The 280,671-nt window shown below is 46.1% G+C and overlaps 1 protein-coding gene across 2 annotated transcripts; it reads right to left on the reverse strand.

The window, feature by feature from the left end:
- Positions 1-6,029: 6,029 nt before the first annotated feature.
- Positions 6,030-236,701, reverse strand: atp2a3 (ATPase sarcoplasmic/endoplasmic reticulum Ca2+ transporting 3). Of its 2 annotated transcripts, XM_068007934.1 has the most exons (21): positions 236,410-236,700; positions 189,814-189,831; positions 185,336-185,418; positions 164,907-165,008; positions 154,990-155,128; positions 129,681-129,761; positions 121,932-122,017; positions 116,206-116,670; positions 65,978-66,066; positions 62,593-62,695; positions 60,305-60,436; positions 57,887-58,009; positions 51,997-52,215; positions 47,742-48,077; positions 45,855-46,075; positions 43,434-43,636; positions 40,270-40,355; positions 39,012-39,145; positions 34,047-34,164; positions 30,249-30,366; positions 6,030-8,384 (listed from the first exon to the last, which is right to left on the reverse strand). In XM_068007934.1, exons 1-21 carry the CDS (start codon positions 236,525-236,527, stop codon positions 8,338-8,340), a joined length of 3,021 nt encoding a protein of 1,006 aa, XP_067864035.1. In that variant the 5' UTR covers positions 236,528-236,700; the 3' UTR covers positions 6,030-8,337. The 2 variants fall into 2 exon arrangements, with proteins under 2 accessions (XP_067864035.1, XP_067864034.1); XM_068007933.1 differs by lacking the exon at positions 6,030-8,384 and having other exon boundaries at positions 25,196-30,366; positions 236,410-236,701.
- Between the last annotated feature and the right edge of the window lie 43,970 nt (positions 236,702-280,671).

The following is a 280,671-nucleotide window of genomic DNA, read 5'->3' on the forward strand; positions in this document are numbered from 1 at the left end:
ACAGGCCGATTCACAGTCTGATTCACAGGCCGATTCACAGGCCGATTCACAGTCTGATTCACAGGCCGATTCACAGTCTGATTCACAGTCTGATTCACAGGCCGATTCACAGGCCGATTCACAGTCTGATTCACAGGCCGATTCACAGGCCGATTCACAGTCTGATTCACAGGCCGATTCACAGGCCGATTCACAGTCTGATTCACAGGCCGATTCACAGTCTGATTCACAGTCCGATTCACAGTCTGATTCACAGGCCGATTCACAGGCCGATTCACAGTCTGATTCACAGGCCGATTCACAGTCTGATTCACAGGCCGATTCACAGTCTGATTCACAGGCCGATTCACAGTCTGATTCACAGGCCGACAGGCTGTGATGTGAACGGCTTCTTCCAAGGCCGTAACCATCTGTATACCCTGCGATGGAAGGGGGGGGGTTAGTCCTATACAGCAGGAGGGTTTTTTGGGCTCCCACAACCCATATGAAAAGGGAGGGGCCACCCTCACGTATCCCACTCGACGTCAACCCAGAATTCAGAGCTGGAGCTCCGGCCCCCGCTCGCCCGGGACTGTCTGGAGCTCCGGCCCCCGCTCGCCCGGGACTGTCTGGAGCTCTGGCCCCCGCTCGCCCGGGAATGTCTGGAGCTCCGGCCCCCGCTCGCCCGGGACTGTCTGGAGCTCTGGCCCCCGCTCGCCCGGGAATGTCTGGAGCTCCGGCCCCCGCTCGCCCGGGAATGTCTGGAGCTCCGGCCCCCGCTCGCCCGGGAATGTCTGGAGCTCCGGCCCCCGCTCGCCCGGGACTGTCTGGAGCTCCGGCCCCCACTCGCCCGGGACTGTCTGGAGCTCCAACCCCCGCTCGCCCGGGACTGTCTGGAGTTCCGGCCCCCGCTCGCCCGGGACTGTCTGGAGCTCCGGCCCCCGCTCGCCCGGGAATGTCTGGAGCTCCGGCCCCCGCTCGCCCGGGACTGTCTGGAGCTCCAACCCCCGCTCGCCCGGGACTGTCTGGAGTTCCGGCCCCCGCTCGCCCGGGACTGTCTGGAGCTCCGGCCCCCACTCGCCCGGGACTGTCTGGAGCTCCGGCCCCCGCTCGCCCGGGACTGTCTGGAGCTCCAACCCCCGCTCGCCCGGGAATGTCTGGAGCTCCGGCCTCCGCTCGCCCGGGACAGTGTGGAGCTCCGGCCCCCGTTCGCCCAGGAATGTCTGGAGCTCCGGCCTCCGCTCGCCCGGGACTGTCTGGAGCTCCGGCCCCCGTTCGCCCGGGACTGTCTGGAGCTCCGGCCCCCGCTCGCCCGGGAATGTCTGGAGCTCCGGCCCCCGCTCGCCCGGGACAGTGTGGAGCTCCGGCCCCCGCTCGCCCGGGACTGTCTGGAGCTCCGGCCCCCGCTCGCCCGGGACTGTCTGGAGCTCCGGCCCCCGCTCGCCCGGGACTGTCTGGAGCTCCAGGTAGGGAGTCAAAATCTACAGGAGGACATCATTCATGCAGCCCCGAGTGGCCTGTTTCCGAGAGAGGCCTGAGAGAAGGTCAGTCCACCAACCTGATCCACTTAGGATTGCTCCCTATCTGGTTTTAGCCCAAATTTGAGTAAGGTGTCTGCAAATTTCTAAAAGGTGAACCTGACAGCAAGGGCCCAGAATTTCCTGACACACCGTGTATGTACAGCGTGATGTCGATTTACGGTGCAAAAGATGGAGAAATTTGGGCGTGAGTGATGCCCGAATTTCCTCGATCTTTTACACTGCTCTGCAAAACCTCCCTGAAGTTCTCTGCCGCTCATTAACATAGCTCACACCCCCTCTTCCCGTCCAAAATTGCTACTCACCCAAATTTCCTGAATTTACGCCAGTTCTGAACAGGCTGTAAATTTACACCTATTATTTTAGGCCCAACAAGAGCCAAAGTCAGATTTCTGATGTTTTATGGTGATTTTGTTTTAAGAGATTTTTTTTATTTCTCCTCACTGGGACCTAAATTGTATTCTCTGATTCTTTGAATTCATCTTTATGGCAACAGAGTAATTTCCATTATAGATTGAAAAACTTCCATGATTTCATTTCCTCAAATAAGCTCTAATGTACATTAATGATGGCTTAGCGGCTTCAAACTTGAATTTTCACACGTAAAGTGGGACTTAAAGATGGAACGTGCTGTGAGTTCTGCGTTTCCTCGGGCCCCGATGGTTTACGCTGATTCTAACTTGTTTTAAGCAGGTTTTTACTTTCCGTCGTATGCTAATGAGATCCTCAGGAAATTTCGGCGTAACTTGCCGATGTGAAGATCGGTGTAACTTGCCGGTTTTTGCCGTTACAGGAAATTCCGGGCAAATCTGTTTCTTTTTAAAGTAGTACTCCATATTTCCCAGCGTAGGAGCATTAGTTACAAGGATCTCAGTGAATCAGTAAAGCAAAGATGTGAATTCCTGTCACGAATCCACCTTTTACCTTGTTTCTTGTCCCTACTTTGGATATTGCCCAGTGTGGCCACATTGTTAGAAAAGGAGTAGGGTGCCAAATTTCAAACACAGACACGGAGTGGTGAAGAAGTCCAGCATTGTTACTTTATTACCCTATTTATGTCTAGAAAATCTCACTTCAAAATTCAGCTAGCAAAATGGAACAATAATATAAATATAACAAATTCATTATTGTCTCCACACTCCTCAAGCTATTTACAGTAGTTTGAGCACAGAATACCCTGTAGCAGAAATGATAAAATATTCACTAGATGAATTAATGTGTTACATAGTTGTAGCCTTATGCTTCCAGGTGAGGAGGCCATACTAAATAAATTGGTCGTCAATCATCATTTGTCAATTTAAAATGAAGGTGTCACTTAGCCCCATTTTGATTTTGTCTTTCCCCTGTCACCTCCATTAATCCTTGATCCAAACCCCCGTCCTTTAACAGTACGTGTTTGGCAGGTAATTTGAAGCTTTGCCAGGATTCTGTCGAGCAATGCTAACCCAGTGAACCAGAGATGACGATTTTCAGCCATTTTTGTTTCCAAAGTACAGGCCCAGTTCAACCCTTATTCTCGGGATTCCCAAATCTTGGTCACCCATGGGAAGAATATCATCTGTGGTCACCAATTAAATATCCTGTCGAACCAACATGACTTCAGGCTGCCTCAGCAGTAAACATGGGTTTTCCAAATGCAAATTGAGGCATAAACGCCCATTGAATTTGACAAAAGTGAGTTTTGAGTGAACAGGACTGCCAATGATTAACACCAGTGTATTTTACATGGCCTTACAGTATAGTACTAGGGCACAAATCTAAAACTTTACTAGTGTATTTCCATCATGGTCATTATCAAACGGAGAGAAGATGAGTTGCTCAGAACAGGTCCAGAGAAAAGAGGCAGTGTCCCCAACTGCTGACCCAGCTCTCTGGCACCCTGACCAAACCTCAACCCTACTGCTGGAGATCTTTAGTGTGACAATGATTATCTGCTCTGATTGTGACTTAATGCTGAGCGAGGTCTAGTTTCCATCACATGTGCATCAAATGGTCTATGACTACTGCAGAAATGAACTCCTCTCCTGGATAAAACTCTGAGACGTTGGCAGTGAAATAAGGCTGCACAGTATGGCATCTATTGTCCATCCCTACTTGCCCTGAGAAGGTGGGCCTTCTTCTTGAACCGCTGCAGTCCATGTGATACTCTTTGTAGCGCTTTAATACAACTCAATAGCTCGCGAGGCCACTTCAAAGTTAAGAGTCAACCACGTTGTTGTGAGACTGGAGTCACATATAGGCCCAGACCGGGTAAGGACGGCAGGTTTCCTTCCCTAAAGGACATTAGTGAACCAGATGGGTTTTTACCACAATCCAACAGCTTCATGGTCACTTTAAAAGATTTTTTTTCAAAAATGAATTCAAATTCTCAACCTGCCAAGGTAGGAATTGAACTCATTTGCTCAGGATTACTAGCCCACTAATATAACCATTACATTACCACACCCCTGTGCATTACAGCATGTCCTGCTCTACACCCTGGTGCATGGTCAGCCTCTTTACCAAGATCAAGAAACTGGCTCTGGGCTTGTGTCCCTTACGTACATCCACAAACGGAGATTTCAGTTCAGAACGAGCATGGAGGAGGCCTGGTGGAATCAGTACCCTCTGCAGTGGGAGTTCACCACGTGGAGGAGGGCCTGTTTTGACCGAATTACCCAGGGGAAGCCCAAAGCCCAGGCTGTGGCGTTGTCCAAATTAGAGGGCCAGAAAAAAAAACATAGCGATAAAAAAGTAACAGCACAATGAAACTACTGAAGCAGTGGGCTGTGTGGATGGGTTTGGTTTAGTTTATTTTTATAGTGTATTTGGTGCTGGAGTTACTGCCTCTTTCTATCCAGCAACCCATCTCCTTTTGGAAGTGGCCCTTTGATATCCACTGACTGTTCTGTACAAAATACACGGTCTACAAATATACCCCCGTCAGAAATATCTTCACCAAAGCTTTAACTGTAGGCTCCGAGTACTCTGTACTCAGTCACATGATCTCTGATGGCTCGGCCCAACACTTAAAATGGCCCCTGAGAAGTTGGGTTTCGGTGCAGGTAAATGGCAAACTAGATCCCACAACACAGGTCTGAAGCCGAGCGAGCCCAGGACAGCGATGCATGATGAGGAATGAGTTCCTCCCGTTTGTTTTGCTGAATCCACGGGGCCCAACGTAAGAGTTCCTTCATCCGAATATTCATAATTGCAGTTTTAACAACAACAATTTGCATTTATATAGCGCCTTTAACATAGTAAAACATTCCAAGGCATTTGACAGGAGCGATTATCAAACAAAATTTGACACTGAGCCACGTAAGAAGATATCAGGACAGGTGACCAAAAGCTTGGTCAAAGAAGTAGGTTTTAAGGAGTGTCTTAAAGGAGGAGAGAGAGGCGGAGAGGTTTAGGGAGGGAATTCCAGAGCTTAGGGCCCAGGCAGCTGAAGGCACGGCCGCCAATGGTGTAGGGCTGGAGGAGGTTACAGAGATAGGGAGGGGCGAGGCCATGGAAGGATTTGAAAACAAGGATACTTTAAGTTGACGTAGTGTTTAGGATGCATTGTGACGGAATGTGATTTTAAACAAATGCAATATGAGCGGTGAACAAAATGTGTTGAATATTTACGTTCTTTCAGCAGCACGATTCCCTTAGAGCTTACGGCTTGTTTGACGTTCTCCTGCGTCTAAGACATGTGCCCATTGGATAAGCAGAGTGTCTCATCAGGGATGGGAAGTTGGAGGCCTCCTATCACTCGTGCAAGAGGCCGTGACTCGCTTAGGACTGAGGTGAATGTGAACGATTGGTCCCTTGCACTGGCTGGAGGACATTGATCGTAAACTATCAGTCACCAGGCCTGTATTGAGATCTATGTACCTAATCCACATCTAAAGACATGGGAAAGAGAAAGGACCTAACAAAAAATGAAGTAAACTTCAAAACATTTGACAGGAGTGAAAATATTAAAAATAAAAATTGCTGGAAATGTTATCAGACAGAGGCAGGGAGGGATTGAAATATTGTCCAATTGTAATTATTTTTCTAGTGACTCTCCGTTGCAGCTCGTGTGACGTCCACACAATTTACAAATACGCCACAATCAGAAATATCTTTCACCAAAGCTGCGGCCATTGGGATTCTGAAAGGATGTACTGGCCCAGAGAAGCAACAGAGGGCAAGAAAGGTCTTCACACAATCAGGAAAAACAGTGATTCTCACTTGAGGGTGGGGAAAAAAAAATGAGTGAAACATTTGCTGATATCGGGAATCTGCACAAGGACGTTCTCATGTCACCGTTCCGCAGGTTTGAGTGAAGAGGTTAAACTCAATAAAATGCACAGCCGTACATTTATGAGTGTAAGGAATCTTACAACACCAGGTTATAGTCCAACAAATTTATTTTAAAATCACAAGCTTTCGGAGATTATCCCCTTCGTCAGGCGAATGAGTGAAAAGGTTCTCAAATCGCATAATGCGATTTGAGAACCTTTTCACTCATTCGCCTGACGAAGGGGATAATCTCCGAAAGCTTGTGATTTTAAAATAAAACTGTTGGACTATAACCTGGTGTTGTAAGATTCCTTACATTTGTCCACCCCAGTCCATCACCGGCATCTCCACATCATGTACATTTATGAGGCAAGTGCGGAATTAGGCAGATGATAAAAGCATTTCCTTTGCTCATCAGACACTGGAGGTTGGGGTATTGTCTTGGGTGTGTGAGGAAACCATAAACCTGTCTAGTAAGAATGTGCCAACAATGCTGCTGTATGTAGTGAAGAGAGGAAATTTTCTCTCAGGATTGGTAACTTGTTTCCCGTTCAATTAAGGCGTACCAATGAAGCCACTTCTATCAGTTAAAAAGACGCACCCCACCTTCTCCCCTTCCGGGAACACAGCTTGATGGGCACGCCCAGTGCAAAGGGCACCAAGAATGACCAAACTGTGTTGTTAAGGATTGGATTAGTGCTCAGTTCCCACAATGCTGTTTGAAGTTTCTGGACACACACAGAGGTAATCAGAAACCTGAAAATTTAACTTTTCCCCTGCTAAGTCCAAAAAAATTATTGCAAAGCAAGCTCCAGACTGCTCCAACCACCCAAACACCTACTCTACATTCATCGAACTACGAATTACATGATAAGGAAAACAAAACCTGCATTCTCCCAGGACCATATTTGGTCAACCTATCCAAAACATCATCATTTGTAAAATTTCAGAGAAAATATTAAAAACCCTTTAAATACAGGACATGTTCATTACAGTAAAAACAATCCATGCAATTCATATCTGCGGTTACTCAGTATAGTCCTGAACTCCGCAGTGTAAGGGTCGACATTTTTACTGGTCTGGCGATGGAAGAGGCCCATCAGGCTACGATTCTGGGCATCCCTGGGGAAGGGGGACACTCTCAGACCGGCAGTTTAATAGTAAACAAACCACTGGAATGGTAAGGGAAAAATAGTGTGTGTGTGTGTGTGTGTGACAGGAATGAGGGGGAAAATATATATAATGGTCTGTATTTAGACAATTACGTATGGGCAAGCTATGATTTAAAATTTGACGACAAAATCTATATCTCACGCACAAATTAGTAGATGATAATTCTGCAGAATAAGCTGTGGAAACTGCCTCCTTGTTAGTAGTTTTTGACATGCTGAATATAAAGATCAGGCTTTTAGTGTAACCAGTGGGCACACCCGAGATATACTGTAAATCGGAAAGGGAATGTTAGGCCTTAAAGATCATCTATCCGACTACACTCTGTTTGAGCTCAAGTCAATAGCTCAAATATCTTGGCACCTTCTTTCTGGTTAGCTTGGCAGCTCTCCCTTGTGCTGAGACCCAATCCTTAATGTGTAATAAATGGGTGTTCAGCAGGCTAAGTATCACAGAGAGAAACCCTTTTTTATTCTGTAAGGTGTTGACACAAACCCAGCTAACGAATAAAGAGCGAGCGGAAAAGATTCTGGCTTCGAATTTTGATCGGCCGCCTTGGAAAATTACATCACTTTATCATTATTTTTTTTAACTTGCTACTACTGTCTGTCCTTCAGACCCACACGTGTATATACATACAAATAAGGAAGCACAGAGACTAGAGTGGATTCAAGTGGATTCTGAAACTCCTTCCTATTCCTACTCAACAGGTCAGCAATTATGTTGGAACCTTGTGTATACAGTCACATTCCAGCTCCTGGTGTACTCAGTCAGGCTTGGTTTGAGAAACGCCTTGTTTTGTTGACTTTTCTGACCTTTAAGATTTGCTGCCTATTAGCCCTTAAAAGGACAGCTCGGCCTGTTGAGAGTTTTGGACAAACTGAAACCACTATTAAGAATTTGCTTTTGCCTGGATCCAACTGAGTGCAAACATGCAACAGGAAGTGATGTACAGTGATTCCCTTGTCACCCTGCTTTCTATGGGAAACAAACAGAAACAAATTAATGGTGAGTGGCCTTTTGTGTCTTTTCTCAAATATTGACAGACGTTAAGGAGTAGATTCAGGAGCTATGACATGACAGGCACAGTAAGGAGGAGAGGCACAGAGCTAGCAGGAAATATTAAACCAATTACCACATCATTCTGCGAGTGCTCAAGGTCGCCATTATTCTGTTTTAGAGTTCATTACAGTTGACCGTTTTACTGTCACACAGACACTCACATTTCCGTCATAAACCAGGTGTCCAGTTATTGCACACTTATATACAGGGAAAGCTACACAACTGGAAAATACAAGCTGTTCACCTGTACACCCCCTACAGAGAACAAACAGGTGTCGGATCATGTGATAGTCACACGCGCGACACTCCAGGAGTGAGATTCCCGGACCTGCTCCTAGAACTTCAGCTGTCTTCGCTTCATGTACTTCTTATCTTCGTCTTCTGAGGAGGTAAAGAAAAGATCCAGTATTAGACGGGCCACACACACGGTCGTTAATCTCAGTCGGGGCATTTGTTCTTTACTGAATCTACACCAGACTTCTTGTTTTAATCATACTTTATTTAAATTTTTCTTCATTTTAAGTAAGTTTTATTTTGGTGGCACTGAAGTAACTTGTGAGGCCAATATTGTATCATTCAGTCCGCTTTCTTCAGCATTTAAATTTTACAAGACAGTTTTAAAAGGCGGTTTAAATTCCGAGGCTATCAATTTAACTTACAGACACGTTCCTAATATTCTCCATTTTATTATTTAACTGCATCATTACTCCTCAGTAACATTCCTCTCATTACTCCTCAGTAACATTCCTCTCCTGATTACTCCTCAGTAACATTCCTCTCCTGATTACTCCTCAGTAACATTCCTCTCCTGATTACTCCTCAGTAATATTCCTTTGATTGTCCCTCAGTAATATTCCTCTGAATGTCCCTCAGTAATATTCCTTTGATTGTCCCTCAGTAATATTCCTCTGAATGTCCCTCAGTAATATTCCTTTGATTGTTCCTCAGTAATATTCCTCTGAATGTCCATCAGTAATATTCCTCTGATTGTCCCTCAGTAATATTCCTCTGATTGTCCCTCAGTAATATTCCTTTGATTGTTCCTCAGTAATATTCCTCTGAATGTCCATCAGTAATATTCCTCTGAATGTCCCTCAGTAATATTCCTTTGACTGTTCCTCAGTAACATTCCTCTGAATGTCCGTCAGTAATATTCCTCTGATTGTCCCTCAGTAATATTCCTCTGATTGTCCCTCAGTAATATTCCTCTGAATGTCCCTCAGTAATATTCCTCTGAATGTCCCTCAGTAATATTCCTCTGATTGTCCCTCAGTAATATTCCTCTGAATGTCCCTCAGTAATATTCCTCTGATTGTCCCTCAGTAATATTCCTCTGATTGTCCCTCAGTAATATTCCTCTGATTGTCCCTCAGTAATATTCCTCTGATTGTCCCTCAGTAATATTCCTCTGAATGTCCCTCAGTAATATTCCTCTGAATGTCCCTCAGTAATATTCCTCTGATTGTCCCTCAGTAATATTCCTCTGAATGTCCCTCAGTAATATTCCTTTGATTGTTCCTCAGTAATATTCCTCTGAATGTCCCTCAGTAATATTCCTCTGAATGTCCCTCAGTAATATTCCTCTGAATGTCCCTCAGTAATATTCCTCTGATTGTCCCTCAGTAATATTCCTCTGATTGTCCCTCAGTAATATTCCTCTGAATGTCCCTCAGTAATATTCCTCTGAATGTCCCTCAGTAATATTCCTCTGATTGTCCCTCAGTAATATTCCTCTGATTGTCCCTCAGTAATATTCCTCTGATTGTCCCTCAGTAATATTCCTCTGATTGTCCCTCAGTAATATTCCTCTGAATGTCCCTCAGTAATATTCCTCTGAATGTCCCTCAGTAATATTCCTCTGAATGTCCCTCAGTAATATTCCTCTGATTGTCCCTCAGTAATATTCCTCTGATTGTCCCTCAGTAATATTCCTCTGAATGTCCCTCAGTAATATTCCTCTGAATGTCCCTCAGTAATATTCCTCTGAATGTCCCTCAGTAATATTCCTCTGAATGTCCCTCAGTAATATTCCTCTGATTGTCCCTCAGTAATATTCCTCTGATTGTCCCTCAGTAATATTCCTCTGAATGTCCCTCAGTAATATTCCTCTGAATGTCCCTCAGTAATATTCCTCTGAATGTCCCTCAGTAATATTCCTCTGATTGTCCCTCAGTAATATTCCTCTGAATGTCCCTCAGTAATATTCCTCTGAATGTCCCTCAGTAATATTCCTCTGAATGTCCCTCAATGTAGAAAGATTTTCTCTGAGTGTAGAAGAGCATGCCAGGAGCAGCACCAGGCACACCTAAAAATGAGGTGCCAACCTGGTGAAGCTACAGCACAGGACTACTTGCATGCTAAACAGCGGAAGCAACATGCTATAGACAGAGCAAAGCGATTCACAACCAACGGATCAGATCAAAGCTCTGCAGTCCTGCCACATACAGTCGTGAATGTTGGGGGACAATTAGACAACTAACGGGAGGAGGAGGCTCCGTGAACGTCCCCATCCTCAATGATGGCGGAGTCCAGCACGTGAGTGCAAAAGACAAGGCTGAAGCATTTGCAACCATCTTCAGCCAGAAGTGCCGAGTGGATGATCCATCTCAGCCTCCTCCCGATATCCCCACCATCACGGAAGCCAGTCTTCAGCCAATTCGATTCACTCCATGTGATATCAAGAAACGGCTGAGTGCACTGGATACAGCAAAGGCTATGGGCCCCGACAACATCCTGGCTGTAGTGCTGAAGGCTTGTGCTCCAGAACTAGCTGCGTCTCTAGCCAAACTGTTCCAGTACAGCTACAACACTGGCATCTACCCGACAATGTGGAAAATTGCCCAGGTATGTCCTGTCCACAAAAAGCAGGACAAATCCAATCCGGCCAATTACCGCCCCATCAGCCTACTCTCAATCATCAGCAAAGTGATGGAAGGTGTCGTCGACAGTGCTATCAAGCAGCACTTACTCACCAATAACCTGCTCACTGATGCTCAGTTTGGGTTCTGCCAGAACCACTCGGCTCCAGACCTCATTATAGCTTTGGTCCAAACATGGACAAAAGAGCTGAATTCCAGAAGTGAGGTGAGAGCGATTGCCGTTGACATCAAGGCAGCATTTGACCGAGTGTGGCATCAAGGAGCCCTAGTAAAATTGAAGTCAATGGGAATCAGGGGGAAAACTCTCCAGTGGTTGGAGTCATACCTAGCACAAAGGAAGATGGTAGTGGTTGTTGGAGGCCAATCATCTCAGCCCCAGGACATTGTTGCAGGAGTTCCTCAGGGCAGTGTCCTAGGCTCAACCATCTTCAGCTGCTTCATCAATGACTTCCCTCCAACATAAGGTCAGAAATGGGGATGTTCGCTGATGATTGCAGTGTTCAGTTCCATTCGCAACCCCTCAGATAATGAAGCAGTCCGTGACCGCATGCAGCAAGACCTGGACAACGTCCAGGCTTGGGCTCATAAGTGATAAGTAACATTCGCGCCAGACAAGTGCCAGGCAATGACCATCTCCAACAAGAGAGAGTCTAACCCTCACCCCTTGACATTCAACGGCATTACCATCGCCGAATCCCCCACCATCAACATCCTGGGGGTCACCATTGACCAGAAAATTAACTGGACCAGCCACATAAATACTGTGGCTACAAGAGCAGGTCAGAGGCTGGGTATTCTGTGGCGAGTGACTCACCTCCTGACTCCCCAAAGCCTTTCCACCATCTACAAAGCACAAGTCAGGAGTGTGATGGAATACTCTCCACTTGCCTGGATGAGTGCAGCTCCAACAACACTCAAGAAGCTCGACACCATCCAGGACAAAGCAGCCCGCTTGATTGGCACCCCATCCACCACCCTAAATATTCACTCCCTTCACCACCGGCGCATCGTGGCTGCAGTGTGTACCATCCACAGGATGCAATGCATCAACTCGCCAAGGCTTCTTCGACAGCACCTCCCAAACCCGCGACCTCTACCACCTAGAAGAACAAGGGCAGCAGGTACATGGGAACAACACCACCTGCACGTTCCCCTCCAAGTCACACACCATCCCAACTTGGAAATATATCGCCGTTCCTTCATCGTCACTGGGTCAAAATCCTGAAACTCCCTACCTAACAACACAGTGGGAGAACCTTCACCACACAGACTGAAGTGGTTCAAGAAGGCGGCTCACCACCACCTTCTCAAGGGCAATTAGGGATGGGCAATAAATGCCGGCCTCGCCAGTGACGCCCACATCCCATGAACAAATTTTAAAAAAATTCCTCTGAATGTCCCTCAGTAATATTCCTTTGAATGTCCCTCAGTATTATTCCTTTGAATGTCCCTCAGTATTATTCCTCTGAATGTCCCTCAGTAATATTCCTCTGAATGTCCCTCAGTAATATTCCTTTGAATGTCCCTCAGTATTATTCCTCTGAATGTTCCTCAGTATTATTCCTCTGAATGTCCCTCAGTAATATTCCTCTGATGATCCCTCAGTAATATTCCTCTGAATGTCCCTCAGTATTATTCCTCTGAATGTCCCTCAGTAATATTCCTCTGAATGTCCCTCAGTAATATTCCTTTGAATGTCCCTCAGTATTATTCCTCTGAATGTTCCTCAGTATTATTCCTCTGAATGTCCCTCAGTAATATTCCTTTGATTGTCCCTCAGTATTATTCCTCTGAATGTTCCTCAGTATTATTCCTCTGAATGTCCCTCAGTAATATTCTCTGAATGTCCCTAAGTAATATTCCTCTGAATGTCCCTCAGTATTATTCCTCTGAATGTCCCTCAGTAATATTCCTTTGATTGTCCCTCAGTATTATTCCTCTGAATGTCCCTCAGTAATATTCCTCAGTTTGTCGCTCAGTAATATTCCTCTGAATGTCCCTCAGTAATATTCCTCTGAATGTCCCTCAGTAATATTCCTCTGAATGTCCCTCAGTAATATTCCTTTGAATGTCCCTCAGTAATATTCTCTGAATGTCCCTCAGTAATATTCCTCTGAATGTCCCTCAGTAATATTCTCTGAATGTCCCTCAGTAATATTCCTCAGTTTGTCGCTCAGTAATATTCCTCTGAATGTCCCTCAGTAATATTCTCTGAATGTCCCTCAGTAATATTCCTCAGTTTGTCACTCAGTAATATTCCTCTGAATGTCCCTCAGTAATATTCCTCTGATTGTCCCTCAGTAATATACCTCTGAATGTCCCTCAGTAATATTCCTTTGAATGTCCCTCAGTAATATTCCTCTGAATGTCCCTCAGTAATATTCCTCTGATTGTCCCTCAGTAATATTCCTCTGAATGTCCCTCAGTAATATTCCTCTGAATGTCCCTCAGTAATATTGCTGTCATGAGTTGATAAATGATTGTAGATAAGTGGAGGCACAGTAATATTAAGATAATTTTATCTTAGCCATTTCTTTACCATTTTCTTTTTTCCCTGCAGACTGAAGCCTGTACCCTGGACATCCTGTCCCTCTATTTTGCTGGCCTTTTCTTAGTCTCTGTCCCTTCAGTCTTGGGAAATGCAGTTTGACATGCAATTTGAGCCTTTCCAAAGGTCTTCAGAATTTGTGTTACCCTATTGTGACACTCCCCTTTAATTAGCTCCATCCTCTTAAATTTAACGCTAATGCAATTTTTCACTCCCAACTTTACTGTGCTCCTTGAGCCAATCCATCTGAAGTAAGACTAAAGACTGAGCAAAAGATGAGCAGAGGTTGCTTTCTCATTTCCTGATCTGGGCCTTTTAACTAGAAATGCTCTGCTTTGTGGAAAGGCTGTGATCAGATAATCTGTCTGTAGTGAGGCCTAGCAGATACCTGCACTCACATCCTCCACAACTTCGAAAGTAAGAAGGGGGTTGTCTTTCCACTGCACTATGAGCTGCAACAATCTTGATTTTGGTTGGTTTAAATAGACTGGATTCTAAGGCCGAAAGAACAGTACTGCGCCAACACTGACCAAGGAGTGTACTTGTTATATACAAGGAGTAGTTGAGGTGAATAGTATAGATGCATTTAAGGGGAAGCTAGATAAACACATAAGGGAGAAAGGAATAGAAGGATACGCTGATGTTAACTTGGCCTGTTAACTTGCAGCATCAACTCCATAATCCCCCAGTTACTATAGAAACACATGGGATTGCCATTCAACCTCAGGTGGGGAAAAAGGAGGAATGTTCTGGGGATGAAACTTTATGATCATTTCTAAAAGCATTAATAGGCGGGTTCCAAAGTTTAACAAAGTATTTCAAACAAGGAAATATTTCAAAGCTTTCCTCCATAATTGGGATCTGCCGGCAGGTTTAGTGCTGAACAGATGGTGGATTTTTGATGATAATTTACCAGATGGTGCAACATCTCATTATGAAGCTCAATTTCTGCCCTATACTACTTAGAATTTAAAGCACAGAAACAGGCCATGCGGTCTATCTGGTCCAGGCCAGTGTTTATGCTCCACATGAGCCTCCTCCCACTCCTCTTCATCTCACCCTACCAGCATATCCTGCTATTCCTTTCTCCCTCATGTACTTATCTAGCTTCCCCTGAAGTGAATCTATGCTATTTGCCTCAATTACTCCTTGTGGTAGCAAGTTCCACATTCTCACCACTCTTTGGGTAAAGAAGTTGCTCCTGAATTCCGTATTGGATTTATTAGTGATTATTTTATATTTATGGCCTCTAGTTTTGGTCTCCCCCTCAAGTGGAAACATCATCTCTACGTCTACCCTATCGAACCCTTTCATAACAAGTGACACTGTTTGTGAGCAACACTCCACCTGAACTAGTGCAGCTAATTTCATAGATTTTAGGAAGATTTTTTATGAAACAATTAATTGCTTTAGCCTCAAAGTCCAGCATTTTAGGAAATGCACAGTAACCTCATTAACATTAAGCAGGTATAGGGAGTCAGAGCTCTTTCTTATATTAATTGCGCAAAAGAATCATTAAGTTAGCTTTTCAAGACTAGGGGGAAAAGCAGAGATGCCTTATAAAGCATGCACTTTAGCAGGAATTTATCTTTTAAATGTTTTATCAGATCAGAGGTGAAAGGTCATGTTCCTTGCCCTTTAAAGCAAGTAGTCTATCTCTCATTTAACAGGAAGGAGACCTGGAACTACAGTTGGATCGAGATCATCTTGAAAACATGATTTAAAGCATCTTAGTTACCAAGATAAGCTCAAAGGGCTGGGACTCTACACTTTACAGAGGCGTAGACTTTGGGGTGATTTGATCAATGTTTATAAGATGATGAAGGGAATAGATTATGTTTGTGTGGACAGTTTAGGGAGGGAGGACCTGACCTGCGATCATGCTTACAAGTCAAGTAAAGGCAGACCTTGGTTAGATGTCAGGTGGAGGTTCTTATCCGAGAGAATAGTGGACCTCTGGAACAGGGTGCCAGCTCGGACGGTGGACGCTGTTTTACTGAATTCCTTTGAGTGAGAGCTGGACCTGTTTCTGGCTGGGGCGGAGATCACCTCGTACAAGAGGTGGGTGATGTATAACATTAATCAGGGCCAGGGTGGTCTCCTGGACTAGTTCCGATCACCTAAAGGGGTCGGAGAGGAATTGTCCAGATTTTTTTCCCCTAATTGGCCTGGGTTTTGATCTGATTTTTCGCCTCTCCCAGGGGATCACATGGTTTCAGGTGGGGTGGGGTGTGTATATATTGCGATGCACAAGGTATGGAAATTATGTGGGATAGGCTGGATGGACCAGAGGGCCTTTTCCTGACCGTCATTGTGCGTATGGTCATATCACAAAATAAAATGAAACACCCCTTGCACCTCAACAACAACAGCTTGCATTTATATAGCGCCTTTAACATAATAAAATGTCCCAAGGCGCTTCACAGTAGCGATTATCAAACAAAATTTGACACCGAGCCACATAAGGAAATATTAGGACAGGCAACCAAAAGCTTGGTCAAAGAGGTAGGTTTTAAGTGCTTCTTAAAGGAGGAGAGAGAGGCGGAGAGGCAGATAGGTTTAGAGAGGGAATTCCAGAGCTTAGGGTCTAGGCTGCTGAAGGCACGGCCACCAATGGAGGAACGATGAAAATTGGAGATGCGCGAGAAGCAAGAATTGGAGGAGCGCAGAGATCTCGGAGGGTTGTAGGGCTGGAGGAGGTTACAGAGATAGGGAGGGGCGAGGCCATGGAGGGATTTGAAAACAAGGATGAGAATTTTAAAATCGAGGCGTTCCCGGACCGGGAGCCAATGTAGGTCAGCGAGCACAGGAGTGATGGGTGATCCAGACTTGGTATGAGTTAGGATATGGGCAGCAGAGTTTTGGGTGAGCTCAAGTTTATGGAGGGTGGAAGATGGGAGGCCGGCCAGGGGAGCATTGGAATAGTCGAGTTTAGAGGTAACAAAGGCACGGATGAGGGTTTCAGCAGCAGATAGGCAGAGGCAGGGCGGAGACGGGCGATGTTACGGAGGTGGAAGTAGGCGGTCTTGGTGATGGACTGAATATGTGGTCAGAAGCTCATCTCAGGGTCAAATAGGACACCAAGGTTGCGAATGGTCTGGTTCAGCCTGAGACAGTGACCAGGGAGAGGGATGGATTCGATGGCTAGGGAACAAAGTTTGTGACGGGGACCAAAGACAATGGTTTTGGTCTTGCCAATATTTAGTTGGAGGAAATTTTTGCTCATCCTGTCGGACAAGCAACATGACAAATGAGAGACAGTGGACGGGTGGAGAGAGGACGTGGGGGCTGCTTCTACCATCATCTAAAAATATTTCAAAACCAATCTCCCTAAAGGGCTGATACTTTAACAGAGCATCACCTATAACACAGGTCATCAGAGTTTAAAAGTATACTGCTAGATCATCCTTACCTGATCTCACTGTCCCAATAGACTTCAGAGAGAAATGATTGCAGGGAGAAAGCAGTCAACAGCAAAAGGCAAAGCTAAGGTTAGGTTAAATGGCATTTTAAAAATGTAGCAACATTTCTGTTGAATGAAGTAGCTTTTACACAAGTGAATTGGATCTTCAATATTCATTCATATTGTAATGATCTGGAATGCACTGCCTGAAAGGGCGGTGGAAGCAGATTCAATAGTAACTTTCAAAAGGGAATTGGATAAATACTTTAAAAGGAAAAGCTTACAGGCACTATGGGAAAGAGCAGGGGAGTGCAACTAATTTGACAGCTTTTTCAAAGAGCTGGCACAGGCACGATGGGCCAAACAGCCTCCTTCCGTGCTGTATGATTCCATGATTACAGCAGGCACAACACACCTGTGTGCAGTTTTATAGAACAAGAAGAAATCAGATTGCAAAGTGTTCGTTCATTAATGAACGCAGAAGGTAGAAATTTCTCCTTTTTTTTCTTCAGCTATAAGTCACGTGACAGAAATTTTCACTTATTTACTTAATCAAAAACAAAGCTGAGGGGAAACCCACAGGCTTTAGTTCGCAAAAATAGAACAGTGTTGCTGTGAGGCAAAATAAACGGGTTTTACAGCAAAATATGGAATTTCTTCTGGGGGAGGGCGGGAGGGGGAGGGGATTGGGCAAGAAGTTCAGAATAGGACAGGAAGTGGCAGATGACCTCAACGTGCCAGGCCTGGGGCCTATCAAGTGCTACACTCGGCCCGAAGGAGGATTGTTAATGAAATGCTGTACACAGATAAAGGACTGAGAGGGAAATCAACAGGAAGTTATGCTGCAGAAGATAAAAAGCACATATCGAAAAATACTGCGAGGCAGAAAACACATCTGCTTACTAGAAACAAAGAACCTCATTAACGAGATTTTAGAGGGAGACTATTTTGAGAGCAAATGTTGAATTTGATGAACCGTTTCTGTATTCTCTAAAAACACAGAACTGCTGTATTCAATTTTAAAAAGTCAAGTATGAAAATTGTTTTCATAACGTTCAGCACAGCCGCCAATTAAAGTGTATTCACAAGATAATGACGGATGAGAAAGGCCGTTCGACCCATCTTAATTCATCCTTGTAGAAAAACCTGATAGTCTCTCTCTCTCTCACCCATTGTAGGAATAAATTGGTCCTTACACGAGTCTAAGAGTGTTATGTGACTCCACTGTTCTATGTGGGAGTTCACCCCCTGTGTTGGTCACTTCCTGTGCGGATCACTCCCTAATATCAGTCCTAGATTTCGCTTTTATTAGTTTAAAAGAGGGAATTAAACACATAAGGTACAAAAATATGAAAGGGCATGGGAAAAAGCAGGGAAATTGGATTAGAATTGGTAGCTCCTTTGTGGACGTTACAAGCAGCATCGGAATGCTGGATTAAAATGGCCGTCTTCTATATTTCTGTAAGTTTATTTCTCCCTTATGCGGTTTGCATTTCCAGCCCCTTATCGATGTCACAATTGGTGAAGGTCAGGGCCCGTTAAGGTCAGTGATACTACTTGCAACAGTGTGGTCACAACTAATGAGTTTCACTATTCACCAGAAAATCTTTTAGTTGAGGAAATGCACAGTAACCAATGGCAACCCCAGTCACTGCTGAGCGGCTTAGAAAGCAAAAGTTCCCTCCTACGTAAACTGCACCAAACGTTCATTTTGAGTCAATCTTTGAGCAATAAATGAACGAGCAGAAAGGGAACACACTGTCTGCGAACAGATACTTTACCAGACCAATATTTTAAGGGGTTATAACTCAACAACATATTAATTTGTCAGATTACAAGGTCTGGGGGAGAAAGGGCCCGTTTCTTGAATTTTGAATAGCCTTTAACAACATTTAAAATTCCAAACTATATCTTGGGAGTCGAAATTTTGTTTCAAGTAAATCCCGAGAGCCAATCAAAGACTGAAACCAAACCTTGCTGCCACCTGTCGGGGTGTGTGGCTGCTGAATGTACTGGTTCTATTTTATACACACGTGCTGTACACTGAGGACTCTTTCATCTGATGCACTATTCCCTTCTCATTAAACAGGAACATACAAAAGCAAAAGTGCCTGGATTATTTTTGCCATCTTTAGTGAATCACAATTTTTTTTTAAATGTAGCTTCTCTCCTATTTTAGATCCCACTTTTCCATCACAGCTGGAAGGGTGAGATGATCTGGGGGTAAATACCTATAGGCCCATCATTAATACTCTTTATTTTATTGGCCTTCAGAAGTTGTATTTTGTCCCTCTTTACTTTCATTCCTTACCAAGACAGGGTTCTCCATTTGTATGAGAATTAGTGAAGAATTTTTTTTAAAGTCCCGGTAAGATAGAATATTACTGATCCAACATGAGCCAGAAATTGCAGGAACTGTTCCTGTATAAAGACAACTCATTCCACTTTAATTACTGCGACCAGATCTCATGGTCAAGGGACTTCAGATATGATTGTCACCTCCAGCTGTTCGCACAAGGATTAAAACAAAATGATGTGGAATGAATAATTTATAGTTCAATATGTAAATCAGACGTTTCTCCTGCTCTGTTCTAAATCTCTTACGTTTAATATCGTCTCTATGTGTCCTTGTTCTAAACACCCCAGTCACTGGAATAAGTCTGTTTCTATCCATCGTGTCCCATTCCTTCATCATTTTAAACACCTCAGTCAAATCACTCATCAGCTCCACGGTTCAGATGAAAACAGACCCAATTTTACAAGTCTTTTTTTGTATTTGTATTTCCTCACACCAGGCAGCATCCTAGTGAATCTGTGCTCTCCCCTCTCTTTTAGTGAGAGGGTGGAACCTAAAACTGCACATAGTCCTCCAACTGTGGGTTTTATTCAGATTCACCATTCCATCTCGACTTTTATATTCTATACCACTTGCCATAAAATCCAGTATTCCATCAGTTTTTTTATTGTCTTATCCACTTGAGGAGCTGCTTTTAATGTCTTGTAAATCTGAACCCAAATTCCTCCACTCTTCCACATCACCCAGCCTTCCCCCATTCAAAGGGACTTCAGTTACGTGGGTAGACTGGAGAAGCTGGGTTTGTTCTCCTTAGAGCAGAGAAGGTTGAGAGGAGATTTGATCGAGGTATTCAAGATCATGAAGGGTCTAGACAGAGTAGATAGAGAGAAACTGTTCCCATTGGCGGAAGGGTCAAGAACCAGAGGATACAGATTTAAGGTGATTGGCAAAAGAACCAAAGGCGACATGAGGAAAAGCTTTTTTACGCAGTTATGATCTGGAATGCACTGCCCGAAAGGGTGGTGGAGGCAGATTCAATCGTGGCTTTCAAAAGGGAATTGGATAAATACTTGAAAGAAAAAGATTTGCAGGGCTACGGGGAAAGGTCAGGGGAGTGGGACTAGCTGGATTGCTCTTGCAGAGAGCTGGCACGGACTTGACGGACTGAATGGCCTCCTTCCGTGCTGTAACCATTCTATGATTCTATAAGTATAATAATTACTTTTTTTCAACCTAAACATACCACCTCACGTTCATTGATATTGAACTCCATCTGCCATGTTTTTTTTACCCTTTCCACCATCTTATCAATCTCCCCTCAGATTTCATCCTCAGAATTATTTACTACGCCTCCTATTTTAGTATCGTCTGCAAATTTCGACCCCACTCCCTCTATCCAAACCATTGATGCACACAGTGAACAGAAGTGGTCCCAGAACAGAATCCAATGGGACCCCACCACCTACTGCCAACCAATCTGAAAAGCTGCCCTTAACTCCTCCTCTCTGTTTGCCTCTCTAACCAGTTTTTAATCCAACTTGCTACTTTCCCCCTAATTCCATATCCCTTAATCTTCTCCAGTAATCTGCTGTGTGGGACCTTGTCAAAGGCTTTCTGAAAGTCCATGTAAATCACATCCCCTGCATTTCTCCCAATCCACCATATCGTTCACCTCCTCAAAAAACTCCATCAAGTTTGTCAAGCACGATCTTCCTTTCTGAAACCCATGTTGGCTGGTTTTAATTATTTTCTCTTCATCTAGATATTTCCACAATTTCATCTTTAAAGATTCCAAAATTTTCCCTAGATGTTAAACTAACTGGCCAGTAGTTACGTGGGCTACCTAGGTCTCCCTTTTTGAACATAGGTGTGACATTGGTCAATCTCAGGTCCATGGCACACATCCATTCTCAATAGAAACCTGAAATATCATTTCTAGGGCCTCAACTATCTTGAGCATCATGCAAATCTGCTGATTATTGGTGCTTAACAGGAAGCCTACAAAACTACTATCTCGACACATTGCACCGCGATGCACTGATCTTACCCACATTAAATGGGCGTGAGAACTCAAGCAGGTCCTCGGATTTAAGAACCAAGGCAACTGCTGTACTTTGACCTGTTTGACATACTTGTATTAGGAATTGGATTCTTGGCTCAGACAAGGAGAGCCGCTACTGATTCTAATCAGCACCATTAAGAAACCTTTGAAGAAGGCAGTGCTGGCAGTGCTGTCTTCGATGAACCTAGCCACTGAAACAATGGAAATTAGGGAGCCTGATGTCTATAGTTAGTTTATCTTCAGAAAACTTCCTGAGTCTAACTTCTTAAAGTCTTCTTTATACTCTGCTGTTAATCAGAGTCTATGTGTTATATCAATTCTGGATGTTGTTTCTAACATGCTACAGGAATGCGAGAGAACATGCTTTAATACAGCGTCTTTCTTGTCCTCAGGATGTCCCAAAGTGTTTCACAGCCCAATTATTACTTTTGAAGTGTAGTCACTGTTGTACTGCAGACAGACATGAGAACGTGTTAGCACTCTCGCCTCTGAGTCAGAAGGTTGCGGGTTTAAGTCCCACTCTAGAGACTTGAGCATAAAATCTAGGCTGACACTCCAGTGCAGCACCGAGGGAGTTCCCCCGGTGTTCTGACCAATATGTATCCCTCAACCAACATCACTAAAAAAAACAGATTATCTGGTCATTATCACATTGCTGTTTGTGGGACCTTGCTCTGCACAAATTGGCTGCCGCGTTTCCTACATTACAACAGTAATTACACATCAAAAAAGTACTTCATTGGCTGCACAGTACTTTGATGGTGAAGTTGTGAAAGGCGCTGTATAAATGCAAGTTCTTTCTTTTTACTGCTCCTAAGTGATTCCCTGTCAGAAGGTGTAGAGGAGTTGGCTGGCCGCAGTGAGCACTTTGGAGGGCTGAAGAGAGGAAGGGCCGTGTAGTCTTTACTTCCTTTAAGGAAGGGCTCCTGGCCAATCATTTCCCTGCCAGTAATGCCCAAAGCTAGGTGGATTTGGGGAGTCATCAGCCAGCTTTGCCTCCCCAGTGCTACGTCAGATGTTTCAACTGTCTCTTCATCGCAGTCCAAAGCTGATTTAGAATATTTGGTGCTGCTTGCTTCTCACTGCATGGCCCAAAGTACAGGAGGCATTTCCCACGGACTGAAAACAGCAAAACTGTGGCTCAACCAACAGGAAAAAAAATCTCCAGAAACTTTCAATAACCAATAGTTAACCCCTGATCAACATACAAGATATGTCCAGGTTTATTGCTCATTTTTCATCAATGCACGCTATGTATTAAATTTGTGTTTAAAGAACGTAACTTATTTAAAGCTGTAACCATTGGTGAGTCTGGGTGTTAGGAAAAAGTTAATGATATTTGGAAGCTGTGCAACAACATCTGTGATTCACAAACATGTTATTAGCAATGTTGTGAGTAATTCTGTAGTTAGCATTGTCTAAACAATGAGTAGTCAAAGGTTGTCCTGAGTTATCAGCTGAGACAGTAGACAGAGTACCTGGTTTCTAGAGATTAAAATAAAGAAACCTGCCTTCACAACCTTGATTACTGCTGGAAAGTGACCATAGGTATCAGGTCTAACATGCACCTGAAGGTTAATTAGCTTCCAAACACTCGCCATCTAAGATCAATCAGTGGAGGGCAGTACACCCGAGAGAAAGTAAGGGAGAAAGTTGGTACAGGAAATGCCTCATGAGTAAGATAATTGGCAAAAGAACCGGAGGGGAGATGAGGAGAAATCTTTTTACTCAGCAAGTTGTTATGATCTGGAATGCACTGTCTGAAAGGGTGGTGGAAACAGATTCAATAGTGACTTTCAAAAAGGAATTGGATAAATACTTGAAAAGGGCTAGTGGGAAAGAGCAGGGGAGTGGGACTAATTGGATTGCTCTTTCAAAGAGCCAGCACAGGCACGATGGGCCGAATGACCTCCTCCTGTGTTGTATGATTTTATGATTCTGAGTGGAATAGTTGTGCCCAACATGCATGTCGGCAAGTGGCAAATCAGTAGAGGTTTAAAATCACAACAGTATCATATGTGAGATCCACAAAGAGCCAGGTTTAATGAAATCATTGATCAGTTGTTGTCAGTAATACGCTGAAATGAGGACAGTATTTCAGATACCCAAGTACCATAAGTGAAAGAAAGGAAGCAACACAGAAGTAGCCAGATTTACAAAGCTCACAGTATCTCTCTTCATTTATTCATTGTTCAATAAAAGTGATGACTAATCTGGACCCCCGCGCCCCCCCAGTGAGGACTGCAGGCTGTATTAAAATCTCTCACTTTTTTTTATTACCATGTAATGGTTTCAAAATGGGATGTTTCAGGGTTGATTTTTTAAAAGTACAGCCTATGAAATGCTGAGAATCGGGGATCATTTGTAACATTGTTGAAATGCAGCACACCCGGAGGGGGATGGGCAGTTTTGCTATTTTTTGAATGGGTTCCACCATCGCCCAAGTTCCAGTTTTTAGCAGGAGTAAATTCTGAGACTGTGACATCGTCTGGACAACCCCTTTTAAAAAGAATTGAAATCTCACTGAGTCAATAACAACCAGGAGAGCCCCAGCATCGGTTTCTGTGCCGAGCTGAGTTAGCAGATCTGAGTCGGGGAAAGTGGTGAGTGCACTCCAATACGGGGGCAAGATCAGGGTCACCTGGTAGTTTGCAGTCACTGTCTTGGCTCACACATCAAAGATGGCCATTGAGCAAGGTGCAAGCTGCCCAGAAATCTACACTCAGCAGAGGTTGGCATCAAAATCAGAGCCCGGCTATTCAGGAGTGAAATCAAGAAGCACTTTTTCACATAAAGGGTAGTGGAAATCTGGAACTCAATCCCCCAAAAAGGCTGTGGATGCTGCGGGCCAACTGAAATTTTTCAAGACTGAGATCGATAGATTTTTGTTGGGAAATGGTCTCAAGGGATATGGAGCAAAGGCCGGAAAATGGGAATTGAGGTACAGATCAGATCAGCCATGATCTAATTGAAAGGCGAAGGAGGATCGAGGGGCTGAATGGCCTCCTCCTGTTCCTATGTTCAGAGAAGGTCGGTAGGAAATCAGTCTTATTGTAGCCAGCAACACTTGGTGGCAGTCTCATAATTTTACCATCCCACAGAGGCCAAATGTGAGAGGGGTACATGGTTAAAGAGATACTGTAACCTTGCATTTGAATGATCGGAGCAGAAATTCACATTATACAGAATATTAGACCAAGCTTGAGTATATTTGGGGAGCAAAAAACTTTTATTTTAGGTAAGCAACACATGCAAAGTGATAACAAAGGTTACAGCATCGAGGCTTCAATAAATATCTTTCTTTTTAAAAAAAAACTTTTTGTTTAATTTACTTTTTGTTAGAAAAATAGCACTGCTATGAGAAGACATCATTGCCGACACTTCGTAATGTTCCACATGCAAATCAGCAGCGTAGCTCAAAAACCCACACACGATACTGAGGAGAGTCGGAGGGTAGGAAGGAGGGAAAAGTGAAAAGGGGGGGGGGGGGGGGGGGAGACAGAGAGAAAAGACGAGGAGGGGAAGGGAGAAGAGAGAAGGAAAGAGACAAGAGGGGAGGGAGGGAGGGAGGGAGAGGGAGAGAAAGATAAGGGGCAGAGACAGAGGAGGGAGAGAACCTCCATTTCCTAGCAGAGGTCAAATATAATTGGACTTAAAGACAAACAGAAGATACTGTATTTGTATCAAATGATGTGCTTCCAGGCTCAGCCTCACCTTAAATCAAGTTAGACATTCAGAGGAGGAGTTGAACAGCCTCACTGTGCTAAAACCCACAATAACGGCACAGTTTGTCTTACATCCTCCCAAAATAACTCCGAACACTTCTCCTAGTTGAGTAAGATTGGATGGTCCAGCCCACAGATGTTTCCGAGAACCCTGCCCGTGGCCTATTCAGGAGTGTGCTTCAGCAGAAACTGAGCAACTCCTCTCCCTCCTAGACGGTGGTCTCTTCCTCCCTCACAGGACCAAGCAAATTACCCCCCCTCCACTCACCACCACCCCTCCCCCCCCCCCCCCCCCAGTATTCAGTGCTGCTCCCAACAGTAGCCTCATCTTCATATCGTTACCATAGAAATCAGGGACCAACTCGGGCCGTGGATACCCAGGATTCTTCTAAAGTGGCGCCAATAGCGGCGCTGGAGAGACCACAGGCCGCCATTTCCCAGGGCGCGGGCGAGCTTCTGCTGCGAGCCCGGTCCGGTAATCGGGGAACGTCGGCGACCAGAAACTTAAAAGTCCCAATTGCCGTGTGGATGGGCCCGATTCCCGAGCCTCAGAATCCCCTCGAGCATTAGTGAGTCTGCACTATCGATCGGGCAGAAACTCAATTTGCTGAGGAAAACCCAAATACAGGTATTGGTCGAAACTGGGATTGGAACTTGGGTCTCCTACCTGGGGTGCCCAGCACTGGGCTGCCTGACTGCAGCATGTTTAAAGACAATATAAATATAACACAGAATGATCTAAAATCTTAGACTTAACCATAGCCATATTCCACAGTGTAGTCAGTTTCCCCATGTGTTGGACCCAACACATCTCCCTGCTTTACTCTGCTTCTAGTCACACTCTCCTGCGTGTTACCTTGCTGGGGTGTTAAGGAGAAACTTCAAATAAAGTAACTGTGATCTTTAGAAACCAATATCCTCATGCATAAACTTTACTGGTGCCATCTGTACATTTCTTTCTCCAAGGGACGCACTAGTCCCTGGTCTCTGCTGATGCTCCCCTCTAACCGGCCAAAAGGACCTTAGCCCTTGCGTTTCCTCTCTTCCTCCCTGTAGGGGAGCTCTTGGCCTCCCCCCCTTTGCCCCAACACTGAAGGCATCATCGGGAACATCTGGGCACAACCTCAGGTCCCACCCCTTCACTGCACAGCGCACTGCTACATTGACCTTTAACGCCACAGAGCTCTGTGTCTCTTTGATAGTCCACACAGCTGGCACACAAGAAATTTACGGCTTGCAAGGCAGAAATTCCAAATGACACAGGAGCTCCCCAATGCTGAATGGGAATATGCTGTGCCCTTTACACAGACAGATAGGTGTATAGTCTCATTCTTTGTAAGAATTAGAGGTTACGTCCTGTCAGGTCCTATCCACAGGCATAGCACAGCACTGCCCATGAACCGCTATTTGGGTATGAAAGGGCGAAGTGGGGGTTAGAATTATGTTTCCAAACATTCGAGGAGGCAACTGATAATCCAAATAAAAGTCTGGATTTTCCCCTTTAACCCTGACGGCTTCTGTTCCTAGACACCAAGCCGCCATAATTTTGCAATTGTCTGCAGGGAGGCGGGAGAGTGTTTCTGGAAACATCTGAGAGGGGTCTGGAACACCACGGAAAAGAGCAAAGTGCAGGAAGTACAGTACCTGTATTTAATACAACTTCTACTTAGAATGGCACACTGCAGGGCAGGCCAGTGGGATACTTGAGGAGAGAAACATAAGAATGACCTCTTCTCACAAGCCCAGGGAACCTGTACATTCATGAATTTGAATCTTTAAAACATCGCTCACAATTGCTTCAGCTCCTGGTTCGTCATTCCGTTAACTGGATTTTTTTTGTCCACTTCTCATTTTACAATTTTTTTATATAAGATTATGTATTAAATAACAGCTGCCCCATTAGTTAATACAGGTCCACAATTCACCATGGATTTCCTAAGGATTAGCGAATTATTTGTTAAAAACTAATCAGTAAGAAAAATAAAATGAATTCTTCTTCGGTATTGACGTCATCCTGTCACTTGCACCAAAGGAGATTCAAAACTAACCGCAACTTCCACACGAAAATAACACTGGTTTCACACCAAACACACTCATCCTGTTGTGTAAATAGGAGGGGGTTAAGGAACAATCGGATTGAATGCCACATTTCATAATTCATCCATTCATTCATCACAAAGCATTCGACACCAGGAATTATCTATTTCTCCTGCTTATTTTCACATCAGACAGATCCAATTCTAACATCTTGATTTAAAGTTAACAACATGTGTAAATTCTGACATTTCACCTTCAGATCTCCGTGGCCTGTGTTGCTGGCACTGGGCAAATGTCATTGGGGATATTTGCTATTCATTTATGGCTCAGGGGAGTACTGAGCTCTCTCGGGACAGACACAGTGACCCTCCCCAGTACTGAGCTCTCTCGGGACAGACACAGTGACCCTCCCCAGTACTGAGCTCTCTCGGGACAGACACAGTGACCCTCCCCCAGTGCTGAGCTCTCTCAGGTCAGGGACAGTGACCCTTCCCCGGTACTGAGCTCTCTCGGGACAGACACAGTGACCCTCCCCCAGTGTTGAGCTCTCTCGGGACAGACACAGTGACCCTCCCCAGTACTGAGCTCTCTCGGGACAGACACAGTGACCCTCCCCCAGTATTGAGCTCTCTCGGGACAGACACAGTGACCCTCCCCCAGTGCTGAGCTCTCTCAGGTCAGGGACAGTGACCCTCCCCCAGTACTGAGCTCTCTCGGGACAGACACAGTGACCCTCCCCCAGTGCTGAGCTCTCTCAGGTCAGGGACAGTGACCCTCCCCCAGTACTGAGCTCTCTCGGGACAGACACAGTGACCCTCCCCCAGTACTGAGCTCTCTCGGGCCAGGGACAGTGACCCTCCCCCAGTGCTGAGCTCTCTCGGGACAGACACAGTGACCCTCCCCCAGTACTGAGCTCTCTCGGGACAGACACAGTGACCCTCCCCAGTACTGGGCTCTCTCGGGACAGACACAGTGACCCTCCCCAGTACTGGGCTCTCTCGGGACAGACACAGTGACCCTCCTCAGTACTGGGCTCTCTCGGGCCAGGGACAGTGACCCTCCCCAGTACTGAGCTCTCTCGGGCCAGGGACAGTGACCCTCCCCCAGTGCTGAGCTCTCTCGGGACAGACACAGTGACCCTCCCCCAGTGCTGAGCTCTCTCGGGACAGACACAGTGACCCTCCCCCAGTACTGGGCTCTCTCGGGACAGACACAGTGACCCTCCTCAGTACTGGGCTCTGTCGGGCCAGGAACAGTGACCCTCCCTACGGTGATACTGGAACGTGCACGATCGTGGATGTCAGCTGAGAGAAAGATCATGGCCAAATGCAAAGCCCCTCGAACATCAACATCTTCCACAGAGGCAAGGGCTGTAATCCCGTGGGGGGGGGGGGAATTAAAACCTAAACAAACTATAACGAGAGTTGACAAGGTGTTTGCAGCAGATTTTTCTGGAAGGGAATATATTTTTTTTTAAAGAAGGGACCTGTGTCCATGAATCAGCTGCTCTCAAATTCACTGAGTGGAAGTTGTGTTTAATCGGATTCTGAGTGAACACAAGGGGCTGGGGCCCACAGTGTGTCCAGGCTCAGGCAGGTCAGGGACTGCTAACCCTGCACGGGCTATACCCAATTAACACCCCCTGGGAAACTACATCAATAGACTGCCTTTCACCTGCAACCTAACAGTTACCGTACAAAACTAAAAGAGAAGGTAGAGTAACCGTCAATAACACACCGATCCCTAACAGGAACTCCTCGGTCTTGCAGAGCGATGCTGGCAGGTCGGATCTACTCTGTACCTCACGCCGGGCGAGTCCTGCCAATTCACTCACGCCTATGTCTCTGCCACCTCTGGTGCTGGGTAAATTATACACGCGCTATGGCAGATGAGGCGCTGGTTGAGAACAGGACAGGCTGTGTTGGTGGCGGAGGAGCTGGTATTCATCTGCTAGAATTTCAGGACAGGTGAAGCAATGACACGAATAGGATTCTCTCCCCACCCCACCCGTTCCAACATCGCATGGGTGCCGCAGAATTTAAGATCCGTATGCAGAAGATCTGTTTACCTGTGTTGGATTTCCTGGGGCTCGTACAGTGCAATCCACAACTCGAATAAAGGATTAGCATGGCTGTCGTATACTGTGTCACACTGTGGGACTTTAACCCCATTAGAAATGGGGCTGAGCTCCACTCCGATGCAGTAACTATCTCGGATGCTACAGCTCTATCTCCAGATTGCACTGAACAGGTCAACACACTGGGGCTTTGTGCAACATGTACAGCATTGTCCTACTAGTGGCTCGAGCATAAAGAGAACTTACTTATCCCAAAAGATTAGGGCTGTAACTGTGATTAAGCCGGTCACCAGTGACATCTTACCGATCAACATTCTTAGACCATGACAGTTTAACACGTCGCTCCTCAAGGATTTATTAACCCATTAAATAGATGGGCATCACGATTATTTGAAGTCAGTTGGATTTTTATTGCTGGCTCCATTGATTTTTCTTTTGGAATGAATTTTGCCCTCCCAGCTGATCCTGATGCCATTCAACAAAACAAAAATCCTTTAATTTGAACTGATTGACTTGGAGCGACTAATTTTGCCAGTAAAGAATCAGTCAGACACATCCCCTTCCTTTGGCCGAGCTCCCTGACCTGTTCAGGAGTTATTGGGTTGTTGGATTAGATGTTTAAACTCCAGGAACCAGTGATAGGTCAAATGGTTAATCAGCTTATTACAAACCTCTTAGGTCTTCAGACATTTTGTTTTGCTTCTAGAGGCATTGAGGGGTTGTTCTCTCCAATTGGTTAATTACTGGACACTTTGAGCACAATGTGGGAAGGAGAAAGGATTGCATTGACCAATCACAATGAGCTATTCAGTATCCCTTTGAATGAATGAATGGACGAACTCAACCCACCAGCAATAAACACAACCGTGGAATAGCATTTGACTAAGTCCCGCAGCTAATCCCAGGCCTGGAACTCGCCATGAATGCCCTCTCCTCCTGGTAACACACAGTCTCACAAACATAAGCGCATTCAATAGGGCCCAAGGCATCCTTTTAGGACAGACATAGAGTATAACCCAAGTCCCACGGGAAAAAAAAGCAAGCTGGCATCAAGAAACCAGTTCCTTCTGGTCAGCGCTGCAGAAGTCCTTGGAGGTTAAAGCAGACAGTAAAGCCAGCAAATGAGAGGGGCGGAGACTAAGACAAAGAGCCAGGAAATGTCCCCAAAGCATGCTGGAAGCCCACTATTGCTCTGACAAACTACAACAGGGTCTTTACCCTCTACGTAGTTACGGGACATGTATTTGAGCGTTTCGTCCAGCAAGATGACGGGCAGGGAAATCTTCAGGACCACGACCCACTGAGGCCAGTTTAGAGCAGTCACCTGGAAAATCAGCTGTTGAGTGAGAAAGAGGAAAGAGTTACAAACTTATCATATTGTAAACAATTTTACAACACCAAGTTATAGTCCAGCAATTTTATTTTAAATTCACAAGCTTTCGGAGATTTTCTCCTTCCTCAGGCCTGAGGAAGGAGAAAATCTCCGAAAGCTTGTGAATTTAAAATAAAATTGCTGGACTATAACTTGGTGTTGTAAAATTGTTTACAATTGTCAACCCCAGTCCATCACCGGCATCTCCACATCAAACTTATCATAGAAACACAATCAACATACAGCAAACATTTGCAATGAGTTCCAGCTTAAAGCTTCGTTATCTATCTGCAACAGTGCTGTCCAATACGTTAGCCACTAGCCACTAGCCACATGTGTTGTCTCTAACTGTCCCACACCAATGTGGTCAATTCTTAAATGCCCTCTGAAATGGCCTAGTAAGCTACTCAGTTAAGAGCAACTGGAGACGGCCAATAAATGCCGGCTTCGCCAGCGACGCCCACATCCTGAGTATGAATAAATAAAAAAGGCTCATGTGGCTAATTGGGAATCCAGATGTGGCTAATTGCATCTTATTAGTAAATAAAAATGAGTAATAGACACTGTCGCTGGGCCTTTGATCTCAATACTTACTCATATGGCGCCTGCATGTGAACTTTAACCTTCCCGTGCGTTTGTTGGTAAAATGGTAAAATGAAAAGCAGTGTGTGTGAGTGTATTTTGATCGTTGTGAGAACTTTACTTCCTCGGTTACTGAACAGTGGTAGATGTTTGTTCAGTAAATGTCCACATGTGAAGTACATTTACCCGTATTGTGTGAGTGTGTGTAAGGCGTTTTCTGCTAAAATTATTGCACGTAGTGGGTTGAGAACAGATCTGGCCCGGGTAAATTGGAATCAGAGATCGGCAGGCAGAACTGTAATTGAACAGTGGGCGGCCTTTAAAGAGGAGATGGTTCGGGTACAGTCTGGGTACATTCCCATGAGGGAGAAAGGTAGGGCAACTAAAGCCAGAGCTCCCTGGATGACAAGAGAGATAGAGAGTAAGATGAAGCAGAAAAAAGGGGGCGTATGACAGATGTCAGGTTGATAATACAAGTGAGAACCAGGCTGAATGTAGAAAGTTCAGAGGGGAAGTGAAAAAGGGAATAAGAGGGGCAAAGAGAGAGTATGAGAATAGACTGGCAGCTAACATAAAAGGGAATCCAAAAGTTTTCTATAAGCATATAAACAGTAAACGGATAGTAAGAGGAGGGGTGGGGCTGATTGGGGACCAAAAAAGAGATCTACTCATGGAGGCAGAGGGCATGACTGAGGTACTAAATGAATACTTTGCATTTGTCTTTACCAAGGAAGAAGATGCTGCCAAAGCCACAGTAAAAGAGAAGGTAGTTGAGATACTGGATGGGCTAAAAATTGATAAAGTGGAGATACTTGAAACGCTGGCTATACTTAAAGTAGATAAGTCACCCGGTCCGGATGGGATGCATCCTAGGTTGCTGAGGGAAGTAAGGGTGGAAATTGCAGAGCTACTGGCCAAAATCTTCCAATCATCCTTAGATATAGAGGTGGTGCTAGAGGACTGGAGAATTGCAAATGTTAGACCCTTGTTCAAAAAAGGGTGTAAGGATAAACCCAGCAACTAGAGGCCAGTCAGTTTAACCTCGGTGGTGGGGAAACATTTAGAAACGATAATCTGGGAAAAAATTAACAGTCACTTGGACAATTGTGGATTGATTAGGGAAAGCCAGCACGGATTTGTTAAAGGCAGATCATGTTTAACTAACTTGATAGAGTTTTTTGATGAGGTAACAGAGAGGGTCGATGAGGGCAATGCGGTTGATGTGGTGTATATGGACTTTCAAAAGGCGTTTGATAAAGTGCCACATAATAGGCTTGTCATCAAGATTGAAGCCCATGGAATAAAAGAGGAAGTGGCAGCGTGGATACAAAATCGGCTAAGTAACAGGAAACAGAGAGTAGTGGTGACCGATTGTTTTTCGGACTGGAGGAAGGTGTACAGTGGTGTTCCCCAGGGGTCGGTGCTGGGACCACTGCTTTTCTTGAGTGTACAGGGCACAATTTCAAAATTTGCAGATGACACAAAAGTTGTAAAGGTAGTGAACAGTGAGGAGGATAGTGATAGACTCCAAGAGGATATAGACAGGACGGTGGAACGGGCAGACACATGGCAGATGAAATTTAATGCAGAAAAGTGTGAAGTGACATATTTTGGTAGGAAGAACGAGGAGAGGCAATATAAACCAGAGTGCACAATTCTAAAAGGGGTGCAGGAACAGAGAAATCTGGGAGCAAATGTGCACAATCATTGAAGGTGGCAGGGCAGGTTGAGAAAGCGGTTAAAAAGCACACAGGATCCTGGGCTTCATAAATAGAGGCATAGAGTACAAAATCAAGGAAGTTATGATGAACCTTTATAAAACACTGGTTCGGTCACAACTGGAGTATTGTGTCCAGTTCTGGGCACCGCACTTTAGGAAGAATGTGATGGCTTTAAGAGAGGGTGCAGAAAAGATTTACTAGAATGATTCCAGGGATGAGGGACTTCAGTTATGTGGATAGACTGGAGAAGCTGGGGTTGTTCTCCTTAGAGCAGAGAAGGTTGAGAGGAGATTTGATAGAGGTATTCAAAATCATGAGGGGTCTAGACACAGTAGATAGAGAGAAACTGTTCCCATTGGTGGAAGGGTCAAGAACCAGAGGACATAGATTTAAGGTGATTGGCAAAAGAACCAAAGGCAACATGAGGAATAACTTTTTTACACTGGGAGTGGTTGTGATCTGGAATGCACCGCCCGAGGGGGTGGTGGAGGAAGATTCAATCGTGGCCTTCAAAAGGGAACTGGATAAGTACTTGAAGGAAAAAAATGTGCAGGGCTACGGGGATAGGGCGGAGGAGTGGGACTAGCTGGATTGCTCTTGCATAGAGCCGGCATGGACTCAATGGGCTGAATGGCCTCCTTCAGTGCTGTAACCATTCTATGATTCTATGTGGCTAAAATGGTGTCACCATAGCAACACCTGTGGCCAGTCTGCAATTTCTATTGGACGACACTGATCCCTGGTCCATTAAACACCTTACGTCTGCATACACATCCTGTCAACTGTCTCCATTATAAATTCCCGTGTCCACAATTATAATGAAAACTGCCTTTGTAAACCTGTCACACTGTAGTTACACCCTCCCCCTAGTGGCAGCAAGGTGCAATTACAGCGTGACAAGTTTACATAGGTAGTTTCCATGATAAATGTGGACATAGCAATTTACAATAGAAATATAAAAGATGGAATGTAAGACTTTAAAATGGGACTGAATTATATTTGTGCACCCTGGTCCAAGAATCCCGACCTCTAACCCCAATTCTGGCTCTTCCTTCCCCGTGTGCAGCACCATGGGAGATGAACAATATAGTAAATTTGCTGCACAGTTCGTGTACTCCTTATTTGGGCATCACCATTCTGTGACGCACAGTCACACACTTCTAGCACTATATGGGGGCTTTGTGTTAAAATATGGATGCTATTTGCAAGATGGCAGAAATAGAGGAACACAACATAGTATTGGTTTTGGAGCACCGTCAAATGGAATGCTTTGACCCTACCCCCTGCCCCCTCTCCCCCCCTTTGTTAGCTCCTTACACCTGATTCTACATCCATACTCACAGGCAAAGGCTCCACATAAAGGATCAAGAAGTGCAGCGACATGGACAGGCAGATGGTCCCCAGCAGCCAGATATTCACCCATGGGGGCATTCTCAACAGGGACTGGTTTTCAGACAGGCTGCAAAAACAAAAAAAAAAGGTCAAATGCCGGAAAAGATCAAAAGGCAGAAGAAAACAAAATGAACAGGTTTTATTTTGAATCTGGCGATGGAGAGATCAACACCATAGGGTAAATTCAGCAAGGCCCTGTGCTGTCTTGATAATTTACCCTTAAATACTGCAGCACCGTATTCATCAGACAACATATGGGCCAAAAGGTTTGGCCACTTCTTTTTTTACATAGCTACTTTGGGCCATTTTTCCACATTAAAGGTGCTATTATAAATGTAAGTTGTTGTTACAGAAACAGTGGGAAACTTTTGTGTGAGCCTGTGATGTCAAATCTTCCAACGTAGCACACATTTGCTACCATACAGGCCCGGATAGGTGAGGATACAGTCTGACAATCCGAACTAATGATCGCAGCAGAAAGTGAAACACACTTGAGTGAGAGGAATGGCTTCAGCTTCATTCCATTTATTTAAAGTTCACCGCTTGTTGACAGGGCCGGATTACTGCATGGGGCCGGATTAACGCACCGGACCGGATTAACGCACCGGACCGGATTAACGCACCGGACCGGATTATAGCACCGGACCGGATTAACGCACCGGACCGGATTAACGCACCGGACCAGGTTATAGCACCGGACCGGATTAACGCACCGGACCAGGTTATAGCACCAGACCGGATTATCGCACCGGACCGGATTAACGCACCGGACCGGATTAACGCACCAGACCGGATTATAGCACCGGACCGGATTATCGCACCGGACCGGATTATAGCACCGGACCGGATTAACGCACCGGACCGGATTAACGCACCGGACCGGGTTATAGCACCGGACCGGATTATCGCACCGGACCGGATTAACGCACCGGACCGGATTAACGCACCGGACCGGATTAACGCACCGGACCGGATTATCGCACCGGACCGGATTATAGCACCGGACCGGATTATCGCACCGGACCGGGTTATAGCACTGGACCGGATTATCGCACCGGACCGGATTATCGCACCGGACCGGGTTATAGCACCGGACCGGATTAACGCACCGGACCGGATTATCGCACCGGACCGGGTTATCGCACCGGACCGGATTATCGCACCGGACCGGATTATCGCACCGGACCGGATTAACGCACCGGACCGGATTATCGCACCGGACCGGATTATCGCACCGGACCGGATTAACGCACCGGACCGGATTATCGCACTGGACCGGATTATAGCACCGGACCGGGTTATAGCACCGGACCTGATTAACGCACCGGACCGGATTATCGCACCGGACCGGATTATCGCACCGGACCGGGTTATAGCACCGGACCTGATTAACGCACCGGACCGGATTATCGCACCGGACCGGATTATCGCAGCGGACCGGATTATCGCACCGGACCGGGTTATAGCACCGGACCGGATTATCGCACCGGACCGGATTATAGCACCGGACCGGATTATAGCACCGGACCGGATTATAGCACCGGACCGGATTATAGCACGGGGCTGGATTATAGCACCGGACCGGATTATCGCACCGGACCGGATTATCGCACCGGACCGGATTATAGCACCGGACCGGATTATAGCACCGGACCGGATTATAGCACCGGACCGGATTATAGCACCGGACCGGGTTATAGCACCGGACCGGATTATAGCACCGGACCGGATTATAGCACCGGACCGGATTATAGCACCGGACCGGATTATCGCACCGGACCGGATTAACGCACCGGACCGGATTATCGCACCGGACCGGATTATAGCACCGGACCGGATTAACGCACCGGACCGGATTAACGCACCGGACCGGATTATAGCACGGGGCTGGATTAACGCACCGGACCGGATTATAGCACCGGACCGGATTATAGCACCGGACCGGATTATAGCACCGGACCGGATTATCGCTCCGGACCGGATTAACGCACGGGGCCTACGGGGCCTGTGTCCAGGGGTCCCAGCCAAATACGGGCCCCCCTGATAAAACTCACCATAATGTAGAAAAACTGCATATAACCACTGGATGAGTTTCATTTAAGGGCAGTTTACTCTAATACTCGGTGTGAATATTTGACAGACTTTTTCCTACATGCATTTTACGACATGTTTATGTTTTAACCGAACGGGAGGTATGCGTGGGGTGGGGGGAAGGGAAGGTGAGGGGGGAGGGGAAGGTGAGGGGGGAGGGGAAGGTGAGGGGGGAAGGGAAGGTGCGGGGGGGAGGGAAGGTGCGGGGGGGGAAGGGAAGGTGAGGGGGGGAGGGAAGGTGCGGGGGGGGAAGGGAAGGTGAGGGGGGAGGGGAAGGTGAGGGGGGAGGGGGAGGTGCGGGGGGGGAGGGAAGGTGCGGGGGGGGAAGGGAAGGTGCGGGGGGGAGGGAAGGTGCGGGGGGGGAAGGGAAGGTGAGGGGGGAGGGGAAGGTGAGGGGGAGGGGGAGGTGCGGGGGGGAGGGAAGGTGAGGGGGGAAGGGAAGGTGAGGGGGGGAGGGAAGGTGAGGGGGGGAAGGGAAGGTGAGGGGGGAAGGGAAGGTGAGGGGGGAGGGGAAGGTGAGGGGGGAGGGGAAGGTGAGGGGGGAAGGGAAGGTGAGGGGGGGAGGGAAGGTGCGGGAGGGAAGGGAAGGTGAGGGGGGAAGGGAAGGTGAGGGGGGAGGGGAAGGTGAGGGGGGAGGGGAAGGTGAGGGGGGAGGGGAAGGTGCGGGGGGAAGGGAAGGTGAGGGGGGAAGGGAAGGTGAGGGGGGAGGGGAAGGTGCGGGGGGGAAGGGAAGGTGAGGGGGGAGGGGAAGGTGAGGGGGGAGGGGAAGGTGAGGGGGAAGGGAAGGTGAGGGGGGAGGGGAAGGTGAGGGGGGAGGGGAAGGTGAGGGGGGAAGGGAAGGTGAGGGGGGGAGGGGAAGGTGAGGGGGGAAGGGAAGGTGAGGGGGGAGGGGAAGGTGAGGGGGGAGGGGAAGGTGCGGGGGGGAAGGGAAGGTGAGGGGGGAGGGGAAGGTGAGGGGGGAAGGGAAGGTGAGGGGGGAAGGGAAGGTGAGGGGGGAGGGGAAGGTGAGGGGGGGAGGGGAAGGTGAGGGGGGAGGGGAAGGTGAGGGGGGAAGGGAAGGTGAGGGGGGAGGGGAAGGTGAGGGGGGAAGGGAAGGTGCGGGGGGAAGGGAAGGTGAGGGGGGAGGGGAAGGTGAGGGGGGAAGGGAAGGTGAGGGGGGAGGGGAAGGTGAGGGGGAGGGGAAGGTGAGGGGGGAAGGGAAGGTGAGGGGGGAGGGGAAGGTGAGGGGGGAGGGGAAGGTGCGGGGGGGAAGGGAAGGTGAGGGGGGAGGGGAAGGTGAGGGGGGGAGGGAAGGTGCGGGGGGAAGGGAAGGTGAGGGGGGAGGGGAAGGTGAGGGGGAGGGGAAGGTGCGGGGGGGAAGGGAAGGTGAGGGGGGAAGGGAAGGTGAGGGGGGAAGGGAAGGTGAGGGGGGAGGGGAAGGTGAGGGGGGAAGGGAAGGTGAGGGGGGAAGGGAAGGTGCGGGGGGAAGGGAAGGTGCGGGGGGAAGGGAAGGTGCGGGGGGAAGGGAAGGTGCGGGGGGAAGGGAAGGTGAGGGGGGAGGGGAAGGTGCGGGGGGGGAAGGGAAGGTGAGGGGGGAGGGGAAGGTGAGGGGGGAGGGAAGGTGCGGGGGGAAGGGAAGGTGAGGGGGGAGGGGAAGGTGAGGGGGGAAGGGAAGGTGAGGGGGGAGGGGAAGGTGAGGGGGGAAGGGAAGGTGAGGGGGGAGGGGAAGGTGAGGGGGGAGGGAAGGTGAGGGGGGAAGGGAAGGTGAGGGGGGAAGGGAAGGTGAGGGGGGAGGGAAGGTGAGGGGGGGAGGGAAGGTGCGGGGGGAAGGGAAGGTGAGGGGGGAGGGGAAGGTGAGGGGGGAGGGGAAGGTGCGGGGGGAGGGGAAGGTGAGGGGGGGAGGGAAGGTGCGGGGGGAAGGGAAGGTGAGGGGGGGAGGGAAGGTGCGGGGGGAAGGGAAGGTGAGGGGGGAGGGGAAGGTGAGGGGGGAAGGGAAGGTGAGGGGGGAGGGAAGGTGAGGGGGGGAGGGAAGGTGAGGGGGGGAGGGAAGGTGCGGGGGGGAAGGGAAGGTGAGGGGGGAGGGAAGGTGCGGGGGGGAAGGGAAGGTGAGGGGGGGAGGGGAAGGTGAGGGGGGAAGGGAAGGTGAGGGGGGAAGGGAAGGTGAGGGGGGGAGGGAAGGTGCGGGGGGGAAGGGAAGGTGAGGGGGGAGGGGAAGGTGAGGGGGGGAAGGGAAGGTGCTGGGGGGGGGAGGGAAGGGCCAGGGGAGGGAACAGCAGGTCTGCTGATGTGCCCACGAGAAATGGCATCTTTCACTGTCGAACACTGAGCCCATTGTGCTGGGCCCACTGCCGACGATCAGCGGACTGTGCCCCCGAGGGGAGAGACTGCCTCTCAGCACACACCGCACAGATGTGAGTGATGTAACAGGAGTCCATGAATGGACACCGTTCACTGTGTTTACAAACCTCTGCACAGCGATTGGCTGCTACTTTTACCTGATGCAAAATATTTATAAGATGTCAAGATAGGTGGAAAAAAATATCTGTGAATAATACATTTTGTGGTTTTAAAGGAGGATTCTGTAAAAACTATTCACTTGGAAAGTAAATCAGAACCTTCAGAGCGTGATATAAATTACACACACAGATTCTGATCGGGAGAAATACAGTAAGAACGAAGGGTCCTGAATTAAAGTAAAATATTTTACAACAGCGGGCCCAATCCTTGTTTGTGTTCCAAACCAGGTTTGTACTGTGTTCCTGTTTCCCTCTCCAACTGGAGACCTCAGGGCAATCCTGGAATGTTGGCAACCCTACCTTCAGGAAGGTTACAGGTCACACTCACCTGTTTAGTGCATTGCACATTTCAATGGTGACCAGGACAGACAGGGCCATGGTTGTAGGGAAGCGAGACTCAAAGACGGCACACTCAATACCTTCATAGAGCGGGTGGTCGGGTGTACACTGCATGAAGTGCCTCTGGGAAAAGCAAGAGAGAGAGAGAGGTGAACTGATTTATAAACAGCAAATGGATTCTAATCGTACATGGCCCCCATCATCACTCAGCTGTCAATGCCTATTTATGGTGTTGTCAGCCGTGGCTCAGTGGGTCGCACTCTCGCCTCTGAGTCAGAAGGTTGTGGGTTCAAGTCCCAGTCCAGAGACTTGAGCACAAAATCTAGGCTGACACACCCAGTATCAATACTGAGGGAGTGCTGCACTGTCAGAGGTGCTGCCTTTCAGATGAGATGTTAAACTGAGGCCCTGTCTGCCCTCTTGGGGAGTAGGGAAGTTCTCCCTGGTGTTCAGGCCAACATTTATCCCTCAACCAACACCTGAAAACATATTATCACACTGTTGTTTGTGGGATCTTGCTGTGTGTAAACTGGCTGCCACGTTTCCTACATTACATCAGTGACTATACTTCTGGAGCACGTGTCTATGGCATGCATGCATGTCTGGGGCGTGCAAACGACCGTGCTTGGTGTTTGCATGTGCACGTGTGCCATGTTCTTGAGTGTGCTTGGTGTTGAGTGGACTCATCTTCATTTTGATGCAGCAGCTCTTGGTTCCCTCCTTCATGCCCCTTCCATCTTGCTGTCATTCGTTTACAGGTTTGGTCATTCTTAATTTTACTGGCTCTGGGATCAGGTTGATATTAGAGACTGTGTGAAAGCAATTAGCTCAGACTCCCATTATGAAAAGAAATACTTGTGTCCACACAGCGCTGTATCACACCATGGAAATGTCTCAAAGAGCTCCACACAATGAGGTAATTTTATAAAGCACACCGACTGTTAATGTATAAACGCCCAGAGCAGGACCTGTATTATGCAGCAGAGGAAACGTCTAACCATCTGTTTTTTTTCCTGGATTGGATTCAATTAGACTCAGCTGCTGGATCAAGACGGTGAATATAGTAAAAATCAATCAATAAGACCTTCTAAAAGAGAACCAATAATATACTAATTGAGACTTCAAACTCCATTGGAAGACCAGCTGCCATCAGTCCCAAAGGTATCCCTGTGAAAGGACTATTACTGGAGTGTTACACAATTCCACCCTCCCTCCTGATAGAAGGGGTTTTAGTGAAGCTCTGTTACCAGTTGGTTGAAGGTGACCTGTGGACCCTCTTCATCGAACATGAACCACCAGGTTGCTGCTCCGACCGTCGCCAGGCCGACGTACACTGAAAGAGACCATCGAGGGCGGTAAGCAAAACCAGAGAATGAGGAAGCGGTCCAATCAACAGAATGTCCACTCGACATTTCGCTTCTTCTGTTAATGTCAAAGTACGGGTAGAGCAGGGTGTCCAACCCATGACCCCTAGGCCACGTGCAGCCCAGGCAACTGTTGCTGATTATGTTTCCTACTTGCTGGATCGTCCTGTTGGAACTTCACCAGAGAATCTTACAGCACAGAAGGAGGCTGTTCGGCCCTTCGTGCCTGTGCTGGCTCTTTGAAAGAGCTATCCAATTAGTCCCACTCCCCTGTTCTTTCCCCACAGCCCTGCAAATTTTTCCGTTTCAAGTATTTATCCAATTCCCTTTTGAAAGTTACTATTGACTCTGTTTCCACCTCCCTTTCAAGCAGTGCATTCCAGATCGTCACAACTCTCTGCATAAAATAATTTCTCCTCATCTCCCCTCTGGTTCTTTTGCCGATTATTTTAAGTCTGTGTCCACTGCTTACCGACCCTCCCACCAGTTTCTCCTTATTTACTCATACCAAAATCCTTCATGATTATTAACACCTCTATTAAATCTCCCCTTAACCTTCTCTGCTCCAAGGAAAATAATCCCAGCTTCTCCAGTCTCTCATCCCGGTTATCATTCTAGTAAATCCCCTCTGCACCCTCTCCAAGGCCTTGACATCCTTTCTAAAGTGGGGTCCCCAGAATTAAACACAATACTCCAGCTGAGGCCTGACCAGTGATTTATAAAGGTTTAGCATAACTTCCTTGCTTTTGTACTCTGTGCCTCCATTTAACAGCCTTATCAATTTGTCCTGCCACCTTCAAAAATTGGTGCATGTGAATCCCCTTAGCTCTCTGTTCCTGCACCCTCTTTAAAATTGTACCATTTAGTTTATATTGCCTCTCCTCATTCTTCCTTCCAAAACGTATCACCATTCATGGGCCTGGAGAATTGGAGAGAGCTGTTCCTAACCTTGTTACCTCACTAGCAGATAAATCCTCAGTCAGAACACTGGGATCTGTTAGTACCAGCAGCTTGAGAAACATGCAGATTAATGGGATGTGGATTCAAACTTTGAACGTAGGCCTCCCAAGGATCCAAAGTACACACCTATGCAGCCTAATGAAGACAAAAGACTTGGCCAACCCTGAGGTAGAGGGTGACACAGGGTGAGATCCCCCTGCTAGAGGCAGTGGGCAACGACGCCAGCCAAAATGTTCCATCTGCCAATAGCCTAGCTTGGCTGCCCAGTTTCAGACCTCCTGCCTTCTGCACAATCTCAGGCAGCTGGAAGCTATCCCTGAGCTCAGTCCAAGTACAGAGGCTTTTCTCTTCACCCCGAGCACTGAGCCCTGCAATAGGCCCATCTTTTAAACGTGTGCTTTCGATGTTTTGAGTAGTCATTCTCCAATTGTTTTCTCCCCAGTGATTAAGAGGTTGAGCGTGTTTTTTTTTTAGGCTTTCTGGGCAGACACCAACTTCCTGCCAGCGGACCCACAGGTTAGATTGGTCAGCCATCTTCCTGCCCACAGGGTTACGAGGACTTGATTTTGGGCACTTGTAGCAATGGAAACATTGGTAGGGAGTCAGTCGTAGACTAGAATCATAGAGAATATACGGCACAGAAGGAGACCATTCGGCCCATTGTGTCCGCGCTGGCCGAAAATGAGCCACCCAGCCTAATCCCACTTTCCAGCACTTGGTCCTTGGCCTGTAGGTTACGGCACTTCAGGTGCACATCCAGGTACTTTTTTAATGAGTTGAGGGTTTCTGCCTCTCCCACCCTTTCAGGCAGTGAGTTCCAGGCCCCCACCACTCACTGGGTGAAAAATATTTTCCTCAGCTTCCCTCTAATCCTTCTACCAATCACTTTAAATCTATGCCCCCTGGTTACTGGCCCCTCTGCTAAGGGAAATAGGTCCTTCCTATCCACTCTATCTAGGCCCCTCATAATTTTGTACACCTCAACGAAATTACCCCTCAGCCTCCTCTGTTCCAAGGAAAACAACCCCAGCCTATCCAATCTTTCCTCATAGTTAAAATTCTCCAGTCCTGGCAACATCCTCGTAAATCTCCTCTGCACCCTCTCTAGTGCAATTACATTCTTCTTGTAATATGGTGACCAGAACTGTACACAGTACTCAAGCTGTGGCCTAACTAGTGTTTTATACAGTTCCAGCATAACCTCCCTGCTCTTATATTCTATGCCTCGGCTAATAAAGGAAAGTATCCCGTATGTCTTCTTAACCACCTTATCTACCTGTCCTGCTACCTTCAGGGATCTGTGGACATGCACTCCAAGGTCCCTCACTTTCTCTACACCTCTCAGTATCCTCCCATTTATTGTGTATTCCCTTACCTTGTTTGCTCTCCTCAAATGTATTACCTCACACTTCTCCGTATTGAATTCCATTTGCCACTTTTCTGCCCACCTGACCAGTCCATTGATATCTTCCTGCAGTCTACAGCTTTCCTCCTCACTATCAACCAAACGGTTTTTGTATCATCTGCAAACTTCTTAATCATGCCCCTTACATTTAAGTCCAAAGCATTAATTTATACCACAAAAAGCAGGGGACCTAGTACTGAGCCCTGTGGAGCCCCACTGGAAACAGCCTTCCAGTCACAAAAGCACCCATCAACCATTACCCTTCGCTTCCTGCCACTGAGCCAATTTTGGATCCAATTTGCCACTTTCCCTTGAATCCCATGGGCTTGTACTTTTTTGACCAATCTGCCATGTGGGACCTTGTCAAAAGCCTTGCTAAAATCCACGTAGACTACATCAAATGCACTACCTTCAACTACCCTCCTTGTTACCTCCTCAAAAAATTCAATCAAGTTAGTCAGACACAACGTTCCCTTAACAAATCCATGCTGCCTGTCCTTGATTACTCCGTGCCTTTCTAAGTCAATGCAGGAGGAGAAATAAAGAATGGGGAGATGATAATTATAATTGAAAAAGTTCCAAGTACTTTAGTTGAGGTTGCAGTATGAGAACTGGTGATCTCAAAGTCAGGATCAGTGAATTGCTGTACCTATGGGTCCTGGATCAGTTTTAACATGCTCACCTCCGATGGCGATGTAGCGGAAGAAGAGCCAGCCACTAATGAGGGACTCTTTGGGATTGCGAGGAGGTTTGTTCATGATGTCCAGGTCAGGAGGGTTGAAGCCCAGCGCTGTGGCAGGCAGACCATCTGTTACCAGGTTTACCCAGAGCAGCTGGACAGGAATCAGGGCCTCGGGCAAGCCCAGGATGGCTGTGAGAAAAATACTACATGGAAAACAAGAAAGAATAGAAGTGATTAAACTTTAAACTGGAGAGAACGTCACTTCAGATAAAGTATCTCAACAGTCTCTACTATTTCCCAAAGACACCCTGCTCCCAAGCCTCTACCAATGTTGGCCTTGAACCAGTCACCGGAGGCTGCACAAGAGCATCTTGTGCTGAACTGCCCTCAGATTGTCCCTCCTTGTGGATCAACACTTCGCCTCAGCTCTCCAGTGGCCTGACCGAGCATGCACATTGTGTGAAGGGTGGAGACTGAGCAGCGCTGGTAGAGGCTAACCTTGGGTAATGCCAATCGCAACTGCTTATCCGTAACCACCAAGCTTTTTTTCCTTAATGTTCACACTGACAGGATTCCTTTGTGGAGCTTTGGTTGTTGTGTATAAATATCTGTATAAATATTTTTTGAAGAGGTGACTAAAGGAGTGGACAGGGGAATGTCAATGGATGTTATTTATATGGACTTCCAGAAGGCATTTGATAAGGTCCCACATAAGAGACTGTTAGCTATGGAATCGAGGGAACAGTACGGACTTGGTTAGGAAATTGGCTGAGCGAAAGGCGACAGAGAGTAGGGATAATGGGTAGGTACTCACATTGGCAGGATGTGACTAGTGGAGTCCCGCAGGGATCTGTCTTGGGGCCTCAATTATTCACAATATTTATTAATGACTTAGATGAAGGCATAGAAAGTCTCATATCTAAGTTTGCCGATGACACAAAGATTGGTGGCATTGTAAGCAGTGTAGATGAAAACATAAAATTACAAAGGGATATTGATAGATTAGGTGAATGGGCAAAACTGTGGCAAATGGAATTCAATGTAGACAAATGTGAGGTCATCCACTTTGGATCAAAAAAGGATAGAACAGGATAGAACTTTCCAAATGGTAAAAAGTTAAAAATCAGTGGATGTCCAAAGGGACCAAGGGGTACAGATATATAGATCAATGAAGTGTCATGAACAGGTGCAGAAAATAATCAATAAGGCTAATGGAATGCTGGCCTTTATATCTAGAGGACTAGAGTATAAGGGGGCAGAAGTTATGCTGCAGCTATACAAAACCCTGGTTAGACCGCACCAGGAGTACTGTGAGCAGTTCTGGGCACCGCACCTTCGGAAGGATATATTGGCCTTGGAGGGAGTGCAGCGTAGGTTTACTAGAATGATACCCGGACTTCAAGGGTTAAGTTACGAGGAGAGATTACACAAATTGGGGTTGTATTCTCTGGAGTTTCGAAGGTTAAGGCGTGATCTGATCGAATTTTATAAGATATTAAGGGGAACGGATAGGGTGGATAGAGAGAAACTATTTCCTCTGGTTGGGGATTCTAGGAGTAGGGGGCACAGTCTAAAAATTAGAGCCAGACCTTTCAGGAGCGAGATTAGAAAACATTTCTACACACAAAGGGTTGTAGAAGTTTGGAACTCTCTTCCGCAAACGGCAATTGATACTAGCTCAATTGCTAAATTTAAATCTGAGATAGATAGCTTTTTGGCAACCAAAGGTATTAAGGGATATGGGCCAAAGGCAGGTATATGGAGTTAGATCACAGATCAGCCATGATCTTATCAAATGGTGGAGCAGGCACGAGGGGCTGAATGGCCGACTCCTGTTCCTATGTTCCTAGGTAGCGGAACAGACGTGTTGGACGGGCACAGGGTGACACAATTCCCTTGTTCGTAACCAATCAGAATCATTAAGCTGAATCTTCTCTCTTTGGAGACTGTTCATGGGGTGGAAGAGCGCCTTGGTTAATTATGGAAGTTTTTGGGCCCAGACTCGGCCCGAACAGAAAGGCCTGATGCCTGCCCTGCTCATCAGTAACTCATTTTGGAAAAGCCCCTCATTAACATATTCAAGAGGCCTAACGCCTGTTTTAGGCATCTGCCCGAGACACCGAAAGACTGGACCCCATGAATTTAGCAGTGGGACCAATGCCTGTGCAGATTGGAAGCAGGCTGTCTCTCTGCTAAATTGCTGTACTTTGCGCCCCTTTTTCAGGCATAAAATGGGTACGACACATACCAACTTCTACCCCTACATTTCTTCAGCTCTTTCAGCTGGAGTTGTCTACTTTCTCTAAGCCCCAGACCTCCCGAGAGAAGGGTGGGCATAAGCATGTTGCCAACCAGGAGGAGAAGTGCATTAGCAGCAGCCAAAGAGTCTAGGATACGTGCCCATCACAAGAGAACCCTTACCAGACAACTTCGCCCACATTGGATGAGATGAGGTAGCGAATAAACTGCTTCATGTTGTTGTAGATAGCTCGACCCTCCTCAACCGCTGACACAATGGTGGAGAAATTGTCATCAGACAACACCATTTCTGCCGCCGTCTTAGCCACAGCAGTTCCTGAGCCCATGGCAATCCCAATTTCAGCCTTCTTCAGAGCGGGAGCATCATTAACACCATCTCCAGTCTGCAGAGAGGAAAGATATTAGAACAGGGCGTTGCTTTCTCCCTCACTGCCTGGATACATTATTTGCCACCATTTATTCTCCCAGGAGGCTACTTACCGCCACGCAATCTCCTTTAGCTCAGAAGGGTGAAACCATCTAAAGCTCTCCATTTCCACGATCATCAGTTTCCCTACATTAAGGGCCAGCTTGGCTCGCTGGTAGCACTATTGCCTAGTTAGAAGGTCGTGAGTTCAAGGGCCATTCCAGGACTTGAGCACATAATCTAGGCTGGCGCATCAGTGAGTACTGGGGGAGTGCCGCACTGTCAGGGGTGTCGGCTTTCAGATGAGATGTCAAATCAAGCCAGCCTGTTTAAGCCGACATAAAAGATCTCAAAACACTATTTGAAGAAGAGCAGGGGAGTTCTCCAGGCCAATATTTATCCCATACAACATCACTAAAAGAGATAATCTGGTCATTTATCTCATTGCTGTTTGTGGGGTCTTGCTCTGTGCAAATTGGCAACTGTGGTTCCCTAAACAACAGTGAATAAACATCAAAAGTATTTCATTGGCTGAGAAGCACTTTGGGCATGAAAGGAGCTAAAAAATCACAAGTTGAAAGTGGTTTTCTATCTAGCAGACTGAGTCACATTTGCATTTACAGCTAGAAAAGTCCCTGGTGTGCTTGGCCTTTGAACTTATCTCCTTGGCCACAGCCTGCATTTCCCCCACTCCCTTTGCTCCGCCATTGGCAGCCTTGCATTTAGGACCTCAGCTCTGGAATTCCCTCCATAAACTCTCCTTAAAACCTTCAAGGCCCTCCTTAAGTCCCACATCTTTGACCAAGATTTTAGTCAACCCTCCTAATATGTTCTTCTTTGACGCAGTATCAATTTTTGTCTGATTATCCTCCTGTGAAGCTCCTTGGGATGTTTTCCTACATTAAAGGCGCTATATAAATGCAACTGTTGTCGTTGAATGTACTGAGATGAAGGACTTCTATTAAATTGGCTACGTAAATCAAGCTGATCACGATATACGGCTGAAAATCTTTTATAGCGAGAGCCACATGAACTTTGATCACACCGCATTGCCCACTCTCACAAGAACGCCTTCAATGACCAACCCATTTCAGAAAGTCAAATATTTTACTGGATTTCCATCTGAAATTACTGTGGATTTTGCCTCAGCAAAAAGTCTATTTCTAAAAAGAAACGACACACAGATAATATCCTTTAGCAAGTGTGCTATGGCAAATATTTAGGGGATGACTCAAAGATTGGGGTCAAAGGACATTATTGGGGTTGCTCAGAGATCTTTGACAATGTTGCTCTTCAGCGGGTTGCTCGAAGGTGCATGAGGACAGCACACGTCACATGTTACTGGTCTGTGGTATAACAAACATGCTGGTCCATCAAACCGTGTACCTGCATCACTAATTTAAACCTTCCGCTAAATAAAGGTCGACCCTTAGTTTAAGGAACAGAACAACAGCTTGTATTATATAGCGCCTTTAACATAGTAAAACATCCCAAGGAGCTTCATAGCAGCGTAATGAGACAAAAAATTGACACCGAGCCACAGAAGGAGACTCTAGCACAGGTGACTAAAAGCTTGGTCTATTAAGGAGCGTCAGAAAGGAGGAGAGAGAGTTAGAGAAGTGGACAAGAGTATTTGAACTCACCATAGCTGTGATCTCATCAAACGACTGAAGGTACTCTATGATCTTGGACTTGTGCGAAGGCTCAACGCGAGCAAAGCAGCGTGTGGACCGGCAGGCCTCTCGCTGCTCGTCCGGCGAGAGGTCATCGAACTCGCGGCCGGTGTAAGCCTTTCCGGTCACGTCTTCGTCTTCACCAAAGATTCCAATCCGCCGGCAAATGGCGATGGCGGTGCCCTTGTTGTCGCCGGTGATCATGATGACCCGGATACCGGCCTTCTCACACATCTGAATGGAACCAACCACTTCCTTTCTGGGTGGGTCCAACATCCCTACACAGCCAACAAATGTAAGGTCAGTCTAAAAGGAGAAAAGAAAGAAATTAGTCTTTCAACAGTGGATATCAGTAGATCGCACAATAAAAAGCGATTACATTAATTAGAATTATCAGAGCTAAGAATCATTTTATCAATTCACTCAGAGCATTACCACCGATTTATCTACATTATCAGAGACTTCAGCACAAAATCCAGGCTGACACTCCAGTGCAGCACCAAGGGGAGTGCTGCACTGTTGGAGGTGCCGTCTTTCAGATGAGACGTTAAACCGAGGCCCCGTCTGCCCTTTCAGGTGGACGTCAAAGATCCCGTGGCACTATTTTGAAGAAGAGCGAGGGGAGTTATCCCCGTTGTCCTGGCCAATATTCCTCCCTCAGTACAGCACTGGGAGTGTTGGCCTGGATTATGCGCTCAAGTCTCTGGAGTGAATTACATAGAATGCACAGCACAGAAACAGGCCATTCGGCCCAACAGGTCTATGTCGGTGTTTATGCTGCACACAAGCCTCCTCCTACACCTCTTCATCTAACTCTATCAGCATATCCTTCTATTCCATTCTCCCTCGTATTTTTGTCTAGCTTCCCCATAAATGCATCTATGCTATTCGCCTCAACTATTCCTTGTGGTAGCAAGTTCCACATTCTAACCACTCTCTGTGTAAAGAATGTTCTCCCGAATTCCCTATTAGATTTATTAGTGACTATCTTCTATTTATGGCCCCTAGTTTTGATCTCTCCCGCAAGTGGAAACATCAACTCTACGTCTACCCAATCAAATATTCTATAAGAGCAGGGAATGGGACTAACTGGATTGCTTTTACAAAGAGCCGGCACAGGCTCGATGGTCCGAAAAGCCTCCTTCTGTGCTGTAATGATTCTATGATTCTAAACTCTTTCATATCTTAAATACCACTTTTAAGTCACCCCTCAGCCTTCTCTTTTCTGCAGAAAGGAGCCCTGGCCTGTTCAATCTTTTCAGATAGTTAGATGCTCTCAGTTCTGGTATCATCCTTGTAAATATTTTTGCACCCTCTCCAATGCCTCTATTTCCTTTCTATAATATGGAGACCAGAACGGTGCACAGTACTCCAAGTGTGGTCTAACCAGGGTTCTATATAAGTTTAACGTAATTTCTCTGCTTTTCAATTCTATGCCTTTAGAAATTAGCCCCAGAGCTCTGTTTGCGGCTTTATTAACCTGTGTCGCTACTTTTAGTGATTTGTGTATCTGTACCCCCAGATCCCTCTGCTCCTCTACCTCATTTAGACTCTTACTTTCCAAGGAGCACATGGCCTCCTTATTCTTCCTACTAAATTGCACCACCTCACACTTACCTATATTGAAATTTATTTGCTAATTACACGCCCATTCTGCAAGTTTATTAACGTCTTCTTGTATTTTGTCACAGTCTCTCAGTATTAGCTATACCCCCCAAGTGGGACGATGAACCCCCAACCCTTGACTCAGAGGCGATAGTGCTACCCACTGAGCCACGGCTGACAGCTGAAGACCAAGGGACTTATTTAGTTCCTGAAAAATAAGCAAGTTTTCCACTACGGATTGTTTTGTAAATTAATATCTTTCCACAGGATAAAAATATGTCCTTTCCCGTCTGCTTCAGTTAAGTGCTGTAACCCGGTAAGTGCCTAGGTACTGGAAGCCAGAATTTCCTGCCATTCATTTGACTGGAAGTCTTCTGTTAAGTATATAATAACACAGTCAATTGCAGTTAAATACATACCCAAGCCAAGCAGAGAAATTCCAAACCATCAAACCACTTCCCATTCACCCCTACTGCATGGGATTCCCGATCCAAGCATAACATTTAAATGCAAAGTCCTCTTCCAGGCATAAAATGTTCCGTGATATATCTTAGTCTTAATCCTCGGCTCACTAAATATAGCCCATTGATTTACAGATGTAGAAAACAAAATAATGGGGCCCCTTTTATCTGGAGTTAGGCAAATCCAGATCCAAGCACAACAGGTCTTAAATAAAATAAGTGCTCTGGTTCGGAGGCTTCAGACACACGGTTCATTTCCTTCATAGAATGTCACCTTACTGCCAGGAACTGTGTGCAAGCTATGTCAGCCGTGGCTCAGTGGCTAGCACTCTTACCTCTGAATTAACAAAGGTTGTGGGTTCAAGCCCACCTCCAGAGACTTGAGCACATAATTCAGGCTGATACTCCAGTGAGGTACAAAGGGAGTGCTGCACTGTCAGAGGTACTATCCCTCAGATGAGACATTAAACCGGTCATCCATCTCACTGCTGTTTGTGGGACCTTGCTGTGTGCAAATTGGCTGACATGTTTCCTACATTACAACAGTGACTACGCTTCAAAAGTACTTTGTTGGCTGTAAAACGCTTTGGGAAATCCTGAGGTTGTGAAAGATGCTATATAAATGCAAGTTCGTTCTTTATTGTGCTCTCATCATTTTGTGCATTAAAAATTGGCCTTGGTCATTGCGAATCCACTTGAATCATGGGGTGACTCAGTCTAAAAAAAAAGACGAGTTGCACGTGCAAAGATGCAGGGGGTGACCCTGGGGCGGGGTATTGGGGTTCACCGCAGGAGGCAGAGAGCTTGATCGCAGTTAGTGAGCAGCTACGAGTCGGCAGAAAGGTGCTGGAGACTGGGCCATGTGACGGGGAGTTTTTATGGCTGGTTGCAGTAGGCGCCAAGGAGGTTGGCGTGAGGTGGAGCGAGAGACCTAACGGGATTTCATAATTAGCCCTTAATCACTGAAAAGTTGATTATAGGAGAATACGTGGGGTGACTGTCACATTCTCACACCTTCTGCCTTCAGAAATTGCCAGAGTAATTCATACAGGCTAAGCAATTTACCCAAGTTTATTTACAGGTGAAATAATATACAGAAGAAAAAGGACACAGCAAGGTACTAATGCAGCACTGTACTTTACAACATTAGAACTAGAATCAGTTTGCAAGGGGTTAATAATATCTTCTGCAGAAAAGTGTATCCTTACAGTATCTGACAAGCAACAGATCCTTTAGTAGACCTTCACAATGAGATGTTGATGACACAAGTCTGGTTCACCCATGGAATTTGTTGCTCTTAGACCACAACTGAAGATAGGAAGCCAGAGTTTCACTTTAATACCTTGGGGTTTCTTTTATGTTATAACCATTTTGTTTGAAATAAACACGGTTATTACTAGTCTCTATCCTTTCTGAGGGAGATGTTAATGGCTAGAAATTTCAGTTTCCTTTGTATATAGTTCTCCCCACAGTGGCTTCCACATCTTACAATGAATTTTCCTAATGGCTCAGTAATCAGAATGAACAGGTTCATCTGTCAGGTTGTACATGTCATCACCTGAAGACCTGCTCCCACCCATTAAAGGAATTATTTCATCAGCCATTTGTTTTCCAGCAGGCTGAATCTGCCATTTTGTAATTTAGTGAGCGTCTCCTTTTAGACCTATCTAAAAAGATCTATGAAATGAAGACAGAAATTTGCGTTTCTGTGACAAGGGACTAGATTGCACAGTGGTTGAGGGGGGACTGTCTTTTAACCCAGGAAATAAAGGTTTGACTCAGCCTGGATTGATGACTTGAAACCCTTCTCTCTCTCTCAACTATAAGGGTTCTGTGTGAACCAGACCAGGAACGTCTCAACCCTAGCATGTTGCTGGGTACACACTGAACAAAAATGGACCCAGCACTGACCACTGGGCTACACCACTTCCAACCATTCTCCAAACTGAACTAAACCTCATTTTATCCTAACCCTTTGCTTCCAGACCACAGGCAATGGAAACACTCACACTGATACTCCGCGGAGCAGGGTGCTCTTTTGAGGCTGGGGTTAAGAGACGTTGCAAAAGACAGAATAAGGGAGCTTTACTCCAATCCCTTCACAGCCTGTTGCCCTCCTCCACACCCACGTTTTACCACAGATTTAAAGTAACTCTCACCTCATACTTGACGAATTTTGTAGCATCCTCCAAGTCCATTTCCTCCTTCTTGGGTGGGTTGTCACGGGTTGCTAGTGCGAGACAGCGGAGGGTGTCTCGTCCCGTTCCCCATTCCTTGATCACACTCAGGATCTTTTCCTTCAAGCGAAGTGTCAGGGGCACCTTGGAGATACCGAAACGGATGTAACTGCAGCGTTCAATGACTCCTTCTGGAGCCCCCTAAAGAAACAAGTGGTTTGATGAGACAATTATTAATTAGCTTATCACTGTATAAACTTACTTACTCACCTTCAAGGTACAAGATAACGAAAGGCTGTAATGGTGCTGGGAGCATAACGTAATATGCACACTGCTGTACTTTTAATCTAATACAGGACATGGACAAACTCTGATTCCTGTCTTTCAGTGGGCATGTCACCAAATCAACTGGACTCGATCAGCCTGTGTTCCCCTTTCAGCTCCCAGTTTGCTAAAATCCAAACGCTCCCCTAAACACACACCATGACTGGTAGAGATGGGTAAGTAGCTCAGGGTTAACTGTACTGCTCAGCTTAGAACTAAAGTCTATTTCATCGCCCAAAATATGAACCAAAGAGGTTCATATGGGCCACAAAACTGTATTATTCACAGCTGCCTGTTGTTATTCCACGGAATGAAAGAAGTTTACAGCATTGCCTTGCTCTCTACCCATAGCCCTGAATCTTCCTCTGCTTCAAATATTTATCCAACCTTTCCTTAAAGGATGCAATGGATTTTGCCTCAACCACTCCCTGTGGCAAAGTACTCTGTGTAAAGAAATTTCTCCTAACCTCTCTGTAAGAGACAGTTTTAAATTGATGACCCCTCTTGTCACTGATTTCCCAACCAAAGGAAATGGTCTTTCCCTATTCACTCGATCAAAATCACTCAATTTAAAAGCCTCTATTAAATCTCCTCTTAGCCTTCTCTGGTCCAATGGAAATAGTCCCATTATCTCATATCTTCCCTCATATCATCCCTGGTATCATCCTGGTGAACCTACTCTGTACTCTCTCTATGGCTTTAATGTCCTTTCTATAATGGGCCACTTAAGACTCCCACCATGTTGTACAAATTTATCATTACCTCTTTGCTCTTAGAGTCTATGTCGCTATTTATGAAACCTAAGTGACCGTTGGCCTTTTTTATGGCTTTCTCTGCTTGCATGCGCACTTTTAGGGGATTATGTATATGAACCCCTAGGACTCTGTGCTCATCTGCATTCTTCAGCGCCTTTTTGTTTCCTCCTAAAATACATTACCTTGCACTTCTCCACATTAAACTGCATCTGCCACCTGTCTGCCCATTCCACTAACCAATCTATGTCCCCCAGAGGGGTCACAGGTGAGTGGCAAAGTCACAAATCAACTCTCCATGCACTCTCGCACAGATCAAGAGAACAGAAAGAAGAAGAAACGAAGAGAAAATGGGACCAAGTAAAGAGAGGGTAAAATGAAAAGGAATGTAAAGGGGTGTAGAGAGTACAACATAAAACATTCCTCCATGGCCCATTACACAAAGATATCTATTCGTCTGGAGTACTATGTTCAGATTTGGGCACTGAAGCTCAGGAAGGATATATTGGCCTTGGAGGGAATACAATGCAGGTTCACTAGAATGATACCAGGGCCTAAAGGGTTAAATTATGAGGACGGGTTGCGTAAACTTGGTTTGTATTTCCTTGAGTTTAGAGGTTGAGGGGTGATCTACTCAAGGTGTTTAAAATGATAATGGGATTTGATAGGGTAGATCCAGAGAAACTATTTCCTCTGGTGGGGAATCAACAACAACTTGCATTTACATAGCGCCTTTAACATAGTAAAATGTCCCAAGGCACATCTCGTTAAATAAAATTCACAATAAAATTTGACACCGAGCCACATAATTAGGACAGATGACCAAAGGCTTGGTCAAAGAGGTAGGTTTTATGGAGCGTCTTAAAGGGGGGAGAGAGAGGTGGTGAGGAGGAGGTTTAGGGAGAGAATTCCAGAGTTTAGGGCCTCGGTAGCTTAAGGCACGGCCATTAATGGTGGTGCGAAGAAAATCGGGGATGCGTAAAAGGCCAGAACAAGGCAGCATAACCTTAAAATTAGAGCCAGGCCATTCAGGACTTAAATCAGGAAACACTTTTTCACACAAAGGGTAGTAGAAATCTGGAACTCTCTCCCCCAGAACACTGAGATCGATAGATGTTTGTTAGGTAAGGGTATCAAGGGATATGGAGCAAAGGAAGGTAAATGGAGTTGAGGTACAGATCAGCTGTGGTCTGACTGAATAATGGAACAAGCTCGATGGGCTGAACGGCCTACTCCTGTTCCTATGAGACTTAACATTTAACAGTTTTAACAACTGTCTCAAGCACAGCTTGGATTTACTAGAACTTCAATCTAAGGAAACACCACCAGTAACATGTCGGCTGAGTTCCACCAGTTCAAAAAAAACAAAGGCATCTTCTACTTCGCACAAAATCTGAACTCTGAACCCAGTTTGATGGAACCAGCCAACTGGCCCAGTACGATGTTCGCCTGATCAGTGCTTGCCGAGACTCCATTATTCGATTCAAGTTTCCAGCATTTCACACCCAACCCGCCCCCTCCCTGTTGTTGGTCAGTATTTCACTTACACTTTTGCCAACTGCACGACAAAAAGAATCCCCACGGAAAGTACGTCCTCCTAATGTGGAGTGACGCTCTTAGCGAGTCTTGCTATACATAGTGGTGGAAGTGGTCCATCTTTACTTCATTGCATCTGATCAATCATTTTAAAATATATTAATCCTCTCTGGATGAGTTATGCCTGCAAGTCTCCACATGGTATGTCTTTGATCCTGGGCTGCGGGCCTCAGGGTGTCAGCGATCAGACGGCAGAGGAGGGAGCGAAAATAAAGGTGGGAAGAGAATCGTTCATGTGCAATCGTGTGTACCTTCCTTGCGGCTTACCAATGAGAATGGTTGGCATGGGCTCTAGGACAGGCCTACTGCTGGTTTTTTAGCTGGGGAATGGTGTGAAAGGGGGGTGAACGTACAAGAGGAGAGAAACATTTCTCAAATTGGTGCAGATGTTAGCACTCTCGTCTGAGTCAGAAGGTCGTGGGTTCAAGTCCCACTTCAGAAACTTGAGCACAAAATCGAGGCTGACACTCCCAGTGCAATATTGAAGGAGTGCTGCACTGTCGGAGGTGCCGTCTTCCCGATGAGACTTTAAACCGAGGCTCTGCCTGCCTGTTCAGGTGGATGTAAAAGATCCCATGGCACAATTTCAAAGAAGAGCAGGGGAGTTCTCCAGATGTCCTGGGCCGATATTTATCCCTCAACCAACATCACTAAAAACAGATTATTTGGTCATTTATCTCAATGCCATCTGTGGGACCTTGCTGTGCGTGAATTGGCTGCCGCATTCATAGAATCGTAGAATGGTTACAGCACAGGAGGCCATTCGGCCCATAAAGCCCGTGCCGGCTCTATGCAAGAACAATCCAGTTCGTCCGATTCCCTCGCTCTTTCCCTGTAGCCCTGCAAAATTTTTCCCCTTCAAGTGTTTACCTGATCTGCTTCCACCACCCTTTCAGGCAGCACATTCCAGATCATAACTACTCGCTGCGTACAGTACAACAGTGACTACACTTCAAAAGTACTTCATTGCAGTGAAGCATTTTGGGACACCCTGATGACGTGAAAGGTGCAAGTTTGTTCTTCTCTTCATTACAAGTTGTCAATGAGAGGTGACTCTCCCTACTGTAAACCAGAAATCAACAGGTCTGGCAGCTGCAAGTCAGCAGGTGTGACATTGTGTGTTTTTATGTATGTGCATTTAAGATAAAATTCTTCACTGGGTCAGCTCACTGCAGGATTTCCAGTTTCTTTGTTTGCTCTCTTGGCGCTGGTGCCAGAGAGCTGTGGGTTGAGGACTGGTACATCTAACATCACAACCCAAACATCACCTGATCAGAGTCACTCAGAGTATAGTGGCTTTCACTGCGCAGCTCAAACCCTTCTTCGAGGGGAATCAGGAACTAGTCTGATTCATGCAAATGGGATCCAGATACTCAGAAGAGGAAATCAAGGAGACCGACTTCCAGGGCAGGCGATTAAGGGGAAAGAGAGCAAACAACTTTCAGCTCAGAGACATTAGCTCCCATAAATGTCTCAGCGGGAGACAGATTCATTCTCTGTTAAAGTGAAGCCTTAAACATCCTCTAATGTGCAGTCACTCCCTGTAAAAATGGCAGATGGCACTCTGGGTTTCATCTCCTGCCAGTATCTGGCTGTGACGAAATCGCAGCACAGTTCCTGTCAAACATCTGACTGCTAAGCAGAGACTACACTGCAGCATACCGTATGTGGCCAACTCCCAAGGAACACCTCACGACAAGGGCTTCTTTGGCAGGAAGCATGAATAGAATACTGAGAAAATGGACCCAATTTGAATGCCTATCAGGCAAATATTTCCATGGGCACAGCCTTTTTGATACAAGCACTGCGCCATTGTGTATTTGATAAAACACAGAGTATATACATGAATCTGCCTGCCTGCCTGCTGGGTGCGAACATTGGGAATTCAGTGATCCAGGCAGGATTTTACAGCCTTTGAAACTAATGAGTGAAAGATCCTACAGGGCTCGCTGACTTCCGACCCGAATTCCCGATCCTGTGGAGCTCCTCCAATGGGAGAACAAATTCATAAAGTTGCCCCTTACATGTTTTTTAAAAAAAAACACACATCCAAAGTCTCACTCAAACAGGAAGTCACCATATCAGGTCTGTATACATTGGAGTTTAGAAGAATGAGAGGTGATCTTATTGAAATATATAAGATCCTGAGGGGACTAGAAGGGGTAGATGCTGAGAGGATGTTTCCCCTTGTAAGAGAGACTAGAACTAGGGGCCACAGTTTAAAAATAAGGGGTCTCCCATTTAAGACCGACATGAGGAGAATTTTTTTCTCTCTGAGGGTCGTGAGTCTGTGGAACTCCCTTCCCCAGAGAGTGGTGGAGGCAGGGTCATTGAATATTTTTAAGGCTGAGTTAGATAGATTCCTGATTAACAAGGGAGTCACAGGTTATAGTAGGTAGATGGGAAAGTAGGGTTGAGGTCACAACCAGATCAGCCATGATCTGATCAAATGGCAGAGCAGGCTCGAGTGGCCGAATGGCCTACTCCTGCTCTTAATTCATATGTTCGTATGTTTGTTCGTATGTCTTCTTTTCATCCTTACAAAATACCCTGAACAGAAATTCTAGGCCTCTATGTCAATCTTCTGTTACAATTGTAAGGCAAGAAAGTGTGCAACAGATTTTATATATCATTAATAACACCTCAGTACAAGCACCTGAACAGCGAATAAAATATTGCTGGAGACGAGTCATTTCACAGGAGAGGACTGGAGATCGTACAGAACGCTCCTTTCTAATTAAAGAATTATAGAATCATAGAATCTTACAGCATGGAAGGAGGCCATTCGGCCTGCCGTGCCAGTGCTGGCTCTCTGAAAGGGCTATCCAATTAGTCCCACTCCTCTGCTCTTTCTCCATAGCACGGCAGTTTTTTCCTTTTTAAGTATTTATCTAATTCCCTTTTGAAAGTTATTATTGAACCTGCTTCAACCACCCTTTCAGGCGATGCATTCCGGATCATAACAACTCTCACAGGATGGGAACAAACTCAAAGATTCAGCCCCTCTTCATTACAGTGCGGCTCTGCGTATTGCAGCCTTCAAAGCGTCCTTTAAATTTGCTCGATGTTCTTTCCCCTCCCCCGAGCTGACCCACGCCCTCCTTTTATCACACTCTCACAGGCAGCAGATGCTAGATTCTAATTAAACAGCGTTGAGCGACACTGCAGGCTCCCTCTGTGACAGCGTGGCGGCTTCTTACCTTCACAAACATTTTGCTTCCTGATCCAAGTGTGGGCTTGACAGGAGAGCAAAAGACGGACATGGACTTGCGATCACGGGAGAATTCAAGGGTCACTTCCTTCTTCATCAGCTGTTTGATGATCTACAAGAGAGCGAGAGGGATGTCAGCCACAGATGGAACTCACAAAGGAGCCTCTCATAATTACCTCACCAAAAGAGTCAACTAGGTGCGACAGCAGTCAACAAAATATTTTTTTTAAAAACACACATCACAAGCCGTTTGCTTTTGATGAAGCGAGCTAACACTGTAGAGCAGAATTTGGGGAAATCCAGGCATAAGCAAATCCTTCCAGAATGATCCAGACTTTTTGTCAATGAACGAAGCTTCAAAAAAATAAAATCACAAGAGATGCTCCTGTGAATGTGTTTGGGACTGAATATCTGACCTGCACTACACATCACGTAGAGTAACCGGGTACAGTAGCATGGTGGTTATGTTACTGGACGAGTAATCCAGCGAGAGTTCAAATCCCACCATGGCACTTCAATTCATTAAAAAGAAGTAGTAAAGGTGAGAGTGTCAGCCTAGATTCTGTGCTCAAGTGTCTGGAGCGGGACTTAAACCCACAACCTTCTGACTCAGAGGTGAGAGTGCTGCCCACTGAGCCAAGGCCAACACCTCACTATAGTGAGGGATTTCTAAATGGGGCAAAAGATTCAGAAAGATCTGATAAATGTTTTGAGGATGAAATGTACTGTTGAAGTGCACAAATCTGCATCCTCTAACCACTGCTTCTTAAACTAGATTCAGTGGTAGCACGCTCGTCTCTGAGTCAGGGGGCCATGGGTCAAGAACCACCCAAGGACTTGAGCACATAATCTAGGCCAATACTTCAGTGCAGTACTGAGGGAGAGCAGCACTGTCGGAGGCTCCACGTTTTGGATAAGATGTTAAACAAGGTGGATGTCAAAGATCCCATATCACTATTTGAAGAGGAGAAGGGAGTTCCGACAGTGGCCTGGCCAATAATCCTCCCACAATCAGCATCACCAAAAACAGATTATCTGGTCATTCATCTCATTGCAGTTTGTGGGATCTTGCTGTGTGCAAACTGCCACGTTTGCCTAGAAAAAGAACGAGTGACAACATTTGAAAAGCAATTTATGGGCTGTGAAGAGCTTTGGGACTTCCTGGGGATGTGAAAGGTGCTTTAGAAATGCAAGTTCATTCTTTCTCTCCTATTCTTTTCAGCTTCATTGATGTTCTGCAGTTTGGGACTAGGTCTTCCAACTAAGTTAAAAAGAAAAAGCATATTTATGATTGGATAAACAGGGAATTTCATCCTTCAAAGGTAATGGTGCTGAATTTCTGGGAGGGAGTAGCTCTCCCGTCTGTCCGCTGTTTAACCAGGGTTTCCGCAGCTTTTCCGCCAAAGTTACAGCAGACAAACGAAAGGATTCCCACGGAAATTCACCCCAATGATCTTTGGACTAAGGATGGCTTGACCCATCGTACTGAGTCACGGACACGTTCAAGCTATGGGCAATCCCTGCATTTCTGCAACTTGCTTAGAGACATTATGTAACCAGTGTCAGCCGTGGCTCAGTGGGCAGCACTCTCGCCTCCGAGTCAGAAGGTTGTGGGTTCAATTCCCACTTCAGAAGCTTGAGCACAAAAAACTAGTTTGACACGCTGAGGGAGTGCTGCACTGTTGGAGGTGCAGTTGCTCAGATGAGACAATAAACCGAGACTCCGTCTGCCCTCTCAGGTGTCATAGAGTCATACAGCACGGATAGAGGCCCTTCGGCCCATCGTGTCCGCGCCGGCCATCAGCCCTGTCTACTCTAATCCCATCCCCTCCCCCACTGTAAAATACAACTCATCCCCTCCCCACTGTAAAATACAACACATCCCCCTCCCCACTGTAAAACACAGCTCATCCCCCTCCCCACTATAAAATCCAACTCATCCCCCCCCCCACTGTAAAATACAACTCATCCCCCCCCTCCCCCCTGTAAAATACAACTCATCCCTCTTCCCACTGCAGTTACAGTACACCTGCTCCCAGTGACCAGCAGTCAATTTTAGGCACTGACGCAGGTGGTTGCAAAAGATCCCGTGGCACTATTTTAAAGAGCAGGGGATTTATCCCTCAACCAACATCACTAAAACAGACGATCTGCTCTAAATTGGTTGTCACGTTTCCTACATTATAACAGTGACTACACTTCAAAAGTACTTTATTGGCTGTAAAGCGCTTTGGGACATCCTGAGGTCGTGAAAGGTGCTGTCGAAATGCAAGTTCTTTTTTTCTTATTGGTTACACCTCTCAGCAACCTATGGCTGCGACTAAACATGATATGGTATCCACAGCATCGTTTGTCTATATAGTAACCATCTAGAGGAAATCGAAGAGATACAATAAAGCAGGCTCACATTGTTACAGAAAGTGGCTCTTTCTACTTTGGTGATGCCATTGAAGTCCGAGTTGAAAACGTTCATCTTTTCCACCAGACAGGTGAGAGCAGTTTCTGTAGCTTCCCCAACCTTCTCGTAAACTCCCTTCGACTGGAAAAAGAGGAAAAAGGAAAGGATGAGCACCGTACATTTCTAGCAAGTACGCCAAGAAACCTTGATGTGGTTTTTCTTTGGGTGCTGATGGGTCCAGTTTGCTATACGGGCACAGAAAGGGCAGCCAGGGCAGGGAAAGACGATTGAGGTGGGATGGAACTGACCCATTTCCCATACACGTAAAGGAGCCTTCTACCCATGTAAAGCAAGGTAAGGTTTCTCGGTCAAATCCTCATCCCGTCAGCCTCTTCCCAATGTATAGCACAACGCTGTAAAACACCCCTTCTGGACACATGATGTTGATGCTGGTCACCTGATCCATTAGGTCAACCAATAGCAGGAGAAACAGAAGAGGTGAAGTTTTGAAGGCAAAGGTAAACAACATAAACTATCTACTAGAAAACTTGTAAACCATGTTTGGGAGTTTGTTGAAAGCTGTGACACACTCTCAGAGTACTGGAGTCTCATATTGCAAGAGCCAAACTCAAGAGGTTGGTCGTCATTCAAAGCCCAAAAGTCTATCAAAACCTCATGACCCATTATACAAATATACTGTACCAGTCAATCTCCTATGGGAATTGTAAACAATTTTACAACACCAAGTTATAGTCCAGCAATTTTATTTTAAATTCACAAGCTTTCGGAGATTTTCTCCTTCCTCAGGCATCTCCTATGGGAGTCAAGACCATTTTTTTAAATTTAAAAATATACTTTATTTTATAGAATTTAAAGCTACACACTGTTCAATGTAAATATCACAATTCCAAACCAGTACATTCAAACCAAAACACTACAGATTGTACACAAAGCAATCTCGTTATTACAATTCAAAGTGTTTCTTATGACTCATGGTGTACAATACACTGTGGGAGAACCTTCACCACACGGACTGCAGCGGTTCAAGAAGGCGGCTCACCACCACCTTCTTGAGGGAAATTAGAGATGGGCAATAAATGCTGGCCTTGCCAGCGACGCCCCCATCACATGAACGAATAAAAAAAAAGGTGGGGTGGCCTATGGGAGTCAAGACCATCTGTAGTCTTCAGGTGATGCAGGGTTAGAGGGTGGGAGATAATTAGACCAGGATGCATTGAAGTAATTCAGTTCCCATTTTAAAGTCACACTTTCTGTCCTTATTTTTGCAAAATACTTGGATTTCATATTATTATTTTATACTTATTTAGCAAATATTACAGCAAATTAGGAAGCAGAGAAGAGTAGGAGGCGTCTCTGCAGCACAGGCTGAGACGCTGGGTGATACAAAACTGTGGTGTTACAGCACCATCACTGGCAGGAGGGTGTAATTACTGTGTGACAAGTTTACATAGGAAGTGCCATTATAAATGGAGACATGGGAAATTATTAATGGGAAAAAGCTCAAAAGTGTGACAAAAACATAACAACAGGAAGTGTGTACGTGTGAGACTTTTAATATATAATAGATTCTCAATAAAATGAAAATAATGCGAATGACAATTAAAAATAGGAGTGACACAATACTGAGTGAAGACTATGAGACACTTTGTGATGGACAGTAGCACGGTCACATTAAAACAGAATACTCAAGCCAGTTATGGAGCGAGAAAGACGGCAGGCTGATGTTTTGAGTGCAGCCTTCCATCAGAAGTGGCGCAAGCCTCTATAAGGGACTGACAAAAACAAAGGAGGGAGGGGGGAGGAGAGCCAGAGGCAAAAGTCAAGATACCCAAGGTGTTAACTACATTCACAAAGAGCTAATGGGTTAATAACTTGAAAACAGGCTTTTTAGTTAACACAGTTGTGTGATTCACTGGAGAATATGAGAAGAAAATTTGTCACTTTTATAATCGAGTTAAGATTCAGGCTATGTTCTGTATGGAATGATGGATGTCATTTGATGTTATAAAGCACAAGAATAAGCTAGAACCTTTCTTCTCACTCATATCACATAACACACACACACACACACACACACACACATGGTTCAATACAGTGAAAGCAACACAGACATTTAGAGGCAGTATTGGAAGTATACGGTCACTGAATAATGCTGTCATGTGATTTCCAGGACAGTATAACAATGTAGGTACAATGTGGATGAAGCCAATCAGCAGGTGTTTTTTATCGCTGAATGTGAGAACTATCGTTGAAACTAATAAACTCATTGTACTCACCTCATTGTAATCCAGGGAGGAGTCATTGCACAATGCACAGATAGTAGCCAGCTCTACCAGCCCACTGTACTGACTAGTCTGAACAGGTTTGTCTCCTATTAGTCTGTAAAGAAACAAACAATTGCATTTAGATCAGCACCATTTCAAATGCTTCACACAATGAACTGCTTTCGGACTGCGGTGTCTCTTGTTATATCGGTAAACACCCCCAATAAAAGAAGGGAGTACTAATTTACATCCTGCTGGAGAAGCTCAGCAAGTCAGGCAGCATCTGTGGAGAAAGAAACAGGGTTAACGTTTCAGGTTTGTCAGAACGCTAACTCTGTTTCTTTCTCCATGGATGCTGCCTGACTTGCTGAGCTTCTCCAGCATTTTCTGTTTTTATTTCCAGCATTTGCTTTTGATTTAATTCACATCCTCATTGACAGCTGTCCCAGAATTACGCAGGCCGTTACAGGACCGGGTTTCTCAGCCTGTGTGTGTGTACTGTGCAAGACTGAGGCAAGAGCAACACTCTCTTTCTGTATAATTCTGGGCACCCCCGTGCTCTCCCTTTTGGGACAGTACAGAGGGATCATACACACATCAAACCAGCAGAGTCGAACCAAACATCCAAATCCAGGCCACCCGCTCAGCCCTAATGCTTCCCATGGGTTGCCCAACGCTGAAGGAGCCCATTACAAAGAGACGATATTACAGATAGCAGGTTTAATACAGGTTCCTTATAGATGGCAAGGCTTAAACAGGTGGTGTTATATTAGCATTGGTGCTAAAAGGAGCTCATAATAAGGAGCTGCCACATATTACTCTAACTGCGCTGTGGTATATGGGCTATCACAACACATCATTTGGTTACAAACAATAACAGAAAAGGTTAGCAAGACTTAGCAGGTCAGTCAGTATCTGTGGAAAGGCCAGACAAGTTAATGTTTCAAGCCCAGTCCTGATGATGGGCCTACACCTCAAACATTAACTCCTCCACTCTCTCCACAGAAGCTGTCTGATCTGCTGAGTGTTGCTAACATTTTCTGTTTTTGTTTCAGATTTCCAGAATCTGCAGGTTTTTGCTTATTTTTTTCACCCTAACTGTAAAAAGATACAAGAAAAGAATTTTAAATAGCATCGTGACAGTAGGAGTAATGGTGAGTCATGAGATATCATAATAGCAACACCAAGAGAACAAGTGTGCTGGGGATTTGATCAGGAGAGTTTTTTTATATAGTCTTATGGGGATGAAGGGAGGATGAGAAAATAAGAATGAGAAACAGACGGAGAAAATGAGAAAGCAACAGAACAAGAGAGGGGAGAAGAGGAGAATAACTGAAAGAGGTGAGACGGAGAGAGCGCGCGAGCGGGAGGGGGACAGCATGCAAGCGAGGGGGGAGAGAGAGAGCGCGAGCGAGGGGGAGGAGAGAGTGGGGGAGAGCGAGCGAGCAAGAGTGAGCGAGCTGGGGGGGGAGAGAGCGAGCGAGGGGGGGAAGAGAGCGAGCGGGGAAGAGAGCGAGCGAGCAAGGGGGAGAGAGCGAGCGAGCGAGCAAGGGGGAGAAAGCAAGCGAGCAAGGGGGAGAAAGCGAGCGAGCAAGGGGGAGGGAGAGAGTGAGCGACGAGGGGAGGGAGGGAGCGAGCGAGTGGGGAGGGAGGGAGCGAGCGAGTGGGGAGGGAGCGAGCGAGCAAGTGGGGGAGGGAGAGAGCGAGCGAGGGGGTGGCAGAGAGCGAACGAGCGAGGGGGGAGGGAGAGAGCGAGCGAGCGAGGGGGAGGGAGAGAGCGAGCGAGCGACGGGGGGAGAGAGAGCGAGCGAGGAGGAGAGAGAGCGAGCGAGCGAGGAGAGAGAGCGAGCGAGGAGGAGAGAGAGCGAGCGAGCGAGCGGGGGGGAGAGAGCGGGAGCGAGGGGGAGGGAGGGAGCGGGAGGGAGAGAGCGGGAGCAAGGGGGAGGGAGAGAGCGAGAGCGAGGGGGAGGGAGGGAGCGGGAGCGAGGGAGCGCGAGCGAGGGGGAGTGAGGGAACATGAATGAGTATAAGACAAGGAATGAGTGAGAAAGAATGAGTTTGAGAATGAGAGAAAAGAGCATAAGAATGAGAAATAGGGAGAGAGAGCAGGAACGAAAGAGGGTAGGAATGAGACACAGAAAGAAAGGAGAAAAAATAAGAATGAAAAAGAACATGAGGGAGAGGAATGAGTACGGTCAGACTAATTCATCTTTTATCGTAGGTTCAATGTCTCACAAGTCAAGCAGATAATGGGTAAAAGCTTCAAATTCAAAAGAGTCCAGTTGATGACAGCTGAACTAAACAAGCCTGTCAGACGGCCTCTGAAAACCCAGTGAGGATTCATGGAATGTGCAGTGTGAGATTGGTCCATTCAATTAACAGACACTGTACAACCAACGAGACTAAAGTAACAGCCTGTTCTAAAAGGAATCTTAACCCAGAGCCCAATGCCAGGTGATTAGACTTCAGGGAAGCAGCTCCCGCTCAATGGATGAACTGATTCCATCACTGCAAAGTGGATTGAACTGAACTCTGTTACAGAGCCATCACCCAGCTAGCAACTTCAGGTCAGCTCCATAGCAAAAACCACCCTATTATGGCTTAGGATCAAACTTCAGAGTCTTTAATTCGCTTCTTTGATTGGACCAATTCATTTGAAGGGGAATGAGGAGAAAATATAAATCGGATCAAAGATCATTTTTTTAAAATTGGAATTCTCACAGCACCTGCTCGAAATCAGACACAGTTCATGTTTTTTAAATCACTTATTGGATTTTCTGTCTAACTTTAACATTTCCATGCAGTTGGCCTCAGGTTTTTTTGGGCTCATCGCTGGAAGTGTCAATGCCAGCATTCTGTAACTCCTGACAACACAGAGACGACAGGTATCTACTTACAAATTCATTAGCAGAACTCTACTTGGCATTAGTTACACTGATTCAAATCTCAGCCCACTTTAAAATACCATTTCAGGCAAATCAGCACAACGCTGGGTGGGGGCTGGTGAGCGGAGACATCTTTAAGGCTTTGCCCTGAAACAAACCTACACTACACCCCCCTCACTCACAGTCCATGTCTCACCCAGTCTCCCCCTCACTCACAACCCTTATCCCACCCAGTATCTTCTCACTCACGGCCCATGTCTCCTCCCACACAGCTCCTAATTGTGTGAAAATTGCTTTCAAGGCCAGCCAGTAACTCACACATCAGTAGACTAGCAATCTGATGATCTGATACCCACCCATTGGCATCAACATGGTACATTTAGTAATGCTGGTGCATTATTCATCAATTGTCACTGGATATCTATGGCACGCTCTAGAAATTCATTTTAGTACCGAGTTCAGAGCAGCCGATGTTAAGAGCTCTGTAGACATGGAGTATTGGGGTTACTCACACTTCTCCCTCAGGAGCGTAGGTGGATCCAGTGATGTTGAACTCATGCAGCTTACAGTTATCCCCCACCACGGTATCAACGACAAACATCTGCAGGAGAGAGAGATTAGATTAGGTTAAGACGTGCATGGTGAGTTCCTCTCCTTTACCACAGAAATACTTTCTTTGAGATTCCCCATCGATACCATTCAATATTTTGAAACATGTTCTTCCCATGCCGCACACCCTCCTCCTGTATCCTATCATCTTCCTAATTCCTTGTGAAGTACAGAAGAACACATAAAATAGGAAAAGGCCATTCAGCCCATCAGGTTTGGTCCTTCCGCAGACTCCACCCTAGTACGGACGCTACCTCACCCATTTAATCTCCTGAGGGTAACTTCCTCATAAATTCTTCCTGATTCCCAATGGTAATCGAAGCAAAAACTATTTATTAATTCTTCCATATTCAACCCTGCTGCCCCCCACAGGCAAACCCTGTCTGGGGTCTTTGTATCCGAAGGAGTATTTGGGCTTGTTTTCACTCAGCAGCAGGATAGAAATCAGGAAACTCTCTATCAGGGAAACCCCCATGCCAACAAACCTGGGAACAATAACACGACTCAGCATTCCCATCAGCCCCTTCAAGTACAGACTAGTCCTGCTGTGTACAGTCTTTCCAATCAACCAGCATGTATAACTTATGAATAATTAACTATTACACTCGATTATAAGGTGCAGGGTGACTGCAAACATTGACTTAAAGAGCGTTCCACTAAAAGCCAAGTGCAAGCAGACAGTTGTTGATGAGGAATGGGATGTAGCTACAAGGTTCTGGAGTTTCGGGCACGCATTCAGAAGGAAAATCAGGGCTCAGCAAAGTTTTTTTCCTCAGAGTTTGCTGTTGTAAACAGGCACCAGGTAAATGTCTGGTGGATTACTCCTTCTTGTTAATATCTGCACGATTAGCAACACACAGGATGCTGTAACCGAGCAACCACCAAGCATCAACTGTGAAATTAGTTCACTTGATGTGGCAATTACAGACATCCTACTTTCTCCCCTCTATTCGAAACAATACCTTGTATAAATATACATAGCAAATAGGTTTTTTTTTAAAAAGGGCAATGTTTTCTGATACGATCAAGGATAAAACGCATGCGTGAGAAAGGGCCTCATTCCTCAGCACAAAATCCACAGATAAATAAGCTGCCTGTCAGCTATGTATGGAACTGCTCAATGTGATTTACTGCTCCAGATCTGGACTTTGATTGCAGAGGTTTTGGCTTCATTGGTGTGGGAACTTACTTTCATTTCCAAATGGATTTCACTTATTAATTCTTGTAATAAATAACGCTCGCATGTGGGAAGCCCACATGGCCAAAGAGCTCCATGCCTTGAATTAAAGAAACATCTTGCATTTATCTTTCCTGCTATGTTACAACAGTGGCTACACTTCAAAGAGCTTAATTGGCTGTAAAACATTTGGGACGTCCTGAGGTCATGCAAGGCACTAAAGAAATGCAAGTCTTTCTTTTATATCGGACCTGTCGAATCCTCAGGACATCCCAAAGCACTGCCAGCCAATGAAGTACTTTTGAAGTGTAGTCACTGTTGATACATAGTCAAATACGGAAACCAATTTGCGCACAGCATGGTCCCACAAACAGCAATAAGGTAAATGACTTGATGATTTGTTTTGGTGATGCTACTTGAAGGGTAAATGCTGGCCGAGGACACCAGGAGAACTCCCATGCTCTTCCTCAAAATAGTGCCATGGGATCTTTTAAATCCAACAGCAGACGGGGCCTTGGTTTAAGGTCTCATCAAAAAGACGGCACCTCCGGCAGTGCAGCGTTCCCTCAGTACTGTCAGCCTAAATTATGAGCTCCAAGTCTTTGGAGTGGGGCTTGAACCCACAACCTTTTGAATCAAAGGTGAGAGTGCTACCAATGAGCCACGGCTGACGCATTTCTTTTTGGAGTACAGTGACTGTCGCTACGTAGGCAAACAGGTAGGTGATGGACATGTTGAAGAATTGAACATTCCAGATTCACACCACTGAAAGGCTAATTTCAGACCAAGAACCTCTTACATTAAAGGTCCTACACTCTCTCCTCCCTACCTTCCCCACACCCACACTTAAACTGCACCTTAAAACAACATTACTCCTCGTTCCCGACTTTAGAGCGATGTTGGACTCCGGCCTCCAAACCCTGTCTGCTGAGTCTCTTGGAGTGAAGGTCTAGTTAAGACCCGTCTATCACGGACATTGTTGGGATTCTGTTTGCACAGCAGTCACAGAAAGACCAAGATTGGATGGTTAGCATGTGTACGCAGTCTCTCATAGATACTTAGTTGCCTGTGAGTCAAAATACCTGAAGAAGATTTCAATCATTCAGGTGATCATAGCTTAGAAACTACTGGCATGTGATATCAGAAGACGAAGACTTAAAGAAGGAAAATACTTGAATTTATATAACCTTTTCACGACCTCAGAGATGTCCCAAAGCGTTTCTTATGACATTTGTCTTAACTGTTATTTTATCCCATTTTGGATTCATACCAGAGATAAAATAGTGAGTGAGGAACATCATATAAATGTGTTAAGTGCGTGTCCACTAACAACAACTTGCATTTATATAGCGCCTTTAACGTAGAAACAAGGCGCTTCACAGGAGCGTTATCAAACAAACTTTCACACCGAGCCTCATAAGGAGATATTAGGACAGGTGACCGAAAGCTTGGTCAAAGAGGCAGGTTTTAAGGAGTGTCTTAAAGCAGGAGAGAGAGGTAGAGAGGCGGAGAGGTTTAGGCAGGGAATTCCAGAGCTTAGGGTCCAGGCAGCTGAAGGGACAGCTGCCAATGGTGGAGCGATTAAAATCAGGATGCGCAAGAGGCCAGAATTGGAGGAGTGCAGAGATCTCGGAGGGTTGTAGGGCTGGAGGAGGTTACAGAGATAGGGAGAGGGCGAGGCCATGGAGGGGTTTGAAAACAAGACTGAGAATTTTAAAATCGAGGCATTCCCGGACCGGGAGCCAACGTAGGTCAGCGAGCACAGGGATGTTGGGAGAATGGGCTTTGGTGCGAGTTAGGACACGGGCAGCAGAGTTTTGGATGAGTTCAAGTTTACAGAGGGTGGAAGATGGGAGGCCAGCCAGGAGATCATTGGAATAGTCCAGTCTGGAGGTAACAAAGGCATGGATGAGGGTTTCAGCAGCAGATGAGCTGAGGCAGGGTCGGAGATGGGCGATGTTACGGAGGTGGAAGTAGGCGATCTTGGTGATGGACCGAATATGTGGTCGGAAGCTCAGCTCAGGGTCAAATAGGACGCCAAGGTTGCAAATGGTCTGGTTCAGCCTCAGGCAGTGGCCAGGGAGAGGGATGGAGTCAGTAGCTAGGGAACAGAGTTTGTGGTGAGGACTGAATACAATCTTCCCAATATTTAGTTGAAGGAAATTTTTGCTCATCCAGTACTGGATGTCGGACAAGCAATCTGACAAACGAGAGGCAGTGGAGGGGTCAAGTGACTAACATCACCAACAGTCATACCTAGGCTTTTAGACTTGCACCGGATATCATCAGCTGAAGGAGATCCCAAGCTTACGCCTTCTAGCACAAATTCACACGCAGAGAAGTACAGATTTCTGCTCTTAAAACCACAATTTTAAACATTCAAGATGCTGACTGTGAAACATTGTATTTTGCTTCTAATTGATGGTTAGCAGTTGGCTGAACCACACCACTTATCACATCATAAACTGGAGAGGCAGCTGTGAGGAGCACACAAAGCACAAGGCCCTTCTGGTTCACACCGCTACCTTAATACCACAACAGCAACGTTAATGCAATGAGGCCAAAGTTTGGTTATCAGCAAAAGAGCTATGACTGAAACACTCCAACTATCCTTTCTGAGACATGACTCTTTCTCCTGACCTGATGATCTAATAAGTGAATTTTGGGCCCAGTGAGAAATGTCAGTTTTCACTTTCTGCATCCAGCACCGCAGATTCTCAGGATGGGATAGTTTGTGTCCGATGTGGGGTAAATCACACTATGAGAATGTCAATCAGTGCCAATAAGTATTCAATTATGGACATTCTTCTGGCCACAACTAACATGGATGAAGCAACCCCACTCATTTCTTGGAGGGCCCTTCCAGCCAGCAGAGGGAGGGAGAGGGAGAGAGAGAACAAAAGAAAGAGAGAAAAGGAGAGCAAGAGGGGAGAAAGAAAGAGAGAAGAGAGGGGGAGAAAGAGAGAGAGAGTAAGAGGGAAGAAATTGTGAGAGAGAGACAGAGAGACGGGGAGAGAGGGGTGGTGGGGAGAGAAGGGTGGTGGGGAGAGAGGGGTGGGGGGAGAGAGGGGGGGGGGAGAGAGAGAGAGAGAGAAAATGAAAGAAAGGAGAAAGAGCTCCCATATTGTCAGTGCAGGCTGATATCAACCCAGGTGCAACAGACTATCAACAGTGCCCGTGTGTACCATCCCATCCAGTACCCTTATGTCAAACCTAATATCTCTGCATGCAAACACTGCCCCAAAGCTCTGCTGTCCAGCCACATCCAATCGTGAATGGTGGTTAACAATTAAACAACTAACGGGAGGAGGAGGCTCTGTAAACATCCCCATCCTCAATGATGGCGGAGTCCAGCACGTGAGTGCAAAAGACAAAACTGAAGCGTTTGCAACCATCTTCAGCCAGAAGTGCTGAGTGGATGATCCATCTCGGCCTCCTCCCGATATCCCCACCATCACAGAAGCCAGTCTTCAGCCAATTTGATTCACTCCACGTGATATCAAGAAACGGCTGAGTGCACTGGATACAGCAAAGGCTATGGGCCCCAACAACATCCCGGCTGTAGTGCTGAAGACTTGTGCTCCAGAACTAGCTGCGCCTCTAGCCAAGCTGTTCCAGTACAGCTACAACATTGGCATCTACCCGACAAGGTGGAAAATTGCCCAGGTATGTCCTGTCCACAAAAAGGACAAATCCAATCCGGCCAATTACCGTCCCATCAGTCTACTCTCAATCATCAGCAAAGTGATGTGAGGAGGAAGCCTCCGAAAGCTTGTGAATTTCAAATAAAATTGTTGGACTATAACTTGGTGTTGTAAAATTGTTTACAATTATCAGCAAAGTGATGGAAGGTGTCATCGATAGTGCTATCAAGCAGCACTTACTCACCAATAACCTGCTCACCGATGCTCAGTCTGGGTTCCGCCAGGACCACTCGTCTCCAGAACTCATTACAGTCTTGGTCCAAACATGGATGAAAGAGCTGAATTCCAGAGGTGAGGTGAGAGTGACTGCCTTGACATCAAGGCAGCATTTGACCGAGTGTGGCACCAAGGAGCCCTAGTAAAATTGAAGTCAATGGGAATCAGGGGGAAAACTCTCCAGTGGCTGAAGTCACACCTAACACAAAGGAAGATGGTAGTGGTTGTTGGAAGCCAATCATCTCAGCCCCAGGACATTGCTGCAGGAGTTCCTCAGGGCAGTGTCCTAGGCCCAACCATCTTCAGCTGCTTCATCAATGACCTTCCCTCCATCATAAGGTCAGAAGTGGGGATGTTCGCTGATGATTGCACAGTGTTCAGTTCCATTTGCGACCTGTCAGATAATGAAGCAGTCCGTGCCCGCATGCAGCAAGACCTGGACAACATCCAGGCTTGGGCTCATAAGTGGCAAATAACATTCGCACCAGACAAGTGCCAGGCAATGACCATCTCCAACAAGAGAGAGTCTAACCACCTCCCCTTGACATTCAACGGCATTACCATCGCCGAATCTCCCACCATCAACATCCTGGGGGTCACCATTGACCAGAAACTTAACTGGACCAGCCACATAAACGCTGTGGCTACAACAGCAGGTCAGAGGCTGGGTATTCTGTGGCGAGTGACTCACCTCCTGACTCCCCAAAGCCTTTCCACCATCTAAAAGGCACAAGTCAGGAGTGTGATGGAATACTCTCCACTTGCCTGGATGAGTGCAGCTCCAACAACACTCAAGAAGCTTGACACCATCCAGGACAAAGCAGCCACTTGATTGGCACCCCATCCACCACCATAAACATTCACTCCCTTCACCACCGGCGCACTGTGGCTGCAGTATGTACCATCCACAGGATGCACTGCAGCAACTCGCCAAGGCTTCTTCGACAGCACCTCCCCAACCCCCGACCTCTACCACCTAGAAGGACAAGAGCAGTAGGCACATGGGAACAACACCACCTGCACGTTCCCCTCCAAGTCACACACCATCCCGATTTGGAAATATATCGCCGTTCCTTCATTGTCGCTGGGTCAAAATCCTGGAACTTCCTTCTTAACAGCACTGTGGGAGAACCTTCACCACACGGACTGCAGCGGTTCAAGAAGGCAGCTCACCACCACCTTCTCAAGGGCAATTAGGGATGGGCAATAAATGCCGGCCTCGCCAGCGACGCCCACATCCCATGAACAATTTTTTTTTAAATGCAGCAGAAATTAAAAAGGCGGGTGTTGATCAGCCCCTCGATTTAATTAATCCATTGATCTTGCCTGTGGCACGTCATCCCTTTCCGTTACTATGCTACTTATCACTGTGAAATAATAGGTCACATTGTTCGATGTGTAGGTTTAATTAATTGTACAGCCCAAGTAATTCAATTGCCTCAGTTTAATCAATAACAGTGGGTAGAGTTGGCCAAGAAGGCTGATCGAGTTGGCAGACCTTTGCATCTCAGTTCTAAAAACACAAATCCCACAACAATAGTAGCACAATGAAGCCAGACATCAATGCTTGGCAATGTACAGCTGCTGAATCAGAACACTGGTGCTACCAATAGACATTCCCACTTTCCAGCACCTTTACCCGTCTTAGCACAGAGCGAAATATCAGAAAATCAAATCCTGTCAAAACACAACTCAGACTGGAGAAGGTGCAAAAAAGATTTACTAGGATGATACCAGAACTGAGAAGTTATAACGATCCGGAAAGATTGAATCGGCCGGGGCTCTTTTCTCTCAAAAAGAGAATGCTGAGGGATGACCTGATGGAGGTCTTTAAAATTATGAAGGGGTTTGCTAGGGTAGACGTAGAGAAGATGTTTTCACTTGTGGGGGAGTCCAAAACTAGAGGCCATAAATATAAGATAGTCACTAATAAATCCAATAGCAAATTCAGTAGAAACTGGTTCCTGAAGGTGGGGCAGGCCTGACTCATCTGAGTCACAAACAGTAGAAAAACAGGGGCCTGTTACTGCTAACCGAGCACGGAGTGCAGCGGAGCACAGAGTGAACACTTCAGAGTTTGGTGAGTGTGGGAGTTCGGTGAAGTGGGGGAAGGAGGTGCTGCTTTGCCTTGCTTTTCCTAACTTTTTCCCCAGAGTGGCAGTGGACCTGAGAGTAGAAGACTGAGAGTGGGGATAGAAGCAGCAGCAGACCTGCAACAAGAAACAACTACCGTGCGACGTCGCAGGTGAGGCAGGAGAGTCCGAGAGGTGAGGACAGTATAAAAGGAGAGACCGGAAGCGGGAGGAGAGTCCGAGAGGTGAACGCAGTGTAAATCTATGGCAAGTCATGTCAGCAGAGCTCGCACCGTGATATGCTCCTCCTGCATTATGTGGGAAGTCATGGACACTACCAGTGTCCCTGGCGACCATGTGTGCAGGAAGTGTGTCCAGCTGCAGCTACTGGCAAACCGCATTTCGGAGCTGGAGCTGCGGGTGGATTCACTGTGGAGCATCCGCGATGCTGAGACTATCGTGGATAGCACGTTCAGTGAGGTGGTCACACCGCAGGTAAAGATTACGCAGGCAGAAAGAAAATGGGTGACCGCCAGGCAGAGTAAAAGGACTCGGCAGGTAGAGCAGGAGTGCCCTGGGGCCATCTCCCTCTCAAACAGATATTCTGCTTTGGATACTATTGGGGGAGATGGCTTATCAGGGGAAAGCAGCAAGAGCCAGGTTCGGGGCACCACGGGTGGCTCTGCTGCACAGGAGGGGAGGAAGAAGAGTGGCAGGGCTATAGTGATAGGGGATTCAATTGTAAGGGGAACAGATAGGCGTTTCTGCGGCCGCAAACATGACTCCAGGATGGTATGTTGCCTCCCTGGTGCTACGGTCAAGGATGTCACGGAGCGGCTGCAGGGCATTCTGGAGGGAGAGGGTGAACAGCCAGTAGTCGTGGTCCATATCGGTACCAATGACATAGGTAAAAAAAGGGATGAGGTCCTGCAAGGTGAATTCAAGGAGTTAGGAGATAAATTAAAAAGCAGGACCTCAAAGGTAGTAATCTCAGGATTACTACCAGTGCTACGTGCTAGTGAGTATAGGAACAGGAGACTAGACAGGATGAATGCGTGGCTGCAGGGATGGTGTAGGAGGGAGGGATTTAGATTCCTGGGACATTGGGACTGGTTCTGGGGAAGGTGGGACCTGTACAAGCGGGATGGGTTACACCCGAGCAGGACCGGGACCAATGTCCTCGCGGGGGTGTTTGCTAGTGCTGTTGGGGAAGGTTTAAACTAGAGTGGCAGGGGGATGGGAACCTGAGCGGGGAGTCAGAAGGGAATAAAGTTGAGAGCAGCAAGAGAGGGGAAGACCCAGGGGAAATTTACAATACAAATAGTACGAACAGTTGTTCAAGAACAAGTGAAAGGGAAAAGCGTAGAGCAGCAGAGAGAAAGTGTACTTTAGACACTACAGGTAAAGTGAAAACTAGAAGGCGTAAGGCGATTAACTCAGCATCAAAGCTGAAGGTCAGGCTAGGGTGTGTGGCCCAACTAAGAGTTCTATATACAAATGCACGGAGTATAAGGAACAAATTAAATGAACTACAGGTTCAAATTCAATATGACATGATAGCTATTACTGAGACATGGCTGCAGGATGGTCAGGATTGGGAACTAAATATACCGGGTTATAAAGTCTACAGGAGAGATAGGGAAAATGGAAGAGGGGGAGGAGTAGCCTTAGTGATTAGAGATTAAATCAATTCAATGATAAAGGAGGATATAACGAGAGGTAAGCAGCCAACAGAGACCTTATGGGTTGAATTGAGAAATAGGAAAGGATCTAAGACTATAGTGGGAGTTGTGTATAGGACCCCTGGCAGCAGCTCTGAAGTGCTAGATTGTATAAATGCAGAGATTAGACAAGCATGTTAGAAAGGCATAGTGGTCTTAATGGGGGACTTTAACCTTCACATAGATTGGGGAAAGCAGACTAGCAACTGTGAGAAAGGTAGTGAATTTCTTGAGTGTGTCCGGGATAGTTTTCTACAGCAGTATGTCCTAGAGGCAACAAGGGGGCAAGCCATACTAGATTTAGTAATGAGTAATGAACCAGATTTAGTTAACAGCTTAACTGTGCGTGAACATCTATCCAATAGTGATCATAACATGATCGAGTTCAATGTAGTGTTTGAAAGGGAAAAAAGTGAGTCAGCTGCTCAGATTCTAGACTTGGGTAAGGCCGACTTAAATCGTCGAGCAGAAGTTGATAGCCAAGTTCCGCACCCATGAGGACGGCCTCAACCGGGATCTTGGGTTCATGTCACGCTACACGTAACCCCACCAGCAAAAAGGGGGAAAAAAAGTTATGTGTTTTAATATTCTCTTTCTCTTTCTCTGCCATTTGGGTCTCTTTCTTTCTGTCTGTGTAATTGACACAATGTATATCCAGTGTACTGGGACGTGCTGTTCTCCGTGACTGGCCTGTTTGAACAACAACGACACCTTTTGATTGGTGTGATGCTGTCCTAGCCTAATATAAGATATGCGATTTGAGAATCTTTCACTCATTCACCTGACGAAGGGGATAATCTCCGAAAGCTTGTGATTTTAAAATAAAATTGTTGGACTATAACCTGGTGTTGTAAGATTCCTTACATTTGTCCACCCCAGTCCATCACCGGCATCTCCACATCAATGGGATGAGACAGAGACTGTCCACAGTAAACTGGGCAAATCTATTAATGGGTAAAACGACTGATGATCAGTGGGAAATGTTTAAAGAAACATTTAACGTGATACAGAATCGGTTTATACCCCTGAGGGGCAAGAACTCTACTTGCCAAAAAAACAGCCATGGACAACTAAAGAGGTCAGGGACAGTATAAGACATAAGGAAAGGGCATACAAAAAGGCAAAAAATGGCACAGATCCTGGCGAATGGGAAAGATACAAAGATCAACAAAGGGTCACAAAACAGATAGTAAGGGCTACAAAAAGAGAGTATGAAAAGAAACTTGCAAGGGATATCAAAACCAATACGAAGAACTTTTATAGTTATATTAGGAAAAAGAGGGTGGTCAGGAGCAGTGTTGGCCCCTTAAAAACTGAAAGTGGGGAGACTGTCATTGAGAATGGGGAAATGGCGGACATGTTGAATAATTACTTTACGTCAGTATTTACAGTAGAAAAAGAGGATAGCATGCCGGAAATGCCAAGAAAACTAATATTGAATCGGGGACAGGGACATAAGTAAAGCAACCGTAATGAAGAAAATAATAGCACTAAAGAGTGACAAATCCCCAGGACCAGATGGTTTCCATCCCAGGGTTTTAAAGGAAGTAGGTGAGCACATTGCAGATGCCCTAACTATAATCTTTCAAAGTTTTCTAGATTCAGGAACTGTCCCTCTAGATTGGAAAATTGCATATGTCACTCCACTTTTTAAGAAAGGAGAGGGAGGGAAACAGGGAATTATAGACCAGTTAGCCTAACATCTGTTGTGGGGAAATTGCTGGAGTCTATAATTAAGGATAGGGTGACTGAACACCTTGAGAATTTTCAGTTAATCAGGGAGAGCCAGCATGGATTTGTGAAAGGTAGGTCATGCCTGACAAACCTGATTGAATTTTTTGAAGAGGTGACTAAAGTAGTGGTCGGGGAATGTCAATGGATGTTATTTATATGGATTTCCAGAAGGCATTTGATAAGGTCCCACATAAGAGACTGTTAGCTAAGTTAGAAGCCTATGGAATCAAGGGAAAAGTATGGACTTGGTTAGGAAATTGGCTGAGCGAAAGGCGACAGAGAGTAGGGATAATGGGTAAGTATTCACATTGGCAGGAAGTGACTAGTGGAGTCCCGCAGGGATCTGTCTTGGGGCCTCAATTATTCACAATATTTATTAACGACTTAGATGAAGGCATAGAAAGTCTCATATCTAAGTTTGCCAATGACACAAAGATTGGTGGCATTGTAAGCAGTGTAGATGAAAACATAAAATTACAAAGCGATATTGATAGATTAGGTGAATGGGCAAAACTGTGGCAAATGGAATTCAATGTAGACAAATGTGAGGTCATCCACTTTGGATCAAAAAAGGATAGAACAGGGTACTTTCTAAATGGTAAAAAGTTAAAAACAGTGGATGTCCAAAGGGACTTAGGGGTTCAGGTACATCGATCATTGAAGTGTCATGAACAGGTGCAGAAAATAATCAAGAAGGCTAATGGAATGCTGACCTTTATATCTAGAGGACTAGAGTACAAGGGGGCAGAAGCTATGCTGCAGCTATACAAAACCCTGGTTAGACCGCACCTGGAGTACTGTGAGCAGTTCTGGGCACCGCACCTTTGGAAGGACATATTGGCCTTGGAGGGAGTGCAGCGTAGGTTTACTAGAATGATACCCGGACTTCAAGGGTTAAGTTCCAAGGAGAGATTACACAAATTGGGGTTGTATTCTCTGGAGTTTCGAAGGTTAAGGGGTGATCTGATCGAAGTTTATAAGATATTAAGGGGAACGGATAGGGTGGATAGAGAGAAACTATTTCCGCTGGTTGGGGATTCTAGGAGTAGGGGGCACAGTCTAAAAGTTAGAGCCAGACCTTTCAGGAGTGAGATTAGAAAACATTTCTGCACACAAAGGGTGGTAGAAGTTTGGAACTCTCTTCTGCAAATGGCAATTGATACTCGCTCAATTGCTAAATTTAAATCTGAGATAGATAGCTTTTTGGCAACCAAAGGTATTAAGGGATATGGGCCAAAGGCAGGTATATGGAGTTAGATCACAGATCAGCCATGATCTTATCAAATGGCGGAGCAGGCACGAGGGGCTGAATGGCCTACTCCTGTTCCTATGTTCTTTACCCAGAGAGTGGTTAGAATACTACATGGGGTGGTTGAGGCAATTAGCATGGAAATTCTATGTCATTCTACGTAATCCCATGTAAGGCACTTCAATCTCTCAGATAGTTTCTGTGCAATTCCGATTTGAATATTCCAACAGACTGGTATTTCAGGTTTGGCAGGAAAATGGCAGCTGCGTTTTACAACCTCATTTGACCGGTTATGTGTGAATTTATTTATGGTCTGGTACGTCTATCAGTACAGGGTTGGAAGTACAAGTCTCGGTGCCACACCCCAGTCACATTACAGCACTGACCTGAAGGCAGAGCTGAGATATAAACGAGGCATCACACCAAGCTTTCAGAACATCTCGCCAGTGGGAACAAAATGGAGCCGGCATCAAAGGGAAGGTGTAACTCCTTAACACACATGGGGGTAAATATGTGCAATAACTCAGCCAGGGAGGGTATCAGAGGGAAAGGGAGGTAGGAAGTCAATGACATTTGGGACTGACCCAATGGATGGAGATGGGCATTTCCAGTCCTGTATAGTCCTATCTCCCTTAAGTAATTGGCCAATATTGGGGGGGGGCGGGGAGGACGAATTTAAATACATGATGTATCATTGGGTAACCACGACTCCTAGAGGTTTACTTGATTGCCTGAGAGAGCCGGGGAAGAATTTCCCCAAGTTTTTCCCGAAATTGGCTCCAGTTGTTTTGCGGTGAGTGTTTGGGGAGGACGGAGCCTGAGGTTGCACAACCTGATGGACAGAGTGAGCAATAAAAGGCCTGAGCCCTTCTTCACCTTCCAGCCTGTATGTTTCGATATTAAGCTGCCGGCCCTGTTACTCAGCCAACGCCGCTATCTTGCTCAGTCCATGAGCCTGCCAGTACGGCCCAGCAGCACAGGCTTCACACTGCTGGGTTGTGAGGACATTGGGGACGGTCTGAGGCCAGAATTATAATGTCATAAGCGCAACTTAGGAGCAACTGTGTCTACACAAGTTTACCATTAGTTGAGGGCTCTGAACAGCCCGGAATCTCAATCCGAGGCGGGTTTGGAAAGGGCTGCGGTTCTGCTGGGCAAATGGATTAATGATTCTCTTTGTAGCCTGCACATGGTCTTGTTCTCATCTGGGCCATTGGGAGAGGGAAGGAGAGGTAGAGAGACAGTACCTCATGTTAGCCAAAGACCGAGAAGAGCTAGGCTTAGACTGTACTCTTGCAGCTGATTATGTAGCGATAAGAGGAGCATTTGGAGCTGACTTAGGGTTTAATGTTTCGCACTACACCTTTCCCAGTGATCTATCTTTCCACTTCAGTGAGTGTTACTTATTCACACTTGAATAATTGACCATCGATTGAGACTCATTTAAAAGTGACACAGTAAATGGACCTGCTGTAATGAATTATTAGCACCCATTATATCACTATTGTTAAATAAAATAACTTGGGTTTAGTAACTACTGAAGAGTAAATCAGGATCTGTCATTTTTAATCTATGAGAGAGTTCAGTTTAGGTCCATAAAATCCACAATCGGAAAATGTCAGTGAAATGTTTGTAATTCAGAAGATGCTGGTCTCAGCTCCCAATCCTGATGGATTTATGTTTTTCTATTCGCTCGATTCCCACCAGAGTTCTGAGACGAGATACTGAGCGGTGTCATTTGCATTGTCCTAATTATTTATCCCTAATTGAGAAAGCGCCCCTGGGCTGGAAGACGGGCTATATAGGGACTGCATGGACCATTTAAGAACAGATTACTCATTCCGAGGGGAAAAGGAACAGATGCACCTGTGCAAATCATGGGACAATTTCAGTCGTTGATTCATGGCTGATGTTATCAAACCTCGTCTTATTCACTAAGAACAGTCTTGCCCAGGCTGTGTTCCAGTGTTGGTCATAAAGATATTTTAATCGTAATCGATCCAAAGCAAGAACAATGGGGTGCTTTTATGCTTTTTCTGAAAATATCCCACTTAATTTGCTTGAAGCTAGGGTAAGAATACAAGTTATCTCTACAAGTAAAGGTCATAGTTCATAGGTCTCAAATCACAAATATTCTGCTTGCCGTTTCTTACGCCACCTCCCTCACTACATGCCCTAGCTCACACCCTGGTTTGAAATTCCTCCCATCACACACACACACCTAGCACACTGCTTCGATCACTAAATGTAAAACAGATCAGCAAAATCCCTGGAGAAATGGCACAAATGGCTAAAAACAACTGTTAACTCTTGGGATTCCATCGATTTCCAACCAAAGTTACAGATGGAGATCGAGAGAACCTCACGCATATTCAGGGCTATTGTGTCAAATGTGAATTACCAGGACCTGGGAAAACTTAAATACTGCGCTACTTTTGGTAATAACTCTTCGCTGCCACTAATATGCACATGGAAGGAAAAACAGAGGAGACAAAAAATAAGAGTGGACTGATACATCTTTGGAGTCAGCACGTGGATTGTGACTAGAACATCCAATAAGTTCCCAATCAAATGGTAACTGTTCATTGAACCAGGATAATGACCAACACCACTCCTCAACCTCCAACATTTTCAGGAGAGTGAACCTGTCACCTGCTGGAGGTGAGTCTACCTCTAGTGTGAACCTGCTGGAGGTGAGCCTACCTCTAGTGTGAACCTGCTGGAGGTGAGTCTATCTCTAGTGTGAACCTGCTGGAGGTGAGTCTATCTCTAGTGTGAACCTGCTGGAGGTGAGTCTACCTCTAGTGTGACTCTGCTGGAGGTGAGTCTACCTCGAGTGTGACTCTGCTGGAGGTGAGTCTACCTCTAGTGTGAACCTGCTGGAGGTGAGTCTACCTCTAGTGTGACTCTGCTGGAGGTGAGTCTACCTCTAGTGTGACTCTGCTGGAGGTGAGTCTACCTCTAGTGTGACTCTGCTCGAAATGAGTCTACCTCTAGTGTGAACCTGCTGGAGGTGAGTCTATCTCTAGTGTGAACCTGCTGGAGGTGAGTCTACCTCTAGTGTGACTCTGCTGGAGGTGAGTCTACCTCTAGTGTGACTCTGCTGGAGGTGAGTCTACCTCTAGTGTGACTCTGCTGGAGGTGAGTCTACCTCTAGTGTGAACCTGCTGGAGGTGAGTCTACCTCTATTGTGACTCTGCTGGAGGTGAGTCTACCTCTAGTGTGACTCTGCTGGAGGTGAGTCTACCTCTAGTGTGACTCTGCTGGAGGTGAGTCTACCTCTAGTGTGACTCTGCTCGAAATGAGTCTACCTCTAGTGTGAACCTGCTGGAGGTGAGTCTACCTCTAGTGTGAACCTGCTGGAGGTGAGTCTACCTCTAGTGTGACTCTGCTCGAAATGAGTCTACCTCTAGTGTGAACCTGCTGGAGGAGAGCCTACCTCTAGTGTGAACCTGCTGGAGGAGAGCCTACCTCTAGTGTGAATTTGCTGGAGGAGAGCCTACCTCTGGTGTGAGCCTGCTGGAGGAGAGTCTTACCTCTAGTGTGAACCTGCTGGAGGAGAGTCTTACCTCTAGTGTGAACCTGCTGGAGGAGAGTCTTACCTCTTGTGTGAGCCTGCTGGAGGTGAGCCTACCTCTAGTGTGAATTTGCTGGAAATGAGCCTACCTCTGGTGTGAACCTGCTGGAGGTGAGTCTACCTCTAGTGTGAACTTGCTGGAAATGAGCCTACCTCTAGTGTGAACCTGCTGGAGGTGAGTCTACCTCTAGTGTGACTCTGCTGGAGGTGAGTCTACCTCTAGTGTGAACCTGCTGGAGGTGAGTCTACCTCTAGTGTGACTCTGCTGGAGGTGAGTCTACCTCTAGTGTGACTCTGCTGGAGGTGAGTCTACCTCTAGTGTGACTCTGCTCGAAATGAGTCTACCTCTAGTGTGACTCTGCTGGAGGTGAGTCTACCTCTAGTGTGACTCTGCTGGAGGTGAGTCTACCTCTAGTGTGACTCTGCTGGAGGTGAGTCTACCTCTAGTGTGAACCTGCTGGAGGTGAGTCTACCTCTATTGTGACTCTGCTGGAGGTGAGTCTACCTCTAGTGTGACTCTGCTGGAGGTGAGTCTACCTCTAGTGTGACTCTGCTGGAGGTGAGTCTACCTCTAGTGTGACTCTGCTCGAAATGAGTCTACCTCTAGTGTGAACCTGCTGGAGGTGAGTCTACCTCTAGTGTGAACCTGCTGGAGGTGAGTCTACCTCTAGTGTGACTCTGCTCGAAATGAGTCTACCTCTAGTGTGAACCTGCTGGAGGAGAGCCTACCTCTAGTGTGAACCTCCTGGAGGAGAGCCTACCTCTAGTGTGAATTTGCTGGAGGAGAGCCTACCTCTGGTGTGAGCCTGCTGGAGGAGAGTCTTACCTCTAGTGTGAACCTGCTGGAGGAGAGTCTTACCTCTAGTGTGAACCTGCTGGAGGAGAGTCTTACCTCTTGTGTGAGCCTGCTGGAGGTGAGCCTACCTCTAGTGTGAATTTGCTGGAAATGAGCCTACCTCTAGTGTGAACCTGCTGGAGGAGAGCCTACCTCTGGTGTGAACCTGCTGGAGGTGAGTCTACCTCTGGTGTGAACCTGCTGGAGGAGAGCCTACCTCTGGTGTGAACCTGCTGGAGGTGAACGGACTTCTAGTGTCTGGAGTTCACACCAGAGTTATGCACCATCTGGTAATCTTGTACTCCCACACTGCCTTGTGTGGCAATGTCGACATTTTAAGCACTTTAGATGCTCATTCCTTGCTACTCATCCATAAAGTGTTGTACATGTTTGCTTTATTATGTCATAATAATAAAACTGGAAATATTACAGCTTACCAAAGGTTTGTTGAACCTATGCTATCATCTGTTACTTTAACATTGAGCATAAGTTGTAGCAACTTCACCGAGCCAGAAAAGTCTCAAAATGTAGAAGAATGTTGGTAATGAGGCAAAGACCTTGGACAGAAGAGGCCTAGCAAGGTTTGCTTACATTTATCGAAGAGGTTTTGTTACAATCTGCAATGTTTTGATTACTTTCATCTTCTTTGTGCCCCGTGGGTCAGTTACTTTGATGAAGAGTCTGTTTAAAGTCTGGGAGTAAAACAGTTTATAGAACTGGATGGAAACTTTGTCAACTCTTACCAAGTTACCTCCAGAACAAGGAGAGGGATGGGACTGTACCTTGGTGTGAGCTACACAAATTGGGATAGGTAACCTTAATGGGTGCAGTCAGTAGGGCTAAAGGACCCATCGGTGTGGGGTGGATGCAGTCTGTAGGGGTGAAAGATGATCTTTCTTCTGGTTTTTTGCTCGCAGCAGTGTCTGGGAGATTGATCTTTAATTCCTGGGCACTCTAGGGCAACCCTATACCGATACCCGTTACCACACTGGTAGTTTCAGTTAATAGGTTGTACAGTCTGGGAGCCAGAGTAGGTAATAAATTGTTGCAATATATGGTTTTCAGAATTCTGGCAGTAAGAAAGCAGTCCCTGTACTGCCAGCAACTGAATACATTTGGATACGAAAAAGTACAAAATAAGAAAAATGTATGCACCTGTTTTGTATCCCACAATAGTGATCCAAAGCTTAGTGAGGGAATTGCCCATCACAGTGTACAAAACGCTACATAAAGTCTTTTTCTGACACAAAAATTGTAACAGTTGAGGAGAAGAATCTTGTACATTTTTCTCAATTTGTTTGAGAATGGAGGAACTCATTCCAGTCAATACCATTTTAAGTGTTAGTTTGGCTCAGTCGGTAGCACTCTCACCTCTGAGGCAGAAGGTTGTGGGTTCAAGTCCCACTCGAGACTTGAGCACATAATCTAGACTGACACTTCGGTGCTGTACTGAGGGAGTGCTGCACTGTCAGAGGTGCTGTCTTTCGGATAAGATGTTAAACAGAGGCCCCGTCTGCCCGCTCAGGTGGACATAAAAGGTACCATTCAAAAAAGAGTGGGGTAGTTCTCCCTCAGCCAACATCACTGAAACATTATCCTGGTCATTTATTTCATTGCTGATTGTGGGATCTTGCTATGCATAAATTGGCTGCCGTGTTTCCTAAATTACAACAGTGACTATATTTCAAAAGCACTTCATTGGCTGTGAAGTGCTTTAGGACGTCCTGAAATGCAAGTTCTTTTTCTTCCTGCTGTGAATTCTACTTTAGACAAGCTAGGAAGGAGACGAGATGATCTGCTGTTACAGGGTGTGAAAGTGTAGAATTTACTTAAATGGAAAAAGACAAATGGTTATATGAGCAAAATAAAAACAATGATCCCATTCTGCACCGTGAAAATAATCCATGCACTGCTCAACAATCATTTAACATGCCAGGATATAGGGCAACTAAGGCCCAGCAATACCATTGAGATTCTGGACTGGAGTAGCTTTTCTTATGTTCATGCACCATAACTGCACAATTAACCTCGCCCCCTTACCCAGCCAATGGTGAGTACAGCCTAGGCTCAACAGGTATATACACCTGTATTTCCGTGTAGTAGCAGGGCAGGGCTACCACTCGCCCCTCCAACCCCCACCCATTTTCCTGTGTCAGGGGCCATTGTGGATGCATGGGTGGTCTCCTGGTGGGACTCCTGCCACCAAGAGGGAGCCTGCTGCAGTGGGGCCAGGAAATTCTTGCAATGCTATTGCAGGACCGCTCCTGCAACGCCTGAAGAGATGGGGCCGGGTTAAAGGGCCGAAGAGGGCCTCATAGAGGAAAGGTGGAAAATGGTTTTTAGGCCTCGGCTAATAAAGGGGCCTAAAGAGGTACTTTTTTGGGGGTTTGTATAGAGGGAGGGGAGACCAATACCATTACCCCGGGCTTACTGCCACTTTCCACCAGGCAGTCCTTGGGAGTGGCAATAACAGGCACAAATAGAGATGCCAACCCTCCAGAATTGTCCTGGAGTTTCCAGGAATGAGTGGTTAATCTCCAGGACACAGCAGTGCACAACCCAGGAGAAAAATCATAGGGGCATTAAAAAAATATTGTGTGTTTTTTTCATTGTCTTTGTACACTTTTGTTTATTATAAAAATATTGGACATGGTTAGTGGGGGGGGTTGGGAGTGGGATTTTGACCCAGCGATGATGAAGGAACGGCCAATATATGTTCAAGTCAGAATGGTGTGTAAGTTGGAGGGGAACTTGGAGGTGATTGTGTTCCCTTGCACCTGCTGCCCTTGTCCTACTGGATGGTGGTCACATGTTTCCATGTGGTTCCATGTGACGTAACGTTACATGAGCTAATTCCATGGCAGTGCATCACTGCTGTGGGCTAGTTCCCTTTGACTACCAAGTGACCATGGTGTAGGCCTGTATCTGAATGCAGTGCCATTGGGCATGGTTTGTCTTGGTGATGACTGCAGCGATTCTGTATTCATTGTCACTCACCATCTCACCTCGACACGAGAGCAGGAAACAGACAAAATCCTCAGCTCGTTGATTATTAATGGGGTTTAGGCAAAAATAATTGTCCAAATTATTTTAGACCTATTGCTCCCGAAAGACTTGCTGACGTTAATGCCATTGGGAAAAGTTGGCCTGATTTACTCTAGGGGACTGCTGACTCTGAAAGAAGTGGGACAATGGTTAATTAAAGGTCTCTTTTAATCCACTCCATTCATCATTGTTCTCGACAGCCTGCTTGTACACACAAGGTACCTGCTGATCAATATGTCACTTTTAGAATCAATTAACTTTTACTGACATTCAGCTGGGATTTATGTTCTCCTTAAAAAGTCTCCGTTAAGTGAGGAAGGGATACTGTACAGAAATTTCTCAATCCATGTAGAGCAGCAAAGTAATTGCAATGTACTTAGATATGGATTAGAGCCTGTCGGTGTATTTGGACAGAGTCCTAACACAGGCGTGCAGTTCTGTTACTCGGGTACAAGCTGCACAGATCAAAGGTAATCGCTAAGGTCACTTTTGCGCTCAAAGTCCATTGGTTTCATACAACGTAGTATGCACTGCAGGGCCGAGCTTCGGAATGGGTATGAGATGACCCAGAGGGATCGTTCTTCACTACAAGAATCACTTCAAAGTGGCAATCATACCAGAATCTGTCAGAAAGCAGCCAGCTAGGTCGGTAGGACTATAACCAATAAATATTCTGTCATCACACTCATGTTAAATTAATTACCCTGTTAAAATAAAAAAGACGCAGTAATGGAGCAACACTGGGGACAGCTCAAAACTAAAATGTCTAACTCTAGACGTCTCCCTCTAGGCACAAAATGAGTATTTCAGACAGATTTGGGTCTTCTTGGTCCGTCTAACTCATAAGAAGCCATTGGAAATTGAAAGTGTCACCCTAATGCATTTGGAGCACTTTCTGAGATAGATTTGAGGCCCAGTGCTGTGACGGAGAAAGAGCTCTGTGAGCCACTGTGTACATACCCGAGAAATGTTTGATGCCTGGGAGTAAAACATACTGCTTCCCAGTCCAGTCATTCCCTGCTTCCTGTGAAACACAGGCAGTCCTGCATGCATTTCTGGTGCTGCCACCATTTTATAGGTTTAACTATCGAGCTTGCTCCTCGTTCCACTGACCCACTCCAGAGACTTCAGCTCATACTCCAGTGCAGTTCCCAGGGAGTGCTGCACTGTCAGAGGTGCTGTCTTTCCAATGAGACATTAAACCGAGGCTTGGTCGCCCTGATCAGGCGGATATAGAAGAACCCAGGGCATTATTTGAAGAAGAGCAGGGGAGTTCTTGGTGTCCTGGCCAACATATATCCCTCAAATGCCACCACAAAAGCAGATTAACAGGTCATTATCACATTGCTGTGGGAAAATTGGTTGCAGTATTTGCCTATAAATTGACAGTGACTATACTTCAAAGTAATTAATTGGCTGTGAAGGTGCTGTGGGACGGCCTGAGGTTGTGAAAGGCGTTATATAAAAGCAAGTTCATTCTTCCTCTTAAATGTAAAACTCTCAGCAGTAGAATTGACCGGCGATAGGTGAGAACCCTTTAAATGGCAAGAGCCGAATGGTGAGTGGTAGCCTCCTCATCTGCTCATCCTGATTGAATGCACACAATGAAAGGGGTCGTGTCGTCTTGCAAAAGAATCTGCCGAGAAAAAAAAATCCACGAGCAAAAATCCAAAATGTTATTGGCATTCTCTAGCCAATAAACATTCAGGCACTTTTGCCAAAGTAATTAGGCGTTCCAACATGATTGGTGAACGCCTCCTCAGTCCTGGACCTCCTAAGTTGTTTGCGTGGGCAAATTCTTCTGGTTCACACACTTGTGCTGGGACACAAAGCCAGCAGGCCTCGGGCCTGAACCCTGCACCAAGGTGCATCAGTCACCGTGGTTACAGGTGTAAATCTGAAATTAGTCACCAGCCCCCAAAAGAGATCAGATATGTTTCAAATTTTCCACGAGCTGCTTCCAGCAAGAAGCCATTCAGCTCGGTGTCACCCCAAACCCCCCCACTCCCCCAACATCAACTGTAAACCCCTCCCTCTGAGCTCTGCAATGGTCACTATTCCGATCATTCTGAATCGCCCCAAAGCACCGTTCATTTCACACACGAGGCGTTCTGGAATCAGTCCGGGGGTGGAACAGGGTCTGTGCTCACAGAGGCAGGAGTTTAAATTACTAACCTGTCATCTGAAATGATGTGACTTTAACATAATTACAAGAATGAGTAACACAGTATATGCACGATCATTAAGTGCGGCCTGTCACTGTATAATCAAATGTCATCGATCAATCCTACGAGGTGCGCTGCCAAACATTAGCACATCGTAAATCAGGGCAGAGGCTAATTATACACTCCCGCTAGAAAGAATTAAGAGAGATGAAGGAACCTAACATGTTTGTCATTTGCACCTTTTGCAATGTTTAAATTCAGTGAAATTAGGAAGTCATGTTTTATTACAGCTTTTAAACGGGGACCGTAAGCTGTGTACAGAATCTACTTTATTCCCTTTACTTCACTCTACAAATGGCTCTCCCATTACATTAGCAGGGCACATGGAGTGGAGGGGTTGCCAATCCTCCAGGATTGTCCTGGAGTCTAGAGGAATTAAAGATTAATCTCCAGGACTTTGCCGAGAGTTTGTTTGTTGATTTTCCTGTGGGGTAATGCCAGGTTTTTTGCCCCAGACAGCTAGCTCGAGGCAGGCGATGAGGCGAATGGTCAGCGTGGAGCCAGGTCCTACAGAACGTTGCTGCGCCAATGGCATCCAGGACCGGACCACCCTTCAAAAAGGAAGGGTGGAGGCCGGGAGAGAGCAGCCGTACTATAACTTCAGCCTTTTGATTGAGATTGCACAGCCCAGGCTTCCCCACTCTAACTGACTGACCCTGACTCCTCCAGCCAGCAGGGGGCGGTTGAGGCCGAAGGTTTCTCTGCAGCTGCTGCCCCACGATTGGCTGGCGACAGCTCGCTTTACAGTAGGGCAGGCTTGAGCTCACGATTCCGTTCTATCTATTTACTAAAAAGATGTTTACACAGGATGTCCAAGCTTGGCCAGTAAAGCTCGTTTACAGTGGGTTCCTGTCCAAGGCCACAACACACTGCTCCGCAGTACGATACAAATCAACACGGGACAGTAGCTTTTCAATCTCCTTTGATCAACGTCGTTATCATTTGCATCCACTGACTGTGGTCGCTGGACATGCACTAAAAGAACTTGCATTTATATAGCGCCTTTCACGACCTTGATGACGTCCCTAAGCGCCTCACAGCCAATGAAGTACTTTTGAAGTGTAGTCACCGTGGTAATGCAGGGAAACAGGGCAGCCCGATTTGCGCACAGCAAGATCCCACCAAATGCAATCGGAAAAATGACCAGATACTGATGGGGACTGTGGGACTCCTCACCTCCCTCAGTCTTTTCTTCGACCTACGAGCTTTTGAAACTTCAGTTTGGCCACAGCTAACCGTTACTGCATGATTCATACTCACTGCCTTCCCTCCCACTCTTTTCAACTGTGGTAGTGTTCTGCACTGTCAGCCGAGGCCCTTCACCTAACTTCATCAATTCAAAAACCATTATATCGCCCTCCTGTGTTTGAAAGAAGCTTTTGTAACGTTTCATTTTCTCATTACAGCCAGTCAGATATCTTCACTGTGAGTTATGGAAGTCATGATGTGGAGATGCCGGTGATGGACTGGGGTTGACAATTGTAAACAATTTTACAACACCAAGTTATAGTCCAGCGATTTTATTTTAAATTCACAAGCTTTCGGAGGCTACCTCCTTCGTCAGGTGAACGATGTGAAAGTGAGTTATGGTAGGCGGGGAGGGGGGAGGGGTGAAGAGAGTGGGAGAGAGAGACCTGATCTTAGGAAAAGGCATTTCTCGGGGGTAATTAGGAGCTAAATTTATGGGATTTATGTTCATTTACAGTGATGACATATGCCTTCGATGCTGCACAAAGAAAGCAACTTAAGCTTGGTGAGGGTTTTACCTGCAGGTAGAACAGCCCTGTTAAAAATCTGGATCGTATTTTTCTGGAGGCTACAGTCATCGTATGATCACTGCTGCTTCCTGTGGGCAGAGGGAGCGGAATCAGATTTCTCCTCTCCTCCGTTTCATCTACAGACTTGGATGAAAAAAAGTTTTGATCTAAAAGAGGTTTTCAGGCCTCCCTGAAGCAAGATCCATCACTACAGTGTCCTCTCCCCAAGACAAAACCAACACACACAAACACACACCCCTCTCCCTCCCACACACACCCCTCTTTTTGTTGTATTTATATAGGAGGAAATAGAGTAGTTTCCTCTTTATCGCACTTGGGTTCAGTGTCAAATTTTGTTTGATAATCGCTCCTGTGAAGTGCCTTAGGACATTTTACAATGTTAAAGGCGCTATTTAAATGCAATTTGTTGTTGTTGTTGTTGGTGCCAGCAACAAACACTTGCAAATCAGATACAGAACAGCCCACTCCAACAATACACCTCAGCTTCAATCTTAACAAAGTGTTCCCTACAACCGCCATTGTTGCAGCTTAGGGGTTTGCCGGTTCATTCTGGATTACTCTTTTTGTATCAATGGGAGCTGAAGTTGGGGAAAGATTCGTGGTTATATACTGCCAGGTACAGAACATCGCTTATCTGAAACACTATCTTAGCCATCTGACTGCACTCACTCTGTTGGGTTACCAATCACTGGTATAGTGTTCCTCATTCTTTAACTTCAGGTCAACCTTCACTTACAGATGCCATTGGCCATCATCCAAAGCTGGAAGCAAAGCGGGGAAACCACTGGGATATTGTTGCTTCAAGATTAATATGTGGTCCAACCGTTCTACCCCAGCAATGCTTTGCCCACATCCTGCACTAAATCCTGCTCCACTCATATCTCTGTCCTCACCAATCTCCGTTAGCTCCCATCCCCTTCCAAGGTGTTGGATTCAAATCCTCACCCTTGTTTACACATCCCTCCGTGGCCTCACCCCCAACCCTGCAATCTCCTTCAGCCCTACATGCCAGTGTGCATCTTCTGCCTCTGGTCTCCTCTGCATTCTCAATCCATCTTTGGTGGCAGAGCCTTCAGACACCTTGGCTCACACTCTGGAGCTCCGTCCCTAATCCCATTACTTTCCTCCCCACCTTCAGAAGTCTCCAGAAAACCTTCCTCTTCAACCATGCCGCACGTGCACTAATTCTTCTCCTATTGCTCAGTGCCCATTTTCAGCGTGGGCATTTGACTATGCTAATGGTGCTGCAGAAATGGACGTCATCGTGTATAGAGGCGTTACTCAGGCCATTCTGGTGAAATAACTCTATCAGAGACACGAGAGTCAAACTCAATGATCCAAGATGTAACAAGCAAACTAGGGGCAGGAAAAGAGGGATCTTTGTGTGCGGATCGAACTTCTTTTAAAGAATTGAGTAAGAAATCTAGTGTTCAGTTAACCTCCATATATAAATGAATGACTGTATTCTAAGGTGGTACAGAAAAACAGAGGTGCTACTTTCCATGACTTAATGGTGAGGCCAAGTTAAATCACAGCAGTGCCAACATGCTTGTTGTCCTGAGCTGTCAGCTCAAGACAGTAATGATTCATAAAAGCATATAAATTACTCCATGGACCTGGCTCTCAAATAACAAGAGAAATTTATTGTGTGTTGGGAGATGATGTGGACACAGCATGAGCTGGCTGAGCTCTAACATCTCTCCGTGGTTTCCGACCAGTTAAATCATGGACTTTCCAAAGGTTTTGCTCCCCACGTCCAAATGCCTTTTCACCGGTACCTGTTGAGTTAACCCTGCAGGAGACCTGTCATCAATGTGCCCTCACATTCACACCACTAAATCTGGCATTCATCCTGGTAGCATTGCAGGCCCAGTTTTCCATGTGCCTGCTGCCAGGATAAGTGAGCCAGATTCAGCAGTGTAAGTGGGGGCAGCCCTCTGCACGGATACCACTCTTCCACCATCCAAACTAAACAGGAGCATTGCATCTGGAGTGTGTCTCCACAAATTATATTTTTAATGGGCCAGTGTTTGATTAGAAATGTCTTATTCTTACTGCTTTATTGGATCATGATGTGGAGATGCCGGTGATGGACTGGGGTGGACAAATGTAAGGAATCTTACAACACCAGGTTATAGTCCAACAAATTTATTTTAAAATCACAAGCTTTCGGAGATTATCCCCTTCATCTGTTGGACTATAACCTGGTGTTGTAAGATTCCTTACATTTATTGGATCATGGCACATTGTAGGTTATATTACATAGTCAGTTTTTCATGATTCCATTTCTGCCTGTCTTATCCCCAACCCCTCAGCTAGTCACACATTCTTACATTACAAAGGGCATTTATGAGACACAAAGGAAGAAAAGAAGGAATTGCATTTATATAGAACCTTTCATGACCTCAGGATATCCCAAAGTTCTTCACGACCAATGAATTACTTCTGAAGTGCAGTCACTGTTTTAATGTACAAAAACGCTGCAGCCAATTTGTGAACAGCAAGGTCCCACAGACAGAAATAAATAACCAGATAATCTGTTTTAGTGATGTTGGTTGAGGAATAAATATTGGCCAAGACATCGGGAGAATTCCACTGCTCTTTGAATAGTGCCACGGGATCTTTTACATTCACCTGAGAGGGCAGGGGTGGGCTGGGTTTAACGCCTCATCCCAAAGATGGCAACTCCGACAGTGCAGCGCTCCCCCTCCGATAGTGCAGCGCTCCCTCAGCACTGCCCCTCGCACGGTGCAGCGCTCCCTCAGTACTGCCCCTCGCACGGTGCAGCGCTCCCTCAGCACTGCCTCTCCGACAGTGCAGCGCTCCCGCAGCACTGCCCCTCGCACGGTGCAGCGCTCCCTCAGCACTGCCTCTCCGATAGTGCAGCGCTCCCTCAGCACTGCCTCTCCGACAGTGCAGCGCTCCCTCAGCACTGCCTCTCCGACAGTGCAGCGCTCCCTCAGCACTGCCTCTCCGACAGTGCAGCGCTCCCTCAGTACTGCCTCTCCGACAGTGCAGCGCTCCCTCAGCACTGCCTCTCCGACAGTGCAGCGCTCCCTCAGCACTGCCTCTCCGACAGTGCAGCGCTCCCTCAGCACTGCCTCTCCGACAGTGCAGCGCTCCCTCAGTACTGCCTCTCCGACAGTGCAGTGCTCCCTCAGCACTGCCTCTCCGACAGTGCAGCGCTCCCGCAGTACTGCCTCTCCGACAGTGCAGCGCTCCCGCAGTACTGCCTCTCCGACAGTGCAGCGCTCCCGCAGTACTGCCTCTCCGACAGTGCAGCGCTCCATCAGCACTGCCTCTCCGACAGTGCAGCGCTCCATCAGTACTGCACTGAATGCCACTATAGCAGAAGAGCCCCGTAACTGACAGCTGCTCTGCCATGACGGCCGGCTCCAGCTCCCAGGTGAGGACTCCCCCACTCCAGTGGTCTTGTCTGTCGCACAGGAATCAGCTCCGAGCTTCTGCTCGATACTTCATCTTAAGTTCAGCAGAAACACGAACCCACCTTATGGTGAACTCTGAGTACAATGTCACACCTCTTTGCTCCGTGGTGTAGTACATTAGCCGGGGGGGGGGGGGTGTGGGGGAGAGGATGATCTGGTCACGTCCGGTCTAGATTCCGAGCCTGGATTACGGTATCTAGTTTCAGAAATGGAAATCAATTTGGCTGCTCCACCACCGCTTCTCAGGGCCATGAAACCCACCGGGGTTAGCGCCTACGTGTAGAACAGCTTGACACTGAAATGTAGTGAGTCAGTTATCAGTACCAGCCGAGAGTGAACTGTGAAGCTTTTACTCATGGTGCACTGTAGGCGTTCCTGTACCCACTTAATAGACAGCTTCAAATTTCTAATGGGAAAATGAGCACTTGGCACTGAGCCATGTTTTCACTTTGCGTGCAAGTCGTGGGCGGGAATAAAGCTTTTAGTGCTTCAGATATCACCTGGATCAGAGTAAAAGTCAATGGAGGACCATTATTCACACTCACTAATCCCACCATGGAGTGCTCAGTTAATGTCACATTGTCGACACTGCACAGGGTACTTGCGGACGAGAACGCAGTCTGATGCTGTGTGACACTTGCACAAACAACTGGGAGATGCTCGCAGACTGACCAGGAGACAGACCGGACAATAAGGAAAGCAATGCCAACCACCAAGGTGTATTGGAAACAGGGTGTAAGTATCTGGGCGCACTACCCGGAGCCCCTGTGACTCACGGATTGAGCACCACCTCACACTAACCTCCTTCCCCACTTCATCTAGCTCTATCAGCATATCCTTCCATTCCTTTCTCCCTCGTGTGTTTATCTAGGTTCCTATCAAATGCATCTATGCTATTTGCCTCAACTACTTCTTGTGGTAGCGAGTTCCACATTCTAACCACTCTCTGAGTAAAGAAGTTTCTCCTGAATTCTTTATTGCATTTATTAGTGACTATCTTATATTTATAGCCCCTCATTCTGGTCTCCCCCGCAAGTGGAAACATCTTCTCTACATCTATCTTTTAAAACCTTTTCATAATCTTAAGGTCACCTCTCAGCCTTCTCTTTTCTAGGGAAAAGATTCCCATCTTTCCTGATAGGTATAACCTCTCAGTTTGGGTGTCATCCTTGTAAATCTTTTCTGCACCTTCTTCAGTGCTTCTATATCCTTTTTATAATATGGAGACCAGAACTGTGCACAATACTGTAAGTGTGATCTAACCTGGGTTCCATACAAGTTTAACATAACTTCTCTGCTTTTAAATTATATCCCTCTAGAAATGAACCCTATGCTTTATATGCTTTTTTTTTCATGGCCTTATTAATCTGGGTCTCTACTTTTAGTGATTTGTGTATCTGTCCCCCTCGAACCCTTTGCTCCTCTATCACATTTAGACTATTATCCAAGGAGTATGTGGCCTCCTTATTCTTCCTACCAAAATGGTACACATTTGATGTAGTGTAGATGGATTTTAGCAAGACTTTTGACAAGGTCCCACATGGCAGACTGGTTAAAAAAGTAAAAACCCATGGGATCCAAGGGAAAGTGGCAAGTTGGATCCTAAATTGGCTCAGTGACAGGAAGCAAAGGGAAATGGTTGATGGGTGTTTTTGTGACTGGAAGGCTGTTTCCAGTGGGTTCCGCAAGGCTCAGTATTAGGTCCCTTGCTTTTTGTGATATATATTAATGATTTGTATTTAAATGTGGGGGGCTTGATCAGGAAGTTTGTGGATGATACAAAAATTGGCCGTGTGGTTGATAGTGAGGAGGAAAGCTGTAGACTGCAGGAAGATATCAATGGACTGGTCAGGTGGGCAGAAAAATGGCAAATGGAGTTCAATCCAGAGAAGTGTGAGGTAATGCATTTGGGGAGGGCAAACAAGGCAAGGGAATACACAATAAATGGGAGGATACTGAGAGGTGTAGAGGAACAAAGGGACCTTGGAGTACATGTCCACAGATCCCTGAAGGTAGCAGGACAGGTCGATGAGGTGGTTAAAAAGGCATACGGGATACTTTCCTTTATTAGCCGAGGCATAGAATATAAGAGCAGGGAGGTTATGCTGGAACTGTATAAAACATTGGTTAGGCCGCAGCTTGAGTACAGTTCTGGTCACCACATTACAGGAAAGATGTGATTGCACTACAGAGGAGATTTACAAGGATGTTGCCAGGACTGGAGAATTTTCGCTATGAGAAAAGATTGGATAGGCTGGGGTTGTTCTCTTTGGAACAGAGGAAGCTGAGGGGAGATTTAATTGAGGTATATAAAATTATGACGAGACTAGATCGAGTGGCAAGGGAGGACCTATTTCCCTTAGCAGAGGGGTCAGTCACCAGGAGGCATAGATTTAACATAATAGGTGGAAGGATTAGAGGGAAGCTGAGGAGAAATTTTTTCAACCAGAGGGTGGTGGGGGTCTGGAACTCACTGCCTGAAAGGGTGGTAGAGGCAGAAACCCTCAGCTCATTTAAAAAGTACTTGGATGTGCACTTGAAGTGCCGTAACCTACAGGGCTACGGATCAAGTGCTGGAAAGTGGGATTAAGCTGGATAGCTCTTTTTTGGCTGGCACAGACATGATGGGCCAAATGGCCTCCTCCTGTGCCGTAACTTTCTATGATTCTATGAAGTGCACCACCTCACACTAACCTATATTGAAATTAACTTGCCAATTACACACCCATTCTGCAAGTTTATTAATGTCTTCTTGTATTATGTTGCAGTCTTCCATAGTATAAATATACCCCCCAATTTGGTGTTACCTGCAAATTTTGAAATTGTACTTCCAATTCCCAAGTCCAAATCATTTATGTAAATGGTGAACAACAGTGGTCCCAGTACTGATCCTTGTGGAACATCACTTCCCACCTTTTGCCAGTCTGAGTAACTACTCTTAACCTCTTTTTGTCGTACTCTCCTGTCCTCAGGACATCCCAAAGCATTTTGCAATCGACGATGCTCTTGAAGTGTAGTCACTGTCGTTGTGTAGGGAAAGGCGGCAATATTTGCTTGCGGTGGTTCAGAAACGACACCGCTGGTGCTGGGCGAGGGCAGGAGGAACAAGCCACCTGATCATGTGCCCTCATCAGGTCGATTCTTCTCTGTTTCCCATTGGGCAGCACTGGCACATCTGACGTCTCTCCAACACACCAAAAACTGAGAACAAGCAAGGTTCAGTCGACCCGGGCTGAATTCCACGCAAACCAGAATCGAGCTCAATTGGTTCTTCGGACAGGAATGCAGGCATTAAACCAAAGCTTGGCCTCATTGATCAGTTTCCTCGCCTTCCCTCCTACTCTTTTTGAACCTTGGTGGTCTCCCACACTTGGCCCTTAGCCTTAATCCAATGAAAAATGTACATCTGATTTTTCATTAAGGAGGTGTTTAAGATTTCATAGAAATGGAAGTGAAGTGGTCACTGCTCCTCACAGTAAATCATCGAGATCCCAAAAAGATTCCATCTATTGTACAAGAACCATTGTCATGGTCTCTGGGGAGTGAAATTGCCAAATTACTGGCAAGGCATTCCTGGCTAAATCTGATTTGGTTAGCTCCATCTACCCCTGCCAGCTGTGTGGGTGTTGGGCCCAGAGTGGAACAACCTCTGGTCATATTCTGGTTGCACGCGTGGAGAGTTTCGAGGCTAAAGTGGTGAAAGCAATGGCCTCCTATTCAAAGTTAAAACCCATTCATTTCAATAACTATGCCAGTTCATTTTGACCAGACCATCATGGGGGGGAGGGGTGAAATGCATTAAGTGGGCACTGGGCACATGGGCCAGTGTGGGGCAAAAATTATCAGGAGTCAAATTTTGAAATTACATTTTAATTTGGATACCTGAGGTCCAACTGTTTTTATTAATTGTTCAGAAAGATATATATATATATTTTATAATGTAATTGCACAGTATTTCCAGTATAGCACTGACAGGAGTGTGAATTGATGCACTGGGGTGGGTGACTTGTCGGGGACAGTGTACTTGATAATTTGGTCCCAAGGAATCACCTATTTTTCTGGGATCCTGTAGGGTTGGAGAATTGCAAGTTTGTGGGGCTTTTGGAAATGTAAAGAATGGCATCACACACTCTGGAACTTTTAAAGGTCTAAGAATTCTGGTTAGAGAGGGATGAGGGTAAAGCACTCACTGACCATTCAGGTGTAAAATGTGCCCGTTTTCGTCAGTAGTGGGGGTTGAGGTAACGTTTGCTCCATCACCCCAGCTTTAACAACAAGAACAACAACTTGCATTTCTATTGCCCCTTTAACGTAGTAAAATATCCCAAGGCGCTTCACAGGAGTGGATTCAGACAAGATATGTCACCGAGCCCCGTAAGGAGATATTAGGACAAGTGATCAAAAGTTAGTTTTTAAGGACTATCTTAAAGGTGAGAGGGTTAGGGAGGCGGAGAGGTTTAGGGAGGGAATTCCATAGCTTAGGGCCTAGGCAGCTGAAGGCACGGCCGCCAATGGTGAGCATGAAAATTGGGTCATAAATATCTGAAATTTAGGGTCTTCAAAACCAAACATAATCCCTCCTCCTCCCCCCAAGAAAAAACAACCACCATTCATAGCAGACACCAGAGGACTGTCCTTGTGGATTCAAAATTGCACAAATACAGGGAAGAGGTTAATGTATTGTGTTATTAATGGGCCAGGTGCTTTCTGACTGTCAGTTTATTGGTATTTATACATCTGGTCAACTCATGCAAGACAGGAGCTGAACTAAGAGCAGGGGATTGGCTGAACCATGAAACAAAGAAATCTAAACACTGGGAATGTACCAGCCCCTATAAACGGGGCTCCTGGTTTTAATTGTTGAGCTGCTGCAATCAAAGCACCTTTCAAATAATGTCTTCAGAGATGTCACCGGCAATTGCAATACTGAAAAAGAAACATTTAATTAAAGAGAAAGGGTTTAGTGGATCATACGAACAATGACTGGCTGAAAAAGACCCTCTGGTCCATCCAGCCTGTCCCGTACAACTGCGATGCCTTATGCTTCAGAATACGTACACTCCCCACCCCACCTAAATCCATGTGATCTCCTGGGAAAGCCGACAAACCTGATAAAAATCCAGTCTAATTTGGAAAAAAAGCTGGGAAATTCATCTCCAATACCCTTCGGCGATGAAAACTAGTCAAGGAAACCAATCTGGCCCTGATACTGCCATGGCAGTACCTACCTTTTGTACAAAGTGATCTCTGCCCCAGCGAGAAACAGGTCCAGAGTCAGAATGGCTGGAGACACCTCAGTACTTGTACTACACATTCTGTCTTTTTAACCTCTGGATTGAAGGATTAATTGAAAAAGTCTCCTCTCTGCCCTAACTGGACAGCCACAACCTTGATCCTAGTGCTGAGGAATCTGCAGCACAAAGCTACCCATAATTCAGAACTATACGGTCAACCTCAGCGAGGCCACAAATATGGCCACTGAGGGAAATGCCACTCTGGTATGGTAGGAACATAGGAACAGTTGGAGACCATTCAGCCCCTTGAGCCTGTTCCACCATTCTATTAGATCATGGCTGATCTGTATCTTAACTCCATCTAACTGCCTTGGTGCCATAACCCTTAATACCCTTGCCTAACAAAAATCTATCAATCCCAGTTGGGAAATTTTTGATTGACACCCAGGCTCAACAGCTTTTTGGAGGAGAGTTTTCTAGATTTCCTCTGCCCTTTGTGGTAGAAGGCTCCTTCCTGGGCGGAATAAATTGTCTATCAAGCCCCTCTTATAACAGATCTGGGAACACCTGTTCCTGATACCAGATGCCAAAAGTGAAAAAGTGCTCTATTCCCCAGCAACCACAACCTTCACCTTCAGCACAAAAATATCTCAATTACTTTAGTGTCCGAGTGTATGTATGTATATATATATATATATATATATATATATATCAATGTCCGGGAACACCTCAATTTTAAAACTCTCACCCTTGTTTTCAAATCCCTCCATGGCCTCGCCCCCTCCTGATCTCTGTAACCTCCTCCAACCTACTGGGTTCCTTCTGGCCTCTTGTGCATCCCCAATTTTCATCGCTCCACTATTAGCGGCCATGCCTACAGCTGGCTAGGCCCTAAGCTCCGGAATTCCCTCCCCAAACCTCTCCGCCTCTCTCTCCTCCTTTAAGACTCTCCTTAAAACCTACCTCTTTGACCAAGTTTTTGGTCACCTGTCCTAATATCTCCTTAGTGTCAAATTTTGTTTGATAATCGCTCCTGCGAAGCACCTTGGGACTTTTTACTATGTTAAAGGCGCTATATAAATGCAAGTCTTGTTGTTGTAAACACCGTGACCCCAAAATCGTTTATGCCTTTTACTTAACTATTCAGTGCCCAGCTGCCGGGTCTCGCTGTTCACTTTAGACCCTGCTGCTTATTAAAGTCACCAGGAAGCAACATTCAGATTTTTTTTTGTCTACAAGCTCACAACATGATAACATTAAGTTGTGTTGAAACAAATCAGCTACCTGATGTGAGTGGTGTAAAGAACAGCCTCAGGCCTTTTCTCTCCACATACAAAGGCTCGAGAGCACACTTTTCATCAAAATATTGCCCCTTTAAATGCAAAATTTAAATAGATATTTTATTCTTAGCGACGTGCAGTACCCTGGAAACAAGGACCAAGTGATGCAACCATTTAAATTGGAACATAAATGCTAGCTACGTCCTTTACAAAATCAACCACCTGGTTTAGTCTTTCGACCTATTCTTCTTGTGGGATTTGGAGGGATTCCATTAAGGAAAACTCCTGCATAAACTTGTTCAAGTGTTTACCTTATAAGGGTGGAGACATAGCACTGGTGAAATGATGTGCCCCTTAAGCCACCAGCCATTTCAAGGCTGCTTTTCAAACCCCCGACAGTCGCTCCAACCCCCGAGCATGTGTCACATGACCTCAATCGAAGGTAGGGTTGCCAACCCTCCAGGATTGTCCTGGAGTCTCCAAGAATTCAAGATTAATCTCCAGGACACCGCTGCGAGCAGCGCAGGAAGAAAATTCACAGGAGCATTTTTAAAAATTGTGTGTTTTCTTCATTTTCTTTAAACAGTTTCACTTATTGGTTATAAAAATATCAAAGGTGGGCGGAAAGGCTGTTTGGAGGTGGGAGGTCATGTGATGAAACCTTGAAAAGTATGTCCAACCAGAGATGGCAACCCTAGTCACAGGCAGGTTATCTATTTTCATGCAGCAAGTCACAAAGGTGCCTTTTTTATTTTAAAAACAAAAAAAAGTTATGTTCTTGAATTCGCGTCGTTGGGCTTTTTTTTTTATTCATTCATGGGATGTGGGCGTCGCTGGCAAGGCCAGCATTTATTGCCCATCCCTAATTGCCCTTGAGAAGGTGGTGGTGAGCCTTGAACCGCTGCAGTCCGTGTGGTGAAGGTTCTCCCACAGTGCTGTTAGGAAGTGAGTTCCAGGATTTTGACCCAGCGACATTGAAGGAACGGCGATATATTTCCAAGTCGGGATGGCGTGTGGCTTGGAGGGGAACGTGCAGGTGGTGTTGTTCCCATGTGTCTGCTGCCCTTGTCCTTCTAGGTGGTACAGGTCGGGGGTTTGGGAGGTGCTGTCGAAGAAGCCTTGGCGAGTTGCTGCAGTGCATCCTGTGGATGGTACACACTGCAGCCACGGTGCGCCGGTGGTGAAGGGAGTGAATGTTTAGGGTGGTGGATGGGGTGCTTTGTCCTGGATGGTGTCGAGCTTCTAAAGTGTTGTTGGAGCTGCATTCATCCAGGCAAGTGGAGAGTATGCCATCACACTCCTGACTTGTGCCTTGTAGATGGTGGAAAGGCTTTGGGGAGTCAGGAGGTGAGTCACTCGCCGCAGAATACCCAGCCTCTGACCTGCTCTTGTAGCCACAGTATTTATGTGGCTCGTCCAGTTAAGTTTCTGGTCAATGGTGACCCCCAGGATGTTGATGGTGGGGGATTCAGCGATGGTAATGCCATTGAATGTCAAGGGGAAGTGGTTAGAATCTCTCTTGTTGGAGATAGCCATTGCCTGGCACTTGTCTGGCATGAATGTTACTTGCCACTTATCAGCCCAAGCCTGGATGTTGTCCAGGTCTTGCTGCATGCAGGCACGGACTGCTTCATTATTTGAGGGATTGCGAATGGAACTGAACACTCTGCAATCATCAGCGAACATCCCCATTTCTGACCTTATGATGCAGAGAAGGTCATTGATGAAGCAGCTGAAGATGGTTGGGCCTAGGACACTGCCCTGAGGAACTCCTGCAGCAATGTCCTGGGGCTGTGATGATTGGCCTCCAACAACCACTACCATCATCCTTTGTGCCAGGTATGACTCCAGCCACTAGAGAGTTTTCCCCCTGATTCCCATTGACTTCAATTTTACTGGGGCTCCTTGGTGCCACACTCGGTCAAATGCTGCCTTGATGTCAAGGGCAGTCACTCTCACCTCACCTCTGGAACTCAGCTCTGTGTCCCATTCTGGGGAAGTGTGTTGCAAAGGACAGCTCGAAGGGAGCAAGTGCTGTATTACTCAGGGGGTCTGACATGTGGGTCACAAACACAAGTGTGCTGGCAATTTGCACAAGCAAGAACTGGAGGAAAAGAATGGAACAGTTGAGATTGAAAGTAACTCTTTGCGATCCCCAAAGGAGTAGTGTGAATACAATCCGGAAAGGCTGAACAGGCTGGAGCTCTCTGGAAAAGAGAAGACTGAGGGGTGTCCTGATAGAGGTCTTTAAAATTACGAAGGGGTTTGATAGGATAGACGTCGAGGTGATGTTTCCACTTGTGGGGGAGTCCAAAGCTAGGAGTCATAAATATAAGATAGTCACTAATAAATCCAATAAGGAATTCAGGAGAAACTTCTTTACTCAGAGAGTGGTGAGAACTTGGCACTCGCTACCACAAGGAGTAGTTGAGGCGAATAGTATAGATGCATTTAAGGGGAGCTAGTACATGAGGGAGAAAGGAATAGGAGGTTATGCTGATAGGGTTAGATAAAGTAAGATGGGAGCAGGCTTGTGTGGAGCATAAGCACCAGCATAGACCTGTGGGGCTGAATGGCCTGTTTCTGTGCTATAAAATTCTATGTAATACACCAGGACTGAAGGGGTTAAGTAATACTCGGATGTTGCTTTGATTGGAACGTATCACAGTCTTCCTTCTCTTCCCCCCACAATTTTAAATAATTTCTCCTGCAATCAGTCAGAGAGCTTAAACAGAGCAGCAACATGACGCAACAGAATCTGATGAATCGGGCTTAACTGGCACGGTTACAATCGCGGTCCCTTCCCAACGGGTATCAGCACCTTGGCAAAACACCCACTGCTCTGGGTGGGTGTGGTTAAGGACGTGAAAGGCATGCATCATTTTTACTTGGGGCACATTTTATAAACTCTAGTGGGCGTTTTGAAAGAAATGTCCTGGATATTGAGAGGTGGGGAGGGAGAGGGTAGATGGGGAGGGGGAGGGTAGATGGGGAGGGGGAGGGGGCGGGGTGAAGAAGAAAGAAGCAAACAAATGTCTTTAACCTGAGTGACGCATTGTATTCATAGAGCTGTCGCCTGCTTTGCACCTCGTGTCCATTTCGGTTTAAAATTGGTATCAGTTTATTTAACATAGTTCTTTCTTTCGTTCTACTGATCCACACCTGTGGAGGCTATTTTGTTTTGTTGAACTGATTTCCTCATCTTTATGCAGTCAAAGTGCAAACCTCGATACGTCTCACAGCAATCCTGGGGGCACTATGTGCAACCCTGGGACAGACGGATGGAAGGGAAAGAAAGAAAGGACAGACTTCCATTTCTATAGTGCCTTTCACAACCTCAGGAAATCCCAAAGCGCTTTACAGCCAACGAAGTACTTTTGAAATGCAGCAGTCAAATTGTGCACGGCAAGATCCCACTACCAGCAATATGATGGAGGGTCTTAATTGGCCCCCAAATCATCTCAGAGTCATGTTTCGACAGCTTCTCTCTCCCAGTGCCATGTATGAGCGGTTACTTTGTGAAGATCCACCACCAATACAGAGTCTCACCCCAATTCCCTTAATATTCTCAAACCAAGAGGAAACACAGGACGGCTGTGCCTGGGCATCTGCCAATGTTGTTCCAACCCACACCTAGAGGTGGCAGCCGGAAGAACTCACCTCTCTCCCTGAGCAGGAAATCACTAACTAGAAAAATCAGAGATGCTAAACCATGCTCGCCCACTGTGTGCTGCTGTTGTATTTGAAGGCACTGTGCTCTACCTTTCCCCTGTCTATCTGGGTAAAAATACATAAGAGCCTAAAATTAAGTCTTCACCAGCCACACGATGAGAGTTCTGAATACCGGGCACCATTATCCATACAATTCATCTCTCAAGCTCTTCTGTTCTACCAGGCACATCGTCACATTTCCAAACTCAAAGTCGATGTCCATCCTTTGTGATTCTGCCACAATTCCATGTTTAAAAAGAATTTCATCAGGTCTTCTCACTGACATGGCTATGACATAGGAACAGGAATAGGCCATTCAGCCCCTCAAGCCAGTTCCGCTATTCAATTAGATCATGGCTGATCTGTACCTCCATTGACCCCTATCCCTTGATACCCTTACCCAACGAAAATCTATCAATCTCAGTCTTGAAAGTTCCAATTGTCCCAGCATCCACAGCCTTTTGGGGGGGGGGGGGGGAAGAGTTCTAGATTTCCAATACCCTTTGTATGAAACAGTGTTTCCTGATTTTGCTCCTGAATGGCCGTGCTCTAATTTTATTATGTCCCCAGCAAAGGAAATCGTTTCTCTGTGTCTACCCGATTGAATCCATTTGACATCTTAAACACCTCAATCAGATCACCCCTTAATCTTCTAAACTCAAGAGAATACAAGCCAAGTTTATGCAACCTGTCCTCTAAGCCCCAGTATCATTCTGTCAGATAAGGTGCCAGTCTGTGGCCAATATAGAATTCCGATTAAGTTGCCTTGTCAGCATGACTCCACTCCAACCTGGTAAGAATATGTGCCTGTGACAGAAGGTATTTCCATTTCCTGCAGTCTACATCTTTGTGGCAGTTTGATATTAGATAATGGAACTCATGCAAACACATCACTGTCACATCAGCACCATGCTTACAATTGTAGGCACATTTTAAAAACACCTATCCCCACACCCCCAACCCCATGCAAAACAGCGTGGGAGGAGGGATAGAGTGGGGACGCAGCCTGGTCTCAGGGCATTGTACGTGCTGCTGTATAGCCAGGAAACGTGCAAGACCCTCTTGAAATGCCTCTGTGGCTATTGTGTTCTCGGTCTCTCTAGGGAAACAATAAGTCCCGCACGGAGCCACCCAGATGTCACAGCAGAGATAAGGAACTGACACAGTAATGGATGTTTCAAGCTGCATCTGTGTTGTGCACGCAGTGACAGTAGCAGGGCGTGTACATATTCCACATTTCTCTACAATTAGAAGAGGAAGCTCACCACAAAAATGCCTGCAGACACTCCTCTCCTTACAGCTGACCCATTTAGCACAATACTCTACCATTTGTGAAGAGAACCCTCGCCAAGTTACTTCTGCCTCTGAGTCAGACGGTTGTGGGTTCAAGTCCCAGTCCAGAGACTTGAGCACATAATCTAGGCTGACACACCCAGTGCAGTACTGAGGGAGTGCTGTACTGTTGGAGGTGCCGTCTTTCAGATGAGACATTAAACCAAGGACGTATGCCCTCTCAGCTGGATGTAAAAGATCCCTTGGCACTATTTTATTGAAGAGCAGGGGAGTTCTCCCTGGTATCCTGGCCAATATTTATCCCTCAACCAACATCTTTAAAAACAGATTATTTGGTCTTTATCTCATTGCTGTTTGTGGAATCTTGCTGTGCGCAAATTGGCTGCTGCGTTTCCTACATTACAACAGTTACCACACTTCAAAAAAGTACTTCATTGGCTGTAAAGCGCTTTGGGCCGTTCTGAGGTCGTGAAAGGTGCTATATAAATGCAAGTTCTTTCTTTCTTTACTTCTGCATCTGCCTAACATTGCACTGACCTTACTGGGCTGCCTTCAGTGACAACACAATGAAGTAAATGAGGGTAACACGGGTGTCTTTGCCCACGGTGGGACCCACCCAATGGGCCTACAGAGGCAACGCCTACTCCTAGGCAAGTGTAGAAATTGCCACCGGAGAGAGAGACAGCCATGTTTCCTGGCTCCCCAGACAGCCCCTGTGCATTTTCTCTGGCTACTGGAGCCGGTACAGCAGCCAAAGCAATGTCACGAACCTCTGCACTTGCACGAGCTAGTTGTTCCAATGCTGTGGAATTCACCAGCAACATGACTGGCATGGATTTCAAAGCCTTAAGCAATACTGAAGTGGTTCGGGAAATACAAATATGGCAGTCAGGCCCCCGTCTGCCTCTCAGGTGGATGTAAAAGATCCCTTGGCACTATTCAAACATTTACCTGACGAAGGAGGAAGCCTCCGAAAGCTTGTGAATTTAAAATAAAATTGCTGGACTATAACTTGGTGTTGTAAAATTGTTTACAACTATTCAAAGAGGAGCAGGGGAGTTTGCCCTGTGGCCTGGCCGATATTTATCCCTCAACCAACATCACTAAAACAGATTAATCTGGTCAATCGTTTCATTGCTGTTTATGGGAGCTTGCTGTACACAAATCGACTGCCGCTTTTCCTACACTTCAAAAGTAATTTCATTGTGAAACTCTTTGGGACATCCTGAGGACATGAACTGTGCTATAGAAATACAAGTTATTTCTTTCTCCAAACCATTTTGGAAACAGGCACTGTCAATTGTGTACAGTCTGCAAGGTGAAGATCCTGTCTGTAAATGTTCTCCTCACTTCAATTAAAGGCAGCCATGTGACCTCTCCACCGGACTGTCCAGATTCCTCAGCAGCCCCATAAAACTGAGCTTTGCTTAATCATCATCCATGACATATTTGGCCTGTTCATTATCGAAATTTCATAAAACTTTGCTCTCTGCAGCTTTCAAACTACAGTATTTTCCAGTCAGAGATGGGCTCAGCTCTTCCACAGTGAGGGTGAAACGAAAGCCACAGACATAAAATAAAACTGTAACTTCTGTAAATGTACAGTAGGTCTGTCAGCATCTCAAAGAGAGCATTTCAAGTCCAACCTTCTGCACTAACATTAGCTTATCTTTCTCTTCTAGCTCCAAATGCTGACAGTTACAAGCTACAATAACGTGATAGCCAGTAGCTCTGCTCTATCTCCCACTACCCATACACATGTTGGTGCAATCCCAGAGTCGATACAGAGTTAGTTCTTGGCAGAGTTGGGCAGTTTTGACAGCATGCACTTTTTGTTCAGAGCCCGAAGTTCTTTAAAGTCACAGGGAACCCCATGAAGCTAACTGAAAACTCGTAAAACCATGGGATCTCCTGACTCAGATTCTCAGCAACCTGTGAAAAAACCAGCAGCCTTCATCATCAGTGATGGTGGACGGGTGGCAATTGTGCAGAAACCTACGCCCTGTGCTGTCCTACTCACTCAAATGGAAGAGGATGGGGAAAATGGAACGGGGGAAATGACAGAGTTTAATGGTCGCAGAGCAGCGATGGAGAGAAGCTCACTCGACACTCACCTGAGAGCCCAGATCCCGATCGGTTAGTCAAATCCTGCAGCTAAAGACAAGCTGAGGCCATTCATCCCTCAACCATACCATCTTGCTTGACTGTAGCAAGGGAAATGAACTCTAGCCACCCTGCTCCACAGCAAGCTTCTCACCTGCAGGCTAATTGTGAAAAGCCATTAGTTGCGGTAACAAGATAATCTGCAGTGTAGACGATCACACTGAAGAAATATGCAAGAGAAATGAGCAGTTGGGACCAGAAAGTTTCATTCACCACCTTCCAGCTTTAGTGAGCTGAAAAGTCAATCATCAGAAGGGATAAAGAAAAAGCAATGAACAGTATTAAACCAGCACTCTGTGCAATCACTGCACTGCAGTCAAGGATAATGCCCAGAACGACATTGATCTGAAAATCAATCAATAACTTCAAAGTACTCTATACAATGCCCTACCAATGACAAAGAGCTGCATCTCCCTGTTATCAGTAAAGCAAGATTGACTTTGTAAATCCTACTTCATCTCCCAGCAAGACCCTTTGAGAAGATAAGCATTCCTTCAAATTGGCAACACTCTTTAAAAAAAACATGTGGAACCAACTGGCAAGTAGTACAAAAATAAACACAATCCTCCAAATAGGGTGAATCCCATCTCTTCCCCACCACCCTAATCTGCGTATCTATGTCGAAAATCTTACGTCTGCACTTACTTCCTGTCTGCATCTCGACTTCCTGTTGCCACGGTTTTTAATCTTTGTGACAACTCCCCCCCACCCTCTGCCCCATGATAAATTTTTGTGACCACATTTATAATGAATGTCCAATTCATTATGATTGCTAATGAATAGTTTCTTCTCAAAATCCCCAAATATGCTCAATTTAAAACTTCAAATCAATCAGGCACATGAGAGCTGGACCGTTAACATTTAGAATGAAACCCCAGTTAGTATCAGCTTAAGCTCCATTTACACGGTGCCAAGAACTTCATGATAGACATCAATTTGTCATATCATTTACCAAACACTGACATCCTGTTCAATAACCTCTGACTATTGTTAGCACTCAACAAATATTTAACAGCCAAGTGTAACTGGGAATCACTAATGATGGAAGAACACCCACTGTTGATATAGCGACCTGGGTAAGGGAACACCCGGTCAGTAAACACAAGGCTTTTTAAAGTCCAGGCTCTGCAGCCTTTAAAAGACGGCACTGGGAACGATCAGCGATATTCAAAAGTCCTACAACTTAACACGAAACTCTGATTCACTGCTAACCTCATAACACAAGACAAATTTATGCCTTTTTAACATTTTCCTAGCTAGTTCTACCGTTCCTACTGGCTGCGTCTGTTGATAACGCCTAGCTTCATTTCAAGTCATGCTGACCACTCCGCCATCTCATCTCCCCACCCCTCACTGTGGCTGTGTGAGAAGCAGGGACTGAAGCCAATGGCTGGTTGGAGGTGAATCAAATGATCATCAATAAATATGCCTCAGAAATGGTTGTGACAGTTGAAGTTTCAGATCTGAAGCAGACACCAGACTTTCTAGATATCATTTTGAGGCCCTGTGGTTTATCGTTACTCCAACCTTATTTCAGTATCACTGTGAATGGCAGCAGGGAGTCTTTCAGAAAGACAACTGACATTTAGCAGTACTCAAATTTTCCTTTAGTGATTATGGCAAATAAAAGTGGCATTTCGATAGGATATCAGCACCACCTCGTTCAACCCTGAAATGGGAGGTTCTCCTATACAGAAAATAGGGCTCAAACCCAACCTGTACAAACCGTGGGCACCGAGAGTAGATTCAATGTGAACTACTGCCTCTCACAGCCCACCTCTCCCTTAACACACAAAATATTAGCATTAAAAAGGTGTCACGGTTACCGATTGAAACAAGTATCGAATAAACTGAGGCACGTTACACATTAATGGGAGCAGAAGACAGAAGCTCAGATCTGCGCAGTGTTGCATTAACACTTATTTGCTTTGTAAGGTTGAAGTGCACTGGTGTTGTGAAGTGACAGTTTGACAGAAAGAAAAGACAGGCTCGCATTTATGTAGCGTCTTTCACGACCTCAAGAAGCCCCAAAGCACTTTACAGCCAATTAAATACTTTTTGAAGTGTAGTCATTGTTGTAAAGTAGGAAACGCGGCAGCCAATTTGCACACAGCAAGATCCCACAAACAGCAATGTGATAATGACCAGATCATCTGTTTTTTTTTTAAAAGTGATGCTGGTTGAGGGATAAATATTGGCCAGAAACCAGGGAGAATTCCTCTGCTCTTCTTCGAAATAGTGCCAAGGGATCTTTTAAATCCACCTGAGGGAGCAGACAGGACCTCGGTTTAACGTCTCATTCGAAAGATGGCACCTCCTAAGGTGCAGCACTCCCTCAGTACTGCACTGGGAGTCTCAAACACTGAATTTCCAGCTTAGCTATTTCATTGGGGAGGAGGCTATTTTAATTGTAATCACACTTCTACTTCCAGCATAGACCAACTGAAGTGAAAAATCTCCTATTTGTATTTCAACCGTTGCAAGGGGGCGGGGGAGCTTGGAGAGTATTTCTATATATGAGAAGCAGACGGGGGAACGGACATGGTGTAATGTATAACCGTGGCTCACTGAGGGATAGAGCAAGCGGAGGTCGATAAATGAGGCGGAGTTTAATGGAACTTTACAAGGGATCCAACCATGATGTAATCAGCCCTCATCATCTATATTTAATTTAGGCTTCAAACAAAATAAGATCAGTAACATAAAATGCTTCAAAACGCTGCCTTTAGGGTGAGTATAATTCAATGATTCATTTGGAAAGCTCCACTTTGGTGAATTCTGACTGAAGTTCCCCCCACCCTGTCAGATTTTCTGCTCTTCTTCACCCTTGAACATTCTATTTAAAACAAGTTTTAGTGAAGCCAATCATTACAAATCCAACAAAAGAACAAATGTTTAGCTATCAACAGCAAGGCATAAATATGCCTTCTACATGTTTTTCTAAAAGACAAAAACTGCATACCGATTTACATATTAGTGTCAGACAGAAAGTGAGAGCACATCAACTCCTTCTCTCAACTGCACAAGGAAGGTGACTAAACCCAGAAAAGATTGGCTAGCTTCTGGCACTTGTGTCTGTCTATTGCTCCCAACCCCCATAGCTGCCTGAACCCTTAAGTGTGTAAAGCCAAGATGCACAATTAGCAGCCTTGACTCAGTTGGTCGCACTCTCACTCCTGTGTCAGAAGGTTGAGGGTTGAAATCCCACTCCAGAGACTTGAGCACAAAATCTAGGCTGACACTTCAGTGCAGCACTGAGAGGGTGCTGCACAGTGGGAGGTGTCATCTTTCAGATGAGACTTTATACCGAGGCCCCATCTGCCCTCTCAGGTGGATACAAAAGATCCCATGACACTATTTGAAAGACGAGTAGGGGAGTTCTCCCCAGTGTCCCAGCCAATATTTATCCCTCAGCCATTATCACTAAAACAGATTAACCCTTACATCTAATTGCTGTTAGTGGGACTTTGCTGTGCGCAAATTGGCTGCTGCACTTCAGCAAAATTAATTCATTGATTGTGATTTGCTTTGGTCATGAAAGATGCTATATAAATGCAACCTCTTTCTTCTTCATATTGTTAGTATATGCTACTATAAATGCTGTTTGAAGAAAACGTACAACAACATCAAGATGATTCTGTCTTTCTGAACAGAAAGAACTCACGTTTATATCGTGCTTTATCAGATGCAATGCCTCACTTTTTTTTTTGAAGTGCAGTGATTGCTGTTATGTAGGGAAACAGCAGCCACTTTGCACACAGTAAGATCCCAGAAACACCCACATGATGAATGCCCAGTTGATTTCCTTTAGGTGGTGTTAGTTGAGGGAGGTATGTTGGCCAGGGAACCAGGATACCTTCCTCCTCTCTATATAGGGCCGTGGAATCTTTAATATCAACATCAACTATCAGAAGGGCCTCAGTTTAACGTCTCATCTGAAGGACAGCACCTATGATAATGCAAAGTTGCCTTGCCACTTCACTGGAGTGTTAGCCTAGTTCATGTGCTCAAGTCCTTCAGTGGAACTTGAAGCCATGAACTTCTGACTCAGGTGAGAGTGCTAACCACTGGGCCAAAATGACACTAAAATAAAAAGGACTAACAATTCCAAAGTGACACAACTCATCTTCTTTTGCTGTGAATAGAGGAGACGGAGATGCTACACGTTAAAAAGAACTATGAAGAGTAAGGGTTTCTTTTTAAGCCTTTTTAAAACATTTATTCATTCTCACGATGTAATTCAATAAAACCAATAGGGAATTCAGGAGAAACTTCTTTACTCAGAGTGGTGAGAATGTGGAACTCGCTACCACAAGGAGTAGTGAGGCAAATAGCACAGATGCATTTAAGGGGAAGCTAGAAAAACACATGAGGGAGAAACGAAGAGAAGGATATGCTGTTAGTGTGAGATGAATTAAGGTGGGAGGAGGCTCGTGTGGAGCATAAACACTGGCATAGACCTGTGGAGCTGAATGGCCTGTTTCTGTGCTGTAAATTCTATGTCATCTTTATAATGTGTGGGCATCACTGGCAAGGCCGCATTTATTGCCCATCTCTAATTGCCTGAGGGACCATCTTCTTGAACCGCTGCTAGTGGTTTGATGCAACTGAGTGGCTTGCTAGGCCACTTCAGAGGACAGTAAAAAGTCAACCACATTGGTGTGGGATTAGAGTCACATATAAGCCAGGTCAGGCAAGGACGGCAGGTTTCCTCCCTAGAGGATGTTGGTAAACCAGTTGGGTTTTTACAACAATCCGACAGCTTCATGGTCACTTTTACTGATACCAGCTTTTTATTTCCAGATTTTTTAAAAACTGAATTCAAATTCTCAAATTGCTATTCTGGGATTTGAACTCATGCTCTCTGTATTATTAGTCCAGGTCTCTGGATTACTGGTCCAGTAATGTAACCACTACATTAGTGTACCCACAAATGTTTGTTTTGTAGGAGCTCCTTGTCATGAATGTGGTTGGTTTCTGTGACAAGGAGCTCCAACTAAACAAATATTTGCTCTGCAATGGCTTATGGATTAATTAGATCAATGCAACTCCATCTGATTTAACCTCCGAAAGGTGGAATAGTTTACTGACTGACAACAGCCCTCACAGTAATTAATCTTCTTACAGCCTTGAAGCTCTAAATGTGCTCTATCACAAAGCTCCCTCATGACCTCGAAGCTTCTAAAGCTGCACAACTGAAGATATAGCGGGCACTAGAGAATGCTACGAAGGTGCAATTCAGCAGAACATATATCAATCTGTATTAGTCATTCACTGATCAACCTTCAGAAATTCCCTCTCTCGTTCCTCCCTAGCTCCAAATATACGTCACCTTACGCATTCCTATTCCTCTGCATTCTCATGGTTTTGAGGTCGAGACTCATTGCACCACCTTATACTTTAAACTCAGGACCTCAAAACTTTGGAACTTCTTACTTGTGTCCTCCTACAACCCACAGATTTTTAGAACCCAAACTTGCCCTCTCACCAAACCACTTCCCAATTTATCTCATTGTCTCTCCTACTTTTTTCAGTCATGCTGGTGTCCTTACATTACTCTATTACAAATCTATTAGAAGCTCATTATAACGTAACCGCCATGTTATGACCCTACAGTACTCAATGAAAGAACAAACTTGTATTTCTATAGCCCCTTTCACAACCTCAAGACATTCCAAAGCGTCTTACAGCCAATTAAGTATTTTTGAAGTGTCAGTATTGTTGTAATGTAGGAAATGCAGCAGCAAATTTGCACACAGCAAGCTCCCACAAATAGCAATGGGATAAATGACCAAATCATCTCTTCTGGGTGGTGCTGGTTGAGGGATAAATATTGGCCAGGACACCAGGAGAATTCCCCTGCTCTTCTTCAAATAGTGACATTGGATCTTTTACATCCACCCAAGAGGGCAGACAGGACCTCAGTTTAATGTTTCATCTGAATGGCGACACCTCTGGCAGTGCAGCACTCCCTCGATACTGCATTGGAGTGTCAGACTAGATTATGTGCTCAAGTCTCTGCAGTGGGGTTTGAACCTACAACTTGACTCGAAGATGTAATAGAAAAACATCTAGTAAACGAAAATTTAATAAAAAGTAGTCAGCACAGATTTCAGAAGGGAAAGTCATGCTTGACCAACTTTATAGAATTCTTTGAAGAAGTAACAAAGGGTAGACAAGAGTAATGTAGTAGATGGAATATATTTGGATTTTCAAAAGGCCTTCGATAAGCTACCACATTGTAGACTCATGACTAAGGTCAGAGCATGTAGAGTCAGGGGAAAGGTAGCAGCATGGATAGCAAACTGGCTACAAAACAGAAAAGAGTGTGTAGGGGTTAAAGGACTACTCAGACTGGCAAAAGGTGGGACGTGGAGTTCCAAAAGGGATCGGTGCTGGGACCACAGTTATTCACAATTTACATTAATGATTTGGACTCAGGAATCGGATGTACAATCTCAAAATCTGTGGACGAAATCAAATTGGGGCGTGTACTTAATACAAAGGAAGAATGTGTCAAAATGCAAGAAGACATTAATAAACAGGCAGAATTGCGTGTAATTGGCAAATTAATTTCAATATAGATAAGTGTGAGGTGGTGCATTTTGGTAGGAAGAATAAGGAGGCCACATGCTGCTTGGATAATAAGAGTCTAAATGGGGTAGAGGAGCAAAGGGATCTCAGGGTACAGAAACAGAAATCACTAAAAGTAGCGACACAGGTTAATAAGGCCATAAAAAGGCAAACCAAGCACTGGGGTTCACTTCTCGAGGGATAGAATTGAAAAGCAGAGAAATTATGTTAAACTTGTATAGAACCTTGGTTAGACCACACTTGGAATTACTGTGCAGAATTCTGGTCGCCATATTATAAAAAGGATAGAGGCACTGGAGAAGGTATAAAGAAGATTCACAAGGATGATACCGGAACTGACGGGATATACTTGTCAGGAAAGGCTGAACAGGCTGGGGTGCTTTTCTCTGGAAAAGAAGGCTGAGGGATGACCTGATAGAGGTCTTTAAGATAGAAAGGGTTTGATAGGGTAGACGTAAAGAAAACGTTTCCATTTGTGGGGGGGTCCAAAACTAAGGGTCATAAATATAAAATAGTCACTAATAAATCCAATTGGGAATTCAGGAGAAACTTCTTTACCCAAAGAGTGGTGAGAATGTGGAACTCGATACCACAGGGAGTAGTTGAGGCAAATAGCATAGATGCATTTAAGGGGAAGCTGGATAAGCACGAGGGAGAAAGGAACAGAAGGATATGCTGATGGGGTTAGATGAAGAGGGGTGGAAGGAGGCTCATGTTTATGCCAGCATTTATGCTCCACAAGTTGGGCTGAATGACCTGTTTCTGTGCTGTAGATTCTATGGGCTGAATTTTAAAATCAAATTGCGGGTGCACTGGGAGCGGGGGGGCCGCGAAAATCCCGAGCGGGTTCGAAAGCCCGCCCCAACCTGCCAACATCCGGGGTTGCCACAGACGCGCCTGAGCGCCCGCTTCCCGAATGCGGAAGTCCCACCAGCAATTAAAGCTGGCAGGATGATAGTTAAAGAACCAAATGTACCTCATTGAGGTACTTAAGGTACTCTATTTCTGATGTAGTAGATAGCTAAACCGATTTTAAACTTATCTGGGCGGCTTTCCCACAGCTTCCAATTCATGCATGGAAGGGCCAGATCAGGCAAAAATAAACTAAATTAAATTTAAAAACCACTGCACAACATTAAAAAACAAAATAAACCTACCTTCCCACCCTGCTCCGACATCTTCCTCTCCGATCCCCCCCCCATCGATCTTCACACTCTCCCCTCCCCCCCACCCCGATCTTCACACTCTCCCTTCCCCCCACCCCGATCTTCACACTCTCCCCTCCCCCCACCCCGATCTTCACACTCTCCCTTCCCCCCACCCCGATCTTCACACTCTCCCTTCCCCCCACCCCGATCTTCACACTCTCCCCTCCCCCCACCCCGATCTTCACACTCTCCCCTCCCCCCCCATCGATCTTCACACTCTCCCCTCCCCCCCACCCCGATCTTCACACTCTCCCCTCCCCCCACCCCGATCTTCACACTCTCCCCTCCCCCCACCCCGATCTTCACTCTCCCCTCCCCCCCCCATCGATCTTCACACTCTCCCCTCCCCCCCCCATCGATCTTCACACTCTCCCCTCCCCCCCACCCCGATCTTCACACTCTCCCCTCCCCCCCACCCCGATCTTCACACTCTCCCCTCCCCCCCACCCCGATCTTCACACTCTCCCCTCCCCCCCACATCGATCTTCACACTCTCCCCTCCCCCCCACCCCGATCTTCACACTCTCCCCTCCCCCCACCCCGATCTTCAGCATCCTCCACTCTCTGTTCCAGCACCGACCGACCTCCCTCCCTCCATGTCAATCAGGCCGGCTGCCGGGCGCAAAAACCCGGAAACAACTTTAATTGCCATCAATTACATCGCGATCGCGTCAGAAAAGGTACGCTTTTTAAAAAAAATTCGGGTTCACTACCCCTCCCACCCCGCCACCATTTCATAATTGAGCCCTGTGTTTCCAGAATAACTCATCTGCTGCTTGCTCAACAATTTCAACTTAAAAAAAGGCCTCAGCAGGCATCTCAATAAGCAAGATAGCAAAGCCAAGGCAGGAGAAGAGGGTGAAAATACCAATGCAGAATTAGCAGTGGTACCAGCGATGCAGCAACTACACATAGGGCACGGTAGTGCACTGGACTGTTTAAACACCGGCATAGACTAGTTGGGCCAAATGGCCTGTTTCTATGCTGTAGACTCAATGTAAGGAACAACTCTAACTCAGAAGTGAGAGTGGGACCACTAAACCAAGGCTGACATCTGAAATCAAAGTCCAGAACACTGTAGCCCGAGTGACGGAACATGGTCACTGGGAATACAGGTTAAACTATAGCTGACATTTAAAAAGGGAGCAAAGGAACTTCATATGAACATGTTAAGCATTCATAGTCAGATATTTGTACAGCACAATTTCAAAACCTATCTACCAATGGATACACCCATAGCAATCTATATCCCAGCAGACACTATGTGGTTCAGATGACATTAATATGTGGCACATCCATCACCAAAAAATATCATAGCTATAAGTCACCCACACCAGAAAAACAAGGATCCGATTTAATATCGTCAAAAAAAAAACTCGGTTTCAAATGTGTTCAACAACAAAGAAACAACTCCAGTCGTGAGCCCCCAAGAACTAGATGTTCGTGTCAGTGACAAATAAACCTGTCCAAAGAGTCTCTCCTGAGTCCAACAGTAGCCTTTGGTGAGAAGGAACTGATCTAAGGAAACGGAGTTTGAGAAGTTGAAAAAGAGCAAACTGGAACAAAAGGTCAAAATATGATTTAAGAAAAATAGGGAAATGGGAACAAAACAAAATGAGTACCGTTCTCCAAATAGCTATGGGAAGGAGCGGGGTGGGGGTGGGCAGAAGGAGGGGCTAATTTTATCTTGTTCCCTCACATCGAAACCAAATGATTTTGTGATCCAGGCCAGAGGCTTTTTTTGTAACTATTGGGCCTGGGCAGAAAAACCAAAGATCTAATGTTTGACCCTTGGTGACGAATAGCCATCCAGTAACCCAATGACCTGATGAAAGCACCAGCTGTACCCTTTATAGTTAGTCCACTTACCTTACAGACGGACATCTGATTGGTGGTGAGTGTGCCAGTCTTGTCGGAGCATATGATCGATGTGCAGCCCAGTGTTTCCACTGAGGGAAGGCTCCTCACAATGGCGTTCTTCTTGGCCATGCGGCGGGTCCCCAGGGCGAGGCAGGTGGTGATGACGGCAGGCAGCCCCTCGGGGATGGCAGCCACTGCCAGCGCCACTGCGATTTTGAAGTAGTAGACGGCGCCACGGACCCAGGAGCCGCCATGGACGGGGTCGTTGAAGTGCCCAATGTTGATGACCCACACCGCGATGCAGATGAGAGATATGACCTTGGACAGCTGCTGCCCGAACTCGTCGAGTTTCTGCTGAAGGGGCGTCTTCTCGTTCTCCGTGGCCGCCATCTGGTTTCGAATCTTGCCAATCTCGGTGTTGACTGCTGTAGCCACGACGATGCCCATTGCTTTACCAGCTGCGATGTTGGTTCCCTGAAAAGAACACCAAACATGAGGCGAGTTAGGTGAAGATACGAGAGATTGCCAACTGCAAAAATTAATGGGGAACCACAGTTTGGGAGAGCACTTCTCGTTCAAAGTATTTCCCCATTGCTTACAGAAAATAGATATTTTAGAAATGTTTCTATGTATAGATTTAGAATTATGTGCCTCACTGTTTCAAGGAAAACTTCAAATTTCTCAATGAGCCCTATCATGGCAGTCACCTTCCTTCAAGGTCATTCTTGCACATTCCTGCCTCAGAAAAAACAGCTGCAACCTCCAGTGGCTCCAATTCATTTTAACAGGAGCCAACTCCAGGAAAACATGCTTTGTACAACACAAATTCTTTCCTTCAGACTGTCCTTCCCCTTTAAATCAACAGTCATCTCTAAGTATGTCCCAATTACAAAGATGCTCAATTGATTCTTTTCAAAAAAGCAATTTCAATTTGCCCAGAAAAATAACTTGCTCGTGTACACTGTCAGAGGTCGCTCTCACAAAGACCACTGCCATCAAACCGAGAATTGTAAAAAGCTTTCATGCACAACACAATAACTAAGAGATAGCTCACAATCTGTCAGATCGTTGGCAGTCTGACATCTCACTCAGATTGTCTGGGTTTCCCTGCTATCAAAGTCTGCACTTTAGCCCTTAAGTGATAAGTTAATATTCCATTTATCTACAGATATTATAGATATTATCTATTAAAAGCTTGCCTCTGCACCTCCTGCCAACTTTTCCATTATAAATTCCTATGTCCACATTTATAATGAAAGCTTCCTATGTAAACTTGTCACACTGTAACTATAGATATATATATATACACATTATATATATATATATATATCTAACATTACATTACACCTTCACATTCTTTTCTAGTACTCCTGTAACCCTTCATTCACCTACCTCCAATTACAGAGACTAAATACTTGATGATCTCTGCATCTCTTTTATTCTCTTATCGGATTGCCTTCTCTCTCAGCCCTTCTAATCTCCCTCTTTAGTTTCCTTCCATACTTTTGATACTTCTCTTACTCCATTAGGAGCCTTAATTTTTCTGAACTAATTTCCTTATTCTATGGAGCTCTGTCCTTTGTCGCAGTTCTTTGACTCCTGATCCGAATGTTTTTTTGTTTGCACCGTACTCAAATATTTTCCACTGCTGTGCGGATGTTTTATCAGTCCAATTAATCTGGGCGAGGTGCCCTTTCACCCATCTATTTTTGTTCTTTTCCAGTTAGCACCTTTGATTTTGATTCTGTTTTCCCCCCTTTATTCTGTCTGTTAATTATATTATAATCACTGGCTCCTAAATGATCTACCTTCAGGTCATCTTAGTTCCAGTTTATCACCTAAAAGCAACACTAGAGTCACATCTTTCCTCATTCGCCTTGTACGAACTCACTAAACCACTTGAGCGACCTCAGACCATCTCTGGATAGTTCAAGGCCTCCATTGTTCCAGTCCTTTTACCACTGCAGAAGACTTTGAATAACATACAAATCTCTATTTCTTTCTCACCGTTTGGCAGTTTATAATGGACACCCACTGTTGTCACAGAACTCTTATTTATCGCTTCAATCCAGAAGGTCTGAGTCTGAAAACTAGCTTCAATAACAGCTGCTCTATCGCTGTCGTCCTCTGCTCAGTTACCACCAACCTTTCTCCCCTTTTGCTTTCTCTATCTCTTCTGAAATTTTTACGGCCAATTGATGTTTAATTCCCTATTCTGTCTCAGCCAAAGCCAAATTTATATCAAAGCCATGACATCATCGCTCTCCACTGTAAATAGTGCTTTTAGCTCTCTATCCCACTCCCTAACTAGTTTAAACTCACACACAGCTCAATCTATTCTAGGAGCCTCTCTATCCCACTCCCTAACTAGTTTAAACTCACACACAGCTCAATCTATTCTAGGAGCCTCTCTATCCCACTCCCTAACTAGTTTAAACTCACACACAGCTCAATCTACTCTAGGAGCCTCTCTATCCCACTCCCTAACTAGTTTAAACTCACACAGCTCAATCTATTCTAGGAGCCTCTCTATCCCACTCCCTAACTAGTTTAAACTCACACAGCTCAATCTATTCTAGGAGCCTCTCTATCCCACTCCCTAACTAGTTTAAACTCACACACAGCTCAATCTATTCTAGGAGCCTCTCTATCCCACTCCCTAACTAGTTTAAACTCACACACAGCTCAATCTATTCTAGGAGCCTCTCTATCCCACTCCCTAACTAGTTTAAACTCACACAGCTCAATCTACTCTAGGAGCCTCTCTATCCCACTCCCTAACTAGTTTAAACTCACTCACAGCTCAATCTATTCTAGGAGCCTCTCTATCCCACTCCCTAACTAGTTTAAACTCACACAGCTCAATCTATTCTAGGAGCCTCCCTATCCCACTCCCTAACTAGTTTAAACCCACTCACAGCTCTTATCTATGCTTGACCACCCCTCATCCCATCCCACTCCCTAACTAGTTTAAACTCACACAGCTCAATCTATTCTAGGAGCCTCCCTATCCCACTCCCTAACTAGTTTAAACTCACACTCAGCTCTTATCTATTCTAGGGGCCTGCACATCCTTTCCTCCTCTAAAGGATAGTTTATAAAGGTGATCGGAGAGGTCAAGCACTCAGCTTCCCATTCAGAAGGTTGGAAGTCTGGGGTTTTGTTGGCTCTCAGTTAGGCCTCGAAGTCCAGTTCTGCACAGTGGTGACTGACAGTCGGTGGGGTGGGGTTGGTGGGAGAAGGCCAGGGTTAACTGACCCTTCTGGTGGCGTTCCCTCTTTGCGGATTATGGGGTAGTGTTAAGAGTCACTATTACCACCCTCCTAGTTGAAGAAAGTTCTGTGAGCCATTGGATCAAGTGGACAGCAAGGGAGGGGCAAATGGAGGAAAAATGGGAGCAGGGGATGTTAAAATACTTTAGAATATTTTATAGTTCAACTTAGTCTTAAAATCTTTTAGGTTTATATTCAGAAAAATTATTGTTCACAAATTAAGGGAAAATTGCATTTATTTTACATGTTTTCCCTCTTATATACCGGCAAGTTTCCTACGGCACTGCCTGCAGTAAGTTCCGAAGTTGCGCTCTCTCATAAGGACAAGGACACTATACTATGTAAAACATAACATCTTATTCTGCTGCTGAAGTGCAGGCGTGTGTCCCTTTAAGGCTACGAATTGTATTTGCTCTAAATTCTTGAAATGTCTCCTTGCATCAATTACAGAATAGACTGGCTTTCTTTCTCTTTTTTTTTTAAAAAAGCGAGTGGTTACAGCCACTTAGGTTTGTCCACCTTGGTTGAATGAGTTTTGTCAATTCTCAGTCAGGCCTTAAAGTGCAGTTCTGCACAACAGTGATTGACAAGTGGTGGGCTGGGATCAGGTCACTCAGAGTTCACAGATATTCTGGCTCCTGTGTCAGATAAACGCCTTTTCTTTTTAAAATGATCCTTTGTTTTGAAGCGTGGCACAGAAATTGATGCTCGACAATTGAAATTCGCCAGAGAGGTATGACAGACAGGAAAGCATAAATGTGATGGGCATACTGTTTTTATATTATAGATGGAAAAATGAGGGGCTGCACACCTACCTAACCTGCTTATAGTCAGCATACACATATCTGAACCAGAACTGACAGCGCAATAGGTGCCTTTACATTGGAGAAGGGCAGTCAACAGCAAACACATTGTTCCTTGAGGAACTGAGCATAAATGATCCACCGCAAAGAATTGGTGGCATTGTCTCCCAGGCCAGTCTCAGGCTGAACCAGACTGTTCGGAACCTTAGCCTACTATTTAACCCTGAACTGAGTTCCGTCCCCATATCGCCCCCCCACCCCCCTCACCACCTCATAACATCGTGCGTCTCTGCCCCTGCCTCAGCTCATCTGCTGCTGGAAACCCTCGTCCATGCCGTTGTCACTTCTAGTCTTGACTATTCCAATGCTCTCCTGGCCTGCCTCCCACCTTGCACCCTCCATAAACTTGAGCTCATCCAAAACTCTGCTGCCCGTATCCTAACTCACACCAAGTCTCATTCACCCATCACCCCTGTACTCGCTGACCTACATTGGCTTCCAGTCTAGAAACGCCTATATTTTAAAATTCTCATCCTTGTTTTTAAATCCTTCCAGTGCCTCGCCCCCTCCCTGTCTCTAGAACCACCTCCAGCCCCTACAATCCTCCGAGATCTTTGCGCTCCTCCAATTCTGGCCTCTTGTACATTCTCAATTTCCATCGCTCCACCATTGGTGGCCGTGCCTTCAGCTGCCTAGGCCCTACCTCTGGAATTCCCTCCCTAAACCTCGCTGCCTCTTTACCTCTCTACTCCTTTAGGACGCTCCTTAAAGCCTACCTCTTTGCCCAAACTTTTGGTCACCTGCCCTAATATCTCCGTATGTGGTTCGGTGTCAAATTGTGTCTGGTAATGCTCCTGTGAAGCTCCTTGGGACATTTCACTATGTTAAAGGTGCTATATAAATGCGAGTTGTTGTAGTAGTAGTAGACCCATGAAAATGTGGGCCTTTGGCTGTGCCATTGGATTAAGGCCTCCCGTTGCAGCAAAGTAACCATGAGGAGCCAGTCCTGGGCAGTAGCACTCTAACAATCAGGAGATTGGTGCCTGACAACAAATGTAAAAGGGGCAGAGCCTTCAACAAAAAAATACACACAGTAAAAGATTCTGTGTCCCTTCTGCTTTTACTAAATTAGGTTTGGCTTTCTCCAAGCTGTTGCTTTTCTTTTCTCTTTACCCTGCTTCATCTTCCCCTCCTTCTTCTCATCTATTCATTTCATCCATGCGTTGCTATAGTATACTACATAGAATTTACAGCACAGAAACCGGCCATTTGGCCCAAAAGGTCTATGTTGGTGTTTTTGTTCCACACGAGCCTCCTCCTACCCCTCTTCATCTAACCCTACTAGCATATCCTTCCACATTCTCACCACAGTACACTGACCCCACCCCCCCCCCCCCACCCTAAAGGCCCACAAAACACAGCATTTTGTAGAACTGATGATTTGGTTTCATCACATTAAAGCCACTGCCCGGTTTTGTGCTGGAGAAGTCAGACATCCCTTTGCTCATTCCCCTGTAGCAGGCTCTGGATGTCCCTCTCTAGCTGGCTCAGAGTCCCGAACATTAATGGAATCCACACATGAAGATAGGGGAAAGTCACAAGCGGGGACACTTCCTGTAACCAAACAAAATGGCTTCATCACGGTTGCTCTCATACATACCGAAAACAACATGTTCTTCTTGTCCTGGTTTACAGCTCGAGGGTCAGGTACAGGGTCACTGTGCTTGATGACAGAGACCGACTCCCCTAGACACAGAAAGCAAAGAGTTACAGTGAGGAAACACGGAACATACAAATCAGGGAAAGAATGGGAATATTGTACCTGGAGGGGCTGTGAGGGGACCACAGTGTACCCAATGGTTACACACTGCATACTCAAGTGTGAATAAACCACAGGATCAGCATTGGAGCCATCATGAATGGAAACATTAGTATTACTAGTAATAGCAGGTAATGAAGGTTAATGGTTACACTACTTTGGTGCTCCTGAAAGGGTGCAGTTTTAAAGGGCAAAAGAACTTATAGATAAATTCATATTTATACTATAAATTTCTATGAATTATAGTATACATATCAAGATATGTGCGAGGGTCAGGATTGTAGAGGATGCTCGACTACTACAAGCACATCTGGATGAGCTGGGGGATTGGGCCCGTGATTGGCACATGGCATTTATCACCAGGTCAAATGCTGAACATGTGTATACCCTTCAGGGAAAAGGACCAAAGTCTGGGTGAAATTATTCTTTTCCCAGAGATTAGTGGACCTTAGGAAAAAGGCTGCTAGCTCGTGCGGTGGACGTCGATTCGCTGAATTCCTTGAAGCAAGAGCTGGGCCTGTCTCTGGCTGGGGCAGAGATCACTTCATACAAAAGGGAGGTAATGTATAACATTAACCAGGGTTAGAGTGATCTCCTGGACTAGTCTTCGGTTGTCTAAAGGGGTCGGAGAGGAACTTTCCAGAATTTGTTCCCCTAATTGGCCTGAGTTTTTACCTCTCCCAGGGGATTACATGGCTCCAGGTGGGAAAGAGTCTGTATTGTGCTGCACAAGGCATCACAACTATGTGGGACAGGCTAGATGGACCTGTAGGTCTTTTCCTGTCCATTATTTTTTGTATGTATATTTTGACAGAATAATTTCTGAATTTCAGGAAGGCAGTTCCTTCACGATAACCCCAGAATATCCCAGCGTGATATAATCATGATGAATCAGAGCAGGTTCAAAAACATAGACATCGGTCTTCCTTCACTTCTAAATCAGAAACGTCGCTCAGAGCTAGTTCTGCCCAACTAACATCCCTCATCTTTGCAGCTTGGAAATTTAGATGAAGGAGTCTCTCACTTCTCAAAATCCTTTTCAAGTGTCAGCAATCCTTAAATTGTTAAAGTTACGACACACCCTCTCCCGCCTCAACATTGAGAATGTTTTGCAATCTGATGCCAGCAGACCAATGGATAACATCCCAGACTAACCAATCCATAAAGTCATTAATTCTTTTCAACTAATCTCTTAACTACATTTCATGTTTTTTTTTGTCCTTCAAGGTGAGGGTTGTTCATTCTGGGGAATGGAACACCTTACCTCCCTGTGCACAGCAGTTAGATTGTACAGGCCCCTCCACGTATATTGGAGCCCCAAGTTCCATTTCCCCCACCAGCCATTCTGTGGCACCTCTTGAGGAGATAGCCAACATCGTGCCAACTCGGGACCAGTTTAGTGCTACGGGCTGGTATGAAACGGCCCAAACTCACTTCATGTGAGGAACCTCACGGCCATCAGACAGAGAAGACTTTCCATCCCATTCGTCTGGGCTGGATTTGAGCTCAGGCCGCAGGAGTGAAAGGCTGGATTCCAAGAGGTAGATACTGCTGCACCAGCACTAAATTTTAAATTAATTTCCCCGCTGCGTCGGTGGTTTCCTGCACAGTTTCGATAGAGACGTATTTGTGCCCCGATGTGATCAGCCATTTTATTTTTGGGAGCTGGTGAAAGACATTTAATTTGTGACTGATACATGGTGAACTTTGTGAACAACTACACTCATTTCAAATTATAACTGGACACAAGAGTAGAATCTAATCAACTGGTTTAACTTTCCTTTTGTTAGAATTGGTTCTTTTACTGAACTGAATTAAAGTTAATTTTAATACAATTTGACTTTCAGTAAGTACATTTAAGAGCCCACAATGACAGAATCTTCACTGAGCAAGATGAATCACAAAGGACGTGCAATGTACTAAAATCGATCGCTCGCTCCCTGTTTGTTAATGAGTAAACTCTCCGGCCTGTCCTTATTACTTTAAAGTGAATCCCCAGCCTAATCAGGGGGCAAACTAACAACTCAGGTACATGGTGAATCCTTCATCAAAATTTGAGGTGAGGATTTTTACAAGATTTTAGTCAGCACATTATTAGTTACCAACCCAGCTCAACTAATGTTGTTCAGCCAGAACAAAGTCCATTATTTTAATATTTGTAGTGTTGAGCCATGTTTACGTCTGAAATGGGGAGTACTGCCTGCATGTAGAAGAGGAAGGGTTACCTGCTCTAGCAGAGTACTCCGGGATATCTGTCTTCATATTTATGTTGCTCCTCTGGTCCTCAACAGATTATTCTGGTCAAGAGATTATGGGTCGGATTACCTGTTCATTTCTGACATCAGTCAATGGAACATCAAAGTAGAACACACCAGAGAGTGTTTAGACCAAGAAGAGGCCATTCATCCCATCGAGATCGGGCAATCATTCAAGAGCATTGTAAATCCTTTAATCTCTTTCCTTTCCCAATTCTAAACCCATATAACCAAAGCTCCCTATTGTTCCAGGAATTTCTCCAACTCTTATTTTAAATGTTTCACCCGAGTCCAGATTCACTGAACAGATGGCAGGCAGTCTAGCCCCGAGTTAGTAATTCTTCATGTCTGAGTATTGTTAAGTTGCATTAAAAAATAGGTTTGGAGCAGGGTTCCTTTTTAGATCTCAGTTATGCTTTCCGATTCCACACAGAGCACCCGTCTACCTCCATCATGTGACTTTTACAAAATCATCTTTGAAGACTAACTGAACTGCGTATTCCCTTTTTTATTTAAAAGTTGATCGTATCCAGAATATTATGTATATAAGTATTGTACAATTATTCTATGGAGGGAAGGGATTTGAGGAAGTTGCTGTTGGATCCAGTGGCTGTGGTAACACAGTTGGGCATATGCTGGTGGCAGTGGTTGAGGCTAGAGCCCCTAGAGTTCAGCTGGAGGGTATGAAGATGGGGCAGCCATGGGCCCTCCTACATTGTGTCAGCTTGGCTCAATAGCTAGTACTTTCACCTTGGCATCAGAAGATCATGGGTTCAAATCCCACAAGAACACAATCTAGTCCGACACTCACTGTCCGAGTGAGTGCCGTATTGTTGGAGGAGCTATCTTTCAGATAAGATGTTAAACAGCGATTCATCTGCCTGCTCAGGTGGATGTAACAGATTCCTACGTCAGCCAACACCACCAAAAGCAGATTATCTGGTCATTTATTCATTTGCCATTTGTGGGGCCTTGCTGTTTGCAAATCGGATGCTTATTTACCCTCATAACACTTTCGAAGTAATTGATTGATTGCAAAGTTACTTGCGGACATCCTGAGGACACAGTAAGGTGCTACATCAGGCATCTGTCCTATGTTGGTTGATGGCCATGTTGAATTAGACAATTATTCTGAGCCTGGCTTTGATTCAGGAGCTGGTGCTGACCAATTTGTCCTTCCCCCGTGGATCAGCTTTCTCATCTGGGGGGGTGACGAGTATTCGGGGAACAGGACTTGGATTCTGGAGGCCTCCGAGATAAGGAGGAAGGGGAGGAGCTGTAAAGGAGGCCCAGACTGCACACCCTCCCTTCGCAGCTCAATCTCGTTTATTCTTGCAGTTCACAGTGAACATTCAAATGGATTTTGGAAATAATTTACACATTTCCGTATTTAAAAGCTACTCTGTTAGGTTCAGATTTTCTTTAAGGTACTAATCGTTTGATTTTCCTCTTTCTTTGTGGTATTTTTGAGAAATGTGAAAAACTAAGAATTGGCAAAAAAAAGACTTCAGTTATTTGAAGCAAAGTTAATGCAACTCAGCACTCAGATTTATTTTGAATCAAAGGACTTGCCGTCATTTATTTTCCGCTTGCAAGAAAACAAGCGGCTCCCAGAGTTCAGATTGATGATGCTGCCTTGCCAAATTCTGCACATGCCAAGCAGTGAGCTCATTATGCAGGTGGCATTATTTGGATACCCTTCATCTATTCCTTGGATCACACTGCCCAAAAGCCACTAGGGGGACAGGGGGGAGGGAAGGAGAGGGAAAACTATGCAAGGTTTTTAAGTTTGAAGTCAAACCTGAGCAGTGACGTTTGTAAAGCTGTGCCTACAGTCTTTTGTACCTGGGCACTGCCTTCCCTTATGCTGACAACCTGGGCGAGCATTTCAGATAACAGTTTCTAAGAGCTTCATTTTGATTAATGTAGCTGAGGTTCTCTGGCAAAGTTGTCCAAAAGCCTTAGAAATGTGCTGTTATGAGCAGTAACACAGATTCTGCAATATAGGTATTGGCTTAAATTTTCCTCAAGGTCTCAAAGAACACAAGCCTCTTTGTTAACACAACAATACATTGTAATAGATCAAAAATGTCCCCATTCAGTTATTCTTTGAAACGCCTATTTTAATTAAACGTCCTGGAACTTTTAAGACATGTATCCGGCTCATTTAATACCACTGTTGTCAGACCAATGATAAATAGTGGCATTCCACCCTCACTCTCTGCTACATGGTCCTTGAACAGTCTGGTTTAGCACTGCACTCCTATTCTCCAGGAACTAATGTCCCTTTATCATGCCAGCAATTCATGGTGCCTGCTCCAGTTAAAACCTGGCATCCTGTCCAGAAACACCTTCAGTCTTACCCTGTTTATATTAAGCTTCGATGGTCAACATTGAAGTCAGCCTGGTGATGTAACTTTGCTCGTTTGCTAGGTCACATACTTCCTTGCTAGACCTCTGATTGGTTGATACTGAGCAGGAATAGAAGCCTGGGAATGGGCTGGGCATCACATGAAATGGGGTTAGAAGAGCAGGGGAGTTCTCCCCAGTCTCCTGGCCAATATTTATCCCTCAACCAACATCACTAAAACAGATTATCTGGTCATTACCTCATTGCTGTTTGTGGGACCTTACTGTGCGCAAATTGGCTGCTGCGTTTCCTACATTACACCAGTCACTACACTTTAAAAAGTACATCATTGGCTGTAAAGCGCTTTGGGATGTCCTGAGTTCGTGAAAAGCACTAAAGCAATGCAAGTCTTTCTTTTTTAGTGTGTGTAGCAGAATTGATTGGCCGGCGCGGACACGATGGGCCGAAGGGCCTCTATCCGTGCTGTATAACTCTATGACTCTATAAGATAGGAACAGGAGGAGGCCATTTAGCTCCTCGAGCCTGTTCCCCCATTCAATGAGATTATGGCTGATCCGTGACCTAACTCCATATACCTGCTTTAGCCCCATATCCCTTACACCTATGGTTAACAAAAATCTATCAAGCACAGATTTAAAATTAACAATTGATCTAGCATCAACTGCCGTTTGCAGAGGAGAGTTCCAAACTTCTCCCACCCTTTGTGTGTAGAAGTGTTTCCTAACTTCAATCCTGAAAGTCCTGGCTCTAATTTTTAGGCGATGTCCCCTAGTCCTGGACTCCCCAACCAGTGGAAATAGTTTCTCTCTATCTACCCTATCAGTTCCCCTTAATATCTTGAAAACTTTGATCAAATCACCCCTTAATCTTCTAAATTCCAGGGAATACAACCCCGGTTTGTGAAATCTCACCTTGTAATTTAACCCTGGGAGTCCAGGTATCATTCTAGTAAGTCTACACTGCACTCCCCCCAAGGCCAATATATCCTTTCTAAGGCGCGGTGCCCAGAACGGAACACAATACTCCAGGTGCGGTCTAACTAGGGCTTTGTACAGCTGTAGCATAACTTCTACCCCCTTGTATTCTAGTCCTCTAGATATAAAGGCCAGTGTTCCATCAGCCTTTCTGAATATTTTCTGTACCTGTCCATGATATTTTAATGATCGGTGTACATGGACCCCTAAGTCTCTTTGGACCTCCACTGTTTCAATCTTTTCACCATTTAGAAAGTACTCTGATCTACCCTTTTTAGGTCCAAAGTGGATGACCTCACACTTGCCTACATTGAAATCCATTTGCCACAGTTTTGCCCATTCACTTAATTTATTAATATCTCTCTGTAATTTTATGCTTCCACCTACTCTGCTTTAAATGCTGCCTATCTTTATGTCATGGGCAAACTTGGATCTGTGGCTCCCTATCCCAGTATCTAAATCGTTAATAAATACAGTTAATAGTTAAGGCCCCAACACAGATCCCTGTGGGACATCACTAGTCACATCCTGCCAATTTGAGTACCTGCCCATTATCCCCACTCTGTCTCCTGCTGCTCAGCCAATATCCTAACCAGGTCAATAATTTGCCCTCAATTCCATGAGCTTCAACTTTAGCTAACAATCTCTTATGAGAGATTTGAATCGACCGCCTTCTGGAAGTCCATATAAACAGCATTCATAGACATTCCCCTGACCACTACTTTAGTCACCTCTTCAAAAAATTCAATCAGGCATGAGCTACCATTCACAAATCCATGCTGGATCTCTCTGATCAGCTGAAAACTTTCAAGGTGTTCAGTCTAGTAATTTCCAGACAACAGATGTTAGGCTAACTGGTCTGTAATTCCTTGGTTTCCCTCGCTCACCTTTCTTAAACAGCAGAGTGACGTGCAATTTTCCAATCTAAAAGGAACGGTTCCTGAATCGAGAGAACTTTGGACGATTATAGTTAGGGCTTCGACAATGTTCCCACCTACTTCCTTTAAAATCCTGGAATGGAAACCATCTGGTCCTTGGGATTTGTCACTCTTTAGTGCCATTATTTTCTTCATTACTGTTAATTTGCTTAAGTTAATTATGGGGAGACCCTGTCTCAGATTCAAAATTAATTTCCTTGGGGTGCCTGGCATGCTATCCTCTTCCTCTACTGTAAATACTGATGCAAAGTAATTATTTAACATGTCCGCCATTTCCTTAATAACACAGCGGGGCACGGGCCAGAGCACTAAAGGTTTGCAGAGTTCGTGCTGGAACACTAGCAGTAAGTCAGAGGTCTTCTTGTGTTAAGCGCACAGGACTAATCCTGGTAAAAAGCCTTCTACAGAGTGGAGATCGGGACTGCAACTGGGATCTGCAACAGGCCCTGTCAAAGCAACAGTTGCATTGGACCGGGACCAGGACCAGGATGTGGCCCAAAGGCTACACTGAATCTGGACTGGGAGTTTGACTCTGGCAAGACCAGGAGTTTAATGTGAATGAAGCAAAAGTTAGTGATCATCTTGAGCGCCGTGAATGCTCCGTGTAACATTGCCTCATGCTGTAGCTGCTGCTGTCCATCTTAGGGCCATTAAGAGTCCTGGCTTTGCCTACCACGGTTCCTCAGAGCAGGTACATAAGGTATTTTGGAATCAACAGAAAATTACTTATATGGAGAGGCATTTCCTTTCCTGATCTTTGACATAACAAAATTCACTCGGCACCAAACACAGACCCCAGGTTACTTCAGATGCATCAACAGAAGTCAATATTGAAATATCGAAGGGCCAGGTCAATGTCTATAACTCTACATGAATACTTCATTAGGTAAATATAATTACATTGAGTTGGACCAATGGCCAGGCCACCGTGATGAAGCCTGGATGGATATGGTTGACGTACTTTCCATTTTATTTATTTTTTAATATTAGTTGGATGTACGCAATAGATTCTGGCCTAGAATAGACCAGCCTCATCCAATGAAACTCCTCACCTGTAAGAATGGACTGGTCCACTCGGAGAGTTGTTGATTTGATGCTGATAATCCTGATGTCAGCAGGGACTTTATCACCAACTGCAAATAAAGAACAAAACTCCAGTCAAACCAAGACAGCGGTAAAATAACAGTAGAACCAGAGGACACGGCCTGCGCTTGAAGGGGGGATGAATTCAAAACTAATCTGTGGAAACATTATTTCAGTGAACGAGTGGTCGATCCGTGGAACAGACTTCCCAGGGAGACGGTGGAAGCAGTTAGTACTGATTCATTCAAATGCAAATCAGATAATTTCTTTCAGAAAACATCATTTTGGGATCAAGTATAGGAGTAATTTGAGACATGATGTGTGGTAACTGCAGCATGCTCGGGAGGAAAGGTGACTCTGGACCTATGGTTCCCAAAGCTCTCCACCACTGGGGGTTTTCCTCGTGTCATTTAGACTAATTGATAGAGGTTGATGACTATGATTAGTCAATAACTCCATTATCGTTGTATCATGCGACTACCAGGATGGCGGAAGGTTAACTAGATGGGCCTTGATCTTTTATCATCCAGAAATTCCTATGTTCCTAAAATCCCCATAACCGAAGCTTCACTTCCAGTACAATCTACCTGCAATTCTCCCTGATCAGCTGTTCCATGCACAGTCCTTTTCTGAAAGTCCTTTTCTTGTACACTCGAGTGAAATTGGAACAGGTCAGTCAACCTGCTCCGATTTTATTCCCCCCTCAAAAAAAAACAATGCCAGATGGAATCTCCTTCCATGAGCTGCTCATGTCAAATTCTGAGACACCCCATACTTTTCCATGAAAACCGTAAATCACTGGTCACGAGCCCACCTGCCTTTTTTATTCTTGTCGACACCTCAGTCAGTCCTGATTGATGACTTGCCACATGGGTAGATCTTGTTGCTATCAATGAATGCTTTTTAAAAAAAAATTCATCTTCATGGTGTGGGCATCACTGGCAAGGCGGGCATTTATTGCCCATCCCTAGTTGCCCTGAACAGCTGCAGTGCAGAAGTCTGATACAACTGAGTGATTTGCTAGGCCACTTCAAAGGGCAGTTAAGAGTCAACCACGTTGGTGTGGGACTGGAGTCACATATACCCAGACCAGGTAAAAATGGCAGGTTTCCTTCCCTAAAAGACATTAGTGATCCAGTTGGATTTGTAACGACAATCTGACAGCTTCATGGTCACTTTTACTGATACCAGCTTTTCATTTCCAGATACTTTAAAAAATAGAATTCAAATTCTCAGACTGCCACGGTGGGATTTGTACTCTCGAGCTCAGGATTACTAGTCCAGTAACATAACCAAAACAAAAAAAATGAGTTGGAGATGGTGTGAAGTGCCTTAATTTCTACACTGTGAAGAAGCTGTTTATGTCCAGAAGGCTTTTCTCAAGGTGCCACATCAAAGGCTACTACACAAAATAAGAGCTCATGGTATGGGGGGGGTAACATATTAGCGTGGATAAAGGATTGGTTAGCTAACAGGAAACAGTAGGCATAAATGGGTCATTTTCAGGTTGGCAAGATGTAACGAGTGGAGTGCCACAGGGATCAGTGCTGGGGCCTCAACTATTTACAATCTATATCAATGACTTGGATGAAGGGACCGAATGTATGGTTGCTAAATTTGCTGATGACACAAAGGTAGGTAGGAAAGTAAGTTGTGATGAGGACTTAAGGAGTCTGCAAAGGGATATAGATAGGTTAAGTGAGCAGGCAAAAATTTGGCAGATGGAGTATAATGTGGGAAAATGTGAACTTGTCCACTTTGGCAGGAGGAATAGAAAAGCAGTATATTATTTGAATGGAGAGAGATTGCAGAACTCTGAGGTACAGTGGGATCTGGGTGTCCCAATACATGAATCACAAAAAGTTAATTTGCAGATACAGCAAGTGATTAGGAAGGCAAATGGAATGTTGTCATTTATTGCAAGGGGAATGGAATATAAAAGTAGAGATGTTTTGCTACACTTGTACAGGGCATTGGTGAGATCACATCTAGAATACTGTGTGCAGTTTTGGTCTCCTTATTTAAGAAAGGAGATAATTGCTTTAGAGGCGGTTCAGAGAAGGTTCACTCGACTGATTCCTGGGATGAGGGGGTTCCTATGAGGAAAGGTTGGACAAGTTGGGCCTGTATACATTGGAGTTTAGAAGAATGAGAGATGCTCTTATTGAAACATAAGATCCTGAAGGGACTAGAAGGGGTAGATGCTGAGAGGTTGTTTCCCCTTGTGGGAGAGACTAGAACTAGGGGCCACAGTTTAAAAATAAGGGGTCTCCCATTTAAGACTGAGATGAGGAGAAATTTTTTCTCTGAGGGTCGTGAGTCTGTGGAACTCCCTTCCCCAGAGAGCGGTGGAGGCAGGGTCATTGAATATTTTTAAGGCTGAGTTAGATAGATTCCTGATTAACAAGGGAGTGAAAGGTTATAGTAGGTAGATAGGAAAGTAGGGTTGAGGTCACAATCAGATCAGCCATGATCTTATCAAATGGCAGAGCAGGCTCGAGGGGCCGAATGGCCTACTCCTGCTCTTAATTCATATGTATGTCCATTGTTTTAAACACTTGAGCGTGGGAAATATCTTCATTTTTTTTTAAATAAAGTGCAGAGCAGTTACTTTATATTCAGCTGTTTGAGGCACAATGCAGGATTGAAGCGAGGGGGGCGAGAGCGAGGGGGCGAGGGGGCGAGAGCGAGGGGGCGAGAGCGAGGGGGCGAGAGCGAGGGGGCGAGAGCGAGGGGGCGAGGGGGCGAGAGCGAGGGGGCGAGAGCGAGGGGGCGAGGGGGCGAGGGGGCGAGGGGGCGAGAGCGAGGGGGCGAGGGGGCGAGAGCGAGGGGGCGAGAGCGAGGGGGCGAGAGCGAGGGGGCGAGAGCGAGGGGGCGAGAGCGCGGGGGCGAGAGCGAGGGGGCGAGAGCGAGGGGGCGAGGGGGCGAGAGCGAGGGGGCGAGAGCGAGGGGGCGAGAGCGAGGGGGCGAGAGCGAGGGGGCGAGGGGGCGAGGGGGCGAGAGCGAGGGGGCGAGGGGGCGAGAGCGAGGGGGCGAGAGCGAGGGGGCGAGAGCGAGGGGGCGAGAGCGAGGGGGCGAGGGGGCGAGGGGGCGAGAGCGAGGGGGCGAGAGCGAGGGGGCGAGAGCGAGGGGGCGAGAGCGAGGGGGCGAGAGCGAGGGGGCGAGAGCGAGGGGGCGAGAGCGAGGGGGGCGAGAGCGAGGGGGCGAGGGGGCGAGAGCGAGGGGGGCGAGAGCGAGGGGGCGAGAGCGAGGGGGCGAGAGCGAGGGGGCGAGGGGGCGAGAGCGAGGGGGGCGAGAGCGAGGGGGCGAGGGGGCGAGAGCGAGGGGGCGAGGGGGCGAGAGCGAGGGGGCGAGAGCGAGGGGGCGAGGGGGCGAGAGCGAGGGGGCGAGAGCGAGGGGGCGAGGGGGCGAGAGCGAGGGGGCGAGAGCGAGGGGGCGAGGGGGCGAGAGCGAGGGGGCGAGAGCGAGGGGGCGAGAGCGAGGGGGCGAGAGCGAGGGGGCGAGGGGGCGAGAGCGAGGGGGCGAGAGCGAGGGGGCGAGAGCGAGGGGGCGAGAGCGAGGGGGCGAGGGGGCGAGAGCGAGGGGGGCGAGAGCGAGGGGGCGAGAGCGAGGGGGCGAGAGCGAGGGGGCGAGAGCGAGGGGGCGAGAGCGAGGGGGCGAGGGGGCGAGAGCGAGGGGGGCGAGAGCGAGGGGGCGAGAGCGAGGGGGCGAGGGGGCGAGAGCGAGGGGGGCGAGAGCGAGGGGGCGAGAGCGAGGGGGCGAGAGCGAGGGGGCGAGAGCGAGGGGGCGAGAGCGAGGGGGCGAGAGCGAGGGGGCGAGGGGGCGAGAGCGAGGGGGCGAGAGCGAGGGGGGCGAGAGCGAGGGGGGCGAGAGCGAGGGGGCGAGAGCGAGGGGGCGAGAGCGAGGGGGCGAGGGGGCGAGAGCGAGGGGGGCGAGAGCGAGGGGGCGAGAGCGAGGGGGCGAGGGGGCGAGAGCGAGGGGGGCGAGAGCGAGGGGGCGAGAGCGAGGGGGCGAGAGCGAGGGGGCGAGGGGGCGAGAGCGAGGGGGCGAGAGCGAGGGGGCGAGGGGGCGAGAGCGAGGGGGCGAGGGGGCGAGAGCGAGGGGGCGAGAGCGAGGGGGCGAGGGGGCGAGAGCGAGGGGGCGAGAGCGAGGGGGCGAGGGGGCGAGAGCGAGGGGGCGAGAGCGAGGGGGCGAGGGGGCGAGAGCGAGGGGGCGAGAGCGAGGGGGCGAGAGCGAGGGGGCGAGAGCGAGGGGGCGAGAGCGAGGGGGCGAGAGCGAGGGGGCGAGGGGGCGAGAGCGAGGGGGGCGAGAGCGAGGGGGCGAGAGCGAGGGGGCGAGAGCGAGGGGGCGAGAGCGAGGGGGCGAGGGGGCGAGAGCGAGGGGGGCGAGAGCGAGGGGGCGAGAGCGAGGGGGCGAGAGCGAGGGGGCGAGGGGGCGAGAGCGAGAGGGCGAGAGCGAGGGGGCGAGGGGGCGAGAGCGAGGGGGCGAGAGCGAGGGGGCGAGAGCGAGGGGGCGAGGGCGCGAGAGCGAGGGGGCGAGAGCGAGGGGGCGAGAGCGAGGGGGCGAGAGCGAGGGGGCGAGAGCGAGGGGGCGAGAGCGAGGGGGCGAGGGGGCGAGAGCGAGGGGGCGAGAGCGAGGGGGCGAGGGCGCGAGAGCGAGGGCGCGAGAGCGAGGGGGCGAGAGCGCGGGGGGCGAGAGCACGGGGGGCGAGAGCGAGGGGGCGAGAGCGAGGGGGCGAGAGCGAGGGGGCGAGAGCGAGGGAGAATCCACAAACCACATCTTGGAGAAGTGTGGAAGGACTTTCGTTATGCGCCTGGGCTTCTAATTTAACTATAATCAACCTGGGAGTACTTAACGCCAACACCGAATGACAAATATGAGAAAAAGCTTTTGGTGACTAAGAATCTGCAGTCACTCAAAACCAATTGGACATACCCTCCACGTCAACGTTTTATCCCGATTTTGCTCATTTCGGCCCTCAGCTTCATGTTATTTCCATCCACAATTAACAGCACAACCTGGGTTCCCCACTATCACTGCCATTCCATATGTCTAATGGGACAGTCTTGTATACACACAGATACAGATATACATTTCCTTAGACATTGCCACTCAGCAGCCAAATAGACTCGTTTCCAACTATATTAAAGGCAACACAGGCCATTCAAATAAGCTGATCCAAGAGGCTGCCCAGGCCCTCCACTGTGGCACTCAACAATGTCTCTTGTAGGTTAGCTACAACATGACCAGATGCAAGGTAATACTTCCCATTAAGGTGGTTTAACTGCAGCCTCTTTGAGAGTGCGCCGATTAGTGCTACTTTGCGGACAGATTTGGGGCTGTGGTCCTGAGCTCTCCAGCAAGTGGGTTGACATAACCCAAACTGATTTCATGTAGAGCCCTTAAGAAGATAGAACTGAGAGAGAGAGAGAGAGAGAGAGAGAGAGGAATTGTCTGGGCTGGAGGAGAATGTTGGTCCCAGAGGTGAAAGAACAGGTGAAAGAACTTGCTCAGCTTTGTGCCACCCATAATGCCCCGTTCATATGCCAAGTGCATGAACACACATTTTCCCTCTTTACCTCAATGGAAACTTCTAATAAAAGTTCTAATAAAATGAGCAATCTTTATGTAAATGAACAGTTTTCTATCACAGTAGCTTTAATGGCTCGAATTCGCTTTGCAAATGCTAAATCATTCATTGTTCTCCTAAAACAGGTCAGTATGATATCTCGTTACTCATTAACGACCAGAACATGGTCGGTGCCAACATCCCATTTCCTCATTCTTTAATCGCTCCTGGATGGAATTCCCATAAGCAGAGAACAAACGGTCACTGTGTGGGAATGTCATTTGTTTTTGTGGAACAGTGCACAGCGAATCCCAAAGCAGGCTCCAGGCCCAATCCTCTTTAGTCTTGGCTGTGCCTTAAACTGGCCACAAAAATACAAGTGCTTTTTTAATGGTGCAGTCAAGAACGAGCTGTGGGGGAACATCCTAGGCTGCTGGCACGGCTATAGGAAGGTGCGTGCAGTGTACATAACTGCGGGGAGAATTTACTTCAGTGTTGCCTTGGTAGCGGCAGGGAAACCAATCGTGGAGAGTCAAAGCGTCCCTCACCCTTGCGCTGGTCCAGAACTGAAGGATACGAAGCAGCCAAGGAGGCCCATGTCTGTGAATAGTAGAAAGATGTGGAGATGCCGGTGATGGACTGGGGTTGACAAATGTAAGGAGTCTTACAACACATAGACATAGGTCTATTTTTCAAATAAAACAGTTGGACTATAACCTGGTGTTGTAAGACTCCTTACAATAGTAGAAAGGTTACAGCACAGAAGGAGGCCGATCGGCCCATCGAGTCCGCGCTGGCTCTATGCAAGAGCAATCCAGCTCGTCCCATTCTCCCCTGCCCTATCCCTGTAGCCCTGCAAATTTTTTCCTTTCAAGTATTTATCCAGTTCCCTTTTGAAGGCCATGATTGAATCTGCCTCCACCACCCCCTCAAGCAGTGCATTCCGGATCCTAACCACTCGCTGTGTAAATAAGTTTTTCCTCATGTCACCTTTGGTTCTTTTGCCAAGCACCTTAAATCTATGTCCTCTGGTTCTTGACCCTTCCACCAATGGGAACAGTTTCTCTCTATCTACTCTGTCTAGACCCTTCATGATTTCAAATACCTCGATCAAATCTCCTCACAACAGTCACTGTTCCAAGGAGAACAACCCCAGCTTCTCCAGTCTATCCACGTAACTAAAGTCCCTCATCCCTGGAATCATTCTAGTAAATCTCTTCTGCACCCTTTCTAAGGGCCTTCACATCTTTCCTAAAGTGCGGTGCCCAGAACTGGACACAATACTCCATTTGTGGCTGAACCAGTGTTTTATAAAGGTGGTTCATGACTTGCATACTTTTGTACTCTATGCCTCTATTTATAAAGCTCAGGATCCCATTTGCTTTTTTAACCACTTTCTCAACCTGGCCTGCTACCTTCAACGATTGCAAAGTGATACATTTCAGTCAGAAGAACGAGGCAAGGCAATATAAAACTAGAGGGCACAACTCTAAAATGGGTACAGGAACAGAGAGATCTGGGGGTATATGTGCACAAATCGTAGAAGGTGGCAGGGCAGGTTGAGAAAGTGGTTAAAAAAGCATACGGGATCCTGGGCTTCATAAATAGAGGCATAGAGTACAAAAGTCATGATGAACCTTAATAAGGCATTGGTTCGGCCACAGCTGGAGTATTGTGTCCAGTTCTGGGCACCGCACTTTAGGAAAGATGTGAAGGCCTTGAAGAGGGTGCAGAAGAGATTTACTGGAATTATTCCAGGGATGAGGGACTTTAGTTACATGGATAGACTGGAGAAGCTGGGGTTGTTCTCCTTGGAACAGAGACGGTTGCGAGGAGATTTGATAGAGGTATTCAAAATCATGAAGGGTCTAGACAGAGTAGATAGAGAGAAACTGTTCCCATTGGTGGAAGGGTCAAGAACCAGAGGACATAGATTTAAGGTGCTTGGCAAAAGAACCAGAGGACATAGATTTAAGGTGCTTGGCAAAAGAACCAGAGGACACAGATTTAAGGTGCTTGGCAAAAGAACCAAAGGTGACATGAGGAAAAACTTTTTTTTTTAAACACAGCGAGTGGTTAGGATCTGGAATGCACTGCCCGAGGGGGTGGTGGAGGCAGATTCAATCATGGTCTTCAAAAGGGAACTGGATAAATACTTGAAAGGAAAAAATTTGCAGGTATACGGGGATAGGGCGGGGGAGTGGGACTAGCCAGCACAGACATGATGGGCCGAAGGGCCTCATTCCGTGCTATAACCTTTCTTTGGTTCTATGAGTCTATGTCCCCGGAATGGGCGTTGAACCCATAACTTTCTGACTCCGAGGCAAGAATGCTACCAATTGAGCCATGACTGACGAGTATATAAAATCGTAGCTATAGTCAGTATAATTATAGTTTTCATGCCAATTGTTTTACATGCCAAGGGCACTCCTGGAAAATGACTCACTCTTGGTGATTAGATTGGAAAAGATTGAATGGAGAGGAATGCACTAGCCTCCCACTGTTTGAACACTGGGCGTCTCCAGTGTTTCGCCCTGGAGGTAAACCAGACAGTCAGAGGTGTGCACAGGTCACACTCTAAGACCTGCTTACACAGAAGCATTTGGTTAGAATTGGACTTGTTTTCTAATTATGACGACAGTAACTTATTGAAGTGAGTGGGTTACCAATGGCATGACAATCAGAAAATCTAGGCCATGGTGAATTGTGAAAAAATAACAAAGATTAAGCAAGTGGCCATAACAATGCAGTTTAACGAGGAGTAAGGCAGACAAGAATGGCAAAACACGAGTACAATCTAAATTGAGAAGCACTGAGGAGGAAGTAAATGAACAGGGCGATTTAAAGGTCCGATATTTAAACCATTAAAACTTAGCTCGCAGATGCACAAAGTGATCAGAAAGTGTAATGGGGTCATTGGATAACAATCGGGAGCAGGAAGCCTGACTCATTTTCCCCTCCCAAGCTCGCGCATGGCACTAATGTCATTTCTTGGGCATTACATTTACTGAACCCGCTGCAAACCTGCACGCTGTGGTTATGGGGAACACGACTGCATTATGTTCTGCTGCTTGCAGTAATCCATCAACACTGTTCTTTAGAGATGTAAGGAGTCTTACAACACCAGGTTATAGTCCAACAGCTTTATTTGAAATCACAAGCTTTCGGAGGCTTCCTCCTTCGTCAGGTGAGTGCAGTTCATCACTTCCATGCTAGCTCTTTTTTTTAAAATGCACTGTCCCATGTGCTATAGGCCCATTCAAGCCACAAAGATCCCATAAATTGGCTGCTCCATTACCCAAACCTCCAAGTTCTATTGGTGCCTGCCACAGGACAGAAAGACTACTCATACAAAATCCAGAATGGACCCAGAATCTTACACCACCCAGCCAGTCACACTGACAGTAACTGGTGGTATCAGCCACGGTTCAGTTGGTAGCACTCTCACCTGAGTCAGAAGGTTGTGGGTTCAAGCCCCACTCCAGAGACTTGAACACATAATCTAGACTGACACTCCAGTGCAGTACAGAGGGTGCTGCACTGTCAGTGGTGCCATCTTTCGGATGAGACGTTAAACCGAGGGCCTGTCTGCCCTCTCACGTGGATGTAAAAATCCCACGACACGATTCAAGGAAGAGCGAGGGAATTGTCCCCGGTGTCCTGGCCAATATTTATCCTTCAACCAACATCACTAATAAACAGATCATCTGGTCATTATTTCATTTCTGTTTGTGGGACCTTGATATGCATGACTTGGCTGCCGTGTTTCCTACATTACAACAGTGACTACACTTCAAAAGTGCTTCATTGACTGAAAAGTGCTTTGGGACATCCTGAAGTCGTGAAAGCTGCTACATTCATCCAAATCTTTCTTTCTTTCCTTCCTCCCTTTGCCCAGAGACACTGAGGCCACATGCAGTGCCTAATCCTGCTCTGATGCTAAACTAACTCAGCTTGGACACTATATAGATGAAAGTCTTTCTTTTTTTCAGTGCAAGACGTGTAGAACAAGTAACATTTATCATAAATATACAGTAGCTGCTGGTTACACACAGTGTCTATGTGATCTCAAGCACACAGTACACAGACACGGTAGAACAATACTCTGGTAGGTTAGCACTGAGCTCTGGGGACTGGGGACTGAGGCAGCTGTTACCCAACGACACCTTTTAAAACAAAAACACAATAGGGAATTCTACAAAATGCAGCTCAGTGGACGAACAGTGCACTCCACAGGGATGTTCTATCATAATTAGACAAGGAACTCTGGACACCACTCCCAAAACAGCCAGCCCACTAGTTCCTGTGCTGGGGCATCACACCTCCTCACCCCTCCACGGGTAACATTTAAGAGTATCACAACACAAAATGGTGCCATTTATGCCCAGCTACATCATCTCACTAGAACCAGCGCGTCAATGCGGTTTCTGTTTGTTAACATTTTTCTCTGATTGTGCTGATCAAGGCTCTGGTCTCACCAGAATGATACCCTGAATCATCACATAAAAAGAACACACTTGCATTTATATAGCACCTTTCACTAATCCAGGAAGTCCCAAAGCACTTTGTGGCCAAAGAAGTACTTTTTGAAGTGTAACTACTGTTGTAATGTAGGAAAACACAGCAGCCAATTTGCAAGATCCCATAAACGGGAGAGAGATAAATTACCAGGTAATCTATTTTAATGATGTTAGTTGAGGGATAGCTCCGGAGAACTCCCTTGTTCTTCTTCAAAAGAGGGGCCATGGGATCTTTTATGTCCACCTGAGGGGGCAGGTGGGGCCACGGTTTAAAGTCTTATCCGAAAGACAGCTCCTCCGACAGTGCAGCACACCCTCAGTACTGCACTGAAATGTCAGCCTGGATTATATGCTCAAGTCTCTGGACTGGCACTTGAACTCATGACCTTCTGACGCTAAGCCAAGGTGTACAGGACACCACCAGGAATCAGTCATCCTAGAGTTAATGCACAGTTTGTGGCACCGTTGAATTATACCCATGTCAAGGTCTAGCAATAGGGCCAAAAAGTGGGGGGGGGGCGGATACTTTAAAATCAATATAATCATTATTGAAGTCAGTGGGAAATAAAGTGGTGACAGAAACAAAACGCAGTAAGGGAGAGTGTACAGAACATGACCGGACAGATGGTCTGAGAAAGCAGGGCAAAGACCAAGGGAAGTCTAGATTAAACTGCATTTATTTCAATGCAAGAAGTCTGATGGGCAAGGCAGATGAACTCAGGGCATGGATGGGTACATGGGACTGGGATGTTATAGCTATTACTGAAACATGGCTAAGGGAGGGGCAGGACTGGCAGCTCAATGTTCCAGGGTACAGATGCTATAGGAAAGATAGAGCAGGAGGTAAGAGAGGAGGGGGAGTTGCGTTCTTGATTAGGGAGAACATCACGGCAGTAGTGAGAGAGGATATATCCGAGGGTTCGCCCACTGAGTCCATATGGGTAGAACTGAAAAATAAGAAGGGAGAGATCACTTTGATCGGATTGTACTACAGACCCCCAAATAGTCAACGGGAAATTGAGGAGCAAATATGTAAGGAGATTACAGACAGCTGCAAGAAAAATAGGGTGGTAATAGTAGGGGACTTTAACTTTCCCAACATTGACTGGGACAGCCATAGCATTAGGGGCTTGGATGGAGAGAAATTTGTTGAGTGTATTCAGGAGGAATTTCTCATTCAGTATGTGGATGGCCCGACTAGAGAGGGGGCAAAACTTGACCTCCTCTTGGGAAATAAGGAAGGGCAGGTGACAGAAGTGTTAGTGAGGGATCACTTTGGGACCAGTGATCATAATTCCATTAGTTTTAAGATAGCTATGGAGAAGGATAGGTCTGGCCCAAAAGTTAAAATTCTAAATTGGGGAAAGGCCAATTTTGATGGTATTAGACAGGAACTTTCAGAAGTTGATTGGGAGAGTCTGTTGGCAGGCAAAGGGACGTCTGGTAAGTGGGAGGCTTTCAAAAGTGTGTTAACCAGGGTTCAGGGTAAGCACATTCCTTATAAAGTGAAGGGCAAGGCTGGTAGAAGTAGGGAACCTTGGATGACTCGGGAGATTGAGGCACTAGTCAAAAATAAGAAGGAGGCATATGACATGCATAGGCAGCTGGGATCAAGTGGATCCCTTGAAGAGTATAGAGATTGCCGGAGTAGAGTTAAGAGAGAAATCAGGAGGGCAAAAAGGGGATATGAGATTGCTTTGGCAGATCAGGCAAAGGTGAATCCAAAGAGCTTCTACAAATACATAAAGGGCAAAAGGGTAACTAGGGAGAGAGTAGGGCCTCTTAAGGATCAACAAGGTCATCTATGTGCGGAACCACAAGAGATGGGTGAGATCCTGAATGAATATTTCACATCGGTATTTACGGTTGAGAAAGGCATGGATGTTAGGGAACTTGGGGAAATAAATAGTGATGTCTTGAGGAGTGTACATATTACAGAGAGGGAGGTGCTGGAAGTCTTAACGCGCATCAAGGTAGATAAATCTCCGGGACCTGATGAAATGTATCCCAGGACGTTATGGGAGATTAGGGAGGAAATTGCGGGTCCCCTAGCAGAGATATTTGAATCATCCACCGCTACAGGTGAGGTGCCTGAAGATTGGAGGGTAGCAAATGTTGTGCCTTTGTTTAAGAAGGGCGGCAGGGAAAAGCCTGGGAACTACAGACCAGTGAGCCTGACATCTGTAGTGGGTAAGTTGTTAGAGGGTATTCTGAGGGACAGGATCTACAGGCATTTGGAGAGGCAGGGACTAATTAGGAACAGTCAGCATGGTTTTGTGAGAGGAAAATCATGTCTCACGAATTTGATTGAGTTTTTTGAAGGGGTAACCAAGAAGATAGATGAGGGCTGTGCAGTAGACGTGGTCTACATGGACTTCAGCAAAGCATTTGACAAGGTACCGCATGGTAGGTTGTTACATAAGGTTAAATCTCATGGGATCCAAGGTGAGGTAGCCAATTGGATACAAAATTGGCTTGACGACAGAAGACAGAGGGTGGTTGTCGAGGGTTGTTTTTCAAACTGGATGCCTGTGTCCAGCGGTGTGCCTCAGGGATCGGTGCTGGGTCCGCTGTTATTTGTTATTTATATTAATGATTTGGATGAGAATTTAGGAAGCATGGTTAGTAAGTTTGCAGATGACACCAAGATTGGTGGCATTGTGGACAGTGAAGAAGGTTATCTAGGATTGCAACGGGATCTTGATAAATTGGGCCAGTGGGCCGATGAATGGCAGATGGAGTTTAATTTAGATAAATGTGAGGTGATGCATTTTGGTAGATCGAATCGGGCCAGGACCTACTCCGTTAATGGTAGGGCGTTGGGGAGAGTTATAGAACAAAGAGATCTAGGAGTACAGATTCATAGCTCCTTGAAAGTGGAGTCACAGGTGGATAGGGTGGTGAAGAAGGCATTCAGCATGCTTGGTTTCATTGGTCAGAACATTGAGTGCAGGAGTTGGGATGTCTTGTTGAGGTTGTACAGGGCATTGGTGAGGCCACACTTGGAGTACTGTGTACAGTTCTGGTCACCCTATTATAGAAAGGATATTATTAAACTAGAAAGAGTGCAGAAAAGATTTACGAGGATGCTACCGGGACTTGATGGTTTGACTTACAGGGAGAGGTTGGACAGACTGGGACTTTATTCCCTGGAGAGTAGGAGGTTAAGGGGTGATCTTATAGAAGTCTATAAAATAATGAGGGGCATAGATAAGGTCGATAGTCAAAATCTTTTCCCAAAGGTAGGGGAGTCTATAACGAGGGGGCACAGATTTAAGGTGAGAGGGGAGAGATACAAAAGGATCCAGAGGGGCAATTTTTTCACTCAAAGGGTGGTGAGTGTCTGGAACGAGCTGCCAGAGGCAGTAGTAGAGGCGGGTACAATTTTGTCTTTTAAAAAGCATTTGGACAGTTACATGGGTAAGATGGGTATCGAGGGATATGGGCCAAGTGCAGGCAATTGGGACTAGCTTAGTGGTATAAACTGGGCGACATGGACATGTTGGGCCGAAGGGCCTGTTTCCATGTTGTAACTTCTATGATTCTATGATTCTATGATTCATGTCTAAAGGTTTTTCACCTTTGCCTAGAATATTTACAAAAATGCTAAAACTATTTAAAGGAATACTTTGCCCAGGGTCAAGTTGTTGAATACATGTTCTTTTTTTAATATATGGACAAGATGGTGATGGAGTTGGCAAAGACACCGTAGAAACTCACTCCACAGTATCACCTAGTGGCCAGCGCCTGAAACTACACCATGACAGCTGACATAGCAAAATTAAATGGGAAATGTTGACATAGCAATTTACAATGGTAAATGTAACAGAGAAGCGTAACCAAAAATTGTGACAACTGGAAGTGAAGTTTGAGGACAGGAAGTGCACACCTTCCACAAGTGTAAACAATTTTACAACACCAAGTTATAGTCCAACGATTTTATTTTTAATCCCACAAGCTTTCGGGGGCTTTCCCCTTCCTCAGGCGGTGTGGAAAAGACAATTTCGAATCCTTTGCATTTTAAGATCACAGAACAAAGCCTGGTGATTACTGCCCGTTGCCAAGGCAATCACAGTGAGCAGACAGAAAGGTGTCATCTGAAAGGCCACTGAATATACAACCCCCCAAAAAAAAAGAGAGAGAGAGAGATAAGGAAGACAGTCAATGACCCGTTATTTTAAAAACAGATAACATTTGTTCGCTGGTGGGGTTACGTGTAGTGTGACATGAACCCAAGATCCCGGTTGAGGCCGTCCTCATGGGTGCGGAACTTGGCTATTAATTTCTGCTCGACGATTTTGCGTTGTCGTGTGTCTCGAAGGCCGCCTTGGAGTACGCTTACCCGAAGGTCGGCGGCTGAATGTCCATGACTGTTAAAGTGTTCCCCGACAGGGAGAGAACCCTCCTGTCTGGCGATTGTTGCGCGGTGTCCGTTCATCCGTTGTCGCAGCGTCTGCATGGTCTCGCCAATGTACCATGCTCTGGGGCATCCTTTCCTGCAACGTATGAGGTAGACAACGTTGGCCGAGTCACAGGAGTATGAACCGTGCACCTGGTGGGTGGTGTCCTCTCGTGTGATGGTGGTATCTGTGTCGATGATCTGGCATGTCTTGCAGAGGTTACTGTGGCTGGGTTGTGTGGTGTCGTGGACGCTGTTCTCCTGAAGGCTGGGTAATTTGCTGCGAACTATGGTTTGTTTGAGGTTGGGTGGCTGTTTAAAGGCGAGTAGTGGAGGTGTGGGGATGGCCATAGCGAGGTGTTCGTCATCATTGATGACATGTTGAAGGCTGCGGAGAACATGGCGTAGTTTCTCCGCTCCGGGGAAGTACTGGACGACGAAGGGTACTCTGTTGGTTGCGTCCCGTGTTAGTCTTCTGAGGAGGTCTACACGATTTTTCGCTGTGGCCCGTCGGAACTGTCGATCGATGAGTCGAGCATCATATCCCGTTCTTACTAGGGCGTCTTTCAGCGTCTGTAGGTGTCCATCGTGTTCCTCCTCGTCTGAGCAGACCCTGTGTATTCGCAGGGCCTGTCCATAGGGGATGGCCTCTTTGACGTGGTTAGGGTGGAAGCTGGAAAAGTGGAGCATTGTGAGATTGTCCGTGGGCTTGCGGTAGAGTGAGGTGCTGAGGTGCCCGTCTTTGATGGAGATTCGTGTGTCCAAGAAAGAAACTGATTCTGAGGAGTAGTCCATGGTGAGCTTGATGGTGGGATGGAACTTGTTGATGTTATCGTGTAGTCTCTTTAGTGATTCCTCACCGTGGGTCCATAGAAAGAAAATGTCGTCGATGTATCTGGTGTATAGTGTTGGTTGGAGGTCCTGTGCAGTGAAGAAGTCGTGCTCGAACTTGTGCATGAAAATGTTGGCGTATTGGGGTGCGAATTTGGTCCCCATGGCTGTTCCGTGTGTTTGGGTAAAGAACTGGTTATTGAAGGTGAAGACATTGTGATCCAGGATGAAGCGGATGAGTTGTAGGATGGCGTCTGGAGATTGGCTGTTGTTGGTGTTGAGTATTGATGCTGTCGCAGCGATGCCGTCATCGTGGGGGATACTGGTGTAGAGTGCCGAGACGTCCATCGTGGTGAGAAGTGTTCCTGGTTCAACAGGTCCGTGGGTACTGAGTTTTTGTAGAAAGTCTGTAGTGTCGCGACAGAAGCTGGGGGTTCCCTGCACGGTGGGTTTCAGGATGCCCTCGATGTATCCCATGAGGACGGCCTCAACCGGGATCTTGGGTTCATGTCACACTACACGTAACCCCACCAGCGAACAAATGTTATCTGTTTTTAATATAACGGGTCATTGACTGTCTTCCTTATCTCTCTCTCTCTCTTTTTTTTTTGGGGGGTTGTATATTCAGTGGCCTTTTAGATGACACCTTTCTGTCTGCTCACTGTGATTGCCTTGGCAACGGGCAGTAATCACCAGGCTTTGTTCTGTGATCTTAAAATGCAAAGGATTCGAAATTGTCATTTCCACACCGCCTGAGGAAGGGGAAAGCCCCCGAAAGCTTGTGGGATTAAAAATAAAATCGTTGGACTATAACTTGGTGTTGTAAAATTGTTTACAATTGTTAACCCCAGTCCATCACCGGCATCTCCACATCATACCTTCCACAAGGTAATAGATATAGATAGTGCCTTGGTCTGATTTTTTGAGTATCTGCTGAATATTCTCACGTGTATTCCTTACACTAAGGCGTCAGTTCCAAATCTGGGCTTCCAGTTGGGAGCTTCTCCGCCTGAAGTTCACGTTAACATTTGGCCACGACCTTTCACCCATTTAAGTGAATGGTCAGTAAAATGTACGCAACACACCTCCAAGTTTCCTATGCAGGTTTCGGGCATGAGGTTCCCTGCCAGAAACAAACAGTCAGAAAAAGACCAAGCCCCCCTCTTCCTCCCCTTATCCCCAGGGCCCCCAAGGGAGAGGTCTCACACATTTCAAAACAATGCACACCAATAAAACCTATAAATGGACCAGAGTGCATGAATGAACACTTGGAATTTACTCAGCTAACACAATGATGCTGCAGACTGCCAACATTTCCCACAGCAGTTAAACAAAAATCCTTGATAAATAGGCGTGGTTGAAGTGAGACGCTGCCAGTCTAGTAAATATCCCTTTTCTCCCTGCTTCCTCCTCCCCTGCCAAGTCAGAGTTGTTTACTCCATGGATTTATTTTTTTTTAAATCCACTGACTTTTTAATGCATTTTTAATGCAGTCTTCAAGGCCAGAATTTCAGCACGTCACTCCCACTCATTCCCAGCCCTCTGAAACCTAGACAATCATACTGATCTAAAAATAACGGATTGCTCACAAAAGATGTTTTGCCTCCAGCAGTAGACCAGAAGCATAAAAGGATTAAACATGAAGAGGTCTTTCCATCCTCCCCGAGGGACTTGAGACTCCATCTCATTCAATAGTGACTTTATGATCAGTCTTGTTTTCTAAATACGTTTGTTCTCCCTCAGTGGGTACAAACTGGTGTAGTAGAACCTCACAGAGCAGAAGGTCCCAGGTTCAGCATTAGGTCCAAGCCGAGTTAGTTCAGCATCAAAGCATGATCAGGCACTGTATGTGGCCTCAGTGTCTCGGCGCAAAGGGAGGAAAGAAAGAAAGAAAGAAAGGAAGGAAGGAAGGAAGGACAGACAGGCAGACTTGCACGACTTCAGGACGTCCCAAAGCGCTTTACAGCCAATTAAGTACTTTTGAAGTGTAGTCACTGTTGTAATGCAGGAAATGCAGCAGCCAATTTGCGCACAGCAAGGTCCCACAAATAGCAATGAGATAATGACCTAATAATCTGTTTTAGTGATGTTGGTTGAGGGTTGAATATTGGCCAGGAAACCAGGGAGAACTATCCCGCTCTTCTTGAAGGTAGAGTCATGAGATCTTTTAAGTCCACCCGAGAGGGCAGACGGGGCCTCAGTTTAAGGTCTCATCTGAAAGACGGCACCTCAGACAGTGTAGCACTCCCTCAGTACTGCACTGGAGTGTCAGCCTAGATTATGTGCTCAAGTTTCCGGAGTGGGACTTGAACCCACCACCTTCTGACTCAGACGTGAGTGCTACCATTGAGCCACGGCTGCCACCTGTGAGTGAATACCCTCCAGGACTCCTGCCCCTGATCAGAGGAAAGAGAAAGTGGAGGGCAAGGGTTACAATGCGGTTATCATGGCAATCCTTGGCTGTAAAATAAGGTGGAAAAATTCAGACTGGTGCAAGGCTTGATCTTCGAAGATTGGGATTGAAGAACAGAATTGGGGCAAGGTTTGGTCTGCACTTTGCTCAAGCGATTACTGAAATAAGACTGTTTGATACAGATCAGGCCAAACGGAATGAATAAGTTCTCCATTCTACAAGTGCTCCAGTACCTTCACAAGCACAAAACAATTCACCAAAAATTCACCCACTTAAGAAATTAAAACAAAAAAGCTGCATTTTGGATCCTTTGATTGCCTGAACAGTCATCGTTTCTCACCCTTTGCCTCCATCTGGGAGAACAATTTTGCAAAAAGCCAACAGTGCCTACAGCAGTGTTGGTTCCTGTAACAGAGGACTGATCAAAGGAGGAAACATGTAGACAGAATAAAAAGGACTCGTGTAAACATAATATTGGGATTACAAAGGCATTTTAATACTTCTAAACAATTATCTGTTATTTTATAAGCCTTTGGTGACATTTCCAATTAACTTTAATGCCTACTTTGTGAATCAACAATTCAGCATTTTCTATAATTAGTGCTCTGTAGCAATATAATTACGGGATTGATTGCATCAAATGTGCAGTAATGGGCCAGATTTTGCTGTCAAACTAACGGTGAGGTTAATGGCACTCACCGTTATTTATGCATAAATGGTGCAGCAACTTCAGGCGAGGAGCAGACGCGCGGTTAAACTCAAACATCCAAAAGTTGCTGTCCGAGATGCGGCGTTCCACCATTAGCTTCGCGAAAACGGCATCTCACTGTCTGCCTCACCATTGACATGCATTGAATGGCGTGACGTTGCTTTATTTGCACAGTAGATACGAACTAAACTCACTGCAGATATTTGGGGCTAGTAATTAGTAGCGCAAGTCCCCTTTTAACAATGTGATCATTGTTAATTATTGCCAATCAGGCTCTCTGGCTCTGAAAATTAACTATTACAAGTTTGGAGTCTTATTCTTTCAGGTTTTGAATTTTTTTTTTAGGGGGATATAAAAAAAGTCAAATTTTAAATTTAAATTTTTTTCTTACTTTTCTTTTCTGTCCTTTTTTATCTCTCTCTCTTAAACCAATCTTTCTTTCTCTTTCTTTATTCCTCTTTCGGTGCCTGATTTAACATTGAATTCACCCCCTTCAATTTACCCTCCTCAATGCTTCCTGTGTTTATTTCCCAATCCTTCACTCTGATTGTTTAAGGAGATACCCAGTTGCTTGCCCTGTTCACTCAGGTCCCAGATGCTCTGTTTCCCTCGCTGCCCTATTATCAGCTCACACTTTCAACAACTTAGCGGGCAAAATTGTTTTGAGCTGAAGGGTGCGGGGGCAAGTCTAACTAACGGCAGACATTAGGTGCCCTGCTACAGCAAAATCTGTCCCAATGTTTCCCACACTATCACACAATTACTGTGAGCAAGAAAATAACAAAACATAGGGATAAAGACCAGAAAACCCCAACATTACATCTCAGAGTGTATCACCTAACCTATACCAGTTCCATGTGGACTACATCACCCCCACTGTACCAGTTAAACTATAGACTGCATCACCCAACCAGTTACACTACCGAGCATAACATCCTCAAATCTACCAGTTTTGGTTCAGACTGTATCATCCCAATTAAACCATAGACTGCATCAACTGAGCTGTGCTAATTTCAATATGGGCAGGATAACTCCAACTATACCAGTTAGATTATACAGCAGGATAACCCCAACTGTACCAGTTCAACTACAGTGCAGGATAACCGTAATTGTACCAGTTTGACTTTGAGTTACATTACATCGAGTCTACGGCACAGAAACAGGCTATTTGGCCTAACTGGTCATAAACTGGGGTTTATGCTCCACACGAGCCTCCTCCCACCCCTCTTCATCTAACCCTATAAGCACACCCTTCTATTTCTTTCTCCCTCATGTGCTTATCTAGCTTCCCCTTAAATATATCTATGCTATTTGCCTCAACTACTCCTTGTGGTAGTGAGTTCCACATTCTCACCACTCTCTGGGTAAATAAGTTTCTCCTGAATTCTCTATTGGATTTATTAGTGACTATCTTATATTGTTGACCTCTAGTATTGGACTCCCCCACAAGTGGAAACATTTTCTCAACGTCTACCCTATCAAACCCTTCCATTATCATAGCGTCATAATAGGTACAGCACAGGAGGAGGCCATTCAGCCCATCATGCCTGTGCCGGCTCTTTGAAAGAGCTATCCAATTAGTCCCACTCCCGTGCTTATTCCCCATAGCCCTGTAAATTTTTCCTTTTCAAATATTTATCCAGTTCTCTTTTGAAAGTTACTATTGAATCTGCTTCCACCGCCCTTTCAGGCAGTGCATTCCAGATCATAACAACTCGCTGCGTAAAAAATGACTCCACATGTCGCCTCTGGTTCTTTTGCCGGTCACCTTAAATCTGTTTCCTCTGGTTACTGACCCTTCTGCCACTGGAAATGGTTTATCCTTATTTACTCTGTCAAAACCGTTCATGATTTTGAACACCTCTATCAAATCTCCCCTTAACCTTCTCTGTTCTAAGGAGAACAACCCCAGCTTCTCCAGTCTCTCCACATAACTCAAGACCCTCATCCCTGGTACCATTCTATTAAATCTCTCCTGTTCCTCCTCTAGGAAGGATGTCATGGTCTTAAAGTGCGGTGCCCAGAATTGAACACAATATTCCAGCTGAGGCCTAACCAGTGTTTTATAAAGGTTTAGCATAACTTCCTTGCTTTTGTACTCTATGCCTCCATTAATAAAGCCCAGGATCCCATATGCTTTTTTAACAGCCTTCTCAACTTGTCCTGCCACCTTCAAAGATTTGTGTATGGGCATCCCCGGTCTCTCTGTTCCTGCATCCCCTTTAAAATTGTACCATTTAGTTTATATTGCCTCTCCTCATTCTTCCTACCAAAATGTATCACTTCACACTTCTCTGCGTTAAATTTCATCTGCCATGGGTCTGCCCACTTCACCAGTCTGTCTATAAGAACATAAGAACATAAGAAATTGGAGCAGGAGTAGGCCAATCGGCCCCTCGAGCCTGCTCCGCCATTCAATAAGATCATGGCTGATCTGATCCCAACCACAAATCTAAAGAACACAAGAAGTCGGAGCAGGACCCGGCCACATAGCCCCTGGGCCCTCTCCGCCACCCACAGGGCATTGACCGATCCGAACTCAGCTTCATGTCCAATTTCCTGCCCGCTCCCCATAACCCCTAAGTCTCCTGAAGTCTGTTACTATCCTTCACATTGTTTACTACATTTCCGAGTTTCGTGTCAACTGCAAACTTTAAAATTATACCCTCTATACCCAACTCCAGGTCATTAATATATATCAAAAAGAGCAGTGGTCCTAATACTGACCCCTGGGGAACATCACTGTATACTTCCCTCCAGTCTGAAAAACAACCATTCACCACTACTCTATGCTTTTTGTCCCCTAGCCAATTTTGTACCCACACTGCTACTGTTCCTTTCATTAATCCCATGGGTTTTAATTTTGCTAACAAGTCTATTATGTGGTACTTTATCAAATGCCTCCGTATTTCATCAGAGAACTCAATCAAGTTGGTCAAGAATGATTTTCCTTTAAAAAAAATCCATGCTGACTTTCATTTATTAGCCCATATTTTTCCAAGCGCCAATTAACAAGGGATGTGTCTACTCAGTACCTGAATCAACTCCTCCTTGAAGATCTCCCATTGTTCAATTACTGTTTCGCCGACCAATTTTTTAAAATTCCAATCCACCTGGACAAAAATCACCTTTTAACACTAAAAATTGCCCTCCTCCAGTTAAACATTTTCACATTTGATTGTTCCTTGTCCTTTCCATAACTATTCTAAACCTAATGATATTATGATCACTGTTCCCCAAATGCTCCCCACTGAAATATGCTCCACCTGCCCCACTTCATTCCTGGAACTAGATACAGCACTGTTTCCTTCCTGGTTGGGCTGAAAACACACTGTTGCAGAAAGTTCTCGAACACATTTCATGAATTCCTCCCCCTCTTTGCCCTTTACACCGTTACTGTCCCAGTCTATACTGGGATAATTGAAGTCACCCATTATCATTACTTTATAGTTCTCGCATCTTTCTGTAATTTGCCTTCAAATTTGCTCCTCTATCTCCTTCCCACTATTTGGTGGCCTGTAGTATACACCTCTATTGTTCCTTAATTCTAACCAAATAGATTCAAGACCTCTATCAGGTCACCCCTCAGCCTTCCCTTTTCTAGAGAAAAGAGCCCCAAGACTGTTTAGTCTTTCCTGATAACTATATCTCCACTGAGTTCTGGTATTATCCTTGTGAATCTCTTTTGCACCCTCTCCAATGCCTCTATATCCTTTTTATAATATGGAGACCAGAACTGTGACAGTACTCCAAGCGTGGTCTAACTAAAGTTCTATACAAATTTAATATACCTTCTCTGCTTTTCAGCTCTATCCCTCTAGAAATTAACCTCAGTGCTTGGTTAGCCTTTTTTATGGCCTTATTAACCTGCGTTGCCACTTTTAGTGATTTGTGCATCTGTACCTCGAGATCCCATTGTTCCTCTACCCCATTTAGACTCTTATTATCCAAGCAGCATGTGACCTCCTTATTCTTCCTACCAAAATGCACCACCTCACACGTTGAAATTCATTTGACAATTCTGCAAATTTATTAATGTCTTCTTGCATTTCAATGGATTCTTCCTTTGTATTAACTACACCCCCCAATTTCGTGCGTCATCCACAAATTTTGAAATTCTACTTCCAATTCCAGAGTCCAAATCATTTATGTAAATTGTGAACAACAGTGGTCCCAGCACCGATCCCTGTGGAACACCACTTCCCACCTTTTGCCAGTCTGAGTAGCTACCCTTTAACCCCTACTCTCTTTTCTGTTTTGTAGCTAAGCTTGCTACCCATGCTGCTACCTGTCCTCTGACTCCACATGCTCTGACCTTGGTCATGAGTCTACAATGTGGTACCTTATCGAAGGCCTTTTGAAAATCCAAAAATATTACATCTTCTACATTACCCTTGTCTACCCTTTCTGTTACTACTTCAAAGAATTCAGTAAGGTTGGTCAAGCACGACTTTCCCTTCTGAAATCAGTGCTGACTACTTTATTATATTTTCTTTTTCTAGATGTTTTCCTATTCCAACTTTGTGTAAAGATTCCATTAACTTTCCTATTTTAAGGTCTATAGTTCCCTGGACTTGCTCTATTTCCCTTTTTAAAAATAGGAATCACATTAGCTGTCCGCCAGTCCTCTGGCACAATTCCCTTTTCTAATGAATTTTTATATATATATATATATAATAGTGCCTCTGCTATCTCTTCCCTAACATCTTTTAATATGTGTGAATGCAATCCATTCGGACCGAGGGTTTTATCCTCTCTAAGTTTGATTAATTTATCAATTATCTCCCCCTTTCCATCTTAAATGTCTTTATACCTCTTCTAATGTCCTGCCCACCATGTTAGTCTCCCTAGTAAATACAGAGGCAAAGTAATTATTCAATATTTCTGTCATTTCGCTGTCATTACTGTGAGTTTATCTTGTGCATCCCTTAGTGACCCTATCCCTATCCTGATTTTTCTTTTGTTATTTATGTGTTTGCAGAATACTTTACTATTTCTTTTTATATTCCTTGATAATTTAATTTCGTAGTTCCTCTTTGCTTTCCTAATTGTTTTTTGACATCCTTCTTAACCTCTTCGTATTTCCTTTTGTCATCTCTGCTTTATTGTCTATGTACTTAGCGTATAGAGCAGGATAGCCCTAACTGTACCAGTTCAACTATAGAGCAGGATAGCCCTAACTGTACCAGTTCAACTATAGAGCAGGATAGCCCTAACTGTACCAGTTCAACTATAGAGCAGGATAGCCCTAACTGTACCAGTTCAACTATAGAGCAGGATAGCCCTAACTGTACCAGTTCAACTATAGAGCAGGATAGCCCTAACTGTACCAGTTCAACTATAGAGCAGGATAGCCCTAACTGTACCAGTTCAACTATAGAGCAGGATAGCCCTAACTGTACCAGTTCAACTATAGAGCAGGATAGCCCTAACTGTACCAGTTAGAATGATAACCCTGAACTACACCAGTTAGCTTTATTCTCATTGCAGCTTTAGACTGAATTACCCTGAAGGCATGGTTGATGTATGGTTGAAGAAGGCTACAGTTGTAAAGCCAAACTGATGTACTTTTGTTTAATAATGAGCTTGGAGAACCTTGGATTGTTGGTGGAATCCATGTGCATTGGCTGTAGTGATCATTCAGTTACAATGAAAAAATGTAGACCTGTCCAATCAATCATTCTAACCACAGTCCAAAATAAAGCAATATTATTAACTATACCAGTTACAGAATATGGCAGTTATAATAACTCAAACTAGTGAAACTTAAACTAACACACAGCTTGAAAGGTAGACAGCACCTGGACTTTAACTGATCATTAAACCTGTGGCCTCAACAGAATAACAACCTTCCAATGAAGTGAGCAGCTTCCAGCTATTTCTTGTAGTTGTTTATATATTTGTTTCATTTTATTCTTCTTGTAATTATATACTAATCCACGAGCAATAGTGATATTCAGGACCTCTTCCGGCCCAGGTCTTGCTTTTGGAGACGGAAGCATCTTTTCCTCATCGACTGCAATAAAATGTTAATATGAGAAATCTGCAGTGGGGTCCAGTCTGCACAGATGATCTCTGCAGCTATCAACAGGATGTAGGTTCAGACAGGAGGAAGCTTTATAACCTTTTCAAATCATTGGCTTACAAAATAGCATTAACGCATCTGGATAGGAACTCAATCTGGAGAGGTGATCTTTCAACTCAGACATCAAAGGCATAAAAAGACAGGGAGACCTTTCACGCCCGAGTGAAGGTCCTCAGCTACTGACCACTCTGTGGAGAGCTACCGTTCCATTCTGAGGAGATATATTGGTGGGAAGTGTGGGGCAAATCCTGACCAATTGTGGTAGTTGTGGCTCAATGGTAGCACTCTCGTCTCTGAGTCAGAAGGTCACGGGTTCAAGCCCCACTCCAGAGACTTGAGCACAGAATCTAAGCTGACACTCCAGTGAAGTACTGAGGGGAGTGCTGCACTGTCAGAGGTCCTGTCATTCGGATGAGATGTTAAACCGAGGCCCGATCTGCCCTCTCAGTTGAACATAAAAGATCCCATGCCACGATACTATTCGAAGAGGAGCAGAGGAGTTCTCCCAGAGGCCCGGCTAACATTCATCCCTCAACCAACACCTAAAATAGATCACCTGGTCACTTATCTAATTGTTGTTTGGGGGACCTTGCTCTGCACAAATTCTCTGCTGCGCGTTGAGCACCGCGTGGGCAGGCTGGTTGCAACAGCTTGGCCAACGCAAATGCGCAGAGAACAGACTATTGACGCTCCATATACATCACTAGCACTAAGACACAGGTTGGCCGGTTGACCAAGGAGACCTCACTTACCTGCTATTTCCACAATGTCTCCAGGAACGATGTCCCGGGCTTTGATTCTCTGCACAGCCTTCCTGTCCATTCGGTACACCTTGCCCATCTCGGGTTCATACTCTTTGAGAGCCTCGATTGCGTTCTCTGCATTCCTTTCCTATAAATCGTATTCAATGTGGACAATGAGGTCACTTTAACAATCCTTAAAAGCACTGCGCTCAGACCAACTATGCCAGTCTTGCTGGGTTTTTCACAACTCCATCTACCCTCAGTTCCATAACCCTAATATCCAACAAAAATCTAGCAATCTCAGTTTTGAAATTTTCATTTGACCCCCAGCCTCTACAGCTTTTTGAGAGGCACAGTTCCAGATTTCCACTACCCTTTGTGTGAAGAAGTGCTTCCTGACATCACGCCTGAATGGCCTAGCTCAAATTTTAAGGTTACGTCCCCTTGTTCTGGACTCCCCCATCAGAAGAAATTGTTTCTCTTTATCAACCCTATCAAATCCTTTAATCATCTTAAACACCTCAATTTGATCTCCCCTTAATTTTTTAAAAATTCGTTCATGGGATGTGGGCGTCGCTGGCAAGGCCAGCATTTATTGCCCATCCCTAATTGCCCTTGAGAAGGTGGTGGTGAGCCGCCTTCTTGAACAGCTGCAGTCCGTGTGGTGAAGGTTCTCCCACAGTGCTGTTAGGAAGGGAGTTCCAGGATTTTGACCCAGTGATGATGAAGGAACGGCGATATATTTCCAAGTCGGGTGGTGTGCGTCTTGGAGGGGAAGGTGCAGGTGTTGTTGTTCCCATGTGCCAGCTGCCCTTGTCCTTCTAGGTGGTAGAGGTCGTGGGTTTGGGAGGTGCTGTCGAAGAAGCCTTGGCGAGTTGCTGCAGTGCATCCTGTGGATGTTACACACTGCAGCCACGGTGCGCCGGTGGTGAAGGGAGTGAATGTTTAGGGTGGTGGATGGGGTGCCAATCAAGCGGGCTGCTTTGTCCTGGATGGTGTCGAGTTTCTCAAGTGCTGTTGGAGCTGCACTCATCCAGGCAAGTGGAGGGTATTCCATCACACTCCTGACTGGCGCATAACTTCTATACTTGAAAGGAATACAATCCTAGTCTATCCTCATAATTTAACCCTCTTAGCCCTGGTATCATTCTGATGAATCGGCGTTGCACCAAGGTCAGTATATCCTTCCTGAGTACAGTGCTCAGAACTGAACGCAGTACTCCAGATGGGATCTGACCAAGGCTCTATAGAACTGAAGCATAACTTCATCCCCTTTGTATTCCAGCCCCCTTGATAAAGGCAAACATTCCATTAGTCTTTTTTGATCACTTTTTGTACCTGTCCATGAGCTTTTTGTGATTTGTGTACATGGACACCCAAATCTCTCTGCTCCTCCACAGTTTCTCACCATTAAGAAAATACTCTTATTTGTCTTTCTTGGATCCAAAGTGGATGACCTCACACTTCTCCACATTGAACTCTATTTGCCACAGTTTTGCTCACTCACAATCTGCCTTTGTCCATTTGTAACTTCCAGCTCCCATCTGTACAACTTACTGTGTTTCCTAACTTGGTGTCATCTGCAATCTTGATTATATAACTCTCTATTCCTTCTTCATTGATACAAATGGTGAAAAGCTGAGGCCCCAGTACAGATCCTGGGAATACCACTGCCAGGATTTTGTCTCAGAGCCGGGAAGGGGGTGGGCCGGGTCGAATCGAATCACGGACAGGAAATCCAGAAGTACGGGTTTCCCGGACATCTTTATGATTTTGATGTAAGAATGTCTTTTGTTTTTTTTTGTTGGTTTGTCGTCCGAGGGGCCGGCCTGATTGACAGGCTGGCCTCAGTCGGACGAGAGCAGAGCAAGGAAGAGGAAGTGAAAAGGTAAGTCTTCGATTGTATGGATGGAGGGGGGAGGGGACCATGAGGGCACCGATGGGCATATGGGTCAGTCATCGGGTGTTGGTCACCAGGGGAGTCAGTCATTTAGAGGGGTGGGGGGGAAGGGGGGAGTGGGAAAGATGGCGATTGGATGTCAGTCAGTCACCGGGGCGGGGGCGGGGTGGAAATCGGAGATCGGAGGGTGGGGGGAGGGGGTGGAGGTTGTTGCAGGTAGGCTTGTTGGGCCTGGGGGAGGAAGCACTCCTGCTCCTCCGGGCCCATAACTTGTGCCAGAAAGACACTTACATGCTGTTTCGGGCCGTCTCACCTCCCCTCACGTGGCGTGAGGGAGAAGGCCTGAGAATCCCGGCCCCCGGGGATCGCAATTGCAAAATCTGAAAAAAAAAATGGAGGCTTGCAATCTCCTTGAAATGCTTTAGTGACCAACCCGCCTCCTGGAAGCTGGACGGTCGCCTGCCCCGGTGAAAACCGGAAACGGGCGGGTTGGGGGCAGGTCTGAAATTGTTGCAATTTTCAATGCCCCCCCCATCCCCAATCCACACATTTTTCACAGTTAAAATCCTGCCCACGTGTCACGTCCTGCCAATCAATCAGAGTACGTTCCCTTTTACCCTACTCTCTGTCTCCCAATCAATTTCCATCCCATGTCACATAGTTGCCTCCAATTCCATGCACTTTCATTTTTGCTAATAATTGTTTGTGCTGATTCTGGAAGTCCATATAGATAACATCTATATTCACTCCCTTATCTACCATGTTAGTGAACTCCTCAAAAAATTCAACTAGATTGGTCAGACATGATTTACCCTTCAGAAATCCATACTGACTCTTTCTGATCAGCTCACATTTGTTCCAAGTGCTCAGTCACTCTGCCCCTGATGACAGATTCCAGTAACTTCCCTACAATTAATGTTAGACTGAAGTCTGTAGTTGACTTGTTTCTCTCTCCCTCCTTAAATAATGGAGAGATATTTGCAATTTTCCAATCCAACAATTCCCAAATCAAAAGAGCTTTGAAAAATTCTGCAATTTCCTCATTTTTTTAAAAATAAATCCTGGAGTGGAAACCATCAGGTGCTGGCGATTTGTCTATCTTAAGCTCCATTGCAAGTTTTTAATAAACTTGTATTAAATCCAGTAAGTTCCTCCCCTTGATTTATTTTTAATTTCCCCTTATACAACTGGTATTTTTTCCTATTCCTCCACTGTGAAAACAGATGTAAAGTACAGTCCCCACCACTTTTAGCGGGTGTGTTGGTGTCAAAGCAATTTGCCTGCTATACGCAGTGGAAGCTGCAACCAAAGCCCGAGCGAAAACGTCAGGGTCGGAAGTAAAGACCAGAGGAATTCAACAAGTGTCGGGGTCAGGGGTCAGAATACAGACCAGGAGGAGCTGAACAAGTGTCGGGGTCAGGAGCTGTTCCGATTACAGGGAGAGGGGGAGTTGAACGGGCTGAGTTTGATCGCTCACCTTTGTCACTGAAAAGTTTGTAACATGTTAATTTTAACATGACGAGAAATAGAGAATAACCATGATGGTAAAGGAAGCTTGGGGAACAGCTGCTCGAACTGCCCAGAATAACTGGCCTGTTTAATACGTTATAATCGGCACCTTTGTAATTGACGCCTACATTAATGGCAAATGGTTAGTGCTATTAGCCCGATATAGGCGGCTGTCTGGGATAAGCGGGGACGGTGAAAGTGGTGGGGACTGTACTCATTTAACAAGTCGGCCATTTCTTTATTGTTGTTTACAGTAACACCTGGGTCCGTCTTTAATGGGTCCATCTTCCCCTTTGCCATTCACTTTCTCTTAATATATAAAAACGTTTACCGTTAGCTTTGATAGCCCATGCAAGTCTTTTCTTCATGTTCCTTTTTGCACCCAATTACTTTCTTCGTATCCCTTTATTGCTTTTTATAGTTCTCCCAGTCCATTGGATTTCAACTTTTCCTTGTTTTTGTGTAAGCCTTTACTTTTAGTTTGATACTGTCTCTTGCCTCATTTGTTGACCACGGTTGCTTAACTACACAAGTGGAGCCTTTGCCTTTTAAGGATATGTACTGGTTTTGGATCATACCAATTACTTCTCACTGCTGTAATTGTGGCTTTTATTAATATCGTTACTCCCCCTCGTCCAATTTCCCTGTACTTTCTAATGATCCTATAGCCTGGAATATTTAGCTCCCAGCCATGCTCAGCTTGCAGCCAGGTCTCTGTAATGGCTACTAGGTCATACCCTTTAAGCTGAATTTGTGCTTCCAATTCATTTGATTTTACATAGAATTTACAGCACAGAAACAGGCATTCAGCCCAACAGGTCTATGCTGGGCTTTATGCTCCACACGAGCCTCCTCCCACCTAAATTCATCTAAACCTCTCAGCATATCCTTTCTTCCTCATGAGCTTATCTAGCTTCCCCTTCAATGTATCTATGCTATTCGCTTCAACCACTCCTTGTGGTAGCAAGTTCCACATTCTCACCAGTCTGAGTAAAGAAGTTTTTCCCAAATTCCTTAGTGCAAATCCAATTTCTCCAGTGCTTCTATATCCTTTTTGTAATATGGAGACCAGAACTATGCACAGTACTCTGTGTGGTTTAACCGAGGTTCTGTATAAGTTAACATAACTTTTCTGCTTTTCAATGCTATTCCTCTAGAAATGAACCCCAGTGCTTTTTTGTACTTTTTATGGCTTTGTTAACCTGCGTTGCTACTTTTGGTGATTTGTGAATCTGTACCCCTAGTTCCCTTTGCTCCTCTACCCCATTTAGACCCTTATTTTCCAAGAAGTATGTGGCCTCCTTATTCCTCCTACCAAAGTTCACCATCTCACACTTTTCTACATCGAAATTCATTCTGCAAGTTTATTAATGTGTTCTTGAATTTTGTCACATTCTTCCTCAGTATTAACTATACTCCCCGATATGGTGTCGTTTGCAAATTTTGAAATTGTACTTCCGATTCCAGAGTCCAAATCGTTTATGCAAATGGTGAACGACAGTGGTCCCAGCACCGATCCCTGTGGAACACCACTTCCCACCTTCCACCAGTTATATTTTTTATGCGACGTGCATTTGTGTACAGAACTCTTATTTAGGTAACTGTCCCCACCCCTGCCCTGGTGATGTATTTCCTACACTTGTTGCTGATGCTCTGTACATTGTTATACCGGCAATTTAATATGTTCTTATTTTTCATCTCTCCTGCTTTATTTTTAACAGGTATTTTATTATTACTTCCTGTTACCTTTTCTGCAGCTGGAGTATTTACATTGGGCCAGAATTTCCTGTCAAAGTAACGGCAGGGCTGTTATCCATGGGTAAATGGTACAGCAGCTTCAGGCGAGGAGCAGATGTGCGGTTAAATGTGGTCATCCTAAAATTGCTGTCTGAGTTGTGCCTCTCCGCCGATAACTTTGTGAAAACAGCATCTAGCCCTTAGGCTCCCCGCTTTCCTTTTTAGGAACTTGCTGGATTTGCCCATTAATTGCTCATTAAACTTGCCACAGAAAGTTAAGTCTTGTCATTACGAGGATGAGTACACTTTTAACAACGTGATAAGGGTTAATGACTGCCAAATCAACCTCTCCAGCACCGAAAATTAACTATTACAAATGTGGAGTCTCATTCCTTCAGGATTTGAACTTTTCAGGGAGGTTTTTTAAAATTTCAAATTTTAAATTATTTTTTCTTTGTCTCTCTTAATCCAATCTTTCTTTCCCTCTCTTTATTTCTCTTTCTGTACCTGATTTAACATTGAATTCACCCCCTTTAATTCATACCCCTCAGTCCATCCGTTGTTTATTTCTCAATCCTTCACTCTGATTGTTTAAGGAGATACCCAGTCGCTTGCCCTGTTCACTCAGGTCCCAGATGCCCTGTTTCCCTCGCTGCCCCGTTATCAGCTCGCACTTTCAGCAACTTAGTGGGAAAACATTTTTTGAGCTGAAGGCTGCAGGGGCAAGTCTAACTAACAGCAAAATTTGGCCCATTATCTTTATTTTTTGTATTCTAATCTTTGCTCTCATCCCTTTTTCTTATCTTTAGTTTATTTTAATTTTACCATTATTTCTACTTGATTCCTCCCCATCTTTATTGGTTTAAAGTCCTTTCTGCAGCCCTATTTATCCTTTCAGTTAGGACCTTATTCCCAGCCCTGTTCAGGAGAAGCTCGTTCCACAGGGACAGCTCCTTCCTGTCCCTGTACTGATGCCAGTGTCCCATGAAATGGAACCCAACTTTCCCACACCAGTCCTTCAGCCACACATTTACTGCCCTGATCTGTGTGTATCCCTATGTGACTCGGGTAGTAATCCAGAGATTACCACCCTTGAGGACCTGCTTTTTAAATTTAGCTCCCAGCTCCTGATACTCCCCAAGCAGGACATCCTCCCTATGTCATTGGTTCAGACGTGGACCGTGACAACTGGTTCTTTACCCTCCCTTTCCAAGTTCCTCTCCAGCCATTTCCCCGAGATATCCCTTAAACTGGCACTGGGAAGGCAACACACCCTTCGAGACTCTCCATCATGGCTCTCGATCTATCCCCCCAGTTATCGAATCCCCTATATCTACAACCTTTCTGTTCTGCTCTTCCCTCTTTGACCTGCCTCCTGATCTACGATGCCTTGGTTAACATTGTGGCTGTCCTTCCCACAGTCTTTCTCCTTATCCTCACAGGTAGCAAGTACATCGTACCCGTTAGACAGGACCAGATTCTGCGTGTTTTCCTTCCCTGCCTCCACTATGTTACATAGAATGTACAGCACAGAAACAGGCCGTTCAGCCCAATAGGTCCGTGTCTGTGTTTATGCTCCACACGAGCCTCCTCCCACCCTATTTCATCGAACCCCATCAGCACACCCTTCTATTCCTTTCTCTCTTGTGTTTATCTAGTTTCCCCTTAAATGAATCTATGCTCTTCGCCTCAACTACTCCATGTGGTAGCGAGTTCCACATTCTCACCACTCTCTGCGTAAGGAAGTTTCTCCTGAATGCCCTATTAGATTTATTACTGACTATCTTATATTTATGGTCCCTAGTTCTGGTCTCCCCCAGAAGTGGAAACATCATCTCCACGTCAACCCTATCAAACCCTTCCATAATTTTAAAGACCTCTATCAGGTCACCCGAGTCTAGAGAAAAGAGCCCCAGCCTGTTCAATCGTTCCTGATACGTATAACCTCTCAGTTCTGGTAACATCCTAGTAAATCTTTCTTGCACCTTCTCCAGGGCCTCTATATCCTTTTTATAATATGGAGACCAGAACTATTCACAGTTCTCCAAGTGTGGTCTAACCAAGGTTCTATATAAGTTTAACATAATTTCTCTGCTTTTCAATTCTAACCCTCTAGAAACGGTCCCCATATCCTGCTGACTGTCAGTCTCACACTCTTCCTGTACCTGTATCTCTCTCTGAGGTGTGACAGTGCTCTGGAGTAAACAAACCAGATATTCCTCCCCCTCACTTACGTGTCGGACTGTCTCTAACTCACACTCCAGCTCAACAACACTGAGCCTGAGTGACTCAAGGCATTTCATATAGATATGATCATCTGGGACTGTCTCAGTGTCCACAAATTCTCACATTCAGCAGTCCTGACACACTGCCTGTGCTGCCATTATCTATTCTATATTTATTTATTGTTTATGTAGCATTTATTTATTTATAGTGCTAACTGAAGTGTACAAAATTATGAGGGGCACAGATAGGATGGATACTAAGGAGCTTTTTCCCTTCGTTGAGGGTTCTATAACAAGGGGACATAGATTCAAGGTAAAAGGCGGGAGGTTTAGAGGGGATTTGAGAAAGAACTTTTTCACCCAGAGGGTGGTTGGAGTCTGGAACTCACTGCCTGAAAGGGTTGTGGAGGCAGGAACCCTCACAACATTCAAGAAGCATTTGGATGAGCACTTGAAATGCCATAGCATACAAGGCTACGGACCAAATGCTGGAATATGGGATTAGAGTAGACAGGGCTGATGGCCGGCGTGGACACGATGGGCCGAAGGGCCTCTATCCGTGCTGTATAACTCTATGACTCTATGAATCACCTTTAATGCAAAATTACTTACTTCTACTGTTTAATTTAATAAATTTAGCTCATTACGTCTACTTATGTCATTCTCTCTCTTATGGCGTCAATCCCCTTCTTTGAACACCGCAGTTAGATCCCCCTCAGCTTCATTTCTAAGTAATAAAACCCAAATCTACCCAGTCTCATCACAACTCAGTCCCTACATTCCAGGCATCATCGTGAGAAAGTAGCACTGGGGCAACCAGAACTAACCGTAGTCTGACCAGCACTCCGTATAACTGCAGTAATACTTCCTTACTTCTAAATTCTAAGCTTCTTGTAATGAAGCCCAACATCCAATGAGACGTTTTGCACCCGGGAGGTAACTTTAATGACTTATGTACCTGTAGCCCTAAATTTCACCCCCCCGTGCTCCCCACTTAGACTGTATTCACATTATTCCTTCAACCAAAATGTACAGCCTCTCACTTTAAGTTAAGCTGCACCTGCCATTATTCTGACCATTCCCTTTATATCTATCCCCTTTTGAAATTTCTTCTTCACACGTCACTGTACCTCCTGATATAATGTCATCGGAAAACTTCGAAACACTCCCCTCTATTCCCAAATCTAGATACATGGTGAAAAGTTGGCGACCCAGCACTGATCCCTTGGTGATACCTCTCATCACTGCCTGCCAATCCTAGAATATCCCTTTTATCCCAACTTGCTCTCTCACTCTCTTTCCTATCTCCAAACCCATTTCTTTTCATGCCACGTTCTCTCTAATTCAATCGGCCTCAATTTTAATTAGTAATTTAATTTGTGGAACCATATAACATTCTTTGTAGAGACCCATGTACTTTTCTCCTTCCACTTCCTCAACCTGTACTGCAGGGAATCTCCTCTGCTCCAACCAACTCAGCTTCTCAAAATAGCAGATATTTTGCTGTTAACTATAAAAAATGTAAAATCAAAGCAATATATAAAAATGAGGACGGAATGCATGACCAAAAATCGGGGGCTGAGTTATGTCTGTGTGCCTTGGTCTAATTATCCCACCCCCTCTAACCCCTCTTCACATGACGGCAACACTTGGTCTAGGTCCCGTGTGTGAAATGTCGTAGGATATAAAACACTTATAGATTCTGTTAACAGAAAGCATTACGGTAACCATTCAGATTCCCTTAATCAAAAGGCGATTAGTTAGACCACATTTACCGCAATTAAATCCTTGAAGGAAATTTCACAGGATGATGTCCCCTTACGACGAGAAGTTCAGCAAACAGGAGTGACCTAGAAGGGAAATTTGAGGTGGGTGTCTAGCCCAGACAGCTCTAGCCCAGGGACAGGGAGGGAGAGATATGCATCCTGCCACAATCTTCCAGTAAAGTCAAATGATTTAATTTAATTAAAAATCCATTCTGCCAAATGTGTAAATAAGAGCAGAATATTTGAGAAGTTTCAGTTTCTCTTTTTACACACAGCCTTTCCTAAAACTTGCAAGAGTTAAGTCAGCAAAACTATTCTTTGAACAGCAGAAGCATGTGCCTGAAAACAGCTAGTTTCAAACTCTACCACTGATTTCAAAAGTTGCGAGTCTGAGGGGGGAAATCGGGGTACGGGGGAGTTATTAATGAGGCATATTGTTGATATTAGAGGTGGCTGTCCTTTCGGAATCGGTTTGAAAATTGTTTATTTGATCAAAAGGAACTGTTGTGTGTGTAAATGCAGCATGAAATGTGGTCGTGAGCCATCCGAGATCAGGATAGTCCTTGGTTTGAGCCCTGATCGGTAGAGTGCTCAAATGATCTCAGGTTGCAATGACCCTGACTGGATGACGCATTATCTACATTCACGCATGAAGAACGACACATGGGTAGCGGCCAGGTTACTGTGTCCCAGCATGAGTCAACGGCTTAGAGAGAGAAGGGGCCAAAATTGGAGGAGAGCTAAACAGAGGCAAGGAGGTTGAAGGACCTCGTAGTATTGAGGACTTACCTGCCACACACCAACCAGAGCGTTCACAATCAGGATCAGGAGGATCACAAAGGGTTCCACAAAAGCAGTGACAGTTTCTTCATCCTCAAACCAAGCCAGCACCTGAAATACAGAAGAAAGGGACATCAGCACCTGGGGCCTTACCAAGTAAAAGCAGGTTGAACTTTGGGATTGGCATCGGCATCAGCCGTACAATTGGATTAATTCTGAAGGGTTTATCTGATCAGGTGTTGAGGAGGATCCTCAAATTAAACTCTCAGGAGGTGAAACTGGTCTTCGCCAGTTGAAAAGAAAAAACAGGGTGGGGTGGAAAACAGGCCGCCGATTCACCACGAGCCCGTGGTCTTCTGGTGAAGAACAATTTCACCCCCTCAGAATTGAGAGTGTGCTGGGATTTCCAATCTGTGGCTGGTTTCATTGTCTGCTCGATCCCAGCTCACCATTACCGCAGTCCACGCCATTTAACGTAAATCCTCCCCCCAGTATTATAGCCTATATATGTTGCCTGGGTCCTACGTCTGGCGTTTAACCACAGATTAACAACTAGAATCTTGCAGTGACTGCGTCACATTCTGTGATGGTATCAGCACCCTCCAAACCTCATGGGGTGCCCTCGCTGTCAATTTATTTGGCATTATACCCACTGCTTCCACATGGATGCCAGGATAGACAAAATTAATATGAAAAAAAAGACTCTAAACAAAACCAGCTCCACATTCACAAAGTGGGTGCAGCTGAGGAATCTCCCACTCCCCACCATCTTACAACATTCAATCCGTAGAAAGAAGTGTCTATTTAAAAATAACAAATGACAACTCATATCATTCCTTGTACTGAGCTTATCTCAACCCTACAGGGCTGATGTTGCGTTTGGTGCATATCATTCCCTTTATTTACCCATCACTGTAGTTCTCCTTTAAGCAGTTACATCTGATGGGCATTGCCTTGAATTTATACAATAGGGAACTCAGCTTCATCCTTATTAGGAGTAAACTGAACCCTGACAAGAGGAAGCAGCAGGCAGCATTTACACTGGGTTTTGTATCTTGTATTCTACTGGAGAATGTCACCATAATTATGCTATTGTAGAAGAGCAGATTCTAATCGCACTCCAAATACCACAGCCACTGTATCACTCTGTTAAAACTGCAGTGCAGTTTTGTGTCGTGAGCAAAATCAGGCGTGAGGACAGAGTTTACCAAAAGACACAGGCACATCCCGCATTCGGATTTGCTGAAAATCAGCAATACTTAACTCGGGGACATGAAAGTTACAGGGCAATAATACGAACCCCCTTGACCTAGGGCAAGTACCACACCAATATCCCTCCCCCTGCAGCAAGGTGCCACACCTGCCTCCCAGTGCAACGAGGTCCCACCCAAAATATGTTAATGAATCTAACCCCATGATTTTGGACAATGTCGGGACACTTCCATGAGCTGGGTAGAAGCTCCTCTCCAACACAACTCAATTCTGGTGAGGGGAGGGGTGAAGGAGCACGGAGCCAAAGGGGGTTTGTTCTCTCCCCAACCCTCGACCCCTCCCAACTCCCGCAGAGGTCAGATATTAGCTCATTGGCTAGAAATGAGAAGTACTGCCATGTAGGGAAACGTGGAGGCCATTCTGAGCATCAAGATCCCACAAACAGCAGTAACATAAATGACCAGATAATCTGATTTAGTGATAGCATTTCACTATCGATATACATTAAACCACATGGCTGTTGCTGATAACGTAAAATAACTATTAGCACACATTTATTTGTAACCAAGCTTGGTTTGTGAGAGAGAGGGGATGTGCCTCGCTATCATTTTTGGGAGTACAACAGCCAAGAGATCACAAGGCAGTCACTCAGCGTAAATGGAGCAAGGCAAGGCTGGTTGGGATAGAGGTGTGTTAGATTAATTCTTTAATGAAGTTTAGAAACATTGTACAATTGGAGAAACCAGGTCATCATTCACTCAGTTTAAAAAAAAAATTAAAAATTCTCACTGCTTACTGTAAATTAAAAACTCACTTCTTACTGTAACTAAGCTCTCACTGAGGGGTCACTGTTTTATAACATTAGTTAGTGACCATCCTCATTTTAATGGGTTTTACATGTTCCATGCATCACTGAGCTGCAACCATTGCTCTCGAAATTGCACTTGTTCCATTTGTTGAATGTGTCAGGCAGTACAGTACAAGGAAGCTGAGGGAAAAAAGATAGCCTTCCAGAATCTACACCAGTATACAAATTATAACCAGAGAGGAGATAGAACGGTACAAATACCCTTAAGCACTGATGTCCATGCTACGGTTACCAATAACTTTTTTATCGATGACGTTAACTTTTATTTGGTAGTCTGCTGGACACTGGGTAGAACATGTCAAGTGAGATGTTAAACCCAAGCCTGTCTGCCCTCTCAGGTGGATGTAAAAATCCCACGGCCACTATTCGAAGAGCAGGGGAGTTCGCCCCAGTGTCCTGGCCAATATTTATCCCTCAATCAACGTCACTAAAACAGATTATCTGGTCAATTATGTTACTGCTGTTTGTGGGATCTTGCGGCTTCAAAAAGTAATTCATTCTATGAAGTGCTTGAGAAGCAATTAATTAATGCAAGTATTATATTATTGACATCTTTCTTGACAACATTCCTCACCTTTCTCAACAACAACAACTTGCATTTACACAGCACCTTTAACGTAGTGAAACATACTACTTCACAGGAGCGGAATGAAACAAAATTTGATACCGAGCCACATAAGGAGATATCAGGACAGGAGACCAAAAGCTTGGTCAAAGAGGTAGGTTTTAAGGAGCATCTTAAAAAGGAAGAGAGAGGCTGAGAGGATTAGGGAGGGAATTCCAGAACTTGGAGCCCAGGCAGTTGAAGGCACGGCCACCAATGATGGAGCGATGGAAATCGGGGATACGCAAGAGGCCAGAATTATCCTGTATTTTCAGGCTGTCATCCAGGTCATGATCACTAAACTGGTTAATTTTCCTGTGCCTCATTGGTTAAGAGCTTACGTCTTGATTTTTTTCCCTTTCCAATTACATATTTTGCTTATTTTCAATCATATTCCACAAAACCATTGCCCCCCTTTTCAACTTTCTCCCTAATCGTGCTCTAAATGAAAATCGGACAGCAAAAAAAAATGTCTTTTGAAATAAAGGCACCACAACCCTCTTCTCAAGGCCCAGACTCAGAGGGAAGTGTTTGATGATGTTGCCTTGTTTGTTGTGAATTCTGCGATGAGGGAATTATCTATCACAGAGGTTCCCAAACTGGGGGTCAAAACGAGATGATTTGGGGGGGGGGGGCGGGGCACGAGGAGAACGCTGGACAGAGAAGCCAGGAAATCCCATGGATCCGCTCCCACTTCCTGCGATCCTACTGTGCCGGAAGTGCGGCGGAATTTCCCGGCCAGTGAGTGCGGACGATAAGTTTGGACTTCGTATTAAACCCCAAACGTGTATGGGAGAAGGATTAAAACAACCAAAGTAACCAAGCTGAAGTATTCTGGGTTACCAGCTACATCTATACTAACATTAATTATGTAAAAATACTGGGTCTTAGAAAGAGGGGTTCCACATGGGCCAAAAATCTCTGAAGAGGAGGCTCAACAAAGAGAGTTTGGGAACCTCTGATCTATCTTGGAATAAAATAGCAGGCATCGCTGCAATTCCACTTACAGCATGCGAATATGCAGATAGCTTTTTATTTAAATTCATTCATGGGATGTGGGCATCACTGGCGAGGCCAGCATTTAATGCCCATCCCTAATTGCCCTTGAGAAGGTGGTGGTGAGCTGCCGCCTTGAACCGCTGCAGTCCGTGTGGTGAAGGTTCTCCCACAGTGCTGTTAGGAAGGGAGTTCCAGGATTTTGACCCAGCGACGATGAAGGAACGGCGATATGTTTCCAAGTCGGGATGGTGTGTGACTCGGAGGGGAACATGCAGGTGGTGTTGTTCCCATGGACCTGCTGCCCTTGTCCTTCTAAGTGGTAGAGGTCGCAGGTTTGGGAGGTGCTGTCGAAGAAGCCTTAGCGAGTTGCTGCAGTGCAGCCTGTGGATGGTACACACTGCAGCCACAGTGCGCCGGTGGTGAAGGGAGTTAATGTTTAGGGTGGTGAATGGGCGGCTGATCTGTCCAGGATGGTGTCGAGCTTGACTGTTGTTGGAGCTGCACTCATCCAGGCAAGTGGAGAATATTCCATTACACTCCTGACTTATGGAATACTCTCCACTTGCCTGGATAGGTGCAGCTGCAACATCACTCATGCAGGCCTCCACAAGCTTAGACCAGACATGGATGTCCCACACCCGTGCCCCTGCTATACTCCACCTGCAGGCCATCTATGCTCCCTGCTAACTTTTTTAAAATTTTAATATTCCTTCTTTTGTAAATTAATCCACCTCCCCAACACCCAACTCCACTACCCACACCTCCCCACCCAGCACTGGTCTCCTGCTGGGCCCGCCAGGCTCACAGCCCCACCTACATCCTGCGAGCAGCCTTGTGCAAAAATCCGTTATGCAAAGCAGCCACCTTTATAGTAAGAGGTGCAGGTTCGATTCCTCGCTCTCGATATGTAGATGAGCTCGTGAAGAAAGACTGAGCTCCCCACAGGCAGGGAGAGGAGGAAGAGGGAAAAAAAGGGGAAGAGACCCCTTACAGACTGTGCAGGCTCTCCTGCGAGTGGATAATTCACTGGGCAAAGCCTGGCAAAAGGTTACCCTCACCCTCACCCCCTCTGGCGATGCATAAACCAGGAAACCAGGCAGAATATAAAAGCTTTTTGTTCAATATAGTATGACAAGAAGGGAAAACAACAACCTACGACAGGACCTTAGTAAGCGGGATTTCCTCTAATTCACTTGGTCCTATATAAAGAAGACCGAGCAATTGTCTGTTCCCAGCAGACAGTTTTGGCAGAATGAAGTTGAGTGATCTCGGTGACGGCCGAGAGCTCCTTGGTTACAGGGTTAGATAGTTCAGTGCGGCCCTCGGAGGGTTAACTCGAGCTAGCAGTGCGTGGTTTTAAAAAAAAAGACTGTGTGCAACTTGCTCCGCCTAATTTTCCACAGATGCAACAAACGCTGCTGGGCTCGGATTTGCATGTTGCTTCATTTCAAGCCTCAGTTTGCATTTTGGCAAAAGTCACACAGCTGACGAACTGCCTGCACTGTCAGAGACTCATGGCTTCTCCATTATTTACTGAAAGAAAATCTGCTTGATTCTGATCTTCCCCCTCCATGTAAAGCCCAGTTTCACTGTGACAGGCTGCACGCTATTACGCGATACTAAAATTAGTCAAACATTTTCCATTTCCCTCCCTCACACTACAGCACACACCCCCCCACCACAACTACTCCGAGTTAACAGTCAAACAGATGGCACAACTTTAACAACAGCACCATATACTTCTGATCAAAGACAAGCATGCTGAAGTCCACCTTACTATCATTTTGCTAATCAGTTTGTTTAACAAATCCTTTCCTGAAGAGATCTTATCCCAGTTCAAAAAGTTTTATTTCAGTAGCTTGAGTCATCTGCTAACCAAATTACTGTTCCATGTGAAAAAAATCCAGTTTAAAACATCAGATTCTCTCTACAAGTAAGCTCACATTCCCCCTTCTTCGTGCAGTGTCTGGCGACAAAGGGCTTCCAAATCAAAATGGCCCCAGCTACACTGGCCAAAGGTACGGAACAGACCAACACCAGGAACGTACTTTTCAACACATGTCACACAAGGTCCCCAATTGTAACTGGGGCCCAGTTTTCACATCAGTTCAAAACTCACCCACTCTGGCGTTGGATTCCCCCAGGACCTCTTAAATGCCACTGGCCTATTTCCCACCCGTTCTGGGTGCTAATTCACACAGGCCAGAGGCCGCTCGCCGAGCAGGCAAGCTCATGGGATCGGCTGCCGGGCCGTCCCGCAATCAGGGGGTGGGGGGGGTTGAGATTGTGGCAGCACTCCTGCTCCCCCCCCTGGCCCCACAAGGACCTTCAAAAAAAAAATGTTTTGAGACGTGCGTTTTCTGGGCCCCGATCCAGCCCTGTGCTGGGTTAGCCTTGCGGGAAACCGACTGTGATTGCAATCGGGTTGCGATCACATAATCAGGACCAGACAGACACACACGCCAAAGCAGGACCCGGCCAGCTTTGGGCCCTGCCGCCTGCTCAAAGGAGCAGTTAAAAATCATGGCTGGTCAGCTCCCAGTGGCTCCAGGACGGGTAAGTGACCTGGGGGATTTTAAATCCCGGTCTCCACCAGACGGGTCGGGTTAATATCATCCCCCCACCCTCGCCCCAAATTCTGGCACCATGGAATTAGATCTTCTCCAAGGGTACTGCAGAGTGGAAGAGCAATGACACAGTTGGTTCAAATATAAATCCCAAGAACAACAAAAGCGGCATCGTTCCAGGAACACAATGGTCTACAAGCTCCCCTCCAATTCTCACAGCATCCCGGCTTGGACATAGATCATCGTGAAAGAGTCAATATCCCGGAACTCCCTACCTAGCACCACTGTGGGAGCCCCTTCACCACACGGACTGCAGCGGTTCAATGAGAAGGCCCACCACCACCTTCTCAAGGGCAACTAGGGATGGGCAATAAATGTGGCCTTGTCAGCGATGCTCACATCTTGAGAAATAAAATATTGGGAGGGATTTGGAATTTCCAACTTCCATCAACACCCATGCTTAGACCACAGAAGAGAAAATGTAATGGAAATTACCAGGGAAAATTCTAAGAGACCACTTTATCAGAGGGGCAGAAATGCACCGAAAAGAATTACGCCAAGGAAACACTTAGGGACTGATCTTTTAAACAAGATAATGAATACAGAGTGCATCAATTAAACAAACGATTGCTAAATACCAGCTGGTTACTGGCAGGGTTAGATGGCAATTCTCATCCCGTGAGGCAGTTCCATGTGACGGAATGCTAGACTTAAAAGAAAATCTCCCAAACGACATCAAACCTTAAACCCAAGCTCAGAGATGCAGAATCCAGTCACGTTCACCGACTCCCACAGGAGAAGCTGCCGTGTGAAGAAGGTCAGAGCGTCTTAGCAGCACACGGAGCGACTGCAGAATTAAAGTACTGCCTAGTGTGTCCTGTCAAACACAGCTGAGATAGACCCAAACACCAGAGCGCTCAAAGACCAACGCTTGTTAAATTAAAGCCATGGAAGGACCTCCAACAAGAGTCAGTAAACCAGAATCATTCAACATAGGAGGTTAGGGTCGGGCTCCAGGTCTCAAGATGCATTCTGGAGGTACAGTAGGCTGTAAACTAAGTAAACTGTATGGAAATGGCAGTAGGAGTAATAAATAACGAGACAGAAATAATCAAAAGGACAGATTAAGTGAACTCCAGGTTTGATCCCAGATTGTGCTGAGTAGGCCTCTCTCAGGCAGGGTGGGAAATAGGACAGTACAAATGTCCACGGTGCCCTGTGGCTAAGACAACGACATTGTGGCTCCCATTCCTGATTGCCCATAGGGCTGTCCCCAAGAAGAGTCAGTGCCCATCGAGCTATACCCAAAGAGTCAGTGCCCATCGAGCTATACCCCAAGAAGAGTCAGTGCCCATCGAGCTATACCCAAAGAGTCAGTGCCCATTGAGCTATACCCCAAGAAGAGTCAGTGCCCATCGAGCTATACCCAAAGAGTCAGTGCCCATCGAGCTATACCCAAAGAGTCAGTGCCCATTGAGCTATACCCCAAGAGGAGTCAGTGCCCATCGAGCTATACCCCAAGAGTCAGTGCCCATTGAGCTATACCCCAAGAAGAGTCAGTGCCCATCGAGCTATACCCCAAGAGTCAGTGCCCATCGAGCTATACCCCAAGAAGAGTCAGTACCCATTGAGCTATACCCAAAGAGTCAGTGCCCATTGAGCTATACCCAAAGAGTCAGTGCCCATCGAGCTATACCCAAGAGTCAGTGCCCATTGAGCTATACCCTAAGAAGAGTCAGTACCCATCGAGCTATACCCCAAGAAGAGTCAGTACCCATTGAGCTATACCCCAAGAAGAGTCAGTGCCCATCGAGCTATACCCCAAGAAGAGTCAGTACCCATTGAGCTATACCCCAAGAAGAGTCAGTACCCATCGAGCTATACCCCAAGAAGAGTCAGTACCCATCGAGCTATACCCCAAGAAGAGTCAGTACCCATTGAGCTATACCCCAAGAAGAGTCAGTACCCATTGAGCTATACCCCAAGAAGAGTCAGTACCCATTGAGCTATACCCCAATAAGAAGTATAATCACTATTATTAAGTAGGAAACTCAGCAGCCAATTTGCGCACAGCAAGGTCCCACAAACAGCAATGATATAATGACCAGATAATCTGTTTTAGTGATGTTGGTTGAGGGATAAATATTGACCAGGGCCCATGCTCTTCGAAATAGAGCCATGGGATCTTTTACGTCTACTTGAGAGAGCAGATGGGGCCTCAATCTCATTAGTAAGACAGCACCTCCGACAGTGCAGCACCCTCTCAGCCTAGATTTTGTGCTCAAGTCTCTGGAGTGGGCCTTCAACCCACGGCCTTCTGACTCAGAGGCGAGAGTGCGATCAACTGAGTCTGACACTGAAATGAATGAGATTGTGATAACATATGGGTCGTTCTATTCTGCCCATTAGGAACTGGCCAAGCTTATTTCATGCAGAACCCTCATGACTAGTAGAGACTCGTCCCATTAGGCTTGGCTGAACTGGAACTCAGGTCCCAGAGCTGAAAGGACAGTGTGCCAGCCCACTACGACATTCACTCCTCCTCTGAAACAGTCTGAAAATCAAATCCTAGCTGACTCAAACTTCGGTCAGTGGGGGAAGCAGTATCAGTGCACCGGTCCTGCCCTGAACACTATGCAACCTGTCCTCATAATTTGACCTTTTAAGCCCCATCATTCTGGTGAATCTGTGCTGAACCCCCCCACCCCCCATCCAGCCTCGAAGGCTAATATATCCTTCCTGAGGTGTGGAGCCCAAAACTGATCACAGTATTCCAGACTGTGTACAACTGAAACATCACTTCCTCCCCCTTTGTATTCCAACCCCCTCGGGATCAAGACCAACAGTCCATTAGCCTTTTTGATTGCTTTTTGTACCTGCACTCTAGCTTTTAGTGATTTGTGTACATGGACACCCACATCTCTCTGCTTCTCCAGTTCCTAGTCTCTCACCATTTAGAAAATATTCCTATTTGTCTTTCTTGGATCTGAAGTGGATGACCTCACACTTCCCCACATTGAACTCCATCTGCTACAAATTTGCAGTAACTCAATCATATACTTCCCCCACATCTTCCTCCTGGCTCCCAACTTAAGTATAGACTCCTGCCACTGATTTCAAATCCGTGACAGGGCCCAGCAAGACAGAACGAAATGAAAAATACAGCATAAAAGGAACAAGAGTGGGCCATTCGGCCCCTCGAGCCAGTTCCGCCATTCAATTAGATCATGGCTGATCTGTATCTTAACTCCAAATACCCACCTTGGTTCCATATAAACGCAGATACTAGAAATCTGAAATATAAACTGCAAATGTTGGAAACACTCAGCAGCAAGTCAGACAGCACGGGTTCTGATGAACAGTCACAGCACCAGAATTAGTAACTCTTTTTCCCTTCTCCACAGTTGCCGCCTGACCTGCTGAGTGTTTGCAGCATTTTCGGTTCTTATCCCAGCAGGATAGTCGCAGGGGGAGATTTAAATTCAGCATCAGGAAGCTGGAAGGAGAGTTGCATTTAAATATCAACTTGTTGGAGGAGCAGAGCAATAACCACTAGCAACACCGTGATCCCCATCAAAAAGAGAGAGACAACGTAAAACTGGTTGCCTGCTGACAATGGAGCGGAGTGTTTTGGTGGACAGAAGATAGGGTGCCTGTGCAGAAACTGTGGGGGAGTCCAGAACAAGGGGACATAAATAAGCATAGTGGTTATGTTACTGGACTAGTAATTCAGAGGCCTGGACTAATAATCCAGAGTCATGAGTTCAAATCCCACCACAGCAGCTGGGGAATTTAAATTCAAATAATTAAATAAAATCTGGAATATAACAAAAACTAGTATCAGTAATAGTGACTATGAAACTACCGGATTGTCGTGAAAACCCATCTGGTTCACTAATGTGCTTTAGGGAAGGAAACCTGCCGTCCTTACCCGGTCTGGCCTATACGTGACTCCAGACCTACAGCAATGTGGCTCATTCTTAATTGCCCTCTGAAATGGCCTAGCAAGCCACTCAGTTGTCAAGAAGGCGGCTCACCACCACCTTCTCGAGGGCAATTAAGGGATGGGCAATAAATGCCGGCCTTGCCAGCGACGCCCACGTCCCATGAACGAATAAAAAAAAAGATAGGTAGTCACTAACAAATCAAGAATTTAGGAGTCATTTCCTTATACAGAGAGTGGTGAGAATGTGGAACTCACTGTCACATTGAGTGGTTGAAGCAGATGGCATTGATGCAGTTTAAGGGGAGGCTTGATGCACACGAGGGAGACGGGAGTAGAGGGGGCCAGGGTAGGAGGAGGCTCGTGAGAAATATAAACACCAGCATAGACCAGTTGGGTGGAATGGCCTGTCTCTGTACTGTAGATTCTATGGCCCCGATATTATCGGTGGGGTGGGGGGGGGCGACTGGGCACGTGGGTAACCCGCCCAAATAAACCTGTCCATTTCCCACGCAATTGTGGGTCAATTGGAGCCACTTAACGTGGCTTCCGGGTTTACCGTCTGAAACCTGCGCAGCGGGCGGACTGCGCACCCACATCACGGGCTGTCAGCTGGAGGAGTCCTATTTAAAGGGGCAGTCCTCCAATGGCTGCTCCTGGAGCAAACACCCACACACCACAATGGAGCAGCTCAGGGGAAAGGCTGCTCCCAGATTTAGCAATGCCTCACTCCAGGTGCTACTGAATGGGGTGAGGAGGAGGAGGGACCTGTTTTACCCGGCAGAAGGGAGGGACTGGCCTGCCTCTGCCACCAAGAAGGCCTGGCTCGAGGTGGCACAGGAGGTCACCAGCAGCAGCATCTCCCGCACCTGGATCCAGTGCAGGAAGCATTTCAATGACCTAACTGGGTCAGCCAAAGTGAGTACACTTACTCATTCTCCTACACTCCGTCTTCCACATCACCACCCCCACCCCACAACTCATTCTGCACTGCCAACACTACTCTATCACATCACTCCTCACACCCACTCAAAGCTCATCCTCAACTTACCTGCACTTCCTCACCTCCCCAGTACTCATCCCACCACTACCACTCAACCCAATCCTCAGTGTCATGGCTCTGTCTCACACTCATCCTCTGAAGCATCACATTCAATGGTTGGCCACGTCACCAAAACTCACTCACGCGTCTCTACTTTCTCCCCTTATAGGAGAAGAGAGCCCAGAATGCACGGGAGAGGGTGAGGACTGGAGGGAGGCCGCAACATCTAGTCGTCCTCACAGATGCGGAGCAGGAGGCGCTGGAGCTCAGCCGAACCCTCGAGTGCCTGTCCGTTGGGGACGCCAAGAGTGGCACCCGACAAACATCTGGTGACAGAACTTTAACATTGAGCACACTCAATATGAATTGATGTTAACATACCTTGCCATCTTCAGCACCTCAGTATGCTCATCGCAACATGACACATCTGTGATGATGCTTAATATTGCCTTCTGTTCTCGTACAGGGCCTTCAGCGACCACTGTGACAGCCGAGAGCGATTCCTCAGAGGACCTGCCGGCCTCTGAGGGTGCACCGTCACATCTGAGCGAGCCATCCACCAGCGCAGATACTCACACCTCGGAGGGTCCCAGTCTGCAATTAGTTGGGGTCGCACCTGGTGAGTTACCACACAGGTGAACACGAGCAGACACTGGTGGCCGGGGCAGGTGTGGAGAGTCCACGTCGGTGGGAGCATCTTCTCCAGGCTCTGCTCAGCTGGATACAGATGCTGAACTCTGGGGGCCATCCTTTAAAAGGAGAATGATCGAGGAGCAGTAGCACATTTACGAGGTGCTGGAACAGGTGCCACGCGCACTCTCCACAATCGGGCAGAGGATGGAGGAGTCCAACTCCTGCATGAGTGGAATGGTGGCACAGGTACAGGAGGGCATCTCTGAGATAGTGTCACAGGGACGTGAGGGCATCTCTGAGATAGTGTCACAGGGACGTGAGGGCATCTCTGAGATAGTGTCACAGGGACGTGAGGGCATCTCTGAGATAGTGTCACAGGGACGTGAGGGCATCTCTGAGATAGTGCGTGGATAAGTGTGGGAATGTCTGCGATGGAGGGAAGGCTAGCCTCCATCGAGCTTCAAGCACAGCTCACAACTGAGTACATTCAGACCCTGACAACGGCCGTTTGGACTCAGGGTGAACAACATTCTGCCACCTTAAACAGGCAGGCAGACACACTAGCACTGGCCTTAAAAGGCTTCACACATGTCCTCCAAACCCGTCCAGCAGAGTGGTAGGAGTGGTGTGAGCCTGGCCCAGGGGAGGGATCATGATGAAAGGGGACATGGAAGTGGGGACGCCATTCAAAGCGCCCCCACGTCTCACCCGTTGCCCCCCTCTCAACCAGTACCCACAATGCTACCTCCTCTCCAGGTGGCCGAGTCTGCCCCTGCACAGGTGCAGGTGGAGCTGCTGTGCTGCCCATGGGTTGCTCCTGCTCCTCAATGTGGGCGGCAGATGTGGATGGGGCCTCCTCAAGCAGTACCCCTCTCTGTTGTGCCATGTTATGCAGGGCACAACAAACGACTGTAATGCATCCCACTCTGTCTGGCGCGTCTTGAAGCGCTCCCCCAGAACGATCAAGGCACCTGAAGCGCATCTTGAGCAGCCCTATATCATGCTCAATTGTAGACCTGGTAGCGATGTGGCCATTGTTATATCGACGCTGTTGCTCGGCGATGGGGTTCCTCAGAGGTGTCATGAGCCACGTGTTAAGGGGGTATCCCTTGTCCCCGAGGAGCCAGCCCTTGTGGGTTTTCAGTGCGTGGAAGTGGGGTGGGTTGTTGGATTCCCGGAGGATGAAGGAATCGTGGCAGCTGCCAGGGTATCTGGCGCACACGTGAAGGAATCTCTTGCGGTGGTCACAAACGAGCTGAGTGTTGATGGAGTGATAGCCCTTCCTGTTGATGAACAGTCCTGGCTTGTGTGGAGGTGCTCGTATTGCTATATGGGTGCAATCAATTATACCCTGCACTCGTGGGAAGCCAGACACAGCATGGATCCCACTGCCCTCTCCGTCTGGCTGAGGTCGTTCATGGGGAAGTTGACGTAGTGCGAGGCCCTGCGAAACAAGTTGTCGGTGACCTGCTTTATGCACTTGTGCACAGACGACTGAGAGACCCTGGCAATTTCTCAGTGGCACCCTGGAATGATCCGGAGGTGAAGAAGTTGAGGGCAATGGTGACTTTGACAGCAACAGGTAAGTAGATGCTGCTCGGCCCAGCCGGGAGCAGCTCGGTATGAAGGAGGCTGCAGATGTCTGCAACTACCTGACGACTGATTCTGAGCCTCCGTATGTACTGCTCCTCAGAGAGGTCCAGGAAGCTGAGCCTCGGTCTGGAGGTCCTGTGGCGAGGGTAGTGCCTCCTGTGACGTCGCTCCCTCTGTTGTTGCCCTCCGTACTCTTGTGTAGGTGCCTGTGGTGCAGCACTGTGTTGTGGAGCTCTATGTGCCAGAGGTGGACAACGTGCCTGGTAATGTTGCTCATCTCAGATGAAGTGGTGAATGCAGCCATGGCCCCCCCCCCATCCTGACGGTGAGAGTTTGAGGGGGTCCGCAAAGTAGGTAAATATGTTTGAACAGCAGAGTTTAGGGTATAAATTAAGAACTTTGAGTGAAAACACAAAGGTCTTGCAGCCAAAACTTTGTCTGAAGTGACAGAGTGCCCTATTGCAATAAATGAGGTTTTCCCCCCACCTGTCAAATAATCATTTGCATCTCCCACTGGCTGCTCGCTGAAACACGTCTGTTGCAACAGGGAGTGTTTCCCACAGCACGGGAAACACGCTGAGGATCCTTCAAAATCGCACCGGTCAAAATGTCGAGTCAATCAACTAGTTCAAGTACCTCAACTATCGGACAAACTATGGAAATTATCATCCCGCCGGCTTTAATTGCTGGAGGGTCTTCCGCACTTGGGATGCAAGTGCGCACCTGGGCGCGTCACTGGGAAACCCGAAAGCCAGCGGGTTGGAGCCGGGCTCTGAACCCACTCAGCATTTCAGCAATTTTCGGAGCCCCCACCTGCCCCCAACGCACCCACTCCTTCACCCGAAAATCGGCCCCTATGTAATTCTGTGTCAAAGCTTTGCAATGCTGTCTCTTGTCTTATCAGAGAGTCGTGAACTGACGCACGTCCAGCACGGTGGGGCAAGGGTTTCTGCAGTAAGTCTACTGCCGTTTGAGTGATAATTTGTTTTTTTGGGTCACTTGACAAAAATGTAAATGTCATCTTCATACGGACCTCGCTCTGCCTTGTAGAATTAAAAAAAGAGCTGCCTAAGTCAACAGTGACCCTTATTGCAGGAAAATGTCTTCTCCTCTGCAGAGCTCCAGGTTCATCGAGATGACACTAGCTTTAAAAATCATCAATAAAGAGATTTTGAACACTACTGAAAGGCACTGTATAAATGTAAGTTATTGTAATACTCGGTAAAGTCAGAGTTAGTAAATGCACTGACTGGTGTGAAACTGCCCAAAACAGACCTGGAAGTTTCTGAGTGCCACCAGTTTGCCTCAGTGCCCGAGACGGAGGGATTTAAATCGTGATCACTATCCGGTGAATCTGCTTGGGAAGAGCGCACGTTTGGAGGTCAGATGAGGACAGTGATGGACGCTTTGAGAAAGGACAACGCTTGGCCAAGGGAACCTAATTCATAGAATTTACCGCACAGGAAGAGGCCATTCAGCCCAACTGGTCCATGCCGGTGTTTATGCTCCACATGAGCCTCCTACCACCCTTCTTCATCTAGCCCCATCAGCATATCCTTCTAAACCTTTCTCCCTCGTGCTTATCTAGCTTCCCCTTAAATGCATCAATGCTATTCGCCTCAACTACTCCTTGTGGTAGAGAGTTCCACATTCTCACCACTATCTGAGTAAAGAAATTTCCCCTGAATTCCCTATTGAATATATTAGTGACTATCTTATATTTAACAATATAGTTTTGGTCTCCTCTGCAAGCGGAAACATCTTCTCTACGTCTACCCTATTGAACCCCCTTCATAATTTTAAAGACCTCTATCAGGTCACTTCTCAGTCTTTTTTCTAGAGAAAAGAGCCCCAGTCTGTTCAGTATTTCCTGATAGTTCTGGTATCATCCTTGTAAATCTTTTTTGTACCTTCTCCAGTGCCTCTATCTCCTTTTTGTAATATGGAGGCCAGAACTATGCACAATACTCCAATTCAATAATAGGAACAGTTTTCTTTGGGGAGGGAGGGGGGAAATAAAAAGAGAACCCTCGGCAGATTCAATACACAGGTAATTGTCCGAATATATACCAGTGCTGGGACACCAGCCGAGGAATCACCAGTGGCACTCCCATTACACTCTGAGGTGAGCCCATTGTTTCTAATCGATAGAGGCCAATAAATCTTGAGCCTTTGTCACTCTTCTAGAGGAAAGCCTCTGAGGTCTCTGCTCCTCCAATTCTGGTCTCCTGTGCATCCCCGATTTTCATCGTCCTACCATTGGGGGTCGTGCCTTCAGCTGCCTAGGCCCTAAGCTCTGGAATTCCCTCCCTAAACCTCTCCGCCTCTCTACCCTCCTTTAAGGTGCTCCAAGCTTTTGGTCACCTGTCCCAATATCTCCTTACGTGGCTCGGTGTCAAATTTTGTCTGATAATCACTCCTGTGAAGAACTTTGGGACGTTTTACTGTGTTAAAGGCGCTATATAATTGCAAATTGTTGCTCGCCCAGCCAGCCTAGTTACTCCACACCTTACATTGCAAGATAGGAGCTCTCTACACAGAATCAAACAGCCATCAGAACTCTGCGTAGCCTGACCTTGAATTGAAAACATTTTTTGAAGTAGAGTGAATGAGGATTGACTATTGTGTTGCTGAATAACGAGTCTCTCTAACAGGGTCAGAGATAATCACCATACTGCGTGTTACAATTAAATTGAAAAATAAAAAAATTCCAAATGTCTTCATTGCAAAATTAATTTTCAGCCTCAAAGATAGATTTTAGAATACAAAACAAAAGGAAAATTTATCTGCAAAACAAGGTAAAAGTAAGAAGGGGGGAGGACGTCTGTCACACAAGGTCGCACATCGGTTTCCATGGGAACAAGCAGATGCCATGTTTCAAACGGTGTTTTAGTTGGGCATGAGGATAGGGAGAAGATAACTGTGTTTGTCCAGCAATGACACTCAAGTCTTTCAAATATGACAAGGTTGGCCCTTCCCAGCTGATCAATAACAATCAATGACATTAAAAGATACCCATGCCCAATACCCATCACAATCAATCATATCACAGGACAGCACTCGCCAATACACGAATGCTGACTGAGCGAGCTGGAGATATTTCACAGATGGCAACGAGTAAATCTGGGCAGTTAGACAAATCTCAGTGTACATGGAATTGCAAATTAACAATAGTGCAGTTACAGTATCATTTAATCCCACTTGTATAGCTATCTTAAACCTGTTTCTAATTTGCCTTGTAACTATTATTGTGCAAAAAATCGGTTACAAATTACTCCTAAAACTGACCGCCCTACCCAGCCCAGCCCATGACTCAGGTCCACATAGAATGACTGAGTGTTAATGCCACTCTGTTAATAGGAATGGGCAACAAACAAGCCTTGCCAGTGTCACCCACTTCCCGAGAACAAATAAAAGGTGAACTAACACACACAGGCCAGGCTGAGCCTACAGCACCTAAGGGTGTCTCAAAATATTCATTCAGCTTCTGGACTTAGACAAGTTGAATGATTGACCAGACTGTCATAATTTCTAGGGTACAACCTGTTGTTGCCAATGGTTACAATGCTAACAAGCTGATTGCAACATAAGCAAGTTGTGTGTTCCGCTGGGTAGGGTATTTGCAGTAATACCAGGCATTGTTCTCAATAAATTACTAAGTGATTTTCTGAATTCTCCAGCTTCATTTTCTCATCACTAAATATATCAGCACTGAGCTGTAGGCAGTGGTAAATGGTCAATTTACAAGACATCAGCTTTTACCGTGCAGTGCAGCCAATTAATTAATTGGTTAATGAACCCAATTGATTTTGGGGTGGCAAGCAAAGAATTGTTGTAGAAGTTTCTAGTTTTACAGCATTTGCTTTCAATGTCACTGGAAGGAGGGGGCAAGGGAGAGAGTACTGAGCAAGGGTGCCAATGAGGAGTGAGCTGCCTCTGGCCTGCAGTACGTGGTAGACTTATACTTGGACAACGAGGGAATGTAGTACCCATCGGCCTTTTTGCCCCCCCCATCTGTGGGGAGTATAGTATCCTTCTCAAGCATTCCCTCGAGTTTATAGATTAAGGGGTGATCTCATTGAGGTGTTTAAGATGATTAAAGGATTTGATAGGGTTGATAGAGAGAAACTATTTCCTCTGGTGGGGAAGTCCAGAACAAGGGGACATAACCTTAAAATTAGAGCTAGGCTGTTCAGGGGTGATGCCAGGAAGCACTTCTTCACACAAAGGGTAGTGGAAATCTGGAACTCTCTTTCCCCCAAAAAAGCTGTTGAGGCTGGAGGTCAATTGAAAATTTCAAAACTGAGATTGACAGATTGTTGTTAGTTATGGGTATTAATTAATGGTTACAGAACTGAGGCGGGTAATGGGGTTAAGATACAGATCAGCCGTGATGGAATTGAATGGCGGAACAGGTTAGAGGGGCCGAATGGCCTCCACCTGTTCCTATGTTCTCCCAGACAGCATACAACAGGCATGGTGCCGGGGCGGAGGAGGAAATGAAACATTATACAACTCTATCTGGCTCAGTGAAGCCATTGGCGGCGTTTAAATTAGTTCAGTTTGCATTCCTGTTAAACTGGTAGATTCCTCCGTTCTTCAAAAGGCCCAAATTGAAAAGTGATTGAAGCAGAACCAAGTTTTCAAATGTACAGCTGGCAAATCGACCTCAGCAATTTCTCTGGTTCAGCTTGGATGTTAAGGTCAATGGGCTAAGGTCAACTACTTTATGAGGGAGGACACACACATACATTGTGCAAACACCTCGACAGCTATAGATTACAGGCTCTTTAGAACCAGCTGAAACCGTCTGTACAACATGCTCTGTTCTGCTCGTTGCTCAGACACTAACAGATTCATTCTGCTCTGAAGTTCAGAACTGTGCTGTGTCCAGCTGCTCCACCCAGGTTAATAGACACACTCTCACAATGACATCAAAACACAGCTTCCGACTACAGCCCTGCCATTCAAAAAACAAAGCAAGGTGAGAGGACGGAGAGAGAACAAAAAGACGGAGAGACTTGAGGAGAAAAAAATATCCAAGACAATTAGACTCACATCGAGCTACAAGTATGTCACACAAGGGTTCCTTCTTTCTCATGAACCTCTTAAAGATTTCTCATAACCCCGCAGGAGCCCTCTCTGGGATCATGTCCTTGGTGTTTAATTTGAAGTCGAGTTACTGTATTAACCCTGTACTATCAAGAGACCAGTCAAGGATTCAGCCTACAGTGTCAATATAGGCTCCTGACACATGATCAGTGATCAATCAAAATGGTTACAGTCTCATCCCACATATTAGTTTTTCTAGAAGGCACATCAAGGTGGCAGGAGTGAGAAGCACACAAGTCCAAACGGGGTCGGATTTATGTAGCACCTGGTCACTTCCCTCAGGACCTCCCAAAAGACTGAAGGGTTACGTTTCGAAATGCCATCACTGTTGTTACGTAGGTGTCCACTTTGTGCACAGCAAGATCCCACAAGCAGCAAACGAACAACCAGGTCATTTTTCTTTTGGTTAAGCGGGAATGTTGGCCAGGACAGCTGGAAAACGTCCCGTCTCTTTGAACAATGCCGTGGGGTGTTTTACATCCACCTAAGCAGGCAGATGGGGGCCTCAGTTTATTCTGCGGTGTACCTAGCGTGAGTAAAAGCTGACTCCATTTTTTAACTCTCATCTTAAAGACGACACCTCTGACAATGCAGCACTCATTGAGCGATGCAACAGTTATATTGTTGGGTCCTTAATTAATATATAAAACACTATCCACAATGTACACCTCACTATAGCACCAGCACTGCACACTAATTACAGCTTCCTCCTCATGGGATATTGGGAAGAGGGTGGGTCAACGTGAGTCGGACTATTTGCTCGCGTGAAGAGTAAATGTAGTCATGGACCGCGGTGCCGGTTGGGCCGAACGGCCTGTTTCCATGTTGTAACGTCGGTGTATTTCTACGTATGGCTGGAGAGAAGGATCACTCAGATAGGGCGGAATGGGGCTGTCGAGGAATCTGAAGTCAAAAGGAAAGGATCCTGAATTCCATTCACTGGAGAGCAGGGAGGGCAATAGAGTTTGGCTGGGACATGGGTGATGGGTGTGAGGGGGGGAAGAGGGCATGGGTTGTGGAGATTTCGCTGAAGTTTGAGAAAGGCGGAGTCAGGGAGGCCCACCAGGAGAGCATTCAATCCAGAAGCAGATTGGCATGGGCCAATAAAATAAAATGGCAGCAGCTGGGCAAGTGTTCTGAGGGATCTTGGCAATTTGACCACGTTTGGGATTAAGAAGCTCAGCTGAGGTCAAACACGACACCAAGAGGCTCGAGGGGCCAGCTAGGAAAGATCATAGAATCATACAGCACAGAAGGAGGCCATTTGGCCCATTGTACCTGTGCTGGCTCTTTGAGAGAACTATCCAATTAGTCGCACTGCCCCTGCTCTTTCTCCCTAGCCCTGTAAATTTTTCCTGTTCAAGTATATAATCCAATCCTTTTTGAAAGTTATTGAATCAGCTTCCACCACCCTTTCAGGCAGTGCCTTCCAGATTCTGCAACCCAGGTTGATTGGGTTCAGAGTCAAATTCAGATTCAGACTTTGACATGTGGAGGCCTGTGGGAGCTGAGAGCCTGGTTGTGGCTTTTCCAACACTGAGGCAAAAGGGAATTTCATCTGAACTGTGACAAGATGTCGGGCAGGCAGTGGGAAAAGAGAGCAACAGCCTCAGTCGTCGATGGTGACCACGGAGGAGTAGGTTTTGGGCATCGTGCGGAAGCCGACCTCATGCTCACAGTTGAGGTCAACAAGAGGCGGCCCGTAAAATAGGAATAGGAGGGAAGTGAGGAAAGAGCCCTAGCTCACACCAGAGCTGACCGTGGGGAACAAAAGCATTTGAGGAGAGGTGGTGAGTGCATCCGAACGGAATCTCAACAGACAACAATCTCAACAGCTTAGCACAACGGACAAGAAGTCTACTTACAAATGAGACGCAGGCAGCCAGCAGGAGGATCCGCACCAGGAGCTCTCCAAACTGCTCGAGCACCAGTTCCCACAGGGACTTCCCTAGAAAATGTACAGACATCATCATTTACACTGGCACACAGACAGACAGACAGGCTCACTGCTGCAATGTTTAAAATAAATATATGGTTTGGTTCAAATAATATAAACTCACAGGCACCCATTATCCAATGGGTGAAAAGGCAGATAACAGCTTCAAAACCAAACCTAGCAACCCTGGAGAAAAAAGGTCATCGGTAAGATCACTGGTCGACACGGAGTCAGTCGATATCAGCCTGGGCAGTGGCTCGGGAAAATAAATCATTCAATTCCATTAGCCAGGAATTCCCCCTCTTACGTTAAGCTGGAAGGGGGCGTATGTGTGGACTTCAAGTCATGACAGGAGCAGGCTTGGTAGTGATGCCTCTCATGGTCCAATAGTCCGCAACCACTCATGGTCACGCTTCACACGAGAAGAATAATGGCCATTTGCGTGAGGTGCTGCAAGGCAAGCGGTGCCTGTAGACACCAGGAAAGTGGTCACCGTCTTCAGATGGGAGTCGGGGGGTGGGGAGTCTGAAAAAAAAGGATTTGTTTAAAAAAAAAAGTGTGTTCAGGACAAAATATGTCCGAGTTTGTTGATCTGACAGCGTTACCAGATCTCTCAATGTTCATGTGGCTCGAGATCTCTCCTCTCCTGGGCGGTGAGGTCAAATACTGACTGTATGGAGGAATCGCAAGACTGATTCATGTTTACAAGACACTCTTACAGTATCCTCAACCTACAGGTTCTCTCCAGTCCAGGAATGCATGGCACTCGTTACGAAAGCAATACCTACAGTAAAGTTTCCTGCAAATTTTGCCTTGCTACCTTACAGTTTCTCCTGGTGCTTATATTAACCAACAACCCCACCCCCTGGCATAAGCCTAGAGTCCAAATATGTACAAAGAAATAAAAAGTCCAGGCTGACCATCAGTTTTCCTCCCTTTTAAGTTTGAATTATTCAGCGCAGCCCCTTTTGAAGTTAGTGGTCTCTATCTCATCAAAGGGCACTTTTAAAAAGGTTCTGCCTCCTCCTCCTCCTCCTCTTCCTCTTCCTCCCCTGACCATTCCTCCTAAATCTGGCAAGTCTTGGCAGCTGGCTAGGGTCAGGTACAGTCAGAGCAGCAGGGGCCCACCGCGTCTCCCCCTCGTGTTGCCGTGGAAACAAGTGGCAGGGACTGGAAGCGTGCAGCTCCCTCACACTGGCATCAATCCAAATGGCAGCCCTGACAAGAGAATTAGGAGAAGTTCAGTCACTTCTCCTTTTACATTCCTGGAATTCCCAACAGTACTGTGGGAACACCAGCATCACACGGGACTGCAGCGGTTCAAGGAGAAGGCCCACCCACGCAGCCTCAGGGGCAACTGGGGATGGGCAATAAATGCCGGCCTTGCCAGCGACGCCCACATCCCCGAGAACAAATAAAAGTAGAATTTCCTTCTTCGTTTGAAGCTGTAGGTCTCAGTACAAACAGGTTAAAGGAGGCTGCCAGTACAAGTCAGAACTTGGCTCCATCTGCAGTTTAATCATCTGCAGGTTCACGGTTCCTGAAGAGCAGAAACCCCAACCCAGTTAAAGCACAGTTGAAGGCAGCCGAATCAAACTAGTCAAATTCAGGTCATTTTAGCTCTGAATGCAATGCCTGGCTTGCTCGGGTGTGGCCGTGCTCCATTCTGGGCTAGTGCACCTTCACCCGTGACTGCACTAGACACACGCACAACAGGAATTATGCATCATCCCACCGAAGGATTCGGTCATTTCCGACCCTCCTAGGGCAGCCGTTTCCACTATAGGGAGATTACTCCAGGGACAGTCAACTTACAATTGGAATAAGAGACGCGTTTTACTTTACATTTTTAAAAGATTCGGAGAGGTGGAAGTCTCAAGCCAACTCAACTCAGGAATTGCAAACAGGCCTTATCAGCCATTTCATCTCAGTGCTACTTTTAAAATGGCAGAAGACAGGAGACTTCCTTGTTAAGAGAAGTCCATTCTGCTGATATTGCTTCTCCATTTCCAGCTATCACACAAAGACCTCAATAAGCTATCATGAGGGAGCTCTGCAGATTCAAGACTTCCACAAGATGTGATCGGAGAGAACTCAGTCCAACGAGGACAGTTCAAATCGCAGTGGTTTTGTCCACTGGGGAGAGAGGTCGGTCACAACAAGCATCAACTCACATTTCTATCGCTCTCCGCTCGGACAGAGAGATGGCCCAGAGTGATTTGCAGGGCGATGGTCACCAAGGCAGAGACAGAACGAGAAGAGGGTGATGAGGACAAAAACATGGTCAATAGGAAAGGCCCCTCGTTGGCTTTTGAAAGCAGTTGAGGGAGCGACAAGGTAGGGCTGTTAATCCTGGGCTCCAAAGGGCTGGAGCATAGTCAATGAAAGAGTGACTGCCAATGATGGAGGGAATGAGAAGTCAGTGTCAGTGGAGTGGAGAGGCACGTAGTGACGATTGTATCACTGGGGTAGTGTGAGGTAATGCCATGGAGGGATGAAGGTGAGGACAAGAAGCTAGAACTCTGCCGAAAGGGTCATCGACTGAAACGTTAACTCTGTCTCTCTCTCCACAGATGCTGCCTCACTTGCTGAGCTTTTCCAGCACTTTGTCTTTATTTCGGATTTCCAGCATCCATAGTATTTTGCTTTTGATTTAGAAGTCAGTAAGCTGGGGCTCAGGGCGCCAGTGAACCTGAAGAAAGATGGGAATGATGGCCTATGTGGGGGATGAGAAAACAGACCACTGTAACCTGGAAGAGTTGTAGCTTGTGGAGGATGGAAGCAGGGAGACTAGCAAGAAAAGCCTTGGAGAAAGGGGTGGATTGGGGGTTTGGTAGTGATGGGGGCCTTGACTGGGGGTTTGATAGTGATGGGGGCCTTGAATCGGGGTTTGATAGTGATCGGGGCCTTGACTGGGGGTTTGGTAGTGATGGGGGCCTTGAATCGGGGTTTGATAGTGATGGGGGCCTTGAATCGGGGTTTGATAGTGATGGGGGCCTTGACTGGGGGTTTGATAGTGATGGGGGCCTTGACTGGGGGTTTGATAGTGATGGGGGCCTTGACTGGGGGTTTGATAGTGATGGGGGCCTTGACTGGGGGTTTGATAGTGATGGGGGCCTTGACTGGGGGTTTGATAGTGATGGGGGCCTTGACTGGGGGTTTGATAGTGATGGGGGCCTTGATTGGGGACGTGGTGGTGATGGGGGCCTTGAATCGGGGTTTGATACTGATTGGGGCCTTGAATCGGGGTTTGATAGTGATCGGGCCTTGAATCGGGGTTTGATACTGATCGGGCCTTGAATCGGGGTTTGATAGTGATGGGGGCCTTGAATCGGGGTTTGATAGTGATGGGGGCCTTGAATCGGGGTTTGATAGTGATCGGGGCCTTGAATCGGGGACGTGGTGGTGATGGGGGCCTTGACTGGGGGTTTGATAGTGATGGGGGCCTTGACTGGGGGTTTGATAGTGATGGGGGCCTTGACTGGGGGTTTGATAGTGATGGGGGCCTTGATTGGGGACGTGGTGGTGATGGGGGCCTTGAATCGGGGTTTGATACTGATCGGGGCCTTGAATCGGGGTTTGATAGTGATCGGGCCTTGAATCGGGGTTTGATACTGATCGGGCCTTGAATCGGGGTTTGATAGTGATGGGGGCCTTGAATCGGGGTTTGATAGTGATCGGGGCCTTGAATCGGGGTTTGATAGTGATCGGGGCCTTGATTGGGGACGTGGTGGTGATGGGGGCCTTGAATCGGGGTTTGATAGTGATCGGGGCCTTGAATCGGGGTTTGATAGTGATCGGGGCCTTGAATCGGGGTTTGATAGTGATCGGGGCCTTGAATCGGGGTTTGATAGTGATGTCTTTGAATGCATTGTAACTTGTGGAGATGGAAGCAATAAGGAAAGTTTGCTCTACTAATAAGTAAAGTTTGGAGAAATCATAGTTATAAAGGGGGTGGATTCAGGGATTGGTAGAGATGGGCGGGTTCGGAGATGAAAGAAAGCAGCTTGGTAACAGGCCACGGGGGCTATGAAGCTGAGCTGGAATCTGTTTTGCATTCAGTGTCGACAGCCCTTGGGACTGGAGATGGTTAGTTGTCAATTCTTTCTCTTTAATAATGACTGCATTTATGACCAAGTCTACATTTTTTGAACTAAATAATTTGAATGATATAGAACTCCCAGCAGGCGGGCAATAATATTAAGCACTTTGCCAAGTAGGTGCTACATCACCGTATCAGGAACACTGTCCAAATCTTGGAACGACCATTTTTTTTAAAGTTAATATTCATCAATTCATTACGCAGCATAATCGAAAACTCCAAACCAGACTAACTGCTAAATGCAAACCAACACTCTTTACAAGCAATTCTATTTGAGTAATTCGAATGGAACAGTCAATATTTACCTTCTTCCGCTGGCAATTCTGTTCCAGGCAGATCATGGAAAAGAAGAAGAAAAAAGAATAAATTAGTGAATCAATAAACAGATGGTGTCTGCAGAAAGAGTGAGAGTATACAACTGTGAATCTCAGCCCCTGGGGACCTTCCAAACTGTCTACTTGTCCAGTGTACACTCTCGAGAGCTGAGAACTGCAGGCGACCTCCATTTTTGGTACAAGTTAAATCAGTTAGTAATCTGGTTATGTTAAAGTGTAACGGTGGCAGAGAAGCCTTCACCTGATCGATGAGGGGACCCACTGCTCCTACCAAAGTTATTACATATTTGCATTGTGCAAGGCTGGGCGTTTAAATGCATTTGCCCCTCTCCTCCTCCTCCTCCTCCTCCCCCCACCTCCGTTTTAAACATAATCTAAACCAGGCTGATGTAAACGGCACGAGAGTCTCCACTGGGTTTCTGCATCTATCACTCCCCACACCCAGAGAATGCAACCAGATCAGAAAGGAACAAGTGCAAAGTCGACAGCTCTGACCAGGAGGATAGTTAGAATGAAGGAACGTGCATTTATATAGCGCCTTTCACAACCTCAGGACGTTCCAAACGCTTTACAGCCAATGAAGTACTTTCTGAAGTGTGGTCATTGTTGTAATGTAGGAAACGCAGCAGCCGATTTGCACAATTTGCAAACAGCATTCAGATTAATGACCAGATAATCTGTTTTAGTGAATGTTGGTTAAGAGATAAATATTGGCCAGGACACCGGGGAGAACTCCCCTGCTCTTCTTCGAAATAGTGCCATGGGATCTTTTACACCCACCTGAGAGGGCAGACTGGGCCTCGGTTTAATGTCTTATCCGAAAGACGGCACCTCCGACAGTGCAGCACTCCCTCACTAGAGTGTCAGCTTGGATTTTGTGCTCAAGTCTCTGGAGTGGGGCTTGAAACCACAACCTGCTGACTCACTGGCGAGTGTGCTACCACTGAGCCACGACTGACACTGAAGATTTAGGTGTCTTACTGCATCATAAGATTTTAAAATAGGAAGTTTTTTTTTTAAAACAAGAGCTAAAGTATTTATGCAAAGTAGGGTCTTAACCTAGGTCATTTTAATACACATCTGCGCACATCCCACATTAGTAATAAGGTGATGTAACAAAATCAGGGGTCATGCATACAAGTTACACAAAGGTAGGGGATAGGTTAGATGTTAGGTGGCTCTTCTTTGCCCAGAGGGAACAAGTTGCTGGTTCATGCGGTGAGCACTGACTGTCTGAAAATCTTGGAGAGAACTAGACCAGGTCCTGGCTGGGGCAGAGATCACATCTTATAAAAAGGTGGGTGAAATACCGGGTAACAGAAGCATGGTCAACGTGGTCTCCTGAATTCGTTTTTGACCACCTAAGTGGGGGTCGGGGAGGAATTTTCCAGATTTTGTTTCCCTAATTGGCCGTGGGTTTTCAGCTGTTCTTTTTGCCTCTCCCAGGAGATCACACGGCTGTTGGTGGACGCAGGGGGTCTAATGATGATGCTTCAGGCATCACGGCTGTGTGGGGCAAGCTCGATGGACCAGATGGTCTTTTCCTGCCTGTCGTTTTCATATGTTCGTAAATACAGAGCCTCGTCTACTGTGCGTGTAAAGTTCAGCTGCCTGGCTGATTTTCTACTAATTCTGCACACACTCAACTTTAGATTATAAAAATTTTGAAAGAATAAAATTGCCCAGACCGGTGAAAGTTTCCTTGGTTGAGTGTAGAATGGTAGACAGGTCTTTCTCAGTTAGTGACAGTATTTGGTTCTGCAATGCAGATCCCCAAAAGTTAATTGAGTAATGTGTCCGTGATGAGAATAACAGACATTGAAGATGGGAATTTGTTTCAATATTCATCCATTTAAATGCTTCCTATTTCACTAAACATTCGAGGGCAGTGTAAATATGCTTCAAACCGATTAATGTAATTGGATAAACAAGTGAAAGCTTAGGCCAAACAACTGACAGGACTGTCTCTCAGGTCTGGTGTAGGAAGACTTATACGGACTCTGCTTTATTGTACTGAAGGCTGTGTAACACATGATGGATAAATAGCTGGGAGTCGCAATTCAACAAAGAGTTAGTGTGGTTTATAAGAAATGTAAGAAGTCTTCACATTACACCCACTGAACATGAAAGGCCAGGCCCCCCCCCTCAGTATTAATCCCCACAGGCCCTCCCTCCCGCCCCCCCCCCCTCAGTATTAATCCCCACAGGCCCTCCCTCCCGCCCCCCCCCTCAGTATTCATCCCCACAGGCCCTCCCCCTCCCCCTCCCCCTCCCCCTCCTCCTCCTCCCCCTCCCCCTCCCCCTCCTCCCCCTCCCCCCCACTCAGTATTCATCCCCACAGGCCCTCCCTCCCGCCCCCCCCCCTCAGTATTAATCCCCACAGGCCCTCCCGCAACCCCCCCCCCCCTCAGTATTCATCCCCACAGGCCCTCCCCCCCCACTCAGTATTCATCCCCACAGGCCCTCCCCCCCACTCAGTATTCATCCCCACAGGCCCTCCCGCAACCCCCCCCCTCAGTATTCATCCCCACAGGCCCTCCCCCTCCCCCCCCCCTCCCCCCCCCCCTCCCCCCCCCCTCCCCCCCCCCCCTCCCCCCCCTCCCCCTCCCCCTCCTCCCCCCCCCCTCCTCCCCCCCCCTCAGTATTCATCCCCACAGGCCCTCCCCCTCCCCCCCACTCAGTATTCATCCCCAAAGGCCCTCCCGCAACCCCCCCCCCCTCAGTATTCATCCCCACAGGCCCTCCCGCCCCCCTCAGTATTCATTGCAAATAAGCTTCAGCAAAGATGTGGTTTTATTTGGAAATGTGATATTTGATAAATAATAGACTGTATGGTTTGATTAATCATGAATGTCCTGGCTATGTACACGGGTAAAAAAGTGAATTAAAGGTTCATTTTCTATATATGGAAGAGTGACATATATACTTCCTTATTATCTTGGAAAAGGTTTAATGAGTTCCAACCTCAATTTTAAACTAAATCCCCCTCATTGTGCCCCGTTTTATCTGTCTGTGGTAATGTGTGTTCATAAACAGATTCACCACATAAAAACAATCAAAACTTCTGAAGCGATTCTTCTCATCACGTACTGTGCTCCCTTTACAAAAAGCAGGGATGCTAATACATCTGGCACCCAATCTTCCATCTCAACACCACTGTGATTCACCCTGCAATGCCATCCGAATGAAGGGAGCTGCAAGACTCCTAACTAATTAGCAACCCTGTACATGACAGAGCTGAGCACCAACCCAAGTCACTGAGGTGAAAACCCAGGATCTATGGACTGTATCTATGGACTATGTAAAAATGACTACCCGCTCTTTAGCTAGTCAAGCACGATGGCCGACATACAACATGGGTCACTGAGACAGGACATCCTGCATGGACACTGGGCTAGTCCCCAGCAATCATCAGTGAGCTGGTATGAGCGGATGTTAATGAACACAGGTATGTACGATTCCCGGGACACTGATTAATAAACCTAGTGAAGGAGGTTAATGGTTAAAATGAAAATAAAACCAATTTAGGCAAGAAATTTTCTACCACAGACAGACACGATCATTTGGTTTTGAGCAGAACAGCGTCGGTGTGGTCCAAACAAAGCCCAACACAGAGCAGCAACCTGCTGACAGGAACTCCCCCCACCGTTATCACTGAACCCATCACTTGCTGCACTGCGTATTTTGGTTTAGTGTTTGTGCAGCGCTGTGTACAAGCTGAACCATTCCGATAAATGCCAACCTCAGACACTTTTATTTTTACCAACCTAACTTGTTGATCTGCTTGTTTGTTTTCCTTTCCTCCGTAGCTTCCTGGCTGGACGGACTAAATAAAAATTTTAATATTGACCCTCCCCCGAAGTGGCTTAATCTACATTCATCCGGCCTCTTGGGCATCCCCCACTTCCTTCACCCCACCATTGGCAGCCATGCATACAGCTGCCTAGGCCATAAGCTCTGGAATTCCCTCTCTAAACCTCTCCGCCTCTCTCCCCTTTAAGATGCGCATTAAAACCTACCTCTGACCAAGCTTTTGGTCACCTGTACTAATGGCTCCTTCTTTGGCTCGGTCGGATTTTTTTAAAAATCGGGTAACGCTGTAAGGTGCTTTGGGATGTTTTACTACGTTAAAAGCACTGTATAAATATACGTTGTTGTTGTTGTCACCTCCTAGATATCTGATCAGGTGAGCCGAATGGAACTGATTTTACACTGGAGTCCAGGGAGAAGGCAGCACTTTTGGAGGTTTCCTGGGGGAAATACTATCAGTACCAGATTAGATTAATGTCAAAGGATCCTTGACTCTTTGAAATAGCCTGAGTAAGCTCAGAGCCCTTCAAAGTGCAAATATTTCCCTTCCATTTGCCCCTCCTCTTCATGTTCCACCACACCAAATGGGCATTCTTCATGTCTTAGACCTGGGAGTGTCGTCAGGCTATCCAACCAATCTTGATCCTATCCTCATCCAATGTCCGGACAAAGTGCACAGGTCATTGGGTAGCAATCAGGAGTGGGAAATGTCTCCTCATTTCCCCCAGGAATGCTGTGTCTAATTGCAGCACCCTACAGATCAGCTAACTGCACACACCAGAGATGGAACCTCGGGCCTTCTGGCTCATATAGCTCAGCACCACCAAAGAGCGATGCCGGGACATCTTTGAGAGCTCTGTACGAGGCCACACACACTGCTTTGCTGGTAAACACTGCAAAATTCTGTCAGTCAGCCACACAGTATTTCACTTGAAGAAAGGTGATTAACAACAATGCTGTCTGAGTACTGTGCTAGTGACATCAGTGCTATTAACTGCTGAAAGATAGGTCCGGCAGGCTGGGATTAAAGTGTTCTCTCTCTCTCGCTCACAAACACACAGCAAAATGTGTTTGGACTGTCTTCGGTTCGATCTCTGGTGTGTGCAGTTAGCTGATCTGTAGGGTGCTGCAATTGGACACAGCATTCCTGGGGGAAATGGGGAAACATTTCCCACTCCTGATTGCTACCCAATGACCTGTGGTGGAAAGCACTTTGCCTGGACATTGGATGAGGATAGGATCAAGATTAGTTCATAGAAAATGGTTATCCCTAGTACACAGCTTGCCCTTACTTGTCACTTTTACTTGTGTGGCTGACTGACAGAATTTTGCAGTGTTTACCAGCAAAGCAGTGTGTGTGGCCTCGTACAGAGCTCTCAAAGATGTCCCGGCACCGCTCTTTGGTGGTGCTGAGCTATATGAGCCAGAAGGCCCGAGGTTCCATCTCTGGCGTGTGCAGTTAGCTGATCTGTAGGGTGCCGCAATTAGACACAGCAATCCTGGGGGAAATGGGGAAATATTTCCCACTCCTGATTGCTAGGGCGACTGGTGTTAGTAATGGAAGTGTCACACTGATGCAGTAGGATTCTGCTGGAGTTTCCAAGAATTGAAGATTAATCTCCTGGACATGGCTGCAGGCAACCCAGAAGAAAAATCACACTGATATTAAACAAAAATTGTACATTTTTTCCATTTTCTTTGAGCACTTTTGTTTATCAGTCATTAAAATATTAGAGATGGTTAAAAAAAAGTCTGTTTGCCTTTTTTTTTAATTCGTTCATGGGATGTGGGCGTCGCTGTCAAGGCCGGCATTTATTGCCCATCCCTAGTTGCCCTCGAGAAGGTGGTGGTGAGCCGCCTTCTTGAACCGCTGCAGTCCGTTCGCCTGACAGTCAAGTAACAAAGAGTCTGTTCGTTTTCCAATTGACGTGGGAAGGCGGGGCACCACGAGGATTGACATGTCAAGCAACCAATGGCAGGAGTGTGGGGCGGGGCACCGCAGATTGAAGTGTCGGGCGACCAATGGCAGAGGTGTGTGGGGGGACAGGGCGGTTGGAGGCGGGAGGTGTCATGTGATGAAACCTTCACCTGTCCAGAGTTGGCGACCCTCTGATCAAGGAACATGGGTGGCGGATAGTAAACAGAGTTTTGCTCTGAATCTTGATCAATGCCAGATAGGATGATAGGAACAGGAGTAGGCCATTCAGCCCCTCGATCCTATTCCACCATTCAATTAGATCATGGCTGATCTGTACCTCAACTCTATCTACCCATCTTGGTTCCATAGCCCTTAATAGATTTTTGTCCAAAAGGTATCAATTTCAGTTTTGAATTTTTCCAATTGACCCCCAGCCTCAACAGCCCTTTGGGGGAGAAGCGTTTTCCAGACTTCCACGACCCTTTGTGCCAAGAGATGACAGAAGCCGAGAAATTACCGCTGGTGATACCAGGAGTGGAATACTCAAAGCACGCGGATGACACACCTCTGTCCGCTGTTTAGATGAAAGGTTTAATTTGTCCATTTTAAACTAATTAATGTCTCAGTTTAAACAGCGGGCAGAAGAATGTAATTTAAAAAGTGGTCGTCCACTAATACCAGGGCGTTTCTAGGCTATTGTTTATAGATGAGTTGTGTGTGGGGAGGGAGGGGGCGCGGGTGAGGTGTCCAATAGAGTTGGAGGCTCCTTCACGATGCAACGACATCCTGCACCAAGTCAAAGAAAAACACGGTGTAGAAGGGGATATTCTAATCATACCCCACACCACAGAACAGGATGAAGAGGGGAATATTCCTCATCGGAGACTGCAGGAATAGCTCATCCTAAAACCTGATCTCTGGGATCTTCCCACCTTTCTCCACCACATTCCCTGGACAGGGGAGCCTTCTCCTCTTTGCCAGATTTCCCATGCTTCCCACCCCCTCCGCTATTCTGCTGTTATAGAATTATGTAAAAGTTTTAGCACAGAAGGAGGCCATCCATCCCATCAAGTCCATGCCGGCTCTATGCAAGAGCAATCCAGCTAGTCCCACTCCCCCGCCCTATCCCTATAGCCCTGCAAATTTTTTCCTTTCATGTACTTATCCAGTTCCCTTTTGAAGGCCATGATTGAATCTGCCTCCACCACCCCCTCAGGCGGTGCATTCCAGATCCTAACCACTCGCTGTGTAAAAAAGTTTTTCCTCATGTCACCTTTGGTACTTTTGCCAATCACCTTAAATCTAGGTCCTCTGGTTCTTGACCCTTCCACCAATGGGAACAGTTTCTCTCTATCTACTCTGTCTTGACCCTTCATGATTTTGAATACCTCTATTAAATCTCCTCTCAACCTTCTCTGTTCCAAGGAGAACAACCCCAGCTTCTCCAGTCTATCTACATAACTAAAGTCCCTCATCCCTGGAATCATTCGAGTAAATCTCTTCTGCACCCTCTCTAAGGACTTCTCATCTTTCCTAAAGTGCGGTGCCCAGAACTGGACACAATACTCCAGTTGGGGCTGAACCAGTGTTTTATAAAGGTTCATCATGACTTCCTTGCTTTTGTACTCTATGCCTCTATTTATAAAGCCCAGGATCCCGTATGCTTTTTTAAACCAATTTCTCAACCTGCCCTGCCACCTCCAACGATTTGTATACATATACCCCCAGATCTCTCTGTTCCTGTACCCCTTTTAGCGTTGTGCCCTCTAGTTTATATTGCTGCCACTCGTTCTTCCTACCGAAATGTATGACTTCGCATTTTTCTATGTTAAATTTCATCTGCCATGTGTCCGCCTATGCCACCAGCCTGTCTATATCCTCTTGAAGTCTATCACTATCCTCCTCACTGTTTACCCTTACAAGTTTTGTGTCATCTGCAAATTTTGAAATTGTGCCCTGTACACCCAAGTCCAAGTCATTAACATATATCAAAAAAAGCAGTGTTCCCAGCACTGACCTCTGGGGAACACCACTGTAAACCAGTCCAAAAAACAACCGTTCACCACTACTCTCTGTTTCCTGTCCCTTAGCCAATTCTGTATCCATGTTGCATCTGCCCTCTTTATTCCACGGGCCGCAATCTTGATGATAAGCCTACCGTTTGGCACTTTATCAAACGCCTTTTGAAAGTCCATATACACCACATCAACTGCATTGCCCTCATCGACCCTCTCTGTTACCTCATCAAAAAACTCTATCAGGTTAGTTAATGTTACCATTCACAAATCCTCTGGACCCATCTTTTGTTTCTTTACTTGTCTCATTATCACCCCCTTTTGCTTTGTACTATCATCCGTTTTTGTTATTTAATCACTTCTGCCCCCCCACCAGTCACAGACCTTCCCTTTGTTCTTCCCTCCTGCTCCCCCCCCTCCTCCCCAATCCCCTTTCTCTTGCTTATAAACTGTTAAATCTGTAACTTTTTCCAGTTCTGATGAAAGCTCATCGACCTGAAACGTTAACTCTGTTTCTCTCTCCACAGAGGCTGCCTGACCTGCTGAGTGTTTCCAGCATTGTCTGTTTTTATTTCATCCTGAAACCATCTGGGTCTCGTTTCACGTGTTCCTGGGATTTAAATGGACACAAGTTGCCTTTCAGGGCGTGCACTGTACACCTCTAAATTCCTGATGGTCATTTCACCAGCTTAATTGAGCTGATTTCGTATCCGGTACAGAAACCCAAAAGTGTTTGCTGACAGACGCCCCTTTTTGCATGTGACGGTTGCTCCAGATTTAACGCCTTTTCCTCTGTACCCGACGGTCCAGCGTTCGAACCTGCACTTAAACGTGTCAAACTCTCCTGCCCTCATCGTGCGGTACTCCGACCAGGTGGGAGTGCTGTGTGGAAAAGGAGCCACCTTGGGTGTGGGAATGAGGAATAAATGTGCCAGAGCAATCCTGCCATAGAGAAGAACACCGACTCTTTGAGCACGGAGAATGCACGGTTACTGGCCTGTGCTTTTAAAATAAAGAAAGAACTTGCATTTATATAGCGCCTTTCATGACCTCAGTACGTCTCAAAGCGCTTTACAGCCAATGACCCCTCAGAATAAGGGGCTGCACGTTTAAGACGGAAATGAGGAGGAATTTCTTCTCCCAGAGGGTCGTGAATCTTTGGAATTCTTTACCCCAAAAAGCTGTGGAGGCTGAGTCATTGAATACTTTCAAGGCTGAGTTAGACAAATTTTTAAATCAGCAAGGGAATCAAAGGAAATGGGGAAAAGGCAGGAAAGTGGAGTTGAGGTAAAAATCGGATCAGCCGTGATCTCATTAAATGGTGGAGCAAGCTCAAAGGGCCAAATGGCCTACTCCTGCTCATAAGAACATAAGAAATAGGAGCAGGAGTAGGCCAATCGGCCCCTCGAGCCTGCTCCGCCATTTAATAAGATCATGGCTGATCTGATCCTAACCTCAAATCTAAATTCATGTCCAATTTCCTGCCCGCTCCCCGTAACCCCCGATTACCTTCACTTCTAGGAAACTGTCTATTTCTGTTTTGAATTTATTCAATGATGTAGCTTCCTGGGGCAGCAAATTCCACAGACCTACCACCCTCTGAGTGAAGAAGTTTCCCCTCATCTCAGTTTTGAAGGAGCAGCCCCTTATTCTAAGATTATGCCCCCTAGTTCTAGTTTCACCCAACCTTGGGAACATCCTTACCGCATCCACCCGATCAAGCCCCTTCACAATCTTATATGTTTCAATAAGATCGCCTCTCATTCTTCTGAACTCCAATGAGTAGAGTCCCAATCTACTCAACCTCTCCTCATGTGTCCGCCCCCTCATCCCCGGGATTAACCGAGTGAACCTTCTTTGTACTGCCTCGAGAGCAAGTATCTCTTTTCTTAAGTATGGAGACCAAAACTGTATGCAGTATTCCAGGTGCGGTCTCACCAATACCTTATATAACTGCAGCAATACCTCCCTGTTTTTATATTCTATCCCCCTAGCAATAAAAGCCAACATTCCGTTGGCCTTCTTGATCACCTGCTGCACCTGCATACTAACCTTTTGATTTTCTTGCACTAGGACCCCCAGATCCCTTTGTACTGCAGTACTTTCCAGTCTCTTGCCATCAAGACAATAACTTGCTCTCTGTTTTTTCCTGCCAAAGTGCATAACCTCACATTTTCCAATATTGTATTGCATCTGCCAAATCTCCGCCCACTCACCCAGCCTGTCTATATCCCCCTGCAGGTTTTTTATGTCCTCCTCACTCTCTACTTTCCCTCCCATCTTTGTATCATCTGCAAACTTCGATATGTTGCACTCGGTCCCCTCCTCCAAATCGTTAATATAGATCGTAAAGAGTTGGGGACCCAGCACCGACCCCTGCGGAACACCACTGGCTACTGGTTGCCAGTCCAAGAATGAACCATTTATCCCAACTCTCTGCTTCCTGTTAGATAACCAATCCTCCACCCATGCCAGAATATTACCCCCAATCCAGTGATTCTTTATCTTGAGCAATAATCTTTTATGTGGCACCTTGTCGAATGCCTTCTGGAAGTCTAAATACACTACGTCCACTGGTTCCCCTTTATTCACCCTGTACGTTATGTCCTATCTTTTATGGTCTCTCTCTCTCTCTCTTACGGTCTCTTATGAAGTACTTTTGAAGTGTAGTCACTGTTGTAATGTAGGAAACGCGGCAGCCAATTTGGGCACAGCAAGATCCCACAAATAGCAATGTGATAATGACCAGATTATCTGTTTTAGGGATAAGATAGTGCAGTCCAGAGAAAGCGGATGCAGTTTAGGGACACAAAATGTAAGGAGTCAGCCAATTTTCTGAAGCTCACTGTTTGCTCTCACACAGACAGGTTGTAACGAAAGGGTTAAGCATTTTAAAAAAATATTTATTCTTATTGTACATTTTTACGAGACAACAATTAAATGCATCTCCGTTATACAACCATTTTGGAATTTATGCATCTCTGGGAAGTTTATTCAGCAAGGTTGAATCAAAAACTACTGTAGTGTCAGTGGTATTGTGTGTTCTCAGGTCCCTTAAATCTGTCAGTAGTGAGGCAACAAGGTTAACAACCCACCCTCACAACTGAAGGAAGAGCTGGGGTTACAGGACAATAACGTTCCTTTTAAAGCAAAAATGCTATGAATTTATGTGTAAGTATTTGACTGGCACTCTGTGTTATCCTCTTCAGGAGAACTATCCTCGGGATAAGTATTAAGATTCCCAGTATCTTTATCTGAAGTTGTCATTTTTTTTTTAAAAACTTTACTTACATAGAAATTATAAAAGGAAAATCGGCCATTCGGCCCATTAGTTTCTCCTCCACACGAGCAGGAGTCCTAACCCTATGTGCCCGCCATGTTCCCATATCCTTTTATCCCCTTTTTCTCAGCCACCTATCCAACCTATTCTTAAATATTGACAAGATCTCTGCTTCAATCACTCTCTCCGCTGGTACATTCCACACCTTCACAGCCCTCGATGTTAATTAAAAGTTTCTCCTGCCCTCAGTCCCAAATCTCTTGCATTTAAACTTGTTTCTCCGTCCCCTCGTTCTACACGCCCTCAGTCAATGGACACGGCCCATTTCTATCTGCTCTGTCCTGTCCCATCCCTCAATTATAAACCGCTCTTATCAAATCGCCCCGTAATATCTTTGATCGAATGAAAACAGCACGGATTTCAACCGCCAGGCATTTAAGCATTTTCCGAGCAGCCTTTCCAGTCAGTGCAGAAGTCCCGTCTTGAAAAGGATTTTACCGTGATCTCGTCTCGTTGAACGTGGAGCTGTGCAACATGCTCCATTGCAAACCTCCTCCCCAGTGCTGGCTGATGCCTGTTTGAAGTCTGCAGAGCTGACTTTTGCTGGAACAGATACTTTGCTTGCGCCGGAATGTAAAACCTTCCCCCACCCCCCCCCCCCCCCCAAAACTATTTGCGTAGTTTGTGAAGAATGGGGGCAAAATGCATGACTGCAATTTTCTCAGAACTCATTGGCAGCTTTGTGAAAAACGTAACCGGTTAGCTTGCACAGCGACAACCAAACATGGGTGGGGAGCGGGGGAGGAAAGGGGCGCGGGCAGAGGAACTGTGAACTTTATCAGCAATGAAGGAGTGAATATAGCAGGAAAGATCCACCCTCATTTTCCGATGACCAAATTTTGGCCACCTTGCACCTTATACAGCACTATAAATGCGACACTCTCTAATCTGTTATGACTTTTGATATAAAACACAGATGATTTGTGGTCCGTACTAAGATAATATTCATTCTTTAGCAAGCCTCTCTTGTTAACATCATTGTCCACAGTTCCTTCGCTAATGGACAAATCAAATAAAGCACTCGAAAACATGAACACCATGCCAGACGGGACACAGAAACAGCAATTTGGAAATATTTACTGGCAAATACCAGTCGCAAGTGACGTGTCAGTCCTTATGGAAACAGTCCCAAAACGTTTCAACTCAGGACTCTGTCCAGCTAAGATGGAATGTCCCAAGAGAGGCAGAAAGGCAGAAATTAGAATTACATAGCACTTACAGCACTGAAACAGGCCATTCAGCCCATCTGGTCTATGCTGGTGTTTATGCTCCACATGAGCCTCCTCCCTCCCTACTTCATCTCACCCTAACAGCATATCCTTCTATTCCTTTCTCCCCCATGTGCTTATCTAGCTTCCCCTTAAATGCATCAATGCTATTTGCCTCAACTACTCTTTGTGGACATTCTAACCACTCTCTGGGTAAAGAAGTTTCTCCTGAATTCCCTCTTGGATTTATTAGTGACTAGCTTATATTTATGACCCCTAGTTTTGGACTCCCCCACACGAGGAGCCCTTTCATAATCTTAAAGGCCTCTTTCAGGTCACCCCTCAGACTTCTCTGACAGAAAAGAGCCCCACCCTGTTCAATTTTTCCTAATAGGTATGACTTCAGTTCTGGTATCATCCAAGTTCATTTTACTTTACGCCAACCTATGCTTGAGGCAATGACTCCGTATAAGAAACTGGGAAAACACAATCATACAAAAGTCTCTAAGTACTTTTAGAAATGTAAAGCTAGTTCATGAAGTCCTTCTCTTCTCTGACCACCACCCCCCCCACCTCCACCCCCCAATCCCAACAGTGGAAACAACCAGAAACTTGCTAATATGCTCAAACTTTCTTCAATCAGGACTATCAAGTGTTGGACACCAGAGGAATGAGGAAGAGTTGGTAGCCCACAATGTCCCTCAGGACAACGGGTATCACTCACCTCGAATACAGACACCGTACAAAGCCCCATCCCCATTAACAGACACCAAAGCCCCATCCCCATTAACAGACACCAAAGCCCCATCCCCATTAACAGACACCAAAGCCCCACCCCCATTAACAGACACCAAAGCCCCACCCCCATTAACAGACACCAAAGCCCCACCCCCATTAACAGACACCAAAGCCCCACCCCCATTAACAGGCACCGTACAAAGCCCCACCCCCATTAACAGGCACCGTACAAAGCCCCACCCCCATTAACAGGCACCGTACAAAGCCCCACCCCTATTAACAGGCACCGTACAAAGCCCCACCCCCATTAACAGGCACCGTACAAAGCCCCACCCCTATTAACAGACACCGTACAAAGCCCCATCCCCATTTAGAGGCCCTACAAGACATTTTTTAAAAAAACAGGCTACACACTGACAATTCAGTCACAATATATTCTGTTAAACCGGTGGTTGATGAGTCAAACGGTTATCTTTTGAGTCAATGTATTTACACACTGTGTGTACAGAGGGGATGATGCTGCATTATCAGAGGCCCCAGCCTGTTTGCAAGCGGGGGCACTGTGGTTATGGGGGCTGTTGTGTGAGGCGCCTGGGCTGTTTTTAAACCAGATTTGATTGATGAGGACTCCATGGGTAGCGAAAATCACAGCTCCATATAATTTATCCTTACACCATCACAAACACTTACCTCACAAGTTTATTGGGGCATTTATAAGCAAGCAGTTTGTCATAAAATTTCTGGCATCCCAGCAAGAAATTCCTGATAATGAAGCCCCTCCCCTCTTAAATCTTGCCATTATGTTACATATAAAACTGAATTTTCTCTTTCCAGGGAGAAGGTAATTGTTCCCTTCTCTGCTCTCCCAGCGGTTTATGTTGATCTATTGCAGGCATTTAGTTACTTTAATTAGCAGGATATACAGTGTAATTGTATCCTCAGATACACAATTAAGAGATTGACTCCTGTTAGTTATGGTTAAAGTGTCTCCCGAGAGGCACTCATTGCTTTGGATCGAGAATACTGCTCAACATAGGATGCAAACTCCCTGAAAACTGCAAGTTGCTTTCTAAAAGAAATATGAATTATTTTACACACTTATATGTGGAATTCACTCAAATCAAGGCAGAAGCTTTATGAGATCAGATGGGATAGGTTTTTTTAAGAAATTACAAAAAATGAAGTATATCCCTTCCCCCCCCAACCACCAAATTTAAAACTGTCTCCCTTCTCACTGCACCACAGCCCATTCCCCAGTAGGGAGGGCAACTTCTAACTTTCCCTCCTGGGCAGAAGTGTTTGATCAGCATCTCACGGGATCTGATTGAGGCGAAAAAAACCTTGGGTGTGCAACGATGGAGAAAGGGTTGGGGGAGGAAAGAGAAGAGACACAGACTGCGAGCAACACACGTGTCACACCCATTTTATCACAGCCAACTAACGTTGGACAAGTCCCAGGCATAAGATAGTCCGTAACAAACTCTGCACAGCTTAAAGTGGCAAACTGCATCAGTTGCCTAGACCAGAAAGAACGCTAAGTGGCAATAAAGGTTTATTCCTCTCTCATTTCCTTGTCCTTTGATCCCCTTCTCTATTTATTCGTCTGCAGCTCATCCGACAGTGAGATCTGCACACACAACAGGGAAATGAAAACTAAACATTTGAAGCCGAAGAACATTCAAGGCTATGGGGAAGAGAGTGGGATTAGTGTGGGATTGATACAGGGATATGGGGAGAGAGCAGGGCAGAGGGATTAGTTTGGGATTAATATGGGGGGGAAGAGTGGGATTAGTTTGGGATTAATACAGGGGTATGGGGGGAGAGTGGGATTAGTTTGGGATTAATACAGGGGTATGGGGAGACAGTGGGGCAGAGGTATTAGTTTTAGATTGATACAGGGATATGTGGAGAGAGTAGGGCAGGGAGATTAGTTTGGGATTAATACAGGGGTATGGGGGGAGAGTGGGATTAGTTTGGGATTAATACAGGGCTATGGGGAGAGCGGGGCAGAGGAATTAGTTTGGAATTAAATCAGAGATATGGGAAGAGAGCAGGGCAGAGGGATTAGTTTGGGATTAATACAGGGGTATGGGGAGAGAGCGGGGCAGAGGGATTAAATCAGAGATATGGGAAGAGAGTGAGGTAGAGGGATTAGTTTGGGATTGCTCCAGATACGATGGGCTGAATGGCCTCCTTCTGTTTTATGAACTTCAATGGTTCTATGTAAGGGTTGATTGAGCAATCTGGTGTTCCCTGCAAGGAGAAACACTGGACGTGGGCACATCCCAGGTAACCATGGACTACACACCCACAACATGCAAGATCCTACATAAATGCAAGTCTTTCTTTTAATCGCTTCAGTTAGTACATTCCAATCTTATGTGTTCACATTAATGGAACGCTCCCCAGTAACCAAAACTGTAAACCACACAAAAAGACAAGTAGTAAGGATGAGAAAACATTTTAGATATGACCGGGGTGGGGGGCGGTGGAGGAGGAGATGCTATTTTTAACAAATCCAAAACCTGACAAGATTGGTGAGGGGGGGAGGGGGGAAAGGAAAGATTTCAGGCCCGAGTTTGGATTTTTGCTCTGCTGATAATAAAACAAACTTTAATAACCAGTGCCTCCATATTGCAAGACACAGATGCAAGTGGGAAAAATGGACTTTATTTAAAACCTCAGCAATTTGGCATGCTGCTTACATTTTAGAAATTTCCAGACAGTCCCCTCCAAAAAATGGACAGTCTCGAAACTGCCCAAGATATCCTGATGTCTCTCCCCCTTTCTCTGATGCAGTCACTTGCATCTTTCACTTGTCATTTTTCCTCATTTCCACTCTGATCAGGATAACCCCATTAAAAAGGGGTCCGCGATATAGAGAAAACCCAGAGCGCAATTTGCTGGATGTAAAAAGAGAGAAAGAAATGGGATGCTTTGTGTGCCAGTAGGTGTGGAAGAGAAGAAAAGAGAGATTCAAAAATAAGGACAAAATGCGTGACTTTAAAATAGGGACTGAATTATATCTACATGCCATGGCCCAATTATCCCAACTTCACCTGAAGATTACACTTGGGATTGACTTCGTAGAATCATGGAAAGTTACGGCATAGAAGGAGGCCATTCGGCCCATCGTGTCCGTGCTGGACTTCTTTTGTTTATGGCGAGAGACCAACTAATTAATATTAAAAGTCTTGCATAAAGCGTTCACTTCCTGCAACACTTTCCTCAACACCCAGAGGGGTGAGCTGATAGAGGTCATTAAGATAATGATAGGGTAGACAAAGAAAATGTTTCCACTTGTGGGAGTGTCCATAACTAGAGGTCATAAATATGAGACAGACAATCCCTAATAAATCCAACAGGGAATTCAGGAGAAACTTCTTTATCCAAAGAGTGGTGAGAATGGGAACTTGCTACCACAAAGAGTAGTTGAGAAAAATAGCATAGATGTATTTAAGGGGAAGCTAGATAAACACATGAGGAAGAAAGGAATAGAAGGATATCCTGATAGGGTTGGATGAAGAAGGGTGGGAGGAGGCCCGTGAGGAACATAAACACCGGTATAGGCCAGTTGGGCCGAATGGCCTGTTCGTGTGTTGTAGACTCTGTAAATCTATGTAACACTGTTCATTACACCCCATTTTTAACAAAACGACATATGCCGTGACTCACCGTAACACCACAGATCTGCTACTTCATTTAAAATACGTTAAGCTGCTTTAAAATAGCACACAGAAATTTGATGTAATATGCATTAATCAGTGTGCTAAAAAGAGCGCAGAGGAACTTTAACCCTTAACGACACCTTGGATTTAACAGAGTAAAATATCTCAAGATGTTTCAAGGAAAAAAGGAGTGATCTTTGGGAGACGTGGAAGCTTGGTCAAAAAGATGGGTTTTGAAAAAGCTTTAAAAAAGGTGAGGGGGGAGTGCAATTTTATTTATTGTCAGGATACAGGCATCACTGGCAAGGCCGGTATTTATTGGCCTGCCCTAGTTGCTCGAGAAGATGATGGTGAGCCGCCTTCTTGAACCGCTGCAGTCTATGTGACGAAGGTGCTCCCATTGTGTTGTTAAGTGGATTTTGACCCAGTGACGATGAAGGAGAGGCAGCAGAGCATACGAATCGAGTTTGAGAGTTGAGGGCAGAATAGGATGAAGGCAGAGCTGGGGAATTTATTGGGTTTGGGAACCCAACAAAGATGGGGTTGGAGAAGTTTGAGTCCACAGGTAATAAAGGTATGGATACAGGTTTCAACCACAGTGGCGAGTGAGGTGGAGAATTCAATGGTGGGATTCAAACTCTCAACCTCTGGGTTGCTAGTCCAGTACCAGAACCACTACACTGCCCCATAACCCTCGCTGTTAGAGGTGGCAATTAGTAGTTTTGGCAAGAGATAGGAAATGAATTTCGAATTCAGTGAGGAGGCACTTTGGATTTGAAATAAAGATGATTTATTTACAAGGCACAGTCTCCATCTTAGCGAGAGCGGAGAGGTAGAGCCCGGTGCCGCTCTATCCCAGGCCACACTTAACCATTTTCAGAGACGCAACGAATGGTACTTAAAAACAGGGACATGTATTTGAAGGGTAGGGGGAGTTTCACTTCCAGCAGCATTTGGTCTGTCACACTTTAGGTGTCACCTTTCTCTATATGCAAATGTCGTGTCACGTTTTCACTCATTCAGGAAACAGCAACAAATCCAACTGCAGTGGTTGGGGATAGGCCAGTCGAATGCGGAAGAGGCAAGGAGAGAAAGTTCTTCTTCACACCGAGTGATCAACATGTGGGATATCCTCCAGGCGGAGAGCAGGAGGCAAAAACCTGGGATTTAGTTAAGAAACTAATGGACATCACGAAGCAGGTCTGTACACTCCTTCTACATGTAGGAAGATGGGCCAAATGGCCTTTCTCCACTATTAATCTTATGACAGAATCACAACCCTTAAGTCAACGTACACGGACAGTAGCCTTTCACCTCTTGCATCTTGGTTCAAATGCAGCACGGAGAGATAGGTCATTGTCTGCATCTGTCCTTTATGAATTAATTTGTGCCATCTCAGTCCAGCTCCTAACACAACACAACAATATCAATACTTTCTGCAGCCTTCCAGACAGTTGGCCTTCATCCTTCTCCAACGTCTTCTCCAGCATCATGTCTGGGTCTGCTGTAGGCTAATTGATAGAGATTGAGCGCTATGATTAGTCAACAATTCCATTATCATTGTATCCTGCGCCTGCGACTACCAGGATGGTAGGCGGGGAATTAGATGGATCGCTGTTTTTTTTCTGTCTAACAATTGCCATGTTCCTATCTCTCCTCCGTTGTCCAGCTCAGCGGTGTTGTCCATCAGGACGGCAACACATGCAGACTCTCCCAGCAACCCCCTCCCACGCCCACACGTAGCTGAAAGGACTCTGTGTGGGCCAGGCTGCCCACACAGCGGCACAAGAGGTGCAAGCCTGCGCCTGGTCCATCTCAGGACTCTGCCGCTGCGAGACGAGAGCCATCTCGGGCCCAGGGGGCTCCAGTAGTGACAGAGCAGATAGCACCCCCCCACTTCACACACTGCAGCCACTGAGGTAGCAGCTCAGAGAAGCCCAAGGCTAGGTTGATGGGCACAAGTTGGCAGGAGCGGGGAGCACTAAACAGGCGCGCAGTGCGGGTTTCCATTAAAATTAGCGTTAACAGTGCGGGGTGGGCTGGCTCTCCTAAAAGGGAGCAGGATTCTTCGGGACTCTCTCGGAACAAGAGGGGGGCACCCATACCACGGAACCATCCACAGGGACACTTGGGAAATCTCCTGATTTCCTATTTGGCCAGTCCCTCCCTGGTTGCAGTAAGGTTGAGTGCAGACATAGCTCTTGACTAGGGTTGCCAATGCCCCTGGATTGCCCAGGAATCTCCCGGAGTGAGCCAGACACAAACGGCAGGGCCGTAACACTCCCAGGATGCAATGCGACCCTGGTGCATAATGCTCTAATCGGTAAAACCACACAATGGATAGAGTGGTTTCTCGGGCGCAAAGGATTGTGGGTATTGTAGCTACCACTACTGGCCAATTGCCATGAGGATTGACAAGTCAGCAGACCAATGGCAGGAGCGTGGGAGCAGGGCGGGTTGGAAGTGGGAGGTCATGTGATGAGACCTCCTGGAATACGGTCCAACAGAGTTGGCAACCCTTCTCGACATGGTTTGGAAGGGTCGTTAATCGCCCGACAAAGCAAAGTATATTCACCTCAGTAAATGTAGGTACCAGAAAGATGGGCACAGAGCAACTCGTGTAGCCTGACCTGCCTGGCATCCTTTCAATGGCCCTCTTAAAAACTCAACAGAGGGGATTCCCCATTGGGAAACCCATTGATGCCAGTAATAGTATTAGGGACAAAAAATATTTTTATTATTTACAATAAATCGGCACAAAGGCTCATGAAAAGCAAGAAAAAAAGTTAAGAAATGGCTGACAAACATTACTGTATCCCTGAATTGAACATCTATAAACCTACTGCTGCCCAGCAACACTGAAGACCCACTTCACACGGGCGTAATTTATGTCCCATACACAAGAACAATGGGAATTAGCATGGTCCCCAACATTTAAATTATGTCCCCCCTCCCCCGCCCAAAACAAATATTTAGATCACATTCCCTCCTGTTTGAGGTGGGCATTTCCCCCAGCTGCTGGAAATCGATAGTGGAAAATGGTTCAGATGCGAAAGGGATGGAGCTCCTGGGGAACAGAACTCCGTTCCCACCTCGCGCACAATTGCCACCCCAAACCCAGGTGGATCCCAGCAGAAGATCTCATCTGCCGTGCCTGAAACAATTCCCCAGCACCAGCTCCCCTCAACTTGTCGAGGGCAACTATTTATCCCCTCGCCCTCCCGCACATACACCTGAAAGAAATTAAACAGGACCCCGTGCCTGTGGAAGGCTGTTTATGTTGCTGCTCACGGCAGCAGATTTGGTTAATGATGCACGATAGCATCTGCACTGAGAGTAAATTTGTGCTGCATGCTTGCAGTAGATTGTTGGGAATTATCAGTGCTTTCGACATTAAATATATTTAATAGGCACTCACAGCCGATTCCTTCTATGTTTGGCTTATGTAACTGGCGCAGTGAACTCATTTAATTGCTGTCTAACACATCGTGATGTAACTAACTTCCTTCCTATTCACTCAATATTTACCTACTTAGAATCTGGTTGCATAATCATGGGTTCCTGAATGTTTCTAAAGGATTCCTCCAAGCCATCGGTCATTACACAAGAAGCAAGAGGCTTTGTCCATTGCAGCTGCACACAGTCACATAACAAACTGTACAAGTTAATTGAAGACCATTTGCGAGGTAGGTGCATTAAAATGGAGGACTATGTTGCACTAGATACCGAGGCTGGGAACCTGCCTCCACTACAGCAGCAGAACATCCCAACTTCTTCGGGGGAGCAGGGAAAACAAGATGCCGAGCAACAGTTACGAGAAGGGTTATGGGAAGAGACCACTGGTGAGGTCAAAGGGATTGGTTGTGTGGAGGCTTCTGGAGGTGGGGCGAGATGGAGCAAGGCAGAGGGGTTTAGGGAGTGAGTGTAGGGGCACGATGGTTGCAGGCTCCACCATCGATGGAGGGCACAACAGGCCAGGACCCGAAGGGCAGAGGGCACGAGCAGGGCTGGAGATCATCACAGAGGTAGGGTGGGGTGAGGCCATGAAGGAATTTGTAAACTAGGGCCACAATGTTGGAGTTTGTGCATTGGGGAACAGGAAGCCACTGGATATTGGCAAGGACAGGGCAGCTGGGTGAGTGGGTTAGGGATTGGGCAGCAGAGTTTGTTTGGGTGGAAATACTGGCTGCTGTTATACGGTGGAGCTCCAGTGACTGGTGAAGGGATTGGTGAAGTGCACTTGTGTGGACCTCAGGTGAGGGCAGGATTGGGCTCGATACAGTCCGCCGACATTCACCAACACTAATCGGTCACTCGCACAAGGTACCAAAGGCCAACCGCCACCTCCTTCCCCCCACCCTTAAAGGACGGCCAGTGCACCCCTACCCCCCCTTTCAAAAGGGCGGCCAGTGCCACCCCACCCCACATAGGGCAACCAGCCCCCGCCCCCCCCCCCAAAAGGGTGACCCATGGAACTGTACCTCAGGAAGCAGAAAAGCGGAGGAGAGAAAATTCATGGAAAACAGGGCGGGGGGCGAAAAAAATGAAAGAACAACTAGAAAGCCAAAAGTGGCATTCAACGCTCGAGAGGATTAAATGCAGCCAGCACAGCTCTAATTAGAGGTTTTGTTCAACTACAAGCTCCTGTCACGTGTATGATGTTACACACTAACACGGCATTGAAAGATAAGTGGATCAAGTTTGTGCTTTTCTGTTGCTGCAAGTCAGGGCAGTGAGGGGATATTGTGTACATTTGACGTGCGTCATGTGTAAAACAACCTAGGTGCTTCACATGGACAAATAAGCTGCCTTTTGTAACCTTAATTCAATAGAAAGGAGAGTTGAGCCCCAGGACAGGCTGGGACCTGCAGTTGGCTGCTGACGATGACCTGACTCCAGTGACAGGGATTCCGTACAAGCCTGGGCCAGGGAATCCCATTTCATCTCCGTCAGTGACTTGTTTTTTCCTGTCACAGCCCTAAGGGTCTGATTATCAGTGCTGCTCAGGACTATAACACGCAATTAGCCCTTGCCTTGCTCAGGAATTTGTTTCCCATCCCAGGAACAAGCTCTGTTCCTTTCTCTCCCCTTCCACCAATTACCATCTCTTTTGAAGCAGCAATCAGATTGGCATTTTGTCTGATTGGGTCACAGGTGGCAGCCCAGTGGCAATGCTGAAGGGAAAATCAAGGACTTCTCAATAGAAAAGTACTCAAAAAATTAAATCAAAAAATGTTAAGTGCAGTAAAGAAAACATTGCATTTATATAGCACCTTTTATGGATGGCGGGGGTGTGGGGGATCGTGCTAAAGATCCATCTCAAAAGATTATACAGCTGGAGTCTGCAAGTCCCCAATCCCTCCATCATAAAAGGACAGCACCTTGTACTCCTGTACATTAAGATTACTTGGTCTAAATCTTTATTCATAGGTTAAAACAAATTACAGTCTCAGCATTTCAGGCTCCCATAGCTCAGTTGGTCATACAGTCCAAGCCCTCGGCCAACGTGGCAGCAGGGGATGCCTCAATCGGCCTTGGTGTCACTAGGTTGGGGAGTAGCAGAATTGGTTGTCCCATCTGACCACCGTGCAGTGTCTCCTGCTGGAAAGAGTGCGCGTATGGGTGTTGAATGAGGACAAGATCAAGCTCGTCTGGGATGTCCCAACAAATAGTCTGCTGACCCACATGATGATTGACTACTTACTTAGGTGAGGTACTGGAGGCCCAGTGGCACCTGTGGAAGTGTAGCTCAGGCGTGAGTTAGCAGTCCGAGGAGCGTAGAAGTTCAAAGTCGTTTTGTCTGAGCTACTTGGGTGTTAACCACTTTGCGCCTCAGCTCAAATGGCCATTGTTCCATACACAGGAAACACTACATTATAAGCAAGATAAGCAGGTCAATAGCAGGTGCAATCAGAATCTGCGAACATCCTTGAAGATCTGCGTTTATTTGTTCAATTACGTGTAACTCCTGTAACCATGTAGACAGTTCTCTAACTAATGTACACAGCACGACTCCAGTAACCATAGCAGCTCTATAGACAGCTGTCTGCGAGAAAGCTCAGAATGAGTGCTTCATGGGCACAGAAAGTGACTCGAGCATTCGCAGGGTGGCTGAATGAATCATGGATCAAACCTGCTCCATTAACACTACATGTCGCACTGCGGGTCTGTGAGACTGGAAGCAGGAATCCAACTTCACCTGCTTTTATACAGTTGTACCGTTTTATTTTTCTAATAAAGCTTATGAAAGATTAGCAGTGTCAGGGGTTAATAAAGAAAAGTTGTGGGTTTCTCTGTGCCAACTACGGCCAATGCTTCACAGCAGCTTATCCTCGTCAGTACAATTAGCTCATTCTCTTTAACGATTTGCCCTTTGCAGTGTGAAGTTTTGTACCCTGCAACAGCAGACAAATTCGCTTGACTTTAGTTTTGTTCCGGGTTGATGTCACACATACCCTATTTTTGTTAGTCATTTCCTGTTGATAGTAACTGGCCAGATCGGGGGCTCCAATTCAACCTGGTGGGACAATTCTGTTAAACGTGTTTGAAATGTTAATAGTCGTTCACAGCACAGAAGGAGGCTATTGAATCCATTGAGCCTGTGCTGGCTCTTGCTAGAGCAATCTAAAATTAATCCCATTGCCCGGCTCTGCTTCAAATATCTATCCAAATTTTCTTTAAAAGATGCAATGGTCTCTGCCTCCACCATTCCCTGTGGCAAAGCATTCCATGCTGTAGCTCTCTGCATAAAAATTTCTCCTAACCTCCCTCCCTGATGACCCCTGGTCACTGACTCTCCAGAGGAAACAGTCTTCCCGATCGACGCACTTCATTTTTTAAAAAAAACCTCTTAAAATCTCTTTTTACCCTTCGCTACTCCAGTGGAGTTAGTACCAGTATCTCAAGTGCCTCCTCATAACTAGACTTTCCCATCCCTCCACCATCCTGGTAAATCATTCAGTCGGGTCAAGCCAATGGATTTTCAGACAAGTCACTGTTTTTTTTTCAACCAGATGAAGTACACACAGAACAATCAAATGCATCTTGAATGGAATTATTGTGTTTTAATTTAGATTCATTTGAATTGTTCATCAAAGGGGACTGGGGTATAAATCTGACCCTAGATGAAAATAAAATAATTCAAAGCAGCCAACATGGATTTCAAAAATGAAGAATCTGATGGAGTTTTTTTTTGAGGCGGTGACAGATATGGTGGATTGGGGGAAATGCAGCGGATGTGGTGTACATGGACTTTCAGAAAGTCTTTGACAAGATCCCACACAGGGGACTACTGAAGATTAAGGGGCTTAAAATTAGGGGGAAAGTAGCAAATTGGATTAAAAACTGGTTAGAAGGGAGGCAAACAGAGAGGAGGAGTTAAGGGCAGTTTCTCAGAGTGGTTGGAAGTGGGCAGCAGTGTCCCACAGGGTTCTGTTCTGGGATCACTCCTGTTCACTCCGTACACCAGTGATTTGGATATAGGGTTAGAGGGACTGCAGACGATACTAAAATAGGTGGCGTAGAAAATAATTCTGAGGATCAAAGGAAGCTGCGAGGGGAGATCGATAAGATGGTGGAAAGGGTAAAGAATGTGGCAGACAGAATTCAATGTCAGTGCATATGAGGGTGCATTTACATTAAAAAAATAAGAATTATACTTTGAATGGGGGAAGGCTGGGTGATGTGGAAGAGCAGAGGGATTTGGGGTTCAGGTTCACAAGACATTAAAAGCAGCTCCTCAAGTGGCTACAGCCATAGAAAAGCAAATAGACTCCTGGGTTTTATGGCAAGAGGTTTAGAATACAAAATTCAAGATGTAATGGTGAACCTATATAAAGCCTCAGTAAGACCAGTGTGCGCAGTTTTGGATTCCACACTATAGGAAGGATATTGAGGCAACATAGAGGATACAGCAGAGATTCACTAGGATGCTGCTGGTATGAAGAAATACAAATTACGAAGATAGACTTGGAAAATTGGGACTATTTTCATTGGAAGGGAGATTACAGGGTGATCTAATAGAAGAGTTTAAAATTATAAAGGGATGGGCCAAAGTAGATAGAAACAGACTGTTTCCAGTGATTTTGAGTGGTCTACAACGAGAGGACAGACACACAACATTAAATGTAAGACATTTAGGACAGACAGCAGGAGGAATTACTGCAGTTAATGATTGATACAGAGACCATGTTGATACTTAACATTTCCTCCTGGGCTAGGAAGGAGGAAACAATTCAAGCCAAGTCCCTGACTACCATCCATTGACTCCTCCTTGAATTTTCAAGACAGATCGATAGATATTTGTTAGGTGAGGGTATCAAAGGAGGGTAAATGCAGTTGAGGTACAGATCAACCATGATCTGATTGAATGGCAGAACAGGCTCGGGAGGTTGAATGGCCTACTGCTGTTCCTTTGCAAGTGGGGACACTGGATGACAACTTAGCCGCAATGCCCCACAGTCAAATAGCCTGACAATGCCCACTGTGTTGGCTCCTGTATGAAGAATGGCCCCTTGGAGGGCAACAGATACATGTGGAACTGGAACAGCACGAGTCAGGAGAGGAGAGGAGGGGAGTCTGGAGAGATCAAAATAAAACAGTTGCAAACACAGAATAAATATAAACTGTGACCCTGAAAATCTTCCCAAAGGGTAACAACTCCTCTAATTGCAGATATTATTTCTAAAGCCCAAGCTCAGCCTGTGGTTACAGGGAAGGAAAAGACAGACTGAATTACTGCACTCTTTAAATCACTGGTGTTCGACATGCGCCAATTTGTGCATTTCACTGGTTTTGAGGTTTTGATTCTGAGGGAGTGAAATTCAACTCTGACAGGGATGTGGAACGAGTGGGAGTGGATCGACCGCCCTTCGTACACCCCGCACATTGAAACCAACGGAAAGGAAGATCGGCTGTGGTATTTAACGGGTGTCCGACCAGTTCCACCTCCCTGACGGGATTGAATTTCACCCCCTGAAGCTCTATGCTAGGTTAGGTTATGCTTTGTTAAAATAAAACAGCCCTTAGTTGTACCCAGAGTTTCCCTGGTGCCGACACAGGACACAGGTCTCCCAACAAGGAGCTTCAAACCTCATCGGTTAACCAAGCCGGGGCTGGGAATGGACAGCAGCACTGCACTACCGTGGGCCCAAAGTGAGATCTCCAGGGCCTGGAGACAGGTGATAGAGACCCAGGTCCTGCCGAATACTCTGTGCCTGCAAGGTACAGCCACCAGTTATTCTGGTCTGAAACCCATGCTCGTACAGGCCCCTCCTTAATCAAATACATCCGTATCCTGTGGACACTATCCCCATTATGCACTCGTTAAACAGTCTGAGTGTACGCTGGAATCCCTGCCGTGATAATGTATTGTATAATTCAGATGGAGGCCACTTGTCTGTACCGTAAGGAGTTAGAATCTCTTGACTTATTCCCAGTTGCTCACTGACTGACTCCCAGCATTCCCTGATTTCAAAGTGTTTCTACCCAAACACAGAGCGGTTTTGAAAAGCAAAATAAGCCAAAATTTGGAAAATATACAGAACTCCATTACACAGTGCTTCTTTCCCAATTGCATTTTAAAATGTTAGACAATTGCAATTGTTGGTAAATCACCCTGCAGAGTATAATAATAACTATCGACCAGTCAATGGCAGGTGCAGTAAACAGAGACTAGATCAGATGGGACTGGATTAAGCAGCAGCAACATCTGGGAGTGGGATTGAGGAATGGAATCAGGCTGACTGAAAACCTGCCTCCTGTGGCTGGCCTTCGACACATCACTCGTTCTGCAATGTGTCAACTCATAGTGTGTTAGAATTGTGAAAAAGCAACTTGAAGCTGCAAAAATAGCATTGCGAGGTAAGGACCACCTATCTCGGGGACAGAACACAGACACAGATAATCAATCACCACACACTCAAGTTCTCTCAAAGGAAACCCTCCTCTACGGTGGTCGGTCACACACACACACACACAGTGAGGTGCAAAGGGCATCCCACAACCACCACAGTATTCTAGGAAGGGACATAGTATCTCAGAGCAAGTTTGTAATGTGAAACCCCACTCCATAGTCCTGTGTTGACACCACTAGCTCTACATTCTGCTCATATCGGAGTCAGGTGGTTGTGGGTTCAAGTCCCAGTCCAGGAGCACAAAATCCAGAATGACACTTCAGTGCAGTACTGAGGGAGTGCTGCACTGTCAGAGGTGCCGTCTTTCGGATGAGACATTAAACAGAGGCTCTGTCTGCCCTCTCAGGTGGGCATAAAAGATCCCATGGCACGATTTCAAAGAAGAGCAGTGGAGTTCTCCCAGTGTCCTGGCCAACATTTATCCCTCAGCCAACATCACTAAAAAAAAACAGATGACCTAATCATTATTTCTGGAACCATGCTGTGTGCAAATCGGCTGCCACGTTGCCTACGTTACGACCATGACTACACTTCAAAAAGTATTTCATTGGCTGTAAAGCGCTTTGGGACGTCCTGAGGTCGTGAAAGGCGCTATATAAAGGCAAGTATTTCTCTCTTTATTCCTATATCAGAAGAGCAATAATGATCATAAGTTTATGATACAAATATGTGCTAACAGATCTCCCATGATGTTGATCATATGTAGCCCGGGACAAAGAGAACAGCCTTTGCTCTTTGTTTACCATTGCCCCACTGAAAGATCCAGACCACGGAAGGAGGCCATTCGGCCCAGCGAGTCCGTGCCGGCTCTATGCAAGAGCAATCCAGCTAGTCCCACTGCCCCGCCCTATCCCCGTAGCCCTGCACTTTTTTTCATTTCAAGTATTTATCCAGTTCCCTTTTGAAAGCCATGATTGAATCTGCCTCCACCACCCCCTCGGGCAGTGCATTCCAGATCCTAACCACTCGCTGTGTAAAAAAGTTTTTCCTCATGTCACCTTTGTTTCTTTTGCCAATCTCCTTAAATGTACTTCCTCTGGTTCTTGACCCTTCCACCAATGGGAAGAGTTTCTCTCTATCTACTCTGTCTCGACCCTTCATGATTTTGAATACCTCGATCAAATCTCCTCTCTGATCCAAGGAGAACAATCCCAGCCTCTCCACATAATTTAAGTCCTTCCTCCCTGGAATCATTCTGGTAAATCTCCTCTGTACCCTCTCTAAGGCCTTCACATCAGGAAGACTTTACAAAACTTGCTTTAAATGAAAATAATTGCTTCAGTTACTCTTCCCTCTTATTTCCAGTGACTTACATCATATTTTTATCGTTGAACCTCCCACAGTGTTTTCTTAAGAGGCAAGTATTTTGTTTACACTTCCCTCCTCAAAACTGTCCTCCTTTTTCTCAGTTATTTACATAATTATAAAATATGTATTTTCTCCCCCTTATTTCCCACGGTGGATTTGTAACCCTTGCTGAAACTCTCTGCACTCCCTAGTTGCTGAGTCTCCAATGCCCAGAATAGGTGGGCATTTGCTACGCTCAACTATGGCTGACTCTGGCACTGACACAAACACTCATTTCCTTCAGCAATTAAAAAAAAACCCAGCCCAAATATTGATGACTCTCAATTTGTATTTCATGTCTTAAACTGTAAAAAGCACTGAAGAAATCAATTATTATAATTTTCCACCACTATTCGCCTCTGCCAGTATAGTTTTCATAGGGACAGGGTGAAAACTACAATCCCCACAGTGCATGCACACTTTCTCCACAGGAGGTATAATTCCAGGGTCCTTTGATACCTGTCTGCCAGTGTGATTCCACGTGAAGCACTCAGAGTGGTGTAGTCTTACCGCAGCAGAGTGAAAACTACACCTCACATGATGCATCTCTCTCAGAAACCATCATGTCACCAGCAAGCGGAAATTCTCAGCCCAGGCCCAAGTGAAATTTCCAACTTCAGCTCCCAGCTCCAGTCAGAAGGACAGGCCTATCTGGGGAAGCTTCATGCAAACATTTCTAACCCTTTTTATAGGCATGTTTCATGATTTTATTCTTATGGTCAGGTTGTAACAACTTGCATTTATATAGCACCTTTAACCATAGAATCATACAGCACAGAAGGAGGCCATTTGGCCCATTGTGCCTGTACCAGCAAAAAAAATGTTCAACCCCCCCCCCACAATGCTTCACAGAGGCATAATCAAAAAATAGTCACCGAGCCAAGGAGAAGGATGGCCAATGCTCGGGTGAAGAGGTGGGTTTTAAGAAGGGTAAAAGAGGAGAGGGAGGCGGAGAGGCAGAGGGGTTTAGGAAGGGAATTCCAAAACATGGGACCTATTAATGCCAGTGAGAATAAGTTTTGTTAAGTGTTGTTTCCTGCTGCCTACATTAACCTGAGTGAAGAAGGAAAATGGCGCACTGAAAAAACATTTGAATAATTTAATTGGTCAGTTTTTTTTAAAATTCATTCTCAGAATGTGGGCATCGCTGGCAAGGCCAGCTTTTATTGCCCATCCCTAGTTGCCCTGAAATAGCGGTTTAATACAACTGAGTGGCTTGCTAGGCCACTTCAGGAGAGTCAACCACGTTGGTGTGGGACTGGAGTCATATATAGGCCAGACCGGGTAAGGATGGCAGGTTTCCTTCCCTAAAGCACATTAGTGAACCAGATGGGTTTTTACGACAATCAATTTTTTTTTAACAACAATCCAACTTAGTGGTCACTTTTACTCCTACCAGTTTTTTAGTTCCAGGTTTATCCTTCTCAAAGTGCCATGGTGGGATTTGAACTCACGTTCTCTGGATTACTAGTCCAGTATTACAACCTTTACACTACCGTACCCTGTTTCGTGGTATTTGCTGGTTAATGAAATGGCAGCTTTGAAAAACTACTGAGCGACTTGATTGTGCCAGTTACTCATTCTTCATTGGTATTTTTTTGATTCATTCACTTAGATAATTGGATATTTGGCAACTTAACAGATAAGTGGTTAATTGAGCCAATTATAATACTTCTGTGCAATGATCCCTCCAACGTGAGAGGCAACTCCCGCAGACTACATGCAGGACTTATTACATTGACAGACACATTTGAGCAAGTAGTGACAAGAATATTTATTTAAAACAATTCAAAGATGCATAGGTATTACAAGACATTGAAATTATGCGTACACAAATAAAATTAATTGTACTGTTTTTGTGAGTGCTTTAAATATTCCAGCCCTCTTCTCTCCCCACCTCTATGAGTAACGCTGCATTGGCCTCAATATTTTTAATGCTCTACTCCTGACACATTGCTTAGAAAATTGCGCATCGCTGTCACAATTGCAAAATCTAGGAGGGAAGCATACTAAAATAACTGCCCCTCCCTGTAGCCCATGTCAATCTGACCGTAACAGTGAAAATAAATGAGAATTCTCCCAATGAATATCATACAATCAGAACTCGACATCAGTTTCTGAGGAATGGTCCATAGGAGGAAAAAAAACTGACACTTTAATGTTCTGCAGGATTTTCAGCGTCAAGGAGAAAAGACCAGCAGAGCTTATGAGCAACAGGAATTGAGTGTTTCACACATGTGATTAAACAACGGCGTCGCTCTGACTCTGCTGTCACATCCTTTATCATGATCACCTCTGTCTGCAGAGGATAAATAGACTTGGTGTCGATAGAAGGGCTCAGGATCAGAATAGTAAGTCTGTGTGACACACGATGCTATTAACTCCACTGGTACTATGGAGCAATACGAAGTTTAGCTCTTTGATCAATTGCCGACTGCAGTCTCAATCCTTTCTCATCTCCCTCCCCAGCAGTCTGCTGCTTCAGCAGGTTATTTAAATTCACAACACTCCTGGATGCAGCAGGTCAGTGCGTGCGATTACATCAGTTCTGTCTGTTTCCTTATACAAGTCACGCTGTTAAACTGCACGTCTCTCTCTCTCCCTTGCTCCCTGAATCTCGCACACTGCACTTGTAAAGTTGAGGGCCAATACAAGAGGATCCAGTGGTCATTCCATTACCAAAGCCTGAATATTCTTTTGAAAGTAAATAGAAATTGAGGGGGAAAAGCTGTTTAAAATTCCTCTCTTTCCATTCCACTTATAAGCCTCGATTAACCTGTGAAAGTCAGCAAGGAGACTGAATTGAGAATTTATGTCTTTAATTGCAGAAGATTGCAGGACACCTATGACCAAAATTTAAGAGGATAAAAAGTTGTTAATACTGTGATGAGGAGGAGAGTTCTCCCCAGTGTCCTGGCCAACATTTCTCCCTCAACCAACATCACTGAAACACAGGTAAATCGGGCCGTTTTTCATTGCTGTTTGTGGGATCTTGCTGTGCACAAATTAGCTACCACGTTTCCCTACATTACAGCAGTGACTACACTACAAAAAGTACTTCATTGGCTGTGAAGTGTTTTAAGGTCGTGAAAGGTGCTATATAAATGCAATGTCCCTCTTTATTTAGTGTCTTTGGTTAAAGAGCTCAGTTGACTCCAGATGAAAGCAGATCCAAGAGTACTATATCATTGGACCAAGCTGTCATCCAATGGAACAAACGGGCCATCGTTAATTAAACGGCATTTATCAATAACATTATTTTTCAAAATAGTTTCATACCATCTATGGAAATGCAACTTTTTCTTTTTTGCTGCCTCTCCAATGAAACAGGGACATGCAATGAAGTCATGATTAGGAGAGTAGGTCAGACATGAATCATCAAGCTATTCTACAACAGGGAACTGACAGACATGCTGCACTGGTCTTAATCCCAACCATTAATGTGTACACTTAGCTAGGTCTCCCTCTCCCTCCCCCCTCCTCCCCCTCTCCCCTTTTCTGTTTTCTATAAACAACCCCGATGTTTAATGTCTCGGCCTCTGTTATACAACCTGTTTAACCTACCTCTCTCCCTCAAGATTTAACATCCCAAAATCTGGACCAGCAGAAAGTGGGCAAAACAAAAAGGAAATTGACCAGAGTTTTTTTTTTTGGAGGGGAGGGGCAGGGGAACTGGGAAGAGACTAATCAGAGTTAAGGGGGGCTGGAACAAAGAGGTATAATAAAGATCGGCAGTGGTGTGGCTCCATGAATTAGGAACATTTCTTACCTTTTTTTAAAATTCATTCTCAGGATGTGGGCATCACTGGCAAGGCTGGCATTTATTGCCCATCCCTAGTTGCCCTGTGAAGATGGTGGTGGGTCACCTTCTTGATCCATTGGTAGCAGTTTGGTATAATGGAGAGTCTTGCTGGGCTACTTCAGAGGGCAGTTAAGAGTCAACCACACTGGTGTGAAACTGGAGTCACATATAGGCCAGACCGGGTAAGGACAGCGGGTTTCTAAAAGGACATGAGTGAACCAGTTGGGTTTTTACAATAATCCAATGGTCACTTTTACTGATACCAGCTATTTAATTCCAAATTTTCGTTAAACTGAATTCAAATTCTCAAACTGCCATGATGGGATTTGAACTCATGTTCTCTGGATTATTAGTCCAGTAATATAACCATTATTGATAGAAATCAGTTTTGCAAACCAGAGAACATCAGGTTAAATTGCGAGCATAGCGTGCAATTGAGACTCTCCCAGAAAAAAGCTCCGATAGTTGACAAGATCACTTCAAAATTATGAAGGGTTTTGATAGAGTAAATAAGGAGCAACTGTTTCCAGTGGCAGGAGGGTCAGTAACCAGAGGACACAGATTTAAGGTAATTGGCAAAAGAACCAGAGGGTAGATGAGAATTTTGTTTACGCAGCGAGTTGTAATGATCTGGAATGCACTGACTGTGCATTCAAGAGTAGCTTCTAAAAGGGAATTTGGATATATACTTGAAGGGAAGAATTTGCAGGGCTATGGGGAAAGAGCATGGGAAGGGGGACTAATTGGATAGCTCTTTCAAACAGCTGGCGCAGGTGCAATGGGCTGAATGGCCTCCTTCTGTGTTGTATGATTCTATGATTATAAAAACATGTCTTTCCACCTCATCTCAATCTGGATTGGCTCCAGCTTCCTATTACATAGCCTAAGCCTCAATGCTAATCAGGTCACCTGCGAGCAGCCTAGAAAGAACATTTTTAAAAACAATATGGACAAACCTGTTGGCAGCCCAGCCACTGGTACGTCATATTTTCATAAGAATATAAGAAATAGGAGCAGGAGTAGGCCATACGGCCACTCGAGCCTCCTCCGCCATTCAATCAGATCATGGCTGATCTTCAACCTCATCTCCACATTCCCGCCCGATCCCCATATCCCTGAGAGTCCAAAAATTTATCGATCTCAGTTTTGAATATACTCAACGACTGAGCATCCACAGCCCTCTGGGCTAGAGAATTCCAAAGATTCACAACCCTCAGTGAAGAAATTTCTCCTCATCTCAGTCCTAAATGGCTGCCCCCTTATCCTGAGACTAAGCCCTCTAGTTCTAGATTCTCCAGCCAGGGAAAACAGCCTCTCGGCATCTACCCTGTCAAACTCCCTCAGAATCTTATATGTTTCAATGAGATCACCTCTCATTCTTCTAAACTCCAGAGAGTATCGGCCCATTCTACTCAATCTCTCCTCATAGGACAACCCTCTCATCCCCAGAATTAATCTAGTGAACCTTCATTGCACCCCCTCTAAGACAAGTATATCCTTCCTTAGATAAGGAGACCAAAACTGGACACAGTGCTCCAGGTGTGGTCTCACCAAAGCTCTGTACAATTGTAGCAAGACTTCCTTACTCTTGTACTCCAGCCCCCTTGCAATAAAGGCCAACATAACATTGCCCTTTCTAATTGCTTGCTGTACCTGCATCTTAACTTTCTGTGCTTCGTGTACAAGGACACCCAAATCCCTCTGAACACCAACATTTAATAGTTTATCACCATTTTAAAAATATTGTTTTTTATTCTTTTTATTCTTCCTACCATAGTGAATAACTTCACATTATACTCTATCTGACACTTTCTTGCCCACTCACTTAACCTGTCCATATCCCTTTGCAGACTCTTTGCGTCCTCCTCACAGCTTACTTTCCCACCTAGCTTTGTATCATCAACAAACTTGGATACGTTACACTCGGTCCCTTCATCTAAGTCATTAATATAGATTGTAAATAGCTGAGGCCCAAGCACTGATCCTTGTGGCATCCCACTAGCTACAGCCTGCCAACCTGAAAATGACCCATTTATTCCTATTCTCTGTTTTCTGTCTGTTAACCATTCCTCTATCCATTACCCCCAACCCCATGAGCCCTTATCTTGCATAACAACCTTTCATGTGGCACCTTATCGAATGCCTTTTGAAAATCCAAATATACTACATCCACTGGTTCCCCTTTATCTACTCTGCTAGTTACACCCTCAAAAAACTAATTTCCCTTTCATAAAACCATGTTGACTCTGCCTAGTCATATTATGATTTTCTAAGTGCCCTGTTACCACTTTCTTAATAATGGATTCCAGCATTTTCCCAACAACTGATGTCAGGTTAACTGGCATGTAGTTCCTGGTTTTCTCTCTCCCTCATTTCTTGAATAGTGGGGTTACATTTGTTACCTTCCAATCCACTGGGTCCGTTCTAGAATCTAGGGAATTTTGGAAGATCACAACCAATGTATCCACTATTTCTACAGCCACCTCTTTTAGAATGCTAGGATGTAGGCCATCATGTCCAGGGGATGTTTTTAGTCCCATTAATTTCTCCAGTACTTTTTCTTTACTAATATTAATTACATTAAGTTCCTCACTCTCATTAGACCCTTGGTTCCCCATTATTTCTGGTATTTTTTTTGTGTCTTTTGTGAGGACAGAAACAAAATATTTGTTTAACGTCTCTGCCATTTCCTTATTCCTCATTATAATTTCTCCTGTCTCAGCCTCTAAGGGACCAACGTTTACTTTCGCTATTCTCTTCCTTTTTACATACTTGTAGAAGCTCTTACAATCTGTTTTGATATTTCTTGCTAGTTTACTCTCATATTCTATTTTCTCCTTCTTTATCAATTTTTTGGTCATCCTTTGCTGGTTTCTAAAACTCTCCCAATCCTCAGGCTTACTACTTTTCTTGGCAACATATCATGCACAGAAGGGAATGTCAACCAAATGAGCATCTTAGATGCTAACTGGTAACTTGTCCTAAAGACTGGCAACATTCAGTAAAATGGGCAGAAGGGACATCCCTTTACCCATAAAGGTGTCAGCTGTGGCTCAGTGGGAGCACTCTCACCTCTGAATCACAAGGTTGTGGGTTCAAGTACCGCTTCAGAGATTTGAGCCCATAATCCAGGCTGACACTTCAGTGCAGTACTGAGAGAGTGCTGCCCTGTCGGAGGTGCCGTCTTTTGGATGAGACATTAAACAGAGGCCCTGTCTTCCTTCTCAGATGGATGTAAAATATCCCACAGCAATCTTAATCCCTCAAACAACATCACTTAAACAGATTATCTAGTCATTATCTCATTGCTGTTTGTGGGACCTTGCTGTGCACAAATTGGCGGCTACATTTCCTACATTACAACACTGACTATACTTCAAAAGTACTTCATTGGCTGTGTAGCGCTTTGGGGCGTCCTGAGGTTGTAATAGGCGCTATATGAATGCAAGATTGTCCTTTATCTTTCTTTAATGTGAAAGAAGCTGTTAAACTTTGGTATTAGTCTCACATACCCTGAGATTACATAATGAATAAATGCAAGTCACAGTTATAAATTCTATGTTTAAAATACATGTGGGCTGCAAAGACTGTTGGTGTTAGTGGGAGATTAGTGGAACAGAGCTGGCCCATTCCTCCCTGACAGCCTGCACCCGCCCTCTCCCTGAACCTTGCTGAAGCTTTCCTTCCAGATATCCTGCTCTCGCTACCCAGTGTGCGATGATTCACATACAAACACAGCACCATCTTCCAAAATCCCAAAACAGTTCTTGTGCCAGGTGTCAGTTTCTGTTCAGTTAGCTGGATTGGTTGACACTCAATTGGTAAATGAATGGTTTGAATAAACTGGGCCAGAATGAATTGAAAATGTTCTACCTTGATCCCAGTATAATCCCCATCCATGTTGGCAAAGTAGCTCAGCATTTGCCAGGACTGAACTTTACTATGAATAAAATCCCTGGAGGATTACTCATTCTTGAAATTCTCAAAAGGAATTAATTTCAGCGAGTGGAACTGTTTTGTTTTTGTAATCTTAAAGCAACACTGTAAAACATACAGCTGAAAGAGAACAGACACCCGGGGATAAATATTTCGGTGTTGAAAGCTAATGTTAACATTCCACATCCAACATTCATGGGGAGATATTCCTGCACTCGGCTGGTGTTGAGTGTGTGTACGTACACACCCACACACCCCAACTTAACCCATTTCTATTTGTTCCAATTCCCCACCTCTGCTTTTTACTACTCCTCCCTTGAAGTCTTACTGGGGATCAGTTCCACAGCAGTGGTACCCCTACTGTATCCTACTCAAAGACCTCCCTTCACATGTAAGCCCAGATAACAAATGTCAGTCATGGAAGGAATCACAGCAGAGCCAGAATATGTCCTCGATTGATTCACGCACATTAACAAGAGCTGCTGGACAGTGATCAAGAATGGGAACCCTGGCTGATTCTGCCACATCACCCAAGGGTCCCAAAGCCAACAGTGGGGGTTCCAACTACCAAACTCAGGAGAGACAGGATCTTGTCTGGAATGTTCCAGGTCTTCGGAGTTGACCCTGGAATGGGTCTCAAGGTGGGGTGTCTCTCAGTCATGGTACACTACATAAACTGGACATGTATTACACTCATCCTGCACCCATCCCACTGCCAAATCATGGACAGTATTGACATGAGCTTTGGGCAAGTGGGGCAGCCGGAAAAAGAGCACTGAATTTTTTTTTTAAGCTTTCCAAATCCATTTTGTCTAGTTGACAAACTTTTGCAACACTAGCCCCACTCACTTTATTTGATTCAATTTTAGCTGAAAATACTGTGGGCCAACTGTGAAGTACCAAAAGGGCCCAGTTATCATGGAGGAGAATCTATAACAGACATTCGAGAATGCCTTGCCTTCACGGTTAAAGTAGTAGAGAGCAGTTTAAAGGTCTCTCCTTTTCTCTGCACATCTCTGTACATGCACTGGTCTCTCTCACTCTGCGTGTGCCTATTTCTCACTGCTTATGTATGCCATCTATCAATGCGCAGCTGCCCTTCTGTGTACCTGCTCCCTCTCTGTACGCTGCAGTACAAGTATCTCTCATTCTCTGCATGCGGGCATCCAGCCATACATAAAGCTCTGGATAAACCCCATTCAGTTCTGGGCACCAAACCTCAGGAAGAATATATTGGCCTTGGAGGGAGTACAGTCGGGATTCACCAGAATAATACTGGGGCTAAAAGGGTTAAATTATGAGGTCAGGTTGCATAGACTGGGCTTGTATTCTCTTGAGTATAAAAGATTACGGGGTGATCTAATTGGAGGTGTTTAAGATAATTGAAGTATTTGATAGGGTAGATCGAGAGAAATTATTTCCTCTGGTGGAAGAGTCTAGAACAAGGGGGCATAATCTTAAAATTAGAGCTAGGCCGTTCAGGGGTGATGTCAGGAAGCATTTCTTCACACAAAGAGCAATGGAATTCTGGAAAACTCTCCATAAAAGTTGTTGAGGCTGGGGGTCAATTGAAAATTCCAAAACTGAGATTGATAGATTTTTGTTAGGCAAGGGTCTTAAGGGATTATGGAACCAAGGCAGGTAAATGGAGCTAGGGTACAAATCAGCCATGATCTAACTGAATGGCGGTCTCTCTCTCTCTCTCTCTCTCTACACGTCCCCTCGGGGAGGATGGGCGGGTGTAAGCACGTGACTCTCTTCAGAGAATTCACTTCCATTTTCAAATAAAGCACCTCCCTGAAACATGCTCACCAAAGCCTCAGTATTCAGCAGCGAGCATATAAAGATTTGGCCTGCTCAACTGTGACTTGAGAAAGCATAAGCTCAGTCTGCAGTGAAATTGTTTTGTGCATTTTAGTTATAGTTGGTAAAATTAAATTGGAATGAGCACTTCTTTCTAGAACGTGTCTGGGGAATGGTTGTAGATTCCCCGATTGTTTTTATCATCGAAACCCACGTCTCGGCTTTTAAAAATTCATTCAGATGCATTTAAGGGGAATCTAAATGGACACGAGGGAGCAAGGAATAGAAGGTTATACTGACAGGGTTAGATGAAATGGGGTGGGAGGAGGCTCGTGTGCAGCATAAACACCGGCACAGACTAGCTGGGCCGAAAGGCCCATTTCTGTGCTGTAAATTCTATGCAATTCTAGTACAACTAACTTGCTTCTGCAAAACAAATTTAGCAACATGGCTAGATTTACAAGTGATACGAGATCACAGATCAGCTCCACATACTGCTATAGCAGTGACACCTGATAGATACCAACACACCCAGGGACCCATCTGGGAAATACCGACACACCCCCCGGGGACCCCCTGTAAATACCGACACACCCCCCGGGGACCCCCTGTAAATACCGACACACCCCCCGGGGACCCCCTGTAAATACCGACACACCCCCCGGGGACCCCCTGTAAATACCGACACACCCCCCGGGGACCCCCTGTAAATACCGACACACCCCCCGGGGACCCCCTGTAAATACCGACACACCCCCCGGGGACCCCCTGTAAATACCGACACACCCCCCGGGGACCCCCTGTAAATACCGACACACCCCCCGGGGACCCCCTGTAAATACCGACACACCCCCCGGGGACCCCCTGTAAATACCGACACACCCCCCGGGGACCCCCTGTAAATACCGACACACCCCCCGGGGACCCCCTGTAAATACCGACACACCCCCCGGGGACCCCCTGTAAATACCGACACACCCCCCGGGGACCCCCTGTAAATACCGACACACCCCCCGGGGACCCCCTGTAAATACCGACACACCCCCCGGGGACCCCCTGTAAATACCGACACACCCCCCGGGGACCCCCTGTAAATACCGACACACCCCCCGGGGACCCCCTGTAAATACCGACACACCCCCCGGGGACCCCCTGTAAATACCGACACACCCCCCGGGGACCCCCTGTAAATACCGACACACCCCCCGGGGACCCCCTGTAAATACCGACACACCCCCCGGGGACCCCCTGTAAATACCGACACACCCCCCGGGGACCCCCTGTAAATACCGACACACCCCCCGGGGACCCCCTGTAAATACCGACACACCCCCCGGGGACCCCCTGTAAATACCGACACACCCCCCGGGGACCCCCTGTAAATACCGACACACCCCCCGGGGACCCCCTGTAAATACCGACACACCCCCCGGGGACCCCCTGTAAATACCGACACACTCCCGGGGACCCCCTGTAAATACCGACACACTCCCGGGGACCCCCTGTAAATACTGACACACACCCCGGGGACCCCCTGTAAATACTGACACACTCCCCAGGGGACCCCCTGTAAATACTGACACATCCCCCGGGGACCCCCTGTAAATACTGACACACCCCCCGGGGATCCCCTGTAAATACTGACACACTCCCGGGGACCCCCTGTAAATACTGACACACCCCCCGGGGACCCCCTGTAAATACTGACACACTCCCCGGGGGACCCCCTGTAAATACTGACACACTCCCCAGGGGACCCCCTGTAAATACTGACACACCCCCCGGGGACCCCCTGTAAATACTGACACACCCCCCGGGGACCCCCTGTAAATACTGACACACCCCCCGGGGACCCCCTGTAAATACTGACACACCCCCCGGGGACCCCCTGTAAATACTGACACACACCCCGGGGACCCCCTGTAAATACTGACACACCCCCCGGGGACCCCCTGTAAATACTGACACACCCCCTGGGGACCCCACTCCGTCCGCTATATAAAAGGAACATTGCAGAAAGTGTTTTTATTGGTACACAGTATCAGCAATAACTTGCCAGTTAGCCAACAAATACAGAGGAACAAAGTGACAGCCTCAGGGATCCCACGGCATTCACTCACTGACCCCACGGGATCCACTCACTGACCCCACGGGATCCACTCACTGACCCCATGGGATCCACTCACTGACCCCACGGGATCCACTCACTGACCCCACGGGATCCACTCACTGATCCATTAGGGTCCTGGAAATCAATTTGTAAAACTAAAGAGGCTGCGGTAAGCAAATTTCAAGCGTCTTTGTGCACGCATTGTAATTAACTAAATTATCGGGGGCCCAGGGAAGGAGGCAGGCAGCCTTCCCCAGGGAGAATAGTCCTCGACCGTCATGGTTAATGCTCCAGTTATTGTGAATGATGGAATGAGGGAGCGATGGAGTGATGGAGTGACCTACACCCCTCACCTGTGTGAACGAGGGAGCGATGGAGTGACCTACACCCCTCACCTGTGCGAACGAGGGAGTGACCTACACCCCTCACCTGTGCGAACGAGGGAGCGACCTACACCCCTCACCTGTGCGAACGAGGGAGCGACCTACACCCCTCACCTGTGCGAACGAGGGAGCGACCTACACCCCTCACCTGTGCGAACGAGGGAGCGACCTACACCCCTCACCTGTGCGAACGAGGGAGCGACCTACACCCCTCACCTGTGCGAACGAGGGAGCGACCTACACCCCTCACCTGTGCGAACGAGGGAGCGACCTACACCCCTCACCTGTGCGAACGAGGGAGCGACCTACACCCCTCACCTGTGCGAACGAGGGAGCGACCTACACCCCTCACCTGTGCGAACGAGGGAGCAATGGAGTGACCTACACCCCTCACCTGTGTGAACGAGGGAGTGACCTACACCCCTCACCTGCGTGAACGAGGGAGTGACCTACACCCCTCACCTGCGTGAACGAGGGAGTGACCTACACCCCTCACCTGCGTGAACGAGGGAGTGACCTACACCCCTCACCTGCGTGAACGAGGGAGTGACCTACACCCCTCACCTGTGCGAAGGAGGGAGTGACCTACACCCCTCACCTGTGAACGAGGGAGCAATGGAGTGACCTACACCCCTCACCTGTGTGAATGAGGGAGCGATGGAGTGACCTACACCCCTCACCTGTGTGAATGAGGGAGTGACCTACACCCTTCACCTGTGTGAATGAGGGAGCGATGGAGTGACCTACACCCCTCACCTGTGTGAATGAGGGAGTGACCTACACCCCTCACCTGTGTGAATGAGGGAGTGACCTACACCCTTCACCTGTGTGAATGAGGGAGCGATGGAGTGACCTACACCCCTCACCTGTGTGAATGAGGGAGCGATGGAGTGACCTACACCCCTCACCTGTGTGAATGAGGGAGTGACCTACACCCCTCACCTGTGTGAATGAGGGAGCGATGGAGTGACCTACACCCCTCACCTGTGTGAACGAGGGAGCGATGGAGTGACATGAGCTTTGTGAATAAAATTACTTTTTTTTCAAAAATCTAATGTTTATGCAGATCAATTACCTTAAAAAAAAACTTGTCCATTTGGAAATGACAACCTTTTGATAGTTTTTCTCGTTTACAAACTCTGCCTTTTGATTTCGGTAGAAATGTAAGATATGCTTAAAGACTATCACTGAACAACAGCATAACAGCCTGCAATCTTTCCCCGGACACCGCCCACCATGGTGTCTAGTAAACCGTGATGCTGCCTCACAGATCGACAGCTCACAGCTGGGCCTGAGCAGATAGTTGTTATTCGGTAGGTGCCTGCGGAGCCCAGGAGTGTAATCATTTTATTTTTTTATCTCTCACTGTATTAATTGCTGCTCCATGGTCTGCACTGTGCATGACATTCCAGAACAGATAGAAAAACAAATCGATGGAAAGGAGAATACTGCTCATGAACTGCTCTGGTCATGACTGACTAAACATGCTGTAGAAGAGCCCCAGTGATACACAACATTTCATCATATTGACAAATGCTTCGTGAAATCAGATTCCTAACAGTACCAGATCCAACTCTCTGCACGAGGAGTTTTTGGGCAATTTCATGGATATGTCATCACTTGTCTTCAAGATATTTTGAAGATGAGGATAATCCAATGGAAAGGCACGAGTATAAGTTTGCTTTTGTTGCCTTCAGACTCGATTAGTCCAATTGCACTCCTAGCCATTCATCCATCTTCCATAAACTTAAGCTCATCGAAATCTCTGCTGCCCATATCCTAATTCACACCCAGTCCTGTTCACCCTTCATCTCTGTGCTTGCTCACCTACATTAGCTTCCGGTCCAGCAATTTTAAAATTCCCATCCTCAGAAATCCCTCAATGTCCTCACCCATCTCTGTAACCTCCTCCAGAGCTCTGCGCTCCTCCAAATTTGGCCTCCTATGCACCCCCCCACACTAGTGGTCATGTCTTTGGCCACCTAGGCCCTAAGCTCGGGAATTTCCTCCCTAATCCTCTCTACCTCTCTCTCCTCCTTTAAGATGCTCCTTAAAACCTACCTCATTGACCAAGCTTTCGGTCACCTGTCCCAATATCTCCTTATGTGGCTTGGTGTCAAATTTTGTCTGATAATGCAACAACAATTTGCATTTATATAGCATCTTTGATGTAGTAAAACATCCCAACGCCAGCCAGCCTAGTGTTACTCTACATCTTGCATTGCAAGATAGGAGCTCTCTGCACAGAATCAAACAGCCATCGGAACTCTGCGTAGCCTGACCTTGAATTGAAAACATTTTTTGAAGTAGAGTGAATGAGGATTGACTATTGTGTTGCTGAATAATGAGTCTCTCTAACAGGGTCAGAGATAATCACCATACTGCGTGTTACAATTAAATTGAAAAATAAAAAGTTTTCAAATGTTTTCATTGCAAAATTAATTTTTAGACTCTCGAAGAAGGTGCTATATAAATGCAAGTTGTTGACGTCGTTGAATGAGCCCTACAGAAAAGGCACCAGCAGCTTAACAGCAACGGAAGATGGAAAGTGGCATCAGGCAAGCAGGCCACCAGGAGGATGTACTTTTGAAAAGACCTTTTAACTCGTAGGATTATATAATGTTGATCAAACTCTTTTGTACACTGTCACAATTGTTGCCAAGCAGCAGAATTATGAGCAATTTGCTTCTATTCTTAGCGTTCGTTCTTGTGTTGTGTGAGATGCCTGAACAGGCTGCAACCTTCAGCTCTGTGGGCTCTTCGTCCTGTGATTTAAGGTGCTGGCATTTAATCAGTGGAAACCAGGGCAAGAAATTGGTTATTTAAATGACCAATCCGGTTAATTCACACTCTGCCCATCCCCGTTTATCCACTCTGAATCCCAGATTAACACTGGCCCTGAAACACTCTCTCGATCCCCTTCTTTACCTCAGAGAATTTTTTGTTGTATAAATTGACTACAATCCACTTCCAGCTATATACTGCGGGGCAGGAAGTGAAGCAACGTGCCATTACATGATAACTACAGCTCCTTCACTATGACCCAGGTCACATACACTACCCCCTGTATAATGGTAAAAACTTTTATAAAAATTAAATTCTATATGGTTAACACTACAGGCAACCCCAGATATTTCAGGGCGTGGGTTTTTTGCCCTAAAAATATGAATTAAGCAACATACATAAAATTAGGAAATTAGCACTTGAATTATCAGAATAAGCGACTGACGGTAAACAATATCATACAGTTAGAACAAATGTCTGGCAGCAGGTAGAACATAGGAACAGGAGAGGGCCATTCAGTCTCGAGCCCATTCCGCTATTCAATTAGATCATGGCTGATCTGTATCGCTAACTCCATTTACCTGCCCTGCTTCTGTAAGCTTTAATACCTTTGCCTATCAACAGTCAATTGATCTGAGTTTTGACATTTTCAATTGACCACCAGCATCTACAGCTTTTTGGGACATTAATTCAATCGCATGCTTCAGCTATTGTTTGGAAACAGCTCATACGGATACATATTCCCCACTGCTACTGTTTCTCTTTCTTTAAGAATGCATCTCCTAGCAGATAATCCTAACACCAAAGGCTTATTCCCTACTTTTCAGATTATACTCAAGTGTTAGTAAACACTTCCTCCAAGGGTTAGAGTGCAGAGAGTTTTGTTTAACACTAGGCTGGTGATTCATTTTTCTTCTGTGAGACTGACAGTGTCTATTGATCGGTTCATCCCGAGCCCAGCTACAGTTTTGCCTTCTCGCTCACGCTCTCGCACTTATTCAGTACTCCTGATGTAACATTAAATGATCGGTCCGACAGGGGCTATAAGGGGTGTGTTTATAGTCTCAATACTCTGTAGTTTCTGATGATTTCTCAGTGCAGCAACAGCTAAAACCTTGCATTCCTCTCTGGCTCAGTGAACGTAAATCAGTATTAACGTGATGGGCGAACGGTCAGGAATCAGCTCTGCCAACACATCTCTGGTGGGCTGGTGACCTCACCGCACCAACACACACCCCACTGTCCTACTCCCTGCTCGTTTCAAAAGTTGATTCCAAACTGTTCAATGCATTTGGCCTGCAACACGAACAAGTCAAAGTCTTCACAGCAAACACTGAATTTAAATTAACGACATCCAACACCACAGCACTTCAAAGGAAAAGGCACTCCAGTATCCTGTTACAATGAAGGAGGTGCAGTCATGCGTATACAGGAGTTGGAGGGGGCTACGTGGACAGTGCAATGTTTCGCAAATCAAATACATTACAAGTGTCAGCTTTGACATGCCCTTATCTCGTCAGGTGTTCTTTTTTGCCTTTTAACAATAGTTATTTGGAAGCAAAATCCTACTACAATATATTTCAGAGAATCCCAATGACGGCTGTATATACTCTCTCAATCTAATTACAACACAAGCAAATGTGGGAACCACAGACAGCAACAGAAATTCTTTGCATTAAAAGCAGGCAGCTGTCAGTTGTTACAACATTTTTAACTTAAATGATTTTTCAGATTAAAGCCTATCTGTTTGAATAAAATGAAATGCTGTCACATTGGTCTCTGTGCAACACCCAGTGAGTGAGAACGGAGTATTCACTTTGCGGCCTGCGTGCCCCATCGTCACGGTTACTAAATAAAAGAGGCAAGGAGACCCCGGCTAAAATGACAGTGTGAACTCACACTCATGCAAGAGTCTGCTGCCTCCCAAAAGGTGCACGGGTTTAGGATCGAGCCTGAAGAGATTAGGGAAAAAGCCTCTGACCACATTACTACAAGCATGAGTTCAAGGCCAGGTCAACCAACAATCGACACTAACCCTTGTGGGTCGGCACGGAGGGGCCATCCATGTGGACTGGATGGGCCGAAAGGCATATTTCCATGGTGTAACTTGTAACTTCTACATCCAAGGAATTATCCCCACTCTAGGTCGGTCGGTCAGGGAAAGCAATACAAAAATTTAAAAAACAAATGTATCCCTCAGTTTAATATTTTCTGAAACTTAACGGGAACCAGTGTTGTAGCAAAAATTAGACAGAAAATTTTAACATTTTACAAAGCAGAGAGAAATTGTCACGTCCTAGACAGTCTCTCAATGCCCTGGTTCATTAATCGCAACATAATTACCATCATATTAGCTATTAAGTTTGTTAGATTAGATGAAACATTATCTTGGGTGGCTACTAACCACTTAAGTTTTCAGTAAAGGCCCAAATAAAGGCACATTCACCCCATCGTAGCTCTACATAAATGTCCTCCCATTGGCCACTGTGCCTGACCCACAGGCTATCTGCCCACCCGATCAATATTTGTGGTGTTCCATCTCCCTCGTACCCCGATATTCAGAACTGCAGTCATTCTACAGAACGGCCCTGCACGCTGCCTGGTGATTTTGTTTATAACCCTCAAATCAATCCGAAATGGTTCATAAAAACTGCAACAGTTGCAGAGGGCTGTCTCTCTCTCTCTCTCTCTCTATCCAACCGTGTAAAATTCTAACCGTAACCTCAATGAATTTTAAATGATGGCCATAATTATAGCACCATGTTACTGTATATATAGAAAAAAATATACTATATATAAAGTATACAACAATCACAAGCACACACAATGCTGTAAAGCCCTGATCAATTCCAACAAATTCCTCTCCTGAAGTTGATGCCAGAATGCCCGAGACTCTACACCAACAATCTGACTAGTGCCACCGACACTGAGGGGCAACACAGGTCAGGGTTCAGGTGAGACCCAGGCCGTGCTGGTAAATCTCCAGCCCCAGTCCTGTCCGAGCTGGGACACTCGCTCCCAGTGAACTCCTCCCTGTGCTGGCGATGTGTCAGTGACAGGTAGAGTGAGGCTTCCTACCCCCCATCTGATTGTGGGGAGTGGATCACCCCCTCTCTCACCCCCCCTCTCTCACACTCACCCCCTCTCTCACACCCCCTCTCTCTCACACTCACCCCCTCTCTCACACCCCCTCTCTCACCCCCCTCTCTCTCACACCCCCCTCTCTCTCACACCCCCCTCTCTCTCACACCCCCCTCTCTCTCACACCCCCCTCTCTCTCACACCCCCCTCTCTCTCACACCCCCCTCTCTCTCACACCCCCTCTCAACTACACTCTTTCACCTCCTCCCTCATATACCCTCCGTCCCCTTCAGTTTTTCACACTCACTCACCTCACACACTTGACTCCCCCCACTAACCCACACACCCACCTCACCCCCCACATCACACCCTCCTCTCCCACGGGTCTCTCCCATTCCCTCGGGTCCCTGCCCTCCTCCCTCCTCCTCATTCCCGCCTTTCCCTCGGTCTCTCCCCTCACTCACACTCCCTCCCCGCCTCGGGTCCCTGCCTCCCCTCCTCTCCTCTCGGGTCTCTGTCCCTAATCCCCCTCCCCCTCCCCCCCGGGTGTCTGCTTCCTCTCCCCGGGGTCTCTCCCCCTCCCCGGGTCTCTCCCCCCCCCCGGGTGGGTCTCTCCACCCCCCCCCGGGTGGGTCTCTCCACCCCCCCCCAGTGTCTCTCCCCCCCCCCGGCTCCTCTCTCCCCCCCGGGTCTCTCTCCCCTCACTCACCGTTGGGTCCCCATCGCTCCGCGCTTTGCTTCACTTGCTCCGGGCTCAGCCCCGTGTTCTCATTCACCCCGAAGTGTGCGAGAACTTCCTCCACGGTCTGGCTGTGCGCCTTCTCCATGCTGCCCGCTGCCGACCCGCGCCTCCCAGATCGCGGGCGCCTCTGCGATCTCACAGCGCTGACTCTCCGACTCCGGATCTGGCCGTCCCCGCTCCGCCCGCTGGATCACCGGCTGCTCGGGGCTCGGGCTCCGGCTGCTCTGCCTTTCCCCCCGCAGGTGTGCTGGGCTCGGCGAGCTGTCTGAGGCGGCCCCGCCCACCTCCCTGTAGACCACGCCCCCTCCCTGTAGACCACGCCCCCTCCCTGTAGACCACGCCCCCACACACACCGGGCCCCGCCCCCTATGCCAGGCCCCGCCCCTCCCCTCTCTTGGCCCCGCCCCCCGCATGTGGGCTGCACTGATTGGCTCCGCCGTCGCGGAACTTTGAAACAAGCCCCGCCCCTTTCCCCTGGCATGACGTCATCTACATTTTTGGTTACTTCCACCAGCTTGTGATTGGTTAAGATGGTAAGAAACCCCGCCCTCTCCCCCCCCCCCCCCCTCTGCCTCCTTATTAAAGCTGAGCTGGGAGCCGGGCTTGCTTCTCTCTCTCTCTCTCTCTCTGTACCATGATGTGGAGATGCCGGTGATGGACTGGGGTTGACAATTGTAAACAATTTTACAACACCAAGTTATAGTCCAGCGATTTTATTTTTAATCCCGAAAGCTTGTGGGATTAAAAATAAAATTGTTGGACTATAACTTGGTGTAAAATTGTTTACAATTCTCTCTGTGCCCACAGATACCATCTCCATTACTGCACGGTGGCACTGGTTGCTGTGCCAACCCAGGAGGGGGGCACAGCCCTGGCAGAGGGTTCACCGTCTTTCACTCACAATGTCTCTTTTTCATTTCCTGACTCCGATATTTTCCTTTTGTTTGTGCAGATCTCTGCTTTCTATATATCTACATTATCCCTCTGATGATACTTTATATTGTCTAGTTGTTAAACAGTCTGCAGGTCGTTTAACTCATTAACCTCCTCGCTGCGACTGCTACTTCAATCTCTACCCCACTTTTTTCTCTCTTTTTCCAACCTTGCTAAGATACCTGTTTATCTCCCAGTCTTCAGATCTGACAAAAGGCGCACAGCCAAAATGTCAAGGCCTGTCTCTACGTCTCCAGTTGCTTATTTCCAGCATTTTCTATCTCAGATTTATTAATTTTAAATTTGATTTTACTGGAAATTAAAGCCTGGTGTAATTAATATTTGCGTGTGGAGGCTGGAGTCAGTTTATGGGTGTTATTTATATTTTAAGCCTCTTCTTGCCAGCCTATTCTGTTTTGCTCTCACCCAACCCTCAGGCATTCACTTTCACATATATGCTGATGACACCCGGATCTCCTTCTCCACCCCTTCTCAAACCTTTGACATCCTCCATACCATCATACTACTTGTCCTACATCAAGTCCTGGATGAGTCACAACTTCCACCAGCTTAAAATTGGGATTATTGAAGCCATCGTCTTCAGCCCCTACCACAAGGTCCGCTCCCTTGCCGCTGACTTTATGCCTCTCTCTGGCCAGTCTTAGGCCAAACTAGAGCATTCACAACCAGGTCGACCCTGAGCTTTTAACCCCTCCCAGCAACTCACCATTGATGGCACAGCCTTCAGCTACCTTGATCCTACTCTTTGGAACTCCCTCCCTAATCTCCCTGTCTCTACACCTCTCCATCCTTCAAAAGCTCTTCAAAACCTGTTTTGCTAACAAAGCCTTTGGACACCCCTCCTATTCTCTTCCTTCCTTGGCTCAGAATCCATGTTTTATTATGCGAATTTATGAAGCACCTTAAGGTGCTTTTTACAGTAAAGGTGCTATATAAATGCAAGTTTCATCAGAAACCACATGTCCCTCTTCGTAGCTGACCCGAGCCACCTGTTTGGAAGGAGGGAGGGGTTTACATGGACCAGTTACCAAAGTAACAGAAATCCCTGATTAAAATTCACAGTAGCTCAGGCAATTTTAATCCAACTAATACATTTAAAAATCTGGAGACAATTTTTGTAACCCAGTTCCACCAGGCTGAAGAATGTTGCTCAAAGAGTGAGATCACAATCACACATCAGGCGTTCTCAATATGATGGTCAACCTGAGTTTTGCAAGCTCAGAAAAGGAAAGCAAGGTGCGACGAGCAGCTTGTTCTCATGTTTTTATGAGAGCAACTTCCCTGAGCCCCTCCTCCTTGCTACATCTCTCCTCATCTTCAATATCCTCTTTAAAACCTACCTCTTCGACATTGCACCTTGCTGCCTCCCCTTGCCCCCCGACCCTCCCATCTCTGCTCACTCCAACCTCCAGTACTGAAGCAGTAGGGGACATTTTGCTACATTAGGGTTGTTGTTGCTTCACCTGGCCAGGCAGCACTTGACATTCACATTGGTACAAAATGTGTGAAAACACATGGAATGAGCCCATCTGAGCTGGGTGCAGTCTCAGTTAAGCCTCAGCATCTGAGGAGAAAAATTGGAACACAATTCACACATCTGATTGCAATCCAGTGATTCAAATTGGAAGAATGTGTGGAACGTAGGATTCAGGCCCTCGAGCCTGTTCCACCATTCAATTCGACGATGGCTGATCTGTACCTCAACTCCATTTACACACCTTTCTTCCACATCCTTTGATACCCTTACTCAACAAAAATCTATCGATCTCAGTCTCGAAAGCTCCAACTGATCCCCAGCATCCACGGCCTTTTTGGGGGAGAGAGTTCCAGGTTTCCGCAACCCTCTCAATTTTCTCTTCCCTCCGTTTCATACATTTTGCTCTCTGTTTCTTTTCACAGCCCACCTGACCGTGGGGCCTGTAAGTGTTTTCTCTCACTTTGCCATGGAACAGACACATCACCGGAACATTCTTTTGCCCTGGGGACACCAGGTGAGGAGAGGGCTGAGAATTGACTGTGATGGTCAAATAGTTGACTAAAGCTCATCAGCCGGACTCAAAGAAGAAGAAAGAACTTACATTTATACAGCACCTTTCATGACTTCAGGACATCCCAGAGCACTTTACAACCAACAAAGTACTTTTGAAGTATAGTAATTGTTGTAATGTAGGCAACACAGCAGCCAATTTGTACATAAACAGCAATGCGATAAAGGCCAGATAATTATTGGCCAGGACACCGGAGAACTTCCCTGATCTTCTTTGAAAGTAGTGCCATGGGATTTTTTACATCCACCAGAAAGGGCAGACAGGGTTTAACATCTCATCTGAAAGACAACACCTGCAACAGTGCAGCACTCCCTCAGTACTGCACTGGAGTGTCAGCCTGGATTATGTACTCAAGTATCTGGAGTGGGACTTGAACCCATGACCTTGTGACTCAAAGGCAAGAATGTTACCAACATGAAGAATGGCCATTTGGATGAGATAATGGAGTCCCACCAGCACCCACAGAACCATACTCCAGATAATCTCCGAATAATACTCCAAGGATCGCCACTGTAAAGAGAGAACATTTAAAGAAAACTAAGCACAGCGAGTACTGGAGAAAACAAATAAGGAAACCTTTAATTCCCCAGGACCAATTCCTTGAGGAGTAGAAAATGCAGCAACACACTAAAGAGTACGACAAAGTCCATCAGCACACACTCTCTGAAAACACTTAACAAAGATTTTACACAACTTTGGAGCCACATATACCATGAAAGGAAACAAAAAATGATAAATGATTTGTTCAAATCGTGAAATTTGCACTGGAAATTAATTTGGACAGACCAAGATATTGCCCTTAATAGATTTATGATCCATTATGACTATAACTTACCAGCAATACAAGCTCTTCCTTCACAGGAAATGAAATACTTAAGGACCCAATTTGTATCACTTGATGAGCCCTTCATTCTGTTACGTCACATAACAACACTATCTTCAAAGGCTATTATGTTCAATTCTACCAATTCTCCTGCATTCAATAGGAGAGTTGTACACTGTCATGTTAAATTCCTGGAGGGAAAGCACTCAGTTTTTTGTAATTCGTTCATGGGATGTGTGCGTCACTGGCGAGGCCAGCATTTATTGCCCATCCCTAATTGCCCTCGAGAAGGTGGTGGTGAGCCGCCTTCTTGAACCGCTGCAGTCCATGTGGTGAAGGTTCTCCCACAGTGCTGTTAGGTAGGGAGTTCCAGGATTTTGACCCAGCGACGATGAAGGAACGACGATATATTTCCAAGTTGGGATGGTGTGTGACTTGGAGGGGAACGTGCAGGTGGTGTTGTTCCCATGTGCCTGCTGCCCTTGTCCTTCTAGGTGGTAGAGGTCGCGGGTTTGGGAGGTGCTGTCGAAGAAGCCTTGGCGAGTTGCTGCAGTGCATCCTGTGAATGGTACACACTGCAGCCACAGTGCGCCGGTGGTGAAGGGAGTGGATGTTTAGGGTGGTGGATGGGGTGCCAATCAAGCAGGCTCTTTGACCTGGATGGTGTCGAGCTTCTTGAGTGTTGTTGGAGCTGCACTCATCCAGGCAAGTGGAGAGTATTCCATCACACTCCTGACTTGTGCCTTGTAGATGGTGGAAAGGCTTTGGGGTGTCAGGAGGTGAGTTACTCACCACAGAATACCAGCCTCTGACCTGCTCTTGTAGCCACAGTATTTATGTGGCTGGTCCAGTTAAGTTTCTGGTCAATGGTGACCTCCAGGATGTTGATGGTGGGGGATTCGGCGATGGTAATGCCGTTGAATGTCAAGGGGAGGTGGTTAGACTCTCTCTTGTTGGAGATGGTCGTTGCCTAGCACTTGTCTGGTGCAAATGTTACTTGCCACTTATCAGCCCAAGCCTGGATGTTGTCCAGGTCTTGCTGCATGCGGGCACGGACTGCTTCATTATCTGAGGGGTTGCGAATGGAACTGAACACTGTGCAATCATCAGCGAGCATCCCCATTTCTGACCTTATGATGGAGAGAAGGTCATTGATGAAGCAGCTGAAGATGGTTGGGCCTAGGACACTTCCCTGAGGAACTCCTGCAGCAATGTTCTGGGGCTGAGATGATTGGCCTCCAACAACCACTACCATTTTTCTTTGTGCTAGGTATGACTCCAGCCACTGAAGAGTTTTCCCCGATTCCCATTGACTTCAATTTTACTAGGGCTCCTTGGTGCCACACTCAGTCAAATGCTGCCTTGATGTCAAGGGCAGTCACTCTCACCTCACCTCTGGAATTCAGCTCTTTTGTCCATGTTTGGACCAAGGCTGTAATGAGGTATGGAGCCGAGTGGTCCAGGCCGAACCCAAACTAAGCATCGGTGAGCAGGTTATTGGTGAGTAAGTGTCGCTTGATAGCACTGTCGACGACACCTTCCATCACTTTGCTGATGATCGAGAGTAGACTGACGGGGCGGTAATTGGCCGGATTGGATTTGTCCTGCTTTTTGTGGACAGGAGATACCTTGGCAATTTTCCACATTGTCGGGTTGATGCCAGTGTTGTAGCTGCACTCGAACAGCTTGGCTAGAGGCGCAGCTAGTTCTGGAGCACAACAACAGGGTCTTTATTTTTCAATCGTGCACTTTTATTGCTTGTTTTTTTTAAATAGATAAATCAGGGTGGAGGCTCACAGTGCAGGATGCCACCAAGGCTAAAATCCAGAAAGCAGAAGGTGAGTATCGTTGAGGCCTTTTAAGCACCCAAAGAACAGAATTCCTGAGGTATCCTGGGAACTGCCCCGATACACCCCCAGAAAAAGGCTGGAGTTAAAAAAAATGCCGTAATCCAGGACAACCTGGTTCAGGTCCCTTGACCAGAGGTCAGCGCTTTGGCCTGGGCCAGAATTTCAGCCCCATACTATCTAAAGTTGATGCTGAAAGTTGTAACATATCATATGGGGATATGCAACTATTACAGTGGGAGGGAATCCAGGTTTTGTATGAAGCTAGCCTTCTTTGATAAATTCCAGCTTTCTCTCCCTTTTCCCCTTCCTTTCCTGAAGGTGGGTTCTCTACCCTGGGATATGGTTCAACAGGCAGTGGTAGCCCTCTCGTACCTCACTGACTGGCCACTTTACATCAGCCTGGATAGTGATCAGGCAATTCAACCATGGTTATCCTCACCCTCTCAAATCTGTATTGGCTTGTCAATGGGAACAAACAATTCCTGCTCATTTGCTTTAGCACCAAACTCAGTTAATGATCTAGAACTGGCCCACTCTTTTAAACTGGAGTGATTTTGTTTGTGTTCACTGTTAATGGGGAACAACATACAATATCCTTATTCAACACCACTACTGTAGGCAAAGAATAAGAACATAAGAGTGAAATAAAGCCTCAACCCAACAAGCCCAATCCATCCAGAGTCTACGCATGGTTATTCTATCATGGACCCCTCCCACACATCACCCCTTGGTTCCCTAAGAAAATTGCATTTCTGTAGCGCCGTTCACAACCTCAGGACACCCCAAAGCGCTTTACAACCAATTATGTACTTTTTGAAGTGTAGTCACTGTTGTAATGTAGGAAATGTGGCAGCCAATTTGTGCACAGCAAGATCCCACAAACAGTAATGCGATAATGACCAGATCATTTGTTTTAATGATGTAGGTTGAGGAATAAATATTGGCCTGGACACTGGGGAGAACTCCCTTGCTCATCTTCAAATAGCACCTTGGGATCGTTTACATCCACCTGAGGGGATCACCTTGGTGTAACATCTCATTCGAAAGACAGCACCTACTGACAGTGCAGCACCTCCTCAGTATTGTACTGGAGTATCAGCCTGGATTATGTGTTCAAGTCTCTGGAGTGGGACTGTGAACCCACAGTCTTCTGACTCAGAGGCGAGAGTGCTACCAACGGAGCCATGAATAGAATGCTGGCCTTTATATCTAGAGGACTGGAGTACAGGGGGGCAGAAGTTATGCTGCAGCTATACAAAACCCTGGTTAGACCGCACCTGGAGTACTGTGAGCAGTTCTGGGCACCGCACCTTCGGAAGGACATATTGGCCTTGGAGGGAGTGCAGCGTAGGTTTACTAGAATGATACCTGGACTTCAAGGGTTAAGTTATGAGGAGAGATTACACAAATTGGGGTTGTATTCTCTGGAGTTTCGAAGGTTAAGGGGTGATCTGATCGAAGTTTATAAGATATTAAGGGAAACAGATAGGGTGGGTAGAGAGAAACTATTTCCGCTGGTTGGGGATTCTAGGAGTAGGGGGCACAGTCTAAAAATTAGAGCCAGACCTTTCAGGAGCGAGATTAGAAAACATTTCTACACACAAAGGGTGGTAGAAGTTTGGAACTCTATTTCACAAATGGCAATTGAGACTAGCTCAATTGCTAAATTTAAATCTGAGATAGATAGCTTTTTGGCAACCAAAGGTATTAAGGGATATGGGCCAAAGGCAGGTATATGGAGTTAGATCACAGATCAGCCATGATCTTATCAAATGGCGGAGCAGGCTCGAGGGGCTGAATGGCCTACTCCTGTTCCTATGTTCCTATGACTGTCCAGTTTCCTGCTCCAATATCCCATGATAAAGCATCAAGCATTGTTGTTAATATCTCTATAAACCTCAATCCCCCTTATCCCTCTTTTCAATAGACATTAAGCCAGCTCCCTTTTAAAGTTGCCAATTGATCCCGAATCCTCTGGGATTCTGTTCCACACACTGTGGAGGAGAAATGGTTTCTTGTCTCTAAACTTGCTCAGGTTTGTGGGGTTTTTTCTGTGTTGTCTAATTCTTTGCTTTGAGGATGACATAGTTAAAGATTCTTCTGTCACTTCCCCTTTAGTCTTCCTCATACACAAACACAATCGCCTGGAATTTCCATGGGAGTCCTTTGGTAGAAAGCTGCCAGAACCCCCAGAGCAAAGGGGCCAAAGTTACAGAGGGCCATCAGGAGAACCCTGCAGAAAGTCTCCCCCAATTTCTTTGTGCCTTTAGTTTTAATTTGATTACTGCGTTACCATTCCTTCTCCCTTCCCTGAAACAACTCAGCTGCCTAAGCTCTGGAATTCCCTCCCTAAACCTTTCCACCTCTCTGACTCTCTCTCCTCCTTTAAGACGCTCCTTAAAACTACCTCTTTCCTGTCCTAATATCTCCTTATGTGGCTAGGTGTCAAATTTTGCTTGATAACGCTCCTGTGAAGCGCCTTGGGACGTTTTACTATGTTAAAGGCGCTATATAAATGCAAGCTGTTGTTGATGTTACAACAAGCAGTTGTTTGCCTTTTGTAGCACTCCATTACTGGCCTCACTAGTACTGCACCTGCAGAAGGAAAATACAATAAAGTACTTTATAAAAAAGATGTTTGTGCTGAAATAAAACAAACTGCGAAGGTAACTATGAGCATGGGTGGGTCCTCCCATTGACGAAAGTCTCAAGCAGATGTCAAAGAAATGCAATACCTGGTGTCATGCCCAGGAGATACCCAGCCTGTTTGCAACAATAGTTGAAGGATTTGCCAAGAATAACATAAGGGAGGTACATTCATCATATAATGTACAACATACCAGTTACTTCACTAACCAATCCAACTGGAGAAACCAGTTGAGCTCATTTACAACCTAATTATATCTCACTGATCAATGTAGGAACTCCCTTGTTGCCCTTCTCTGAATTCTTGCCAGTCCCTCTTTATCTTTTCAGGTATCAGTCATGGCTCAGTTAGCAGCACTCTCTCCTCGGAGACAGAGGTTGTGGGTTTGAGTCCCACTCCAGAGACTTAAGCATGTAATCCAGGCTGATACTCCGGTGCGGTTCTGAGGGAGTGCTGCACTGTCGGAGGTGCAACCTTTTGGATGAGACGTTAATCCGAGGCCCCGTCTACCCTTTCAGGTGGACATAAAAATCCCACGGCAAAGAAGAGCAGGGGAGTTCTCCCCGGCCTCTTGGCCAATATTTATCCCTCAACCAACATCACTAAAAAACAGATTATCTGGTCATTATCAAGTTGCTGTTTGTGGGATCTTGCTGTGCACAAATTGGCTGCCATGTTTCTGACAGTACAACACTTCAAAATTACTTCAATGGCTGTAAAACCCTCTGGGATGTCCTGAGGTCTAGAAAGGCAAATTCAAGTCTTTCTTTGTGACATCTGCATTCAAAACTGGACAAAATACCTCAAGGTGATAAGACGGTGATGTGTGGGTTACAGCATTGAATTGTCTTAGCACTAAAAAAATGAGAAAGGAACCCAACAAACAGTGTGAAACACCAATTCTTCTTTCATTTAAATTTGCATGTTCAGCACCTGCTTAGCAACAAGTACACCTCACGATTCAGTAAACAGGAATCCCTCCCTCTACAAAGCTGTGGATGCCATTTTGTAGAAGCAGCGGTAAATGCCTTCCTGTTTCATTTTCCTGTTGAAAATTAAAATCATCACCATCAGCCATACAGAAGCTCCTCGAAATGGTTTTGCAGATTTTAACCAATTTCCCTTAACATCCTAGAAATTGGAATGATCCAACAACAATTCCTAATGGACAAAGAGGAATCAGCTTGGTCAAGTAAAGCTCAGGATAATCCATAAAACATGAGCCAATCAGTTTTCTATACAGCCTGCTTTCAGTTAAAGGTCGAGGAGTCTTATAATCCAGAATTTATTTGTACCAATGATTTACGATGTTTCACATCCTGCAGATTCACATCCTAAGGAGTCACAATATATGTTTTCAATGAACTAGTCGGAACTAGCTAGGAATTGGTCTTGGGCAGGAACGCAAATCAAGCAGTAGGGCATCAGCCCCCCATTATACGTCCCTGCCCCTTTCAGCTCCATTGCAGTCAATCGAACTGCAATAACAGGCTCGGCGTGTAACTGCCAGTCGATGCCATACCATCCAAGATAAATTTCTAGCCCATCCAATCTATGTTATTATTTCACAGTCTGTTTCACAGAGAGAATTGACTTTTCAGGAATTAATTTGTCTGCATCCCTCATCATACAACTCAACTGTATACGAGTCTCTGTTACAGCCTTGTTAAAATGTTCAGATCCTGAGTTTATTGACCATGAGTACCCATTTCAGAATTCAGTTAGCAAAAACTCTGATTGACTAATATTTAAGGACTGATTTTATGAGGTCCTGCCTTTGCCTAGCTGGGAGGGGGGTGCGGATTATGAAATCGGGCACGCAGGGTAACATTTGACTGAAGAAAAATCCTTGCATTTTTCATGCTGCAATGGTGGCCACTGCAAATCTCATTAGGAGGATCAGAAAGTATCTCACACATTACGTATGAACCTGTCCTTAACTGGCTGAGACTGTCCTTCCTGGGCATCCCAGAGAAGACCTGACTGCAGCATCTCTGTTTCACAATAGAGGCTGCCATGTAGCTGTATCATCTCCTGGGGGCCAGACCCCAGACACCTTGTATTATATGAATGGAATGCATTAAATGTTTACACTACTGGATCCTTCTGAGCAACCACCAGGGACATATGTTAAATCAGCAAGTTGTCTGTCCACAGAAGCACCAAGTAAGTGGCAGAGGTCTTGTTGGCAGAGCCAAACATAATGGTCCATTTCCCTGTGGCAAAGAGGCATTAGTTTGACAGGGCACAGAACATTTCCTGGAGCCCGAGGTTCTCCGCAGGGCAGATGGCACTCTTGAGACTGACCACCACTTCCTGGAAGGCGAGGAGCAGTGCTCTCTTCTGCAGAGGAGGGACAAACAGGGCAACTTTTTGCCCCCATCTCATGCAGTTTGCCAGTCACCAAACAGGATATCCCTCCCTCATTTGCCCACCTAATCATCATTTGCCGTTACCTACCTCTTCATTGGGTTTCTTTTTTGCATGGCACTTCTTCCTCTCCACAGCCTTGGCAAAGATTGACGAGTAATTAAAGTCCATTTTCAAGTCTTACAGTGGCTGAAGCAGTATTTACACCCGTATGCTGCCACTTACCTTAAAGTGTGCACATCACCTTAAATTTGATCTGCTCGCCAAATTTTGTGCAAACCTCAATAGGCTAGTTGCCACTGCACAACCAAAGCCGTGCTGGAAGCTTATGCTAATGATTCAAATGAGATGACCATACAATGTTGAGCAGTTAATTCAGTGCGGTCCCTCAGCTGAGGTAGCCAGCTATTCCCAGCACAACATTTTTTTGTTCACCATTGATGGCTTGATCAGGGTACAGGAGGAGCAAAAGGGTCATTAGGTAATTAGTAATTAGGTAACAGTTAAAATGGTAAGTCAACACCATTTATGACTTTACAAAGAAAAACCGTTGGTTAATTTTACCACTGATTGTAACTGTAGAGAAAACTGCACACAATCTGAAGTGAAACTTTGGGAGGATATGCCAGGCCAATGACCTCCTCACCTTGGTTCACAGGGTTCAGCCAAAACAGGTCTGATTGGCGAACTTCCACAGACTTTCTGTTGGAAAATGGCGATGGATGTCTGGGGTTTGAAAGAGTTGATGCCGCACTGCCCTAGCAACGCGTGCTCAAATAGAGAGGCCCGAGGCAGTCCTGGAACTGAGCCTCGGGCCTCATCTATATCTTCGTCAGAGCCTGTCACACCTCCACAGGCAGCTCGTCCAACAATGGAATTTAATTTCTGGCCACTGGCTGCAGCCCACAGGTAAATTCATGGGACACCTAAAAAACGGGCCCCACGCATTTAGCAGTGGGACCAACACTGGAGCAGATTGGATGCAGGCCATCCCACTGCTAAATTGGTCCGCTTTGCACCCGTTTTAGGCCCAAAAAATGGGCCCAACGCATGCCAATTTCTACCCCGAGTGCAGTCAGCAAACTGATGAGGGATCCTAGCTGCTTTTCTTACTCCCCCCAGAACACATGTTACTGTGCTGTAAGCTGTTGGAAGTCACTTTGCACAATATTAAATGTATTTTTGGTGTCCTGAGCCTCTGAGGCACTTGCAGTCCAGCTCTGTATCAAGGTGTAAGGTTCAAGGGGACACTTCCATACTATAACTACTGTGTCCCTCTTTTATGGCCGGAGATAAATTAAAATGTGAGTAAGTGGTAAATCGCAGCCTACAGATTGGCCATTAAACATGGCTAAGTACTTCAGATTTATTATTCAAATGGCTTTAATGGCTGCACATAGACCATCTATGCCCTTAGTTTGATAATGTTGGTATTTTTGCCTGTGGGCCTGTGTTTCGAACAGTAGAGCACCAGTGCTTTGAGCATGGGCCTGGAATGCATCGTGTCGAGTGAGTGAGTGCGATTGGCAGTGACTCCGACCGGTGGTTACTCACCGGCTCCCCCTGATGGCGAAGCTGAGAACGGAGACTCACCACCTGTGGAACCGCGAGAAGGGGTACATATCCCACCACTCGTGGCAGGGGACGATCGGAGCCCCAGATAACTGCATCTGTGTCCTGTGAGGGTAAATTCTTTGATGTGATGCACCAGTTGCAGATATGCATGACCAGTGCAGGGAAGGGGTTGGATCCCCATGGCCAGGCCATGCACCTACTCTGGCACAGGATGGTGCATCCCATTATATTTTACAGTCAGGCTGCTCTGCTATCACTGGAGGCGCTCGGTGCTGGCTCACATTAGGATTTCCCTACTAATATTTGCCGTGGTTTGGCACAGGAGTTCAATGTCATTATTAAAGGCGAATATAAAATGGGGAGATTATTAAACACACTTCCTGGACTTTGGAAATTAGTTTCTTAAAGGTGTGGTTGCTGGTAGTTCTAATGGAAGGTCGTCAATCTGAAACGTTAACTCTGTTTCTCTTTCCACAGATGCTGCCTGACCCGCTGAGCGTTTCCAGCATTTTCTCTTTTTATTTCTTAGAGATGTGTTTCGTTGGTTTATGGGTGAGTCTTACTTTTGTTGCATTCAATTTGGAGCATTCCTTTTTGTTGCTTATTTTCTTAACTTTTGCATGGTTTTATCTTTGTTTTTCACCTTCTAGCATTTAGAAGAATGTAAATTTTAAGCACCCTAAACTGGTAGGAAGGAACATAGGAACAGGAGTAGGCCATTCAGCCCCTTGGGTCTGCTCCGCCATTCAATTAGATCATGGCTGATTTAATTTCATGTACGAGGACACCCAGATCCCTCTGTACCGCAGCATTTTGTAGTATTTCTCCATTCAAATAATATCTTGCTTTTTTATTTTTCCTCCCAAAGTGGATGACTTCACATTTTCCCACATCATATTCCATCTGCCAACTTTTTGCCCATTTGCTTAACCTGTCAATATCCCTTTGCTCCATATCCCTTGATACCCTTACCTACAAAAGTCTATCCATCTCAGTTTTGAAAGCTCCAATTGTCTCAGCATCCACAGCCTTCTTGGGGAGAGAGTACCATATTTCTATTACCCTAGAAGGGAATTTCCTCTTGAACTCAGGGAACTAGAAGATGAGGAGAGGTTGACAGGAATGCAAAGGAGCAGGTCTACTCAAAATTAACCCAAGGAGGCGGGTCTACACACACCGCCAGAATTATCTGAATTGAGGCGGCCGGCTGCTTTCAAGAGACATGTGCCAGATTAGCCAGCCTGCAGTCTGCAGTGCAGCAATGCACACGTCAGGACACTGAACTTTCTTTGTCAGGACTAAATGTTTCATCATTTTTGCAATGAGAAACCACCAGCAGTAGGAGAGAGCTCTGCACTTTGTCAGGATGGCCAAGGTACTAAGAGTATAGGCCTGGTTGATGGAATCCATGGGCACGATTTTAACATTGAAAAACGGATGGGTTGGGGGCAGAGGCAGCATTCAAAATCACAACCATTTCAGACCCATCCCCAACCCACCCATTTCTGGTTTTCACCGGGGTGGCTGCGGGCCTCCATTTTTGCAGATTTTGCAATTTCAACCCCTGGGGGCGTGGATTCCCGGGGCCTTCTCCTTCACACCTCATGAGAGGAGGCAAGAAGGCCCCAAACTGCACGTAAGTGCCTTTCTGGCACAGCTTGTGGGCCCGGTGGAGCAGGAGTGCTGCCCCCCCAGCCCAGCAAGCCTACCTGCAACGACCCCCCAATGATCGTGGTCCACCCACCGATCCCCGACCCCACCCCAAAGATCACAAACCCCCCCACAACAATCGTGGATGCCCCTGATCTCTGACCCCTCCCCACAATCGATCGCAGACCCCCCCCGATCTCCAACTCCCGCCCAATCGATCGCAGACCCCCCTCTGATCTCCGACCCCCCCAATCGATCATGGACCCCTGCGATGACCCCCGATCCCGACACCCCCTCCCTATGACTGACTTGCCCCACGACCCCCATGCCCACCAGTGCCCCAATGCCAATCAGTGCCACATATCCACCCATGCCCATCAGTGGCTCATGCCCACCCACGACCTCATGCCCAGCTCTGCCCCCATGCCCACCCATGGCACCCATGCCCACCCACCCCCCTTCATCCATACAATCAAAGACTTATCTGAACGCGGGCAGGGTGGATAAAGGGGAGCCAATGGATGCAGTATATTTGGATTTCCAAAAGGCATTCGATAAGGTGCCACATAAAAGGTTATTGCACAAGATAAGAGCTCATGGTGTTGGGGGTAATATACTGGCATGGATGGAGGATTGGCTAACTAACAGTCGGGATAAAAGGGTCTTTTTCAAAATGGCAATCTGTAACTAGTGGGGTGCCGCAGGGATCAGTGCTGGGGCTTCAACTATTTACAATATATATCAATGACTTGGATGAAGGAACAGAGTGTCTTTTCGCCAAATTTGCTGATGATACAAAGATAGGTGGAAAAGCAAGTTGCGATGAGGACACAAAGTGTCTGCAAAGGGATGTTGACAGGTTAAGCAAATGGGCAAAAAGTTGGCAGATGGAATATGATGTGGGAAAATGTGAAGTCATCCACTTTGGGAGGAAAAATAAAAAAGCAAGATATTATTTGAATGGAGAAATACTACAAAATGCTGCAGTACAGAGGGATCTGGGTGTCCTCGTACATGAAACACAAAAAGTCAACATACAGGTGCAGCAGGTAATCTGGAAGGCAAATGGAATATTGGCCTTTATTTCGAGGGGGATGGAGTATAAAAGCAGGGAAGTCATGCTACAACTGTACAGGGTGCTGGTGAGGCCACACCTGGAGTACTGCGTACAGTTCTGGTGCCCTTATTTAAGGAAGGACATACTTGAATTGGTGGCAGTTCAGAGAAGGTTCACTAGGTTGATTCTGGGTATGGAAGGGTTGTCTTATGAGGAAAGATTGAACAGGTTGGGTCTATACTCATTGGAGTTTAGAAGAATGAGAGGAGATCTTATTGAAATATACAAGATTCTGAGGGGACTCGATAGGGTAGATGCTGAGAGGATGTTACCCCTCATGGGGGAATCTAAAACTAGGGGGCATAGTCTCAGAATAAGTGGTCACCCGTTTAATACGGAACTGAGGAGGAATTTCTTCTCCCAGAGGGTTGTGAATCTTTGGAATTCTTTACCCCAAAAGGCTGTGGAGGCTGAGTCATTGAATATATTCAAGGCTGAGTTAGAGAAATTTTTGATCAGCAAGATAGTCAAAGGATATGGGGAAAAGGCGGGAAAGTGGAGTTGAGGTAAAAATCAGATCAGCTATGAACTCATTAAATGGCAGAGCAGGCTCGAGGGGCTGAATGGCCTACTCCTGCTCCTATCTCTCTTATGGTCTCTCTTATGGTCTAACACATGCCCTCCCTGGCTGCTCTCCCATCCGACTAAGGCCAGCCTATCAATCAGGTCGGTCAGTCAGAAGGCAAACCGCCAAAAAAAAAGACGCCCTTACGTCAAAATTGTAAGGACGTCCGGGAAACCCGTATTAATGGGTTTCCTGACCGCAAATTGACACCCCCTGCCTCCTTCCCGGCTCAGGGTCAAATTCATGCCCCATGTGTCTGTACAGACCCATTTCGACAATGCAGTGACTATTATGAACAGGAAGGGGTTTCATTCAATGAATATCACAGGTTGTCTGTGACCATTGGCACCACATCATGGCAGGTATCTTGGTAGCTGCCACAATGCATTTATCCTACGGCTGTTCACAGTGACCATTGGTACTTGGATGGATGGATGAACCTTTCAGGACCAGGGATACTGTCTTGTGCCGTGGCTTATGACGCAAATCCAAAGTCTACGAACCTCAGCTGAAAGAAAACATGATGAGTTACATAAGATACAAGGATACAGACAGAACCCACCATAGGAACATCGAATATCCTGCTTGCAAGGGTCTAAGGGTGTCCAATTGTACACTAGTGGCTCTAAGCTTTCTGATAAGTGAGCCGATCACCGGACGGTTCAGGTATCTGGAAGGTGTGTTACGCATCAATATGGGCTGCTTCATGCTGATGGAGAAAAGGCTACAGAGTTCCCGAATGATTAACATGCAAATTGAGATGCAGCGGTTTGAGGTGACATCAAAATGAGACCCCATCTGCCTGTTCAAGTGGATATAAAAGATCCTGTATCGCTATTTGAAGAAAAGCAGGGAGTTCTCCCAGTGTTGTGGCCAACATTTATCCCTCAAACAACACTACCAAAAATAAAGATCATCCGGTCATTTTATTTATTGCTGTTTGAGGAACCTTGCTGTTCTCAAATTTTGCCTACATTACAACAGTGATTGCAGTCCAAAAGTAAAGAGCTTTGAGGAGAGTGAAAGACGCTGTTGAAATGCAAATTCTTTCATTTTCCGCACTGTGTTTTTCCACAATGTGCTGATGCCCGAAAGCAATGCAAAGAGAGGTCGTTGAAGATGCTTGCGATTGTTTTACTGCAAGGTTGCAGATAAATCATCTGCAGTTGGTGAACCCGACTGACTGAAAGCTGCCTCCCGAGGATCAGCCTCCGACTGACGTCACAACGTAGCCCAGAGGCACTGGCAGTATATTTATTTGCTGACTGATTACTGGGAAACACTCTACATGAGGTCCCGAACTATCAAGTGCTCCCGACTTCAAACTAAAATTATTTCAAAGAAAGCAAGAGCCCCAGGTGAAAAGTTATATATTTGTAAATTAACAATGGAGAGTGGTTCCTTTAAGAGTTAGGTAAGTGTAAATGCATATCTATACTACGTGTACACTTCCCATTAGAAGACAATGGGAGGGTGTGACGGCCTGTGAGGCAACGTATTGCCTGGGAACGTTTAGGAAATACTGTCTGATACAGCAGGGTGAGTCTCCGCACTCCTGGACTAGGCAGCTCCTCAGTGACTGTCTCACTGTCAATGTGGCTCACTTGTTAGCACTCTCACCTCTGGGTCAGAGGGTCAAACCCCCATCCCAGACGTGAGTGACATAATCTAGGCTGAAGCTGCAGTGTAGTACCGAGGGAGGTGCCGTCCTTCAGATGGGACATTAAACTGAGACCCTGTCTCTCTGCCTGTGGATGTAAACATCTCATAGCATTATTTGAAGAAGAGTGGGGGGAGCTTTTTTGCTGTCCCAGACAACTTTTATCTCTCAACCAACATCACTAAAACAGATTTACCTCATTTTTTTTGTGTGACCTTGCTGTGTGCAAATTGACTGCCACGTTTCCTACATTTCCAACACTTCAAAAGTATTTCATGGCCTGCAAAGTGCTTTGGGGCATCCTGAGGATGGGAAAGGCGCTATTTGAATGCAAATTCTTTTTCACGGGATCAATATCTGAAGTTAAATGTAAACAACATCTAAACCCTCAAAGCATAGACGACCTCACCTAAAATGCCAGCCACCACAAGGTTTCTGGTGTGACTGCGCTAGAAGTAAAACAGGATAGAATCTGGCTTGGAGATTTTTTTGAGAGATCTGCAAGTGTGATTCCAGCTGTGAGCTGTGTGCGCAGGGAGTGTGGGTCAGAGAATCGGGATTTACTCTGAGAATGACCTCTCACTGGGAGGTGGGATCAGAGAATAACTCTTCTTGTGTAATTGCAGCGTTGACCTCTGCCATCTGACCCCAGTTTGTGATGTCAGCCTTGGCTCAGTGGTAGCACTCTCACCTCTGAGTCAGAAGGTCATGGTTCAAGTCTCACTCCAGAGACTTGAGCATAGAACCTAGGCTAACACTTCAGGTGCGTCTTTCTGATGAGACGTTAAACCGAGGCCCCGTCTGCCCTCTCAGGTGGATGTAAGAGATCCCATGACACTATTCGAAGAAGACCATGGGAGTTTTCCCCGGTGTCCTGGCCAATATTTAGCCCTCAACCAACATCATTAAAACAGATTATCTGGTAATATATTTCGATGCTGTTTGTGGGATCTTGCTATACACAAATTGTCTGCCACATTTCCCACATTATAACAGTGACTACGCTTCAAAATTACTTAATTGTCTGTAAAGCGCTTTGGGACGTCCTGAGGTTACGAAAGGCGCTATATAAATGCAAGTTCTTACTTTGTTTTTGTGATTGGCAGGAACTAGTCAGCTTTGGAAGAATGTAGGTCTGGCTTTTCCTGTCTGCAAAAAACTCCAAATGTATTTATAAGATCTTCAAGTATCTTCGGTGGGATGGCAGTGGATTTATGCAGACCTCCTCAGGTGCAGGCATACTTGCCTCTAATTGTTCCTTTGCAATTCCTTCACATCTTCAAGCTTCCTGAGTAACTTCCTGGAGGATTACCCATCCTAAGGGTCTAGAGTGCTTCGATTGAGCATCAGACTCCCTGAAATGCAATATGTGAAAAAAATGAACAAACAGTAAAAAAAAAATGCAAAAAATAAATCAAAAAGGAAAGAATAAACAAATGCACCAAAAAAAATGCAAAAAGATAGGGGCCCAAAGATCCAAACTTGTACGGTGAGCATCACGTTTAAAGCAGCATTACACACCTTTAAGAAATAAGCCAGGAAATTGCCTCCAATCTGCCATTTTATATGGGCCTAGGACTGCTGCCTCTAGTTGGACGTATTATTAGAGGTTTTATCACATGACCTCCCACCTCTAACAGCCCCGCCCCCTCCCTCCTGCCATTGGTCGTCCGACACGTCCATCTTCGTCTTCCCATACCAATTGGAAAGCGAACAGATTCTTCGTTATCCGATTGGATGAATCTTGACCGTCAGTCAAACAGCCTTTTAACCCATCTCCAATATTTTTATAACTAATAAATGAAAATGTTCAAACAAAATGAAAAAAAAGCAGAAGATCGGGAAAACCCCCTGTGGAGTTTCAAGGTGGAAGCACAAGTCTAAATGGAGTGGGGGAGGAGAGGGAGGAAAAATTATTCTGGAAAAGCAGAAAACTAAGACTGAAGCTTGTGCCTGGAATTTGCTCCATTTTACTTTAGGCCCTGAGAGCCAGATGAACACCTGAAGAGGAAAAGTATGAAGGTGTACAAGGAAACATTGTTAGAGCAGATCCCTCCAAAGTGAAGCTAGCAACAGCATAGGTATGGTGAGCTTAAGGCCTATTATGGCCTTCTATGCAAAGCAGGCTCAAAGGGCTGTACGGCCTATTCCTGCTCCTAATTCTTATGTTTTCCTGTGCTGCAGTTTGTATCATATGGTGTGAAATTCTTCTACAATAATTATAGGCTCTTAGTTTGCTTTGTTAAAACCTTTCTGAGTAAAAGCTCCCCCTATAACTTCATGGGTAACGCACCGCCCAGTGTGCTACCAGAAAGACCAGGAGACCAGGAAGGCCTCAGGTTCGTTTGCTGAGGTAGCTGAACTTAGCCAGGACAGCAACTGGGGGATCTACAAATTGCCGCAATTCCACCGAGTTAAGGAGAGTTCAAATCAGCCAGGGTTTCCGCTCAGAATCTCTATCCAATTAGCCTTCTGGTAAGTCTTAATCAGGGATAGTCAACATGGCTTTGTCAAGGGAAGATCATGTCTGACTAATTTGATTGAATTTTTTGAGGGGGTGACTAGGCGTGTGGATGAGGGTAACGCAGTGGATGTGGTATACATGGATTTCAGTAAGGCCTTCGATAAAGTCCCTCACAGGAGACTGGTCAAGAAGGTACGAGCCCATGGAATCCAGGGTGCCTTGGCACTTTGGATACAAAATTGGCTTAGTGGCAGAAGGCAGAGGGTGATGGTCGAAGGTTGTTTTTGTGACTGGAAGCCTGTGGCCAGTGGGGTACCACAGGGATCGGTGCTGGGTCCCTTGCTGTTTGTGGTCTACATTAATGACTTGGACATGAATGTAAAAGGTATGATCAGTAAGTTCGCTGATGATACAAAAATTGGTAGGGTGGTAAATAGCGAGGAGGAGAGCCTCAGTCTGCAGGACGATATAGATGGGTTGGTCAGATGGGCGGAACAGTGGCAAATGGAATTTAACCCGGAAAAGTGCGAGGTGATGCACTTTGGAGGGACTAACAAGGCAAGGGAATACACAATGAATGGGAGGACCCTAGGCAAGACAGAGGGTCAGAGGGATCTTGGTGTGCAAGTTCACAGATCCCTGAAGGCGGCGGAACAGGTAGATAAGGTGGTAAAGAAGGCATATGGGATACTTGCCTTTATTAGCCGAGGCATAGAATATAAGAGCAAGGAGGTTATGATGGAGCTGTATAAAACACTGGTTAGGCCACAGCTGGAGTACTGTGTGCAGTTCTGGTCGCCACACTACAGGAAGGATGTGATCGCTTTGGAGAGGGTGCAGAGGAGATTCACCAGGATGTTACCAGGGCTGGAGCGCTTCAGCTATGAAGAGAGACTGGGAAGATTGGGTTTGTTTTCCTTGGAGCAGAGGAGGCTGAGGGGGGACATGATTGAGGTGTACAAAATTATGAGGGGCACAGATAGGATGGATACTAAGGAGCTTTTTCCCTTCGTTGAGGGTTCTATAACAAGGGGACATAGATTCAAGGTAAAAGGCGGGAGGTTTAGACGGGATTTGAGAAAGAACTTTTTCACCCAGAGGGTGGTTGGAGTCTGGAACTCACTGCCTGAAAGGGTTGTGGAGGCAGGAACCCTCACAACATTCAAGAAGCATTTGGATGAGCACTTGAAATGCCATAGCATACAAGGCTACACACCAAATGCTGGAATATGGGATTAGAGTAGGCAGGGCTTGATGGCCGGCGCGGACACGATGGGCCGAAGGGCCTCTATCCGTGCTGTATAACTCTATGACTCTATGACTCTTCATTTGTGGGATGGGTGAGGTGCTTGGCTGTGGTACCTTCCATTGTAGAAGACATGCTACCACATGGAGTGGTTGAGGCGAATAACATAGATGCATTTAAGGGAAAGCTGGATATGTACATAAGGGAGAAAGGAATAGAAGGATATGTAGATTGGGTGAAATGAAGTAAGGTGGGAGGAGGCTTGAGTGGAGCATAAACACCGGCATAGACCAGTTGGGCCGAATGGCCTGTTTCTGTGCTGTAAATACTATATAATTCTATGTAAGAGCCTTTTAGGAATATTAGGAACGGGAGTAGACCAATCATCCCCTTGAGCCTGTTCTTCCATTCAATCGGATCGTGGCTGATCTGTGCCTCAACCCCATTTACCCGTCTTTGCTCCATGTACCTTGATACCCTTGCCTGACAAGAATTTATCAATCTCAGTCTTGAAATTGATTCACCAGCCTTTTGGGGGAGAGAGCTCCAGATTTCTACCAGTTTTGGCACTTGCTGCCTGGATTGACACTTGGATGAGATGCTGGAGGGTCAGTGGAACTGCGGTTCACCATCTGTGCTTCAGGAAGAGGAGAGATTGTGAAATAAAACACACAGTTTAAGGAATAAATGTAGTTCAGGGATTTCCAGCCCCAGTCAAGCTTTCCATTCGAACATCTGGGAAAGAGGAAACTCCACTGCTGAGTTTTAGCCACGAGAACTGGAGGTTTATGGAGTCATGGAACTTCTCAGCTCTCAACACATTCGGGATTATGGACAGACAGAGGTAGGATGCAGGAAACTATTCACATCAGGAAGACATCACCCATGATCCCAAAGGGAAGTGGTCATCCTTCCCGATGCCAACAGTTGGATTATTTTCCACAGGCCAGCCGTTCTATTTATATCGCACATTTTGTGTGAGACAGCAGTAAAAACAAGATATTGTTATCCAATCAAAAGGGCTGCCAATGGTCATGCCATGACCCCGTGACACCATCAGCAGTATTTCGAGGTTGTAAAATAACCAACTGAAAATAAGAAAATTCACTTTTCTCATTATTTTAAAGTAATTTTCCTTCCAGTTTTTGCTGAGTGTTTCTCGTTAACATTGTTGGGGCATGACGACTAACCTCAATCCTAACCTCACCCGACACCAACATGCACATACTTGAATTTACAATCGCAATTGGTAGGAGCAACTTGGATTTTCCCTCCCCTATCCCATCCCAGGGTGCTGAGTTCAATTATTGACCTCCAGATTGTTACCCCAGTTACTGAACCCCCCATTATTACCCCAGTTACTGAACCCCCCATTATTACCCCAGTTACTGAACCCCCCCATTGTTACCCCAGTTACTGAACCCCCCATTATTACCCCAGTTACTGAACCCCCCATTGTTACCCTAGTTATTGAACCCCTATTGTTACCCCAGTTATTTAACCACTATTGTTACCCCCGTTATTGAACCCCTATTGTTACCCCAGTTGTTGAACCCCTATTGTTACCCCAGTTATTGACACTCTATTGTTACCCCAGTTGTTGTACCCCTATTGTTACCCCAAATATTGAACCCCTTTTGTTACCCCAGTTATTCAAGCTCTGTTGTGATCCCAATTGTTGAACCCCTATTGTTACCACATTTATTGAACCCCTATTGTTACCCCAGTTGTTGACCCTCTATTGTTACCCCCGTTATTGAAATTCTATTGTTACCCCAGTTCTTGAACCCCTTTTGTTAACCCAATTGTTGAACCCCTATTGTTACCCCAGTTCTTGAACCCCTATTGTTACCCCAGTTCTTGAACCCCTTTTGTTACCCCAGTTATTGAACCCCTATTGTTACCCCAGTTCTTGAATCCCTTTTGTTACCCCAGTTCTTAACCCCTATTGTTACCCCAGTTGGTGAACCCCCATTGTTAAAGAGATATTAGGACCAGTGACCAGAAGCTTGGTCAAAGAGGTAGGTTTTAAGGACCGACTTAAAGGAGAGAGGTGGAGAGGCAGAGAGATTTAGGAAGGGAATTCTGGAGCTTAGGGCCGAGGCAGCTGAATGCATGGCTGCCAATAGTGGCTGAAGGAAATTGGGGATGCGCAAGAGGCCAGAATTGGAGGAACGCAGAGATCTCAGGGGGTTGTAGTCCTGGAGGACTTTATGGAGATAAGGAGGGGCGAGGTCATGGAATGATTTGAAAACAAGGATGAGAATTTTAAAATCGAGGTGTTGCTGGACCGGGAGCCAATGTAGGTCAGCGAGCACATGGGGGTGATGGGTGAACAGGACTTGATAGCGTTACAAGACTGTCCCGCCCAATTCCCAGTCCACGCTCCCTGCTAGCAAGGCTCCCCACCAGGAGTGCAGGATCGTGGAATGTCTATTCATAAGCGGGTTTTAAAAACAATCACTGTTGACCACAACTGAATTTGTAAGAACATTTCAACAGAAATGGCACCAAATTACAGAACCAGGAGCCCAAAGTCTTTATCATTGCAGTTAATCACTTCTCCACCTCGACAAAGACCCATTAAGAACATTCTATCTCGGGCATAATTCTTGCTAGAAAAGAGGAAGCAGAAAATGTGTATTCAATTCTTTCTTTAAAGCAAATGCGATTATAAATAACACAAACGGCGCTTCTGTTTACTCTCAATGTGCCCATGAAGCTGAACGGTGCATTCAACAAGAGAAATGACCAAATCAGCAATGCAGGTCTTTGCATCATCAAACTAGCCAGCTGTTTCTCCATTATTTACTTTTGTGATTTTTCTTCATTTTATTCCACGAAAGCAGTTATAAGAAACTCACCAAGATTAAAATGTCCTCAGGATCAGATGTCATCCTCAAACCGTGCGGCCACATATATAAGGAGGTGGAGTAATGGACTTTCCATCACTAAAGAAGGTGGATCAAGCTTTCAAGGGATAAGGAGAGTTAAACTGTTGCTCTGTGTTGGGTCCCTTCTCTTATCTCCAAGGCGCTACATTCTGACTTAACAAAGGCTGTAATGACTAGAATTCAAACTTTAGATTCTATCGATTCATTATCCAATTCACAAGTGGCTTCATTAGCAGGTACCATGAGGGATTCCAACCCTACCATTGAAGCTGGCTCATCCAAAGGCTATCAGTACCAACGTGGCCACTCCCTCCAACATTGTCACCGACACTGGCACCTCAAGCACAGTCCGCCTGTCTCTACTCAACCGGAGCATGTTCCAGGATCTGAGGATGTGGCAGACTGGTACTTCTGTCAGAAACTAAGCTTTTTGAGATATATATTAATGATTTGGACTTAAATGTAGGAGGGGGCATGATTAAGAAGTTTGCAGATGATACAGAAATTGGCTGTGTGGTTGATAGTGAGGAGGAAAGCTGTAGACTGCAGGAAGATAGCAATGGACTGGTCAGGTGGGCAGAAAAGTGACAAATGGAATTCAATCCAGAGAAGTGTGAGGTAATACATTTGGGGAGGGAAAACAACACAATAAATGGGAGGATACTGAAAAGTGTAGAGAAAGTGAGGGGCCTTGGTGTTCAAGTTCACAGATCCCTGAAGGTAGCAGGACAGGTAGATAAGGTGGTTAAGAAGGCATATGGAATACTTACCTTTATTAGCCGAGGCACAGAATATAAGAGCAGGGAGGTTATGCTGGAACTGTATGAAACACTTCTTAGGTCACAGCTTGAGAACTGTGTACAGTTCTGGTCAACACATTACAGGGAGGATGTAATTGCACTAGAGAGGGTACAGAGGAGATTTACAAGGATGTTGCCAGGACTGGAGAATTTTAGCTATGAGGAAAGATTGGATAGGATGGGGTTGAGGTGTACAAAATTATGAGGGGCCTAGATAGAGCGGATAGGAAGGACCTATTTCCCTTAGCAGAGAGGCCAATAACCAGGGGGCATAGATTTAAAGTGATTGGTACAAGGATTAGAGGGGAGCTGAGGAAAAATGTTTTCACCCAGAGGGTGGTGGGGATCTGGAACTCACTGCCTGAGAGGGTAGTAGAGGCAGAAACCCTCAACTCATTTAAAAAATACCTGGATGTGCACCTGAAGTGCCGTGACCTACAAGGCTACAAGCGCTGGGAGGCTCATTTTCGGCCGGCACGGACATAATGGGCCGAATGGCCTCCTTCTGTGCCGTAAATTTTCTATGATTCTATGATTCTATGATGGCATTCGATGGCAAGTTTTCCTTGCCCTTGTCCCAGACAACAAATTCTGTTGCAACGTCAGGGACTTTAGGAACAAGAGTGGGCCGTTCAGCCCCTCGAACCATTCAATTCGACCATGGCTGATCTGTACCTAAACTCCATTTATCCGCCTTTGCTCCATATTCCTTGATACCCTTACCCAACAAAAATCCATTGGTCTCAGTGTTGAAATTTTCAATTGATCCCCAGAATCCACAGCCAGTTGGGGGGATAGAGTTCCAGATTTCCACTACTCTTTGTGTGAAAAAGTGTTTCCTAATTTCACTCCTAAATGGTCTACGTCTAATTTTAAGATTGTGCCCCCTTGTTGTGGATTCCCCCACACCAGAGGAAATAGTTTCTTTGTCGAATCCCTTTATCATTTTAAACACCTCAATTTTGGAAGTTTTGGAGGGTTTGACAGGTTCCACTAAAGACATCAAAAACACTCAATACACACAGAATGGTCAGCATTCATGTGTAGACTCAGACACACAAACTGGTTTGCAAGGTGCAGAGAAATCTTACAAGGCAAGTTGCAACATTCTGGAAACAGCAGAGACCCGACACAACCAGAGTTGTTTACTTGTTCCTCATTGACTGATTGAACTCAATTGCTTTTGATTCATTCGCTATTAAGCGATCGGATATCTGATTGGTAATCTGACAGATAGGTTCTCATTTCGGACAAATTCGTTTTTGGATGTGTGACATTTTGAGATGCGACACTTTCAGACGAGATGCCTTTGGAAGGCCTTATGCAATGGGTACAAGTTAGATGTAAGACTTAATTACACATATGAGATGGTATGAGTGTCCATATTTGTCCGATTGCTCCTTGGTAAAGTGTCTTAGGATTTTTTTTACGTTAAAGGTGTTATATAAATGCACAAAGGTTCTTCAGAGGCTAGTTTTCCATCAAACATGAGTCTAGCCAATGTTCATTGTTAAATATTTCATATTTAATATGTAAAAATTGCTATGGCAACTCATTTGTACCAGCGGCCAGACATATTATCGTCCCTCTGTTGTAAGACATTCATTTTGATATATGGAGCAATGACTATTGTGCTGTTTGGTGGGCAGAACACAGTCCAATAAAGTGGACAAAACATGATATTGTTCCCTAAATTCAATTTTGAACAAATTGCTCCTGGTAATGTTAAGCTCAATTTCTGTTTGCACTTTTTGCTTAAACAATAACATTTCATTATTGCCTCAGATCGTGTGATTCAGTAAGAGGTAAAGCGACAAAAAAAGAATCAGGAATTAACGCGCCAATCGCGTTTAGAGATAAACAGGCCCCGCAGTATGTTCTCTAACCCGCAAAAGCATGAATTCCATTCACAGAATGACGTGTGTCACAGGTCACTGTTACAACAACAACTTGCGCCATTAATGTAGCAAAACATCCCAAGCCGCTTCACAGGAGTGTAATCAGACAAAATTAGACCCCGAGCCAAAGAAGGAGACATTAGTCAAAAAGATGGGCTTTAAGGAGGATGCTGAAGGAGGAGAGAGAGGTAGATAGGTGGGGAGGTTTAGGGAGGGGATTCCAGAGCTTAGGGCCTAGGCAGCTGAAGACACGGCCTCCAATGGTGGGGTGAAAGGAGTGGGGGACGGGCCAGAATTGGAGGAGCGCAGAACTCTCAGAGGGTTGTAGGGCTGGAGGAGGTTGCAGAGATAGGGAGGGGTGAGGCCATGGAGGGATTTGGACACAAGAATGAGAATTTTAAATTTGAGGCGTTCCTTCAGTTCCTTCCACTTTGCTTTCACACATAAAACTGCAGCACTACCTTACTGCAATCAGACCTGGAGCTGGATGGCCTCTGGTGAGTCTCCCGAATTGAATTTGTCCGTCTTGTCCAATTCATACAGTTCAGTGTTTTCGGGATGACAGAAACATGGCTCATCCCCAGAATACAGAGGTTAGAGGGTGTTTCTGAAGGATCAAAGAAGGAAAAGAGAAGGGGTTGGGTAGCTTTATAAGTTAAAGGAAGTTTGAAAATTGAGGAAAGTTTAATTAATATTCCATGGGAAAAGACAAAATGGAATTGTGCGGCTTGAGTAAACAAGCTGGTAGGGACCAGGGTTAACAGAAAGGTCTGCTACAGTCCCCTTTGGGAGAATAAGCACAATAGGAACATACTAGATGGGAAAGGGATGTAATAATGAGTGACATTAGTCAAACCTCCGTAATATAAAGTGGGAATGGATTAATAGTAATGAAACAACATGGTGAAAGGTTGCTATTTTGACACATTGGCCTTGATTTTCCGATTGACGTTTTTACTGGCGTTAATTCATTTATTTTACAGCGCTAATCAGAAAGTCTAGGCTAATGTGTCAAGGATTCTACTAGTGGGTAACTCGCACTCAGGGCTGAAAATCCGTCGCCCTTCCAGCAACTTCAGCTGTAAGTCCGATGGGAGTGTGGCAGAAGGGCCATAAATGAGGCCGGATTGGGACAGCTCAGGTCCGTGGCGTTCCCCACCGGTTCCTGCAGGGCCTCGTTAGGGGCAGGGCCTCGTTAGGGGCAGGGCCTCCTCTCACCCCAAAACACAGACTTCAGCACAAGATGGGGGGGGGGGGATGGCATGGGCAAGGGGCGCCCGAGCTGAGAGTTTCCTTGTCCCCAGTCTGGTGGAACGTTGGCGGGTCACTGTGCCCATGAAAGGAGGCGACCAATCTTCCAACCAGCCCGTCCTGCGGATCCCTGAAAATTGTTAAAATATTTACTGCTTTTAGCCGATTGGCGCACTTCCAAGATCTTTCCTGAGGGTGGGCAATCCCGTTGAGTGGGCACCTTCTGCCACGTCTTGCGGCCTCTCCCCTCTGATGGACGCCCACAAAGGGCTCGCCCGACATATTTAAATGAGCTGACCTCCCACTGACCCTGCATACCTTGGCAGGGTCAGTGCCAGAGGTCACCGGCTGGTAGATCCCGCCACTTACACTGGGATTTTCAGCCCCAAACCCCCAGTTCTTAAAAGTGACCAGGATGGCCCCAAAACACAGAGGTCAGAGGTTGGAACTAGGGCCACAAATGTGATTAAATGTTGAGATTATGTGACAATCGGCAGCAGTAAGAATGAAGTGTAGGCAAGGAAAATAGGACTAGTGGAGATAAATAGAAATTAATGAAAAGACGGAAATTAGAATCATGGAATCTTACAGCACAGAAGGAGGCCATTCGGCCCATCTCCCTGCTCTTTCCCCATAGCCCTGCATTTTTTTTCCTTTTCACGTAGTTATCCAATTCGCTTTTGAAAGTTATAATTGAATCTGCTTCCACCGCCCTTTCAGGCAGTGCATTCCAGATCATAACAACTCGCTGCGTAAAAAAAATTTCTCCTCCTCTCCCATCTGGTTCTTTTGAAGATTAAAGGCAGCCAGCACAGCCCAGGCTGCATTCAGGAAAATGTGGTCTGCATGCGGCCTAACCAGCAGTCATTAAAGGGACCGCTGCAGGCCGCCACCAGCAAGGTAAGATTTTTAAATACCTGAATGTGGATCCGGGAGGAGCAGGAGTGCTCCACATTAAAACCACGCGGGCCACTGCCGGCCACCACTCCCCACCCGTAACGCCCTCAGCCCCCCCGATTCTGGCCACCGCTACCCTCCCTCCCGGTTGTCCCCCCCCCCTCTCCTGGTCCCCTTTAAGGATTTACACAGCGGCCTGATCTTAAAGGCCTCTATTCCGGTGAGCTGCCTGGGGATGCCCATTAGATGTCTGCAGCTCACCGGTTCGATGATAATGAGGCCCGAGGCCCAATATTAGCTCTGCCTTTAGCCTATCCATTCAGATACAGGGTTCGTTCCCTGTGCCCCCTGCCCACCTGTTTTTGGGGGCGAACAAATTTCAAGGCCCATGAGTTCTAATCCCACTGTGGCAAATTGTGAAATTGAAGTAATTTAAAGGATTAGCACCAGGACAAATAACTGGGCCCAGATCTAGAAGAGCTCAGATGCAGTTCTATTGACACATCAGACTGGCTCCTCTATAAAGGGGGGGCTGGTCCATCGGTTTGTTAACACTTCTGGGAGTAACAACCTGTAGGCCCCCCCAAACAACTCTTCCCACCCCACCCCTGTGTCAGGTGACCTCCGACTGACTGCAGGCACTTTGGTGGGGTCAGGAGCAGAGGTAACTGGTGCGGAAGTGCTGCAGATTTTTTGGAGCCACGTTGTTTAGCTCCTGCCTAGTTCAGGGAGCAATGCAGGAATGGGAGACTCCTTTGCTGTAAAGCCTATTGGGGAGGTACCACTAATTCACTGGCTGGGAAGGAGCCAGTGGGAAAGCAATGAAAATTATTGTGGCTGAAACTCAAAAATGTTGCTGCATGAAGGAACAAAACTGCGGCTCCTGCAGGGCCTGGAGACACTATTTTCCAACATAGACTGTTTTGAAAGCAGCAGAATGTTGTCGTTTATCCTGAGGTAAAATCTCAACCACAGTCGGGGAAAATGAAATTCTGTGTGATTATCTTTTTTTTAAAATAACAGTTGGGCAAAAGCAGCTTAATGTCAGGATGTCGATTTACATATATGTAGACTAGGCCGTGCATCGAGTGTTATGGAAGGTGTCGTTTGATATTCGTTGGTAAGGTTTGGCACATGACAGATGGGCTTGAAGCTGAGGTCATTTCATAACACCTTGACAAGTTATGCAAAGCAGGCCCGTGAACTATGCGCGCTCATCGACTCCTCGCCAATGAAATCGTCCCTCATCTGATTAGCATTTTTAACGAAGTACTCTCCACATCAGCAGTGCAGATTGCCGGTTATTGGCAGCGTAAAGCTGATTTGAAGACGGGAAGCCCAGTAGCCTTGCAGGGCTGACTGCCGATGTTGAGAGGCTTCTTAGTTCAGTGGAACGAGCTGGGAAACTCACACAGGCTGAAGGAAGGAAATGGGCATTACCGTTCAGCGGTATAAATAACTTTTTGTTGACAACCAGGGAATCCTAACTGGAACAAAAGTCTGTATTTTAAATGTGTGGTGGGGATGTCGATTGGAAGCTTTGCCAGGGGACTTTCCCTGGATATAAAGTTTTCTGGACTGGCTGTGTGTTCTTTCCAAAACCCTCCAGTTTTATAGCCAAATTGCGTTTTATACCTTGCAGTGACAGATTGATCTATTGGATAAGAACTCTCCTCTTCAGCCAACTTGAAAATGAAAACCACCATTATCCCTATCTGAATGCAAACTATTTGTAGCCAGAGAAAAATTACACCAGGGAATTTGATTCTTCTAAACCTAAATGCTCCTCCTGGCCCACAAGCAGTGCTGGTAAAGTACTGGCCTGTTGGAGCCCGCCGTTCCTGCTTCCCTTTAGCTGCCGGTTTTCCCGAGCCCCTGGGAAGCTCGACCCGCAGACGTTAAATTCAAATGGCTCCCAAAATCTGAGGGACAGAGCCTCATTTAAATATTATAGTGACGGACCCGCCTCTCCGGACCGGGTCACTTGGATGCCCCCAAACCCATCGCGGTTATACCGGGAGCAGGCGCATTCGCGGTAGGTTGGGGTCGGGTTTCACATATTTACCAATTTACCAGCCCCCCCCTCGACCCTCTCCCGCCCATCGTGGGGGGGCTAAAATCACCCTCTTTGTGTCTGTGACAAAATGTGATGTCTGGAGTTCATGCACAAAACTTTATATAATATCTACTAAACTGTCATGATGTGGAGATGCCGGTGATGGACTGGGGTGGACAAATGTACGGAGTCACACAACACCAGGTTATAGTCCAACAGCTTTATTTGAAATCACAAGCTTTCGGAGCTTTGCTCCTTCGTCAGGTGAGTGAAGAGTTGCATAAAAGGCACAGCATATATAGTCAGAGAACAATGCCTGGTGATTACAGATAATCTTTCTAACTGCCCTTTATCACACCTCAGCATTCTTGGATGTAATATTCTTGGATGTAATGTTTCCCTGACTAACCTGTCTGAACACCATTCACTCCTTTGATTGCTGTGATATCTCTGCCGAGGTGTGATAAGGGCAGTTGGAAAGATTATCTGTAATTACCAGGCATTGTTCTGACTATATATGCTGTGCCTTTATGGAACCCTACACTGTTGGACGATAACCTGGTGTTGTACGACTCCTTACATTTACTAAACTGTCAGTGGTATTGCTTAGGGTCAGTTGATGAATATAAGGGGGTTGATTTTAACTCCCTCTGCCTGGCAGAAACCAGGCATTGGAGGGGGGGCAGTCAAAATGGAGCAGGGGACTAACCCACTCCAAGCCCGACCCCTCAACCTTCTAAACTCAAGGGAATACAAACCACGTTTATGCTCTGACTGGCTTAAAAACTGTTAATCTCTAACGTCTTCCTTTGTTTGGCCCAGGGTTGGGCTCCACTCCCACAGGGTTAGATGGAAATTCTGGGGCGAGGTCAAGAGCTCATTTATTTCATTTTCTGTTTGTGGGATCTTGCTGTGCACAAATTGGCTGCTGCGTTTCCCTAGAAAACAGCAGTAACCACACTTCAAAAGTACTTTGATGGCTGTGAAGCATTTTGGATGTGAAGGGGGGCTATATAAATGCAACTTTTTTCTTTCTCAACAACTAATAAACTAATAATTTTTGTGGTACTGACTTTTCGACAATAAATACCCAATGGGCTCGTTATTGTTAGGCTGGCTTATGCCACAGGTTTCCCTCTTGTGTTCAGTGCCATCATTTTATTGATTTGGAGGTATTTGTGGGATCAGAAGCAATTTCTCCGTAGAAACGAGACAAACAGTTCATTACCTTTCTTCAAGAATACCTCATGTGATTTCATTAGCCAATTCGATATACCGCACGTGGCTTCAGGTGATATCAGCGCTCAGTTTCACACCAGCCTGAAATCTTATGCCAGGATATGTTGGCTCCTCGGGCTAAGCCCCGTAAGCCAAAGCCTCTGTCACATTCAGTTAACAATATATATTGCTACAGTCACACGTGAAAGAAGGACCAAGAGATACAGCACCTCGTCAGCTAAGGAAGAAAAATTACTGATTTTCATAACACACTGTTCAGGGAGGGGACTTCTATTCTCACCTGAAACCTGAGTTAATAAGAGGCAATTAACAAACATCAAGATAGATTTATTCCTAATTATCACCCTATTAACTAGCTCTGTCTCTAATCTTACTTTTATTGTGTTATTAAGAAACGATGCAATTTTTTCTGACGAGTGATACAGTTGGCACTAAGTTTTTTTTCATCATTCTCGGGATGTGGGCGTCGCTGGCAAGGCCGGCATTTATTGTCCACCCGTAGTTGCCCTGAGAAGATGGCGGTGGGCCTTCTTCTTAAACCGCTGCAGTCCGTGTGGCGAAGGTGTACCCACAATGCTATTAGGTAGGACGTTCCAGGATTTTGACCCCGTGGCACTGGAGGAACGGCCGATATATGTCCACGTCAGGATGGTGTGTGACTTGGAGGGGAATTTGGAGGTTCCACATGTATGCTGATGACACCCAGCTCTACCTCACAACCACCCCCCTTGACCCCTGCACTGTCTCTCATTTGTCACACTGCTTGTCCAACATCCAGTACTGATGAGCAAAAATTTCCTTCAGCTAAATATTGGGAAGACCGAAGCCATTGGCTTTGGTCCCCGCCACAAACTCCGTTCCCTCGCCACTGACTCCATCCCTCTCCCTGGCCACTGTCTGAGGCTGAACCAGACCGTTCGCAACCTTGGTGTCCCATTTGACCCTGAGATGAGCTTCCGACCACACATCCGCTCCATCACCAAGACCGCCTACTTCCCCCTGCGTAACATCTCCCATCTCCACCCCTGCCTCAGCTCATCTGCTGCTGAAACTCTTATCCATGTTTTTGTTACTTCCAGACTGGACTATGCCAATGCTCTCCTGGCCGGCCTCCCATCTTCCACCCTCCAGAAACTTGAGCTCATCCAAAACTCTGCTGCCCGTATCCTAACTCGCACCAAGTCCTGTTCACCTGTCACTCATTGGTTCCTGGTCCGGGAACGCCTTGATTTTAAAAGTCTCATCCTTGTTTTCAAATCCCTCCATGGCCTCGCCCCTCCCTATCTCTGTTACCACCTCCAGCCCTACAACCCTCCGCGATCTCTGCACTCTTCCAATTCTTGCCTCTTGCACATCCCCGATTTTAATTGCTCCACCATTGTTGGCCGTGCCTTCAGCTGTCTAGGTCCTAAGCTCTGGAATTCCCTCCCTAAACCTCTCTGCCTCTCTACCCCTCTCTCCTCCTTTAAGACGCTCCTTAAAACCTATCTCTTCGACCAAGCTTTTGGTCACCTGTCCTAATATCTCCTTAAGTGGCTCTGTGTTAAATTTTTTTTGATAACGCTCTTATGAAGCGTCTAGGGAGGTTTTACCTAGTTAAAGGTGCTATATAAATGCAAGTTTGTTGTTGTTGTGGTGGTGGTGTTGTTCCCATGCACCTGCTGCCCTTGTCCTTCTAGGTGGTGGAGGTCACGGGTTTGGGAGGTGCTGTCAAAGAAGCCTTGATGAGTTGCTGCAGTGCATCTTGTAGATAGAACACACTGCAGCCACTGTGCACCGGTGGTGGTGGGAATGGATGTTTAAGGTGGTGGACGAGGGCTTCAACTTGGGATCGGCGGTCAGGGGAAAGGGATCGGGGATCGGGAGTGGATCTCAGGGCTGGGAGCGGCAGCGATCAGGATGGTGTTTGTGGTGAGTACTTATATTTTGTTTATTTAGGCGATCCCTAGGGCTGATGCGATCCCTGAGTGGAATGGCACTGCCTCAAGGAAAACCAATGTTGCAGTGGAGACCTGAAGAACGTGTTAGGCCCTTTATTTGGATTTGCAAAGAGACTAACGCCTGCTTCAGGCCTGGGTAATGGACGCCTCTTGTTTGTCGTTACCCAATATGGTGTGCGGGGCACTTTCAGTCGAGCTGCCTGCCCCCTATTTTGGGGTCTTCGGAGGCCACATAGCGCCTGAAAAATGGACGCCACTCGGCCCAATTTAACCACCATGGTTCCCACTGGGGGTTTTCCTCACCTCATGATGGATATGTTGGAGACTAATTGATAGAGATTGATTATCGTTGTTTCATGTGACTAGCAGGATGGTAGAAGGTGAACTAGACGGACCGTGGTCATTTCTCATCTAGAAATCCCTAATGTTCTTCTTTAAGAATGGTTTGGAGCTTTAATGAGGTTCATGCTGACAATTGGAACAGCTTCAAAAACACCAGAACTTATTCTTTGCCACTAGATGCTCCAGCTGTGAATTGGGCGCACAAGTATCGGTGCCCACAGGTTTAACCCGCAATTCTGGCCACACACTGTACTTTAAAAAAAATCATTCTGGGTTGTGGGCATCGCTGGCAAGGCTGGTATTTATTGCCCATCCCTAATTGCCCTTGAGAAGGTGGTGGTGAACCATCTTCTTGAACCGCTGCAGTCCGTGTGGTGAAGGTTCTCCCACAATGCTGTTAGGAAGGGAGTTCCAGGATTTTGACCCAGCGACGATGAAGGAACGGCGATATATTTCCAAGTCAGGATGGTGTGTGAGTTGGAGAGGAACGTGCAGGTGGTGTTGTTCCCGTGCACCTGCTGCCCTTGTCCTTCTAGGCGGTAGAGGTCACGGGTTTGGGAGGTGCTGTTGAAGAAGCCTTGGCGAGTTGCTGCAGTGCATCCTGTGGATGGTACACACTGCAGCCACTGTGCACCGGTGGTGAAGGGAGTGGGTGTTTAAGGTGATGGATGGGCTGCCAATCAAGCGGGCTGCTTTGTCAGTGGAGTTGCTTAAAAGACGCCCAACTTCTCCAGCCATTGTTAAAGTTAAATAACCTTGATACCATCGCATTATAATGGCCACTTGGGGGTAGAATCAAAGACAGCCTGATTGGCGAGGGCCAGATCCCAAGTGCCATTCTCATCAATCTTGTTAGTGCTCCCAGGATCTGACCATCTGTGACCATCTGGTTGGGATTATTATTTCTCTGCAATGATGTACACTCCTGGGCAGTGAAATTATTAATCCACAATAATAGAAAACAATTCACATTCCATCATTAAAATCTCATGGTCAGTGGCACAAATTGTTCTGTATTTTCTTTGGCAAAGTACAATAATTAGAAAACAATAAACTACTCATTACAGACAGATTCCTACAACCCTGGTTCAGGATTCTCCCCGCTATTTGTATGACCTTGAATAGACACAGGCATCACCAGACACACACACACACACACACACACACACTCGCACAGACACACACACACACACACACACACACACTCGCACACACACGGACATATGCACATACACAGACACACACAGGCACATAGACACACAGGCACACACATAGACACACAGACATATACACATACACAGACACACATATACACACACATAGACACACAGACATATACACATACACAGACACACACACAGACACACAAAGACAATCGTGGACACACACACATAAACACATAGGGCTCAATTTTAAAAGGGCATTGGGATGGCAGCGGGGGGGGGGTGATTTGCGGGCGACAAACCCGGAAGGGGAACAGGCAGCGATTGCAACCCCAATGAGGCCAATCAAAGCCTCTTCCGGGTTTCGCGCCCGGCAGCCAGCCTGACAGGAGCTACACATCCGAGGCGGGGGGGGGGGGGGAGAGAAAGAGAGAGAGAGAGAGAGAGAGAAAGACCTCATCGGCCTTTGTGAGAGAGAGCGCGGGGTGGGGGGAGACAAAGATCGGGGGTGGGGGAGACATCGGACATCGGAGCGGGGGGGGGCACAGGAGACATCGATTGTAAGGTATGTTTATTTATTTTTTTACAATGGGAAATTTAACTTAATACAATTTATTTTTTGTGTCCCATCCGGCCCTTGCAGTCTGGTTTCACCAGGTGTGAATCGGAAGCTGTGGGAAAGCCGTCCAGGTAAGGTCAAAACCTTTATGCCAATATGCCAAAAATAAAATACCTTAAGTACCTCAATGAGGTACGTTTGCTTCTTTAAATATCGTCCAGCCGGCTTTAATTGCCGGGTTCGGGAACGGCGCGGGCACACAGATAACTCTGGGTCATGCACGTTCTTCAGCGGGTTGGAGTCGGGAATTTTTTTTAATTCATTCATGGGATGTGGGCGTCGCTGGCAAGGCCGGCATTTATTGCCCATCCCTAATTGCCCTTGAGAAGGTGGTGGTGAGCCGCCTTCTTGAACCGCTGCAGTCCGTGTGGTGAAGGTTCTCCCACAGTGCTGTTAGGAAGGGAGTTCCAGGATTTTGACCCAGCGACGATGAAGGAATGGCGATATATTTCCAAGTCGGGATGGTGTGTGACTTGGAGGGGAACGTGCAGGTGGTGTTGTTCCCATGTGCCTGCTGCTCTTGTCCTTCTAGGTGGTAGAGGTCGCGGGCTTGGGAGGTGCTGTTGAAGAAGCCTTGGTGAGTTGCTGCAGTGCATCCTGTGGATGGTACACACTGCAGCCCATGCGCCGGTGGTGAAGGGAGCGAATGTTTAGGGTGGTTCATGGGGTGCCAATCAAGCGGGCTGCTTTGTCCTGGATGGTGTCGAGCTTCTTGAGTGTTGTTGGAGCTGCACTCAACCAGGCAAGTGGAGAGTATTCCATCACACTCCTGACTTGTGCCTTGTAGATGGTGGAAAGGCTTTGGGGAGTCAGGAGTGGAGTCATTCACCGCAGAATACCCAGCCTCTGACCTGCTCTCGTAGCCACAGTATTTATGTGGCTGGTCCAGTTAAGTTTCTGGTCAATGGTGACCCCCAGGATGATGATGGTGGGGGATTCGGCGATGGTAATGCCGTTGAATGTCAAGGGGAGGTGGTTAGACACTCTCTTGTTGGAGATGGTCATTGACTGGCACTTGTCTGGCGCGAATGTTACTTCCCACTTATGAGCCCAAGCCTGGATGTTGTCCAGGTCTTGCTGCATGCGGGCACGGACTGCTTCATTGTCTGAGGGGTTGCGAATGGAACTGAACACTGTGCAGTCATCAGCGAACATCCCCATTTCTGACCTTATGATGGAGGGAAGGTCATTGATGAAGCAGCTGAAGATGATTGGGCCTAGGACACTGCCCTGAGGAACTCCTGCAGAAATGATTGGCCTCCAACAACCACCACCATCTTCCTTTGTGCTAGGTATGACTCCAGCCACTGGAGAGTTTTCCCCTGATTTCCATTGACTTCAATTTTACTTGGGCTCCTTGATGCCACACTCAGCCAAATGCTGCCTTGATGTCAAGGGCAGTCACTCTCACCTCACCTCTGGAATTCAGCTCTTTTGTCCATGTTTGGACCAAGGCTGTAATGAGGTCTGGAGACGAGTGGTCCTGGCGGAACCCAAACTGAGCATCGGTGAGCAGGTTATTGGTGAGTAAGTGCCGCATGATGGCACTGTCAACGACACCTTCCATCACTTTGCTGATGATTGAGAGTAGACTGATGGGGCGGTAATTGGCCGGATTGGATTTGTCCTGCTTTTTGTGGACAGGACATACCTGGGCAATATTCCATATTGTCGGGTAGATGCCAGTGTTGTAGCTGTACTGGAACAGCTTGGCTAGAGGCGCAGCTAGTTCTGTAGCACAAGGCTTCAGCACTACAGCTGGGATGTTGTCGATGCCCATAGCCTTTGCTGTATCCAGTGCACTCAGCTGTTTCTTGACATCACGTGGAGTGAATTGAATTTGCTGAAGACTGGCTTCTGTGATGGTGGGGATATCGGGAGGAGGCTGAGATGGATCATCCACTCGGCTCTTTTGGCTGAAGATGGTTGCAAATGCTTCAGCCTTGTCTTTAGCACTCACATGCTGGACGCCGCCATCATTGAGGATGGGGATGTTTGCAGAGCCTCCTCCTCCTGTTAGTTGTTTAATTGTCCACCACCATTCACGATTGGATGTGGCAGGACTGCAGAGCTTTGATCTGGTCCGTTGGTTGTGGAATCGCTTAGCTCTGTCTATAGCATGTTGCTTCCGCTGTTTAGCATGCATGTTGTCCTGAGTTGTAGCTTCACCAGGTTGGCACCTCATTTTTAGGTACGCCTGGTGCTGCTCCTGGCATTCTCTTCTACGCTCCTCATTGAACCAGGGTTGATCCCCTGGCTTGTTGGTAATGGTAGAGTGAGGAATATGCCGGGCCATGAGGTTACAGATTGTGCTGGAATACAATTCTGCTGCTGCTGATGGCCCACAGCGCCTCATGGATGCCCAGTTTTGAGCTGCTAGATCTGTTCTGAATCTATCCCATTTAGCACGGTGGTAGTGCCACACAACACGTTGGATGGTGTCCTCAGTGCGAAGACGGGATTTCATCTCCACGAGGACTGTGCGGTGGTCACTCCTACCAATACTGTCATGGACAGATGCATTTGCGACAGGTAGATTGGTGAGGACGAGGTCAAGTAAGTTTTTCCCTCGTGTTGTTTCACTCACCACCTGCCGCAGGCCCAGTCTGGCAGCTATGTCCTTCAGGACTCGGCCAGCTCGGTCAGTAGTGGTGCTACCGAGCCACTCTTGGTGATGGACATTGAAGTCCCCCACCCAGAGTACATTCTGTGCCCATGCTCAACATGGAGGAGGACTGATTCATCAGCTGAGGGAGGGCGGTAGGTGGTAATCAGCAGGAGGATTGCTTGCCAATGTTTGATCTGATGCCATGAGATTTCATGGGGTCCGGAGTCAATGTTGAGGACTCCCAGGGCCACTCCCTCCTGACTGTATGGGCATCATTTTAGCACCCGCTATCGGGTGCATTCCTGGCAGGGGGGCCCCGAAAATCGGGAAATCCCAGAGCGGGACCGGAGCCCGCCTCGAACCCGCGCACTTCCGGGTTCCCCGCTGACACGCCGGCGTGCGCGCGCAGCCCCCGCTGGTGGGAATCCCGCAGGCAATTAAAGCCAGCGGGATGCCACTTGACAGTGTTTATTTGGCTTGTTCAGGTCATTAACTGACCTGATTGAGGGATTATGTGAGGAGGGGTGGGATTTTGGAGCAAACTGGGACTGTTTCCCACACTGGGGGAAACACTCCAAGTTCAAATGGACGTGTTGCAGCCATCAGCCTGTGGCAGCTGCAAAGGTCCATTTGACAGGTCGGGGTGGGAGACCCTCAGCCATTGCAGGAGGCCACTCTGTCACTTGGGACAAAGTTTGGCCTCCACCACCCTCCTCCTGACAATCAAAGTCACCAACTTGCACACTTACCCTGGGGTCCAGAGACAAGTACCTACCTTGAGGACCCCCTCAGATGTACATCTTCCGGATGGGGGCCGCCGTAGCTGCAGTCATGACCTCCTTGGAGGGCGAACAGCATCACCAGCTTCGCCGGCCTCGCCATCCACCTCTGACACGTGGAGCTCCACAACAGAGTGCTGTGACACATCCACCTGCACAGCAGGAGGGAGGGCTACCGCAGAGAGAGATGCGTCGCAGAGGGCACTACCCTCGCCACAGGGTCCACAGACCGAGGCTCAGCTTCCTGGACCTCTCTGAGCAGCAGTGCACACAGAGGCTCAGAGTCACTCGACATGTCAAGGGAATTAGGGGTTACGGGGAGCGGGCAGGAAATTTGACATGAATTTAGATTTGAGGTTAGGATTAGATCAGCCATGATCTTATGGACTGGCGGAGCAGGCTCGAGGGGCCGATTGGCCTACTCCTGCTCCTATTTCTTATGTTCTTATGTAGTCGTGGACATCTGCAGCCTCTTTCATGCCGAGCTGCTCCTGGCTGGCCCGAGCACCATCTTCTTACCTGTCGCTGTCAAAGTCACCACTGCCCTCAACAACTTCTCCTCCGCATCCTTCCAGGGTGCAACCGGGGACATCGCCGACATCTCTCAGCCGTCTGCACAAAAGAGCTCTGCAAATACACCTACACCCACTCTGCAGTGACACAATGGGTGGCATCAGGTGTGGGTCTTCATAGTGATCCTCAAGAAAGGGCATTATTGCACAAACCAGACAAGATTCGCGAAGACATGGCAGTAGTGGTGCCAATGTAATATGTGATGTGAGTTGCTCAGAAATTCAATATAAGTAACAACCATGACAAACCCTCAAACACCCTTGTGCATCCCCTTCATGCTCACGACACGTTTGCCTTACGCTGCCTACTGCACATATGTGATGCATGCCCTGTGGCTGAAGCACAGGTAGTGGCTGGTTGAGTGAGGCTGGCCGTGAAAGAGATGCACGAGAGGGTGAGTATGAGATAGAGCCATGAGATTGTATGAGGATTGGGTTGAGTGGTAGTGGCGGGATGAGTACTGGCGAGGTGAGTAAGTGCAGGTAAGATGAGGATGAGGTTTGAGTGGGTGTGAGGGGTGATGTGACAGAGTTGTGTTAGCAGTGCAGAAGGAGATGTGGGGTGGGGGCAGTGATGTGGCAGACGGAGTGTAGGGGAAAGAGTAAGTGTACTCACTTCGGCTGACCTACTTAGATGATTGAAGCGCCTCCTACACTGTATGCAGGTGGGCGATATGTTGGTGGTGCAGGTGACCTCCTCTGCCACCTTGAGCCAGGCCTTCCTGGTGGCAGAGGCAGGCCACTTCCTCCCGCCCGCCGGGGGGAACATAAGAACATAAGAACATAAGAAATTGGAGCAGGAGTAGGCCAATCGGCCCCTCGAGCCTGCTCCGCCATTCAATAAGATCATGGCTGATCTGATCCCAACCACAAATCTAAAGAACACAAGAAGTCGGAGCAGGACCCGGCCACATAGCCCCTGGGCCCTCTCCGCCACCCACAGGGCATTGACCGATCCGAACTCAGCTTCATGTCCAATTTCCTGCCCGCTCCCCATAACCCCTAATTCCCTTTACTTCTAGGAAACTGTCTATTTCTGTTTTAAATTTATCTAATGATGTAGCTTCCACAGCTTCCTGGGGCAGCAAATTCCACAGACCTACCACCCTCTGAGTGAAGAAGTTTCTCCTCATCTCAGTTTTGAAAGAGCAGCCCCTTATTCTAAGATTATGCCCCCTAGTTCTAGTTTCACCCATCTTTGGGAACATCCTTACTGCATCCACCCGATCAAGACCCTTCACAATCTTATATGTTTCAATAAGATCGCCTCTCATTCTTCTGAACTCCAATGAGTAGAGTCCCAATCTACTCAACCTCTCCTCATATGTCCGCCCCCTCATCCCCGGGATTAACCGAGTGAACCTTCTTTGTACTGCCTCGAGAGCAAGTATGTCTTTTCTTAAGTATGGAGACCAAAACTGTATGCAGTATTCCAGGTGCGGTCTCACCAATACCTTATATAACTGCAGCAATACCTCCTTGTTTTTATATTCTATCCCCCTAGCAATAAAAGCCAACATTCCGTTGGCTTTCTTGATCACCTGCTGCACCTGCATACTAACTTTTTGATTTTCTTGCACTAGGACCCCCAGATCCCTTTGTACTGCAGTACTTTCCAGTCTCTCGCCATTAAGAAAATAACTTGCTCTCTGATTTTTCCTGCCAAAGTGCATAACCTCACATTTTCCAATATTATATTGCATCTGCCAAATCTCCGCCCACTCACCCAGCCTGTCTATATCCCCTTGCAGGTTTTTTATGTCCTCCTCACTCTCTACTTTCCCTCCCATCTTTGTATCATCTGCAAATTTTGATATGTTGCACTCGGTCCCCTCCTCCAAATTGTTAATATAGATTGTAAAGAGTTGGGGACCCAGCACCGACCCCTGCGGAACACCACTGGCTACTGGTTGCCAGTCCAAAAATGAACCATTTATCCCAACTCTCTGCTTCCTGTTCGATAACCAATCCTCCACCCATGCCAGAATATTACCCCCAATCCCGTGATTTTTTATCTTAAGTAATAATCTTTTATGTGGCACCTTGTCGAATGCCTTCTGGAAGTCTAAATACACTATGTCCACTGGTTCCCCTTTATCCACCCTATACGTTATATCCTCGAAGAACTCAAGCAAATTTGTCAGACATGACTTCCCCTTCATAAAGCCATGCTGACTTTGTCCTATTAAATTATGCTTATCTAAATGTTCCGTTACTGTCTCCTTAATAATAGACTCCAAAATTTTACCCAACACAGATGTTAAGCTAACTGGCCTATAATTTCCAGCCTTCTGCCTACTACCCTTTTTAAATAACGGTGTTACATTAGCAGTTTTCCAATCTGCCGGGACCTCTCCTGAGTCCAGGGAATTTTGGAAAACTATCACCAAAGCATCCACAATCCCTACTGCCACTTCCCTCAAGACCCTGGGATGGAAGCCATCAGGTCCAGGGAATTTATCCGCCTTGAGTCCCATTATTTTACTGAGTACCATCTCCTGAGTGATTTTAATCGTATTTAGCTCCTCCCCCCCGAGAGTCCCCTGTTTGTCCAGTGTTGGGATATTCTTAGTGTCCTCTACTGTAAAGACTGAAACAAAATATTTGTTCAGCATTTTTGCCATCTCCATATTTCCCACCATTAATTTCCCGGTCTCATCCTCTAAGGGACCTATGTTTGCCTTAGCCACCCTTTTTCTTTTTATATAACTATAGAAACTCTTGCTATCTGTTTTTATATTTTTTGCTAATTTCTTTTCATAATCTAACTTCCCTTTCTTAATCAATCCTTTAGTTACTTTTTGCTGTCTTTTGAAGAATTCCCAATCTTCTATCCTCCCACTAAGTTTGGCTACCTTATATGTCCTTGTTTTTAGTCGGATACTATCCTTGATTTCTTTACTTAGCCACGGATGGCTGTCATTTCTTTTACACCCTTTTTTCCTCAGTGGAATATATTTATTTTGAAAGTTGTAAAATAACTCCCTAAATGAACACCACTGCTCATGTACCGTCTTACCCTTTAATCTATTTTCCCAGTCCACTTTAATCAATTCCGCTCTCATACCATCATAGTCTCCTTTATTCAAGCTCAGTACGCTTGTTTGAGAATCAACCTTCTCACCCTCTAATTGGATATGGAATTCAACCATGTTGTGGTCGCTCGTTCCAAGGGGATCCTTAACTAGGACATTATTAATTAATCCTGACTCATTACACAGGACCAGGTCCAAGGTTGCCTGCCCCCTTGTAGGATCAGTTACATACTGCTCAAGAAATCCATCCCTGATGCACTCAATGAACTCGTCCTCAAGGCTGCTCTGCCCAATTTGATTTGTCCAGTTAATATGATAATTAAAATCCCCCATAATTATGGCTGTTCCCTTATTACATGCCCCGACTATTTCCTGATTAATACTTCTTCCAGCAGAGTTGCAACTATTAGGAGGCCTATATACTACGCCCACTAATGTTTTTTTTCCCTTATTATTCCTTATCTCCACCCAAACTGTTTCATTATCTTGATGCTTTGTCCCAATATCATTTCTCTGTATTACAGTGATTCCTTCCTTTATTAACATAGCCACCCCACCTCCCCTTCCTTCCTGCCTGTCCTTCCTGATTGTTAAATACCCTGGCATATTTAATTCCCAGTCGTTGTCACCCTGCAGCCATGTTTCTGTAATGGCCACAAGATCATACCCATACGTAGTTATTTGTGCCGTTAACTCGTCCATTTTATTACGAATGCTACGTGCATTCAGATAAAGAACTTTCAAATCTGTTTTGTGACGCTTAGTTCCTGCTTTTTCCTTTTTTAACACTTTACCTATTACTCCATACCTTCTGTCCCTTCCTGTTACGCTTTCCTCTCTCTCCCTGCTCAGGTTCCCAACCCCCTGCCACTTTAGTTTAAACCCTCCTCAACAGCACTAGCAAACACTCCTCCTAGGACAGCGGTCCCGGCCCTGCCCAAGTGCAGACCATCCGGTTTGTACTGGTCCCACCTCCCCCAGAACCGTTTCCAGTGTCCCAGGAATTTGAATCCCTCCCCCTTGCACCATTCCTCTAGCCACGTATTCATTTGAAATATCCTCCTATTTCTACTCTGACTAGCACGTGGCACTGGCAGCAATCCTGAGATTACTACCTTTGAGGTCCTATTTTTTAATTTACCTCCTAACTCCCTATATTCTGCTTTT

The sequence above is a fragment of the Heptranchias perlo genome, chromosome 28, assembly GCF_035084215.1.
Source record: "Heptranchias perlo isolate sHepPer1 chromosome 28, sHepPer1.hap1, whole genome shotgun sequence".
NCBI lineage: Eukaryota > Metazoa > Chordata > Chondrichthyes > Hexanchiformes > Hexanchidae > Heptranchias > Heptranchias perlo.

Coding starts and splice junctions, on each gene's coding strand:
- atp2a3 (XM_068007933.1), bottom strand. CDS start 236,527: ATGGAGAAGGCGCACAGCCAGACCGTGGAGGAAGTTCTCGCACACTTC. Junction 165,009..185,335: donor TGGCTGCCTGCGTCTCATTT/GTAAGTAGACTT, acceptor TCTGTATTTCAG/GTGCTGGCTTGGTTTGAGGA. Junction 43,637..45,854: donor AATGTGGGCGAAGTTGTCTG/GTAAGGGTTCTC, acceptor TTTTCCATGTAG/TATTTTTCTCACAGCCATCC.